At 35.0% G+C, this 205,008-nt stretch overlaps 1 protein-coding gene across 2 annotated transcripts; it reads left to right on the top strand.

The window, feature by feature from the left end:
• The first annotated feature begins 20,957 nt into the window (after nt 1-20,957).
• Nucleotides 20,958-180,316, top strand: LOC141389139 (aquaporin). Of its 2 annotated transcripts, XM_073960204.1 has the most exons (6): nt 20,958-21,332; nt 21,489-21,542; nt 132,903-133,096; nt 177,757-177,900; nt 177,967-178,179; nt 178,242-180,316. In XM_073960204.1, exons 2-6 carry the CDS (start codon nt 21,527-21,529, stop codon nt 178,428-178,430), a joined length of 756 nt encoding a protein of 251 aa, XP_073816305.1. In that variant the 5' UTR covers nt 20,958-21,332; nt 21,489-21,526; the 3' UTR covers nt 178,431-180,316. The 2 variants fall into 2 exon arrangements, with proteins under 2 accessions (XP_073816305.1, XP_073816306.1); XM_073960205.1 differs by lacking the exon at nt 21,489-21,542.
• Nucleotides 180,317-205,008: the final 24,692 nt, after the last annotated feature.

Below are 205,008 nucleotides of genomic sequence, written 5' to 3'. Positions count from 1 at the left end.
GTCTGTCTGGCTGGAGCGCACGATAACTCTCGAACGGATGAACCGATTCGGTTCAAATTTTGGCTTTCGTAATATTTTGCCCAAACTTAGTTTAAGTTCGAAGATGGTCTATATCGGTCCATTCCTTCCGGTACCTCCCACACAAAAAAACTTCGAAAATGTTCGGAAAATTTGTGCGCACGATAACTCTTGAAGGGAGTAACCGATTTGGTCCATACTTTGCACATCCTGAAATATGTACCAGACTTAAATAAGGTTTCAATATGGACTCAATCGATCCACTCTTTCGGGTACCTCCCACACAAACTTTCGGAAAAGTTCAGTTTAGGGTCATATCTCGAATCGCTTTGATTTTTGCTGTAGCAACTTGTATTCACTGCCCCCCATACGAAGGTACAAGCTTCATTAGGGGCAAGTCCATACTTCCTAAGAAAATAGCATGAAAGTTGCAAAAGACCCCTATGAGCGCAAGATAAGTCCAGAACGGATCTGCCGATTCGGTCCAACATTTGGCCTTAGTAATATTTTGTCCAAACATAGTTTAAGTTCGAAGATAAACCATATCGGTCCACTCCTTCAGGTACCTCCCCCACAAAAGTTTAAAAATGTTAGGAAAAAATTTTCGTACGGTAACTCTTGAAGGGAGTGGCCGAATTGGTCCATACTTTACACATCCTAGTATATCTACCAGATATAGATCAGGTTCAAATATGGACTATATTTGTCTACTCCATCCGGTACCTCCCACACAAAATTTCGGGTAAGTTCACTTTAAGACCTGATATCGAATCACTTTGATTTTTGTTGAGCAACTTACATTCGCTGCCTCAATTACGATGGTGTAAAAACCCCATAGGCACCATACGGAGTGGCTGGAGATCCACTTCCATAATGGTCAATGTCGATCCATTTCTTTTAGTATCTCCTCCGCAAAACTTTTGATCTTTAATCCTAATCAATATTTTTGTCGGTTCAAACGCCCAAAATTTTTAAAACCTCCTAAATACATACGTGTTTGGGAAAAAATTGTTTCAATATACACAGGCTGAGGGTATATCTCTGTCGGCAAAGCCGACTGATACTTTTTTACTTGTTTTTTTTCTGTTTTTGGTCAGTGGCTGTCTCTGTGAGCACCGCTGACTGATACTTTCTTACTTGTTTTAATATTGCAAATATATTTGTTTTTACGTTATATTTTTTAGTTTTACCGAGTCATAATATATTGATCAAATTAAATACGATATACGTTAATTTAGTTGTATTGCATTTTTTCAGCCACTTCTTCAGTTTCTTTGTGGTATTGAATTTCATTACTAATTACAAATTAATTCATTGTTGCCGATTTATTATTTTTTCTTTTATTGAGTTGATAATTATTAAATTAAACTATATTATTTAATGTTTATATAGCAATTAACGGCTATCGAGAAGTATTGAATCACATCTATAAATATATAATTGAGTTAAAAACGTGTAAATAAGAGGCTAAATAGCTCTTTTACTTTGTTGTTTGATGCCTACCGCTAGAAGCAAAATATGTGCACCATACTTTCGTAGACTGACTCCCAATAAAATATATGGCCTGTTCCCGTACTTTATAAAGTGGTAAAAATCGTAAAAGTTGTAAAAGTCGTAAACGATTTTCATATAAATTTTGTGTACGGGAACGCAAAATGTGTAAAAGTGGTAAAAATTGTAAAAACTTTTTAGTTCTGGAACAGAGCTATAGATTCTACATGAGAAAGGAAGACAATATCGTATACAATTTTCATCTAAGACATTGTGAAAGCAAGAATCTTTAGATAACGTTAAATCGTCAATAATAATGAGGATTAAAAAAAGAAAACAATTAAAAAAGTATCAGTCAGCTCTGCCAACAGAGATATACCCTCAACCTATGTGAATTTAAACTTTCATCTACAGACAGATCGAATGTATTTTGTGTCTTTTCTTTTTTTTTCTTTTGTGCCCCTTTTTCGACATTTAAGCTCGCCGACAAAAATGTGGATTAGGATTAAAGTTCAAAAATGCAGCGGTGGAGGTACCTAAAGGAATTTACCGACTTGGTCCATTATGGAAGTGGATCTTATTTTGGTAGTCATATCTTTTCGATTGATGTCGCGCCCACTAGTCATTTCAGTGCGTCATCGTATAACTTTTGGACCAGTATGACAGGAAGCATGGACTTCTCCACGGAAAACATAATTTCGCTGTACAGAGGACCACAACAAAAAGCATCGGTATACATTTCCAAAGGATCTTCGAACAGACCCTAAACAGCACTTAGACACAAATATTGAACATTTGTGGGGGAGGTCCTCTCCTTAGACCAATATGGACCATTTTAGAAGTTAAACTAAATTTGGACAACATATTACGAGATCCAAAGTTTGGACCAAATTGTCCCGTTCAAGAGATATCGTGTATACCATTTTAGTGACATTTTTTACATATTGGGGGGAAGTACGGGAGTTGTGGACCGAAATGTGGCCAAAAATATATAGAGTGTAAAAAATGAAGCCAATGCGCCGGTTACAGTTTTGTGCTGCTGCGAAGAGTGTTTTAAGAAACCACGAGCGTAACATTCTCCCCCCTTTCCCCTCTGGAGGGGGTATACGGTAAGAATTGTTTTATGCTGTTAATACAAAATGACATGAACAAAGGTGCCGATTATCTTATGATGCAAAAATAGGCTTGGGGAAACAAAACAATCTCCAAAACAACATAAAATCCAACAAATTTAGCGGATTAAAAAAATCAACATTTTTGTCTGAAAATTGGTAACATTTTTAATATAGATCTTATAGCGCTCTTCTTGGAAGGCATGTACCGCCAACGTATGACAAATTTGGAAGAAGGTTTTTTCATCTTGGCACTAATGCCAATTAGGTTGATGTACGTGGTCAGATAACAGAGTTATACGCTAATATATCCATAGAAACCCTATTCTAGGGCAGCTATAGTCAGCAGCCCACCATTTATAGTCTGGCACTAGATGGCAGCTGATTTTAATACTGAATAATCTCATGACCTACTTTGGAAAATTATTCCTGAGGTGGGCACTGGTGGGCATCATGACTAAAACCTTAGGTCAAATTTAAGTATATGATCGAATTGGCATTACAAAATACACTAAGAAAATATGCAGCTAACTAGAATTCCACAACACGATAATACACTATTTTTTAATGAAAACTAAGCTAATACCTCCTCCTTCAAAACCCACTATAATATTTTGCTATACGTATTAGTTTCGCGATATTTTGAATATATTTAATTGCACTTAAAATATAGGTTGTACTCACAACAAAAAATATTTGTCAAATGTTCCGACTTTTGAAGCTATTCTCAAGAAGATCGCGTTCGAATGAAACAAAAATTCAATTATTATTAAAAAGGTCCATGTCATAGCTGTCAGAGTTGCCAGATGTTGTACCAAAATTTTGACATTCATTTTTTTATTTTTGGCCAATGGGTGGATCCACTGTGCATAGGGGGTTTTTACACCTTTCGCGCTGTATTCTCAAGAAGTATGGATTTGCCCCTGAAAAATCTATTACCGTCGTAATAGGGGCAGCGAATGCAAGTTGTTTCAACAAAAATCAAAGTGATTCGAGAGCAGGTCTTAAAGTGAACTTATCCGAAATTTTGTGTGGGAAATACCCGAAGGAATGGACAAATATAGTCCAAAATATTTCAAAGGCTTAATTTTGGACCGAATCGGCAGATCCGTCCGACAATTATCTTGCGCTCCAACCACTACACACGGTGTGATAGGGGTTTTTGCAACTTTCAAGCTACTTTCTCAGGAAGTATGGACTTCCCCCTGATGAAACGTTTACCGTCGTATGGGAGGCGGTGAATACAAGTTGCTACAACAAAAAAACAAAGCGATTCGACATCAGGTCTTAAACTGAGCTTTTTCAAAATTTTGTGTGGGAGGTACGCGAAAGAGTGAACCGTTTGAGTCCATATAGGAACCCTATCTAAGTCTGGTAGGAATTTCACGATGTGCAAAGTATGGACCAAATCGGTTACACCCTCCAAAGTTATCGTTCGCACAAATTATCCGAATATTTTCCAACTTTTGTGGGGGAAGTACCGGAAGGTGTGAACCGATATAACCCATCTTCGAAATTAAACTTCAACAAACTACATCAGTTGTGAAATAAAAAGAAGAATTTTATTGGCTAACAGATGCTACTTTAGCTTAAGTAAGCAGTTTAAAAACAAAGCCACATCTCGTCAAACAAAAGTAACACCTTACAAAACACTGATACTACCCGTTCTGATGTATGGCTCCTAAACATGGGTACTTGCACAAGCTTGGTGTGTTTGAGAGAAAAATTCTTCGAAAGATCTACGGACCAATCTGCGTTTATAGTGAATATCGACCACGAGCTGTATCTGCTATACAACGACATTAGTATAGAGATACAAGGATTGCGTTGGCTAGGCCATATCCTAAGCGGAGAATTGGAGATCTTTTCTTAGATTGATTTATTGAACAAATTTTTTGTAATGGGACAGCTAAGTAAGTAAGTAAGAACTCATAACAGTAAAAAACACATTAAACGCAAAAATATGCTCCAATTTATATTCATTTCGTTAATTTGTTGCTGGTGGTTTAGATGTATGAACATTTGCATGACCAATGAGGTCAATTATTCTAATAGAATATTAGGCACATTCCCTTGTTGACATATCTCTTGTGTGAAATAAAAACCATTTTTTAGTTCAAAAATATAGTAATGTTATTCAATGACCATGGGATATTTAAATACGTATATGGGATTTTTTGTTTCTTTTTTATATTTTTAATGTCCTTGTTCTAACAATTATGTAGTATATATTCCCGCACAATGAAACACATCATTATATCATTCATTGCATGTGAAACACTTGCGAATATCCTTCACATCACGCAACAGTTGAAAACAAATTTTGTTGCTTTCCAGAGATAATGCAACAAAACACCTGTCAAGTGGAAAAGAAATGAACTTAGCCACTGGTTTTATTTCATCGCACCACAGCCAGTCATTGGGGAATAGTAAAATTCCCTGATTGAGTGGAACAGTTCTCCACTATCCTTTCGGTCATTTTAAACATATTTAGTCTCGTTGTGTTAGTAATCAAGGAAGTGATGTGTTTTAGAGACTCTTTAGGGTATTTGCTCTAATCTCATTTGATTTCCAATGCCTTGGTTTCGTGATTGATTTATGGTTTGGTAAAGCGAAGAACCATTTAATTAATTGCAAAATATTTAAACGTTGAGCGCTAAGTATTTAATTTTATTAGTACAAAAGACAAGTGTATCATCATCATCAGTCGTGTTGAGATATTTGTAATAATCTCGAACGACAAGTCGTGTAAATAACACGCTTGTAATGGATTCGACGTTAATGTAATTAGAATTTGTCACATTTGTTGTTGTCGTAAATAGTTTATCGAATTTATTTTAATTTGGTAACATGTCACGTCCGTAAGTGAGCGTGTTTAATGTGAACAAATTTTTAAATAGATTTTTTTTACATTTTTACTGACGCCTTTAACATTTTTTTGTAAAATCTTCCTACGCAAATACGTTATTTGGATTAATAAGAATGCACAATGAGAAAATCTATACAAAATTTACATATATGCGAACTTTCAGATTAGACAAATTTATTTACTTTAACGTAAACGTAGAAATTACAGATTTTTATTTGTTCCAAAGTTTGTATTAAATTTACTAACATTAAAATGAAAGTGCTGTACCAATGGCAAACATTCACCATGATGTATTATGTAGTTGTTGGTACATTACAAAAGAAGAGAAGACAAAACAAATTTTACTTTGAATACTTATGTGCTTACTTGTCGAAATTTTACTTTTATACCCCCATATTTTTGGCTGAAGATAAGCCATTAGAAAGTAATGTACAAAAGCATTACCAGAAAGCTAAAAACTAACTGGCTATTTCTTTCAATTCTAGTTATCAGTTACTATGTAAGGTGTGAGTTCAATAGACGTCGCACAATAGACAATTCCCAAAAAACTTGGCCAAAATTTTGACCTAACCTTGGGTACTTATGTTTTTCAGGTCGCAGATTTAATATTTCATGTTATTTAAACCTAATGCGGGTCAATAAAGGGGTTTTTTGTCCTTTGGTTCATTAAAGCCTCCTATAATATGTGATCGTATTAGATACTGTCATTAAAGGGGCCTTTTTGGTGCCATTTTCCAAAAATCATTAAAATCTCCTATAAAATGTGATCGTATCAGATCAGAATATTCTGCAAAATTTTCGCCATAAAATTTCTCTATATGTCCTAGAAACATCTTTTAGGGTTTATGCCGTAGTTCACCCAAGTTTATGCAAAATTGTATATCTCTGTCGGCAAAGCCGACTGATACTTTTTTACTTGTTGATCGTACCCTCCATTTTTACGGTGTGGTTCTTTTTTTTCTATCTCAGTAACTGTTTAAAATTACATAAAATTAGAAATGCATTCTAGATTGGCATCAACCAAAGTGATTTCTAGAATTAATAAAATCAAAGTAAATTATATTCTGTGACTTATTATTATGTTTGGACTGGCCGAAATGTAGACACACTGCCGTTAAAGTGATTATAGTAATAATAGATATATACATCTGTACCCACAATATCCCCGAAGGGACAATGAAGACTTCTGATTCCTATTGGTCCAATGATATGCAATCTATTTTTTAGTCTGAATGGCGTGTCTTACGACACAACTTGTAGAGAAGTTTTTCATAGCTGAAATACTGAGGAAATGTAAGTCAACATTCCGCTGGAGGGATTGGAAACCATCTAAAATTTTGATGTTATTTGTGGTCATGGATTAAACCACAGACCTTCTCAGTGCAACGCTGACGTGCTTACCGCTGCACCAGGGTGGATAGTACCTAATAACTAATATTGGAATGTTCCTTAACCAATAAGGTGCTTAATTGGTCCAATATAGCCAGTTTCATAATTTCTGGATAAGTAGCCAGAGTAAATTGTAAGGCGAATGACAAATCAAGTCGACCCTTCTATCGCTTTCTCGATTTCAATAAAAAATAAAACAAATCATTGTTCGAAAAACCCACATCTCTTATAAATGTAGCCACAACAATAGTGAGTGATGAGAATTATTAAGTTGAAAACGCGATGACATAACGCTGTGCTGAGCTGTAGTCAACAACGAAACCCTTCATTGTACAAACAAAGAAAACCCCCAACAACAAGAGCAAAAAATAAACATGCCAAAGGAGTGGTATCCTGTGTCAAGATTAATTCATTTAAAAATATCGCCATCATCATTATTATTGTTATGTGAGCGCCGCCAAGGAAAAGCCCAAGTGAAAAATGATTATGAATATAAACAATACAATGAAACAAAACGAACAACAGCAACAACACGGGAGCTTATGAAGTCAAGCACAAAAGAAAAGAAAAACAAAAAAGGGCTTAGCATGAGTGTGTCATTGTTGCCGAGAGTCACTTTTTCTTTGCTTGGTATGCATGCATCCATTCCATCCATTCATCCATCCATACATCCACCTAACCAATAGACAGACCTTGCCAATCCTGCCAGCCTTGAATAATGAAATGATTTCACACTTTTTGATGAACTTATTAAATCATTCTGACGGAACACTTTTCTCATAGTGTGATGGATATTGAAATGACAATGACATTAAGTATAGAGACTCGTGTAAACTAAACGGGGTTTGTGTATGAGCTTTGTGAGAAATTTAAATGTTATTAGTGTAATTAATATTTTAGACGGAATGTAGGATACATTTGAAACATTAATACAAATAAAGTGGCAATAATTGATTGCGACATCTGTGCAATAATGGTTTATATGACTGTTGGACGATATTTTGGAAAGACGTTGGGGAACTATTATACATCAATCATACATGGACAATACTCGATTTCGAACTCTCGAAGCTTTTATTAGGTCCGGGATGACGTAGGGGTGTAAATACCAAGAAGCAATCGTGACCGATTCTAACATTGCAAACTCCAGGACCTATCTTGGTCCTCTCTCAACACATGTGGCAAATAGTGTGTACTCTCGAAGGCAATGACCGAATTGGTCCATATTTTGTATGTTTTTCGCAAGGCACTGTGGTTCCGCCCGTGGACAAAAATCGAAAAATTGATGTCGACAAATTTGATTGCGATTGAAATAATATTCTATAAACACATTAAATTTTTATTATCCGGTATTATTTTTGTCAATTTACAGCGGTAATATGCCAAGTTAAGTCGAAGAAGTTGAGATTTGTATGTGGTGCCTTAAAAACGAAAAAAAGATCCGCAGAGCATTCGTAGCTTATGAGTGGAATTATAAATAAATTAAGAGGTAAATGTACAATTTCCAAAATAAAACTTATAGTTGATGGCATTGACAATATTCTTACGAAAAAACAAATTCAAAATTCCTTTTTTAAGTTCCTTAAAAATAAATTCTTTGTAAATGACTTTTTGTGCTATTTTTAATATCATTGCTATAAATTTATGTTGAGTTTTACTAATGTTGGCCCCGTAAGGGCAAGTCCATATTTTTTTTTAAAATACTGGGGAAAGTCTCTAGTTTACGATAAAAAGAAATCCAGCTGCCACCATCTGCCACCCTGTAAGTTTTTTCCCTTATACCACGCCTGTAAATTCGTCAAAATTCCGAAAATCGGGAGGTACGTTTATATGGGAGCTATACCAAAACGTGAACCTATATTGAACATTTTTTGCACGGACGTATGATGTTCCCTCCGAAGTCAAAATACAAAATTACAGCCACCTCGGTTAGAAAATCTGGCTAAAATCGTCAAAATACCGAATATAGGGAGGTACGTTTATATGGGAGCTATACCTAAATGTGGACCTATATTGAACATTTATTGCAAGGTGGTATGTTGTTCCCTCAGAATACAAAATGCAAAATTACAGCCAAATCGGTTGGAAAATTTGGCTAAAGTAGTCAAAATACCGAATATCGGGAGGTACGTTTATATGGGAGCTATACCTAAACTTGGACCTATATTGAAAATTTTTTGCACGGACGTATGATGATGTTCCCTCCGAAGTCAAAATACAAAATTACAGCCAACTCGGTTAGAAAATCTAGCTAACACCTAAATGTGGACCTATATTGAACATTTATTGCAAGGTGGTATGTTGTTCCCTCAGAACACAAAATGCAAAATTACAGCCAAATCGACTGGAAAATTTGGTTAAAATCGTCAAAATATAAAAAATCGGGGGGTACCGTTATATGGGGGCTACACCCAAATGTGGACCTACATCCATTAAATTTGTTTTTCTCTCTTTTGGGCTCGTTATAAAACAATGTTTAAAATTTCGAGGCGTTAACTCGATTAGAACTATTTTTGGCACTCCTTTCCATACAAGTGGGACCACTGTGCAAGGGTGACGTAGGGGATGGAAGATACCAAAGAAAGGTCCTGACCGGCTTTAACATTGCAAAGCCCATGATTAATCTTGGTCCCTCTTTCATCTCAAGTGGACACTGACCTCCCCGTGGTGTCACCTGGGTAACTGCTTTTAACACCCGTTAAAGGTAGTGAGCTAGTTACCCTCCCCTAGAAAAGACAGCCCGCGAGTACTATGAAAAAACGAAAGAAAAGAAAAACAAACCCCTCTAAAGTTGACGAACCCCGCAAACGTTTTAAGGACCATGGTCTTGAAAAGTACAAGGCCGACATTACGGCCATATAGGAAATACGTTGGAACGGGAAAGGCGTCACAACAACACCTAAATGTGACGCATTGTATTAAAGCTGCCATGACACAAAGCATGAGTTTGGTTGCGGATTTGTAGTTGGTCGGAGGTTAATACATCTGGTCTGCAGCTTCACCCCAGTGAATGAAAGACTCGCTGCAATTCGATTAAAAGCAAAATTCTTCAACATCAGTTTTATTTGCGCTCGTGCTCTATTTTACAAGCGCTTAGAAGAAACTTATGCCCGTTGCCCTGCCCATGACATTTAAATTATACTAGGCGATTTTAATGCCAAACTGGAAAGGAGAATATCTTTGGCCCAACAGTCGGGAAATTCAGTCTCCACACTGAAACATCTGACAATGGTATGAGGCTGATAGACTTTGCAGCTGCAAGAAACATGGTAGTTAGTAGTACCAGATTTAAGCATCTCGATATTCCTAAGGGCACCTGGCTGTCGCCAGATCAAAGAACAAGAAATCAATCAATCACGCATAAAGCGTGTTGGATGTACGATCGTTCCGAGATGCAAACATAGACTCGGACCACTACCTTGTTGCAGCAAAGGTACGTACCAGATTAAACGTAGCAAACAAAGTGCGAATTGACACAACACGGAAGTTGGACATCGGTAAGCTGCAATCACAATATATAGCCACAGCATATTCCACTCAACTGGCCCAACTGCTTAATCAAAGAACTCCTCGTCCCGATTACATATCAGGACAATGGTAAAACATTGCCCACTCCACGAAAACAGCCGCAAAATCCATACTTGGATACCAGAGACCTCCACCAAGGAATCCATGGTATGACCAGGAGTGTCGTGCTGCTACCGAAGAGCTACTTTACAATCAGTAGCAACGCGTAGCGCACGAGAGAGGTATCGGGAGAAAAGGAGAGAGGAGAAACGTCGTTTCCGCAGGAAAAAGGCAGATATGGAAAAGCGGGAGTGTGAACAAATCGATATGTACAGTGAAACATCAAACTGACGGCTTTGGAACTGGCACATCCTCCTGTAGAGACCAGTAAGGTAATCTGGTAACTGATACAGATAGTGTGCTAAGGATATGGAAAGAGTATTTTTTCAAACTGTTGGTATCCAATAGTAGCGAAGTCGACGAAGATATCACAGATCCAATCCCAGAAGATGGTATTGAATGTATACCACCCGGCCAAGATGAGGTAAAGACAGCAATAAACAGGCTGAAGAATAATAAGGCAGCAGGAGCTGCTGGCCTACCAGCCGAGCTGTTTGAAATCGGAGGCGACACGCTGATAAGGTGTATGCATCAGCTAGTTACCTCCATCTACACGACGATTGGAACCTGAGCATCCTGTGTCCCGTCCATAAGAAAGGAGATAAGACTTTATGCTCCAACCATAGGGGCATAAGTCTTCTCCCTATCGCCTACAAGATAGTGTCAGCGACTGAAGCCCATGGTCAACGAATAATTGGACCATACCAATGCGGCTTTAGACCTGGCAAGTCTACCATTGACCAGATATTTACCATGCAGCAAATCCTGGAGAAGACCCAAGAGATGCAGATCGACACTTACCACCGTTTTGTTGATTACAAATCAGCCTTAGAGAGCCCCCTACGTTCAAATGTATTCCAAGCCATGTCTGAATTTGGTATCCCCGCAAAGCTCATTCGGCTTTGTAAAATGACATTAACTGACACAAGATCTTCAGTTAAAATAGAAGAGAACCTCCCCGAAGAGCTTTGTACCAAAAGAGGTTTCAGGCAAGGAGACAGACTTTCGTTTGATCTTTTCAACATCCTGCTAGAAAAGGTTATACGAGAGGCAAACGTCAAAAGAAGTGGCACAATCTACACCAATAGCCACATGGCACTTGCTTATGCTGATGATATAGACATCGTGTGACGATCAGTAAAAGAAGTAACCGATACCTTTATGAAGGTCGAAGGAGAATCTGCTAAGTGGGTCTGGCGGTAAACGGCGAGAAGACCAAGATGATGGTGTCGACGCGCAATGCGTCCATTGTGATTGGAACAACTGTTAAAATAGAAAAGAACCTCCCCGAAGAGCTTTGTACCAAAAGAGGTTTCAGGCAAGGAGACAGACTTTCGTTTGATCTTTTCAACATCCTGCTAGAAAAGGTTATACGAGAGGCAAACGTCAAAAGAAGTGGCACAATCTACACCAATAGCCACATGGCACTTGCTTATGCTGATGATATAGACATCGTGTGACGATCAGTAAAAGAAGTAACCGATACCTTTATGAAGGTCGAAGGAGAATCTGCTAAGTGGGTCTGGCGGTAAACGGCGAGAAGACCAAGATGATGGTGTCGACGCGCAATGCGTCCATTGTGATTGGAACAACTGTTGAAGTTGGTTCCTATAATTTTGAGGTAGTAAAAGACTTCGTATACCTCGGCACCGCCGTAAACACAACAAACGACATCAGTTGTGAAATAAAAAGCAGAATTGTATTGGCCAACAGATGCTATTTTGGCTTAAGTAAGCACTTCAAAAACAAAGCCACAGCTCGTCAAACAAACACAATTTTTGTTTAAGTGCAGTTAAGAGTCTGTTCGAAGATCCCTTGGAAATTTATGTTTTTTTAGGTCAAGTCCATGGTTCTTGACCTAGTGATTCAAACCCTCTAAATTATACGTTGTCCAACTGAAATGACTGCAGGGCGCGTTATCTATCGAAAAGAAATGTCTTCCATAATAAGATCAGCGTCCAAATGGACTATGCCAATGCATTCATTCCTTCAGGTACCACCTCCGCAACACTTTTGAGCTTTAATCCAAATATGTTTTTGTCGGCAAATGTATACTTTCGAAAAGGGCCACATAATCTGATGACTTACTAATACATACTTATTGGGGAAAGGAAAATCTTTAATTCTCCCGGACTGAGGGACCTCAGTGGTATGTCTCGATTGATACTTTTTTACTTGTTATAGGATATTTTAATGCTAAAATTGGGGAGGAAAATAACTTTGGTCCCACCATCGACAAGTTCAGACTCCATGAGGTAACAGCCGTCAACGGAATGAGGCTTATGGATTTTGTTCTTATGTTCTAATTCAATGAAATGGGATAGTGATAAAGGTGGTGATTGGCAGCTATGAACGATCGGGAACGGCTATGTTGACTGATGATCAGTAACGACGATGGTGATTGATTGATGATCAGTATTGACGATGTTTGTAAATGACTGTGTTTATAATCGGGTTCTACGATGATCGAGAAGCTGAGTTATAAACGGGTTTTATGATTAAGCTATGATCGGGATGACGAAGCTGATTGTAAAACGGCTTTTTCAATGATTACTCGGTTGATGATTATAATGGAGCTTGGAAACTAGGCTGATAATGATTGAAAATTTGGTTGCTTATGATCGGGAACGTCGATAGCTACGATTTCGTACAAACTACTAGACAGATCCACGAACAGGGAACCGACATTCCTGTGAGGAACATAATACTGAAGTCTCTATGTGGGATGGAAAGCAAATGTCTCTGTGTGGGATAAAAATTCGAAGTCTTTGTGTTCGACGGAAAGCCGAAGCTTCCGTGTGAGACAGAAAACAGAAGACTCTGTGTGCAATGTATAAACAGGACCGCCTCGGTCTGTTGTCCTTTCCAAACTTTGCCAGTATTATCTTAGTGGATTGCAAACCCCCAGCAGTTGCATGCTGAGTTCAACGGCGAAATTCTAAAGTTGAAGATGGATTGAACTAAATATGAATTATTCTGCACTGATTACAGCAAACAAATGAATTCAATGCATGGCTGGAGTAGGTGGAGGTGCTATTGAGTGCATATCTATTAATTGCTAAATCTTCAAATTCCTACGACTCCTACTCCATAATAGGGTCCAGTGTTAGCATTAAGATAAGTTTATTGTTAAAAGTGCGATCTATCACAGCACGGAAACTGCCTGCTACGTTCCACGTACTAACGTGCTGGAAGTCGGGACTCTTATATAACCACCTTCAAACTGCCGCGATGTCTATACTTGGGTACGAAAAACAGAAACTTCAAAAATCAATGGTACGATCAGGATTGTACACGGCATATAGAGCAACCTCCCAGTCAGAAGCAACACAAAGTGTCAAGGAAGAAGAGGAGAGAGGAAAAGCGTTATTTCAGAAGTAACAAGTAAAAAGCGTTAAGTTCGGTCGGACCGAATCACCATGAATTGTTCAGAACTTATATGGTATAAATCGTTTTCTTTTTGTTACGAAAGTACCAATGCCCACAATTTTAGGTGGAGAAGGAACACCAAATAGCTTAATGTAGCTTAATAGCCAATGCTACACCACAACGTGGGACTATACCTACAATTTTTTATGGATATGTTTTTAACCACTGGGAGCCATAAATGCCAAATAACATCCAATCTTGCCTGAAAATATAAAAAATCACATAAAAATCTGAAATTTGTGGTAACGTTTTATGGGGACCTATGTCCGCAATTTTTGGTGAAGAGGTTTGTTGATCACTAAGATCCCCACTGCCAGATTACAGCCAATTTAGGCCAAAAGTCTACATAATAACTTCCAAATAGCTGACATTTTGGTCGATACCGTTACATGGGAGCTTTACCAAGAAGTTGACCTATATCTACCATTTTTTGGTGGAGAAGCTTTTTGACTACATTCAAATTTGGACATAGGTCGATAAATATTTGTGGAGAAGTTTTCTGACAATAAAGTACCCCAAATTACAGCTAATTTGGTATGAAAATGTAGCTAAAACCTTCAAAATAACTCAAATGGCTCTTCCACAACGTGGACCTTTGTCCACAATTTTTGGTGGAGAAGAGTTATGACCGCTAGAAACCTTAAATGTTGACACCATTACATTTGGGCATGTACCTATATTCACAACTTTTGGGGGAGAAGTTTTGTGATTTCAGGGACCAGAAATGTCAAATCATTGATAGTTCAGTCAAAAATGTAGCTAAGACCATCAAAATATCGAAAATCCGGAGGTACTGTTATATGGGAGCTATGCCAAAACATGGACTTATGCTATGTCGAACATTTTTAGTGAAGAAGTTTTGCGACCACTGAAAATCTCAAATAACAAATTGTAGGTACTTCGTAAAAAAGCTGTAGCTAACATTCTCAAAATGCCGAAAATCGGGAGGAACCGTTATAAGGAGGAAATACGTGGGCCGAATAGCACATTTTCGTTCTGGCTCATGCATTGTGCACGCCAGAGTTATTACAACAGACGGAAAGACGGACAGGGCTAAATCGACTCAGAATTTTATCCTGCTCAAGAATATATAAATACTTTATTGGATCCCAAATTATTATTTCAATGCGATACCAACGGAAAGATAAACTATGGTCGAAGGTATGAAAACATTTAGAATGGAATGAAATTTTCTATAAAACATTTTTTTTCAGCTATCAGTCAAAAGATATTTTGCTATGAATAGTCTGTAGAAGTCTTCTACATTAAAAAAAACTTTCAAAAGTCTTCCGTCTATAGAAGACAGTTAGAAAGCATCCTGTCTATAGAAGAGCAATAAAAAGTCTCCTGCTTTCAGAACACCATTAGAACATATTTTGATTTTGAAAGACCATCTCACATTCAAGAAGTTCTCCTGACTATCAACGATCTCCAAAACATCTTCGGTCTATAAAATACCTTTAAAAGTTCTGTGAAAGACTTTTAGGTGGTCAACAAAAAGACTTGTTGAAGGTCTTCTATGTAGGTCTTCCATATATCCAAGAGCTTTAGCATGTAGGATATAAAAACTTTTATTTTTAATTTTTTAAGGTTTTTAGTATGTATATTGAATATATTAAGAAAGTCTTCTGTATAGAGAAGGCCTTTAAGGGTGTTTTATATGTTCAATACCTTTTGATAACACTGTGCTACAGTAAAAATTAGGTATATTTTGAATGCAAATATTGCGACCAGAATAAGTACAACGGATTTAGTTGACCTTATCGACAGCTACATCCACCTAGTCTATAAACAATACTTTGTCCTGCAAGTGTTAGAAGGAAGGAAGAAGGGGAATATTTTACAATTAGAAAACGAATTTGGAGAGTCGGAATTGATATCTCGGGAAGATAAAAGTTATACCATTGTCATCAGGACTACAAGTACCACCATTTGTCAAAAAATGAACCAGATCCGAAAACCGACCTTAAACTAGACTAATGCAAGGATTGGTTTATCTATGGTTTATCTATATCACAGCACTAAAATGTTTTGTGGTTATTGCATGGTAATGGAAAGCAATAATCGATTTTTCGATTTTGGTCTAAAACTAAAAACGCGATTTTTCGGTCTGGCGATTATTTCAGTTGTCTTAAAACTCGACTTTCGAGTTTTTCATAACCGCAGAAAATCGATTAAAATAGAGTATTCGTCGATTTTAGAGTTTTTTTTTTCAAAAGTGTAAAACAGTCAAGTCAGCAATCTATGAGGAAACTCGAAAATCGATCACGAGATAATCGATTATGCCATTTTCCCTCCAGCCAAAAGTCGACTACGATTTTTAGACTTTTGACCGCAAAAAGTCGATTAATCGAAAGTCTACTTACCTATCCCTAGTACATCTCGCTACCAATACTTTCAACATTACAATGGAGTAACCCATACATATTGGAGTATCCTATACGTATACGTATAAATGCAACAACTCGTCTAAGCTCTTAGAAAATTGATTCCGTAACCTTAGCTATGAACTATAAAAACACTACAAAAATAATAAGAATATTAATTTCCTTTTTCCGCACATACTAGCAGTAAATCTTATCCTAAACAGAAAGACCTTGTCCTAGCTCACCACCAGTTTCGTGTAGTGGTTGTTGGCTCGGTGTATTATGTCTTAAAGAACAACCATTTAAGGCGATACTATAACAATGAACACAGAACTGTTTTGTATATGCAATGAAATAAAGGAAAAACAAGAAAAAGGAATACACAGCCGAAAATACAGCCAAACAAAACGCCTACCAATACAGCCGTGCAATGAATTGAGTTTCAAAAAACGAAATGTATCTAATAGTGCAGGGAGTTTTCAATGGCCACTCATCGGTCACTTGTATACAGTAAGGTTCAAAGAGTTAGTAAGGAAAATCATAAAATATGTTCTACTTGGAAGTAGTGTTGGGCAATCTCGTTCATTGAGCGGATCGATCTTTTTCATTCCGTTCACCAAAAAGATCCGGGTCGTTTACTTCGTTCGTTGGGTCTTTTTCGTTCAACAATACATTTGACTGTATCTTTTGAAGCCGTTCGTTCTCTGCTGCATATGACTCTGTCGCTCTTTTCACCGAATCGTTCTTTTGAAAATGTTCGTTCACGAATGACCAATGGTGGGCAAATTGCGAGAGACTCATGTATTTTTTACACTTTTGTGTGTGAGGCAGAGCATTTCTGCCCATCAGTGCGAATGACACATTGTGTGCTAATGGGGGTGGTTTTGTTTCTGAACGTAGTGGTGGTGGTTTTGACATGAAAGAAGCAGATGAACGAATGATGCAAAAGAAAGATATGACCGAGATGTGCTACTGAACGAGGTGAGTTACTGAGCGAGAGTAGCTCTCTGAATCATTGTTTGTTTTGTGTGGAAATTTGTGCTGCTTGCTCTAACGCAGCGTTTGTTTAGAGCAGGTATCGGCACCAATACAAATGCATTGTTTGCGGCCTCACGCATACGACTCTCTCTCGCTCTCTCCACAAACAGCGTGTGCGTTAATGCATTGCTAAAATTAAAAATCATTGAAACAACCGACAACAGAACCTTCTTCTTTGACTTCTGAACGAAGACTGAGAGGTGGTTGTTCTGTTGTTATTCTCATCAAGGGCACGTGTGCCCCTTTTTGCCGGACATTGGTTTAGAGTTTGACTGCAAAACCAATGCTGCTAATTTTGTAAGCAGCAATGACTCGTCCATCGGGGATCTAAATGAACGATATAAAAGAATGGGCTGGATACGGATCCGTTCGTTCTTTTCACGGAATCGTTCCTTTGAGCCGGTTCGTTCATGAACGACGCAACTCTACTTGGAAGACATGTGAAAGGTATTTGATATTCAACAAAGAAAGTGTTGTATCCATAAAGGACTTTTGTCTACAGAAGACTTATAGACAGATTAAAAAGGCCCTGTGTCTATGGAAGTCCATAAGAAGATCCCCAGCCACCAGAAGATCTTTGAAAGGTATCCTGTGTACAGAAACCTTAAAAAGGTTCTATGTCTACCGTAGGCCTTAAGAAGGTATTCTGCCTACAGATGATCTAAGATGTCCTCCTCTATAGAAGACTTTAAGAATGTTTTCTGTCTGTTAAAGACCTTAAAAGACCTTGTGTCTATGGAAGGCATTAATATTATTATTCCGTCAAAGAAGACCTTAAGAAGGTTTTATGTCTATTAAAGACCATAAGCAGGTAGAAGGCCTTAAGACGTTCTTCTGTCTATAGAAAACAATAAGGAGGTCTTCTGCCTATAGAAGACCTTAAGAAGACTTTCTGTCTATAAAAGACCTTAAAAAGTCTTCTGTCTAAAGAAGACCTTAAGAAGATCTTCTATCTATAGAAAGCTAAAGAAAGTCTGCAGTCTATGGAAGACCATATGAAGGTCTTCTGTCTATAGAAGACCTCAAGAAGGTCTTCTGTATATAGAAGACATTAAGGAGGTCTTCTGTCTATAGAAGACATTAAGGAGGTCTTCTGTCTATAGAAGACCTTAAGAAGGTCTTCTGTCTATAGAAGACCTTAAGAAGGTCTTCTGTCTATAGAAGACCTTAAGAAGGTCTTCTGTCTATAGAAGACCTTAAGAAGGTATTCTGTCTATAGAAGACCTTAAGAAGGTCTTCTGTCTATAGAAGACCATAAGAAGGTCTTCTGTCTATTGAAGACCTTAAGAAGTTCTTCAGTCTATAGAAAACCTTAAGAAGGCCTTCTGTCTATTGAAGGCCTTAAGAAGGTCTTCTGTCTATTGAAGGCCTTAAGAAGGTCTTCTGTCTATAGAAAACCTTAAGAAGGTCTTCTGTCTATGGAAGACCTTAAGAATGTCTTCTGACTATAGAAGACCTTAAGAAGGACTTCCGTCTATAGAAGACCATAACAAGATCTTCTGCCTATAGAAGACCTTAAGAAGGCCTTCTGTCTATTGAAGACCTTAAGAAGGTCTTCTGTCTATTGAAGACCTTAAGAATGTCTTCTGTCTATAGAAGACCTCAAAAAATCTTCTGACTATAGATGACCTTAAGAAAATCTTTTGTCTATAGAAAGCTAAAGAAAGTCTTCTGCCTATGGAAGACCTTAAGAAGGTCTTCTGTCTATTGAAGACATTAAGAAGGTATTCAGTATATAGAAGACATTAAGGAGGTCTTCTGTCTATAGAAGACCGTAAGAAGGTTCCCTATCTATAGAAGACCTTAAGGAGGTCTTCTTTTTATAGAAGACCTTAAGAATGTCTTCTGTCTATAGAAAGCTAAAGAAAGTCTTCTGCCTATGGAAGACCATAAGAAGGTCTTCTGTCTATTGAAGACCTTAAGAAGGTCTTCATTCTATAGAAAACCTTAAGAAGGCCTTCTGTCTATTGAAGGCCTTAAGAAGGTCTTCTGTCTATTGAAGACCTTAAGAAGGTCTTATGTCTATAGAAGACCTTAAGAAGGTTCTCTGTCCATAGAAGATCTTAAGGAAGTCTTCTTTCTACAGAAGACCTTAAGAAGTCTTCTGTCTATAGAAGGCCTTAAGAAGGTCTTCTGTCTGTAGAAGACATTAAGGAGGTATTCTGTCTTTCGAATACATTAAGGAGATCTTCTGACTATAGAAGACCTTAAGAAGGTCTTCTGTCTGTAGAAGACATTAAGGAGGTCTTCTGTCTACAGAAGACCTTAAGAAAGTCTTCTGCCTATGGAAGACCAGAAGGTCTATGGAAGAAGGTCTTCTGCCTATAGAAGACCTTAAGAAGGCCTTCTGTCTATAGAAGACCTTAAGAAGCTCTTCTTTCTATAGAAGGCCTTAAGAAGGTATTCTTTCTATAGTAGACCCTAGGAAGGTTTTCTGTCTATAGAAGAACTTAAGAAATTCTGTCTATAGAAAATCTTAAGAAGATCTTCTGTCTATGGAAAACCTTAAGATAGTCTTCTGTCTATAGAAAACCTCAAGAATGTCTTCCGTCTAAAAGCGCCTTAAGAAGGTCTTCTGTCTGGCCTTAAGAAGGTCTTATGTCTATAGAAGTCCTTCAGAAGTTCTTCTGTCGTTAGAATGCCTTAATAATGTTAATGTTAGAAAGCCTTAAGAAGGTCTTCTGTATATAGAAGACCTTAAGATCTCTAAGATCTTAAGAAGTCTGTGTATAGATGACCTTTGGAAGATCGTCTATGTATAGGTGACCTTAGAAATGTCGAGTGTGTGTAGGAGACCTTCGGAAGGTCGTCTGCGTATAGAAGGTCCTGGGTATAAACAATTTTCAGAAGGTTTTCTATGTATAGAAAACTTTCAGAAGCTCTTTTGTGTATAGAAGACCCTCGGAAGGTCTTTTGTGCATACCTCTACGCTACTCTTTTTTTGTCTTCTTGCGGGTTCTGGGCAATTTGCTGTCGGAAAAACGGTATATGATATTTTTCATTGACTATTCCTAGAAGGCCTTCGATAAAGGACGTGTTGGTGGAAGTTCTGTAAAAAAATTGTTAAAAGGTATTTTCTTTATGCGGGGTCTTAAAAGGGAACACCATTTTGTATTTCTTCTTCTCTATCGAAAATCCATTCACGTACCTTCACTTGACACCCACTGTATAACTTACATTTTGGCTAAAAACGGATTTTTATTTCGTACTTGTAGATCATCGCAACTTAAGTTACTAACATATAGCAGCCGTGGCCGTAACCGTAGAAAAAAAAAAAACAAAACACACACTTGTTTGTATGTGTGTGAGATACAGAGACATATTGTTTACCGGCTACTGAGACGTTGTGTCCGACGTACACGTACTACACCTGCGTATTTGTTGTGACTACGTTTAACACAGCAGGTGAATGTTGGCGTTATCGTCGACGTCAACGGCGATGCAAACAGCGAAAGTATATCTCTGCTATCTATAGTGGGGCGAATATCATTTGTTGTGGCGCTACAATAACGCCTCTGATAACGTCTGAACTTGGCAGTCAACGTCAATGGCGTTGGTATGGCTCTGTTTACGTCCTCCGTATGTACGTACATACGTATTGTAAGTATATTGTGTTTTGTTTTTTGCACACATTTCATATATCACCAACGCTTGTTGTTTGTCGGTAGGTTCATATCTAAGTTTCGTTTCAGACATAACTAACGTTTATTTACGCTCGAACACTGCAAGTGTTAGCAACAACTTGGCTAAAACCGTCGCGAAACCAACAACCAAAACAATTAACCCAGCAACCAACTCGTGTCTAAGTGTCTGTGTTTTTTGACGATTTTCGGTGAAAATTTTGAATTTCTTTAAGTTCTAAGTGAAGTATAAAAAATATAAACAAAAACCCCAACCCAAGAAATTCAAATCTTAAAGAAAACGGCATCTTTAAGTGAAGTTCAATATTATTTTGAATAATAAATCGCTGAATTAAATCATTACATATTACAGGTGTGTGTTTTTATGTTAACGAAAAAAAGAAAGAAATATGAAATGATGAATGAAAACTTATTTTTTGAATATTGGAAAAAAAAATTTAAATGTTTATTTTTTGTATTTGTCTTCAACTTAAGTGTGTTTCGTTTTCTTATTTCAATTTTCCTAAAGCCTGCTAACTGAAGAGAATAATATTCTAAATATCAAAAATGGTGGAAAAACTCGGTGAGTTTCGAATTAATTTCGATTTCGAGCACTAACACCAAAATGCCTTTCCACTTCACACCCCCAGCTAAACTAATTGCATGAAAACTCCTTCCTATGCTTGAAATTTTATTTTTTTATTTTTGAAAACCTTCCATGTGATCTCCCTAGGATATATTTTTCTTAACATCCTATCTATAAATGTTTGCTTATTCAAAAAGATTTTTAGTTTAGTTTTTAGAGAATCTTCAAAAGATCAACAACATAACATGGCATATTTTTGTAACTTTTTTATATGGTTTAAAATGTTAAAAACAGCGAATTGTAAAATAGGAAAACATTAAATAATTTAATACTTTGCATGTTAATGTTTTATTTTGCTAATGAAATATTTTTTGTCACCACTTACCTGACCGTTTAAAAAAGTTTTGCTCAATCAAAAACTAAATTATGATATTGAAAATTTATATTAATTTCACACCACATAACATTCTTAAAAGAAAAAGATTCTTGGCATGACAATTAATTCTGATAATGGAAAGAAATCACATGTCAACTTGAAGTTTAATTTTTATACAAGGTGGCGCAAAAGTAAACCTCCGATGTTTTTTGGCTGTAATTTAAAAAAAAATGAAAAACTTTGATTCTTCTTGTGGATTATTTTTATACCCTCAGCCTTTAGGCTAGAAAGGGTATATACACTTTCATACGGGCAAAATGTGCCTCATCGAAATAATGGTTTTAGACCCCAAGTATGTTTGGACGAAATGTGTTTCAGACAATTTGGAGTTGATTTAGCAATGTCCGTTCGTCTGTCTGTCTGGCTGGCTGGCTGGTGCGCACGATAACTCTCGAACGGATGAACCGATTCGGTTCAAATTTTGGCTTTCGTAATATTTTGCCCAAACTTAGTTTAAGTTCGAAGATGGGCTATATCGGTCCACTCCTTTCGGTACCTCCCACACAAAAGTTCGAAAATATTCGGAAAATTTGTGCGCACGATAATTCTTGAAGGGAGTAACCGATTTGGTCCATACTTTCTCCATCGTGAAACCTGTACCAGACTTAAATGAGATTTCAATATGGACTCAATCGGTCCACTCCTTCGGATACCTCCCACACAAAATTTCGGAAAAGTTCAGTTTAGGGCCATCTCTCGAATCTTTTTGATTTTTGTTTTAGCAACTTGTATTCACTGCCCCCCATACGACGGTACAACTTTCTTTAGCGGCAAGTCCATACTTCCTGAGAAAATAGCATGAAAGTTGCAAAAAACCCCTATGACACCGTGTGAGGTGGTTGGAGCGCAAGATAACTCTAGAACGGATCTGCCGATTCGGTCCAAAATTTAGTCTTAGTATTATTTTGTCCAAACGTAGTTTAAGTTCGAAGATAAGCCATATCGGTCCACTCCTTCAGGTACCTCCCCCACAAAATTTCAAAAATGTTCGGAAAAATTGTTCGTACGGTAACTTTTAAAGGGAGTAGCTGAATTGGTCCATACCTTACACATCCTAATATATCTACCAGATATAGATCAGGTTCGAATATGGACTATATTTGTCCACTCTATCCTGTACCTAGAACACACAAAATTTCGGATAAGTTCACTTTAAGACCCGATATCGAATCACTTCGATTTTCGTTGAAGCAACTTGCATTCGCTGCCTCAATTACGATGGTAAAAGTTTTTTTAGGGGCAAGTCCATACTTCTTTAGCAAACAGCCCGAAGAGTGTAAAAACCCCCTATGGCACCATATGTTGTGGCTGGAGATCCACTTCCATAACGGTCAATGTCGATCCATTCCTTTTAGTATCTCCTCCGCAAAACTTTTGATCCTTAATCCTAATCAACAGTTTTGTCGTTTCATACGCCCAAAGTTTTTAAAACCCTCTAAATACATACGTTTTTTGGGAAAAAATTGTTTCAATATTATAGTACACAGGCTGAGGGTATATCTCTGTCGGCCAAGCCGACTGATACTTTTTTAAACTTGTCTTTTAATTTTTTTTACATCAAGTCGAAAATATGATGTCAGATAAATGACCGCCGCCACAGTTTATTGTCATTTGAGTCCTTTTTATGGCATTTTCCATCACTTTGGCCAAAACTTCCGGCGATAGGTCCTCACATTCTTGACGGATATTGTCTTTAAGAGCTGAAGAAGAAAAGAAAAAAAGAAGTCTAGACGAATCTGCGACGAAATTCACGTTGTGCCAAAGTCACCGAACGCGTTCTGGAGCAGTGTAGCGTAACATTGTTTATTAACGTGTATTCCGCATGTGTTTACTACACAAATGTTAAAACAGAACTGACATTAGGGGCCAATGGCAAAATTTATAGCATTTTCTGATAGGAGGATTACTTTTGCGCCACCTTGTACCATACGCCACTGTGCACAATGGTGGCACTTACAAGTGAAGGTGCGAAAAAAATACTTATAGATAATATATCGAACTGGTATTGGTTCATGATTTGGTATAGTCCCTTACTTGACTTATTTCTCAATATAAGGTAGTTTACAGATATTTATCATAAGAATCTCTGAACCTTTTTAATTTGGTTCTTTTTTTGGCATCTACCTCTATTATGGATAGCTACCACTGTACGTAAACGAACTTTTTCTGAAATATTTCCTGTAATAATGTATTGGTTCTGTGTTTAGGAACAAGTAAAAAAAGTATCAGTCGGCTTTGTCGACAGAGATATACCCTCAGCCTGTGTAAATTGAAACATTTTTTCCCAAAAAACTAATATATTTAGGCGTTTTCAAAATTATGGGCGCATGAACCGACGAAAATGTTGATTAGGATTAAAGTTCCAGGAGTGGACCGATATGGCTTATCATTAAACTAATTTTGAACAAAATATTAGGAAGGCCACATTTGACAGAATCAGCAAATCCGTTCGAGAGATATCTTGCGCTCCAACCCCTACACACAGTGCCACAGGGGCTTTTTGCAACTTTCAGGCTATTTTCTCAGGAAGTATGGACTTGCCCCTGATGAAACTTGTACCATCGTATAGGGGGCAGTGAATACAAGTTGCGATTGGAGAGCAGCTCCTGAACTGAACTTTTCCGAAATTTTGTGCGGGAGGTACCCAAAGGAGTTTACCATATTGAAACCTCATCTAAATCTGGTAAAAAATTCACGATGTGCAAAGTATGGTCCTAATCGGTCACTCCCTTCAAGAGTTATCGTGGGCACAATTTTGCGAACATTTTCGAACTTTTGTGGGGGAGGTATCGGAAGGAGTGGACCGATATAGCCCATCTTGGATCTTAAACTAAGTTTGGGTAAAATATTACGAAAACCTAAATTTGAACCGAATCGAATTTATCCGTTCGAGAGTTATCGTGCGCTCCAGCCAGCCAGACAGACGGACGGACTGACACATTTCGTCCAACTATACTTGGGGTCTAAAACCATTATTTCGATGAGGCACATTTTGCCCGTATGAAAGTGTATATACCCCCGATAGCATAAATGCTGAGGGTATAAAAATTTAAATAAGTTTTTTTTTCAAAAATTAAAAGTTTGCTCAAAAATTATTAAAAATACTCCTTGGGTTCTCATAGAACTCATATAAAAAATCATATTCTTAAAATAAAAAAGTTCATTTGTGTAAAAAACCTGTAATTTATTTGGGAAACGGTATGGAAAACACACACACATTTTTAACCATGTAACTTCCAAGCTAACATTTTTTTCCGAATTCGTTTCGAATTCGGACAGAATTTCTGAAAAAATATCCGATTCTGATGCCGAATTCGGTACGAAAGTTGTATGGACGTGGTCACCGAATTCGGAAATAATTTTCTAAGGAAATTCTTAAAAAATATTAGAGTTTCGCGACGAATTCCGTCCGTATTCGGAAGTAAATTCTTGGAAAATTCGGAGAAAAATTTAGATTTTCTGACAGAATTCGGTCCTAATTCGGAAGAAAATTCTGGAAAATTCGATGAAAAATTTAGATTTTCTTAAGAAAATCCGTCCGAATTCGGAAAGAAATTCTGGAAAAATTCGGAGAAAAGTTCAGATTTTCTGAAAAAATCGGAAACAATTCTGACGCTGACGCCACGTGTCGTACTGTACAGAACTAACCCCACTCAGAGACAATTTTCTTTCAATGTGCTATTTATGGAAGATTCTAATTTCAAACTTTCTAATGATTTTGTCTGTTGTTATCATTTTATGATTAACAGTAGAACAATATGCAGAAGTATACTTCTACATATATGTTGAAGCTATCAACACTAGCTTGAATTATTATATGTAGCATTTATATTAAAAAAATTTCAAAATTGTATATGCGAATTTTATGACCTATCATTTTGTTCTTCGACATCAAACGAAAAAAAATTCTCTTAGAAAATCCATTAGAAATCGGAAAAATTCGGAATGACGATTCTTAAGATTCTTTAGAAAATGTGGAGAAATTCTTAAAATAAACTTATAGAAAATCGGTCAAATTTCTAGGAAAATATTAGAGAAATTGGCCACAATTCTAAAAAATATTCAGAAAATCTCAGAAAAAATCTGATATCAGAGCCCTCGGAAAAAATTGTTAGCTGGGTTATGCCTTGTTCAGACTGGCGGTAATTCGCTCTCTATTCGTTGTTCGACCCCAAATTACGATACAATTACACCAAGACCTCGCTTTGCGTTGTTTTCGAAGTTGCGTCGTTGCTTAGTTAATACCTATTTTCAATATGCGTCGTTTGATTTTCGATGTTGCGTTGTTTTAAATTTGAGTGTCTAATTTGTTTATACCCTCTACCAAAGTATAGGCTGTATATAAAGTTTGTTTTTCCGTTTGAAACACTTTGAAATATTCATTTGCCATCATGGTTTAGCCATTTTCGTCTTACCATCCGTCCTTTTGTTGTAATCACGCCATCTTCCGAATGATTTGAGATAGATGGCTGAAATTTTGTACACATGTGTATTTGGTCTGAGAATAGATAAAGTTCGAAGATGGGCTACATCGGTACCGCCCGATTTCAGGTATGTTGGCAGTTTTAGCTACATCTTCAGCCCGAATGAGCTATAATTTGATATTTAGTGTTCCCAGTGATGTAGAAACTTCTCCAACAAAAATGAAGAACATAGGTAAACGTTTTGTTTTATCCCTCATATAACGATACCACCAGATTTCAATTACTTTGTTTTAGCTACATTTTCTGGCCGAATCAGACCAAAATAGCTGTAATTTAGCATTTAGGGTTCCTATTTGTTCAGGTAATTTCTCTACCTAAAATTGGGGACATAAGAAAAAAAGTGTTTTTCACCCTGGAACCTATCTCCGAACTTTACATGGCTTTCCATAGAAAATCTTAATTCGCTTTGCCTCGTTTCACTTTGAGTCACGTTTTTTGGAACGTATCTACGACGCAAAGCGAGGTCTTGGTGTACTTCATTTCCCATACAAAATTTTGAGAACGAACAACGATTTGTGTACATTGTTCAATTTAAATTACTCTCAGAACGACGATAAAATATGTCCCATCTCTAACAAATGAGAGAATTTATCGAAATAAATTAATTATGACAGAAAAAATATAAAATTTATTAAAAACCCAAATATTTTTAGAAAATCTGCAAAACATGAATAAAAAGTAAACGGTTTAACGACTAGTATACATTCAAATCACAGCTACAAAAGTATATAAGGGCTGGAAGAGGACACTCTTGGCCCTCTTATTGCGATAACCAACCCTTGTTCGACATTGTTCTCTTGAAGTTCTACTCCACTAAAATTTAGTACCTGAGGAAAAATAAAATAGCTCACAACATGTAAACGCTACGGTAATTTACGTTTCTTGAAGGCAACAATCCTACCTACCTAGCAAAACAGTGAACTCAATATCTGTTAATGTTTCCGAGAAAAAGATATTTCTTTCTGCAGAAATTTGCAAAAATTATTTCCAAAATGGGGACAAATTTTTGTCAGTGGTTAAAAAACGAATCCTACAACAATTTGTGAAATGTGGTCTTTTGAAAATTTTCGTGAAAATTCAAATTTGGTCCCATACAGATTACTATGGAAACAAATATCGGCACGGGTTAACGTTAACCGATCGCCATAAAATAGTATATAAAAGGTTTTTTAAATCAAATGGACAAAATTTAGGGCCTTTCGAAAAGCATTTTTTTTTTCTTTTTTTGGGTCACACTACTGTATATTTATTTATTTTTTTTTAATTGTATACATATATGCTCACAATCGTCATATTTATACCACTAAGTCAGCGATGCTCGCTGAGGTTACCATTTGTTACCATTTTTAACCTGCAAAGCGTTCCTTAACCCCAAAAAGTGGTAAAACTGGCAGCAATTTTAAAGAGAGTGAGATAGAAGAGAGAGCCCATATGCCTTTCTCTTCTACCACAGGCTACCAGACAAATTTCTGCAGGTAAAAAATGGTAGAACTGATTTTTCGACATTTGTTTGACGATTATTTCACAATGAAGAAAAAAATGAACGAAAAACAGAAGAAAAAGGCGAGCGCTGACAAAACAAAATTGAAAACTGTGAAATAAAAGAAGAAAATTGAATTTTGACATTGCTACCAGATCTACGATTTTTTTCGTTCCTTTACTTTTCTGAGAAATTTTGACAGTTTTCTCTCTTACCACTTTTACCATTAGAAAAGTTAAGGAACAAAGCTTGTGTAAACAAACCACACGTATTCTCTCTTAATTTTTGATTTGCCATTGTTTAGCAAAGCAAAGAGTATCTTACCACTAATAATACAGGAACTTTTCTGAGCATCAATGCACTAAGTGTGGAAAAAAATTTTATAATTTTGAAATTGTTTATATAAAACTATTTTTAAAGGGATATGGGACATTTCTTTATTTTTGCTCAGAGTTTTTCTCATATAAATTAATGTGAATGTATAGGAAAGAAACGACATTGTTTTATGAAATAACTATCTTGAATTATTTTTCTTGTATAAGCTGTCCTTATATGTATGTGTATGCTATCTATGTAGCGTTTTCATTATAAGGCATTATATGACCTTGACCTAAATCATTTCTATGTCACTTTTTGTGTTGCATAGATCATCAAAAACACACATTTTAATTGAAAAATCGTATAATTATAAAAAGCATTTTATTTCAATACTACGTTGTATATGTTTTCAATTTTTTTTAGTTTTAGGTATTTAAACACTGTGCAAGTCTAGTTAATTTTTGATATATTGCAAACCATAATAATTTTGTGTCATAATTATGTTAAAAATTTATATGATTTTTTGAGATGGGTTCTCATAGAACACGAGTTTTTGATTTGTATATTTCCCCTAGCATTTTAATTTTTTTCTTATATATATTTATTTATGTTAATCTCAATGTTAAAATTAAATATATTTTATAAACATGTGCAGCATTGGATGAGACAGAATGTCTTGAAAGATATGAAAAATATAAAAAATTACTAAAAAGATATAGATGATTTTAAGTATCTTCTTAATAATAAACGTTTCTATAATTGTCTATAATATACGGTTTTTAATTTGAAATTATTCTTCTTTAAGAAATTACCGCTGTGTAACAAAGTCTATTATTTCTCTCATCAACATCACAATAATACTGCCTGTTGTTGCTTTATCAAATGTGACTAATTTCCAATGGTGTCTCTGATATCTACTTTTAACGCCATCTATCTGTCCGTCATTTGGCTATTGTTTATTGTCTAGCCCACCAACGAAATCGAACTAAGCAACAACAAAAACTGGTTTTCGCGACATGCGATATCTGCACTTCCTCATTTATTGACTTTTTGTTTTTATATGTTTTTTTATCAAAGAAAAACTGATTGCTACCGATTTGCATAAATTCAGTACATGGTCCACTCCAAGACTAATGTCAAGGTGTATTGTTAGGTGTATGACCGAGCGACCGACCAATCAATAATAATACATATAATTTATCATTTCTTTAACGTTGGTTAGATATCAAAATGACAACGAGCAGTGAGCTTGTCAATTGAAAAAAAATCTTGGTGGCATCAATGGATAAATGCTGTCTCTCCAACAAAACATCTGCCAAACAAACAAACCACACGTGATGGCAAGACTTTTTAAATAAATACTTGTTGTTGGTTTTTTAAATATAAACAAAGATTATATTTCCGTTTTAATTAAGTGACCATAGATGGTGAACACTCCCATATTTGCCATAATTCAATGACGAAATTTATGCGACAGATTTATTGAATCAAATTGACTGAAGAAAGTTTTATGATTGAATATTCATAGCTAGTTAGAAAATACTTTACAAATAAGAAGGTGAGAAAATATTTAAATTAGACAAAAACAACAAATGTTATAAAGAAAGAAAATGAGTATAGATAGATGAATTTGTACTGAAGGACCACGAGAAAAAAACATTTATATATGTGTAAGAAATAAAGTTATAATATTCGGACAGGATCGACTCTTACTCCACTCTGGTGCAGTCAACTTCAAAGGCATATGTATTGTAGTTTTAGAGATGTTTTATTGTGTATTACTACCATTTTTCGTTATCGAATCCATATTACGGCTTTTTTACAGCTTAAATTTCAATATTTTCCTGAAACCATGTAGAGAACTATCAATCGGTTTTGCCGACAGCAAAAATATCATCGGTCAATTATTGTAAAAAAAAACAAGTGAGCAAAGGCTATAGTCGGGACGGGGCCGACCATGTGATACCCTACACCACTACCCCTGTGCATAAGCTTTTCACTGGTAAACATTTCTGTTAGGGAATATAAACCGACTACCACCAAAAATAATATGCCTCTTTGTCTCTGGGACCCCCATAAGCAACCAAAATTTCGTGACCATCCGATCAAAATTACGACCTGTAGCAAAAAAAAATGGAAAAATTGGATGCATTACCGACTATTGTGGTATCTCCCTTGTTTGACCACCATCGCCAACCTGCTTCACACCAATGTAAAGGTAATATTTTCTTCTTCCATTGACAGGCTTTGTCGTTGGAATACCCCTACTAGAAGCCAATATATTCACAAAGAATAAAACTTTGAATTTGTCTCCAAATGAGTTTTTCCCCATTCCGACCCCTGAATATTATCCGGGTATTACCAAAATCAATAGACTTCTTTCTATGTGGGACCCGCATGAACCCCCAAAAAATTCGTGACGATCCGATTAAAATTGCGACCTGTAGCGTGATTACAAACAAATCGGAAAATGGGATGCATTACCGACTATTGCGATATCTCTGTTGTTTGAGCAGCTACGACAACCTACTTTACATCGTTGTAAAGGTGATATTTTCTACTTTCCTTGCCAGGTTTTGCTTTTGATATACTTCTAAAAGAAACAGAGATATTGGCTTTGAAATAAAACGTAGACCTTTTCTCCAAATAAGTTTTTGCCCATTCCGATCCTTGAATATTATCCCACCATCATTAAAATCAGTAGGCTTCTTCCTCTGTGGGACTCCCATTAACCCCTAAACTTTCGTGACGATCCGATCAAAATTGGGACCTGTTGCGTGATTACAAATAAATCGGAAATGGGATGCATTATCGACTATTGCCATTTCTCTGCTATTTGACCACCTATGACAATCTAATTTACATCGTTGTAAAGGTGATATTTTCTACTTTCCTTGCCAGATTTTGCTTTTGATATACCTCGTGAAGAAACAAAGATATTGGCTTTGAAATAAAACGTTGACCTTTCTCCAAATAAGTGTTTGCCCATTCCGACCCCTGAATATTATCCGACCATCATCAAAATCAATAGGCTTCTTTCTTTTTGGGACCCCCATTAACCCTCAAAATTTCGTGACCATCCGATTAAAATTGCGACCTGTAGCGTGATTACAAAAAAATCGGAAAATGGGGTGCATTATCGGCTATTGCCATATCTTTGATATTTGACCACCTACGACAACCTGCTTTACACCGTTGTAAAGGTGATATTTTCTTCTTTCCTCTGCACGTTTTGTTTTGATATACCACTTAAAGAAACAGAGATATTGGATTTGAAATAAAATGTTGACTTTTCTCCAAATAAGTGTTTGCCCATTCCGACCCCTAAATATTATCCGACCATCACCAAAATCAATATGCTTCTTCATCTGTGAGACCCCCATTAACCCTGAAATTTTCGTGACGATCCGATCAATATTGCGACCTGTAGCGTGATTTCCAAAAAAATAGAAAAATGGGATGTATTACCGACTATTGCGATATCTCCGTTATTTGGTTACCTACACCGACCTAGTTTGCACCATTGTAAAGACGGGATCTTCTACTTTCATAGTCAGGCTTTGCTTTTGGAACATTTTCAACCAAAGCTGTAATATTTGTCAATATAATTAAAATCGCAAAAATGAAAATTGGGGTTTTACTTGCTACTATTGCGATATCTTCGTTGTTTGATCACCTACGAGCACCCAATTTACATCATTAGAAAGGTGATATTTTCTGCTTCCATTGTCAGGTTTTGCTTTTGGTATACCCCATATAGAAGCTGAGTTATTGGCTTTGGAAAAAAACGTTGTCTTTTTATCCACCTAAGTTTTTTGCCCTTTCCGACCCCTAAATATTATCCGACCATCACCAAAATCAATAGGCTTCTTCCCCTCCGGGACCCCCATCAACTACCAAAATTTCGTGACGATCCGATGAAAATTGCGGCCTGTAGCGTGATTACAAGGTTTAGATGGACAGACGGACAGACGGACGGACGGACGGACTGACGGACGGACACACATAGCCAGATCGACTCAGCTCGTCGAGACATTCATTTTGATATATATAAGTATGGGTCTACGACCATTATTTCGATGCGTTACAAACTTTTTGGCCAAAACCAACTTATAATACCCTCCCCACATAGTGGTGTAGGGTATAACAATAGCATAGTTGGAGGATCTAAATGTCCTATGAACTGATTGCGAAACGATCCAATAAGCGGCAGGATTTAAGTGTACAAGTGCTTTTGGGATAAGTTTTCGGAAGAAATAAATCTTGAAACTTGGCCTATGTTTGTAATTCACTCATTTTGACAGTTATGGTGCCCAACAGTAATTTAAAATTGGAAGCACAGACTTTCCACGAAAAATTGATCAGGACTACCTTCATTGAAAATGTCAGACCCGTCCTTGACGAACGTTTGGAAGAAATTTCTGTTGTAATCACTCTAGCGTCCACAATAATTGAGCCAGAACGCTATATTTTTGCACCTGAGTGTATTTGTTTCCCTAGGCTGGCTGTTCGAGAATGGGTCTATATAGGTCTACGTTATCGTATAGCTTCCATATATGGTCACAAAATATATCCACCAAAAATTATCAACATCGGTCCTTGATTTGGTACAGCCCCCATATAGCAGTATTTTGAATATTGTAGCAACAATTTTCAACCGAACTAACTGTAATTTTACATTTCAAGTTCCCAGCGGTCTAAGTACATATAAACAGAATATTATCAACATCGGGTCATGTTTTGGTGTATCTCCCATACAGCGGTACCTCAAGATTTTCGGTACTTTGAAGATTTTAGCTACATTTTTTGGCATTTGAGGTTCCTAGTGGTCACAAAATATATTCACCAAAAATTGTCGATAGAGGACCTTGTTTTTCTTTAGCCCCCATATAGTGGTACCTCCTCGTTTTTTTGTATTTTGAAGATTTTAGCTTCAATTTTCAACCGAACCAGATGTAGTCACAAAACTTCTCTACCAAAAATTTGTCAATTTAGGTCCTTATTTTGATGTATCCCCCATACAACGGTACCTCCCGATTTCCGGTTTTTTGAGGATTTTAGCTACATCTTTTCACCGAACCACATGAAATTTGTCATTTGAGGTTCCAAGTTATCACAAAATATATCCACCAAAAACTGTCAACATCGGTCCATGTTTCGTTGTAGGCCCCCCCCCTATAATGGTACCACCGATTTTCGGTATTTTGATGATTTTAACTACATTATTTTTACCGAACTACCTATTATTTGTCAATTGAGGTTCCCAGTGATTAAAAAAACTTCTCTAACAAAAATCGTAAGCATAGGCTTTTGGTTTCGACTCCATATAAAGGTACCTTCCGATTTTTGGTAGTTTGAGGATTTTAGTCACATTTTTTGACGGAACTACCTGTTATGTGATACTTGAGGTCCCAAGTGGTTACAAAACTTCTCTACCATAAATTGTCTATGTTTTGGTATAGCCTCCATATAAAGATACCTCCCGATTTTCGATATTTTGAGGATTTTAGTTACATTTTTTTTTTTTTTTTTTTGACCGAACTTCCTGTCATTTGCCACTTCAATTTCCTAGTGGTTACAAAACTACTCCATGACCATATTTTGGTATAATCCCGATATAATGGTACCTCCCGATTATCGGTATTTTGAGGATTTTAGCAAAATTGTTTGACCGAACTACCTGTAATTTGACGTAAAATGTTCCCAGTGTTTACAAAACTTCTCCAAACCAAAACTTGATATTGCCCTCATATCAAGGTGCCGCCCGATCGAAAACATTTTTAGATACATTTTCTGAGCTAATTTAGGCATTTGGGGTATCATTAAATACCTCCACCTAATATTGTGGATAGGAAAGAAAGCTAATTATTACATTTTTTTTTTCCTTTATTTATTTATTCCACTTGGGAACATAGTGCTTCTACAAGATTATTCCAACCTATCCTATCATTACATATCATTTTTATATCATCATAAGATTTATTTATGGTTTTTAGTTCATTCAAAATAGTTCTTCGCCACGTCATTTTCGGTCGACCTGGGATTCCATTCAAGAGCCATTCTTGGGATACTCTCCTCGTTCTTTCTGAGGGTGTGGCCAATCCAATTCCATTTTCGTCTGCATATTTGTCGCGCCATCGGTTCTTGTCTAGTTATCCTGAGCAGGTCCTCGTTTGATATGGTCTTTGGCCAAAATATTCTGCATATTATTCGTAGACATTTGTTCACAAATACTTGTATCCGCTGGTTTATGTTGTTGTTGATAAACCACGTTTCGCTTCCATACAAGAGGGTAGATTTCACACAGGAGTTGAAAATTCGAAAAAAGAAAAAAAAATTATTACATTTTATTTTTGAATATTTTATGCTGGAGGGTATAACAAGTTCGGCTTGGCCGAACACAACGATTTTTCACTTGTTTTTCTTAATTTGGCTCTGGTTTTATCTCCAGGTCTAGGAATGCTGCTACTGGAGTTAGCTGAGCAGGTGAAGCGTATCGGGGGGGGGGGGGGGGGGGGGGCTCTACCGCTTGCTGAACAGATGTTTTACATTGTGTCATCAATCCTTTCCATATAAGAACATAAACGGCTGCACCATCCCGAAGATAGTTGAGTTAAAATTACTCTGGCATCTTTGTATATGAATGTTATTCAAACCTGATTGTAAGGGTTTATCTCTAGTTGGACCTCTCTTTAGATTATGAAGATCTCTCTTAACATGTCTGGCATGGGGGGATCCTATCCCTCATATCGTCGGTGTCATGCTTAAGTGTTCCATACGCCATTTGCCTGATTCGAGAAAAACTCAAGTTAATGTTTAAGGTCATAGATCGGTGTCCACACTAGCTTCAAGTCGAATGGACGTTTTTAAGTATATTTTTTGGACTTACATCAAAATTTTGCTTTTTAAACTAGGGATTTTTTGTTTAAACGATTGATACATTTTCGTTTTCATATAACAATACAAAATTCAAAAATATTTGGATTTATAAACTATTATTCTTCAGTTTTTAAACCAAGTCCTGTAAAACAATTTGTTCCATACGCCACATTATTCGTAACTTGGCAAAAAATGGGCAATTTTTTGTTCCAAACGCCATCATTTTGGTGCGGAACAATTCGTTTTTGTCTCTTTTTGTTCCATACGCCAAACGAAATGGATATGGAACTAATAAGTTCAAGGTTGTTTTGTTCCATACGCCAGGCCTTATGGGTATGGAACAAAACGACAAGATTTTTTGGGTCACAAAGCGGATATGGAACATACTGGCATCTGAATATCTCAGAAACTATAAGAGATAGAGAAAAACCCACCAAAAAATCTGAAAGAGCACGGTTCAAAACCTTGTAAGGTACCTTTATCTCAAAATGTCAAAAATGGCGTATGGAACACTTAAGCATGACACCGACGATATGGTGATCAGGATGACTCGCCTGCAATGTGACCCTGTTGCAGTTCTCAGGGTAGCGTTCTGACAACTTTGAATACCATTACATCGCAGCACTTTTATTCGAGGACAACATTGACGCCCAAAAGGTTATCACAGATCAACCTATAGCGTTATATGTAGTCAAAAAGTTCCTTTATCTGCATCCTCAGTATGCCATATATGACATGCGCGGATCATGGGGTAATTAGTGGTTCTTCCACTCGAACATCAATAGGGTAGGACATTTCTCTGATTAATGAACTCTCTGAAAGCAGGCCAATTAGCTTTTCCATTATTAATGAAAGGGCGGATTTCAAAGGTCTGAGTTAGGAAGGTATGCTGTTGGAGATTATGGGGAGATGGTCTGAACCAAGAGAAACGACAGGTTGTCAGGTGTCGTAACTTTTAACATCAAGTGACTCAATGGTTATGTCTGGCGAACTGTGCCACTCTCGGATAATTATGGTTGGAGCGTTCTCATTGACCTTAAAAATGTTGAGATATCAATCTGCAGCGCTATACCCTGCTGGTCATGACCTAGGAAGTAATGCCACAACTCATGATGGGTTTATTCTGGGTCATGTTGTCAGGTATGTTTGTATGTATATGCTCATTAGACATGTTATGCAATGCTGGCAGGATTTTTTAGAGCTTTTGGGTCTTTATCTCAGGAAGTATGGACATGCCCACGAAAACGATTATTTCATTGTAATAAGGAACGCAAATACAACCTTCCAAAAAATCCAAATCTATTTTTAACAGTCCTTAAACTTCACTTAATCATTTAAAATATTAGAAGTTTTTTTGTGCAGGTACCCGAAGGGGTGGTCTGACTTAATTCATTTCCGAACTTGATCTATGCTAGAAATAATTATTCGAAAATTATAGTGTTAAACAGATTTCCAGATGTGGGACCTAAAACCATTATTTCAATGGAGCACAATTTTGATCGTGACATAGGGTGTACATCAGGGCGGCTCAAAATTAAAATTTTTTATACCCTCCACCATAAGATGGGGGGTATATTAAGTTTGTCATTTGGTTTGTAATTACTCGAAATAATCATTGTAGACCCCACAAAATATATATATTCTTAATCAGCGTGTAATTCTACATCGATATAGCCATGTCCGTCCGTCTGTCCGTCAGTGGAAATCACTCTAGCGTCCGAACGGATTGAAGTAGGTGGATGCAATTTTGGTAGAATCTATTATATGTACGTAGGACTTTTGGTATTGAAAACGGGCTATATAGGTCCACGTTTTCGTATAGCCCCCATATAAAATGACGCGTGACGCGTCGTCGTTTTAAGGAAATTTTAGGATAATTGTTCCATTTTACCACCGAATTAGTTGTAATTTGGTATTTTGTGTCTCCAGAGGCTAAAAACATTTCTACCAACGTTTGTTTATATAGGTCCACGTTTTGGTATAGCCCCCATATAACGCCCCATATATAGTACGCGTCACTTTAAGATATTTTGCATGTATTAGTCCCATTTGACCACAGAATCGGTTGTAACTTTGTATTTTGTGTTTCCAGAGGCTAAGAAACATTTATACCATAAAATGTTTATATACGTCCACGTTTTGATATAGCCCCCATAGGACGATATCTCCCGATTTTCGGTATTTTGCAGGTTTTAGCCTCATTATCACACCGAAAAGGCTAAAATTTGGTATTCAGTCTTCGTTGGGGTATAAAACTTTCCCCAGAAATTTTTAGCTATAGGTCCACGCCTTCATATAGGCCCCATAGAACGGTTCCTCCCGATTTTCGGTGTTTTGAAGGTTGTGGCCACATTAATTTGGTATTTGTTCTTCATTTGGGGAACTTAAAGTTCCATATGAAATTTGTTGGTATAAGTCCACGCTTTTATATAGCCCCCAAAGAACTTACCTCCCGATTTTCGGTGTTTTGAAGGTTGTGGCCTCAATATTCCTCAGAAATGGCTGATATTTGGTATTTAGTCTCCGTTGGGGGTATACAACTTTCCCCCAGAAACTTGTCGGTACAGGTCCATAGTATAGCCCCCATAGAACGGTTATTCCCTATTTTCGGTATTTTGAAGGTTGTGGACACATTAATCTACAGAAATGGGTGAAATTTGGTATTTGTTCTTCATTTGGGGAACTTAAAGTTCCATATGAAATTTGTTGATATAAGTCCACGCTTTTATATAGCCCCAAAGAACTTACTTCCCGATTTTCGGTGTTTTGAAAGTTGTGGCCTCAATATTCCACCGAAATGGCTGAAATTTGGTATTTAGTCTTTCGAGCGGAAATTTTTCGGTATAGGTCCACGTCTTCATATAGCCCCCATAGAACGGTACCTCCTGATTTAGGTATTTTGAAGCTTGCTGCTAAATATCCCATCGAAATGACTGACATTTTGTAGTTAGTCTTCGTTCCCCACCGAAATAGCAGATATTTGGTATAAAGTTTTTGATATGGGTATGAAATATTCCACCCGAAATGTGCCGGTATAGATCGACGTCCCCAAATAGCCCCCATATGACCGTACCTCCCAATTTAAGGTATTTTGAAAGTTGTGGCCTCAATATACCACCGATATGACTGAAAATATTGCAGAAGAGAATTATCAATATAAGCCCTTTTCTTCAATTAACCCCCATAGAAGCGTATTTCCCGATTTTCAGTATTTTGAAGGTTGTGACATCAATATCCCATCGAAACGGATGATATTAAATATACCGTTGGTGGTAAAAACTTTCCACCTTAAATTTTCCGGTATTGTTCCATGTTTTTATATAGCCCCCAAAGAAAGTTCCCTCCCAATTTTCGGTACGAACTTAACGCTATTCTTACTTGTTCATTTTCAGAATACCACAATTATTTTCCAATCGATGAAAAAATTACCAGTGAATGAATCCTACAAAAATTTGTGAAAATCGGTTTGGATTGTTTTGGAAGAAAGATCGCTCTGGTTGCACGGGTTAAGCGATCGCTATAAAATTACATTACATGGTAACATGGGGCGCCTTCGCCAAGTTTTTGTTCAAAATGTTCTCATATCGACATCATTAAAGTTTTTCAAAATATTATTTTTGTTAACAATATTAGCATATCCTGACTATAAGTTTTGATATATAAATGATTATAATTTTGTTTTTAAAATATTATTTTTGAGAATATACAAAATCTCTAAAAAGTGGCGAAGCCTCCCCACCCATGTCGCCATCGACATAGGACATATATCAACGGACACCAAAACTGGCATTTACCATACTTCCTCCTCAAATATCAACATTATGCATAAAAGGAACATGTTTTCTATTTAATAATCAAAAATGATTCTAAAATTTACAAAAAGAAACATAATCTAGCCGTTAATTGAAGTAGGTACCTTGAATTTAGGCATAAAAATGAAATTTTTGCCAAATTAGATAGGTTTAGCACAATATTTGATTTCAACTTCACATTATAGCGTGGTATATCAATAGCATAAACAATTTAAGTTAAACCTGATATATTTCTCAAATTAACCCACTACACCCCTATGACGGCGTAGCCGCCCCACCCCCTACATAGTTCATAATATGAATATTTTGACATTTATAATTACTTTTATCATGCAAATTATTTGGATTTATATTCTTCAGTAGTTGTCTATTAACGGTATAAAATATAATTTTGATATCACAAAAGGTATACAAGATATCACAAAATATACCTACCATGAATATTTTTCGCAATACCCCAAAAACATGAAACCGCGTGCATCAGCAATCATATATTTGATAGAAATGCCAATTATTGGGAGATGAAAGATCTTCGTTAAACTCACAATTTTCCCTTTAACTGCATTTCTCTAGCAATTATAGTTATCGAGAAAATCGGCGCTGGCGAAGGCGCCCCAGTGGCGAAGTTGCCCCATGTTACCATATAAGGTTTTTGGATCAAATGAAAAAATTTTCAATTTTTAAGGCTGATGGTATAAAAATGTTATCAAATATTCTCCTATAAGATCGTGACTTATAATCTCCGAAAAGACAATATTATATTTTTCCAGAGTATTTTCGTCTCTACAAGTGATATGTGATTAAATGAGAGTTACTTCCTATTACCTTATTATCACTTAAATTAGTGTGGTGCAAACTAATTAAAAACCTTGCACTCAGACCCAATTTCTGTTCCATCACTTTCTGAAATATCTCAGGAAAATAGAATAGAAATAGAAAAAAACTCTGATATTCTTACATGCCAAAATCTACCCATCACTAACTATATATAACAAATTTTAAAGTCACGGCAACAGTACAATTTATTATTTATTATTGTCTTTTTAGGACGAAGGCCATTATTTATGAAAGTTTTTAATTAATTATTTGAATTAATCGAATTAAACCACCAGCGAAACGATCGTAGCATAGTGGTTGAGTGTTTGGTACTTCGCTAGAATTCATTTTTCAATACAAATTCCTTAGGCCATGTTAGCTCGATTAGTTCAAATAAGTACAATTTATTGTTTTTTTTTTTTTTTTTTTTGTTTATAGAAATACTAGGGTATATTCACACATTGTCCAATTCGGTTTTTAATTCACTGCTAATTTATTTAAATGTCGTGTCGACAACTTTGTTGACATTTGGCACTCTGGAAGTGTAACAACTAATTTTTTGTTTCAAAAATGCATTTATTTTTTTCAAACACATTAATAACTATCATTCCAATGAATTAATTATTTCTGAACACCTTTTGTGTTTTTTGTTACACTAAGCGCTTTGATTTGATTATTCATCACCGGCAATTTGCATTTATTATTTTAATTTAGATACATATACAGCGCCGATGAAAGAATACACCAATCAAATATTTGATGTTTATTTTTGAATTTATGAATTTTAAATTTGGTTTGTCTTTTTAAGGCTTTCCTTCAGCATAGTTATTATTATTTTTTTTTAATCGGAACAAATCGTAAAAGATCAAAACCAAAACAGATTTATACGTACACATGTATCTCGCTCGAGTTATCAGTAGTATTTTTAGAGCTACTTAAAATTTAAAAAAGTAGCATTTTATGATTTTAAGTTTTTATTACTGTAGCCTTATTAATTATCAAATTATAATCTCACAATAAAATCTTCAAATTGAATAATAACAATAATTGTGATCTGCATCAATTAGCCATTAAATGCTAAGTAGGTAGACACCCTCAATTTGAAGCATCTCGATGACCCCCTTTAAAATGAGCAGTGTGTCGTCCATTCAGACAATGTCAAGTATGTATGTCATTTAAAAATTTAGAACAAACGAATACAAATAATACTTGTGATACTCAAAGTTACACTCATTTAAAATCAGTTAGCGCCAATTAGTGAAGTGGTTAATTTTGTTTGGTACATACTTATAAATTGTAAAAAATTGAATTTGTGATCATAATCAAGTGAGAGTAGACATTGTTATCAATTTCAAATCAATGTGATTGCGACAATTAAACACCTCACTCAGTAATACACAAAATGGGAAAAATGGGAAAAGTACTACTTCAAAGAAAAATCATACACGGAGGAAAAAAAATTCTCTCTAACACACATACATATGTCCCAAACATTTTTTTTAAACAAATATATGTTTGGGTGCAAACAAATTATATGTTTGGGTGCAAAGAAATATTTGTTTGGGTGCAATAAATACAAACCCAAAAGCCACAAAAAAAACAAACACATGCAACAGTGGGCGCTTACTGAGAACAAGGGAGCGTAAATTTCAATGTCTCAGTAAGCGCTCACTGACTATATCTAACATATACACACATTTATAAATGGTGGTGGTTTATTGAAAGGCATACAAATACCAAACACAAAAGCAACAACAGGCACATAGGTACATAAAAATTCCAAAGAAATACATAACAGACTTTAATAAAAGAAAAACGGAATGAAATTATTTATAAAAAGTCACACTTCGAAAAAGAAAAAAAATATACATAAATAAAGACATTTTGGAAAAGGTCGAACAAAAACAACACTGAAAAAAAAATATATATATATATAGAAACGTCATTGAACGCTTCTCCTTAGTTGTGAAATAGAACAAATTTTCCTCAAAGTTGAAATCATCAGCGGGAAATCGGCATCTGGAATCAAATGATTATATAATGTGATAAATAGGTACATCCATAATCAAAAATACATATGTATTTATGTATATGAAAAATGTATTGTTGTAATTACCAATATTATATTTCTTCCTTGTCCAATTAAATATTTCCATTCACCTTTTGGATTTAATTATAAAATTTCAAATTATAAAATGTATTAAACATTTAATTTACTAAAAAACACCATTTCTTTAAGAAAAAACAAAACACGGATTTATTCACTCACTTTACCGTTTTTACTCAACGATTGTATTTAGAAAACTGAAGAATAAAGAACAACATAATTAATACCATTTGTTCTTTTCCTCTTAGCTTGCTACGTTGGTTAACAACAACAAAGCACGAACACAGCTCTTTATTATAAAACAGCATTCCGCAGCCGCGAGAGCCCTGTTGTTACTCTCTTTGACAAAAATCCTCTCTCCACCCATAAAAAATATGTTCTAACATAAAAAATATGTTGGTACCCAAACAAATAAAATTGAGATATGTTACAAAATGTTGCAAATATTAATATTTGTTTGGACACAAACAAGTTATGTTTGAATCCAAACATATCCATCCCAAACAGATATTTGTTTGGATCCAAACATATTTCTAACATATATTTTTCTGTGGGTAGAGAAGAAATATGCATATACAGAATATAAGAACTACAATCAGTTATGTGGCCACACACAGAAAAATATGATCGCCTGTATAATATTTCGAGAGTGTACATGTATGGACATTAGGGCTCCCCAAAATACCAAAATTTTTTTGTTTGGAACTTTTACTCCCTAAATTACTTCCATTTGATCCAATAACCTGATATATAACATTTTGTGTCGATCGGATAACGTTGAGTCGTGTCACCCGAGCGATGATTACTTCCATATTCATTTGTATGGGGCCAAAGAGGCTATACCAAACTTCTGATTTAGAGAGAACTCGAAATATTAAATTACGTTAAAGTAAGTTTGGAAGAAATTTTTGAAAATGTTGAGAGTTATCTTGCACGTTATCCATTTTAATATGTGCAGGCAGGGTTTTTGGGAGCTTTTGGGCCATATAATAATAGGGACCGTGAATAGGTGAAGTATAGGTTGGACCAATCAGAAACTCCCTACGAGTCTTATCTTGCGGCTTTTCAATTTTAGTTGGTTCCGTCCGGGTTTCTTGTAGCTTTTAAGCCATTATGGAATTGTACCTGAAAGCAAGTGTAGCGTTGTAAAGTGGACTGCAAGGACAACCTGCTGAAAAAAAAATTTAAAACGATCCGAGAGGAGATCTTAGACTTCACTTTTTCCGAATTTTGTGTGGGAGGTACCCGAAGGAGTGAACCGATATAGTCCATATTCGAATCCGATCAATATGTGGAAGGAATAATATGATGTGCCTACTTTGAACCAAATAGATTGTTCCCTTCGAGAGTTATCGTCCATACCATTATACGGAAAATATTGAACTTTTGTGGGGGAGCTACCCGAAGGCGTGGACCGATATGGCGCATCTTCGAACTTAAACTAATTTTGGACAAAATATTACAAAATAAAAAATTTGGTTCGAAACGGTTGATCCATTCGAGAGTTATCGTGTACACCAACCAGCCAGATAGGCGGACAGGCACGGCTAAATCGAGTCCAAATTGTCTTAAACCAGTTCCGTCCAATCATACTTGGGGTCTAAAAAAAAAATTGTTCAAAGTCAAAATCTTCATGTGACCATATTTTTCAATACTTGATTTCTATAACCAACATCACTACACCTCAATACGAACGTACTCAAGAAACAAAACCATGATACAAAAACAGGTCATCCCGAAGATGACAGACATAAATCCCAACAGACATAACTGCCAAAACAATTGTGTGGTTAATATTCGCTAAGGTGGTTCTAACTCAATGGGAAAAATTCGATATTGGATTTTTTAGGCGGCTTTGGTTTTATTAGATTTTAAGATTGTTAAAGTTTGAGTGAAGCTAGTTAAAGTTTGGGTGCCACACACAGTGGTGAAACGGTAGGCACACCCACCTTGCACGCTGAAAGTCGTGGGTTCGATTCCCAGGCCAGGCAACATCAACAATTTAAACGGTCACAAAAATACCCCTCAGTAATGTTGGCGACATTTCCTGAGTATGGGCCCATGGAAAGTTTGAGGCCCCAGTGGCACGTGTTGACATATTCCGATTGTGCTCAAACTTTGTCAAAACTGAACACTTTAGGGGTTTGCCACCTAAACAAATCCGAAATCGATTTTTTAAAACCACCCTAATGTCCACGGATATAACTACGGGCAACATGTGCCTCATCTAAATAATAGTTTTAGACCCCAAGTATGTTTGGACGAAATGTGTTTCAGACAATTTGGAATTGATTTAGCCATGTCCGTCCGACTGTCTGTCTGGCTGCAGCGCACGATAACTCTCGAACGGATCAGTTGATTCCATCCAAAATTTGGCTTTCATAATATTTTGTCCAAACTTAGTTTAAGTTCGAAGATGGGTTATATCGGTCCACTCCTTCCGGTACCTCACTCACAAAAGTTCGAAAATTTTCGGAAAATTTGTGCGCACGATAACTCATGAAGAGAGTAACCGATTTGGGCCATATTTTGCACATCGTGAAATTTCTACCAGGCTTAGATGATGTTCCAATATAGACTCACTCACTCCACTCCTTCGGGTACCTCCCACACAAAATTTCGGAAAAGTTCAGTTTAGGACCTGTTCACGAATCGCTTTGATTTTTGTTGTAGCAACTTGTATTCACTGCCCCCCTGCGAAAATGGCCTGAAAGTTACAAAAAACCCCTATGGCACCGTGTGTAGTGGTTGGAGCCCAAGATAACTCTCGAACGGATCAGTTGATTCCATCCAAAATGTAGCTTTCATAATATTTTGTCCAAACTTAGTTTAAGTTCGAAGATGGATTATATCAGTCCACTCCTTCCGGTACCTCCCCCACAAAAGTTCGAAAATGTTCGGAAAAAACTCTTGAAGGGAGTAACCGATTTGGTGCATACTTTGCACATCCTGACTCCGGACTCAATCGGTAAACCCCTTCGGGTACCTCCCACACAAAAGTTCGGAAAATTTCAATTTAGGACCTGCTCTCGAATTACCTTTGTTTTTGCTGTAGCAACTTGTATTCACTGTCCCCCATACGAAGGTACAAGTTTCATCAGGGGCAAGTCCATACTTTTTAAGAAAACAGCATGTAAAAACCTCTATACCACCATATGTAGTGGTTGGAAAGCTCCGAACAGAATATTGCGTTCGTCCACACTTTGGATAGCGAAATAGTTCTTCGAATATTACATGAAATTCGAAGGTGGTTTTTATAGGTCCACTGCTTCCAGTACCTTCCCTACAAAAGCTCGAAAATATTCGCTGAAATGGTATGCGCGATATCTCATAAACGCAGCCACATTGGGGTACCTTGGTACCACTCACACAAATCAACATTTTTGTGTGGTTAAGGGTCTGTTCGTGGATTCTTTGGAAATTGTTACCGAAGGTTATCCTAGTGGCCCTGTTTACAGCGATATTATGTTTTTCGTAGGAAAGTATGGTACAAATGCCCTATCTATCGATAACCCACGCAAATTTTTAGGCTTTAATCCCAACCCATTTTTTTGTCGGTTCATACGCCCAACATTTTGGAAACCAAAATAAATACATGTGTTTTTTTTTTTTTTGGAAAAAGTGTTTCACTACACACAGGCTGAGGGTATATCTCTGTCGGCAAAGCCGACTGATACTTTTTTACTTGTTGCCTATTAATATTAATGTAATTAATTTCTCGTTGGAATCGAGCTTAATGACCGTTTATTTGAGCAAGTGAAAAATGAAAGCCGAAGATTCGAACCCACGCAACCATCACTATGTGGCATGCATGTTTCGAGGTTGGGCAAATACCCATTGTTGTTGTAAAAAACAAAGAATGCATTTGAAAGAAGAAAAGTTCGATGACAGAGAAACCACAGCCGCTATGTCTGATGAGCCGCTCTACCAACGGCGAAACATGCATGTCACATAGTGGTGGTTGTGTGAGTTCAAATCGTCGGCTTTTCTTTTTCTCTTGCAAAAATAAACTCCCATTAAGTTCGATTCCAACGAGAAACGCGGTGCTCTTGAAGCAGCATTAAATGGAAGGTGCTTACACCTGTGAATATTTTGCAGATTCTGAATCTAGGGAGGGAACAAATTCGATTCAAAATCAACACCGTATGATATCAACTTGAGCACATGCTTGTTCAATTTTTAATATTTCGATCACAAACGTACTCACAATGACCATGGTAGGTAGTCAATTCTCGATATCGTTGACAACATCTCGTTGTCACATTGACAACGGCGTACTCAATTCGACCACAAACGGTGTTGTTACACTATCGACAACGGATGTGGTCAGTTCGACTGCGAATGTTGTAATTTCTTCCTCTGGCTCTAGAAACGTTGGAATCTTCACCCACATTATTCACATTGGGCATTCATTCCACCATCCAATCTTTTATAAATAATTCCAAAAAAATAAATACTGTTTTCGTTAGCCAAAATGATTCGGGAAAGAACCGTTAACCACCATATTTATATCTTCCATACGTTATAAATAATTCCTAAGAAAAAAATAAATAATATTTTCGGCCGCCAACATGATTTGAGGAGAACCGTGAACCGCCATATTTATATTTTGAATACAAGAATGTGATAATAAACAACCCAATATAAATTACTTTAATACCATGTTTAATATGACTCAACATGCGTCTAGCTGTGATAAATTTGGTCTAAGCTCTGTCCATATACATATATGTTTTAATGATAAACATCTCCAAAAGGTGTAACTGTTTTTAACAAAGAAACATATACGATTACCAAACAATGTCAGCAAAATTTATTTATAAACACAGATAACAATTGTTGTGAACTTAAAATATGTAAAAAATTAATAAGTTGCCTAACTGTGGTGGATTTACTAAATATTGAAATTTACAATCATAATATTTTTAAACAAAAATATAAAACATGTGATATCTGTGTCACAATATACATTGCTTTTGTCAGTCATGCCTATTTTAAAAGGTTTCCGGGTGCACTTCGTGGTGGTTGTTTTGTAAACGCCATCTTAGAATTTGTGTTCTCTGATAACTCCAACATAAGCGAATAATCTTGAAAACTCTTAAGAGGCCATAAATTAAACAAATTGTTGGAATTAACTGAATTAGAAAATTATTTATAACATATTTTGTCAAAATGTTTATTTATATACCTATGTGGAGGGGTTTGAAAGGAAATTTAATACTTTCAAGTGGTTATTGCGAAAGGTACTATTTTCGGTGGCAAATATGATAATATAGTCATCATTTAATCTTGAAAACTAGGCAATACTTTGTATTCCAGAAAACACCAGCAATAGAGATTGTATTAGAAAGAACTCCAATGAATTATATTAAAATTAATTTTATTTAAAACCAAATGGCGTGTGATTAATGTGCAAACAATGTTACATTATTAAAACATCTCCAACTCTAGAATATTTCCTTTGCAATCTCAAATCACAAAACCTTTCCCTCAACTCGTAAACCGTAATTCCACAATTAACAATTAAAAATGCGAATCAACTGAATTGCCTTCAATGTAAAATTAATAATATTAATTTCAAATTGCTTGGTCTTCCTACTTCCCACTGAATAATGTATAATTTAAATACACCATCAACCAGCCGTCGTACATTTCTTTATCTGTCATAAATAATTGAAATGTAATCTGACATAAAGTTGATGTAATTTTATAAAAGCGTAACGTCATTCATGGGGGTTGAATGAAACAATTACGGCTAAAGGTAATTTTCCCTTTTTTAGCTAACAATTTTCAGAATTTACTTATTTTTCCCCTTTGAGGAACAGACAAAATTAAAGTAATTTTAAGTTAAATTGCGTCAATTGTTTTTTCCACTCGAAAAATATGTTCGTAATAATCAATATTGCCATTTAAAAAAAGCTACGAAGTTTTTTTTTTAATTGGAAATTTTGGTCGCTAAAATAATAAGAAGATAATTAAATAGTACTCCAAACGACTTTAAAGGATATTTGATGATAATAGGGAATAACTCTTCCAACAGTAGAAGGTTTATCGAAAATTACTTTTCATAAAGGAGAGTTCATCTAAGATAAATGATTACTTTTCCCATAGAAAAATTTATGGAAGTTGACTTTTCTTATAGAAAAGTTCATCATATATGGTTTTGCCTATTTCTTTTCTTATAGAAAAGTTCATCGGAGTTGACTTTTCATATAGAAAAGTTCATCGGAGATGACGTATCATATAGAAAAGTACATCGGCGATGACTTTTCTTATAGAACAGATCATCGTCGATGACTTTTCTTATAGAAAAGATCATCGGCGATGATTTTTCTTATAGAAAATTCGTCGGCGATGACTTTTCTTATAGAAAAAATCATCGGCGATGACTTTTCTTATAGAAAAGTTCATCGGAGATGACTTTTCCTGGAAATCTCCATTAGAGATGACCTTTCTTACAGAAAAGATCATCGGCGAGACTTTTCTTATAGATAAGTTCATCGGCAATGACTTTTCTTATAGATGAGTTCATCGGCGATGACTTTTCTTATAGAAAAGTCCGTTGACTTTCCTTATAGAAAATTTCATCGGCGATGACTTTTCTTATAGAAAAGTCTGATGTCTTTTCCTATAGAAAAGTTCATCGGAGATGACTTTTCATATAGAAAACTTCATCGGAAATGACTTTTCATATAGAAAAGTTCATCGGAGATGACTTTTCATATAGAAAAGTTCATCGGAGATGACTTTTCATATAGAAAAGTTCATCGGAGATGACTTTTCATATAGAAAAGTTCATCGGAGATGACTTTTCATATAGAAAAGTTCATCGGAGATGACTTTTCATATAGAAAAGTTCATCGGAGATGACTTTTCATATTGAAAAGTTCATCGGAGATGACTTTTCATATAGAAAAGTTCATCGGAGATGACTTTTCATATAGAAAAGTTCATCGGAGATGACTTTTTATATAGAAAAGTTCATCGGAAATGACTTTTCATATAGAAAAGTTCATCGGAGATGACTTTTCATATAGAAAAGTTCATCGGACATGACTTTTCATATAGAAAAGTTCATCGGAGATGACTTTTCATATAGAAAAGTTCATCGGAGATGACTTTTCATATAGAAAAGTTCATCGGAGATGACTTTTCATATAGAAAAGTTCATCGGAGATGACTTTTCATATAGAAAAGTTCATCGGAGATGACTTTTCATATAGAAAAGTTCATCGGAGATGACTTTTCATATAGAAAAGTTCATCGGAGATGACTTTTCATATAGAAAAGTTCATCGGAGATGACTTTTCATATAGAAAAGTTCATCGGAGATGACTTTTCATATAGAAAAGTTCATCGGAGATGACTTTTCATATAGAAAAGTTCATCGGAGATGACTTTTCATATAGAAAAGTTCATCGGAGATGACTTTTCATATAGAAAAGTTCATCGGAGATGACTTTTCATATAGAAAAGTTCATCGGAGATGACTTTTCATATAGAAAAGTTCATCGGAGATGACTTTTCATATAGAAAAGTTCATCGGAGATGACTTTTCATATAGAAAAGTTCATCGGAGATGACTTTTCATATAGAAAAGTTCATCGGAGATGACTTTTCATATAGAAAAGTTCATCGGAGATGACTTTTCATATAGAAAAGTTCATCGGAGATGACTTTTCATATAGAAAAGTTCATCGGAGATGACTTTTCATATAGAAAAGTTCATCGGAGATGACTTTTCATATAGAAAAGTTCATCGGAGATGACTTTTCATATAGAAAAGTTCATCGGACATGACTTTTCATATAGAAAAGTTCATCGGAGATGACTTTTCATATAGAAAAGTTCATCGGAGATGACTTTTCATATAGAAAAGTTCATCGGAGATGACTTTTCATATAGAAAAGTTCATCGGAGATGACTTTTCATATAGAAAAGTTCATCGGAGATGACTTTTCATATAGAAAAGTTCATCGGAGATGACTTTTCATATAGAAAAGTTCATCGGAGATGACTTTTCATATAGAAAAGTTCATCGGAGATGACTTTTCATATAGAAAAGTTCATCGGAGATGACTTTTCATATAGAAAAGTTCATCGGAGATGACTTTTCATATAGAAAAGTTCATCGGAGATGACTTTTCATATAGAAAAGTTCATCGGAGATGACTTTTCATATAGAAAAGTTCATCGGAGATGACTTTTCATATAGAAAAGTTCATCGGAGATGACTTTTCATATAGAAAAGTTCATCGGAGATGACTTTTCATATAGAAAAGTTCATCGGAGATGACTTTTCTTATAGAAAAGTTCATCGGAGATGAGTTTTCCTATAGAAAAATTCATAGGAGATGTGTTTTCCTATAGAAAAATTCATCGGCGATGACTTTTCTTATAGAAAAGTTCATCGGCGCTGACTTTTCTTATAAAAAAGTTCATCGGCGATGACTTTCCTTATAGAAAAGTTCATCGGAGATGACTTTTCATATAGAAAAGTTCATCGGAGATGACATTCATATAGAAAAGTTCATCGGAAATGACTTTTCATATAGAAAAGTTCATCGGAGATGACTTTTCATATAGAATAGTTCATCGGAGATGACTTTTCATATAGAAAAGTTCATCGGAGATGACTTTTCCTATAGAAAAGTTCATCGGAGATGAGAAGTTCATCGGCGATGACTTTTCTTATAGAAAAGTTCATCGGCGATGACTTTCCTTATAGAAAAGTTCATCTGAGATGAGTTTTCCTATAGAAAAGTTCATCGGAGATGAGTTTTCCTATAGAAAAATTCATAGGAGATGTGTTTTCCTATAGAAAAATTCATCGGCGATGACTTTTCTTATAGAAAAGTTCATCGGCGCTGACTTTTCTTATAAAAAAGTTCATCGGCGATGACTTTCCTTATAGAAAAGTTCATCGGAGATGACTTTTCCTATAGAAAAGTTCATCGGAGATGACTTTTCCTATAGAAAAGTTCATCGGAGATGACTTTTCCTATAGAAAAGTTCATCGGAGATGACTTTTCCTATAGAAAAGTTCATCGGAGATGACTTTTCCTATAGAAGAGTTCATCGGAGATGACTTTTCCTATAGAAAAGTTCATCGGAGATGACTTTTCCTATATGTTCATCGGAGATGACTTTTCCTATAGAAAAGTTCATCAGAGATGACTTTTCCTATAGAAAAGTTCATCGGAGATGACTTTTCCTATAGAAAAGTTCATCGGAGATGACTTTTCCTATAGAAAAGTTCATCGGAGATGACTTTTCCTATAGAAAAGTTCATTGGATATGACGTTTTATGTAGAAAAGTCCATCGGCAATGACTTTTCCTATAGAAATCGGAGATGATTTTTCTTATAGAAAAGTTCATCGGCGATGACTTCTCTATTATTAGCGACCCAAAGTTCTAACAAACATGGCAACTCTAAATTTAAATGATATGTCATTTAAGTTGCTTCTCGTCGGTCTGTCTGTTCATGTGTGGTTTTTGTTAATTGAATGTACGTTATAAAATATTTAGCATTTCACACAGAAATATTTCCATTTCAAAACTAAATACGAAAGCAAAACAAACCAGAAACATTCATTCATCAATTCTGATTAAGGCTTTATCACGTAAGGGCACTTAAAATGAGAAAATAAATTAAAAACTGAGGAAAAAACTGGTAATAAACCACTAGCAACGTCTTTCTATTAGAGAAAAGGGTAGATTATTTAGTGTGGAAAAAAATAATAATTACAACAATTGCCTGCCTAGATGTTCTAAGATTAGTGGGATTTTTTTGTTATCGTTGTAAACACGAAATATTTTCTCAAGTCATATTTTATGAAGAAAATCGTTAACTTGATAATTTGTGTGGCTATTTTGTAACAAAATTTACTCTATGAGAGCAGTAAACAAGATGTTTTATTGAGTGGCTGTACAGGAAGGAATCTGGGGTATATAACTTGAAATAAATTGAAGTAAATAACAGCCAATTTGGTGATTTTAGTTTTCCTTTTGCGTTCTATAATTTTGGACGTAATATTAATGCCTATTCTGTTTAAATGCTGTTGCATCCCTTGCCCCGTTTTAATGTTAAACCTCTAAAATCAGCTCTTCATAATATATGCAAAAGTTCGTTGACGTTTTCCCGCCTACATTTAATTCGAATTAAAGTTAAACCGGAAATTAACTAAAACATGGAACAAGAAGTCCTTTGCTCTGCTTTCACTTATATATCCATATTTCATGAGTGAAATACAGCATTTGATGTTATAAACAGTTTACCATCGCCAACAACAACAAAATGATGAGCAGAAATTTGTCAACTCTATATTCGCATTGAATGTTTCAATGTCACGAAAAATTTAATATCATTAATAATAAACAAACATTGGCAAGCTCATCCCTCTAATCAAACAAAATTGTATATGCTTTTGCCCAAAGGACTTGTATTTGTTCAAATTGCTACAATTTCCGCCAATAAATATTCTGTGAAAAACAATAAAGGAAACAATGAAATTATAGGTAGACTAATTTAATTATAAGTTTAGTGGGTCATGACAAAAAGCAAAATAAAACACAGTGATATAGGACAATACAACAGCCATATAAATACATTTTACGATATATAGACAGACTTATGAGGAATTCTCAATTGTTTAAATCTGGGCATGAAATTTATATTCATAGACCCTGTGGATGTATTGGCAAAAATTTGTAAAATTTAGTTTTCAATTAAAAAAAAAAAAAAATTGATGCTACATCCCTGATTTTTGGTACAAAGATGAAGAAGAAAATCGGCATTCCAAATCTGTTTCTGTAACTAACACAGAACGTTGAGCGCAAAATATATGACCGTTTTAATTTGAAGGCTTAGAAAAATTTAAAAAAATCCGAGGATTGATATATTAAGCAAGAATGAAGATATTCGGTTGCAACAAATTTTTGCCTTATAGTTTTCGTATTGGCGAACATTTTTAGCTCATTATATCACATCACAAGGAATTCCAATCGTAGCATTAAATTATAATAAAGTTATATTGAATATCACAACAATTGAAACGCATATAAACCGCGTAATAATGGAATGACATCATGCGCATCCGATTTTCCAACACAGCGAATGAATCCCTTTTATTTGATATACACTTTGTGAAATTCTATTTGGCGAACTCGATGTAGCATCAGTTGCATATTAGGGTCGAAAAACATTAAAATAACCATAATTTTCACGAAGTATATTTTATGCGATTGTACTTCATGGATTTCATTGATCACGATTAGAAAATACATCATTCTATGCCGTTTCAGTGCGATCCATCAAGAACCATAGACAGCGGAATTTTATGCAACCCCTATTTTTGGTCCGAATCATGTCGAATTTTGGGAATGGGCATATTTTTGGCTTCTGATTAAATTGCAATCGAATCATATGACATTTGCAAAATTATGCAAAATGCATAAATTTTTGCATATGCATATTACATATTTTACACATTTTCTTATGCAACAAATATTTCAATAATAGGTACAAAAATGTTTGTGGGTACAATTTTTCTGTTTAAAATTCTCTTCAGACAAGTCAATAAAATAGAGAAATGTATAACCACAGCCATAATCTTCAAAATACCGAAAATCGGGAGGTATCGTTCTATGAGGGCTATATGAAGACGTGGACCTATACCGACAATTTTCAGGTGGTAAGTTTTATACCCCCAAGGATGACTTTGTACCAAATTTCAGCCATTTCCGAGGGATATTGATGCCACAACTTTCAAAATACCGGAAATCGCAAGGTACCGTTCTATGGGGGCTATATGAAGACGTGGACCTATACCGATAAATTTCAGGTGGAAATTTGTATACCCATTAGGAGGACTTAGTACCAAATGTCAGTCATTTCGGAGGGATATTTCCCAGCAAAAATTCGGATCCGTTAGTCATTACATAACCCATTGCAAAGTAATGTAAACAAGCTTATTTTCGCATTACAAGTAATCTGAAAGTAATGGGTTACTTCTTAAAAAATTTACAAGGCAAACTTACTTACTTTACTCTCACTAAGTAATTAGGACGGTGGTACAGTGTGTGTGTCCGACTATAAATCCTAGGGTTGTGTGTTCAACGCTCACCGTCGGCACGCGAGTTTTTGTTAATTAAAAAATTACAGTTCGTGGTCCACACGTGCAGTGCACATTTAAGTTCTTAAGCAACCCTTAATATTCGTGTGTATGGAACAGTATGTAGTGTCTTTGGCTAGAAATCAGAGGGTATGTGGGTAAAATAAAAGTAAGAAGTGTGATGAAATTAAAAACAAGTTCTCTACATCAACTGTTCTAAGAATAGAATTTTTTCACATTACTTTTCAACTTCTAGTGGCCACAGAATAACTAGTTATTCTAATGGTTATAAAATAACTAGGGACTGAGTGCGACATGCTTTTGTAAAAATAATGGGGAAGAAAGGGGGTTTGTGAGTAGTTACGGCTGTCAAAAATCCCTTACAAACCCATGATTTTGGGAGGACTTTTTTGCTGGTTGAGGCCACAATCTTCAAAATACCAGAAATCCGGAGGTACCGTTATATGGGTGCTCTATGAAGACGTGGACCTATACCGACAAATTTCAGGTGGAAAGTTTTATACCCCCGAGGAAGACTTAATACCAAATTTCAGCCATTTCGGAGGGATATTGAGTCCAAAACCTTCAAAATACAGAAAATCGGGAGGTACCGTGCTATGGGGGCTATATGAAGACGTGGACCTATCGCCACAACTTTCAGATGGAAAGTTTTATACCCCCAAGGATGACTTAGCACCAAATTTCAGCAATTTCGGAGGGATATTGAGGCCACAACCTTCAAAATACCGGAAATCGGGAGGTACCGTTCTATGAGGGGTATATATAGACTTGGACCTATACCAACAAGTTTCAGGTGGAGAGTTTTCTACCCCTAAGGAAGACTTAGTGCCAAATTTCAGTCATTTCGGTGGGTTATTGAGGCCACAACCTTCAAAATATTGGAAATAGGGAGGTACGGTTCTATGGGGGCTATATGAAGACGTGGACCTATGCGGACAAATTTCAGGCGTAAAGTTTCATACCCCTAACGAAGACATTGTACCAAATGTCAGCCATTTCGGTGGGATATTTAGACCACAACTCCTTGTATATATTTTTGCAAAAGCATATGCTTATTTTATGCAAACATGTAAAAATATGTCAACATATGCACGATATGCAAAATATGCAAAAATTTCTGAACCTACTTCGTTTTATTTTATGATAAAACTAGTTTCTGTCTAATCAGATTTTCTCCTAACCATACATGCATTTGCAAAGGATTCTGCTGTCTGATGATAACCTATACCACGGTGAATATGTAAAATATAAATCTTATCCGATTTCGATATAGTTTGGCACATTTATTTCCAGACCGAATTCAGTCACACATTCCAAATTTCATCGAAATCGGATATACATACGTGAAATCGGTACAGAAAACACATAAAATCCGAATCGATTTCGATATAATTTGGCACACTTATTTTTAGACCAAATTCAGTCACACATTCAAAATTTCATCAAAATCGGATATACATAACGTGTTTGATACAGAAAATACGGGAAATCGGCCAAAAATATATATGGGAGTTATATTCAAATCTGAACTGATTTCGATGTAATTTGGCAAATTTATTTTTAGACCGAATTCAGTTACACATTCAATCCCAATTTCATCAAAATCGAACATATATATCCCGTTTGGTGCAGCAAATACGTCAAATCGGCCGAATATATAAATGGGAGCTATATCCAAATCTAAACCGATTTTCACCAAAAGCAATAGCGTTCTTCCTATGGCTAAAAAACGTATCGTCCCCAATTTCCAGCTGAATCGGACAAAAAAGAAGACCTGTACGTTGCGATCAAAAATACATGGTCAGACGGACGGACGGACATGCATAAATCGATTATATGCATATAAATGATTATATGCATATCACCAAACGGACCTATGGGTCTATTTCGTTTCCTTTTGTATGTTATATACAAATGCAGAAAGGCATAATACCCCATACCACCACAGTGCACGATGGGGCCAATGGCAGGTTTTTGAGGCAAAAATTATTTTTTTCAAGTTAGTGATTGAAATCAAATAATAACGGAATTATATTCTTAACACTTTCAAACCTCCAAAACCAAAAAATTACAATCTGGCAACGGCCCCCGGCGACATGCCAAGCTGCAAAAAAAGATGTCATAATTTTCATTCAGTTTATTTCTGACATTCAGTCGTAATTAAACTATTTAAGTATTTTGGCGCCAAAACCTGATCAGTTGATATTATATATTTTTTAAAATTGGAATATACGGGTAATGGTATGCAAATTAAGATTATTATTAAAAATGTAAATGTAATATTAGATGTGGTCAATAATTTGTTGTGTCGTTAAGTGATGTTTTTTGATGTAGTCTGTGGTATCGTCCATATCTTTGGAGTAGAATTTTCTGTATCGGGGTGTATTCTCGTAAAAATATGTATCTGGTGAAAGGTAACAATGCCGGCTACCAGATTTTGATAAGAAATTTTGCGTATACTTGCGAATAAAAAATTATCAATCTCCAGATTTCGTAAAACTTAAAAATTTGGATATTTTTAATTTTTGGTTGGAAAATCCGTGAAAACCTAAACACGTTATAGACTGGGTTTTTGCGAAATTTAATCGAGGTGTCAAAGACAACTTCGTGACGGGAGTTAAAAAAAACAAGTTTATAACATTTGTGCACGCCTTAAACGTGTATTACAATTTGAAAGCTTATGGTTAGCTAGCTACACAGTATTTACGCTAGAACAAGGTAGTGATACAAAGAAGAGAGGGCGCCCTAATGCGGATTATAGTGAAGGAAGTAAACTTGCTTCGGAAGTCTCCTATGAACACGGCAACAATACCAAGCTCTTGATTCATTCCGCTTCTGTTTCGGCCAATTTGTCAAAAGAAAAATATTTAAACTATGTTCTCAAGGAAATTCGGCATCAACCAACTAAAATGAGAAAACAACTTCGACAGAGAAAATTTATGAACGATATATCCAAATCTGAAACGATTTCAAATATGACGTCTCAATAATGTTTTCTAGACCAAATTCCGTCAGACACTTTAAATTTCATCACACAATTGGACATATATAGCGTGATTGCTGCACGAAATACCTAAAATCGGGTGAAAATATATATGGGAACTATATCCAAATCTGAACCGATTTCAAAATAATTTGGCAAACATATTTCTAGATAGCATCCTGTCACACGTTTCAAATTTTATCGAAATTGGACAGAAATTGTGTGTTTGTTGCACAAAAAACCTCAAATCGGGCGAAAATATATATGGGAGCTATATCCAAATCTGAACCGATATCAAACTAACTTGGCAAACTTATTTCCAGTCCGAATTCCGCCACATATTCCAAATATCATCATAATTGGACAGAATTTTCGTGTTTGGTCCATCAATTACTCGAAATCGGGCGAACATATATCAGCAAAAATGTCTAAAATCGTCTTTTCCATTTCAAAAAAATCAAAAAAAAAATGTTGATACTACATCTATGATTTTTGGTACATAGAGGAAGAAAAAAATCGTCATTCCAAATCTGTTTTCGTTACCAACTTTGATCGTTGCGCGCAAAAGATATGACCGTTTTAATTATGCTAATTAGAAAAAATTCTAAAAAAATCGCGGATTAATATAGTAAGCAGTTATATCCTATTATCGTTAACTGAATTCGCACCCTTTGCGATGATGCAAAACAAAACTCGAAAAGCTTCAATGGGTTCGCGAAAAATAAAATTTGTTAAATAATTTCATGTATTTACAAACATATTTTTGAAACAATAGCGCTTATACTTACAAAAAATATATATAAAAAAAATTATAGCAGCATCCAGACATTGTGAGGAATAAAATGAAACATAAGTCGTGAAGTTTGGAGCTATAGTATTCATGTTATTTTCAAAAATACAAAGAAAATATGACGAAAAAATAAAAATCATGTTATTCTAATTTTATTTTTTATGGTCTTATAGAAAAGGTTGAAGAAAAAATTTTGAGTTCTTCGTCTTTTTTCGTCAAAATTTCGCCCAATAGTGAAGATATTCCATTGCAAAAAATTGTTCGCTTATAGTTTTCCTATTGGCGAATATTTTAAAAACATTATATTAAATCACAAGGAATTCAAATTGTGGCATAACATTAAAATAATGTTATATTGAATATTACAACATTTGAAACGCATATAAACCGCGTAATAGTGAAAATGACATGATGCGCATCCGATTTTCCAACACAGCGAATCAATCCCTTTTATTTGGTGTACAGTTTGTGAAATTCCATTTGGCGAACACGATGTAGCATCAGTTGCATGTTAGGGTGCAAAAACAGTAAAATGCCCATAATTTCCACGAAGTACATTTGCATTTTATGCGCATCCGATTTCAATGATCACCATTAAAAAATACATCATCCTATGTCATTTCAATGCGATCCATCAAGAACCGTGGATGTAGCATCGCACTCAGTTTTTAGAAGAAATTTATTATATCTCCGGATTCGCGAACGTTTTTCAATATCTGTTTTCACACATTTTAAATATGCGTTTCGCTCTATTTATCTAAGTAGGAATAACACATCTAAAACGCGTCTAAATACGCGATATTTTCAAAAACATTTTTTGCAGATTTTCGAAATTTGAGGGGTATCATATCCGCCGATCCACTGGATGGATTTAGACGCGCAAAGGCTTGTTAGATTCAGAACGTAAAAAACTAAATTCACGCGGGTTTCCACTGAAATCGAATGGCATTTGTAAATTTTGAATCCAAAAAACTGGTTTTTTAGAAAAATTTACGCACAAAAATTTCGACTTTAAGCTGAGATTGTTGTGAACCTTTGAAGGCTACACGCCCGAGTTATACATCAAAAATGCGTAATCGCGAGTACTACAATCTCATAATCAGTTTTTAAACGAGTACAGCTGCGCGTTCCGATTAGAGCAAAAATTCAAAAAACCCAATTTTTCAGTCTTCAAAATGTCAGCATCCGTTTGAGATTGATGCATTGGTTATATTAAAAAATCATACATTAGAAACTTCATCTCTGAAGTGTATTCTTTAACTTCTTCTTTGAGCATTATACTCTACATTGTATTGTAAAGCCACTAATTGAAAATTGACTTAACAAAACTCGTTTCCTTCAACGATTTTTTCCTATTTTTTTACATTAAAACGACCACAGCTTCCGCTCAAATTACTATTTTAAGAAACCCATCGGTGAATCGGGCTAAAACAGTTTATTTTACCGAAATGCGTTCAAAAGTTATGGTATAGTACAACTGTTCGCGAGTTACAGTACCCCATACCTCAGTTTCAACATAAGTTAATTTTCTACAAAAAGGTCGATATATGAGAGCTATATCTATATATGAACCGATATCAACAAAATTTGGCAGATTACTTTCTAGGCCTCTGATCTGATCCTATGAAAGTTATACTCTCGAGTTATACATGCAAAGTTGCGTAATCGCGAGAACTACAATCACATATTAAGCTTGGGAATTAATGAAAAAACTCGTTTCCTTCAACGCATTTTTCCTATTTTTCTACATTAATTCGACCAAAGCTTCCGCTCAAATTCATACAGACTGAGGGTGTATCTCTGTCGCAAGGCCGACTGATACTTTTTTACTAGTTGAACATTTCTTTGCACCAATCGACACTAGCCTTTATTGAGCGATTGTCAAATTGTGCTGGAGTCAACGAGAACAATGTATTGTATGTATATCTTTCACCCAAGGATACCTCTATCTCACGGTATTTCATATGATGATCCTGTTTTTCAACGACCTTCGTCCTTGAGAAGGCGTCGGCCACGAGAATGGTGCTTCATCGCCATACAAAGATTTAAGTTCGCCGATACACTCTTGTCATTATAATTTACGTAGAAAGATGATCGCACGAAAATGTTCACAAGTTATTTCCATTTTTAAAGTACGGTAAACAACAGTCAGTCGGTCGTACGTCAAACAATTCTATGTACGTTTCTGGTATAAAATGTCAAACTGTTGTAAACAAACATAACTACTTATGTTACCAATTATTTTGGGTGGATTTTTTTTTGCTGAGAATCTATCCATTTTCAAAACTGTTTTTTTTAAAAAATTATTCCTCTCACACGAATTGTCAAATTTTGTAGATCGATTTACTCGCTTTAGCGCAAATGTAGAGCGCTGATTTTTAAATGAGAAATTCTTAACGATATATCATGGTTTAATAAGAAAGGTTAGCCAAAGCTTTATGTCAATTTAAATTTTTTCATTCGAGTATGCCTAAAACTTCAAAACAATATAAGCAAACTGTGTATGTGTGTGTGGTGTTTGAATAATATGTCAAACAATTTTAAAAACAATCGAATTCAATGATTTTTAAAATTAATTTTGGAACATTTTTATGGAAATAATTCGTCAGGTTATCATTGAAACAAACATTTTATCATATCCACAACTTGATTATGCGGAGAAACATTGGTCCTTCATTCATTTTTCGCGATTTTATAAAATGCTCAAATTTGGTGTTGTAAACAAACCCACTTGTTGCTTAATTTTGAAGTTTTAGGAATTCTGGAAAAACAAGGGTTCTATAGATTTTTTTCATTTAAATCTACCTCTTTACTTGTACCATGCGATATATGTATGGAACGGGTATACGAAAAATTAGATGTGTATGTCTTCTGTGGGCTGAGCTATGGATGCCTAAATTATTACGAATATAGACGAACGAACAAAAATAAGTTACAAAAACAGGGGGTTAATATTGGGATCCTATTGCCTTTGATCAGGAGTTAAAAAAAATTTGGCCTGAGAACCCAAAACATTTTTGGGAGAAATTTCCCACCCTCAGATTACCTGTTGCACAGAGTTATAAATTAGAGTTGGTGAGAGGGTTTTGAGAGGTGAAGCAGTGAACATTATCCAAGGTACTTATGGAATTAGTTTTAGAAATTCATACAGGTCAAGAGGTATTACATGGAATGTTATTACATATGAATGTTAAACATAAAAAAGAACAAACACACACATCAGCTATAACATCACCATTATCATTATCATCTCCACCCTCTTCGAATCGGAAATAGTTTTTTTTTGTGATTTTGATTAAAATCAACGCAGCAACAAACTAGGTAACAATGTCAAATGCAGGGTTCGCACATGATTAGTTAGTTTGAACCGGGGACATGTCAACCAAAGTGACATTTGATGAATTGATATGATATGTGAGAGAATAGGGAAGCGTTGCTTGATTATAATGATGACCATAAATGTTTATTCTTAGGGCTTCAATATTTTTTTGAGAAATACATACATATGTCCAATAAAAGAGTGGCACAAACATTTGTTCTAAACAAAGAGGTCGGTAAGAACGTATCGCATTATCTTCCCTATGAGTAGAGCACATAATTAAGATATTTTAGAAAACCTGTAGGAGGTTTTCTTCGGAGGTGGGCCAAACGAGTTATACAAACAGGAGGCCTAAAATAGGTCTTCTATATACATGTGGCCTATAAAAAGTCTTGGTTACACAGAAGACCTTACTAAGGTATTCAATACACAGAAAGCCTGTAGAATGTCTTCGATACACAGAAGACCTATAATAAAAAACAAACGGTGTTCTATACACAGGGGGCTATAGAAGATCTTCGATACACATAAGACATACTGAAGGTCATTGATACACAAAAGACTTTAAGACGGTCTTTGATACACTGGTGTCCTCTTAAAGGTATTTTATTCACAGAAGACCTAAAGAACGTCTTCGACGTACAATAACTTAATAACGTCTTCGATAATAGAATACCTTGAGGAGGCCTTAAGAAGATATTCGATACATAAATATTCGATAAAGTGTCTTCGATACACATAAGTCCTTAAAAACGTCTTCGATACACAGATTTTATTATTAGATCTTCTATCTACAGGTGACCTCTTAACGCTATCCTATACACTGCACCTCTTAAGAAGGTCTCTTATACAAATGTGTCCTCTAGATGGTGGTTTATACACAGAAGATCTAAAGAAGACCTTCAAAACACAGAAGAAGTTAAGATGGCCTAATGAAGGTATTTGATACATAGAAGAACCTTAGAAAGTCACGAATGCACCGAAAACCTTCTTCGATGCACAGATGACCTTTAATACGCCTTTTATCCACTGAAGAAGTAAGTTCATAAACAGGTGCCCTCATCTATAGACCCTTTCTAAAAGAAAGGGTGCTTCTATAAGAAATGGTGCTTTCTAAAAGAAATGGTGCTTCGATAGACCCTTTCTAAAATACTACCTTTCTAAAACAAAGGGTGCTTCGAGAGACACTTACTTAAAGTCAGGGTGCTTCGATAGGTACATTCTGAAAGACAGGTTGCTTCGATAGACCCTCTCTGAAAGAACGAATGCTTCGATAGACCCTCTCTGAAAAAAAGGATGTTTCGGTAGACAATTTCTGAAAGAAAGGAAGCTACGATAGACCCTTTCTGAAAGAAAGGACGCTACGATAGGCCCTTTCTGAAAGAAAGGATGCTACGATGGACCCTTTCTGAGAGAGGATGCTTCGATAGACCCTTTCTGAGAGAAAGGATGTTTCGACATATCCTTTCTGAAAGAAAGAATGCTTCGATAGACACTTTCTGAAAGAAAGAATGTTTCGATAGACCCTTTCTGAAAGAAAGCATGCTTCGACAGACCTCTTCTGAAAGAAAGGGTGTTCGATAGACCATTTTTGAAAGAAAGGGTGCTTCGATAGACCATTTCTAAAAGAAAGGGTGCTTCGATAGACCATTTCTAAAAGAAAGGGTGCTTCGATAGACCATTTCTAAAAGAAAGGGTTCTTCGATAGACCATTTCTAAAAGAAAGGGTGCTTCGATAGACCTCTCCTGAAAGAAAAGCTACTTCGATAGACCCTTTCTTAGAGAAAGGGTGCTTCGATATACCCTTTCTGAAAGAAAGGGTGCTTCGATATACCCTTTCTGAAAGAAAACGTACATCGATAGACACTTTCTGAAAGACAGGATGCTACGATAGACCCTTTCTGAAAGAAAGGATGATGGACGATGATGGATGATGACGATGGACCCTTTCTGAAAAAACGGATGCTTCGATAGACCCTTTCTGAGAGAAAGAATTCTTCAATAGACACTTTCTGAAAGAAAGGGTGTTTCGACAACCCTTCCTGAAAGAAGGAATGCTTCGATAGATCCTTTCTGAGAGAGGATGCTCTGACATACCCTTTCTGAGAGAAAGGATGCTTCGACATACCTCTTCTGAAAGAAAGGGTGCTCCGATAGACCCTATCTGAAAGAAAGGGTGCTTTGATAGACCCTTTCTGAAAGAAAACGTACATCGATAGACCCTTTCATAGAGAAAGGGTGCTTCGATAGACCCTTTCTAAAGGAAACGTAGATCGATATACCCTTTCTGAAAGAAAGGATGCTACGATAGACCCTTTCTGAAAGAAAGGATGCTAGGATGGACCCTTTCTGAAAGAAAACGTAGATCGATATACCCTTTCTGAAAGAAAGGATGCTACGATAGACCCTTTCTGAAAGAAAGGATGTACGATGGACCCTTTCTGAGAGAGGATGCTTTGACATACCCTTTCTGAGAGAAAGGTTGCTTCGACATACCCTTTCTGAAAGAAAGAATGCTTCAATAGACACTATCTGAAAGAAAGGGTGTTTCGACATACCCTTTCTGAAAGAAAGAATGCTTCGATAGACCCTTTCTGAAAGACATCGTGCTTCGATAGACCCTTTCTGAAAGGACGAGTGCTTCGATAGACCCTTCCGAAAGAAAAGCTACTTCGATAGACCCTTTCTTAGAGAAAGGGTGCTTCGATAGACCCATTCTGAAAGAAAAGGTGCTTCGATAGACCTCTTCTGAAAGAAAAGCTACTTCGATAGACCCTTTCTTAGAGAAAGGGTGCTTCGATAGACCCTTTCTAAAAGAAGGGGTGCTTCGATAGGCCCTTTCTGAAAGAAAGGATGCTATGATAGACCCTTTCTGAAAAAACGGATGCTTCGATAGACCCTTTCTGAGAGAAAGGATGCTTCGACATACCCTTTCTGAAAGAAAGAATGCTTCGATAGACACTTTCTGAAAGAAAGGTTGCTTCGATAGACCCTTTCTGAAAGAAAGGATGATTCGGTAGACAATTTCTGAAAGAAAGGATGCTACGATAGACCTTTTCTGAAAGAAAGTATGCTTCGACAGACCTCTTCTGAAAGAAAGAGTGCATGGATAGACCATTTCTGAATGAAAGGATGCTTCTATACTCCCTTTCTAAAAGAAAGGATGCTTCGATAGAACTTTTCTGAAAGAAATGGTGCTTCTATAGACGAATTCTGAAAGAAAGGATGCTTCGATAAACAAATTCTACGAGAAAAGGTGCCTCTATAGGCATTTTCTAAAAAAGGATCCTTCGATAGACAAATTCTACGAGAAAAGGTGCCTCTATAGGCATTTTCTAAAAAAAGGATCCTTCGATATGCCCTTTCAGAAAGAAAGGATTCTTCGATGGACCTTTTCCGAAGGAACGGAAGGATGCTTCCATATACCCTTTCTGTAAGAAAGAATGCTTCATATACAGTATACCTATGACTTCGGTACACATAAGAAGATCTATAGAAAATGGACTTTTGTTACAAGTTTTCTGTACCCACCAGACCTAAAAATATTGTTTTGTTTCATTCCAAAATGTTTTCGTTTAAGAGTTTCACGCAAAAAAATCTGCGATGGGCACACACTTCAACATTACCTTCATCCATCAACTCATAGATAATTATCAACAATATAATCAAGTGGCTACATAGCTAAAACTCAAAAAAGAAAGAACAAGAAACGCCCAAAACAAAAATACATTTCCGAATATGACAATATACGAAAACCCCTACCACATTAAAATGAAATCTTGATAAGGAATCAGAAAAAAAGAAAAGAACATGAAATGTGACAATACCTGCCACCATGCATATGTATATGTGTGGTATACACCTCATCAATGGCAGGAAATAGAAATTCCAATTATGTTGTTGTTGTTTAGTTTTTATCTTATTCAACATCTGTGTAAATGTTTTGAAAAATCAAACATCTCCAACATCATTCAGATGTTTCAATATTTACGATACGATTTCTCCATCTTCACGAATGTTCATCGAATGGAGTTACGTTTCAAGTCTGTCTGTCAGTCAGGTGATAAAATGCCAATAAACAATGCCAAGAGCGGAAAATAATTTCTAGATAACAACATAGTAACATTTTAATAAGCAACAGAAGTCAGGTAATTATGAAATTTTATTTAACTTTCGCAACCAGAGAACACATTTTTTCATATGCGTCAATATGGGAAGAGGTTAATAATGGATAGCAATGATGCCTATGAATATAGGTTGGGTTCTGAATTTGGAGGTAAGATTTTTTGGGTGTTTGCGTCACATTGGGGTACACCCAAGAAATTTAATGATATTTGATTTATGTGACGTAGAAAAAATACGATAATATTTCCAACCCTTTTCTTAAATTCAATATCATACAATTTATAGCAGCATAATTCCAGAAGTACAGGGTGTGTTAATTTAGATTAGAACAATTAATTCACATTAAAAACAAAAACAATCCGTATCAGACCTAACAATTTTTTGTATAGAAAGTAAATATTTGTTTATTTGTAAATAACTTAAAATTTTATCATATAATAAAAACTAATTTTTAAATATTTTTTTCTTTGTTTCAGGTAATTATTTGTCTATTTGTTTTGAAGGAGTATGGCCACTGGAACTAAATCAATCGATATGTGAAAATGTTTAAATTGAATTTAAATATCGACACAGAGGCTCTTTTATTTTTGTATAAAAAAGATGTTTTACTGAAAATATGTTTATAGAGAAGTATGGATTCCCAGACAATTTAAAAAAATATTCAAGCTTGTTTTGGATAATTCAATTCACCTGCTTTATTGCGTTCTTCGTTAAGTCTAAAATGAAAATGGTTTCACAAAACTAAAAAAGGCTTCTATGTAATAAATGTATGTATGGTGTTATGTATAGGCAAAATTAGTACCAATGAAAAATGCAATGTGAGGGTATACGAAGACTACAATATAAGTTCCCGACCTTGGCGACCTTTCCATTGGAATGTTTGATATTTTTTCTATAAGCTTATATCTTCGTATGACGATGAAGCACCATCTTAATGAATTAAAAAGTGTCTGACGTCAGTGAAGGTCGTCCAAAAACAAGAATGCAAGATCATCATATGACATACCGTGAGATAGAGGCACCCTTGGTCATATCTTCCACTATCATATATTCAATATTGCATGAACATCCGTCCGTTCCAAAATATGAACCAATATTTACAATTTTCGAATTGAGCTTTTGAACGCCTCACAAAACATAACATTAAAATTGTTTTTTGAGAGTAAGTTTTTTATCTTTTCGGAACACAAAATTCCAAAATTCTACAACAATTCTAGCAATAACGGACAATTTTAGGCTGAAAATTTTATACCGCCAACGAAGACTAAATACTAAATTTCAGCCATTTCGATGAGCTATTGAGGGCACTATCTTCAAAATACGAAAAATCAGGAGGTACCGTTCTATGTGGGCTATGTGAAGGCGTGGACCTATACCGACGAATTTCAGATGGAAAACTGTGTACCTCCAACGAATAATTAATACCAAATTTCAGTCATTTCGTTGGGATATTGAGAACAAAATGTCGAAAATCGGAAGTATCGTTCTATCGGAGCTGTTAATGGTTTGGACCGATATCGAAAAATTTCAAAATTTCCATCCCTCTGACGAAGACTAAATACCAAATTTAAGCCATTTCAGGAAGAATTTGAGGCTACAGTCTTCAAAATACCGAAAATCGGGAGGTACAGTTCTATAAGGGCCTGAGGACGTGGTTTTTTATCGACACATTTCAGGTGGAAAGTTTAAAAGCCCCAACGAAGACTAAACACCAAATTTCTGTCATTTCGTTGGGATATTTAGGTCACAACCTTGAAAAGTCCGAAAATCGGAATGTACCGTTAAATGGGGATTGTATGAAGGAATGGTCTATACCGGCAAATTTCAGGTGGAAAGTTTTTAATCCCAACGAACACGAAATATTAATTTTTAGGCATTTCGGCGTGATAATGAGGGTAAAATTCTCAAAATACCGAATATAGGACTAAATACCAAATTTCAGCCATTTTGGTGTGAAAATAAGCCTAAAATCTTCAAAATACCAAAACTCGGGAGGTACCGTTCTATGGGGGCTATATGAAAACCTTGACCGATATAGCCCATTTTCAATACCAAACATCCTAGGAGTAATAGAAACCTCTGCTGCAAATTACAAAGCTCTATCTTAAAAATTGCCACCTGTACTATGTCTAAGACCTTATAAATGCCGAAAATTGGGGGGTACCGTTAAATGGTGGCTATACCAAAACATGGACCCATGTTGATAATTTTTGGTGGAGAAGTTTCTTGACCACTGAGAACCTCAAATGTTAAATTACAGCTAGATGGAGGTACCGTTATATGTGGCCTATACCTATACATATGCCTACGTTGACAATTAGCGGTGAAGCAATTTTGTGACCTCAAAGAACCTCAAATGTCAAATTACAATTAAGTAGGTTAAAAATTGTAGCTAAAATCCACAAAATACCGAAAATCGGGAGGTACCATTACATAGTGGCCATACCAAAACATGGACCTATATCCATAATTTTTGGAATATAAATTTTCTGGTCACCCTAAATGTCAAGTTATACCTATTTCGGTCTGAAAATGTGACTAAAAACATGAAAATATCTGAAATCGGGTGGTACCGTTATATGGTGACCGATATAGCCCATCATCTTGACCTGCCTGCAAGACGCATCTTCTTAAATCGACCGTGTGGGTCTTCGAAGTCCAGCCAAATGCAACGAAAGTTATTCGTGGAAGAAGCAGTTCGCTTTAGGAACCCAAACCGGTCAATTTGCGAGTGGTACACCACAATTTGCTTACCTGAAGCCTTCGGAGAAATTTGAAAAATGAACAAGAGAATACGTATTATTATGCACCGTGACAATATCAGATCCCGCACATCGGCTCAAATTAGCGCCTTTTTGACCTGCCAAAGCGTGGAATTGATGGCTCATCTGTAGTACAGTCCTGACTTGGCGTCAAGAAAAAAATGCATGAATAACGACTTTTGTAGCCAAAAGTTGCTGTTGAAGCGTTCATTAACCATGTTTTGGTGTGTCCCAAGCGTAGTGGAAAAAGTGCCAGAAACACATATGGTAGCCCTCGCATAAAGTATTGTACTAATTTAAAAAAATTATGACGATTAATCTTTATAAATAAAAATCAAATGTCGTTCCATAACCCGACTTAGGTTTTTATGCAAAGAAAATTTGACCACGCCCACTTTTTTCAATTTTCAATTTTTATCATTACTACAAAAACTACTGAACCGATTTTCCTGAAATTGCCAGGAAATGTACAGGGATGGCCCCGGTTAAAATAGACTAAAAATTTAGTTGAATTTCGGAAGGGGCGGGGTACTTCCCCCATACCCTATTTCTTTAGAAATGCTATATCTTCTATATAAATAAAAATCAAATGTCGTTCGTTGGTAATGGCATCAGTTGAGAACGGCTGGACCGCTTTCGATAATTCTTTCTGTAAAATGTGCGCCGTAACCCGACTTGGGATTTTATGGAAAGAAAACATGACCACGCCCACTTTTTTCAATTTAAATTGTTTTCATTTCCACAAAACCTACTGAACCGATTTTCCTGAAATTGCCAGGAAATGTACAGGGACGGCCCCCGGTTACAATAGGCTACAAATTTAGTTGAATTTCGGAAGGGGTGGGGTACTTCCCCTATACCCTATTTCTTTAAAAATGCTATATCTTCTATATAAAAAAAAAATCAAATGTCGTTCGATGGTAATGGCATCAGTTGAGAACGGCTGGACCGATTCGGATAATTCTTTCTGTTTGGCTTGGGTTTTTGTGCAAAGAAAATTTGACCACGCCCACATTTTTCAATTTTTATCATATCTACAAAAACTACTTAACTGATTTTCCTGAAATTGCCAGGGAATGTACAGGGATGGCCCCCGGTTAAAATAGGTTACAAATTTAGATGAATTTCGGAAGGGCGGGGTACTAACCCTATACTCTACTTCTTTAATAATGTTATTTGTACAATAATTACGAATGTATCGGCTTGGAAATTAATTTACGAGACAATTGTGGTTGTGTCTCCGCCCATACCTAAGGGGGTGGAGTATCTCCCATATGCCATTTAAAAAAACGCTATATGTTTATCATATCGGGGCCTAAAGATCCGACCACGCATACTTTTTTTTAAATATGTTATATATCCAAAACTACTAAACCGATTTCCATAAAATTTCCAGCAAATGCTCAAGGTTTGCCGTGGTAATGTATATTTTATGAACTTCGGATGAGGTGGGGTACCTTCCCCATACCTTTCTTTTAAACGCTATATGTATATGCCAAACTTATGATTATGTATTGATTTTGGGAGGCAATGGGGTTGTGTCTCCAATCCAAGGTACATATTTGGAGCCAAAATCCCAAAATACTTTTTTAAATATATTATATCTTGAAAACTGATGATCACGCCTACTCTTTTCAATATATTATTTCTCCAAAAATATGGAACTTAATTTCAAGATATTTTAAGAGAATGTTCAGGCATGTCCAGTGGTCAAAAATGCTACATATTTGTAGACAAATTTCGGAGGCTTATCGTTTTATAATCGCTATATTTGCTAAACTCATGACTGTATCGTCTTGCAGATTGATTTTCGAGAAAAGGGTGGTTGCGCCTCCGTTCTTTCTTGGTGCCCGAAGACCCGACCACTTTTTAAGTACGATATATCTCAAAAACTAACGAAACTTTTTTCATTAAATTAGTCATAAATTTCGAAAGAGGCGCGTCATCTATCCTATTAAGAAAAACTATATATTTACAAATTTCCCTAATGGTGAGGTTCAACGGTCCATCAGCCATGAAAAACTAAAAACATATACATATGTCTCAATAAGTGGGAGAATTCGAGTGTACCATTTTTTAAACATTTATAATTAGATCGCTTTAGGATAAAGATAGGGGACAGGGACGATAATAAATCCTAAATAGCAGCAATGGCCGAAAAAATCCGACAAAGTCCGTAAGAATATCTTGGTTTGACAATGGACCCAAAGAAAGTCCATAAAAAGTTGTCAATAAAACTCAATACGACGGCCAGCAACGCGGACCCGGGTCTGCTAGTACTAAATAAAAATGGTGTTAACACTAGAAAAAGTCAGGGGACAACACTGCAGTTATGCTGGAAAGTGTTCATGAGGCACCAATGCATTGGAAAAAATGTTGCTGCGGCATATACACCAGCAAAGACTAGCCCAAAAATTGCTTCTCGTCTCTGTACATTAGGATAGCGCTTGAACTTTGTCTATCAACATGCTCTTTGAGATCTCTGCCTATGATTTCGTCAACTTGGCCGTAGGAGAAGGCCTCAGGGTGTGCTAATGGCCGTACTTCAGCATGGATGACGTGGTGAGGACGGTTTATATGGGGTGCTATGTATATTGGGTCACTCTACAGCAGGGTTTCGGAGTCGAGGTATTTTTGGCTCGACTCCGACTCCAGACGATTTTTTTTTTCACGACTCCGGCTCCGACTCCGGGTCGACTCCGAGAGTGAATTCCTATACCAATAAAAATGAATAAAATGTGCACAAATTTTAAAATGTTCCTATATTTTGGCCTATATAGGCTAATGTGTTAGTTGTTCCTCATATATATTCATTTGAAAGGGCATTCGTTCGAATACATTCAAACATATCAAAATTGTTTCTGCCGAATCTTACATTGAAAAATAGCAATGTTAGAAAGTTTTTGTTGGTTTTCCTTTTTTTGGACGAGTATATACTGGACGGAATTCTTCCGCGTGAGATAATCTTTAAGCTTTCAAAGTATGTGAAAATGAAGAGGCTATACAAATCAAAAGGACTATATAATAAAAATTATAAGCAATTCATGACCAAGTTTCAAACTGGATGTAAGCCAACATTTTAGTGTGCTGAGCCTTAAAGTTGCAAAGTTCAATAAAAACCATTTTTCATGATTTTTTTCCGAGAAAACTGCGAAACTTTTTGGCAGATTTTTTTCTTCATCTGAAAGAGAAAAGTATTGCGAAGTTTTGAGCTCGTCTACGAAACGCTGTTTTTATTAAAGTATTTTGCCATGCCAACTCTAGCTCGAAAACTACGAAACCAATTGTCATATATTTTTCTGAAATTTATAAGTACTGATCACCCCTTAAACTAAACTTCAGCGCCCACATTTTGAACTTTGGTGTGGATAATTTTATATAGTTAATCTATTAATTATATATGAAATTCGGATGGTTACGCTTCTGAATTAGGGCATCATAACTTCGTTGTTGGTCAACGAAAGATTCATCCCGCTATAACTCAGGAGTCTGACAAACGGCAAATCTTTCTTCTAGGATTCATTATATACTCAATGAGGGCTTTAGATGTAGACATTCAAATAACCGGATCTGTCCTCCAGGAACAGATATAGTTCATGTGTATCCGAGTGCGAAATTTACATAATACATAAACGTACGTTTTTTTTTTTTTTTTTTTGAGAAAGTAACGGGTAAAACTGTAAAGGACAATGAACACGTGACAATATCGATTTCTTGGATATGGGAAACCTACATATTCTTTTCAAGAACAAAAAGGACATGGAAAGAACTTTGCTAGAAGGGCAGCATTATGTAATAACTCAGAAATTGCAGCTATGGCATCCTTTGGGGTTCTCAATTGGGGCTTTCATCCTGAAAAGGAATTTTTCCACCCCCAGATCTTGACTTCCATTTTGAATCACAGGGTATTCAGTAAGATTTCCCATAGAGACCACAATGTCCTTCATAGAAGACAAGGAGGACTTCTCATAAAAAAGATAAGAATACCAATAGACCTTTGTGAGAAGACTAGTGGTCTTTCTGACGAAAGAGGTTAAACGTCCAATCTTAATTCGATTGTCATAGAACTTTACTTTTGTTTGCAAAAATTTAAAGAATCAATGGGATCAACTTAATAGGGATGAATATACCACACTTCAGAGGATAGTAAATATCCTGTGACTTGTCCTTTAACTTAGTGTAATATACAGTTTGGGGCCACCGTGGTGCAATGGTATGCACGCCCGCCTTGCACGCAGAAGGTTGGGGGTTCGATTCCCCGGCCAGGCAACATCAAACATTTTTCAACGGTGGCAAAATACCCCTCAGTAATGTTGGCGACATTTCCTGAGTAATTCAGCCTTGAAAAACTTCTTCACAAGTGGTGTCTTAAGACATGCCGTTCGGACTCGGTGATAAACAGTAGGTCCCATATCATTGAGCTAAATATGAATCGGGGTGCACTCATTGATATGCGAGAAGTCTACCTTGTCCCGTATGGGATGTTGTGGAACTATAATATACAGTTTGCATATATGTTATCTTTCTTTTAAAATAAATAATGATTTAAAAAAAATGTTCTTGTTCCAAATTTAATGTTATATTTCTATAACGTGGAAAAAATTTTGCCCGGAGTCGGAGTCGAGTTATTTTTTTCGACTCAGACTCCGACTCCGACTCCAGCAAAATTGCTCGACTCCGAAACCCTGCTCTCCAGGAGCACTTAGCACTCTTTTTAGTCTGCGTGTACATCAGCCCTGCTCAGAACAATGAAATGTTCCAAAATCAATTCTCTTTCGGTTTTTGTTGAAACAGAAATAAGTGCATATTTTTGTAGCGTTTTTGTTTAAATTGTTAATTGTTTAATCAGGGGAATCGTTTTTGGAGATACTGAAGTGCAAAAATGAATGAAACAGCGAAAGAAACTTCCAAAAATCATTCTTTCCTAATTTCTCTTAAATTCGTGTTTTTTCTCTTTCGTGTGAAAAAACACTGTTTTGAGCAGCCATGATGTACATCAAAATTTGCATGCGATACATCGAGTTCCGATTTGCTTGACTTTACTCGCGATTGAAAAATACACCCGAGTGGGAATACTTGAAGAGTACAAGTTTTATAAGAAGTGTACACTCACCTCTTTGATTTTATTTGACAACGCTCGCGAGTACTCCTTGTTGAAAAATAAGAGTGGGAGTCAAAATGTTCGAAATAGAGTCAAAGTTTACTCTAAGAGGTAGTTTACACTATCTATCAATGTCATATGACACGAAATAAAAACATTCCATATCTACCCAAGCAGGCAATGTGGAGACGTAATTTTATTACATTTTTGCTGGTGTGGACGCGTAAAGTAAATTTCGTAAGGAAAATCCCCAATATTGCACATATTAGCGACTATATAATGATGGAAAATTTCATGTCATATGACATTTACATATAGTGTAAACTACCCCTAAGTAGTAAAAACGAGTGGAAAGCAATATTTTTTTTGCTGATTTTTGTGTTTGAGTTTGAACAAAGCAACCACGCTGTAGTAGGCTTTATTGGACCATATTGGCGACAGTGATAATCAACGCATTTTTTTTTCGTTTGAAGCTGTGGATTGAGAAAATACCTACACTTATAAATAAAACAACGGTATGACAAAAACAAGTAAGAAAAGTCTATAGTCCGACGGAGCCGACCATGGGATACCCTATACCACTATCCCTGGACAATCGCTCTCCACGGAACTTCTTTTCAATGATTGTGAAAATTTAATTATCGAATATCAGAGATGTAGTGTATAATACTTTTGACCAAAACCAAAAAGTTATCTAGCATGACAAAGACATTTTTGTAGCAGGAAAGGAAAATTTAGTTCAGACAAACGTTGGTTTGTACGCTTCTTCTTCATCATAAACTTAAACTTTGTTTAAAATTTTGCGGGTTATTATTTTGACTTACAGAGCCGCTACAAAATTGTTTAAAATTTGGTTTTTTATCTATTTCATCCCCTGAACATTTCACGATCATCACCAAACACTAATCATTTGTATTCTGGCCCGAACCCAACCTCCTTAAAAAATTCGTTACAATCGGTCCATAATTGCGGCCTTAAGCTTGTTTAAAATTTTTAATGGACGGACACGCTAAATCGCTTTATCTAGTCGAGAAATGAATTTTGGCATACCAAATAAGGGGTCTAGGACGAATATTTCGTTATGTTACAAAAAATTTTGGAGAGACAATATGTAGCATGGGATAAAAATGTGGTTCTCTACACAGAACCCATTATATATTAGGCAGTAGGCCCGTTATCTAGCAGACACTTTATTGCAATTTACATCAGAGGAAAGGCCAGTAGTTTTTTGCATATGTAGGCTACTTTGCGAAATATATAAATACTCAAGGAATTAAAATATCGACCAAAAATAAAATTTTTATATTTTTCATACAAAAGTAATGGTCCATTTCACCCGCTAAAGAATATCAGATCATCATTCAAAATTGTAGGCATCTTTTTCGACCTATACTCTTACCCGGTGCAAAATTTCGTGACTATTGATGTATAATTGCGACTTCTAGCGAGTTTATTATTACTCTACAAACAAATAACCGAATATATTAGGCTGTAACTCTGTTATCTGATCATGCACACCAACATAATTGGCATCAATTGAAAGGTCAAGCGTTCCACTTTCAAGTATATCTCACTTGTCCGGAATGTTACTTCCAGGAATTAAGATATAAGCTGTATATTAAAAATTGTCACAATTTTCACACAAAAGTTTTGGTCCATTTAACCCTCTAAATATTATCCGATCGCCATCTCAAATTGCAAGCTTCTCCTTTGCGATATACTCTTACCTTATTTAAAATTACGCGTTGATCGGACTATTATTGAGACCTACAGAGCCGCTAGAAAATTGGATAAATATTATGTTTTTGGTCCATTTTACCCGCTAAATATTTCACGATCATCACCAATAAGAATAGGGATCTGTTCTGATCTGAACCCGACCTCCATACAAAATGTCGTGACGATCGGTCCATAATTGCGGCCTGGAGCGTGTTTACAATTATAATGGACAGACGGACGGACGGACGGACTGACGGACGGACACACATCTCAAAATCGCTTTATCTCGTCGAGATATGAAGATTGGTATACCACATGGGGGGTCTCCGACGAATATTTCGCGGTGTTACATGAATTTTTACCAAAACAAACTTATAATACCCTTTTCCACATTGTGGTATAGGGTATAATTAAAAGAGTGCTCGGCAAGAGTAGAATCTGTTAATTTTCGAGCGTATTTTACACCCACTCAAAAAAGTAGCAATCCATATGCCCTCATAGTAAAATAGACCATACACGAATTTATTTTTCTACTCACAGGAGTAGACTCACTCGTATTCGTGTAGAGAGTGAAACTTGCATTTCGGAGATCTGAAGATACTACACCGCTCAATAGTTTCTACGAGTGATTCGACACAGACAACACTCTGAGGTGGGGTAGCAAATAATATTTATAATGACCTGATCACTTTTTGTCCCTTTATTTCTGCAAGTCTTCCCTTTGAATCTCCTCTATCCAACCTCCATCTGAATAAATATGGGTGTAGCGCCTTTAATCGTTGACAATTGTTTATGTAAGATTGTGATTACATTGGTATTGCTGTATAAGACACAGGGGAGCTCCCCGCCAAAACTTACAAGCGGTCCGTGGGGCCAAAATAACATACATATGTATGTTTTTCTATTTTTAGAACTGTTGAGACGAAAATTTATTTTCATTCTACACATTTCATATTTTTATTTTATTTTATGTTGCTCTATACGGGATTTGATCACACGAACTTCTGATTTGTAGCCGAACATACAGGCCACGTGAACGAACATTAAGGGTTGTTTAAACGCTTACATGTGCTTACTTGTGCACCACCAACTGTTCTTTGTTTTTTTTTTTTTTTTTAACAAAAAGTACCCGGGCGACGAATTTGTTGCAGGCTCTGTGCTACCGTACCCATAACTTAGTAAGGAGTAATATAAGTAGTTATTTTTGTTTACATTACTTTGTAATGGGTTACATAATGACTAACGGATCCAATTTTTGCTGGAATATAACAGTGCCAAGGGATTTGAGGTATTTTAAAGTCTTTATCTTCATTTTTTACTCAAATGTGCTGTAATTGGTAATTAGGATATCCAGTGGTCAGAAAACTTCCCCACCACAAATTGTGGACATTGATACGTTCGAAACAGAAAGTAATTATCTTATATTTGTTCAGATTATTTCATAGTGCAGGGTATAAAAAGTTCGGCAGTGGCCGAACTTAACGTTTTTTACTTGTTTATATTTCCTTCTTGTCAAATAATATAATTAATATTCCCTAGAATTTTGAATTTTTCCATTGTAAGGCTTAACGTATTAATGAATCAAAAGAGTTTTGATAATTTTGACAACTTTGCAGCACGTGGCTTTCAAAATATTAAAACTTTTAAAATGTTTATGAATCTGTGAATTCCTAAAATATTACTTCATACTTTTGTATTATTTTTAGAAATCAGAGTTATTTTTAAAATCATAATACCTTTTTGTTTGTCACATTTTTCCATTTATCATCATTATTTCTTGTACAGTGTCAATAGGTGGCCATACATTTCCTGGAAAAGTCTTAAAAATTACTTATAAATAATTAGATATTAAATTTAATTCCTTGCTGGGTGATATAGAAGAACCGTTTAGATTCTACATAACTCATATTTTGGTTATCATTATGACTTCTACTGTGCTCCATTTTCGAAATTGTTTCTACTTGTTGTGATGATGCATGATGGTGCTGCTCCGAACAACATTTGCACTTCATTCATCTTAATGGAAAAATGTGGTGATAGATAGTAGTCTGAAAGAAAAAAAAAACATACACACAATTGTATTATTTTTGTATTTTGATTTTTTGTTAAATATTTACACAATAATGTATTCTTGGCATTATTGTGACATTTGTTGCCTTCGTTCATTCTTTTTATTAGACTGAAAGAGGAGTGAGCGATAAAAAGAAGCATTGTATCTACCTTCATATCATTTTATTCAGCCGGCAATGCTTTTTGTTTGTGTTTTTTTAAAGTGTTGTTAATTTTAACAGCTTTTTCTGTTGAAGCTGTCATACTCTTTCAGACAGACCTCCACGAAAATTAAGCCATAATGATTTGTGTAATTACATTTTGTTTTTTGCCGTACGATGGATAATAATAATTTTTGTCTCTTGTTTTTAAGAATGTTTATGGAATGAAAAACACATTTTCGGTTATCTGCTAAATATGGGTTAAAATTGTTTTGTTTGCATTTCTTCGTTTTCTTTATGAAAGTGATTAAAATTCAGATGCCAAGAGAAGGCATAAAATTAAAAATAATAAGAAGAAGGCATGTGTAAGTAATGCGTCATGTTGCTGGTAATTTTATGTTCTTTGTTTAAGGTTTCTGTTGGTTTCCTAAAGGTTTATTGGCTAAAACATTGTAGATTAAAAAAAATTTAATTATTTTTTAGAAATATCATGTATTTTTTAAATATTTTTCAAATAATCATGGATTTTTAAATATATTTTAATTAATCAATATCTTTAAATAGTCGTAGATATTTTAATATATTTGTTTAATAATCGTAGATTTTTTAAATAATCCCGGATTGTTTAATTCTGGAGTATTTCCCCAATGGTAAAACTTCATTATTTTGGATTTTTTAAAAATATTTTTAAATAATTGTGGATTTTATAAAATATTTTTTTATATAATTGTGGATTTTTTATAAAGCATTTTTTAAATAATAGTGGATTTTTTATAAAATATTTTTGAAATAATCGTGGATTTTTTAAAATAATTGTGGATTTCTTAAAAATATTTTTTGAAATAATTATGGATTTAAAAAAATATTATTTTAAATATCGTACACTTTACCAAATATTATTTTAAAAAATGGTGGATTTTTTTAAAAATATGTTATAAACATTGTGGATTTTTTATAAAACATTTTTTAAATAATCGTGGATTTTTAACAAAATATTTTTGAAAATAATAGTGGATTTTTTAAAAATATTTTTTAAAATAATCGTGGTTTTTTTAAATGTTTTTTAAAATAATCGTGGATTTTTTTAATTTTTTTTTTTTTTTGTAATAATCGTGGATTTTTTAAAAATGTTTTTGTAATAATCGTGGATTTTTTAAAAAATGTTTTTGTAATAATCGTGGATTTTTTAAAAATGTTTTTGTAATAATCGTGGATTTTTTAAAAATGTTTTTGTAATAATCGTGGATTTTTTAAAAATGTTTTTGTAATAATCGTGGATTTTTTAAAAATGTTTTTGTAATAATCGTGGATTTTTTAAAAATGTTTTTGTAATAATCGTGGATTTTTTAAAATGTTTTTGTAATAATCGTGGATTTTTTAAAAATGTTTTTGTAATAATCGTGGAGTTTTAAAAATGTTTTTGTAATAATCGTGGATTTTTTAAAATGTTTTTGTAATAATCGTGGATTTTTAAAAATGTTTTTGTAATAATCGTGGATTTTATAAAATGTTTTTTAAATAATATTGGAAATATTAAAAAGATTTTTTAAATAATTTTGATTTTTATAAATATTTTTTAAATAATAGTGGGAATTTTAAAAAGATTTTTTAAATAATCGTGCATTTTTTAAAAAATATATTATTATTATTCTGAATTTTTTAGAAATATATTTTTTTTAAGTAGTGTGCATTTTTCAAAAATATTTTATAGAAAATCATCGACTTTTTAAAACATTTTTAAATAGTCGTGGATTTGTAAATTTATTTTTTTAAGAATCGTGGATTTTTTAAAAAATGTTTTCCGGATAACCGAGGATTTTTAAAAAATATGTTCTAAATAATTTTAGATTTTTTAAAATATTTGTTTTTTTTTTAATATTTGTATAAATCATCGTCTTTTTTAAAAAAAATATGTTTTAGAATCATCGTCGATTTCTAAAAATATGTTTTTAAATCGTTGTCGATTTTTTAAAAATATTTTTAAATTATCGTGGATTTTTTAACAATATCTTTTAATTATTGTGAATTTTTCAAAAATATTTTTTAAATAGTGGACTTTTTAAAAATTATTTTAAGTAATCGTGGATTTGCAAATATAATTGTTTAAAATCGTGAATTTTTACAACATATTTTCTAAATAATTGTGGATTTTTTAAAAATATTTTCTTTAAATAATCGTGGAATTTTTAAATTTTTTTAAAATAATGGTGAATTTTTTTATGTTTTTTAAATAATCGTGGATTTTTTTAAAATTATTTTTAAATAATCGTGGATTTTTTAAAAAATATTTTTTTAAATAATGGTGAATTTTTTTATGTTTTTAAAATAATCGTGGATTTTTTTAAAAATATTTTCTTTAAATAATCGTGGATTTTTTTAAATTTTTTTAAAATAATGGTGAATTTTTTTTAAATAATCGTGGATTTTTTTAAAAATATTTTCTTTAAATAATCGTGGATTTTTAATTTTTTTTAAAATAATGGTGAATTTTTTTTATGTTTTTTTAAATAATCGTGGATTTTTTTACAACTTTTTTAAAATAATCGTGGATTTTTTAAAATTTTTTTTTAAATAATGGTGAATTTTTTATGTTTTTTAAATAATCGTGGATTTTTTAAAAATTATTTTTTAAATAATCGTGGATTTTTTTAAAAATTAATTTTTAAATAATCGTGAATTTATTAAAAATATTTCTAAATAAAATTAATCATAGTGATTTTTAAAAATATTTTTTAAATAATGGTGGATTTTTTAAAAATATTTTTTTAAATAATAAATATTTTTTTTTTAAATATTTTTTTAAATAATAGTGGATTTTTTCAAAATATTTTTTTTTTTAAAAAATCGGGAATTAATATGAAAAATATTTTTTAGATAATCGTAGATTTTTTAAAAAAATATTTTCAAATAATAGGGGTATTTTTTTTTAAATATTTTTTAAATAATCGTGGACTAATATTTGTTAATAATCGTGGATTTTTTTTTTAAATATTTTTTAAATAATCGTGGATTTTTTTTAAAAATATTTTTTAAATAATCGTGGATCTTTTAAAAATATTTTTTAAATAATCGTGGATTTTTTTAAAAATATTTTTTTAAATAATCGTGAATTTTTTTTATATTTTTTAAATAATCGTGAATTTTTTTTATATTTTTTAAATACTCGTGAATTTTTTAAAAATATTTCTAAATAAAATTAATAATAGTGATTTTTTTAAATCATCGTGAATTTATTAAAAATATTTCTAAATAAAATCAATAATAGTGATTTTTTTTTAAATATTTTTTAAATAATCGTGCATTTTTTATATATTTAATAGAAAATCGTAGACTTTTTAAAACATTTTTAAATAGTCGTGGATTTGTAAATATATTTTTTAATAATCGTGGATTGATTAAAAAATACTTTCCTGATAATAGTAGATTTTTAAAAAATATTTTCTAAACAATTTTCGAATTTTTGAAAATATTTTTTTAAATAATCGTGTTTTTTTGAATATTTTTTTAAATCATCGTCTATTTTTAAAAAATATGTTTTTGAATCATAGTCGATTTTTAAAAATATGTTTTTAAATCATTGTCTATTTTTAACATATATTTTTAAATTATCGTGGATTTTTTAAAAATATTTTTTAAACAATCGTCCAACGCCACTTGGACTCATCAGTTCTCTTAGTTCTTTGCATTGAAACAAAGAACTCTTCCCCAATTTTATGACGACCAGAGCTCAAGAATAAACGTAACCGATGAATTCGTTTAAATGTGAATTACTTGGTTTACATATGCGGCTACGAGATTTTTTAAATGTTTCTGATGAATTCGCATTTAAACGAATTCATCGGTTACGTTTATTCTTGAGCTATGGTCGTCATAAAATTGGGGAAGAGTTCCCTGTTTCAATACAAAGAACTAAGAGAACTGATGAGTCCAAGTGGCGTTGGATGAAACTAGTATTCTTTGCCTTTCCCGAAATTAAATCAATTTTAACTACAACCCACTTTAAATAAAACTTGTTGTTTTAAAAAATTAAAAACAACAAAACCCGAGATTTAGCTGAATTATTTCACAACAATAAAATAATACACATCTCAAGAAAACTGCCAAAAGCGAATCTATTTTTTTTAAATAATCGTAGTATTTTTAAAAATATTTTTTAAATAATCGTAGTATTTTTAAAAATATTTTTTAAATAATCGTGATTTTTTAAAAAATATTTTTTTAAATAATCGTGATATTTATAAAAATATTTTTTTAAATAATCGTCGATTGTTTAAAATATGTCTTTAAAAATGGTTTTTTGAAAATATTTTTCTAAAAAACCGTGGATTTTTAAAAAATGTTTTTAAATAATCATGCATTTGTTAAAAATATTGTTTTAAATAATCGTGGTTTTTTTAAAAATATTGTTTTAATTATAGTGAATTTTTTTAAAATATTTCCTTAAACAGCCGTGATTTTGTTTAATATTTTTTAAATATTACTAGATTTTTTAATTTTTTAACCTGAACATTTTAAATTTTTTAAGGAATCGTAGATTCGTTAACGTATTTTTTACAATATAATAAATATTTTAAGTAATCGTAGATTGTCTAATAATATTTTTAACTTAAGATAACTTAAAAATATTTTTATATAATCGTGGATTTTTAACCATATTTCTTAAATAATAGTAGATTTTTCAAAAATATTTTTTAAATAATAATATTCCTTAATAATATTTTTTAAATAACAGTGGATTTGTTAAAACATTTTTTAATTAACCTTGAATTTTAAAAAAATATTTTTAATTAATCGTGAATTTTAAAAAATATTTTTTAATTAATAGCAATGTTTTAATTATTCGTAATTTTTAAAAATACTTTTTAATTAGTCGTGGATTTTCAATATTTTAAACAAAAATATTTTTTAAAAAATCGCTAATTTTATACAAATTTATTTAAAAGATCGCGATTTTGTAAAAAAAAAATTAAATATCAATATTTTTAATAATAAAATAAAAAAATTGTAAATAATCGTCGATTTTGTAAAATATTTTTTAAACAATCATGGATTTTTAAAGATTGTGGGAGAGGTAGTTAGTTATTCAATCAACGTCGATATTTTCCGTTAACCCCCTCAACACTCGAACATATCAAGAATATACTGCCTAGTCTTTCTCAATGTTTGGCTAATTTAAACATCATTTTGGCTGGTTTAATCATTGGCAATTTTAAATGCTTTCCAAATTGCGTAAATAGACCTAAAATAAAATATGTCGTTACATTTGTTTTGTTTAAAATCCCCACTGAAGGTCTTTAGCCCCGCCATAATAACAATAATCTTATCTTTTGTTTTAATTAAATTAAAGACAAATTTAATTTGGCGCCAGTCTCGTAATGGAATTTATCTTTTGAGAGCACGTGCATATTTACTCAGTCGGCTGTCTCTATTTTTCTCCATTGATAAATGTTCGTCTTTGGCAAATATTGGTAGTGTTGTGTGTGGGTGGAATAGCAATTTCGTAAAGCAAATATCAATCGACCTACCAAATATTATCTCAATTAACAATGTTTGGCAAACAACATCAGTGTTATTAAACTCTTGTTTTAATTAAACAACAACAATTAAACTGTTTTTTAAAGATTGTTTAAAATGCTACTCAAAAAAACATAAATAGGTACATAAACACACCTACATATATTTGTACTTTCACTGACGAGTGGGGTTGATAATTGGAAAATATTGTACGCACCAAAAACTGTCCTTTTATCATCGACAGTTATTTTTGAAAGAAATCAATGAAACATGTCAATTGTTGTGTTTATGGTGCTCTTCAAACATGACAATCTAAAGTACAACAATGTTTATTATTATTTGGTCAAATTTGACAACAAAAAATGAAATAATAATTGATGTTTTCCAAAAATGTTTAATTGCAAACATTTCTAATTCGAGTAGTTTCGGTGACAAATTGCTTTTATTATTATTATTTTCCCCATAAAACAAGTGTCTTAACTTTTCCTCACCTGCTTCCCTCAATTGTATTGAATTTTTAATTTTTATTTATAAAAAGTTTGAATGAATTATAAATTCTTGTTTAATTTTCATTTTGCTTTTAAAATATTCATGACAAAAATAGAATATCCATTAAAAGCAAAAAACATTTTCAATTTCTTTGCAAAATAATTCTAGGAAGCCAACAAACAGGCCAAAAAAAAACAAATTATAAACATCTGTCATATTCTTGAAATCAATAAATTAACCTTGGCCAAATTACCTTATAATGACAAACAAACCAACAACAATAAATATTATAAGCCTGCTCAATGAAGTAGGCGTTGCCTTCGGAACCTCCTCCTAATCTTAACATTTCATGTGAAATAAATTAATTAGCTATAACATTAAATGGAAATGGTCATTAAGTTTTATTTAATTTAGCACAAATTAAGGTCATTAAACCAAATTTGTTTATTGTTTTTTTTTTTTCTGTCAAGATATTTTTTATTTACGTTTTTTGCAAAATATATTTTGATTGACATCTTCAATAAGCTGCTGATTTTTTTCCCATTTAATTAGCGTATTTATTATTGTTATTATAATTTATTGTGCATTTAAGTGGTGGCACGGGATTTGGGGATTAGGGCGACCTATTAACTGCACAAAAACGGTATTACATGGAAATGGAAACAACATTTCGATTAGATTCCACAACAAATGCAACCATATTTAAGTTTAAAGATATTCAGGAAATTTTAAGATTATGTAAATATTTATGTTATAAGTAAATCACAACAAACTTAAAGAAAGAGCGGAAAGTAGACAACTAATAAATAATTCTAACAAATTCACGACACCTATAAAAATAAAATATAACTAAAATTAGAAGAAAAAGGTTAACACCATAAAAACACTCGTCTTAAACCCTTAAACAAGTCTATAAAAAAATATAAAAATTCAGTGTGTATCCACATCCTAAAATGTAAAAGAATGCACCAGTCGTCTTGAATTACCTCATCGAAATAATGCTTTTAGACCCTAAGTATGTTTGTACGAAATTAGTTTCAGACAATTTGGAGTCCATTTAGCCATGTCCGTCCGTCTGTCTGGCCATCTGGTGTGCATAACTCTCGAACGGATCAACCGATTCGAATCAAATTTTGGATATCGTAATATTTTGTCCAAACTTAGTTTATGTTCGAAGATGGGCCATATCGGTCCCTTTCTTCGGGTACCTCCCCCACAAAAGTTCGAAATTTTTCTGTAAAATGGTGTGAACCATAACTCTTGAAGGAGGAGTCCAAACTTTGCACATCCACATCCATCGTATTATTCCTTCAAGATATATATATCGGGCTTGAATATGGACTATATCGGTCTACTCCTTCGGGTACCTACCACACAAAATTCGGATAAAGAGAATTTTAAGAGCTACTCCCTAATCGTTTTGAAACTTATTTCAATAGGTTGTTCTTGCGGCTTCCTTTACGACGGTACAATTTTTTTCTTGCGAAAGTCCATACTTCCTGAGATAATAGCCTAATAGCTCCATGAAAACCTGACGACACCAACCAAAATGGTAAATCCGCAAAATAATTCTCGCAGGGAGTTTCTGATAGGTACAGACTTTGCACAACGTATTGTTTCATCCAGTCATGTATCAGGTTAGAATATGGACTACATCAATCCACTCCTTCAGGTATCCCCCACACAAAATTAATTATATAAATAAGTGAAGTTTAAGGGCTCCTCTCACATAGTTTTGATTCTTTTTTCAGTATGTTGTTCTAGCGGCCTTATTTACAGCGGTATTTTTCCCCCGGAGCAAGTTAATTTCGATCATCTGCACAAGCCACTTGTTTTTTCATTCAAGCATTGAAACAAAAAACAAGATAAGCCGTTCTATGTCAACGCTGCAAAGGAGTAAAATTTTCAAGACCAATCAAGCCACACAACGAAATGTTCGAATCAATCAAGCCACACAACGAAATGTTCAAGACTATCCAAGCCACACAACGAAATTTTCAAGACCAACCAAGCCAAACCAACCACCATGATGAAGTCGCTCAACACAAGAGCTGAGTGCTGTGTCATAAAATATGCTGTTTAGGAGCACTTTTCGAATTGTCATGAATTTTTTTTGTAACAGGTTGTGCTTGTAGCTGTTTTTTTTTTTTTTTTGGGGGGGGGGGGGGGCAGCCCATACTAAAAGGGATATTGTCACAAAAGCTCTAAATAACCCTGCCGGTACTAACTAAACTTACCGATTGGCACGATTACTTAGGAATTAAATATCTGAAAAATGTTTCCGACTTTGTTCCTTAAATTTCTCCCAAATACCTCTCGTGTACCTCCCTCGGAAAAGTTCGATGTTGTTCCTCCAATCGATAAAAAGGTTTCATGTTTTTTAATCTGGTAACAATACCACAGATCCAATCCCAGAAGATGGTATAGAATGTATACCGCCCGGCCAAGATGAGGTAAAAACAGCAATCAACTGGCTGAAGAATAATAAAGCAGCAGGAGCCGATGGCTTACCAGCCGAGCTGTTTAAAACCGGAGACGACGCGCTGATAAGGTGTATGCATCAGCTAGTTAGCACCATCTGGCAGGAAGAACGCGTACCCGACGATTGGAACCTGAGCATCCTATGTCCCGTCCACAAGAAAGGAGATAAGACTGTATGCTCCAACTATAGGGGCATAAGTCTTCTCCCTATTGCCTATAAGATAGTGTCAGGGATATTGTGCGAACGACTAAAGCCAATGGTCAACGAAATAATTGGACCATACCAATGTGGATTTAGACCTGGCAAGTCCACCATTGACCAGATATTTACCCTGCGACAAATCCTAGAGAAGACCCAAGAGATGCAGATCGACACATTTCACCTTTTTGTCGGTTATAAAGTAGCATTCGACAGTCCCCTCCGATCAAAGGTATTCCACGCAATGTCTGAATTTGGTATCCCCGCAAAGCTCATCCGGCTTTGTAAGATGACTTTAACTGATACTAGGTCCTCAGTTAAAATTGGAAAGAACCTCTCCGAAGAATTTTGTACCAAAAGAGGTTTCAGACAAGGAGACAGCCTTTCGTGTGACATATTCAACATTTTGCTGGAAAAGGTAATACGAGATGCAAATGTCAAAAGAAATGGCACAATTTACACCAATAGTCACATGTTACTTGCCTATGCTGATGACATAGACATCATGGGACGATCAGTAAAGGAAGTAACTGATAGCTTTAGGAAGGTCAAAGCAGAATCTGCGAAAGTGGGTCTGGCGGTAAACGGCGAAAAGACCAAATTGATGGTGTCGACGCGCAAAGCGTCCATAGAGCTCGGACCAACTGTGGAAGTTGGTACCTACAATTTTGAAGTAGTTAAAGACTTCGTGTACCTCGGAACTGCCATAAACACAACAAACAACATCAGTTGTGAAATAAGAAGAAGAATTGTATTGGCCAACAGATGCTACTATGGTCTAAGTAAGCAATTTAAAAACAAAGCCACATCTCGTCAAACAAAAATAACACTATACAAAACGCTGATACTACCCGTGCTAATGTATGGCTCCGAAGCATGGGTACTTGCGCAAGCAGATAAGGCAGTGCTTGGTGTGTTTGAGAGGAAAATTCTTCGAAAGATCTACGGGCCGATTTGCGTTGACGATGAATATCGACGTCGGATGAACCACGAGCTATATAAGCTATACAAAGACATGCATATAGTTAAACGTATCGAGATGCAACGATTGCGTTGGCTAGGCCATATCATGAGAATGAGCGATGATGAACCCGCTAAAAAGGCGTATGAATACATGCCACATGGCGGTGCACGCAGAATCGGCAGGCCTAAGCTTCGATGGAGCATACAAGTGGATGAAGAAATGAAAAGGCGCGGTATTCCAAAAAGTCAAGCGAAAAACAGAGAGGAATGGATTTCTTTTCTTAGTTCGGTCTATGGAACAAATGTTCTGTAATGGGGCAACTAAGTAAGTAAGTAACAATCACATTGCCTTATGTACCCAGCAAAAAGTTTGCATCCGTGGATGCAGTTTAATCAGTACAAGTGTCGTTGAAGTACATATTTTCCTATGAATTCACTTCTGAATTTTACAAGAGAGCGCGCAGCTAGGATGCACTCTATTTTCGATCAGAATCACAGCTTTTGATGCAGTGCTTTGGATTGACTTTAAAGGCCTTCTGTGGATTACATTTTTAATCAGTCTAAAGATGCAATTAAATGAAAGAAATTGCGAAATATCTCAGAATAAATAAAATGCCTGCATTATTTGTGTAAAACAAGAATACAAAGAACTTTATTATAAAAACACAATTTAAAAATTTTCCATTAAATTCAATCACATTTGAGCTTACTTCCTCCGTATTCCATTTAATCAAAGCACATCTGATTTTGCTTCATCATCCTAAAGGTTTTTTTGTTGCCTTCCCATAATTAGTTCAGCTTTCGAAATGGACTCCAACTCCACTCCATTAAAAATTTCCAAAAATGTTCGCAACTTAAGTTTTTATTTCTTTATTTAATAACAAATTCTTAGAAATGTACATATACGCTCTTTTTCATTTTTGGATGCAATTATTTCACCAGCGGCGGGTAGGGATCAACCAACTGTTTTTTCCAGTGATCTCTAAAACAACTGCTTATAAATTGTATCCAACGAAATGCATTTTTCATAACTCCGTGTGGACTGCATCGAGGGGTGTAGTAAAATCATAACTCCACATGCACAACTTCCACCATCGTGAAGGCTCATTCCGTTGTCATACGTTTCGTCTGAAAGCTGGAAATTTTGGGTACGCTACGATAAGCACGCGCGTCGTGCACTCTGAATGCCAAGTTTGATTCCCGAGATGACATCAGAAAACTTCTAAGGGGCGAAAAACCCCTTTGTGTCGAATCTAGGCGACATTTCCTGAGTACTTCAGTCATGTAAAGCTTTTGTACAAGTGCTGTCGTTAGACACTTAAAAGTATGTCTCATATAATTGAGCTAATATGAGTCACACGGTGCGCCTTAAATAACTTTAAATGAAAGGTGCTTACACCTGGGAAGTTTTTGTGGATTCTGAAAGTACAATGTTCATAGATGAGAAAAATCAACAAAAATCGCCGGAGGGATTTTTAAATAAATCGCGGTCAAAGATGACATTATTAGGTTTTTTAGGTTTTCACGATTTTGCTTGGAAACCGCATGTCCTTTCGAAATGGGACTAAAGAACATGTTGTAGCAGTGACAATTCTCTACAAGATTGACCTTTACAATGCTTCGCAGCTTTTACCATACTTTAGATATAGTAGTTCAAATTGGGACTATGCACTGACTGTATTGCACCTTATAAAACAGTGTCATGTACGGTGCGTCTTAACTAACTTTAAATGAAAACCGCTTTAACCTGGGAAATTTTTGCGGATTATGAAACAGCAATGTTTATATATGAGAAAAATCTAAAAAGTAGAAAAAATCGCCGAAGGGATTTTTAAATAAATCGCCGTCAATGTTCACAATTTTAGTGTTGCTTTAGGTTTTCACGATTTTACTTGGTTACGGCAAGTCCTATCGAAATGGGACTAAAGAAAATATTGTAGAGAATTTTCACTGTTACAATATTTTTTTAAGTCGCATTTCCAAAGGATTTGCGGTTTCCAAGCAAAATCGTGAAAACCTAAAGCAACTCTAAAAATGTGAACTTTCACCGCGATTTATTTAAAAATCTCTTCGGCGATATATTTCAAAATCCCTTCGGCGATTTTTTCTCGTTTTTGGATTTTTTTCATCTATGAACATTGTAGTTTCAGAATCCGCAAAAATGTCTTAGGTGTAAGCGGTTTTCATTTAAAGTTAGTTAAGGCACACCGTACATGACACTGTTTTATAAGGAGGCGATACAGTCAGTGCATAGTCCCAATTTGAACTTCTATATCTCAAAAATGGTAAAACTTACGAAAATGTCATTAAGATCAATCTTGTAGAGAATTTTTACTGCTACAACATTTTTTTTAGTTCCATTTCGAAAAGACTTGTGGTTTCCAAGCAAAATTGTCAAAACCTGAAAAACCCTAAAACTGTGAACATTGACCTCGAATTATTTAAATCGCTACGCCGACTTTTTTATACCCTCCACCATATGGAGGGTATAATTAAATTTGTCATTCCGTTTGCAACACATCGAAATATTCGTCGAAGACCCTATAAAGTATATATATTATTGATCAGCATAAAATTCTATGTCGATTAAACCATGTCAGTCTGTCTGTCTGTTGAAATCAAGATACAGCTCGCAATTTTAAAAATAGAGAGTCAATATTTGTTACAGAAGTTTTCATTACTTGCAGGATGGTTGGCATTGAAAATGGGATATATCGGTCCACGTTTTGATATAGCCCCCATAGAACGGTAACTCCCGATTTTCGGTATTTTGAAGGTTTTAGCTTCATTATCCTACCAAAATGGCTGAAATTAGGTACGTTGTCTTCTTTAGGGGTATTAAACTTTCCCCCATAATTTTGTCGGTATCGGTCCACTCCTTCATATAGCCCCCATAGAAAGGTACCTCCCGATTTTCGGTATTTTGAAGGTTTTAGCTTCATTATCACACCGAAATGGCTGAAATTTGGTACTTAGTCTACGTTGGTGGTATAAAACTTTCCCCCTGAACTTTGTCATTATCGGTTCATGCCTTCATATAGGCCCCATAGAACGGTACCTCCCGATTTTCGGTATTTTGAACGTTGTGGCCTCAATATTCCACCGAAATGGCTGAAATTTGGTATTTAGAATTCGTTGGGGGTACTCAAACTTCCACTTTAAATTTGTCGGCATTGGTCCACGCCTTCATATTGCCCCCATGGAAAGGTACCTCCCGATTTTTCGTATTTTGAAGGCTGTGTCTTCAATATTCCACCAAAATGGCTGAAATTTGGTATTTAGTCTTCAGTGTGATATAAAACTGTTCGCCAGAAATTTGTTTGTACAGGTCCACACTTTCATATTGCCCCATTTCCACTAAATTTCGTCGGTATAGGTCCACGTTTCGATATAGCCCCCTTAGAACGGTACCTCCCGATTTTCGTAATACTGAAGATTGTGACGTCAATATCCCACCGAAATGGCTGAAATTCGTTATTTAGTTTTCCAAGAGTTATAAAATATTCCAGAAGAGTATTATCAGTATAGGTCCACGTCTTCCTATATCCCCATAGAAGAGTGCTTCTTGATTTTCGGTATTTTTTTTTTAATTTTAGCCACATTCTCTTACCGAAATATAGGGAATTTTGTATTTAATCTTCATTGAGTCTAAAAACTTTCCGTCAGAAATTTGTCGGTATAGATCGACGTTTTGAAATAGCCCCCATAGAACGGTGCCTCACATTGTTTTACCGAAATTGCTGAAATTTAGTATTAAGTATTCTTCATACACGAAAGAAAACTAATTATTCCATTTTACTTCAATACAACTTGTGGTGGAGGGTATAACAAGTTCGGCCCGGCCGAACTTAACGCCGTTCTTACTTGTTTTATTTTTCTCATCTATGAACATTGTAGTTTCAGAATCAGCAAAAACTTCCCAGTTGTAAGCACCTTTCATTTAAACTAGTTAAGACGCACCGTGATCAGTCTGAACTCATTGATATGAGAGTAGTCTCCCTTGTCCCTTGAGCAAGGTATCAGGTTTGGCTAGGCTTCCAATTTTGGAATTTAGAATGTCAAGTACAGGTCATATGATTCGTATAAGGGATCGTAAAATATATTATTATTATAACCTCTAAGCCAAATTCAAACCTTGTCTCATGTTAGCTATAATAATTTCCCAATCCATTAATTCTCCTGTATGACTCATATAACGGCCTTGTACTTGACTGCACCTTTTGTATCCAGGGTGGATTTTCTCCACAAAGGTGTCTCCTAATAATATTTGTTTAAAAAATATCACGTTATACTTCAGCACGTGCAATGCAATGAAGACAAAAACACTTCAATAAATCCCTCCCATCAATGGGTATAACTTTCAGACAATTTTTAGTGCCCTGCTTAATGCGACTGTGTTATTTTTAGTAACAAAACAAATTGTAACAATGTGTAAAATGTGGACAATATTTGTACTTCAACTATTATATCTTATCTTCAATAGAATTCCGTTACCACAACCTTACTTACGAAGTACTTTAATGAGCTTTTTCCCTAATACATTGAAGTACATTTGAAACAATTTATTGTAATAATTCTTTACCACTTCCGACATTTGACCATGAGGAATGCTCTCTCGTTCTTGTCCTTGCATGTGCTTCAATGTAAAACTTCATGTTTTCACTTTTATCTTTTGTGGAGATCTTCTGTGCAACCAACCCGGTCAACCAACAGCATTGTGTATTTGACTTGTTCTACAATTATACAATTACACATACCGGTAATTTTTTTCCGACTTAAAATACAACTTATCATTAATATGATCAGAAAGTTTATAACATTGACAGATATACATACATTGTCCACATGTGCATGTGTAAGTAGGTAAAAATAAGCATGATGATACTTTTTGTTTGAAAAAAAAGTCTCCTTTACTACAGTGGTAGTAAAGGGGCTTAGTGACACAATTTAAAGGGTTATGGAAAACGGGGTTCATATTTTTCCTCGTGAAGCTAAATGCTTCCAAACTTGGCGAGAGCAACTTCAACATACATATGTATTTCTATATTTAGTGGTATTTGAATCTTAATAATTAATCGCTCCACCTAAACCGTTTCCTTTTTATTTGAATGATTACATTAAAGACCTTTGTATCTCCAATTTCACAACCCTTTCTTTCCTTTTCCCTATTCTTTACTAAACCGTTTATATTGAGTTAATACTTCAAGTGGTGATATGGTCATTTATAGTGGCACTTTGGCAAACTAATGGTACTTGTTTCTCAGACACACATAAACACAGACAATCACACACACACACATACTGAAGACATGTAATTTATGACTTGTACTACACTGCTGTCATTCTGAGTCCAACACTTTTACTCCAGGCAAACCGCAATGTAAAAAAAGAAAAGTCATCTAAAATGAACTTCACTCACATTCACATTTTCCGTTGGCACTTGAGCAGTTTTCTTTGGTGTCTACTAGAAACAAATTCAAATGTTTGTATATTGCAAATTTTGATGAGACATACATACTTACATATTAGGCTGTTGGCCGAACATGAAATGTTGTTTTATGTCTCTCTCATAAAAAATTATAAACATTTTTTGCAATGTCATAAATAGCCAATGGCATACAGTGGGTCGAGGAAATAGTTAGGAAACGATTTTTTCAAAAATATCAGTCAGTCTGATTTGTTGACCTAGAAAGACCCTCAGCCTCTGACTGTACAAAAAAAAAACAATAACAGGAGCGGTGAGCCTTAATGTGCTAAGACCAGGTTCCTAGTTTTAAAAATACAAGGTGACGCAAAAGTAATCCTCCTATCAGAAATCCTATAAATTTTGCGATTGGCCTCTAATGTCAGTTCTGTTTTGGAATTTGTATAGTAAACACATGCGAAATACACGTTAATAAAAAATGTTACGATACACTGCTCCAGAACGCGGCATATTGGTGACTATTTATTTACCCAATAATCGGTCGGTGTCTTTGGCACAACGTGAATTTCGTCGCAGATTTCCTGATTTGACCGATCCAGACTTCTTTTTGTGGGGCATTTTAAAGTCGGGGGTTTATGTCAACAAGCCTCAGGCTCTTTCAGCTCTTAAAGACAATAATCGTCACGAATGTGAGGCCAGAAGTTTTGGCCAAAGTGATGAAAAATGCCATAAAAAGGTCTCAAATGACAATACACTGTGGCGGCGGCCATTTATCTGACGTCGTATATCGAAAATAAACCACAAGAAGAATCAAAGTTTTTCATTTTTTTTAAATTACAGCCAAAAGACATCGGAAGTTTACTTTTGCGCCACCTTGTAAATAGCATTTTCGTAGGTGGAGAAAGAAGTTTAAGAAGTTTTCAGCGTTTGTTAGGCTTATTTGGTAGGGATAAAAAGTAGGTCCAATTTTTCCTCTGACGGACCTAATCAACGCATTCTACAAAAAACAACAACAACAAAACCGAACAAAACACAATAATTATGCCGTATATAAAATATATTGATTTTGTATCATGCGTTTGCTTTACAATCTGTTTCTTGGAACTTTTAGGCCAATATCTCAGGAAGTACGGACTTGCGCAAGAAAAAAAATGTTACCGTCGTAAAAAAGCAGCAAGGACTGAAAAAAAACTTACTGAAAAAAATTCAAAACGATCCCAGAGGAGCTCTTAAACTTCACTTTATCCAAATTTTGTGTGGGATGTACCTGAAGGAGTGGGTCGATATAGTCCATATTCTAACCTTATATTTGACTAGGTTCATCCGTTCGAGAGTTATCGTGCGCACCAGCCAGCCAGACAGACAGACGGACCGACATTGCTCAATCGACTCCGAATTGTCTGAAACACATTTCGTCCAAACATACTTACTTACTTACTTAGCTGGCCCATTACAGAACATTTGTTCTATAGGCCGAACTAAGAAAAGATCTCCAATTCTCTCTATTTAGTGCTTCGCTTTCTGGAATACCGCGCCTTGTGATCTCTTCATCCACTTGATTGCGCCATCTATTCTTTGGCCTGTCAATTCTGCGTGCACCGCCATGTGGCTCGAATGTATACGCCTTTTTAGCGGGTTCATCATCGCTCATTCTTATTATATGGCCCAGCCAACGCAATCGCTGCATCCCGATACGTTTAACTATATTGATGTAGTTGTATAGCAGATACAGCTTGTGGTTCATGCGACGTCGATATTCACCGTTAACGTAGATTGGTCCATAGATCTTTCGAAGAATTTTTCTCTCAAACACACCAAGCAATGCCATGTTTGCTTGCGCAAGTACCCAGGCTTAGGAGCCATACATCAGCACGGGTAATATCAGTGTTTTGTAGAGCGTTATTTTTGTTTGACGAGATGTGGCTTTGTTTTTAAACTGCTTACTTAACCCAAAGAAGCATCTGTTGGCCAATACAATTCTTCTTTTTATTTCACAACTGATGTCGTTTGTTGTGTTTACGGAGGTGCCGAGGTAGACGAAGTCTTTTACTACCTCAATATTATAGGAACCAACTTCCACAGTCGGTCCGAGCTCAATGGACGCATTGCGCGTCGACACCATCAAATTGGTCTTCTCACCGTTTACCGCCAGACCCACTTTGGCATGATTCTCCTTCGACCTTCATAAAGGTATCAGTTACTTCTTTTACTGATCGGCCTATGATGTCTATATCATCAGCATAAGCAAGTAACATGTGACTATTGGTGTAGATTGTGCCACTTCTTTTGACGTTTGTCTCTCGTATAACCTTTTCCAGCAGGATGTTAAAGAGATCACACGAAAGGCTATCTCCTTGTCTGAAACCTCTTTTGGTACCAAACTCTTCGGAGAGGTTCTTTCCTATTTTAACTGAGGACCTCGTGTCAGTTAAAGTCATTTTGCAAAGCCGGATGAGCTTTGCGGGGATACCAAATTCAGACATGGCTTGGAATACCTTTGAACGCAGCGGGCTGTCGAAGGCTGCTTTATAATCGACAAAAAGGTGGTAGGTGTCGATCTGCATCTCTTGGGTCTTCTCCAGGATTTGCCGCAGGGTAAATATCTGGTCAATGGTGGACTTGCCAGGTCTAAAGCCGCATTGGTATGGTCCAATTATCTCGTTGACCATAGGCTTTAGTCGTTCGCACAATATCCCTGACACGATCTTGTAGGCAATAGGGAGTAGACTTATGCCCCTATAGTTAGAGCATTCAGTCTTATCTCCCTTCTTGTGGACGGGGCACAGGATACTCAGGTTCCAATCGTCGGGTAATCGTTCTTCCTGCCAGATGGTGCTAACTAGCTGATGAATACACCTTATCAGGGTGTCGCCTCCGGTTTTGAACAGCTCGGCTGGTAAGCCATCGGCTCCTGCTGCCTTATTATTCTTTACCTCATCTTGGCTGGGCGGTATACATTCAATACCATCTTCTGGGATTGGGACTGTGGTATCTTCGTCGTCTTCGCTGCTATTGGATACCAACAGTTTTGAAAAATTTTCTTTCCATATCCTGAGTACACTATCTGTATCAGTTACCAAATTACCTTGCTGGTCTCTACAGGAGGATGTGCCAGTTTCAAAGCCATCAGTTTGATGCTTGACTCTTTGGTAGAAGTTTCGGACTTCATTCTGGCTCATGTACATCTCGATTTTTTCACACTCCCGCTTTTCCATCTCTCTCTTTTTCCTGCGGAAAAGACGTTTCTCCTCTCTCCTTTTCTCCCTGTATCTCTCTCATGCGCTACGCGTTGCTACGGATTGTAAAGTAGCCCTATATGCCGCATTTTTCTCTTCGGTGGCAGCACGACACTCCTGATCATACCATGGATTCCTTGGTGGAGGCCTCTGGTATCCAAGTATGGATTTTGCGGCTGTTTGCATGGAGTGGGCAATGCTTTGCCATTGCGCTGATATGTTATCGGGATGAGGAGTGCTTTGATTAAGCAATTGGGCTAGTTGAGTGGAATATGCTGTGGCTATCTGTTGTGATTGCAGCTTACCGATGTCTTTGTTTGCTACATTTAAGCGGGTGCGTACCTTTGCTGCAACAAGGTAGTGGTCCGAATCAATGTTTGCGCCTCGGAACGATCGTACATCCAACACGCTCGATGAATGTCTTCCATCTATCACAACATGATCAATTTGATTTCTTCTTTTCTGATCTGGAGACAGCCAGGTGCCCTTATGAATATCGAGATGATTAAATCTGGTACTGCTAACTACCATGTTTTTTGCAGCTGCAAAGTCTATCAGCCTCATACCATTGTCAGATGTTTCATTGTGGAGGCTGAATTTCCCGACTGTTGGGTCAAAGATATTCTCCTTTCCAATTTTGGCATAAAAATCGCCTAGAATGATTTTAATGTCATGGGCAGGGCAACTGTCATATGTTTCTTCTAAGCTCTCGTAAAATATATCTTTGGTCTCTTCGTCCTTTTCTTCAGTGGGAGCATGAGCGCAAATAAAGCTGATGTTGAAGAATTTAGCTTTTATTCGAATTGCAGCAAGTCTTTCATTCACTGGAGTGAAGCTGGATGCCAGATGTTTTAGTCTCCGACTAACTACAAATCCACAACCAAACTCATGCTTTACGTCATGGCAGCTACAATACAGTGCGTCACCTTTAGGTGTTGTTGTGACGCCTTTCCCAATCCATCGTATTTCCTGTATGGCAGTAATATCAGCCTTGTACTTTTCAAGTACGTCTGCCAATGCGAAGACTGCACCTTCTCTATAAAGAGTGCGAACATTCCAGGTGCAGATTCGCAGATCATGGTCCTTAAAACGTTTGAGGGGTTCGTCAACTTTAGAGGGGTTTGTTTTTCTTTTCTTTCGTTTTTTCATAGTATGCTGTTTTTTCTAGGGGAGGATTACTAGCCCGACGCCCAAACCCAAGTTTTTAACGTTCTTATGGGAGAACGCGCGGCACATGTTAGCTTACTACCTTTAACGGGTGATAAAGGCAGTTCCCCAGGTGACACCACGGGGAGGTCAGTGTCCACTTGAGATGAAAGAGGGACCAAGATAAATCCTGGGCTTTGCCATGTTAAAACCGGTCAGGACCGTTGCTTGGTATCTTCCATCCCCTACGTCACCCATAATTAAAATAAAACGAATATTCTTTGTTTTATTTAAACAAGACCTACAGCCGAACTAAATCACAAAAAGAAAGAGGAAAATCAAAGGTCGACAATAAAACCACAAAAGAATATTTTGGAAAATTTTAAAATATTTTTCAGGAGTCAATTTGGATTTGTTTTTAAACATTACCCGAACTAAATCACAAAAAGAAAGATTATCCAAAATATTTAAAATAATATTAAAAAATCCACGTCTAAAAATATTAAGGAATATCCCCGTTGGCACCGGAAAAATATTAAAAAAATCCACTTTATCCCTTAGAAAATAATAACAACATCCACATTAGCCCTGAATAAATAATCAAAAATAACTACGTGCGAAAGTATCTAAAAAGACTTTTTATATAATATAATAAAATATTCAAGACACATTCATAGAAAACGTTTACCCAAACAAAAAACCTTGCTACAACCTGCATTGGGTAACCCGAACGTATAACTAATATTAATATAAATTGACTGAGCGTATTAGCAACATAATATCCATACTCTATGAAGTACAACTTTATGTTTTTCCCTGTGTATTTAGAGAGTATTTGGGTGCCACCGTGGTGCAATGGTATGCACACCCACCTTGCACACATAAGGTCGTGGGTTCGATTCCCCGGCCAGGCAACATCAAAACACTTTTCAACGGTGGCAAAATACCCCTCAGTAATGTTGGCGACATTTCCTGAGTATTTCAGCCGTGTAAAAACTTCTCTACAAAAGTTGTGTCTTAGACACGCCGTTCGGACTCGGCGATAAACAGTAGGTCCCATATCATTGAACTAATATGAATCGGGGTGCACTCATTGATATGAGAGAAGTCTCCCTTGTCCCCTATGGGATGTTTGTGGAACAATTATTATTTAGAGAGTATTTACACAAAATATTGGGTAAAGGCAAGGTAGAAATCCGTTTCTAGACATATTGAAACAAATTTCTGAAATTATACAATATATGATTTTTGTTATGTTTTTCGACCTTTTCTCCAATTTTATTTGCCATTATTTATATATTTATTTTTATTTCACTGTGTTAGCTTCCTTTAATATTTATTATCCACTTTTGTGACACTGTAACGCTTTTAATATTTCAAAAACCCCCTTTCCACAGCAAAATGAAAGCATTTAAACAATGTTTTTACGTACATTTTATTACATAGTTTTCTATTTCATGTTTTCTTCGTCTGTTTTTTGCACTTTCGTTTAACAAATTTACACTCACTTTCATGTGAATGTTATGATGGATATATAGAATTGAACACAAAAAAGCCGGACACAAGTGAACCACTATACTGCTATGCAGCAAGCTATGAAATAAGTAATAATAAAAATTTACGAGCAAAATTTTTCGTTGACCTTGGTTGGGGTTTTTTACAACCAAAAAAGCGGACACTAAAGTACAAAGTGTCCCTTTTATGTGTGGACAACTAAATCATAATCGCCACCATGGCTATGGCTTAAATGTCAAGGGTTAAGTGAAACATTTGCAATGTTAAGGTCATTGGAAAACAGCAGATGGTCCTTTTTGCAAATGTCTGTTTTTGTGTCTTATGACAAAAGAATGCCTTAAAATTTCATAGAAAATGTCTTAATTATTCTACAAGTTTCTTAAAGACATTTTCTTATCTCATGGCTATAATAAAGTATTGAGACTATGTAGGTGGTATGTTTTATCACCTGTGTGTGAATTACTGCGGTTGCTATCACAACCAATTAACTGGAGCAATGACCATAACACAAATATTGACTGTATTCATAAATAAACATTTGCAATAAATTAAAAACCTAAAGTTATTAAATGATATTTTCATCATAAATATGTAGTTGATGTTTGTTGTTGTCTTTCAGTGCGGCAATTATTGCAATATTCATTGCTGAGTGGGAGCGTATATAAGGTTTGATATAGCATTGGTAACATCAGAAATACAAATAAAGAAGACCATAAAGTCAAAAGTAATCGAATGTCGGTTAAAAAAACTTGACCACATTTTCGTATCATTCACCGTGACGCGACCAAAATATAACTGAAGCCCTATCTTACATCCTTCTAGTGTTCGAGATTGACTTAACCGTTGTCCACAATTTACTTATTCCGTATCCAATGTTCCAGTACGCCAAATGACCTTGTCACTTATAAGCTTGTGCTCCACGACTGACTTATTAACTTCTTTTGTCAGTTTCCAGGCGATGAGTTAAACTAGGGTTCATTTGACGAAGCTTATAACGCTCATTTACTTTGGTGTTACTACTTCTACCATCACTTCAGATGTGGGAGTCTGCATTCACCATACAAAGCGTAGAGCTGTTTTGTCAGTGTTCTCCTCCTATTGTTATTATCCAAAATGGAAGACAAGTACTCATTGACGGCTATGCTAGCAATAAGATGCAACACTTTGCAGTAAGATACAACTGCACTAAGTTGGTGGATGCGGTTGTGCTAAACTTAACACATCGATCTTGGTTCAAGGTTTCCTCCTTTACGACAAGGGCCAAAATACTACGGAACAGGCATCCCGGAACTACCGATCCCAATATTTCCTTCCAGGAGGGACCCGATATAGAAGGTCACAAGGCTCTCCTAAAGCAGACCAGCAGGTCTTCCTATAGAAGACCAGAAGTTCTTCCTACAGAAGAACATCAGGCCTTCCTTTAGAATACCAAAAGTTCTTCCTACAGAAGAAAATCAGGTCTTCTTTAGGATACCAAAAGGGTTTGATACAATACCAAAAGGTCTTACCTTAGAAGGCCCGAATTTCTTCCTATAGAAAACCAGAAGGTCCGCCGATAGAATACCAGCAGGTCTTCTATTGAAGAGTAGCAGGCCTTCCTTTAGAAGACCAAAAGATCTTTCTACAGAAGGACAGCAATTCTTCCTATAGAATTCCCGAAGGTCTTCCTACAGAAGACACCGAATTCCTTCCTATGTAAGAGCAAAAAACCTTTCTACAGAACAGCTTCTTCCTACACAAGAGCAGAAGGTCTTCATACAGAAGACCAGTAGACTACAGAAGAGCAGCACAACAAAAGATATTCCTGCGGAAGACCTGAAGTTCTTCCTATAGAAGACGAAAAGTCCTTTCCCTAGAAGGTCTTCCTACAAAAGACAACCAGACTATTGAAGACTAGCAGACCAGAGGGTCTTTCTATAGAAGACCAAAAGAATTTCATACAAAAGACCACAAAATAGTTCTACAAAGGTCATCCTAGAGAAGAAGACAAGCAGACTATAGAAGATCAGCAGACTCAGAGGTCCTTTTATAGAAAAACCAGAAGTCATTCCTATAGAAGACCAGAAGGTCTTCCAAAAAAAAGACCAGAAGTCCTCTTTATAGAAGGCCAGAAGGTCTTTCTATAGAAGACCAAAAGAATTTCGTGCAGAAGGTATACAGAAGACAAGAATGTCTTCCTAGAGAAGACCGAAAGCATTTCTATAAAAGGACAGAAAGATTTCCTACAGAAGAGCAGCAGACTATAGAAGCCCAAAAGGATTTTCTATAGAAGACCAGGTGGCCTTCCTGCAATAAACCAGAAGGTCTTCATATAGAAGACCAAAAAAAGACCAGAAGTCCTCTTTATAGAAGGCCAGAAGGTCTTTCTATAGAAGACCAAAAGAATTTCATGCAGAAGGTATACAGAAGACAAGAATGTCTTCCTAGAGAAGACCGAAAGCATTTCTATAAAAGGACAGAAAGATTTCCTACACAAGAGCAGCAGACTATAGAAGCCCAAACGGATTTTCTATAGAAGACCAGGTGGCCTTCCTGCAATAAACCAGAAGGTCTTCATATAAAAGACCAAAAAAAGACCAGAAGTCCTCTTTATAGAAGGCCAGAAGGTCTTTCTATAGAAGACCAAAAGAATTTCGTGCAGAAGGTATACAGAAGACAAGAATGTCTTCCTAGAGAAGACCGAAAGCATTTCTATAAAAGAACAGAAAGATTTCCTACAGAAGAGCAGCAGACTATAGAAGCCCAAAAGGATTTTCTATAGAAGACCAGGTGGCCTTCCTGCAATAAACCAGAAGGTCTTCATATAGAAGACCAAAAAAAGACCAGAAGTCCTCTTTATAGAAGGCCAGAAGGTCTTTCTATAGAAGACCAAAAGAATTTCATGCAGAAGGTATACAGAAGACAAGAATGTCTTCCTAGAGAAGACCGAAAGCATTTCTATAAAAGGACAGAAAGATTTCCTACACAAGAGCAGCAGACTATAGAAGCCCAAACGGATTTTCTATAGAAGACCAGGTGGCCTTCCTGCAATAAACCAGAAGGTCTTCATATAGAAGACCAGAAGTCCATCTATAGAAATCCATTTTAAACAGAAGACCAGAAGGTCTTACTAAAGAAGACAAACAGACAAAACAGAAGGTCTTCCCATACAATGCGGGAAGTCCTTCGTATAGTAAGACCTTCTTTATACTGAAGACCCGAAGCTCTTTCTATAGAAGACAAGCAGTATGTTGAACACCAGCAGATGGTCTCTTTATAGAAAGCCAGAAGTCTTTTCTAATATAGAAAAGCAGAAAGCATTCCCATAGAAGACTAGAAGCCCTTCCTATAGAAGACCAGAAGGCTTTTCTATAGAAGACCAGAAGGTCTTTCAATATAAGACCAGAAGGATTTGCTACAGAAGACCAGCAGTCTATAGAAGACCAGAAGGCCTTTCTGTATACGACCAGAAAAATTTCCTAAAGAAGACCAGAAAATCTTCTTATAGAACACCAAAAGGTCTTCTCATAGAAGACCAACTGGTCTTCTCATAGTAGACCAAATGGTCTTCTTATAGAACACCAAAAGGTCTTCTTATAGAAGACCAAATGGTCTTCTTAGAGTATACCAAATGGTCTTCTTATAGAAGACCAACGGGTCTCTTATAGAAGGCCAAATGGTCTTTTTATAGAAGACCAAATGATCTTTTTATCGACGACCAAATGGTCTTTTTATAGAAGATCAAATGATCTTCTTATAGAAGACCAAAAAGTCTTCTTGTAGAAGACCAACGAGTCTCTTAAAAAACACCAAAGGGGCTTCTTATAGAGCATCAAAAGGTCTTCTTATAGAAGACCAGATGGTCTTCTTATAGAAGACCAAATAGTCTTCTTATAGAATACCAAATAGTCTTCTTATAGAAGATCAAATAGTCTTCTTATAGAAGACCAAATGGTCTTCTTATAGAAGACGAAATGGTCTTCTTAGAGAATAGAAAATGGTCTTCTTATGGAAGACCAAATAGTCTTCTTATAAAACACCAAATGGTCTTTTTATAGAAGACCAAATGATCTTCTTATAGAAGACCAAATGGACTTGTTATAGAATACCAAAGAGTCTTCTTATTGAAGACCAACGGTCTCTTATAGAACAGCAAATGGTCTTCTTATAGAAGACCAAATGGTCTTCTTTGAGTATACCAAATAGTCTTCTCATAGAAGACCAAATGGTCTTCGTATTGAAGACCAAATGGTCTTCTTGGAGAATACCAAATGGTCTTTTTATAGAAGACCAAATGATCTTATAGAAGACCCAAGAGTCTTCTTATAGAAGACCAAAGGGTATCTTAAAGAACACCAAGGGGCCTCTTATAGAAAACCAAATGGACTTCTTATAGAAGACCAAATGGTCTTCTCATAGAAGACCAAATGGTATTCTTATTGAAGACGAAATGGTCTTCTTAGAGAATACCAAAGGTATTTTTATAGATGACAAAATGATAGACCACCGATCGGTATTTCTATAGAAGACCAAAGGGTCTTCTTATAGAAGTTCAAATGCTGTTCTTATAGAAGACCAAAGGTTTTTCTTATAGGACGCCGTAGGGTCTTCTTATATAAAACCAAATGATCTTCTATAAAATATCAAAATGTCTTTCTATGAAAGGCAGAAGGCAGAAAGACTCATATAACCGATGGAAAATTCCTTGCTAGTTCTAAACATTCGCCCCAATTTTACTTCTTCTGTGGAAGTGAACTTGACCTTGTCCAAAATATGCTTATGTTTAAGCCTATATACCGGAGAGTACACCAGATTCGGTTCAGCGGAACTCAAAGCGGCGTGTCACTTGTTTACCATTACGATGAGTTTTTGTTTGTCATTTTAATTGTTTGTTGTTTGGTTAAAAAATATTTATAAACAAAATTGTCGTTAAATTAAAAAAAAAAATCCTTAACAAATACTCAGCTCAGCAATTATACGCTCAATCACAAATTGCTCGAAAGCGTTTTGCCGTGACAACAACAATAATAAATAGAGAATGTTTGTGGCCATATTTAAAGTGTAATTTGTATATTAAACAATACACAAATTCAAGCATTAATGTTAAGAACTTTTAATGATGAAATATTATTGTGTATTATGAATAAATGTTGACTAAATGGAATGTCAACAAAAAGGAAAATGTTGATATTATTTTAATGCGACAATTTAAGAGTAGATAATTGAGATTTAACTTTGGGGATGGCATCAAATTATAACCAAATTAAGAACATGAACAAATATTTACTTAAATTCTTACAACAATAATGATGAATTCGAACATAATACACTATATTTAAAGATGTTACACACCCATATCCGCCTTCATAGGGAAGCTGCATATAGATTACCTCAAAAACTTTACAAGTATAGCAACAGCATCACAGCTATTCACATTGCTAATATTTCACAAAAAAAAATATTACCGATATTTAAATACGGCAATCTTTGTGGTTTGCATTGTAACGGCTATAATTCTGTTTTAATTAATATGATTGACATGCGATGTTACCCAGCCAGCCAGCTACCAAACCATCATCTACCTTATTAGCATCACATCTAACTGTATACTTACCGCTATTTGCTGCATGGTCATAATCAATGCAAATACAAATGCAAGCTGAACAAACTGAAATTTAAACGCGCGCCTAATCAATATGCATTTGTTCAATCATTCGTTCGTTCGTACGTCTCTCCATTCATATTCACGTGTCTGTTCATTCAATAAAAGCATCGGAGAAGACCAAAGAGACTATTCAATATCATACAAAGCAGCAATTCATGTTGATGCTGTTGCCATACAGCATTCAGTCGCCCAGACGTGTATAATCAATCCACCGAAAAAAAAGATTACTTTTATCCAACCGTCCAACAAAAAATACAATCCAATCAGCCCCCCAAAATGCATGGCACTAACCAGGGTGACTAATAATAGTAACACGAGCCGTTATTTGCCGTTATGTACTGTGGTTTGCAAGGAGTAAAAAACGCGACGACACTCGTTGTGGGTGCACTCAGAGAAGGCATATGGCAGCTGAATTTAAATTTGAGGTTTTGTTAACTCGAAACATTTGTATCGGCTAAAATGCAGCGTGCCATGCGATCCCAATCGACACGCAGGTCACGTGTTGCATATCGTGCCATAAATTCGGGCTCTATATGAGTTAAGGCAGATCTTAATTGGGCTAAACTACTCGTGTTTGCCTTGGCAGCTGGAGTTCTTCTGATTCGATGGATGGGCGGTGGTGTCCAAGTATGACATTCACACTGTATCTCTGCATTGCCTGCGCGACTGTATCAGCTTGAATGCTACCCAAGTCTGTTTGATAGGCTCGTTGATCTAGATATTCATGTTTATACCTTTGGACCTCACTCTCTAGATCATGAAGTTCCCTCTTAACTAGCTTGTCTACTAGATTATGGCAGGGCTACTGACTGCGATTGCACTTAAGCAGGTACTGCATCGACAACATTTCAAATCCTTGTCTTCTAATGAAGGTGGTGTCATGAGGAGACACCCTGTTGACGTCCTCAGGGCGGCATTCTGGTAGGTTTAAATATCATCCACTGCGTAGTGCTAACATTTCCATACCACACCGGCACCGCATACTTAATAGAAAGACCGGCTTATTGCTTTGTAAGAGGTCAATAAGATATCTTCGTCAGCACCGGCCAGCGACTTGAAGACATTGTTCCTATTTCTGATCTTGTCGCAAATAGCTATGGCTTGCGCGGATGACTGAAACATGTTATCAAGGGTTAATCTTGAGATAGTCAGTGGTCGAAATCAGGACGCCATCGACCAATAAGTTCAGTGAGAGTCTCATTCAGCCCTTCAGACGGCGAACCCTACAGGATTTTTTCATACTTCTCAGATAGAAGATCTGCACTAAATCGGTTATGCAGATATTTCACCTATTACTTACGTCATCGACGCTAAGATCGTACAATCATTCGCATACATTACGATCTCTATGCCGTCTGAAGTGTGTGGAAGTTCAGAAAGGTAGAGGTTAAACAGTTTTGGAGATATCACCTCAACTTGGGGAACTCCCCCTTTCCCCCCGCTTTTTATTTCTGAATTTTACATATAGTCCACACATATAGTTGATGAGGGCCATCATCAATGTTTGGTCCCAAATCCTGTTCCGCTTGAACCCTCGACTGATATGTGTGGATATAGCTTGTAATGCCGTTGGGGTATGCGCACTTTCCGCAACAGTAGTGGAGGAGGCATCTGAAGGAAATTTTATGTTTATTATCTCCTGTGAAAGTTGCCTTCCCTGTAGCAGAACGGGCGAATATGCCACCAACATCAGTACTGAAAAGGAACTTTTGTGGGGAAGTTATGCGAATGTCGGAATCAATATAGTCAATCCTTGAACATGGTCTAATTTGTTCTCCCTGTTGCAGCTCGTATATAAGGACCCTTTACAGCATTTCGTTCGTCTATAGATACTCCATGATGCACCTCGCTGTTAATGAAGACTTTGTTTTTCTATAAAGATTCCCTGCAGCAGATCGTTCATCCTAAAAGACTTCTTGGTGCTGCTTTTTCGTCTAAAAGTCCTCCAGCTGCAGCTGGATGCAGCAGTCAGTCGAACCAGCTGCAGCTGGATGGTCTATAAAGATTCCCTGCTGCAGCACGTTCGTCTATAAATACTTCCTGCTTCAGCTCGTTCGTTTATAAAGACTCCCTGCAGTAGCTCATTCGTCTATAAAGACTCCCTGCAGCAGCTCGTTCGTCTATAAATACCCCTTGCTACAGTTCGTTCATCATATAACGACTACCTGCAGAAGCTTTTCCGTCTATAAATACCCCTTGCTACAGCTCGTTCATCATATAAAGACTCTCTGTAGAAGCTTTTTCGTTTATAAAGGCGTCCTACTGCAACTCGTTCTCTATAAAGACTCCCTGCAGCAGCTCGTTCGTTTATAAATACCCCTTGCTGGAGCTCGTTAATCATATAAAGACTCCCTGGAGAAGCTTTTTATACCTTACACCACTATGTGGGGAGGGTATCATAAGTTGGTTTTGGCCAAAAAGTTTGTAACGCATCAAAATAATGGTCGTAGACCCATACTTATACATACCAAAATGAATGTCTCTACGAGCTGAGTCGATCTGGCTATGTGTGTCCGTCTGTCCGTCCGTCTTTCCATCTCTCCCTCTAAACCTTGTAATCACGCTACAGGTCGTTTGGATGTTGATGGGGGTCCCAGAGAGGAAGAAGCCTATTGATTCTGGTGATGGTCAGATAATTTTTAGGTGTCGGAATGGGCAAAAAAATTATGTGGATAAAAAGACAACGGTTTTTCCAAAGCGAATATCTCAGCTTCTGTATGGGGTATACCAAAAGCAAAACCTGACAATGAAAGTAGAAAATATCAACTTTCTAATGATGAAAAGAAGATTCTCGTAGGTGATGAAACAACGAAGATATCACAATAGTCGCAAATAAAACCCAACTTTTAATTTTTGCGATTTTAATAATAATGACGGATATCGCACCTTTGGATGGGGACCTTCTAAAAGCAAAGCCTGACTAAGAAAGTAGAAAATCCCATCTTTAAAATTGTGCAAAATAGGTTGGCGTAAGTGGTCAAATAATAGAGATATCGCAATAGTCCACTTTTTCTGCAATCACACTACAGGTCGGAATTTTGATCGGATCATCACGAAATATTCTCACAGAGATGGAAGCCTATTGATGTTGGTGATGTCGATAGTAGTCAAATATAAAATTAAATATTAATTATTTTAGTTCAGTTCGCCTTAAGTCATTTGGTTTAAAGCCAGATAGGTGAAAACTTTCGTATCTCCCAAAAATAAATGTTTTCGAGTGAAAAGATTATGCACAGAGGTAGTGGTGTAGGGTATCACATAGTCGGTCCCGTACCGACTATAGTCTTTTCTCACTTGTTTCTTCTATAAAGGCTTCCTACTGCAGCTTCTTCTCTACAAAGACTCCCTGCTTCAGCTCGTTCGTCTATAAATACTCCTTGCTGCAGCTTTTTCGTCTATAAAGACTCCCTGCGACAATTCGTTCTTCTATAAAGACTCCCTACTGCAACTATAAAGACTCTCTGCTGCAGTTCGTTCGTCTATAAAGACTCTCTGCTGCAGCTCGTTCGCCTATACAGACTCTCTGCTGCAGCTCGTTCGTCTATAAACAACCAATTTAGCTTGTTTATAAAGACTGCCTTCTGCTATCTTATAATGATTTTTTCCAATTTTTTATAAAACCTGACTTCAGCTCGTGTACAAAGACTCCTCGCTTTAGCTCGTCTGTTTAGATCAGCGACGACCACAGAAATACAACCAAAGCGAAGAAATGTATGAACGTATGAGTGAAAAAAGCAACAACCACATTATGTTTTTGTTTGTTTTCATTAGTTTACACTGTACGTGAGAGAAGCAAATGCAAAAACAACTCAGTGGGCGCCCTCACTATACGATCTAAGCAAAGAAGCTCGTCCCTGGTTTAGATCCTTGTTTCGGTTTGTTTACAAAAAGATTCCCTTTATATTCTCTAATCTCTTCTGTTAACGGTTTCTTTTTATATTTTTGAAAAACATTTCTTTCAAACCACTGTAACCCCACATCAACCGCATCATCATTATTAGCCACACCATCCGCAGCTCATATTCATAATAACAGACAGGCAAGCGGCGTTCAAGTCTGCCAGACGGCCATCCAACCATAGACCCAGTCAGCCAGCGCAGCCACACCATGCTATTATTTGTTTCTAATGATGTTGTTACTGGTGTCATTGTTGTTGTTGTTGATGAATTTATAAACAATTTAAGTGCAAAAAAACAACAAAAAGCAACAACAAAAGCGTGAGATTTCATTGAACTTGAATATTATTTTTCACATCTTTGGTTGCTTGTATTTATCGCTCTCATGCAAACCTACAAACGAACAGTTTCAATTCATTCCGCTTGTTTTGTAGATTTAACAGCGTTTAAAAACTAATAACGAAAAAATAATAATAATTAAGTTATTATTACCTGTTTATTGTGTGGCCAGCCACCAAGCGCACATGCAAAAAAAACTATCGGTAATATTCAACTAAAATAACACTTCCCACTTTAGAAGATGCAACAAAAAAAACAACACCTTATTGAGTAATTCACATAATTGCTCAATGTTAAAAATTTTCACTTGAATGCGATAATATGTAACAGTTGTTGTTTTTGTTGCAAATTTCCACTTGTTGTGAAGATATATCAATTTCAATGTTGTTGTTTTTTTTTTTTATTTGCTCAATTCAATTGCTGGGCAAACAACCTTTGGCTAAAACTGCCACTTATTTTGTTGTTTATCTAAATGTTTGTTACAAAGTTTTTTTGCATTTTCTCATCAGTTTCATTTGTTTGTTTATTTATGTTTATTATTTTATTCGATATTTATTTATATACTTGTGGTTTTTTTACTTAACTTGTTTCTCTTCATTCGTGTTGAAAATGCAAATGTGGTTTCGCATCAAGGACAATGTCATCTAAAATTGATATGAAATGAAACGTCGATTGGAATATGATACTAATCATAACGATTATTAACAATTACTATTGGTGTTTTTTATTTCCGTTTCTTTAGGTAAGGTTAGGTTTCAAAGTTGGCACCTCCCTCTAGAGAACTGTACAGAGATTCTAAGCAGAAATTTCCTCACATGTAGGAGAAGGAATTAAATTGAAAAGGGAATTATAGAAAATGCATTCAATTAAGCAATTTCAAGATGAAAAGTACATGAGCCAAGTGGATAACACTTTTTCACTCCAAAGATAAAAATATGGAAAAAGAAGCAGTTCCACTACATTAAAAGAAAAAATACGAGTGAAATGGAATAATTAGCATTCTTTCGGGTACACAGTTGCAGGCGGATACACCAAATGCCTAAATTACGTCAGAAAATTTTCTAAACATATCTCTTCAATTGGGCGACACCTTCATATGGAACCTATATCAAAATGTGAACCTATGTTGGCAATATTTGGTGGAGATGTTTGTGACCACTGGGAACATCAAATGTGAAATTACTGATAGTTCTGTCAACAGATGTATCTAAATTCTCAAAGCACCTGAAGTCAGAAGAATTTTTATATGATGGCTATACCAAAATATGGTGCTATGTTGACAATTTTTGGTGTAGAAGTTTCGCGATCACAAAATACCGAAAATCTACTTGCGGCGTAGGTCATCTATCCATAGAAAATCTCATTGAATGTCTTCATCTCCTTATTCTATCAAAAGAAGACAACTTAAAGGTCTTCTATCCATATAAGCTCTCGGAATCAACATCCACTAGCTTGTCTGTAGATTGGTATTCTGCTTACCGAAAATTGTCAGTATGCGTGCGGGGTTCACGTAGGACGGTGGCACCATTGCTGACAATACCCTTCTAAAGGAGATCTCCTTTATATTCTCAGTCGCTAGTTGACATATTTTCCAGAGTTCCCTGAAGCCATATACTGTGTTAACAAGGAACTCTGATGATATGATTGTTCTCACAGCAGATAACCTTGAATCACCTATAGGAGGCAGCGTTACCGAACTGCGTATGCTTTGAAGGATCCCGAAAGCCCGAGAACACAATGTCTTGCAGTCATTTTTGGATAAGCAGTGATCACTGATTTTCCCATCATAAACGCCACTCGAAGTTAGTTTAGAACTATAGGACTGCTGCTTATTTCAGCGACTCTATTTGTTGTGTGGTGAAGAATAGTTGGTTTTGGTTGAAGCCATATATAAGGACCGGTGCCGAGTCAGACCTCCAAGCTTTGACTAGTTCTAGTGCTGATTCATCAATTTTAACTTCACACCCTTCTACATTGAGGGGTGTTCTGCCAGTGTTGTGTTCATATCTGATTTTTCCATCAAGATCAGCTCTTTCGACAACCGCCACTCGAAGTTCATTTGGAACCATTGCACGATGGGGCCAATGACAGGTTTTCGAGGCAACAAATCACTGGGGCAAGCTAGACCTTCCAAATTTTGTACAGATGTTTATAATGGGCTTAGAAACTAATATGCCAAATTTGGTTCATATCGGTTCATATATACATATAGCTGCCGTATATATGTTCGCCCGATTTCAAGCAATTGATGGACCAAACACGCAAATTCAGCCCAATTTTTATGCGATTTGGAAAATACCACGGAATTAGGACTATAAATAAGTTTGCCAAGTTATATTGAAATCGGTTCAGATTTTGATATTGCTCCCATATATATTTTCGCCCGATTTTAGGTATTTGGTGCACCAATCAATGTACGTCCAATCTATGTACTATGTATGTCCAATCTTGATGAAATTTAAAATGTGTGACGGATTTTGGTCTAGAAACATTTTTGGCAAATCATATTGAAATCGGTTCAGAATTGGATATAGCTCCCACATATATGTTCGCCCGATTTCAGGAAAATGATTTTCCAAGCATGCAAATTCCATCAGATTACAATAAAATTTGGAAAATGTTACGGAATTCGGACTACAAATAAGTTTGTCAAGTTATATTGAAATCGGTTCAGATATAGAAATAGCTCCCCTATATACATATGTTAAAATTTCATGGTTTTGTCTGTGGTTTGTTATAAGTTATTAAAAAAAAGGTTCCAAATTTAGTAAAAATCGGCTAAGATTCCGCCTCAAAAGCCAATGTTTTGATATCTTTGCAATTATATATTAATATTATTATATACGCCTATTAAATTTTTCCGAAATCCAATTGGTAACATTAATGGGTTTCCGATTATTCGCCAACCAAAACATAATAATGTCCATATTTCTAAGTATTACGACATCTGAAATCAGATTTTTATGAAAAGGCGCAGATAGGCGCAGCTAATTTTTTCACAAAATGATAGTACACATTAATACCTTTCACCACATATATATAATATCCTAGATCTACCTAGATCTCAAAAGTTATACTCCAGAGAACACATGGATAACAAAGCAAAATACTCCAAAAAAGACATAACATCTTAACTCAAAAATACATTTACCACACATAACATTTTTATTATTTGTTAACACTATCTTATTTTACACACCCATTAAAGAGCTTTCCATGTTTGAAAAATATAAAAATGTTGAAATGTTCTTTTTGGCGCCTAAAATGCTTTCACTACTTATTTATAATGAATGTCGGAAAATGATGCATAAGAATATATGTCACCATTGCCAGATCAGTATGTCGCTATGTGATGTTACCAGATTGATTTATTTTTTTATTTTTAGTGATTCAGAGTGTTGGCAATCGAAATCCGTTATTATTTTTTTCAAATTGTTCACTTCAAAAATTGACTTTTTGCCTCGAAAACCTGCTATTGGCCCCATCGTGCATTGGTCTGTTTGGTGCCCTTTTCAGCGCTGCTACCCGTGACAAGAGATTCGAAACTTCATTACTTTGGTTAGCTTGTGAGGCTACCTGCTGATAGCAAACAGTTTGTTAGCAGTCCGGACTCGTTGTGGGTCTCGAAGGTCCATCGGAGACGGTGGGACCGTGCTGACAATACGCAGCGTATGTTTAGAAGAATCTTTATTGTCCGAAAACTCAATGTCTCGCAAACAATTTCTTGGCATTTGGGTGTGGTTCCTCACATGACCCAACTTTCTTTACTTTGTTATTTGGTAGGGAAAGATTGGTTTTGATTGAAACCACACGCCCAGATATAGGACCGGTGACAAATGGGTCTTACCATATTTCTGCGTCCTGGACTTGTTCTGAGCTGAATCATATCCTTTGACTTCACATCCATCAACTTTGAGTGGTGTCCTGCTGGTGTTGTGGCAGAGCCTCACTTTGATGATGGTGTTGAGGTCAGAAGGGGTAATTATTCATGGATTGTTGATTGAAGCCAACATCGCTCGCGAAGTGACATTTCAAGTGAACTCAATTTTGCCACTGTGGACTTGGGGATGATAATGTGATCTTTCGATTAATCTCTCTTCTTTGTGACAAGGGTTCTTTGCCGATAAGCTTCTAAATGTACTGCAACGACCTTTGGTTAGTCCTCTTCTCTTCATACTACCGATGTACGACACTAGTTAAGGCGGTGGAAACATTCTCGGTCAATTCTTTGGTAGAGCTTTCAGTTGTATTCCAAGATATTTCCAAGTTGAGGCGGTGGAAACATTATCGGTCAATTCTTTGGTAGACCTTTCACTTGCATCCTTGACTTATTCGGGGCTGATTCATCTCCTCCATTTTCGGGGGGTTTGTCTTGCCGGTGTTGAGGTAAGAAGGGGTGAATTAATCATGCGACGTTGATCCCAGCCAATAACACTGCCGAAGTAGCAGTAGCTACTGAAGATTTTCTTTCGACTGTGGTCACAACCTTGAAATTGTTACTGATCCACCTACACTTTCCCTGAGATGAACGTGGCGATGAACGACCTGAAGTAGTGAATCGACCTATAGTAAGTTCTCTTTTCTTTTGTCCAAACGATTTTCGACACTTGTTAGGCAGTTTTTTGCATCCTTGACTTGTTCTGGGACTGATTCATCTACTTCATTTTGGGGGTTTTGCTTCTGGTGTTGTGGCAGAGTCTCTCTTTATATTAGATCTTAAAATCAGAAGGGGTGAATCATTTATGGGACGTTAATCTAAGCCAACATCGCTCCCGAAGTGGCCTTTATGGACTATTGGAATCAATGGCCGCGGCGGACTTGGGGATGAGAATGTGATTTTGGACTAGTGATCTTCTTTCGACTGTTCTCACCACCTTAAAATTGTTACTGATTTTTTCTTTTTTATCTTTGTTCGGCTTCAGGTCCTTGTAATAAAACAAACATTGATGTTGTTTTATAATTACATTTATTTCCGATATTTCGATTGTCTTCGACAATCATCATCAGGGAGATTTTTATTGTTACAAATCAATCGATGACCACTTCAACCTTCTTTCTTAACAACTGACTTCTAACTGATCCACATACACTCTACCCGATATGAACGAAGGTTCATAGCGATGAACTACCTGAGGTAGTGGATCGAGTGGATCTGCTCTTTTGTTCATCCGATTTTCAACACTAGTTAAGGCGCAGAAAACATTCTCGGCGACTTCTTTGGTAGAGGTTGAATGGTGTCCAACATCGGAAGGCTAGTTCTATCAGCTTCGTCCGATGGACAGTTCTACCGTGGTTTAATCTATCGGGGCATCAAATGGTTAGTGTTTTCTTCTGAGACCAAGGCCAGTTTGTCGATGACTGCAATTGCAGGGACCACTGTGTTCTAAGTTCGTCATTGAATAAAGTGTCATTGAGCACAGAGGATACACTCGGCCTCGGTAAAGACCTGACTGAGACAGAAGGCCATCGTCTGCACCTAAGGCCAGCCTATTTATTTATTGTCTGCTTTGCTCAGCCAGACTATACTTCACTACATGGATATTTGGTACCACTTCTACGTCCCCTCCCGGATCTACTGTCGCTAATCAACTTACCATATGTTATTGAGGTGGTGTTTAACGAACTACGGCGTAGAAACACTATCGGTCTATTATTTGGTACTTCCTCTCGATATAGAGTCGTTTAGGGGTTTCAACTGTCCCACCGGTCTATCTAGGACTTCAGTACCTGGGACCACTGTGTGTTATTAAAAAAATTGTCCTAGACCTCAGCGAAACACTATGCTAACTGAAACTCAGGGCCACTAGCAATTGTCTAGTTGCTTAGCCAGACTACCCTACACATTTTCCGTCCCCTTCCGGATCTACATTCCCCTAAACCGTAGACTGGATATGGTTTTATCATTCTACTCGTACATGGGCGTTGCTAAAACGTTGTCATCGTTGGGTTTTGCGGTTGTTTTTGTTTTTATTGGATTCCATGCGTCAATGTTAAATGGTGGTATAGAGGTCAACCATACATAGGTCTATTTGACGCAGAGACGCCCAGATATCAAGGAGGCTCCATTATAATATTTTCTAATACAGCTGCAAACTTAGGAAAACATTTGTTAAGATTCTGGGTGAGTATTTTTAAAGAACATTTTGTTAAACTTCTGGGCTCGGATTTTTACAGAAAAATTTAGTTCAGCTTCTGGTGCTGATTTTTAAAGAAAGATTTTAATTGTAAACTGTAATCGGAGTATTTATCGGAAACCTTATAAAGTATATATATTCTCGATCAGGGTAAAATTCTAAGTCGATATACCCATGTCCGTCTGTTGAAATCAAGATACAGCTCGCAATTTTAACTAGGATGTTTGGCAAATGGGCTATATCGGTCCACGTTTTGATATAGCCCCCATAGAACGGTACCACCCGATTTTGGGTAGATTGAAGGTTTTAGCCTCATTATCATGACTGAAATTTGGTACTTAGTCTCCGTTGGGGGTATTCAACTGTCCCCCCTTAATTTGTCGGTATAGGTATACGCCTTCACATAGCCCGCATAGAACGGTACCTCCCGAATTTCGGTATTTTGAAGGTTGTGGCCACAATAATCCACCGAAATACCTTTGGTATTTAGTCTTCGTTGGTGGTATAAAACTTTCCCCCAGAAATTTGTCGGAATAGGTCCACGTTTTCATATAGCCCTCATAGAACGGAACCTCCCGATTTTCGATATTGTGAAGGTTGTGGCCGCAATAATCCACGAAATGCCAAAAATTTAGTATTTAGTCTTCATTTGGGGTACAAGACTTTCCGTATGAAATTTGTCGGTATAGGTCCACTTCTTCATATAACCCCTATAGAACAATACCTCCCGATTATCGGTATTTTGTAGGTTGTGGCCTCAATATTTCTCAAAAATGGTTGAAATTTGGTACTTTCCACAATTATCAAACGAAATGGCTGATATTTGGTATTTAGTCTACGTTGGAGATAAAAACCATACCAATTGAAGTTCGATGGTGTTGGTCCACGTTTCGATATAACCCCCTTAGAACGGTACCTCCCGATTTTCGTAGTTCTAAAACTTGTGACGTCAACATCCCACCGAAAGACTGGCATTTGTTACCTTATCTTCCATGGGGTTATATAATATTTTATAAGAGAGTTATTAATATAGATGCACGTCTTCCTATATCCCCCATAGAAGCGTACCTATTGCTTTTCGGTATTTGAAGGTTTTAGCCACATCTTACCGAAATATCGAAAATTTGGTATTTAGACTTCTTTGAGAAAAAAATTGATAAAATTCTGGTCGCGGATTTTTAAAGAAAAATATTATTAGCTTCTGGGCGTGGATTCCGTCCGTTTGTCTGTCTTGATGGCTTAATCAAACGATTTGGTCCAAAACGTGGTTCTCGTAAGATTTTGGTGGTGCAGTTAAAGGTCTGTTCGAGGATCCTTTGGAAATGTTACCGAAGGTACTCCTTGTGCAGCTGCTTACAAAGATATAATGTTTTTCGTGGGCAAGTCCATGTTTCCTGATATAATGGTCCAAAAGTTGTAGTCTCTAAGGTGGCAACTGAAATGGTTGGTGGTTGGGATAACTATGATTTCCAAAATAAGATTTAAAAGTGATCTTATATTAAATTCCATCATTCCTTCAGGTGTATACTCCCCAACACTTTTGCGCTTTAATCCAAGTAAAATTTATTGGCAAAACTTAAGTATATGTTTGGAATCTTAGTGATGCATGGCCATTGCCATATATGAGAAAAGAAACACTCAACAATTTCCAGCAAGACAAAGCGCCATCATCCATCCCATTGAAGTGAAATTAATGAACTGTCATAACCAAATTAGTGATTGACGTCAATAGATAAAGCCATTTACCTTGACAAACTATTCTTTCTAAAATTGCAGTTTTTGTTTTCGTTTTGTTTTTGGGCAAATAGGCATTTCGACCATATATGCATGTGGTTGGGACCATAACTACAAGTTTTGAATGGAAGGTGAAGGAATGAAATGAATAATGTGTTCAAAACTCCGCCGCAGTGAAATATTACAAAAATGACACTTTAAACTTTAAGGCACTTAAGAAGAAACCCCGACAAGATATTAGATAACCTACTTAGGAAATGCCAAAATAGCGTTTTGATTCAAAGTATTGGCATTATCCAAAAAAAACACAATGTGCGTCAAGTAACCAATTTAAAAAAAGAAATAACTTTGAAATTCTGTACTTTTGTTTCAATTTTAAACTTTAAAACTATTCAAAAAGATTTCATGTGAGTGTCCAGTGGTGTGTGTGTGCGTGAGTATATCGGTATGTTAGTCCAGTAATAAATCATTATGAAAATTGGGCCATTGTTATTGAATTGCCAAAATGTTGCGTTATCTAGACAAGTGTTCCCATGTGAGGGTATGTCTTTATGTAGGTGTTTTTATTGGGAACAATTTTATAATAAACTTTTCATTAACAAATTGTACAACAAATTGACGTTGTTGTACAATGTTGTACCCTACACATACTACCTTCAACAGTAATATATGAGTAGAACGCTCAATAAGATGAGTAAGCTGATTTATCTTTGAAATTCAATACTTCCAAGTAGTCTCTTGGCCATAAAAAATCTCTATAAGGTATTTTTTCTATAAAAACCCAAAGATTACCTTCCATAAAACGATGACCCAATCAACCAAATATGACATAATAACGTAGGGTATTGTCCAGAGATCCCCATAAAAAAGTATTCGATAAAAATTTGTTCAAGCCAATGACAGGGTATTGATATTGATGTTCAACCAACAATAATTTAAGATTACACTTGACATTTCATGTTAACAACAACATATGTATGTACATCACATTTTCTGATTATGACATACCAACCAACCTGACTGACCGACCAGTCACCACCAAGCTACCATTTGTCGATTAGTTGACTCACATCGACAGTTATGTGAAAGTGAAATTTTATCATAATTGTGATCGCCAAAGCCCCATCTATTTTTATTCACGTCAATTAAAATAAAAGTGGGGGCTTATAAAATTGCTTAAAAAAATGAAAATTATTGTGATAAATTGTTTGTAGCCATCCCTGGCAAAATATACTGAAACATGTTATTGCTATGGCAATTTTAGATAGTTTTATCGGTGGTATAAATTGTTTCTCTAGAACACGGAAAAAGTTAGAATGACCAAGGCAACTAAAGCTTTATCTTACAAAAGAACTTATTAATTTAAGGAAAAATCTGGGTTTAGCGAAAATGTTAAAATTTCTCGTTTTTAAAAAGTTGTAATTTAGCAAATTATTTTTTTTTTTTGCGAAATTATGCATTTTAATCGACATTAGAATTTCGTGTAATTTTATCATTACATTGTTTTCTATTGTTTACTCTTCTTTTGTTTTAATTCTAATTAAAATTTAACAAAAGCAATTATTTTTGAAATTTATTCTAGAGCACTTGCGGGGTAGTTGTTAAATAACGTGTTGTTACGTGGAAAATTGAAGCATTCATAGCCTAAAGTGCCATAACTAAGCTGAAATCAAATGTTTCAATCTCTGCCAATGGATTTCCGTATCATTTACAACGGGGTATCAGTTTTTATCGTTTGTAAAAATAATAATATACCACTTATAGCCCCATGGAGAGAACTTAACATTTGTAGATATGGGTATTTCAATATGTTACTTATCCTCTACAGAAGATTTGACCTATAAACCAAACTAAGAATAAAAATTTCCTTTCTCAAATTTGTACACATATCATGATTTTTAAACTCCCCAGCGAAAATTCGGATCCATTTGTCATTATGTAAAAGATTACAAAGCAATGTAAACAAAAATAACTACTTATATTACACCTTACTAAATAATGAGAACGGTGACACAAATCCTAGGGTTGTGTGTTCAACGCCCACCTTCGGCAGCAAGTATTTTTTTAACAAAATAAAACAAGTAAGAACAGCGCACAGTGGTTCAGCAATCGATTTTTCTGGCCAAAACCCCAAATTTTTGTCGTCACCGATTGCCAAATTCTGTATGGGATTCGATAGTAAATATATAGAAACTAAGGAAACCAAAAAATTAGTTAAAAAATGGAAGGTGTGGGCGTGGCGTGCTCCTAAAAACGACTTTTTTTCGCAATTTTGGAAAATACGTCATTCTTGCCAATTTTTGGAGAAAGAAATAGCTGTTTCTCGGAAGATATTGTGTTCATTGTACTTTTGTTAGGTAGGTAGGATTGTTGTCTTTAAGAACTGTTACAATAAACTACCGTAGCGTTTAGAGGAAGTGAGCTATTTTATTTTTCCTTAGGTACTAAATTTTAGCGAAATTCCAAATTTGGTGGACGAGAACTTTAAGGGAACAGTTTGGAACAATGTTCCGTTTTCACAGAATGATGCCCGAGAGTGTCGTCTTTCAGCCTATATATACTTTTGTACCCGTTCCGTCCGTTTAACATTTTTTTTAATTTTTTTAAAATTGCATGGGTAAAAATGTGGTTTCTTTCCATACAATTTCCCATATAAAGTATAGGTTTTTTACACAAATGAACATTTTTTAAATATATGAGTTTTTATTAGAGTTATATTAGAGTTATTTTTTAAGTTTGGAAAAAATTTAAAAAAAAAAACAAGTAAAAAGGGATCAGTCGACTTTGCCGACAGAGATATACCCTCAGCCTGTGTGAATTGAAACACATTTTTCCAAAAACGTACATATTTAAGGGGTTTTGACAATTTTAAGCGTATGTACACGCGATATTGTACTATTTTAGTTAATATTATCGATTTTTGGTGCGGAGGTACCGGAAGGAGTGGACCTACAGCACCACCTTCGAATTTCATCTAATATTCCAATAAATATTACGATATGCAAAGTGTGGATCAACTCAGTATTTGGTTCGGGAGTTGTCGTGCTCTCCAGCCACTACATGGTGTCATAGAGGGTTTTTTACACTTTAAGGGTTGTTTGCTCAAGAAGTATGGACTTGTCCCTGAAAAAACTTTTACCGTCGTAACTGAGGTAGTGAATGAAAGTTGCTTCAACAAAAATCAAATTGATTCCAGAGCAGTTCTTAAAGTGAACTTATCCAAAATATTGTTTGGGAGGCACCCGAAGGAGTGGACAAATGTAATCCATATTCGAACCAGATATATATTTGGTAGATATACTGGGATGGGTAAAGCATGGACCAAATCGGTCACTACCATCAAGAGTTATCATGCGCAGAATTTTTCCGAACATTTTTGAACTCTTGGGGGGAGGTACCTGAAGGAGTAGACTGATATGGCTTATCTTCGAACTTAAACTAAGTTTGGACAAAATATTACGAAGGCCAAATTTTAAACGAATCGGCAGATCCTTTCAAGAGTTATCTTGAGCTCCAACCACTACACATGGTGTCGTAGGGGTTTTTCGTAACTTTCAGGCTATTTTCTCAGGAAGTATGGACTTGCCCCTGATGAAACTTGTACTGTCGTATAGAGGACAGTGAATAGAAGTTACTACAACAAAAATCAAAGCGATTCGTGATCAGGTCCTAAACTGAACTTTTCCGAAATTTTGTGTGAGAGGTACCCGAAGGAATGAACCGATTGAGTCCATATTAGAAGGAATCTCATCTAAGTCTGGTAGAAATTTCACGATGTGCTAAGTATGGACCAAATCGGTTACTTCCTTCAAGAGTTATCGTGCGCACAAACTTTTCGAACATTTTCGATCTTTTGTGGGGGAGGTACCGGAAGGCGTGGACCGATGTAGCTCATCTTCCAACTTAAACTAAGTTTGGGCAAAATATTACGAAAGCCAAAATTTGAACCGAATCGGTTCATCCGTTCGAGAGTTATCGTGCGCTTCAGCCAGATGGACAGACAGACAGACAGACGGGCGGACATGGCTAGATCGACTCCAAATTGTCTGAAACACATTTCCTCCAAACATACTTGGGGTCTAAAACCATTATTTCGATGAGGCACATTTTCATCGTTAGCCTAAAGGCTGAGGGTATAATTAATTTTTTGTATTTGTATGGTTTGTTTATTGTTGTGTGACCATGAAATAGTTAGAACAAATGAAAGACTCAAAAACACTCATATTATGATGCAAAATATGAAAAAACTCAAATTTTTAAATTTGACCTTGAATTCCTCTGCAAATACTACGCTAAAATCGAGTATTTTTACAGCGGATTATATTATCTGTCGCACGAAAAAATAAGTAGCAAAATATTTCTATCCGTTCAAAAGTTACTGAGTTTTGACCAGGAAAAAACGATTCTGAATCACTGTGCGGCGTTAAGTTCGACCCCTCCACCACGAGTTGTATTGCAGTAAAACTGAAGAATAAGTTTCCTTTCGTTTATGAAGACTACTAAATATCAAACTTCTGCAATTTCGGTAAAACAATGTGGATAGTTTTCAAAATACCGAAAACTGAAGGCGTGGACCTGTTCGGACAAATTTCGGGGGGAATGTTTTATACCACCAACGACGACTAAATACCAAATTTCAGCCATTTCGGAGTAATATTGAAGCCACAACTTGTTAATAATTGGTTGTTAATTGACCTTTTTCCAAGATTTTTAAAATAATAAGACTTTTTTGAGCTTGAGGTCATTGTTTGAATTTCATTTTTATTGCATTTTATTTACATTCCCAATATTTCGCAATTTTAAAATTGCATCTTCAGGGGTGATCTATAAAAAACATAATAGTTGTATATTTTAATAATTATTATCACAGCTTTAGATAAATACACATTTTTTTGTAGGTACAAGATTTGTAGGTACACAATTTTTCTTACATTTGTATAAAAATAATAAAACAGTCAAGTTAATCTATCAGCTATTGTAGTTTTTACCACCATTGTCTGGTGTTGTTATTGCACTGATTTCTTGTTGTTGAACGATCTCTTCTTAGTCAAATGCCGATAACAGTAAGCTGCATTATCTGTATCGCTTTTGTAGTTGATTTTCTTGTCTGTTTGTATGTTATTAATATGTAGCATCTCTAATGTTAACCTTCTGTTGTAATTGTTTTCAGTTTGAAGTATCCGTACGTTGTCAAAATTTGGCAAGTGATTGGTCAGCTTACAGTGTTCTGCAAGTGCCGTTTTTTGGGTATTATTTTGGTTCTTAATTTTATATCCGATTTATGTGCCGATAATCTAGTCTTCAATTTGTTTTTAGTTGTTCCCACATATCTTTTACCACAACTTTCATCCACTTTTCCATCACATTCAATACTGTATATTACATTATGTCTTTCATTATGACTTTCAAAGTACCGAAAATCGGTAGTTACAGTTCTATGGGGGCAATATAAACGCGTAAACCTCTACCTACAAATTTGGTGGAATATTGAGGCCACAGACTTAAAAATACCTAAAACTGGAATGTACCTACATATTTTGAGGGGACATTTGAATACCCCAAGAAGACTAAATACCAAATTTCAGCAATTTCGGTGGATTATTGTGGCCACAACCTTCAAAATACCGAAAATCGACATGTACCTTTCTATGGGGTCTATATTAAGACGTGGACCTGTACCGACACAATTCTGGAAGAAAGATTTATACCACCAACGAAGACTAAATACCAAATTTGAGCCATTTCGGACTACCGAAAATCGGGAGGTACCGTTCTATGGGGGCTATATGAAGGCGTGGACCTATACCGACAAATTTCACATGGAAAGTGGAATACTCCCAACGAAGACCAAGTACCAAATTTCAGCCATTGCGGTGTGATGATGAAACAAGAAGCTTCAAAATACCGAACATCGGATGGTACGGTTCTATGGGGGCTATATCAAAACGTGAACCGAATTACAATTCCAAACATCCTAGGAGTAATAGAAATAACAAATTACAAAGCTCTATCTTAAAAATTGCAATCTGTATCTTGATCTCAACAGACGTGCGGACAGACGGACACCGACTTAGTATTATTCCCCGATAAAGAATATATACTTCAGAACGTCTCCGATGAATATTTCGATGTGTTGCAAATGGAATTACAAATTTAATTATACCCTCCATATTATGGTGGAGGGTATGAAAAAAGATGGTGGTGCACATGCAAGAGTTTCAACAACCCTTAATGTTCGTACGTGTGGCCGAGAGTATAGTGCGTTCGACTACAAATCATAAGTTCCCATGATGAAATCCAGTAGAAAGCGAAATAAAATAAACATTTGAAGTGCGTTGAAATTGAAAACAAATTCCATCTCAACTGTTCTAAAAATAGACATTTGTATACCCATACTATGTTGGTGGTGGTGAATAATCATTATAGACCCCACAAATTCTACATCGATATAGCCATGCCCGTCCGTCTGTGGAAATCACTCTAGCGTCCGAACGGACTCAATTAGGTGAATGAAATTTTGGTTAAATCTATTATATGCACGTAGTACTTTTGGTATTGAAAGCGGGCTATGTAGGTCCACGTTTTCGTATAGCCCCATACAAAGTGACGCGTCGTCGTCTTAAGGAATTTTAAGATATTAAGATATTTGTACCATTTTACCACCGAATTGGTTATAATTTGGTATTTTGTGTTTCCAGAGGCTTAAAACATTTCTACCAAAGTTTGTTTATATAGGTCCATGTTTTGATATAGCCACCATTCGACGATATCTTCCGATTTTCTGAATTTTGGTTTTAGCCTGATCATCACACCGAAATGGCTGAAATTTGGTACACAGTCTTCGTCGGGGAAATTATTTAAATTTGGTATTTGGTCTTCATTTGGGGTATTAATCGTTCCATATGAAATATGTTGGTATATGTCCACGCCTTTATAACCCCATAGAGCGTGACTTTCGGTATTTTGAAGTTTGTGACCTCAAATCCCACCAAAATGACTGAAATTTAGTAGTTAGTCATCGTTAAGGGTATACAACTTTTCACCTGATATTTGTTGGTATAGGACCACGCCCTCATATAGCCCACACAGGACGATATCTCCCAATTTTCGGTATCTTTGAAGGTTTAAGTTATATTATCCCTACAAAATGGCTGAAATGTGATATTTCGTCCTCCTTTGGGATGCAAAACATTCTCCCAGAAATTAATCGGTATTGGTCTACGTTTTGATGTACACCCCATGGAACAGTACATCCCAATTCTCGGCATTTTGAAGGGTTTAGCCTCATTATAACACCGAAATGGCTAAAATGTTGTACCTAGTCTTCGTTGAAATTGGTCGATATAGGTCAACGTCTTCATATAGCCCCTATAGAACGGTACCTCCCTGAAATTGTCGGTATAGGTCCATGTCTACATATAGCTCCCATAGAACGGTACCTTCCGATTTTCGTTATGTTGAAGGTTGCTGCTCAATATCCCATCGTTCCCCACCGAAATAGCTGATATTGGTATTAAGTCGACGTCCTCAAATAGCCCCCATAGGAACGTACCTCCCGATTTTCGGTATTTTGGATGGTGTGACCTCAATATACCACTGATATGACTGAAATTTATAGCCCCCATAGAAAGGTCCTTCCCATTTTTCGGTTTTTTTTTTTTTAAGTTTTAGCCACACTATTCAACGGGAATAACTGAAATTTGGTATTTAGTCTTCGCTGGAGTTACGAAACTTTCCTCCAGAAATTTATCGGTACAGGTCAACGTTTTCTACAGCCTCCATAGAACGGTGCTCCAGATGTTGTTAACTATCCAAATCCAGAATATCCAGGTTTAGGTGTAGTCGGTATTGCCCAATTTTATGTATTTCGCTCAGTTCGGAAAATTGTAAATATTGGTCCATGTTTTGGAAAGAACAAAATGTCGCCCCATATCAGCTGTTTTGAAGGGAGTATTATCAGTGGAGATATATGTACTACTCCTGTAATAAAATTAAGAGTTTTGTACTTTCATAAACTAAATTAAACTAATTGTTCCTATTCACTTCAATACAGTTCGTGGAGGAGGGTATAAAAAGTTCGGCCCGGCCGAACTTAACGCTTTTTTTACTTGTTTTAGCTTATTTTTCAACTTCTAGTGGCCACAGAATAACTAGTTATTCTAGTGGTAATAGAATAATCAGTAATTCAGTGCAACATGGCCTTGTTAAAATAATAGGTTACTACATGGTTTTGGAAGTTGTTACGACTACCAAAAAGTATTAAAAAGAAACATTATTTAGGAAGGATTTTTTTTGATGGGTCATCTTCCAAGTGCTTACTCCATCGCAGCCTTGGCATTCGTGTTCTGTCTGTTTCCGTTCTTATGACAAAATTACCCCTTACAAAACCCATTACTAAACCACCGCGCGAAATAATTGATTGTGTTTTTACCACTAAAATAGTCAAAAAAGTATTTATTAAAAGTCGTAAATATATATATACGTATGTAACATCTTATGTTAATGGTCAAAAAATAACCACTTCGCGTGACCTTGTAAAAATAATGGGTTAGTAAGGGGCAACGCAATCGTTGTAATGTAATTTCCTGCTTAAAATTCTTTAACGAATAGAGCAGATTGAGTATGTTTGAAAACACAAAGATTCCCATAGTTTCCCAACATGACATTTTGCCATATTACTACATTTTATTCTTCTTCTACACAGATAAGCCTACAATAAGCGTACATATTAAATATTTACCTTAGGATACCGTTTAGATCATTTTCCAGCTATTACTACATGGAGAAAAATGCAGGAAACAAATATATATTTAGGTGCAAAATAATATATTTAAGCCCAAACAATAAATTATAAATTATATAATTATAAATAAATTAGCAAAATGTAATATTATAATACAGGTACCACTACAATACTAACAATAGGTATGGTCCCATATGTTGGTATAACTATTATATACTAACATATGGAACCACCCATATGTATAGAAAAACATTTTAAATAAAATTTACATATTTAAAACATTTGATGTGATGATACAAAAAATATAATAAATCTTCCGGCATTTTGAATCTATGCTATCATTTGAATACAAATAAATCACCGATAAACGTCATATGATGGACAATGGAGTTTATCGTTGTTTACTTTTTACAGCACCTTCAAAGCGTAACAGCATTGATTGTGTTGCGTTCAACGCAAAATACATATGAACGAACAGTGCCTAGCAGGTAGTAATTGAGATTGCTTGTAATGTTTGGTTTACATTCGGCGTCTATTCGTGATTTCGAAGGCGTTTCGTGATTTCGCGCGGAATCATGCAAAATTTATCATGATTTCGCATACAAAAATGAAATCATCTCATTTCGTGATTTCAGCGAAATCAACATCGAAATCACAATACACATGATATACAACCCTGTTTTTGCCTAAAAAAGTACCAAAAGTTGCAACACTTTTCATGTATCACAATAAACAAGGTAGATGGTCAATTGCTGCAACAAAAAAATTTAGTATCAAAATTTGTAAACAATGTGAAAAAAATTTTAAATTACTTTGCTACAATGCTATTTTTCATTGTGTTCTCGTACTTTTTTAATGGTAATGTTAGAAAAAAGAGCGAATTGTCAAGAATTGCTTCCCCATACAAATTTCTTAAGAAATACGGGAACAAAAAAAGTGACGGAACTTGCAAAAACTGCAGCAGAAATGTCAAAATCAACGTATCAACTATCGTATTTAGATGATAATGAACATGTTGCTAGTGTCTACTATGCCAAAAGTGTATGGCAGAAAACAGAAGAATAGGGTGTTATTCGGCGCTATTTTTGTTTAAAGAGAAGTGCAAATCTTGCTATATTTCGGAGTAGGGGAACGCATTTTTAGCACTAAACGGGAAAACTGCTGCAGGTATTAATATTTTCCAAGTTCTGAACACAAATTTTATCTATCAAAATTTTTTATTATGATGTCTGATAAAATCATTTTGTATTTTTTTATTTGTTAGTACTATACACAATTTATACGATATATAGATAATTTTACGATAATTTTCGAAATAAAGTTCTAAAGTTCTATATTGTCGTATATTTTTGATGACTAATTCAATTTACAAAAACTTGTTTTGAAAATTCATGTTCGATCAGCTGCGCATATGCATCTACCTTGATTATTGTGATATGTTCGAAATCAACAAAACAATAAGTGTAAACACCGGGGTGTATTTCAGGATTTCGTGAAATCCAGCGGATTTTAGAGCTCAAGTATAAACATGGCATAAGAATCTGAAGTTTTGCTTACATGGTCAGAGATGAATACACAAAAGGTTTGGCGTATTCTTTTCAAAATCAATTGAAATAGTTCATGATTTGGTTTGTAGTTTTAAAATAATTAAATTAATTTCCAGTATAGGCGTTTGAATACCAATTTTTTAATTTTTTTGTGTAAGTATGCTCGAGTTGAAGTAAAAGGTGTGAAGTTAAGGTGTACTATTGACATTTTTTATGTTTTTAAACTTTAACAACAAACAACATTTTAACAGCAAAGAATTTCAATTTAATTTCATCTCAATATTTAAAAATAAAAAATAATAATTTTTTTCTAACTTGTTCAATATTCGGAAATTAGCCAATTCTGTTCAATTACGCACGGATCATTGCTATCAATAATTTGTTTGCAATAAATGGCAAATACTCCAGTTCAATTTTGTGGTTTATTTGTATTATTTGATTGACAACTTGAAAATTGAAAATCTCATAGACACAAAACTTCTTAAAGTGACTTGAAAATTTCCCATTATAGACAACTTTGTTTAATGCTTCACTATTTTGTTGTAGTTTCTTTATTATCAAAACGCTTAGCAAGCAAACATTTAAAATAAATTGTTGAGGTTATCTACTAACCGGTCGACTGAGTGGCTACCACAACATATTATTTTTATGAAGATTATAAATACGATTTACTATTGAATTTAGATAATATAACTAGTCGAGTCGAGTTAAAATAGCAATCTTGAATGGAAATTTGATTAACTGCAATCGTGGTTGTTAATAAACAGTTTTATAATTATTATTGGTGGTAAATAACAAAAATCCGTAATAGGCAACAAAACAATTAAGAATGTGTGAAAAAAATCATAGACAAAATTTCGTCTATGGATTTTGAAATAATTAAGTCTTGAGAAATAAATTTCAAAATATGTTATTATGTAAATATGTACTTATTTCTCAATTTGAGTGAGCCTCAGATAACGATTAAGAAATGTCCATAAAAATATATAAGTAAGCATATACTAGATGAAATTTCAGAGATTTCATGTTTGAATTCAGTTTTCGTGCTGCTTCTACTCATCTGTCATATCTCTTTTAAATAATTTTTATTGCCCTATTATCTTTTCCCTTTTAACAAAAAATAAAAATAAACACTTTTATATTCGCACAATATTTATTTGCTTCTTTAAACATCCGCAATTAGCAGCTTTTTCTGCTTCATTACACACTTAATTTAACTTGTCAACCAACAGTTTTGTTTTTTTTTTTATCACCTTTATTCACGCAATCTTTAAGCGCTAAAGTCAATAACAAAATATGTGTCAACGAGCCACCACGTGTTTACATTGTCCGTTTTCAAGAGGCACATATGTATGTACATTTAATAATAGAACACATAACGTGTTAATGGTCTAAATTTTATCTTAACACAATAACATAAATCTTCACACTTTATGAAAGTGAAATACGTAAATATGTACATACATACACTTGTATGCCAATAAAAATACAATTTTTATAATCAGTCAGCAGAAATAGTATCAAGTAAAATAGTATCAAATAAGCGAGGGTGTGAAACAATTGTCTTGCCTACATTTTATTTTTGCAAGTGAAATTTAAAACCTTTAATTAAAAATATTTTTGATAAAAAATTAATATTAATACTATTTTTTTATTTAGACATATCGTCAATACATTTTAAAAACCCTATATACATATGTACATTAGGGTGAGGTGGTTTGAACATCTTAAGTCCACTAGACCATACGTCTACGGTGAAAATCGAGCCTCCGGATTTTGACATGAAGTTTTTTATCAAACTTTTGTAACTTTTTTTGATATTTTGGCATATAACAACCGAACCATTGAGATTTTCGATTCAATACTAAGTCAACATTTTTTCGCAATTTTGGAAAATACGTGTCTTTTTGGAGAAAGAAGTAGCTATTTCTCGGAAACTATAACAGATATTAATTAATTTAATTAATCGAGCTTTTTATACCCTCCACCATAGGATGGGGGTATATTAAGTTTGTCACTACGTTTGTAACTACTCGAAATAATCATTTTAGACCCCACAAACTATATACACTTCACCCCGGTTAACTACCTTTCATAAAATTCCAAAAAATTGAGGCAGTTATGCGGGAAAGGCAGTTACGAAAATCCCGCATAACTACCTCATGTGGGTAGTTACAAAAATCTCATCTCAACCTTACAAAAAATGACAACAATTAGAACATAATCGCCAAAAAGCAAAGCGGTCTATAGTAAAAAAGTCTAAAAATATTATTATTTAATCAATAAGAAATTTAGTCATCGGTGAACATAACACCATAACATAACACTGGACATCTTCATCACAATTCACGTAGTCGTCGAAATTGATTTTCTCATAAATACACCATAGGGGTAATAAACCGAGAAAAACATTGTTAAATGTTCTTTTTGGGGAAATATTCGACGGGCAAATATCCGAATTGGGTACTTATAGAAAAGTAGTTAAACGGGAGAGTTTGAACTCATTTATATGAAAAAACTTTGGGGATTCAGATTGTGAGGCAATTAAACGGGAAAGGCAGTTAAGCAGAGAGGTAAATAACCGGGGTGCAGTGTATATATAAACAATATTTAATACGGGAATGGTGAATACTGGAGATTCTGTTGTACTAAGACCTATTTTTATTACCAATAATTATACGATTGTAGTCAGAATTTAAAAAAAAAAATATGCCGTATCGCATCCCTACACAGCTACCATATTTTAATTTCGAATTTCCAAAACTTCGACCTCATATCACAGACATACACCAACAGCGACTCATATTGCAAATTTCAAATTTGACTCCTGGTTTTACCCCTTCACTAACACAGCATTCTCTTCCAGTACGAATTTCCAAACACTAAACTTTATCTCACCCCTTCACAACAAAAATCACGCACATTCACAATTCAAGGTTCTAGCTTTAGCGGTTTCGCCCAGAACCCGAATAGGTCCGTTAAATTTTCGGCCACGTTTTCGTATATCCCCATATAACGGTACCTCTAGACTTAGTGTATTTTTAAAGAAGAACAAATGTATATTGTCCAATTTTCTTTAAATTTGGGCCTTGAATACTCAGAGGATATAGAAGTTTAATTTAAAAAATCTCCATTTCAATCCACGTTTATTAGAAGAGATATTTTGAAGATTTAGAGTATTTTGAAGATCTTCTGTACATTTTCCAACCGAAATTCGGAATTTGTGGCATGAAAGGTTAGAAAACTTCTTTACAAAAAATTGTACTTAATGTGCACCGGTATGTCAACAGTATATAACGGAACATTTTTTGAAGGCATTTCAATTTAGGATTTTTTAATATCAGGGGTAAATACCTTCTAGTTAACAAAATTGTCGCATTGGACCACGTTTTCAAATTTACATACCAAAGCGGTCAGAACAAAAAACATTTTTTGAAAATATGCTTTACGTTTGACTACTTAATTTCAGTACATTATTTAGAAACTCCTTGGCGTTAACATCAAATCAATGGGGCACTATTCAGTACAATTTTTCAAACTCAGAACTTTGTCTCAAACTTTAGAGCGATCTTCATAACAAATATTTTTCAATTTCGTATTTGTTGTACAAATAGCTTATTTTTAAATTATATAATCCCAGCTTTGTTCCTACACCCAACACCAAATTTAGTACCTTAACTATTTATAATGGTTTTGGTATCAACATGTTACCCAACTTTTGCTACACGTAGGTAAACGTTTCAAAAATTACTTCCTTATATTCAACATATATCCTAACCCAAATTCAGTTTTCCAGTTCCCCTGAAACCCATTTGCGGACTATTTAGTAGTTTTTGTATAAATAAGTACGAATTTTCAAAACCTCCTCCCTACCTCCACTCTAAACACCAATTGCTAATCTAATACCGAATTTCAAAATTCCAGTTCTACCCTTTACAAAATCACAAATTGTACAAAATTCTATACCATATAGCAAATACCAAAAGGTACCAAATTTTGTACCATTTAGCACTTTTCGTACACGATTTGCCAAAATGTACTTTCATATCTCAGCTCGATCCGTTCACCTAAACCCAAATTATAGCCAAAGTAGTTCCATTTAGCACTTTTCCATATGTACGAATTTCCAAAACTACCTCAATCCTACACTCCAACAATAATCTGTTCACGCAAATACAAATTATAGCGAATTTCGTACCATTTAGTACTACTTCGTGCACATTAGTACGATTTTCCAAAGCTACCTCCATATCTCAATTCTATATTCCAACAGTAATCTTAATTCCAAATTTCAGGATTCCAGCACTTTAAATCCAAATCATACTAAACTCACTTCCATTTAGGACTTTTCGACCTTTGGTACATCTTTCTTACTCTTCATCAGTGACCCCCATTCCAAATTTCAGGATTCCGGCCCTATTCGTTAACCCATACCCAAATTGTACTATATTTAGTACCATTTAGTATTTTTCGTATAATTTTAATTCGAATTTCCAAAAACCTTTCTTTTTTACTTTCCATCAGTGACCTTCATTCCAAATTTCAAGATTCCAGCTCTATCCGTTCACCCAAACCCAAATTGTACTAAATTGACTACCATTTATTACTTTTCGTACACTTATAGTTCGAATTCCAAAAACCTTTCATTTTTACTCTTCATCAGTGATCCTCATTCCAAATTTCAGGATTCCAGCTCTATCCGTTCACCCAAATCCATATTGTACTAAATTTAGTACCATTTAGAACTTTTCGTGCACTTATAATTCGAATTTCCAAAAACCTTTCTTTCTTACTCTCCACCAGTGACCCTAATTTAAAATTTCAGGATTCTAGCTCCATCTGTTCACCCAAATCCAAATTGTACTAAATTTAGTACCATTTAGTACTTTTCGTACCCTTATAGTTCGAATTTCCAAAAACCTTTCATTGTTACTCTTCATCAGTGACCCTCATTCCAAATGTCTGTATTCCAGCTCAATCCGTTCACCCAAATCAAAATTGTACTAAATTTAGTACCATTTAGTACTTTTCGTACCCTTGTAATTCGAATTTCCAAAAACCTTTCTTTTTTACTCTTCATCAGTGACCTTCATTCCAAATTTCAGGATTCCAGCTCAATTCCTTCACCCAAACCCAAATTGTACTAAGTTTAGTACCATTTATTACTTTTCGTATACTTATAGTTCGATTTCCAAAAACCTTTCATTTTTACTCTTCATCAGTGATCCTCATTCCAAATTACAGGATTCCAGCTCTATCCGTTCACCCAAATCCGAATTGTACTAAATTTAGTACCATTTAATACTTTGTGTGCACTTATGGTTCGAATTTCCAAAAACCTTTCTTTTTTACTCTCCATCAGTGACCTTCATTCCAAATTTCAGGATTCCAGCTCTATTCGTTCACCCAAACCCATATTGTACTAAATTTAGTACCATTTAGTACTTTTCGTACCTTTATAGTTCGAATTTACAAAAACCTTTCATTGTTACTCTTCATCAGTGACCCTCATTCCAAATGTCTGTATGCCAGCTCAATCCGTTCACCCAAATCAAAATTGTACTAAATTTAGTACCATTTAGTACTTTTCATACCCTTACAGTTCGAATTTCCAAAAACCTTTCATTATTACACTTCATCAGTGACCCTCATTCCAAATGCCTATATTCCAGCTCTATCCGTTCACCCAAATCCAAATTGTACTAAATTTAGTACCATTTAGTACTATTCGTGCACTTATAGTTCGAATTTCCAAAAACCTTTCTTTGTTACTCTCCACAAGGTACCCTAATTTCAAATTTCAGGATTCCAGCTCTATCCTTTCACACAAATCCAAATTGTACTAAAATTAGTACCATTTAGTACTTTTCGTACCATTGTAGTTCGAATTTCCAAAAACCTTTTGGTACATCTTTCTAACTCTCCATCAGTGACCCTCATTCCAAATTTCAGAATTCTAGCTCTTACTCTTTGCCTAATACAAAGGGTACCATATTTAGTACCTTTTAGTACTTTTCGTACACTTCTAGGTCGAATTTCCAAAAACCCAGCCTTATCTCACCCCTACACACCAACAGTAACCTACACCCAAAATTTCAACTTTCTAGCTTCAGCGGTTTCGTCTGGGCGTTGATGAATCAGTCAGTCAGTCAGTCAGTCACTCACCTCACTACTCTTTTATATATATAGATTATTTGACTTTAACTTTTATAATTTTTCATCGATTTCATTCATCCAAAGACCATTGTAGTCCGGTTACACTTAACCAGATTAACCCAGTGGGTTTGAGTTTCAAATGTCAATTCCATAGCGCAAACGTCAAATAAATCCTCATGGAGAGGGTTAACCCGGCAAAAAACTCTAATGTAATCGTACTATAAACTTGGAAAACCTATAAAGGGCATACCAAGTCTGTATATTGTAATATTGTATTTTAATCGGCGAAAAGAGATTCAGTTATTCAAATCAAAATCGGGAACCTCGATTTTCACCGTAGTGGACGTTTTTGCTCAGACAATCCCAAGAGTCAGAAACTCGAAGCACCCTTGCAGATTTTTACAAAATTATTTACAAATTATGACTATAAGTTGATATTTATATTAGGCAATTTTTCTTGCCGCAATTGTCATTTTGAAGGAAAGAGCGGTGAGGCATATGGTAACCCTTTGCCTCTCAACACCCTCTCTCACCGACAAACTTACAATTTCCGCAAGGAAAATTGCCTAATGTAAATATGGACTAACAAAATATTTTTAATGTGTTTTTTATTCCTCCTAAATACTCAAAATACACTTCATCTTCCTTCACACTCTATTCTCATTTATGCAATTTATATAAACAAAATCAAACTCAAAATTTTCTTTTTATTTATTGCAGACATGTCAGCCGTAGTTGGTGTTAAAGATGTCACAGACAACAAGAAGATCTGGCGACAATTGTTGGCCGAATTGATTGGTACCTTCTTTTTGGTGGTCATTGGTGTTGGCAGCTGTACCGGAGGTTCAGAATGGAGTCCTTCTATACCACAAATTGCTTTCACTTTCGGTTTGACAGTGGCAACATTGGCTCAGGTGGGTACCCAATAAAAAAATAATAGCATTACAACCATACCTCTTTGATCGTCCGTATAACCCAAATACGTTTCTTTACAATATCTTGATTTTCATGCACGCGCATAAATACAAAATACATTATACGTTCTATCAAAGTTGAATTTGTTCAAGTGTTCATTAAGCTAATATAAAGCGGGGTGTACTCATTGATATGATAGAAGTCTTCTGCCTGAGATGTTGGTGGAACAATTATTATATTATAACTTGTTTTCGCTGCTCCCATTACAATGGTACCTGTATTTTCAGGGATATCGACTATTCCTGAGAAAATGACCCTAAAGCTATAAAAAATCCCTATGGCACCATGTGTAGAATATGTTTGGACGAAAATCGTTTCAGAAAATCGTCTGTCTGTCCGTCTGTCTGGCTGGTGCGCACGATAACTCTCAAATGGATCAACCGATTCGGTCCAAAATTTGGCTTTCGTAATATATTGTCCAAACTTAGTTTATGTTCGAAGATGAATTATATCGGTCCACTCCTTCCGGTACCTCCCCCACAAAAGTTCAAAAATGTTCGGAAAATATGTGCGCACCATAATTCTTAATGGGAGTAACCGATTTGATCCAAACTTTGCACATCGTGAAATTTCTACCAGTCTTAGATGAGGTTCCAATATGGACTCTATCGGTCCATTGCTTCTCTTACCTCCCACACAAAATTTTGGAAAAGTTTACTTTAAGACCTTCTCTCGGATCACTTTGATTTTTGCTGAAGCAACTTGTATTCAATACCCTCCATACGACGGTATAAGTTTCATCAGGAGCAAGTTCATACTTCGTGAGAAAATATCCTGAAAGTTGCAAAAAGCTGTATGACACCGTGTGTAGTGGTTGGAGCCCACGACAACACTCGATCGCACCAGCCGATTCGGCCTAAAATGTGGCCTTCGTAATATGTTGTCCAAACTTAGATTCCAACAAAAAATTCGACATTTTTGTTTAAGGAAATGGAAGGAAATGTATACCGATGTTACTCCTTGTGGTCTTGTTTACAGCGATATTATGGGCAAGTCCATGCTTACTAACAGAATAACATACATATGTTATACGGTGACCAACTACAAATCCGCAATCAAAGTCATGCTTTGTGTCATGACAGCTATAATGCAGTGCGTCACCTTTAGGTGTTGTTGTGACGCCTTTCCCAATCCACCACTGCACTATGTCTATACAGAGTGCGAAGTACCAGGAGTAGATTCGCAGATCGTGGTCCTTAAAACGTTTTCTAGGGTTCGTCAACTTTAGAGGGGTTTGTTTTCCTTTCTTTCGTTTTTTCATAGTATGCTGCTTTCTTCTAGGGGAGCGTTAGTAACATGGCGCCCAACTTAAGCTTTTAACGTTCTTATTGGTGAATGCGCGGCACATATTAGCTCACTACACACAGAAAAGAGATATTGTTGGGGCAATCATATTTTAAGAATAAAATATTGTATTTTAAAAATCTGAAAATATTTTGTTCTTAGAATATGATTGTCCCTACAATATCTCTTCTCTATGTGTACTAGGGTTATGATTTTTTGACATTTTTTCTCAAAAATGATTTCCTGTAGCAGGGATGAATGAACTTTTGCCTATTATTCACTACGCCATTGAAATATAAAAAAAGTTCAAGCACAAATCGATTTTAAAAAATAATTTTTTACAAAAATGCATGAAATGAAAAAAAAAATTCAAAATTTTTTTTTGTTGCACGAATGAATAAATATAAACCTACTAAGAACTATAATAACGTTTATTCCATTCAAATATTGAAAAAGGCCATGCACAAACCACTTTGAAAAAATTTTAAATTTTTTGTTTTTTGTTAAAAAATTATATCTTTGAATAAAAGCGTTTACGAAATTTTTACGATTCTCAGAATTGAAGAAAATTAGTGAGAAATAAATGTGATGTCAGTTTTATTATCTCATGTGGCTCTAAAGTTTACTTTCAAATGTATATCTGCTTACAGTGACTTCCAAAAATTGCCCATAATTTTGATAAATACAAATTTTAAAATCATTTTGTGCGTGAGGTTTTTTCATCGAATTACCTTATAGTTAAGATTTTATGTAATCTTATGGCAAAGGTCTCAAAACTCTCATCACGCTATGATACAGGGATATGAGGTGGTAAAAAAGTCATAACCCTAATGTGTACCTTTTACGAGTGTTAAAGCCAGATCCCCAGGTGACACCACGGGGAGATCGCTATACAGTTGCAATGAAAAAGGGACCAAGATAAATCCTGGGCTTTGCCATGTTAAAGTCCGTCAGGACTGATCTTTGGTATCTTTCATCCCCTACGTCACCCAAAGATGATGTTCTCCAATATAGATTTTCTTGGAACCTTAAGAACAAATATTGCGATGTGTGAAGTTTCGTCCTAGTCCTAGGTATACTCCATTGCTAAGTGCTCATCAGCCATATGAGTTGAGAACCGGCAGAGTTTTTAAGAGCTTTTGCGACATTATCACAAGAAGTATGGACACGTTGCCATTGTAGAGGATGCATCTCAGTGAGAGGTTGCCCTTCTCGCATAACTTTAATTACACAATTATTACCTTATGTGTTGTCTAAGTAGTACATATGCTAAGGATCAATACACTAGCACCGAAAGTTTCAGTGACTTCAGAGTTTGGCTTTCGTTTGACGAAATATATGTACATATCTTTGTTTTCTTTTTTTGCTACAATCATTAAAATTAACACCAAACCCTTTTTAATAATTTGTAACTTTCTTAACTAAATACCCAAGCATATGAAACCCATTAATTATTCTTCTATCAATGTAACATATCTTACCTAAGCTCCAACATATGTATGTATTTACACAATTACTTCTCCCAAACACAAAAAAAAAACAAATCAGAGATAAAAACGATTTTCTAAATAAACCACTCAAAGTTTTCATTAAATGATAAAAATCATTAAAGTTCTTTTTTTTTTGTTTGTCTCATTGTTCAAATAAATGCTTTTCCAAAAAATACAATATATAATTAACTTGTCATCGTTGTTGTTATTTTAAATGTCATCCAAATTGCAAGACCCCCAAAGAGTTCAAATTGACGACAGTTGGTTGGTTGCTCGGTTAGTTGTTGTTATTGGTGATTTAGATTTAATCAGCAAAATTTGAGTTGATTTGATTTGTTTCATTCATGCAGTGAAGTTAATTTATTGTGCCTTGTTGTTGGTTTGGTTGTTGTTGTTCTCCATCATTTTAGAATTGTTTATTTGCCACTAAACACCATCATCAACATTATTGTTTTGTTAATTACACCTTGGCTAACCGGTTCCCACTATAGGCTCGTTGTTGTTTGATTTGATAGTTATTGTTGTTGCTGCTGTTGTTGTTGTGATTCTTATGGGCCTTTTCACAATTCGTTCTAGAATCTGGCATAACTTGTGCATTCCTTTTCCATGGTGGCTGTAGTAGCTGTTCAACGCCGTAACTAGTATAAATAGATTTTTTTGTTCTTTACAAAATAATGCGCAGCAAATACGGAGTTCTACGATTAGGGATACCGAATTTCGACCAATGAAAGTTATGGATTAAAAAAATTAAATGATGGAGGGCACATTCCCTGACCAGTCCCTTATTCACGGAAGACCAATAAGGGTAACAGAGATGATATTTGTATAAACGGAGATAATGTATCTATGAACTATACGTAGATAATGTAACTGGATAACGTGTAAGTAAAACTATAGAAACTTCGATATTGTATAACATAGATACTGTATCTATGAGCTTTGGAAACATTGATAATGTATCTGGATAACGTGGATATTGTATCTGTGATCTATACAAAGGTGGATAAAGTATCCAGATAACGTGGATATTGTGTAGAAACGTAGATAAAGTATTTGGATAACGTGTATACTGTATCTGTGACCTATAGAAATGTAGATAAAGTCTCTGGATAACGTCGATACTGTATCTGTGGCCTATAGAAACGTAGATATATTATCTGGATAACGTGGATACTGTATCTGTGACCTATAGAAACGTAGATAAAGTATCTGGATAACGTCGATACTGTATCTGTGGCCTATAGAAACGTAGATAAAGTATCTGGATAACGTGGATACTGTATCTGTGACCTATAGAAACGTAGATAAAGTATCTGGATAACGTGGATATTGTATCTGTGACCTATAGAAACGTAGATAAACGTGGATACTGTATCTGTGACCTATAGAAACGTAGATAAAGTGTCTGGTTAACGAGGATACCGTATCTGTGATCTATAGAAACGTAGATAAAGTATCTGGATAACGTGGATACTGTATATGTAACCTGTAGAAATGTAGATAAATTAACTGGATAACGTGGATACTGTATCTGTGACCTATAGAAACGTAGATAAAGTATGTTGATAACTAGGATACGGTATGTGTGACCTATAGAAACGTTGATAAAATATCTGGATAACGTGGATACTGTATCTGTGACCTATAGAAACGTAGATAAAGTATATGGATAACGTGGATACTGTATCTGTGACCTATATAACCGTAGATAAAGTATATGGATCTGAATAACGTGGGTAGTGTATCTGTGGCCTATAGAAACGTAGATAAAGTATCTGGATAACGTTGATACTGTATTTGTGACGTAGATAAAGTATCTGGGTAACGTGGATACTGTATCTGTGACCTATAGAAACGTAGATAAAGTATGTGGATAATGTGGATACTGTATTTGTGACCTATAGAAACGTAGATGAAGTATCTTGATAACGAGGATACTGTGTATGTGACCTATAGAAACGTAGATAAAGTATATGAATAACACGGATACTGTATCTGTGACTTATAGAAACGTGGATACTGTATCTGTGACTTATAGAAACGTGGATAAAGTATCTGGACAAAGTGGATACTGCATTTGTGACCTATGGAAACGTTGATAAAGTGTCTGGATAACGTGGATACTGCATCTGTGACCTATAGAAACGTAGATAAAGTATCTGGATAATGTGGATACTGTATCTGTGACCTATAGAAACGTAGATAAAGTATCTTGATAACGAGGATACTGTATCTGTGCCCTATAGAAACGTAGATAAAGTATCTGGGTAATGTGGATACTGTATCTGTGACCTATAGAAACGAAGATAAAGTATATGGATAACGTGGATACTGTATCTGTCACCTATAGAAACGTAGATAAAGTATCTTGATAACGAGGATACTGTATCTGTGACCTATAGAAACGTAGATAAAGTATATGGATAAAGTGGATACTGTATCTGTGACCTATAGAAACGTAGATAAAGTATCTGGATAAAGTGGATAGTATCTGTGACCTATAGAAACGTAGATAAAGTATCTGGATAACGTGGTTATTGTTTCTGTGACCTATAGAAACGTAAAGTATCTGGATAATATGGATGTTGTATAGAAACATAGATAAATTATCTGGATAACGTGGATATTGTATCTGTAGATAAAGTATCTGAATAACATGGATACTGTTTCTGTGGCCTATAGAAACGCATATAATGTATCTGGATAATGTGGATACTGTATCTGCGACCTATAGAAAAGTAGATAAAGTATCTGGATAACGTGGATACTCTATCTGTGACCTATAGAAACTTAGATAAAGTATCTGGATAACGTGAATACTCTATCTGTGACCTATAGAAACGAAGATAAAGTATCTGGATAACGTGAATACTCTATCTGTGACCTATAGAAACGAAGATAAAGTATCTGGATAACGTGGATATTTTATAGAAACGTAGATAAAGTATCTGGATATCGTGGATATTGTATCCGTGACCTATAGAAACGTAGATAAAGTATCTGGACAACGTCGATATTGTATAGAAACGTAGATACATTATCTGGATAACGTCGATATTATATGGAAACGTAGATAAAGTATCTGGATCACGCGGATATTGTACCTGTGACCTATAAAAACCTAGATAAATTATTTGGATAACGTGGATATTGTATGTGTGGCCTACAGAAACGTAGATAAATTATCTGGATAACGTCGATATTGTATAGAAACGTAGATAAAGTATTTAGATAACGTGGATATTGTTTCTGTGACCTATAGAAACGTAGATAAAGTATCTGGATAATATGGATGTTGTATAGAACCTTAGATAAATTATCTGGATAACGTGGATATTGTATCTGTGTAATATAGGCTCGTTGTTGTTTGATTTGATAGTTATTGTTATTGCTGATACTGTTCTTGTTGTGATTCTTTTGGGATATGTATCTATATAGGAACATGTATAATGTGTACGGATGCCGTGGATATTTATCTATGCCCTATAGTAACATGGATGATGTGGATATTGAATTACAAGAACCTGAATTATGTATCTGGATATTGTATCTATGATCTATAGGGACGTGAATATTGTACCTATGGCCTAAATGAACGTGGATAATGTATCTAGATAACTTGGATATAGTATCTATGACCTATAGGAACGATAGATAGAAACTTGAACAATGTATCTGCATATTGCATATTGTATTCACGACCGATGGAAACGTTGGTAATGTATCTGAATAACGAAGATATTGTGCCTATGCCCTACTGACAAAATATTTATAAATTCCAAAAATACATGGCAACCCTACCTCTCACTAACATATGCACTGCGCATATGCGTAGAATAAATGTCAGGCAAACGACGACGCATTTATGCAATTAGTGCAAATGTTCGATTTTTCCACTCAATTTTCGTTTTCAGTTGTTGTTATTATTGTTGTACTATGTTGTTGGTTCTTTTTTCTAAAGAATTTTTGTTAATGTTCTTGTTGTTGTTTTTGTTCTAAAAGTTAGTTAAGATTTTAATTTATACGATTCATTTGTAATACGAGTTTAATTTGAGATTTGACAGATATAATTTTAACGCTTAATTATGTGTATCCGTCCGTTAATTTTGAGATTGTTTAAGAGTTGCATCGTTGTTGTTGTTGTTGCTGCTCTTGGAAATTATTTTGGCCACCGGTTATAGTGCGTGTGTATGCATGTTGCCAATCACTTAGTATGTATGTTCGATCATTCGATCTAAACCATTCATGTGAATTACCTAAACCAACTCATTGGCCGTCGCACCATCTACTTTTGTGCGTACGGCATGTGCTGGCTGCTGCTGTGATTAGATTTCAGATATCTTAGCAAATTGTTTCACTTTTGTGCGTAAATCCGTTTTTTGGTTCGTTGTTTCGTTGCTCTTAAAGCTTTTAACGAGTTTGTTTTTTTGTCTGTTTTTTTTTTGTCGGTCTCAATGTTGCAGTTGGCATTATTTTTGCTACAATGAGACCTTGACGTTTCTTTTTTTATTTTTCTAAGAGTGGATAATGTGGGTTAAGCTTAAGGGCTTTGATATTTAGCAACATGTTTCGCCTTCTTTTTTGTTTTTGTTTAATTACGCTGAATAATTGGTGAATTGAGTGATCGAGCTTGTTTGTCAAGTGTAATAGATTCTGTTGGAAACAATTAATTAATGATGTAAAGATAATGTTTAATAATCATGGCATATTGATATGCTTTAAGTGGATTATGGATAATGGTATTTATTTCAAAAAATCAAATTAACACATGGTCCGGTAACAATGAAAAACTGTTTTTTTTCGATTTTTTTGAATGAGAAAAAGTAAGACGAACGAACAATCACTCACTTTGTTGTAATTTTTCAATGTCATTATTTTTGAGAGATGAAACTTGTGTCAATAGGCTTATATTTATTTGCTTCTATGACGACTTTCATTTTCAAAATCTTACCACAAACACACCAAATATTCAACCTAAATATGTAGTCATGCTGTGAACTTTTTTAAGATAAAATTATTGCATTTTACGATTAGCAAATGGAAAACGTGTAAGAATGCTAATTACTAAGTTAATAATGCCTTGGCTGTGCTTCTAGAAAATACCACCATACCCATATTTCATTACTGCGCATATTTGAGTGCAGTTCTATGCCTACAAAATTGCATTCTATCGAAATTCCACATATAAATAAAAAAACATACAACATTCGATGGTTGGCTGGATACATTCATGTCCGTGTGGTATGTATGTGTTTGTTCTAGACATTAACGCACTCCATTGCATCAACCTGTGAACGGATGTTACACGACTTTGCCGCATAACAATAATACATACATTGAAAGGCCCCCCGAAAAGTCAACTGACCCATGGAAAGATTCAAAAGTACTTGCCAGTGATGTCTGATTGCTTTGTTTTTAGACCCTGTATGCATTTTGTAAACATTGATGCTGCAACAAAAGTGGAAAAATAGAATGTCAATGTTTGCCAATGGCTAATAAATGCGTACACGCAACACAATGACAACAATCGCCAGAACTTAAATGACCCATCTGATGCGTCGATGATATTATAGTTGTTACTTGGAGAGGTTGTCGAAGGTTTGAAATATCTCCTATTTATAAAAGACTCTTAGAAAGTCTCTTATTGTCTCCTATTCATTGCAGACCTAGGAGATCTATATGGTGTTTTTTATCTATAGGAGACTCGTAGAAGGTCTCCTATGTATATAGAAGACCTATAGAGACCTATAGAAGTTCCTATATATAGGAGACCTATGGAAGGTTTTGTCTATATAAAAGAGGCATAGAAAGTGTCCTACCTATAAGAGACCTATAGGAAGTCTCTTAGCTATGAAAAACCAATGGAAGATCTCCCATGTATAGGATACCTATAGGAGTCTCTTATTTATACGAAATCTATAGGCAGTCTTCTATTTGTAGGAGACATTTAGAAGGCCTCCTATCTTATATAGGATGCCTCCAATCTATAAGAGGCATATGGAAGGCCTATAGACGGCCTCTTATCGATGGGAGGCGCATAGAAGACCTCCTATTTATAGGAGGCCTGCAAAAACGGCTTAAATCTTAAGAAGACCTATATTAGGTCTTCCATTTATTGGATACCTATATAAGGAGGTCTAGTTCCTAGGTCCGTGTACTAGTTCCAAAACGTATGAGTAACACCATGACATGTAACCTGTGATAATACGTATACGCAGTTTGTTCAAAGAAAAATTGTGGGCCATTGGAACTGCGAAGTGAACTACTTACTTACTTAGATGGCCCATTACAGAACATTTATTCCATAGACCGAACTAAGAAAAGATCTCCAATTCTCTCTATTTAGTGCTTCGCTTTCTGGAATACCGCGCCTTGTCATCTCTTCATCCACTTGATTGCACCATCTATTCTTTAACCTGTCAATTCTGTGTGCACCGCCATGTGGCCCAAACTTATACGCCTTTTTAGCGGGTTCATCATCACTCATTCTTAGTATATGGTCCAGCCAACGCAATCGCTGCATCTCGATACGTTTAACTATATTGATGTTGTTGTATAGCAGATACAGCTCGTGGTTCATACGACATCTATATTCACTGTAAACGCAGATTGGTCCGTAGATCTTTCGAAGAATTTTTCTCTCAAACACGCCAAGCACTGCCTCATCTGCTTGCGCAAGTACCTAGGCTTCGGAACCATACATCAGCACGGGTAGTATCAGTGTTTTGTAAAGCGTTATTTTTGTTTGACGAGTTGTGGCTTTGTTTTTGAAGTGCTTACTTAAGCCAAAGTAGCATCTGTTGGCCAATACAATTCTTCTTTTAATTTTACAACTGATGTCGTTTGTTGTGTTTACGGAGGTGCCGAGGTAGACGAAGTCTTTTATTACCTCAATATTATAGGAACCAACTTCAACAGTTGGTTCGATTTCAATGGACGCATTGCGCGTCGACACCATCAACTTGGTCTTCTCGCAGTTTACCGCCAGACCCACTTTAGCAGATTCTCCTTCGACCTTCATAAAGGTAGCAGTTACTTCTTTTACTGATCGTCCCATGATGTCTATATCATAAGCATAAGCAAGTAACATGTGGCTATTGGTGTAGATTGTGCCACTTCTTTTAACGTTTGACTCTCATACAACCTTTTCTAGCAGGATGTTGAAAAGATCACACGAAAGGCTGTCTCCTTGCCTGAAACCTTTTTTGGTACAAAACTCTTCGGAGAGGTTCTTTCCTATTTTAACTGAAGATCTTGTCTCAGTTAGAGTCATTTTACAAAGCCGAATGAGCTTTGTGGGGATACCAAATTCAGACATGGCTTGGAATAACTTTGAACGTAACAGGCTGTCGAAGGCTGCTTTATAATCGACAAAAAGGTGGTAGGTTTCGATCTGCCGCAGGGTAAATATCTGGTCAATGGTGGACTTGCCAGGTCTAAAGCCGCATTGGTATGGTCCAATTATATCGTGGACCATGGGCTTTAGTCGTTCGCACAATATCCCTGACACTATCTTGTAGACGATAGGGAGAAGACTTATGCCCCTATAGTTGGAGCATAAAGTCTTATCTCCTTTCTATGGACGGGACACAGGATGCTCAGGTTCCAATCGTCGGGTACGCGTTCTTCCTGCCAGAGGGAGCTAACTAGCTGATGCATACACCTTATCCGCGTGTCGCCTCCGGTTTTAAACAGTTCGGCTGGTAGGCCATCAGCTCCTGCTGCCTTATTATTCTTCAGCCGGTTTATTGCTGTCTTTACCTCATCTTGGCCGGATTGGAAAAATGCTCTTTCCATATCCTTAGCACACTATCTGTATCAGATTACCTTGCTGGTCTCTACAGGAGGATGTGCCAGTTTCAAAGCCATCAGCTTGATGTTTCACTCTTTGGTAGAATTTTCGGACTTCATTCTGTCTCCTGTACATCTCGATTTGTTCACACTCCCGCTCTTCCATTTCTCTCTTTTTCATGCGGAAAAGACGTTTCTCCTCTCTCCTTTTCTCCCGATACCTCTCTCGTGCGCTACGCACGCATTTTTCTCTTCGGTAGCAGCACGACACTCCTGGTCATACCATGGATTCCTTGGTGGAGGTCTCAGGTATCCAAGTACTGATTTTGCGGCTGTTTGCATGGAGTGGGCAATATTTTGCCATTGTGCTGATATGTTATCGGGAAGAGGAGTGCTTTCATTAAGCAATTGGGCTAATTGAGTGGAATATGCCGTGGCTATCTGTTGTGTTTGCAGCTTACCGATGTCCAACTTCCGTGTTGTATCTGTTCGCACTTTGTTTGCTACGTTTAAAATGGTACGTACCTTTGCTGCAACAAGGTAGTGGTCCGAGTCTATGTTTGCACCTCGGAACGATCGTACGCACAACGTGATCAATTTGATTTCTTGTTCTTTGATCTGGCGACAGCAAGATCTGCTAACTACCATGTTTCTTGCAGCTGTAGAGTTTATCAGCCTCATACCACTGTCAGATGTTTCACTGTGGAGACTGAATTTCCCGACTGTTGGGCCAAAGATATTCTCCTCTCCAATTTTGGCATTAAAATCGCCTAGTATTATTTTAATGTCATGGGCAGGGCAACGGTCATAAGTTTCTTCTAAGCGCTCGTAAAATATATCTTTGGTCTGTTCGTCCTTGGCTTCATGAAAACAAATAAGGCTGATGTTGAAGAATTTTTAATCGAAGCAAAAAAAAATCGAGTCTTTCATTCACTGGGGTGAAGCTGCATACCAGATGTTTTAACCTCCGACCAACTACAAATCCGCAACCAAACTCAAGCTTTGTGTCATGGCAGCTATAATACAGTGCATAACCTTTAGGAGTTGTTTGACGCCTTCCCCGTTCCATCGTATTTCCTGTATGGCAGTAATGTCGGCCTTGTACTTTTCAAGTACATCTGCCAATGCGTAAACTGCACCTTCTCTATAAAGAGTGCGAACTTTCCAGGCTCAAATTTTTAAAGAATATTTCTTGAAGGTTCAACAGAGCTATAAACGTGGATTTTTAAAGAATATTTTTGGAGTGACTATCAGAGCTATAAACGTGGAGTTTTTTCGGAGGACTATCAAAGCTATAAACCCGGATTAAACAAAATTTTTGAAGGTACAACAGAGCTATAAACCTGGACATTTAAAGAATATTTTTTGAAAGTTCAACAGAGTTTTAAACGTGGATTTTTAAAGAATATTTCTTGAAGGTTCAACAGAGCTATAAACGTGGATTTTTAAAGAATATTTCTTGAAGGTTCAACAGAGCTATAAACGTGGATTTTTAAAGAATATTTCTTGAAGGTTCAACAGAGCTATAAACGTGGATTTTTAAAAGAATATTTCTTGAAGGTTCAACAGAGCTATAAACCTGGACATTTAAAGAATATTTCTTGAAGGTTCAACAGAGCTATAAACGTGGATTTTTAAAGAATATTTCTTGAAGGTTCAACAGAGCTATAAACGTGGATTTTTAAAGAATATTTCTTGAAGGTTCAACAGAGCTATAAACGTGGATTTTTAAAGAATATTTCTTGAAGGTTCAACAGAGCTATAAACGTGGATTTTTAAAGAATATTTCTTGAAGGTTCAACAGAGCTTTAAAGTTGGTTTTTAAAGAATATTTCTTGAAGGTTCAACAGAGCTATAAACGTGGATTTTTAAAGAATATTTCTTGAAGGTTCAACAGAGCTATAAACATGGATTTTTAAGGAATATTTCTTGAAGGTTCAACAGAGCTATAAACGTGGATTTTTAAAGAATATTTCTTGAAGGTTCAACAGAGCTATAAACGTGGATTTTTAAAGAATATTTCTTGAAGGTTCAACAGAGCTATAAACATGGATTTTTAAGGAATATTTCTTGAAGGTTCAACAGAGCTATAAACGTGGATTTTTAAAGAATATTTCTTGAAGGTTCAACAGAGCTATAAACGTGGATTTTTAAAGAATATTTCTTGAAGGTTCAACAGAGCTATAAACGTGGATTTTTAAAGAATATGTTTGGAGTGGCTATCAGAGCTATAAACATGGATTTTTAAGAATATTTTTCGGAGGACTATCAAAGCTATAAACCTGGACTTTTAAAGAATATTTTTTGAAGGTTCAACAGAGCTTTAAACGTGGATTTTTAAAGAATATTTATTGATGCTTTGACATATCTATAAACGTGGATTTTTAGAGAATATTTCTTAAAGACTTTACAAAGCTATAAACGTGGATTCTTGAAAAATATTTCTGGAGGGACTATCACAGCTATAAACATGGATTTTTATAGAATATTTCATGAGGGCTATCACAGCTATAAACGGGGATTGTTAAGAATATTTTTCGAATGATTATCACAGCTATAAACGGGGATTTTTAAGAATATTTTTTGAATGATTATCAGAGCTATAAACGTGGATTTTTAAAGAATATTTTTCAAAGGACTATCAGAGCTATGCACATGGATTTTTAAAGAATATTTTTTGAGTGACTATCACAGCTATAACGTGGATTTTTAAAGAATATTTCTTGAGGGACTATTACAGCTATAAACGTGGATCTTTAAAGAATATTTCTTGAGGGACTACCACAACTATAAACGTGGATTTTTAAAAAAATATTTTTCGATTGACTATCATTAGCAGACCTAAGAAAGCTCGCCTATCAAAAGGAGACCTATAGAAGATCTCTTCTCGTTAGCGCGCCTATAGAAGGTATCATGTCAATAGGAGACCACACAGAAGGTCTTCTCTCAATAGGAGAACTATTTAAAGTTTCATATCTTTAGGAGACCTATAGAAGGTATCCTATGCATATGAGACATATAAAAAGTCTCCTATATAGGATACCTATAAAAGATTCCTTATCTATACGAGTACTATATAAGGTATCCGATCTGTAGGAGGCCTATAAAAATGATGTCCTAATATATCCTATCCATAGAAGGCCACAATCATAACACTTCAGCTTCTCCTCCTTTTAGTCTTTAGAGCTCACCTAACTTTTTCCCACGCTAATCAATAGAGTGTTAATTATTTAACAGCTTCACATACAAAACTAATAGTTTATGATAATACTTTAATAATTGTTTTTCACCAAATCGATGAGACAACATGTCACGTCTAATTTCATATGTCCCACCTACAACTTCTATTCAGAAACGTTTACATTACGCCTCTGATAATGATGATGACGACGACGAATACAAATAACAATTTAACAAGCACTTATGATATTGGCTTACAAAGCCTATAACACCACAGACAACAAACTTTAGTCAAATGGCCAACAACAACAGCAGCAACTTCAAACATTTGAACAGTAGCACAAGTTCATTATTAAATAAATGACCAGAGCAAAGTAGAAAAACCATGGCAATGGCAAGAGGCAACATTGATTGTGATCTTTAGCAACAACAACAGCAACAAGAGCAACCTATGTGAGTGGGGTCCCCCACTTACTCTCTCGGGCCAAAATAGGCTCATTTATGATTTGATATACATGCAAACATACATACCCACATATGTACATACATATCGATGCCATTCCATTCAGACGACACATTAGCGGTTAGCACAGACAAATAGCCATTAGCGACCGGTATCTGTCACAACGCAGTCAACATATCAACGGCGAGACGTTTACTGCACCGCTAAGCTGAGTTGTAAAGGTTGGCGCATCGTCGGCGTTTCATTTCGCATTGATTTGCTTTGTTTTTTTGCAAAATGTGGGCCAAAAAATGTTGTTGACGCAAACGTGTGAATTTGAATGTTTGTTGGCTTTTGTTTTGTGTGGCTTTTTTCTTCTTTAAGCCAAGTTAGACCTAGCTTAAGATACGCGCTACATTTTTGCTCTTGAACGGCGACAACCATCAGACAGCTTTGTGAGTCTGTGCGGCGTTTATGTTTTTAGAGATTGTTAATGTGGTTATTGGTGTTGTTGTTGTTGCTGCTTTTGTTGTTTCTAATATCTAGACAAAACACATTCATTCATTCATTGACGCATGCGGGTTGAAAGCGATTAAATTTTTGCAAGAGTTATTTACAAACATTATTGGCCAAAAAGGTGCGTAGATTTGGAACTTTTGGCACACTGGAATGAGAAGAAACATTTTTCATTTAATGGAATTTTAAAGATTTGTTGAAGGTTTGTCGGAGATTTTAGCATTGTTTTAAAAGTAACTGAAGGTCCATCAGAGCTATAAACGCGGATTTTTAAAGAATATTTCTTGAAGGTCGAACAGAGCTATAAACTTGGATTTTTAAAGAATATTTCTTGAGGAACTATCGCAGCTATAAAATGGATTTTTAAAGAATATCTCTTGAGGGACTATCACAGCTATAAACGTGGATTTTTAAAGAATATTTCTTGAGGAGCTATCACAGCCATAAAAGCGGATTTTTAAAGAATATTTCTTGAGGGACTATCTCAGCTATAATCGTGGATTTTTAAGAATATTTCTTGAGGGGCTATCACAGCTTTAAACGTGGATTTTTAAAGAATATTTCTTGAGGGACTATCACAGCTTTAAACGTGGATTTTTAAAGAATATTTCTTGAGGGAATATCACAGCCATAAACGTGGATTTTTAAAGAATATTTCTTGAGGGAATATCACAGCCATAAACGTGGATTTTTAAAGAATATTTCTTGAGGGAATATCACAGCCATCAACGTGGATTTTTAAAGAATATTTCTTGAGGGAATATCACAGCCATAAACGTGGATTTTTAAAGAATATTTCTTGAGGGAATATCACAGCCATAAACGTGGATTTTTAAAGAATATTTCTTGAGGGAATATCACAGCCATAAAGGTGGATTTTTAAAGAATATTTCTTGTGGGACTATCACAGTTATAAACTTGGATTTTTAAAGAATATTTCTTGAGGGACTATCACAGCTTTAAACGTGGATTTTTAAAGAATATTTCTTGAGGGACTATCACAGCTTTAAACGTGGATTTTTAAAGAATATTTCACAGCTATAATCGTGAATTTTTAAGAATATTTCTTGAGAGACTATCACAGCCATAAACGTGGATTTTTAAAGAATATTTCACAGCTATAATCGTGAATTTTTAAGAATATTTCTTGAGGGACTATCACAGCTTTAAACGTGGATTTTTAAAGAATATTTCTTGAGGGACTATCACAGCTTTAAACGTGGATTTTTAAAGAATATTTCTTCAAGGACTATCACAGCATTAAACGTGGATTTTTAAAGAATATTTCTTGAGGGAATATCACAGCTATAAACGTGGATTTTTAAAGAATATTTCTTGAGGGAATATCACAGCCATAAACGTGGATTTTTAAAAAATATTTCTTGAGGGAATATCACAGCCATAAACGTGGATTTTTAAAGAATATTTCTTGAGGGAATATCACAGCCATAAACGTGGATTTTTAAAGAATATTTTTTGAGGGAATATCACAGCCATACACGTGGATTTTTAAAGAATATTTCTTGAGGGAATATCACAGCCATAAACGTGGATTTTTAAAGAATATTTCTTGAGGGAATATCACAGCTATAAACGTGGATTTTTAAAGAATATTTCTTGAGGGAATATCACAGCCATAAACGTGGATTTTTAAAGAATATTTCTTGAGGGAATATCACAGCCATAAACGTGGATTTTTAAAGAATATTTCTTGAGACACTATCACAGCTTTAAACGTGGATTTTTAAAGAATATTTCTTGAAGGAATAGCATATCACAGCCATAAACGTGGATTTTTAAAGAATATTTCTTGAAGGAATAGCATATCACAGCCATAAACGTGGATTTTTAAAGAATATTTCTTGCAGGAATAGCATATCACAGCCATAAACGTGGATTTTTAAAGAATATTTCTTGAGGGAATATCACAGCTATAAACGTGGATTTTTAAAGAATATTTCTTGAGGGAATATCACAGCCATAAACGTGGATTTTTAAAGAATATTTCTTGAGGGAATATCACAGCCATAAACGTGGATTTTTTAAGAATATTTCTTGAGGGACCATCACAGCCATAAACGTCGATTTTTAAAGAATATTTCTTGAGGGATTATCACAGCTATAAACGTGGATTTTTAAAGAATATTTCTTGAGGGACTATCACAGCCATAAACGTGGATTTTTAAAGAATATTTCTTGAGGGATTATCACAGCTATAAACGTGCATTTTAAAAGAATATTTCTTGAGGGATTATCACAGCTATAAACGTGGATTTTTAAAGAATATTTCTTGAGGGAATATCACAGCCATAAACGTGGATTTTTAAAGAATATTTCTTGAGGGAATATCACAGCCATAAACGTGGATTTTTAAAGAATATTTCTTGAGGGAATATCACAGCCATAAACGTGGATTTTTAAAGAATATTTCTTGAGGGAATATCACAGCCATAAACGTGGATTTTTAAAGAATATTTCTTGAGGGAATATCACAGCCATAAACGTGGATTTTTAAAGAATATTTCTTGAGGGAATATCACAGCCATAAACGTGGATTTTTAAAGAATATTTCTTGAGGGAATATCACAGCCATAAACGTGGATTTTTAAAGAATATTTCTTGAGGGAATATCACAGCCATAAACGTGGATTTTTAAAGAATATTTCTTGAGGGAATATCACAGGCATAAACGTGGATTTTTAAAGAATATTTCTTGAGGGAATATCACAGCTATAAACGTGGATTTTTAAAGCATATTTCTTGAGGGAATATCACAGCTATAAACGTGGATTTTTAAAGCATATTTCTTGAGGGACTATCACAGCCATAAACGTGTATTTTTAAAGAATATTTCTTGAGGGACTATCACAGCCATAAACGTGGATTTTTAAAGAATATTTCTTGAGGGAATATCACAGCCATAAACGTGGATTTTTAAAGAATATTTCTTGAGGGAATATCACAGCCATAAACAGGGATTTTTAAAGAATATTTCTTGAGGGAATATCACAGCCATACACGTGGATTTTTAAAGAATATTTCTTGAGGGAATATCACAGCCATAAACGTGGATTTTTAAAGAATATTTTTTGAGGGAATATCACAGCCATAAACGTGGATTTTTAAAGAATATTTTTTGAGGGAATATCACAGCCATAAACGTGGATTTTTAAAGAATATTTCTTGAGGGATTATCACAGCTATAAACGTCCATTTTTAAAGAATATTTCTTGAGGGATTATCACAGCTATAAACGTCCATTTTTAAAGAATATTTCTTGAGGGAATATCACAGCCATAAACGTGGATTTTTAAAGAATATTTCTTGAGGGAATATCACAGCCATAAACGTGGATTTTTAAAGAATATTTCTTGAGGGACTATCACAGCCATAAACGTGGATTTTTAAAGAATATATCTTGAGGGACTATCACAGCCATAAACGTGGATTTGTAAAGAATATTTCTTCAAAGTTCAACAGAGCTATAAACATGGATTATTAAAGAATATTTCTTGAGGAACTATCACAGCCACAAACGTGGATTTTTAAAAAATATTTTTTGAGGGATTATCACAGCTATAAACTTGGATTTTTAAAGAATATTTCTTGAGGGATTATCACAGCTATAAACGTCCATTTTCAAAGAATATTTCTTGAGGCACTATCACAGCCATAAACGTGGATTTTTAAAGAATATTTCTTGAGGGAATATCACAGCCATAAACGTGGATTTTTAAAGAATATTTCTTGAGGGAATATCACAGCCATAAACGTCCATTTTTAAAGAATATTTCTTGAGGGAATATCACAGCCATAAACGTGGATTTTTAAAGAATATTTCTTGAGGGAATATCACAGCCACAAACGTGGATTTTTAAAAAATATTTTTTGAGGGATTATCACAGCTATAATCGTGGATTTTTAAAGAATATTTCTTGAGGGATTATCACAGCTATAAACGTCCATTTTTAAAGAATATTTCTTGAGGCACTATCACAGCCATAAACGTGGATTTTTAAAGAATATTTCTTGAGGGAATATCACAGCCATAAACGTGGATTTTTAAAGAATATTTCTTGAGGGAATATCACAGCCATAAACGTGGATTTTTAAAGAATATTTCTTGAGACACTATCACAGCTTTAAACGTGGATTTTTAAAGAATATTTCTTGAAGGAATAGCATATCACAGCCATAAACGTGGATTTTTAAAGAATATTTCTTGAAGGAATAGCATATCACAGCCATAAACGTGGATTTTTAAAGAATATTTCTTGCAGGAATAGCATATCACAGCCATAAACGTGGATTTTTAAAGAATATTTCTTGAGGGAATATCACAGCTATAAACGTGGATTTTTAAAGAATATTTCTTGAGGGAATATCACAGCCATAAACGCTTAAGATACGCGCTACATTTTTGCTCTTGAACGGCGACAACCATCAGACAGCTTTGTGAGTCTGTGCGGCGTTTATGTTTTTAGAGATTGTTAATGTGGTTATTGGTGTTGTTGTTGTTGCTGCTTTTGTTGTTTCTAATATCTAGACAAAACACATTCATTCATTCATTGACGCATGCGGGTTGAAAGCGATTAAATTTTTGCAAGAGTTATTTACAAACATTATTGGCCAAAAAGGTGCGTAGATTTGGAACTTTTGGCACACTGGAATGAGAAGAAACATTTTTCATTTAATGGAATTTTAAAGATTTGTTGAAGGTTTGTCGGAGATTTTAGCATTGTTTTAAAAGTAACTGAAGGTCCATCAGAGCTATAAACGCGGATTTTTAAAGAATATTTCTTGAAGGTCGAACAGAGCTATAAACTTGGATTTTTAAAGAATATTTCTTGAGGAACTATCGCAGCTATAAAATGGATTTTTAAAGAATATCTCTTGAGGGACTATCACAGCTATAAACGTGGATTTTTAAAGAATATTTCTTGAGGAGCTATCACAGCCATAAAAGCGGATTTTTAAAGAATATTTCTTGAGGGACTATCTCAGCTATAATCGTGGATTTTTAAGAATATTTCTTGAGGGGCTATCACAGCTTTAAACGTGGATTTTTAAAGAATATTTCTTGAGGGACTATCACAGCTTTAAACGTGGATTTTTAAAGAATATTTCTTGAGGGAATATCACAGCCATAAACGTGGATTTTTAAAGAATATTTCTTGAGGGAATATCACAGCCATAAACGTGGATTTTTAAAGAATATTTCTTGAGGGAATATCACAGCCATCAACGTGGATTTTTAAAGAATATTTCTTGAGGGAATATCACAGCCATAAACGTGGATTTTTAAAGAATATTTCTTGAGGGAATATCACAGCCATAAACGTGGATTTTTAAAGAATATTTCTTGAGGGAATATCACAGCCATAAAGGTGGATTTTTAAAGAATATTTCTTGTGGGACTATCACAGTTATAAACTTGGATTTTTAAAGAATATTTCTTGAGGGACTATCACAGCTTTAAACGTGGATTTTTAAAGAATATTTCTTGAGGGACTATCACAGCTTTAAACGTGGATTTTTAAAGAATATTTCACAGCTATAATCGTGAATTTTTAAGAATATTTCTTGAGAGACTATCACAGCCATAAACGTGGATTTTTAAAGAATATTTCACAGCTATAATCGTGAATTTTTAAGAATATTTCTTGAGGGACTATCACAGCTTTAAACGTGGATTTTTAAAGAATATTTCTTGAGGGACTATCACAGCTTTAAACGTGGATTTTTAAAGAATATTTCTTCAAGGACTATCACAGCATTAAACGTGGATTTTTAAAGAATATTTCTTGAGGGAATATCACAGCTATAAACGTGGATTTTTAAAGAATATTTCTTGAGGGAATATCACAGCCATAAACGTGGATTTTTAAAAAATATTTCTTGAGGGAATATCACAGCCATAAACGTGGATTTTTAAAGAATATTTCTTGAGGGAATATCACAGCCATAAACGTGGATTTTTAAAGAATATTTTTTGAGGGAATATCACAGCCATACACGTGGATTTTTAAAGAATATTTCTTGAGGGAATATCACAGCCATAAACGTGGATTTTTAAAGAATATTTCTTGAGGGAATATCACAGCTATAAACGTGGATTTTTAAAGAATATTTCTTGAGGGAATATCACAGCCATAAACGTGGATTTTTAAAGAATATTTCTTGAGGGAATATCACAGCCATAAACGTGGATTTTTAAAGAATATTTCTTGAGACACTATCACAGCTTTAAACGTGGATTTTTAAAGAATATTTCTTGAAGGAATAGCATATCACAGCCATAAACGTGGATTTTTAAAGAATATTTCTTGAAGGAATAGCATATCACAGCCATAAACGTGGATTTTTAAAGAATATTTCTTGCAGGAATAGCATATCACAGCCATAAACGTGGATTTTTAAAAAATATTTCTTGAGGGAATATCACAGCTATAAACGTGGATTTTTAAAGAATATTTCTTGAGGGAATATCACAGCCATAAACGTGGATTTTTAAAGAATATTTCTTGAGGGAATATCACAGCCATAAACGTGGATTTTTTAAGAATATTTCTTGAGGGACCATCACAGCCATAAACGTCGATTTTTAAAGAATATTTCTTGAGGGATTATCACAGCTATAAACGTGGATTTTTAAAGAATATTTCTTGAGGGACTATCACAGCCATAAACGTGGATTTTTAAAGAATATTTCTTGAGGGATTATCACAGCTATAAACGTGCATTTTAAAAGAATATTTCTTGAGGGATTATCACAGCTATAAACGTGGATTTTTAAAGAATATTTCTTGAGGGAATATCACAGCCATAAACGTGGATTTTTAAAGAATATTTCTTGAGGGAATATCACAGCCATAAACGTGGATTTTTAAAGAATATTTCTTGAGGGAATATCACAGCCATAAACGTGGATTTTTAAAGAATATTTCTTGAGGGAATATCACAGCCATAAACGTGGATTTTTAAAGAATATTTCTTGAGGGAATATCACAGCCATAAACGTGGATTTTTAAAGAATATTTCTTGAGGGAATATCACAGCCATAAACGTGGATTTTTAAAGAATATTTCTTGAGGGAATATCACAGCCATAAACGTGGATTTTTAAAGAATATTTCTTGAGGGAATATCACAGCCATAAACGTGGATTTTTAAAGAATATTTCTTGAGGGAATATCACAGGCATAAACGTGGATTTTTAAAGAATATTTCTTGAGGGAATATCACAGCTATAAACGTGGATTTTTAAAGCATATTTCTTGAGGGAATATCACAGCTATAAACGTGGATTTTTAAAGCATATTTCTTGAGGGACTATCACAGCCATAAACGTGTATTTTTAAAGAATATTTCTTGAGGGACTATCACAGCCATAAACGTGGATTTTTAAAGAATATTTCTTGAGGGAATATCACAGCCATAAACGTGGATTTTTAAAGAATATTTCTTGAGGGAATATCACAGCCATAAACAGGGATTTTTAAAGAATATTTCTTGAGGGAATATCACAGCCATACACGTGGATTTTTAAAGAATATTTCTTGAGGGAATATCACAGCCATAAACGTGGATTTTTAAAGAATATTTTTTGAGGGAATATCACAGCCATAAACGTGGATTTTTAAAGAATATTTTTTGAGGGAATATCACAGCCATAAACGTGGATTTTTAAAGAATATTTCTTGAGGGATTATCACAGCTATAAACGTCCATTTTTAAAGAATATTTCTTGAGGGATTATCACAGCTATAAACGTCCATTTTTAAAGAATATTTCTTGAGGGAATATCACAGCCATAAACGTGGATTTTTAAAGAATATTTCTTGAGGGAATATCACAGCCATAAACGTGGATTTTTAAAGAATATTTCTTGAGGGACTATCACAGCCATAAACGTGGATTTTTAAAGAATATATCTTGAGGGACTATCACAGCCATAAACGTGGATTTGTAAAGAATATTTCTTCAAAGTTCAACAGAGCTATAAACATGGATTATTAAAGAATATTTCTTGAGGAACTATCACAGCCACAAACGTGGATTTTTAAAAAATATTTTTTGAGGGATTATCACAGCTATAAACTTGGATTTTTAAAGAATATTTCTTGAGGGATTATCACAGCTATAAACGTCCATTTTCAAAGAATATTTCTTGAGGCACTATCACAGCCATAAACGTGGATTTTTAAAGAATATTTCTTGAGGGAATATCACAGCCATAAACGTGGATTTTTAAAGAATATTTCTTGAGGGAATATCACAGCCATAAACGTCCATTTTTAAAGAATATTTCTTGAGGGAATATCACAGCCATAAACGTGGATTTTTAAAGAATATTTCTTGAGGGAATATCACAGCCACAAACGTGGATTTTTAAAAAATATTTTTTGAGGGATTATCACAGCTATAATCGTGGATTTTTAAAGAATATTTCTTGAGGGATTATCACAGCTATAAACGTCCATTTTTAAAGAATATTTCTTGAGGCACTATCACAGCCATAAACGTGGATTTTTAAAGAATATTTCTTGAGGGAATATCACAGCCATAAACGTGGATTTTTAAAGAATATTTCTTGAGGGAATATCACAGCCATAAACGTGGATTTTTAAAGAATATTTCTTGAGGGAATATCACAGCCATAAACGTCCATTTTTAAAGAATATTTCTTGAGGGAATATCACAGCCATAAACGTGGATTTTTAAAGAATATTTCTTGAGGGAATATCACAGCCATAAACGTGGATTTTTAAAGAATATTTTTCGAGGGACTATCACAGCCAAACGTGGATTTTTAAAGAATATTTCTTGAGGGACTATCACAGCCATAAACGTGGATTTTTAAAGAATATTTCTTGAGGGACTATCACAGCCGTAAACGGGGACCCACACATTCTCCTCCGTTCGACACTGTCCCTGTTGCTATTTATCTAAATCATATGTAACTAAGAATGTATGATTTGTGGCGTTCGTTTGTCTGGCAGCGCGAATAAAAAACCCCAACGAAAAACCAACAACAACAAAATCTTAAAACATTCAACTTGTCCGCTTGTAATGCGTAAAATATGTAAACATTGTCAATAAACTGGTCTCTAATTTCATATTTGGTCAATACGGTTTCTGTTCACAGTCGTCATTTGTACAAATATTTATGGCTAAATACATCGATGCCCTGGCTGCGTAGTTCAGACTTAGTACAACAATGTTTCAAGACTGATTTTAGCAAACCAGTTTGTCTGGTAACGTATCGCAGCAGCGCCACGCTTGCAATACATCAAAAGTTTTGTTTATATTTTTTGTTAGTTATTCTGTTTACATTTTGTATTTTTTTTTTAATATTAACTAAATTAGTTACTCGCTCTAGAAGCTCATCATGATGCATTTTGTTTTGCAAAATAAAACGTTGGTTGGTGTTTTAGTTTCAATTAGAAACATTTAGAATATTTATTAAAAATAAATTTATTAAAAATAAATTTATTAAAAATAAATTTAAATGAAGAATGTTTGAACTCTGAAGATGATAAATAATAATTGTAGCAGAATCTGAAAGAACAAAAAATAAGTGATTATGTTTCGAAAAAGTCTCTTCTTACCAAATAATATGGATTGAGATATTAATCACATCATATAACTTTTTATTACCATTGGCCTTTCTAGAGAAGTTCAATCGCTTTCGATCCTAAACATATTACAAAGTTTATAATTTTTAGGATTTTTTATTTATTATTCTTTTTTTTTGTTTCTGAGCATTATAAATTAAGAAAAATCGTAATATACGTCCTATAATATAAAACTCCTATCACTCATAGTCATCCACATACAAACTAAATTACATGCTATTTAACAAAGGCCCAGAGCAATCACAAGATCATGTAGTCTAATTTATTTGTTATTTTACTTTCTAAAGATGCTATAATCATGACCTTGAGGCCTACTGTATTGCCAGAATATTCTCAACTCTCATAAAAAAGTTGTTTTTATTCAGAAAAAGTACTTCAAGGTCAAAACATGTATGCCCTGATTTCAGCTTTAAAATATTTATAATTAGAGGCAATAAAATGTAAATTATTTCATTATAAAATGTTTTTCGGCATAAATTTCAAGTGACGTCAGCATTACACTGAAATTTGTAATTAAATTTAAAACTGGTAGCCGTCATCCTGTATAGATATAGGCTTGCGTAAATCGTTTTGAAATGTTTATTACCCGCTTGAATTGATTTATATTTTGGACTTTTAAAAGCAAATATAAAATATTACCAAAAATATTTAATTACAAGTAAGAAAATATTAGTCGTTTTTGCCGACCGAATATACACTCAGCCTATGAGTGTAAGTTTTGGAACAGAAAGTTTAAGAACTACCTTCAAATAGCCCTTAAACTCTAGATAAGCGAAACTTTGTGGTGAAATACCAGGAGGAGTAGCCCGGTGTAGTACATATTCAAACTTGATCTAAAAAGTATGGCTTAGCCAGACAGACCGACGAATATGGCAACATCTCAATGAAAATCTACTGGGCTTCACAAAAGGTTTTTCCCTATTATTATATAAGAAGACCTATCAAAGAAAATATAATGTACGTACCTGTCTTCTATACCAACAACTACTTTTCTCTTATAAGAAGACCCAAATGTTTTCATTTATAAATCCGGTTTTTCAGTTTTAACAAGACCTCTTGTGGTCCTCAATTAAGTAGAGGCTCCTCAGATCTTCAATATCCAATATTAGACATCTAAGAGTTTTCTATAGACACAAAAAGACCATATAAGGTCTTCTATATACAGTAGACCCCTAGAAGTCTTGTGTAGACATAATAACTTTTTAGTATTTCTATAGACAGATTGCCTTGTGAGGTCTTCTATAGACAGAAGACCTCTTGAGGTCAAAGGACAGTAGACCTGAGGCCTACTATAGACAAAAGACCTCTTAAGGTCTCCTATAGACAGTAGAACCCATAAGGTCTACTATAGACAAAAGACCTCCTGAGATTTTCTATAGACAGATGACCTTTTGAGGTATTATATTGACAAAAGACCTGTTGAAGTCTTCCATTTATAAAAAGCTCATGAGGTCTTCTATTGACAAAAAAAAACCTCTTGAGGTTTTTTATTAATAGATAAGCTCTTGAGGTGTTTTTTAGTCAAAATACCTCTTGGAGTCTACTAGTCTATAGACAGAAGACCTCTTAAGGTCTTCTATTCACAAAAGCCCTCTTAGGGACTTCTATGACAGCAGACCTCTTGAGATATTTTATTGACAGAAGTCCTCTTGATTCTTAAGAGAGTATCTATTGAGGCCTTCTATTGACATAGGTCTTCTATAAAAAGAATACCTATTGAGGTCTGCTATACCAAGAAGACCTCTTAAGGTCTTCTATACCAAGAAGACCTCTTAAGGTCTTCTATACCAAGAAGACCTCTTAAGGTCTTCTATACCAAGAAGACCTCTTAAGGTCTTCTATACAAAGAAGACCTCTTGAGGTCTTCTACACAAAGAAGACCTCTTGAGGTTTTCTATACAAAGAAGACCTCTTCAGGTCTTCTATACAATGAAGAATTCTTGAGGTCTCCTATATAAAGAAGACTTCTTGAAGTCTTCTATACAAAGAAGACCTCTTGAATTCTTCCATACAAAGAAGACCTCTTGAGGTCTTCTATACAAAGAAGACCTCTTGAGGTCTTCTATACAAAGAAGACCTCTTGAGGTCTTCTATACAAAGAAGACCTCTTGAGGTCTTCTATACAAAAAAGACCTCTTGAGGTCTTCTATCCAAAGAAGACCTCTTGAGATCTTCTACACAAAGCAGACCTATTGAGGTCTTCTACACAAAGCAGACCTCTTGAGGTCTTCTATACGTAGAAGACATCGTGCAGTCTTCTATACAAAGAAGACCTCTTGAAGTCTTCTATACAAAGAAGACCTCTAAGGGTTTTCTATACAAAGAAGACCTCTTGAGGTCTTCTATACAAAAAAGACCGCTTGAGGTCTTCTATACAAAGAAGACCTCTTGATGTCTTCTATTAACAGGATACCTCTTAGACCAAGAAGAGCTCTTGAGGTTTCTATACAAAGAAGACCTCTTGAGTTTTTCTATTCAAAGAAGACCTCTTGAGTTTTTCTATACAAAGAAGACCTCTTGAGTTCTTCTATACAAAGAAGACCTCTTCAGATCTTCTATACAAAGAAGACCTCTTGAGGTCTTCTATACAAAGATGACCTCTTCAGATCTTCTATACAAAAAAGACCTCTTGAGGTCTTCTATACAAAGAAGACCTCTTGAGGTTTTCTGCACAAAGAAGACCTCTTGAGGTTTTCTACACAAAGAAGACCTCTTGATGTCTTTTATTAACAGGATACCTTTAAGGTCACCAATTGACAGAAGATCTTTTGGAATCCTCTACCGACAGAAGACCTCTTGAGGCCTTTTATAGACAAAATATTTCTTGAGGTATCTTATTGACAGAAGACCTGTTAAGGTGTTCTATTGATGGAAGCCCTCTTTAGGTCTTCTATAGAAAGATTACTTCCACAGTTCTTCTATAAGAGATCAATACACATCTCTTTGGATTAACACTTCTGCAGGTCTTTTATAGAACTCTGCAGGCATTATATAGAAAGAAGAAGTATGGGGTGTTCTATAGGAAGAAGATTTCGAGAGATCTTCTTTAAATTGAAGATCTCTTGAGGTCTTATTTAAACAAAATACCTCTTGATATCTGCTATTGACAGAAAACTTCTCGAAGTCTCCTATTGAACGAAGATATATTGAGGTGTTTTTGGGGTATTTTATAGACAGAAGAACTCTTGAGGTCTTTTGTATACAAAAGACCTATCGATGTCTTTTATTGAACGAAGAGATAATATAACTCATTCGCAGTTCGTTCATACAAACGGCCGGTGTCCACTGAACTATTTTGTCTAGTTCAAACGAACTAGATTTTAACAACTCTATCCCTGACCAAACCATCAAAATTTTCGGCGGTAGCAAATTTCCTCAGTTTCCTCAGATTTTTCTGAAGAAATTTTCCTCTCTCAGACACACCAACTACTGCCACGTTTGTATCCCAGAATTGTTTTTGTTTGCTTTGTTAGTGGCGCTTCCGATGTATCTAGATAAGTGTCAGTCAGTTTCATGCTGTAAAGTGCTTCCTATGATGTTGTGAGATTGTGCTTCTATGTGTATAATGTAGGCATTATCATCTCAAATAACTTTCTCCAGCAGGAGATTAAATAGATCACGAGATTGAACACTTGTCTCAAACCAGATTTTGGTAGCGATCTCTTCGGGAGTGGTTCATAGCTATTGCTAATCAGTTAATATTTTTTGCCGATCCTGATTTTGCATACTAAAATTAATTGAATATTACTCTTTTTTATATAAAATACTATTGCTTAGTATTTTGATAAACTCTGAACTCATTTAACTATACTATCTTTTTTATATCACACTTACGGAATGTTACTTTAACGAAAATTGACTGACTTACAACATTGGCAAAAAAAAGTTTAAAATCCCCTAACCGTGACTGTCACAGCTTTCGTTTTTTTTGCGTTACTTTTTTTAATGTTCAGTTTGAAATGACAAGTTCAATGAACGTTTGTCTTTGGCCGGGTAACATGCCTGCCGCCTGCTTACCTACAAACGCATTACACATTTCACATAAGTATGGGAATGAATGTACGTACGAACATTCAGTCAGTCGTTTGTACGTATATTCTGCCATAAACGTGTGTCGAAAGTGCAGCAACTGAACAACCGACCGACCCACCGATTGGCTACTAACTTAAAAGCATTTGACCAACTTGTTGTTGTCGCTGTTGTTGTTGTCGTTGATCTTAACAGAAACGTGCATTGCATGTTCATTGGTATTTTTTTGTTGATAGCGTATTCATTGAATTTTGTTTGTTGGGGTACTACGACTACTCACTGCAGCAGATTAAATCGAGAGCTCAAATGTATGAATTTTTAGTCTTAGTTTTGCCTATTCGATTGTGGCGTGTCCAAGAGATAGTTAGGCAAAATTATATAGATTGGACCACTTGTTGCATGTCGTCGTCCGTTTGCTATCATTTCTAGTAGCCATTGACTTGTCAGAGCAGAGGCATGTATGTTCGTATGTTTGCAACATGCAACAACAAGCTCCTAATATAAGATTACAGCATGCCTCGATAACCCTGTCTTATGAAAAAGAAAAAAAAAGAAATCTAACGAACACGAACACTGCCATGGGGGAGTAAATTCATTGATTCCTTCACCTCTAAGATGTATTTTTTGTCCGTAGACCAATTTTGGCCAAGGTGAACAGAACCAAATAAGGATTCGATCAGCAATGCTATGTATGTGTGTGTGTGTGTTTATTACCCAACATACCAAATAAAAATAAAAAGTAATAGGACTTGAGAATAATATTATAAAAATAGAAAATTCACAATCAATTTGTAACAATGCTTGTTAAACTATTACTGGCACAAACTTTTCTAAAGTCTGCCTGACTTTTGTTGATAAATTAGTTTTTTGTAGAATTTTTTTTTTTGTATTTTACATCGATTTCTTAGTTTTTATGTGATTAAATATATCCGCCTTGTGTGAACTAAATAATTATATCCGTGTTGTGCTAAAATATAATTGCCGATGCCTACAAAATATAAAACAGTGTTAAGAGGCAAAAAATTCATTGAACGTTTGAATCATAAAAAATATGAATCTGAAGAAGTTTTCAGGATTGGTGATGTAAAATAGCGGTTGTGATGAAACTAGAAGTGAATGCGAACATAGTGAAAGTGACGAAACTACGAATAATTATATATTTGACATTCATTCATATGTCCCAACCCCACTTTCTAAGGGACACGGAAGATTTCTTTCATATTAATGAGTGCATGCCGCTTAATATTGGCTAAATGACATACTTGTTATCGCCGATTCCGAACGGCGTGTTTCATGGTTGATCCGGAAATGTCGTCTACATTACGCTGGGCGATATTTTGCCACCGTTGCAAAGTACGATGTTTTTGCCCGACCTAAGAATCGAAACCGTGCATATAGAGTGCAAGACGCACAACTATTGCACAAGAAACTCTATATAAAGTAAGTTCAATCTACAAAATTAACTGAAAAAATAATCATTAAATTGCTACTTTTCATAGATGCCGCAACTCCAGCGACACATTCATTCAAGACGGTTCTCGAAAAATCGTATAAAGATGCGAAACAATAATAAAACCAAAAAACGTAACTGTAAATATAATTTTTTTAGAGTGGAAACTTAAAGCACTAATCAACTTAAGTAAAATTAAAAAAAAAAAAAACAATGATAAAATACACTACACATTTTGTTAATTTATAACTAAATCTCAAAATTTGAACTGAATTTATAAAATTTTAATAAAAATTTAAAAAAAAATTATGTAAGCTTGTTTTACTATTACAAGGGTAAGCTTAAGATAATATTAATTGCATAAGCTTTTTCTACAATTACAAGGGTAAGCTTATAAACAAGGGTTCCGTTTCGATTTTTCTACAATTATGACATAAGCTTTTAACAACAAATTTCTCAAGTCTTTTTTAAGCTTAAAGCTTATGTTGGTAAGCTTATTATAATATAATTCTCAAGCTTTTTTGGTATGTTGGGTAGGAAGGTAAGAATGAATGTATGTATTTCGCTATATAATGTCATTTAAATTGGATTGGGTTTGAATTATCTCGCTCTTATATAAAGAATACGTCACTTACAACCGAATTTAATTATACTTTTACGATGTTACACACTAGGGTTATAACTTTTTTGCATTTTTATACCCTCAACCATAATATGGAGGGTCTAATTAAATTTGTAATTCCATTTGTAAAACATCGAAATATTCATCGGAGACCCTATGCAGTATATATATTCTCGATCAGGGTAAAACTCTAAAGCAGGGTACACATCATCAGTTTTGACTGTCGATTTTTCGGAATTATCGATAACTGTCCAACCGTCCAGCAACCACAAAGTATTTTGCCTGATGACTGACAAAAGTGAACGGCCACACTGGCAAGCAACCGATTATTTGAGCCAAATTGACAGTCAAAACTGATCGTGTGTACCCCACTTAAGTCGATATAACCATGTCCGTGTGTCCGTCCGTCCGTCGGTTGAAATCAAGATACAGCTCGCAGTTTTTAAGATAGAGCTTTGTGTATTAATATAGAAGTTTTTATTACAACTAGGATGTTTGGTATTGCAAATGGGCTATATAGGTCCACGTTTCGATATAGCCCCATAGAACGGTACCACCCAATTTTCGGTATCTTGAACATTTTAGCTTCACTATCACACCGACATGGCTGAAACTTGGTACTTAGTCTTCATTGAGGGTATACAACTTTTTCCCAGGATTTTGGCGGTACAGGCCTACGCCTTCATATAACCCCCATAGAACGGTACCTCCCGACTTCCGGTATTTTGAAGGTTGTGACCTGGATATAAAACTTTCCGTATAAAATTTTTTGGTATAGGTCCACGCCTTCATATAGACCCCATAGAGCGGTACCTCCCGATCTGCGGTAATTTGAAGGTTGTGGCCTCAATATTCTTCCAAAATGGCTGAAATTTGGTATTTAGTCTTCGCTGGGGGTATACAACTTTCCCCCAGAGTTTTGTCGGTATAGGTCAACGCCTTCATATAGCCCCCATAGAACGGTACCTCCAGGTTTTCGGTATTTTGAAGGTAGTGGCCTCAATATTCCTTCGTAATGGCTAAAATTTGGTATTTAGTCTTCGCTGGGGGTATACAACTTATCCCCAGAATTTTGTCGGTATAGGCCCACGCCTTCATATAGCCCCCATAGAACGATACTTCCCTACTTTCAGTATTCTGAAGTTTGTGGCCTAAATATTCCTCCGAAATTGCTAAAGTTTGTTATTTACTCTTCGATTGGGGTATAAAATATTCCCCCGGAATTTTTCGGTATAGGTCCACGCCTTCATATAGCTCCCATAGGACGGTACCTCCCGATTTGCGGTAATTTGAAGGTTGTGGCCTCAGTATTCTTCCGAAATGGCTGAAATTTGGTAATAAGTCTTCATTTGGCGCATAAAACTTTCCATATGAAATTTGTTGGTATAGGTCCTCGTCTACATATAGTCCCCATGGAACGGTACCTCCCGATTTTCGGTATTCGGAAGGTTTTAGCTTCACTATCACACCGACATGGCTGAAATTTGGTACGTAGTCTTCATTGGGGGTATAAAGCTTTTCCCCATAAAACTTTTCGGTACAGGCCTACGCCTTTATATAACCCCATAGAGCGGTACCTCCCGATTTGCGGCATTTTAAAGGTTGTGGCCTCAATATTCCTCCAAAATGGCTGAAATTTGGTATTTATTCTTCATCTAGGGTATAAAAGTTTCCTATTAAATTTTTCGATAAAGGTCCACGCCTCCATATAGCCCCCCCTGGAACGGTACCTCCCGATTTGCGGTATTTTGAAGTCTGTGTCCTCCATATTTCTCCGAAAGGGCTGATAATTAGTCTTCATTTGGGGTATAAAAGTTTCCACATGAAATTTGTTGGTATAGGTAATCGCCTTTAAATAGCCCCATGGAACGGTACCTCCCGATTTACGTTATGCGAAATGCGAGAACAAACTGTTAGTGTGAACTGTGTTGAAATACGTGTTGTAAAAGATATGATGCAAAGTACCACTGAAACAACATGAAGTAAGCATTTTAGAGATTCAGAATGTTCTGAAGAATTGCTGAGAACTGTTCCATATGAAAATTTTCGATATAGGTCCACGCCTTCATGTAGCCCCCATAGAACAGTACCTCCCGATTTACGGTATTTTGAAGTTTGTGTCCCGATTTTCGGTTTTTGGAAGGTTTTAGCTTCACTATCACACCGACATGGCTGAAATTTGGTACTTAGTCTTCATTGGGGGTATAAAACTTTTCCCCATAAAACATTTCGGTACAGGCCTACGCCTTTATATAACCCCATATGAAATTTATCGATATAGGTCCACGTCTTCATATAGCCCCCATAGAACGGTACCTCCCGATTTACGGTAATTTGAAGGTTGTGGCCTCAATAATCTTCCGAAATGGCTAAAATTTGGTAGTTACTCTTCATTTGGGACACAAAAAACTTTCCATATGAATTTTGTCGGTATAGGTCCACACCTTCATATAGCCCCCCTAGAACTGTACCACCCGATTTTCAGTATTTAAAAGGTTGTGATTTCAATATTCCATCGAAATGGCTTCAATTTTGTATTTAGTTTTCGTTGGTAGTATAAAACTTTTCCCTCGAAATTTGTCCGTACAGGTCAACGCCTTCATATAGTACCCACAGAACGGTACCTCTCGAATTTTGAAAGTTAGCCACATTGTTTTACCGAAGTTGCTTGAATTTGGTATTTAGTCTTCTTCATAAAAGAAAGGAAACTACTTGTTCAGTTTTACTTCAATGCAACTCGTGGTGGAGGGTATAAACAGTTCGGCGGGCTAAACTTAACGCCGTCCTTATTTGTTTGCGAATATCAAAAATAAGTTCTCGCACCGAAAATTTCAATATTCTTCAATAAATTAGACATAAAACATAAGAAATAAAATAGTGTATCTAAAACTATTGAAAAAAAAACCGACATTAAAACCGATGTGCCTTCTTCATTAGCCTAAAGTCGGAGGACATAAATAGCAATTTAGTTTCAGTTATTTCATGTGTTCGCTAAAGCAAAACGATTTTAATGAAAAGTTCTATTTATGATTTTTGAAATCAATTTCAGACTGTAAACAGATTTAAAATATGGTTTCAGGCACACAGATGATATGGCAGAATCGTACGTACAATCACGTTTGACACAATTTAGAAAGCGAATGTGATAAATCAAAAAATATCCACAGCAAAAATAAAACGTTATTTTTTTGCAGACGTCAGTAAGAAATGAATTGTTAATTGGATTATGACAAAAGTGATAAATATCGATGACATGTTTATATTTTTGGCGATCTGCTCTAAATCTAATTATTTTCAATTCTTAACTGATTTATGTTGATTTCAAGAAAGAATAAATAAAAAGAAAACTTTAAACATTATAATTCTTCGAACGCATAAAATTGTTGACCCACATTTGGTGAGTGTGTAAGCAGGCAGGTAACTTGTAGTCTGTGCTCCAATAGTGCTCGAATATTGCAAACGCACAGTTGTGGTGCATGCGCATGAATTTGAATATTTAAGTAACGCCTCAAGCCAAGCGAAAACCCTCATAGCCATTCCAACTCATTATGTATGCAAACAACATTTACTTTTGCGCGCCTCTTCGCAAAAACAAAAATTCTTGATTCTGTTTCTTGATCACCCCCTCTACTCTGTTTCTTCGACAGCTTAGTCAGCTTTACATGCAAAATATAGTTTTAAACGTAAACAAAATTAAAATCTTGCCAATAATGAATGAATATTCAGTTTAGTGTACGGTATTTTGGCCGAGGAATTTCATATCGGTGGGTGTGCAAACTTATACAGTGCCGCTCACTTAAATAGAACCCCCTAACAAATTTTTTTCAACCTCCATTTTTCCGATTTATACAAGATATGAATAAATAGCCCAAATCCGCGTGTACATATTGGACTTCTATACCCAGCTTGTGTTTAGAACCTAAGAATATAATTTTACACTGTGCAACATTTTTTAAGGTAATCTTGTGCAAACAATTTGAGCTTGGGATTTTTTGAAAGTACAGACCCAAACTATAAAAACCCTAGTTGGGTTTAGTTGTGTCAGATCCAGCTTGGATTTTATAGCCCCATCTAAATATGGTTAAATATTGATTTTTAAAGCAATTCGGGGCGATATATCTGAAACCAATACGAATCTTCTTCTAACCTCTAAAGCAAATTTGTAGATAAGGACAGGAGTAAAATATTCTGTGAAATGCTAAGCTCGAAAAACTACATTTATTGCCTTAAATTTTAAAATATATCTAAAAAATTCATAATTTGTATACATTTCGCACCATATCTCCAAAACTGTTAAGTTTTTCTTAACGTTTTCTTTTGAAAAAATATTCGTTAGAATGTAGTACACAACTCTTCAGAACATGCCATTATTGTAAAATGCCTCTATCACGTTGTTCTCAGCATATTTTTCAACGACGATTTAATAAATATGTCAAAAATGTGGTGAAATCCGAAATGCGAGAACAAACTGTTGGTGTGAACTGTGTTTGAAATACGTGTTGTAAAAGATATGATGCAAAATACCACTGAAACAACATAAAGTAAGCATTTTAGAGTTTCAGAATGTTCGCAAGAATTGTTGAAAACTTTATTTGGAAGATTTTTGCAAAAGGTTAATTGGTTCAACTCCCAATAGTTTAGCCGATACTGACCAGAATTTCAGCAATTATGTAAAATATTCTATATTTTATAGATTTTGATGCCCTAGATGGAGTTTTTCTTATGTGGTTTTTTTAGAGATTCAGAATGTTCTAAAGAATTGCTGAGAACTTTATTTGGAAGATTTTTGCAAAAGGTTGCTTGGTTCAACTCCCAATAGTTTAGCTGATACTGACAAGGATTTCAACAATTATGTAAAATGTTGTATATTTTATCGATTTTGATGCCCTAAATAGAGTTTTTCTTATGTGGTCTGTTTAAAAGATAAGTTATACTAGTTTAGGGCTACAATATTGCCAAAGACAGAAAAGCCAAATTCCTAATCGTTTCTGAGATAAAGGCCCGATAAATCCAAAAAACTGTAGTTTTAGCCCGGTTTAGATGAGGCCATAAAAACCGAACTGGATCTAACAGGACAAAACCCTACTAGTTTTTTTGTAGTCTCAATATGTACTTTCGAAAAATGCATATTAGCAGTTGTTTGCATTTTCAGTGTTGTATAGTGTTTTTTATGTCAAACAAGTAAAAAAGTATCAGTCGGATTTGCCGACAGAGATATACCCTCAGCCTGTGTATATTCAAACAATTTTTTTCCAAAAAACGTATGTATTTAGGGAGTTTTAAAAATTTTGGGCGTTTGAACTGACAGAAATGTTGATTAGGATTTAATATCAAAAGTTTTGCGGAGGAGATACTAAAAAGAATGGATCTCCAGCCACTACATATGGTACCATAGGGGTTTTTAGAACTTCAGGGATGTTTGCTCAAGAAGTATGAACTTGCCCCTGAAACAACTTTTACCATCGCAATTGAGGCAGCAATGCAAGTTGCTTCAAAAAAAATCAAAGTGATTCGAAAGCAGGTCTTAAAGTGAACATGTATCCGAAATTTTGAGTGGGAGGTTCCGGATGGAGTGGACAAATATAATCCATATTTGAACCTGATCTATATCTGGTAGATATATTAGGATGTGTAAAGTATGGAACAATTCGGCCACTCTCTTCAAGAGTTATCGTACGCACAATTTTTCCGAACATTTTTGAACTTTTGTGGGGGAGGTACCTGAAGGAGTGGACCGATATGGCGTATCTTCGAACTTAAACTATGTTTGGACAAAATATTACTAAGGCCAAACTTTGGACCGAATCGGCAGACCTGTTCGAGAGTTATTTTGCCCTCCAACCTCCTCACACGGTGTCATAGGGGTTTTTTTGCAACTTTCAGGCTATTTTCTCAGGAAGTATGGACTTGCCCCTGATGAAACTTATACCGTCGTATGGAGGGCAGTGAATACAAGTTGCTAAAGCAAAAATCAAAGCGATTCGAGAGATGTTCCTAAACTGAACTTTTCCAAAATTTTGTGTGGGAGGTACCCGAAGGAGTGGACCGATTGAGTCCATATTAAAACCTGATCTAAGTCTGGTACACGCTCCACGATGGGCAAAGTATGGACCAAATCGGTTACACCCTTCAAGAGTTATCGTGCGTACAAATTTTCCGAACATTTTCGAACTTTTGTGGGGGAGGTACCGGAAGGAGTGGACCGATATAGCTCATCTTCAAACTTAAACTAAGTTTGGACAAAATATTACGAAAGCCAAAAATTGAACCGAATCGGTTCATCCCTTCGAAAGTTATCGTGCGCTCCAGCCAGCCAGACAGACAGACAGACGGACGGACATTGCTCAATCGACTCCAAATTGTCTGAAACACATTTCGTCCAAACATACTTGGGGTCTAAAACCATTATTTCGATGAGGCACATTTTGCCCGTATGAAAGTGTATATACCCTTCATAGCCTAAAGGCTGAGGGTATAAAAACGCCAAAACTTTACTTCTTTACTAGCAATGATAGAGACTGTGCAAGCCAATTAAAAACTTCAGAAATTTAAAATCGAACGATATAGACTACGACTCATAAACTTCGAATCCTTCTCGCATTTTGTTTTAGACTACAAAACCCATGTTTTGCCAAAGCATACACACAGAGAAAAAAATATGATTGATCCAACAATATTCGAAGAGCAAAAGATGTATTGTAAAGATATTGTTAGATTTCGCATGTAATATTGTGAGTCCAACAATCGTTTTTGTTAATTACAACAATTGTTTTTGTCAAATCCAACAATACTTGTTGTCATATCCAACAATAGTTTTTGTCTGCGGGACAATATTATTCTCTTTTCTTCGACAATTTATTGTCTTCTCTCGGTATTCGATGCCGTGGTGAAAAAAACAATTTTGTTGAGTTTTGTTTGTCAGAGTTCCTCTTATCTTTGTTTTTTATTTTATGTGTTCTTTTTTTGTGTATGTAGGCCAGTGTCGCCCATAATATTTCCATCAATACTAAAGCATGCATATGCATGGGTTAAAAACAACAACCACACGATGTTCATCGTGTGTTTATATACACGTACACTGTACGTGAAAGAGAGAAACAAATGCAAAAACAACTCAGTGGGCGCCCTCACTACACTGTCTTGCAAAGAAGCTCATCCCTGATGTAGACCATGAGATTCTTGTTTTTATTTGTTTCTTTTTTCTCATTCTTCTTTGCGGTTTGTTAGTTGAGTTACACCACAATCTGAGAAGTGTTTTTGGACGTAATTTGTGTTTTCTTTTCATATTTTGTGTGGTCTTATGGTATTCCTTATGTTGGGGTAGGTGCTTGGAGGATGAGCACAATGGAGTAGTTATGTTTCTTCATTCAATTTGTTGTATTTTAAGTTAAACCTGGCCATGTTTATCAATACTCATAATATTATAGGTGACATTTATACCAAAATTATGTGGAAAGTGTATATGAGAATTATATACGATCAAATTAAAAATTTCAATAACTGGTTTTCTGGGAGACAATAGTTTTTGTAAATTTTTTAGATTATGATAGTTCCTACCATAGGTATCGTTAATGATTTTTACAATATTGAACAATTTCGCAAGTTGTTTTTGTTTTGTATGTTTGGAGCAAAAGATGGTATTTTTGGATTTGCAATTGCAATGCTTGAACAAAACAAATAAATTGTTGGAACAAAAGTAGATATTGTAGTTCCAACAAAAGCGAAAAATATTTTTTCTCTGCGTGTAATTATTTAAATACGAAAGAAGAGTTCAATTTAAGATATGCAGTGGCTAAATCTATCGCTTGCTCAAAAAACTTCATTCAGTAATATCAACTAATGTATAGCTCGTATACAAAGTAATTTCAAAATATTTTTACAAAACATGTAAATGAAGTACATTTTTATTTTATTTTATTGTATTCATTTATTTCATTACTTTGCAATTGAAGCCCTATTTTTAAATAAATGACCAATTCATATTTAATTACAAAGAATCCACCATACTTCATAGCTACTCCATAAACAAATGATTAAACACTATTGCTCTTAAATGTATAAGTAGAAATATTAAAAATAATTTTTTTACTATTTGTCTCCTCTACATCTTAGCTACTCAAATGTACATAATTATAAAAAATAAAATAATTTATAAATAGAAAAAAAAACTATTTATACGTGAAAAAAAGACTTAGGAAAACATTATTATTAGTGTTGGAGCACGATAAATATTTGTTTTGTTTGTTTTATTTCATTTTCTTCATTTTTTATAATTTTTATTGAATTTCTTTTTTTTACATTTTTTATTTGAATTTATTTACTTAATGTTAACGTAGCTTAATTTATTGAATTCCTTAGTTGTAAATATTAGTATTAAAATAGTATGTGAATAATTATGAAGTTAGCTGTTAGAAAATATGAAAAGAAAATAGGATTAGAAAATGAATTGAAATAAAAACTTTAGTTGTTGTATACTTACCGCCGAAATCAAAGCGTTTTTTCTTCAACTTTTTCTAACCGTCCAATCGAATCCCTAAAAATAAATAAAAATATTGTTAAAAATTATAAATAAATTGCTTTTGTGATTAATTATACTTCCCTTAAATCAAAGTGGAACAATTAGATTTTTAGAATGTTTACTGTACGACCAGGAGTTCCTCCTTTTGCCATAGCTACTCAACAAAAAGTAGAATATAAATGTAAAATGCAGAAACTTCATAAAAATATAAGCTTCCATTTGAAATCTCCAAAAAGAAAAACAAAATTATGAGAAAGACAAAATTTAATAATTTGTTACAGTAGCTTTAAAAATGTTGTACGAACAAACCATTTCGCGGGTGGGGCCGGTGAAAAAGGAAAAAATAAAGGTTGAAAAAAATTTGGTAGGGGATTATATTCAAGTGAGCGGCAGTGTATATGTGACTTTTGGGCTTAATGTCAGCATATTATTTGTTCGGTGTTCTTTTTCGAAACCAATATGAAGCCATAGGTGGCTTAAAACTTTCTTCTTTTTTGTCGTGTGTAGGTATATCAATTATAAATAAATTTAGAATATAACATATTTATGTTTGTCATTGAATATTTATTCAGCTGCATGAATGTTGAATTAAAAACGAGTGTTCTGTTTTTTTTTTTTTTTTTTTGTTATTAGAGTTCAATATAAAACTGAATATTAATTACTTAGAGCAGTAATGGAATGTTATTTTTTGCTGCAGATTTTATTGAGAATAATGTCGATTTAGTTCAATGGTGAACAAAACAGTACTCTAGCGTCGATTACTCTTAATCTCAGACATAATTGACACAAGTACAATATGCAACTTTTTCTATTTTAAAATACAATTAAACTTTTAAAACATAAAAAAGTTAAGAAAAGCCAACAAAAATGCAGTGTGAAATATTTAAGAGAAAATGTGTCCGATTCTCTTTGTGCATCCCTGATTTAGTTAGTTGGGACAAGGATTCGAAAAAGTAGGATAAAGGGCTACGGATCCTTAAGTTAATTATAAAATAACAATCTCAGTAATATAAAATGAGATTTTAAACATTTGAAAATTACGTTCCCATTTTAGATGTTAAATAATGTCCCAACCGGTTTCCTAGCCAAAGAAAAAAAACGCCATCAATTATAAATTTAAAATTAAGAGATGGATGCATTTGCCCCCCAACACATCACAAAAAGGTGTGAATCTTTAAACAAAACCCACCATAACTAATTAATAAACAACATATTGAAATCAATGACCTGCATAAATAATATTCATATTTGTATTTAGGAAAATAAAAAATATGATTTATGGATATGAAGGCAAAAAAAGAAATGCCATACAATTAGTTTAATATCAGTTTTTTTTTTGTTTTCAATAAAAATTAAACGCTGCATTTACCATTGCTGTGACAGACGTAATTCATTGTCAAATAAAATTACTGGCGCCAATAATTTATTGTTTCCAGGTCATCACGTCTTTTCCCAAATATTTATATTAAAAAACTTCAATATTCTTCTGGGTCGCTAAGTAAGTGATACTTTACAAAAAAATCTAATCCTAAGCAATTTTTTATGATTTCTCTATTGACATAACCAGCTCTAAGTTCAAGGTACTTCCATTGAAGTTATAGAATGTTTGATTTTGTTGTAATGCTACATGTTATGTATGAAATACTAATTAATCATTGATATACTCACTACCGCTTAAGATGATACCTTCGTTAATATAATCTATCAAAAATGTATGACAGATTACTTGAATACAAGGCACCACCTGTAGAGAAATAAAGAGGAAATGTCGCCTACATTGTGTTGAGAGAAATTTTAGTCTCCGCTGAATGTATTGTTGTCTGGCGTGGGAATCTAAACCAGAAATTTTGTGGGTTGCACCATCTCTTATAGAAGAGATGAAGGTCTTCTTATAGAAGAGCTGAAGGTCTTCTAATAGAAGAGCTGAAGGTCTTCTTATAGAAGAGCTGAAGGTCTTCTTATAGAAGAGCTGAAAGTCTTCTTATAGAAGAGCTGAAGGTCTTCTAATAGAAGAGCTGAAGGTCTTCTTATAGAAGAGATGAAGGTCTTCTTATAGAAGAGATGAAGGTCTTCTTATAGAAGAGATGAAGGTCTTCTCATAGAAGAGATGAAGGTCTTCTTATAGAAGAGATGAAGGTCTTCTTATAGAAGAGATGAAGGTCTTCTTATAGAAGAGCTGAAGGTCTTCTTGTAGAAGAGATGAAGGTCTTCTTGTAGAGAGATGAAGGTCTTCTTATAGAAGAGATAAAGGTCTTCTTATAGAAGAGCTGAAGGTCTTCTTATAGAAGAGCTGAAGGTCTTCTTATAGAAGAGCTGAAGGTCTTCTTATAGAAGAGCTGAAGGTCTTCTTATAGAAGAGCTGAAGGTCTTCTTATAGAAGAGCTGAAGGTCTTGTCATAGAAGACTTGAAGGGGTTCTCATATAAGAGCTGTAGGCCTTCTGATAGAAGAGCTGAAGGTTTTCTACATAGAAAGCCTTCTGAGAGATGTGCCGAAGATCATCTCGAAGAAGAGCTCAGTGAGAAGAGTTGATGGTCTCATAGAAAAGCTGAAGAAGCCAGTCTTACAAAAAAAACTGAAGACGTTCTCAAAGAAGAACTAAATATCTTCTCATGAAAAAGTTTAAGAGTTCAAGGTCTTCTCCTAGAAGATCTGAATCTCTTCTCCATAGAAACGCTGTAGAACTCCATAAAAGATCGTAAGATCTTCTCATAAAAGACAGAAAATCTTCCCAATAGATGAGATGAAGTAGTTCTCTATTGAAGAGCTAAAGGCCTTCTCCGTAGAATAGCCGACGATCTTCTCCACAGAAGAGCCGATGTTCTTCTCCAAAGAAAAGCTGAAAGTCTCCTCATAAAAAGCTAAACGACTTCTTTATAGAAGCTGGGTCTTTTAATAGAAGATCTGCAAGCCTTCTCATAGAAGAGCTTTAGGTTTTTACTGAAGATGTTCTCCTCTAAGAATTAAAGGCTTTCTCGTAAAAGAATTGCATAACTTCTCATGGAAAAGTTGGAGGTCTTCTTAGCTGAATGTCCCCTCATAGTAGAGCTAAAGGCTTTTTATGGAAGAGCTGATGTATTATTCTCATAGAAGAGCTCCAGGTCCTCTCATATAACATCTCCAGACTTTATAAAAGAGGAGCTAAAAGTCTCCTCATAGACGAACTCGGTCTTCTCATAGAGGAGCTGCAAATTTTCTCATAGATGAACTCGGCCATCTCATAGAGGAGCTGCAAATCTTCTCATAGAAGAGTTCTAGATTTTCTTATAGGTCTCATAAGGTCTGAAGATCTTCTCCTCTAAGAATTAAAGACCTAATCGTAAAAGAACTGCGTTCGAGGTCTTCTTATAGAAGAGCTAAATGTCCCCTAATAGAAGAGCTGGAGGTTTTTTTATGGGAGAGCTGAAGATTTTTTATGGAAGAGCTGAAAGTCTTCAATACAAAAGCTAAAAAACTTATCATAGAAGAGCAGGAGAACTTCTTATAGAGGATCCGATGCAAAATTCTCATAGAAGAGTCCAGATTTTTTAAAGAAGATCTCCACTTTCTCACAGAGAAGCTAAGAGTCTCCTCATAGACGAGCTGACGGTCTTCCCTTATCACTGACGAGCTTAAAGACTCCATTCTCATAGAAGAGCTGAAGAACTTCTTCTCCTGAAAGAGTTTACAGTCTTCTCATAGTAGAGCTGATGGTCTTCAAATATTAGATTTGAAGGTCTTCTTCTAAAAGAACTGAAGGTCTTTTCCTAAAAGACCTGATGATTTTCTCATGAAAGATATGGAGGTCGTATCATAGAAGAACTGAATATCATCTCATTGAGAAGATGAAGCATTATTCTCATTGAAGAGCAGCAGGTTTTCTCAAAACCTCCTGACTTTCTCACAGAGAGCTAAGAGTCTTCTTTGAGACGAAGTGTGGGAGGTCTCATCTTCTTATAAAAGAATTGAAGATATTCTCCTCTCCTCTTCTTATAAAAGAGTTGAAGATCTTCTCCTCTTATAGAAGAGCTGAAGGTCTTCCCTTATCACTGAAGAGCTTAAAGACTCCATTCTCATAGAAGAGCTGAAGAACTTCTTCTCCTGAAAGAGTTTACAGTCTTCTCATAGAAGACCAGATGGTCTTCAAATAGTAGATTTGAAGGTCTTCATCTAAAAGAACTGAAGGTCTTCTCCTAAAAGACCTGATGATTTTCTCATGAAAGATATGGAGGTATTCTCACAGAGGAGCTGAAGATCGTCTCATTGAGAAGCTGAAGCATTTTTCTCATTGGAGAGCTCCAGGTATTTCCATGACCTCCAGACTTTCTCACAGATATGAGCTGAAGGTCTTTCCTTCTCACAGAAGTGCGGAAGGTTGTCACTTTCTCATAGAAGAGCTGAAGGTCTTCCCATAAAAAGTCTCAAGACCTTCTAGTAGAAGTACTGAACATCTTCTCATGAAAAAATTTAAAGTCTTCTCATAGATAAGCTGAAGGTCTCGCAGAAGATTTGAAAGTCTCCTTCTTAAAGGAACTAATGATTTCCTCATGAAAGTTGTGGAGGTGTTCTCATAGAAAGGTTGAAGATCTTCTGATAGTGGAGCTCAAGATCCTCTCATAGAGGAGCTAACGCAGTATTCTCAAATTATTACCCAGGCCTTCTCATAGAAGACCTTCAGATTTTTCCCCTTCTCTTCTCATAAAAGATGTTAAGAAAGATGTCATGAAAGAGTTTAAAGTCTTCTCATAGAAGAGGCGATGGTTTTCTCGTAAAGAGCTGAAGGTATTCTCGTAGAAGTGTTTAGGGTCTTCTTCTAAAAGTATTAAAGGTCTTCTCCTAACAGATTTGGAGGTCTTCTCATAGAAGAACAGAAGATCTTTTGACAGTGGTCCTGAAGATATTCTCATATATGAGCTGAAGATCTTCTCACAAAAGAGCTGAAACAGTATTCTCATAGAAAAACCCCAGATCTTCTCAAAAGAAGACGTCCAACTTTTTCACGGAGTAGCTAAGGGTCACCCCATAGACGAGCTGAAGACCTTCTGGTAGAAGAACTGAATCTCTTCTCATGAAAGAGTTTAAAGTCTTCTAATAGGATATCTGAAGGACTTCACATAGAAAATTTGGAGGTCTTCTTCTAAAACAACTGAAGGTCTTCTCCTAAAAGACCTGAAGATCTTCTCGTGAATGATCTGATGGTTTTCTCATAGAAAAGCTGAAAGTTTCCTCATACAAAAGCTGACGGTCTCCTCATACAAAAGCTAAAGTTGTTATCATAGAAGGATTGCAAGTCTACTCCATAAAAGTTCTTTTCCACAGAAAATCTGGAAGTCTTCTACATAGAAAGTCTTCTACATATCTTAAATAAATTCATAGAAGATCTGAAGGTGTCCTTAGGTAAGGTTTTCTATAGGCCTCCTGATAGAATACCAACATAGATCGTTAGGGAGTCTTAATAGATTTCCTCTGCCTTCATATAAAGCTTTCTTTAACTTCACCGACTCATGGTTGCTGTTTGGCAATATGTAGTGGGTCGGACTTTGAGGTCTAAACTAAACTGATGCCCCATTGCAGTCACATCGGACAGAAGTCTAAACTGAAAAATGATCTTATACAGCCTATAAACTTTAATATAATATTTTTTTTGTATTTATATTTGCAGGCCATTGGACACATCAGTGGTTGTCACATTAATCCAGCTGTAACCATTGGCTTCCTGATTGTTGGTGAAATGAGCATTTTAAAGAGCGCCCTCTACATTGCTGTACAATGTGTTGGTGCTATTGCTGGAGCTGCTGTTATTAAGGTAATCAACACATCTTCGAATACAAATGTTTACAGAACTTTATCTAATCCCAACTTACCCCTACAGATTGGTGTTTCCGAAGTTGTATCTGGTGCTAGCTTGGGTGTTTCGGGTTATTCCTCCACATTGACAGTGGGACAAGCAGTATTAATCGAAGCTTTAATTACCTTCATTTTGGTTATTGTTGTCAAGGGTGTTTCCGATCCTGGTCGCAGTGATATTAAGGGTTCTGCCCCCTTGGCTGTGGGTCTATCCATTGCTGCTGGTCACTTGTGTGCTGTAAGTGGAAGAAGCAATTTTCCTCTAAGTTGCAAAAATAAATTAAATATTTCTATTTTCAGATTAACCTAACCGGTGCCAGCATGAATCCAGCCCGTTCCTTTGGTCCAGCTGTTGTACAAAACATTTGGACCGATCACTGGGTCTATTGGGTGGGACCATTCGTTGGTGCCATTGTGGCCGCTGTCTTGTACAAATTCGTTTTCAAAGTACGCAAGGGTGACGATGAAGCCAACTCTTATGACTTTTAAACGAATTTAGTGAATTTTTTGTTTGTTTGTGAAAACAACAAACAACTAAAAAATAACATTAACTCGACATTTTAACAAAAAAGAAAAACAAAACGGCAATTGAAATCGTCAAACTATCTTCATTGCTATTTATTCGCTTTCTTTATAAGAAAACAAAAACTAAATTCCAAAGTTCAAAACATACAAAATTCTAACCTCACAAATATTGCATGAGACAGACAGGCCATGAATTGCCATTAATTTGTGTAAATTATTGTTAAATGAGAAAATGTTATTTCATAAAAGAAAAAATTCACATTACAACATTTCATTATGCAGTTGAATACAGTAATAAGGAACATAATAGCCCAGATAGCATTTAGAAGACTGTTTTTTCAAAAATCACATTGAGGAGTCTTTTTAGAGTCCTTTTGGTGATCAAAAATTGATTAAGTCGCTTGTGTGATCAGAAAGGGACTCGAAAGTGACTCCCTGTAATGATTAAAAAGAGTTCAATTTAACATACAACAACAAATGTGTAGCAATCACAAATAAATCATTGAGGTGTTTAAAATGTGACAATTTTTTGTTATTTTTTGTCACATTTTGATCATCTGGAAGATTGAAAAATGCTTAATCAAAAAAGGGTCATACAGGTGTTTGAAAAGTGATTACAATTATGTATACTCTGATCATATTTTGAACAGTTAGGTGATTAAAAACTGATTGCTTTGTTTTATTTTTATTTGGTTGTAAATAAAAAAATAAAATTCTCATATACACATTCTACAAAATTTTGATATAAATGTAACGTATAATATTAAAGGTACAGACAAACACAACACAACAGGTTTTGCCAAGTGAAATGAAGAAGCAGTATACTAACCACCAAGCAACATAAAGGATAATTAAAAGACATAACAAAGCAGAAAAGACTATAAAACAAAGGAAAGAAACAAAGAAGAATAAAAAGAAAATTTTTTTAATTTATTTCGTCTAACAAAAAGACTCATAAATGATTATAAACATGACTCTAAAAAGACTCGAAAAAGGGTCCGAAATTAATCAACAAAACACCAATAAATGATTGAAATACGACTCGAAAAAGACTCATTTGTGATTTGTTTAGAAGAGTCGCCTGAGGTTATGTTTTCCTACCGACAAAGGAGTCATTTATGATCAGAAAATGAGCTCATATTCTAGCTTTTTAATCGTGCAGTCGGATCAAAAAAGACTCGAATTTGATTAAAATTTTCAAAAAATGCTGACTGGGAGTGGGCAAAGTTTTCAAGTATTATAATTTGATAAAAACTTCAAACGCAAATTTAAACTGTTCTAAGGAATATTTATTAAAAGCCATGTTTGTAATAACCGTTTTCGGTTATAAGAAACAACAGTATTTTCGGCCAATTACAAACTTTGCCCAAACTTTATTACATCGTGTTCTTTATAACCGTATTCCACTGTATTCACCCAGAATTTGTTTGTAATTTGTCATTTAAACCGTCGTTGTCGTCGTCGTTATTTATTGTTAAATATATTTAGTTTTAAAATGAAAAAAATAAATAAAAAATACAAAACAAAAACATATCCCCCCTCTTTTAACCTCTAACACCCTTTCCACACACATTCTACTTGTATTTTAAAGATTGATGTAGATGATGTATGTATTTTATGCTTATCTTTGTAGGTATAACTATGTTTAAGAAAAAAAAAAATAACTGTAAGAAAGGATTAGAAAGAGAATAAATTTTGTTATTGGATTTTCAAACTAAAACAAAATTCAAAATTCTCGAAATTAAAAGAAAAACGTATATATTTTGCTAAGATTTTTTGCTTTAAACAATTCAAAATGTCTAACATCCCCAAAATGGTATTCAAAAATAAAGTTGTTAATTATTAAGAAATATATTATGAATTCAATTGATTTTTCTTTTACAAAAGAGCAGATGGTCTTTCATAGAAGATCTATCCGCCTTAACATAGAATAGCAGACAGACGGTCTTTTCATAAAGAGCTATGGTCTTCTTATGGAAGAGTTAAAGGTGTTGTTTTAGAAGAGCTTTAGGTCTTCTTATAGAAAAGCCAAAGTTGTTCATATAGAACAGCAGAAAGTCTTATTATAGACGAGCAGAAGGCTTTTCATAAAGTAATATTCATATATGATATAAAAGATATTATCATAAGAGAGCAGAGGTTCTTCTCAAGGTCTTCTTATAGAAGCGTTCAAGGTCTTCTTATAGAAGAGCTCAAAGTCTTCTTATAGAAGAGCTCAAGGTCTTCTCATAGAAGACCTCAAGGTCTTTTTATAGAATATCTAAAGGTCTTCTTTCAGAAGAGCTAAATGTCTTCTTTCAGAAGTGCTAAAGGTCTTCTTTCAGAAGAGCTAAAGTCTTCTTATAGAAGAGCTAAAGGTCTCCTTTCATAAGAGCTAAAGTCTTCTTATAGAAGAGCTATAGAAGGTCCAACCAAACTGTATTCTTATGGAAGAGTTCATGATCTTCTCATAGAAGAGCTCATGGTTTTCTCATAGAAGAGCTGAAGGTCTTCTCATAGAAGAGCTCAAGGTCTTCTCATAGAAAAGCTCAAGGTCTTCTCATAGACGAGCGCAAGGTGTTCTTATAGAAGATCAAAAGGTCTTCATATAGAAGAGCTCAAGGTCTACTTATAAAAGAGCTCAAGGTCTTCTTATAGAAGAGCTCTGGTCTTCTTATAGAAGAGCTCAAGGTCTTCTTATAGAAGAGCCGAAGGTCTCTTATAGAAGAGCTCAAGGTCTCTTATAGAAGACCTCAAGGTCTTCTTATAGAAGAGCTGAAGGTCTCTTATAGAAGAGCTCAAGGTCTCTTATGGAAGAGCATAAGGTCTCTTATAGAAGAGCTCAAGTTCTTCTTATAGAAGAGATCATGGTCTTCTTATAGAAGAGTTTAAGGTCTTCTCATAGAATAGCGCACCGTCTTCTCATAGAAGAGCGCAATGTCTTCTCATAGAAGAGCTCAAGGTCTTCTCATAAAAGAGCTCAAGGTCTTCTCATAGATGAGCTCAATGTCTTCTCATAGAAGAGCTCAAGGTCTTCTTATAGAAGAGCTCAAGGTCTTCTTATAGAAGAGCTCAAGGTCTTCTTATAGAAGAGCTCAAAGTATTCATATAGAAGAGCTCAAGGTCTTCATATAGAAGAGCTCAAGGTCTTCATATAGAAGAGCTCAAGGTCTTCATATAGAAGAACTCAAGGTCTTCATATAGAAGAACTCAAGGTCTTCATATAGAAGAGCTCAAGGTCTTCATATAGAAGAGCTCACAGTCTTCATATAGAAGAGCTCAAGGTCTTCATATAGAAGAGCTCAAGGTCTTCATATAGAAGAGCTCAAGGTCTTCTTATAGAAGAGCTCAAGGTCTTGTTATAGAAGAGCTCAAGGTCTTCTTATAATAGAGCTCAAGGCATTCTTATAGTAGAGCCCAAGGTCTTCTTATAGAAGAGCTCAAGGTCTTCTTATAGAAGAGCTCAAGGTCTTCTTATAGAAGAGCTCAAGGTCTTCTTATAGAAGAGCTCAAGGTCTTCTTATAGAGAAGCTCAAGGTCTTCTTATAGAAGAGCTGAAAGTCTTCTTATAGAAGAGCTCAAGGTCTTCTTATAGAAGAGCTCAAGGTCTTCTTATAGAAGAGCTCAAGGTCTTCTCATAGAAGAGCTCAAGGTCTTTTTATAGAAGAGCTCAAGGTCTTCGTATAGAAGAGCTGAAGGTCTTCGTATAGAAGAGCTGAAGGTCTTCTTATAGAAGAGCTCAAGGTCTTCTTATAGAAGAGCTCAAGGTCTTCTTATAGAAGAGCTCAAGGTCTTCTTATAGAAGAGCTCAAGGTCTTCTTATAGAATAGCTCAAGGTCTTCTTATAGAAGAGTTCAAGGTCTTCTTGTAGAAGAGCTCAAGGTCTTCTCATAGAAGAGCTCAAGGTCTTCTTATAGAAGAACTCAAGGTCTTCTTATAGAAGAGCTCAAGGTCTTCTTATAAAAGAACTCAAGGTCTTCTTATAGAAGAGCTCAAGGTCTTCTTATAGAAGCGCTCAAGGTCTTTATATAGAATAGCTCAAGGTCTTCTTATAGAAGAGCTCAAGGTCTTCTTATAGAATAGCTCAAGGTCTTCTTATAGAAGAGCTCAAGGTCTTCTTATAGAAGAGCTCAAGGTCTTCTTATAGAAGAGCTCAAGGTCTTCTTGTAGAAGAGCTCAAGGTCTTCTTATAGAAGAGCTCAAGGTCTTCTTATAGAAGAGCTCAAGGTCTTCTTATAGAAGAGCTCAAGGTCTTCTTATAGAAGAGCTCAAGGTCTCCTTATAGAAGAGCTCAAGGTCTTCTTATAGAAGAGCTCAAGGTCTTCTTATAGAAGAGCTCAAGGTCTTCTTATAGAAGAGCTCAAGGTCTTCTTATAGAAGAGCTCAAGGTCTTCTTATAGAAGAGATCAAGGTCTTCTTATAGAAGAGATCAAGGTCTTCTTATAGAAGAGCTCAAGGTCTTCTTATAGAAGAGCTCAAGGTCTTCTTGTAGAAGAGCTCAAGGTCTTCTTGTAGAAGAGCTCAAGGTCTTCTTATAGAAGAGCTCAAGGTCTTCTTATAGAAGAGCTCAAGGTCTTCTTATAGAAGAGCTCAAAGTCTTCTTATAGAAGAGCTCAAGGTCTTCTTATAGAAGAGCTCAAGGTCTTCTTATAGAAGAGCTCAAGGTCATCTTGTAGAAGAGCTCAAGGTCTTCTTATAGAAGAGCTCAAGGTCTTCTTATAGAAGAGCTCAAGTTCTTCTCATAGAAGAGCTCAAGGTCTTCTTATAGAAGAGCTCAAGGTGTTCTTATAGAAGAGCTCAAGCTCTTCTTATAGAAGAGCTCAAGGTGTTCTTATAGAAGAGCTCAAGCTCTTCTTATAGAAGAGCTCAAGGTCTTCGTATAGAAGATTTCAAATTCTTCTTACAGAAGAGCTCAAGGTCTTCTTACAGAAGAGCTCACGGTCTTCGTATGGAAGAAATCAAGGTCTTCTCATAGAAAAGCTCAAGGTCTTCTCATAGAATAGCTCAAGGTCTTCTTATAGAAGAACTCAAGGTCTTTTTTATAGAAGAGTTCAAGGTCTTCTTATAGAATAGCTCAAGGTCTACGTATATAACAGCTCTAGGTTTGCGTATAGAAGAGCTAAAGATCATCGTTTGGAAGATGTAAAGGTCTGCGTATAAAAGAACTCAAGGTCCTGGTATATAAGAGCTTTAGGCCTTCGTCTGGGAGAGCTAAAAATGAAGGAGCTCAAGGTCTTCTCATAGAAGAGCGGAAGGACTTCTGATAGAAGAGCTCAAGGTCTACTCATAGAAGAGCTCAAGGTCTTCTCATAGAAGAGCTAAAGGTCTTCTCATAGAAGAGCTAAAGGTCTTCTCATAGAAGAGCTAAAGGTTTTCTAATAGAAGAGCTAAAGGTCTTCTCATAGAAGAGCTCAAGGTCTTCTCATAGAAGAGCTCAAGGTCTTCTCATAGAAGAGCTCAAGGTCTTCTCATAGAAGAGCTCAAGGTCTTCTCATAGAAGAGCTCAAGGTCTTCTCATAGAAGAGCTCAAGGTCTTCTCATAGAATAGCACACGGTCTTCTCATAGAAGAGCGCAAGGTATTTTTATAGAAGAGCTCAAGGTCTTCTTATAGAAGAGCTCAAGGTCTTCTTATAGAAGAGCTCAAGGTCTTCTTATAGAAGAGCTCAAGGTCTTTATATAGAAGAGCTCAAGGTCTTCTTATAGAAGAGCTCAAGGTCTTCTTATAGAAGAGCTAAATGTCTTCTTACAGAAGAGCTAAAGGCCTTCTTTCAGAAGAGCTAAAGTCTTCTTGTAGAAGATCAAACTGTCTTCATATAGAAGAGCTCAAGTTCTTCTTATAGAAGATCTTATGATCTTCTTATAGAAGAACACATGGTCTTCTTGTAGGAGAGCTAAAGGTCTTCTTATAGAAGAGTTCCAGGTCTTCTTATAGAAGAGTTCCAGGTCTTCTTATAGAAGAGCTCAAGGTCTTCTTATAGAAGAGCTCAAGGTCTTCTTATAGAAGAGCTCAAGGTCTTCTTATAGAAGAGCTCAAGGTCTTCTTATAGAAGAGCTCAAGGTCTTCTTATAGAAGAGCTCAAGGTCTTCTTATAGAAGAGCTCAAGGTCTTCTTATAGAAGAGCTCAAGGTCTTCTTATAGAAGAGCTCAAGGTCTTCTTATAGAAGAGCTCAAGGTCTTCTCATAGAAGAGCTCAAGGTCTTCTCATAGAAGAGCTCAAGGTCTTCTCATAGAAGAGCTCAAGGTCTTCTCATAGAAGAGCTCAAGGTCTTCTCATAGAAGAGCTCAAGGTCTTCTCATAGAAGAGCTCAAGGTCTTCTCATAGAAGAGCTCAAGGTCTTCTCATAGAAGAGCTCAAAGTCTTCTTATAGAAGAGCTCAAGGTCTTCTTGTAGAAGACCTCAAGGTCTTCGTATAGAAGAGCTCAAGGTCTCCTTAAAGAAGAGCTCAAGGTCTTCTTAAAAAGAGCTCAAGGTCTTCTTAAAAAGAGCTCAAGGTCTTCTTAAAGAAGACCTCAAGGTCTTCTCATAGAAGGTCTCAAGGTCTTCTCATAGAAGGTCTCAAGGTCTTCTCATAGAAGAGCTCAAGGCCTTCTCATAGAAGAGCTCAAGGACTTCTCATAGAAGAGCTCAAGGTCTTCTCATAGAAGAGCTCAAAGTCTTCTCATAGAAGAGCTCAGGGTCTTCTTATAGAAGAGCTCAAGGTCTTCTTATAGAAGAGCTCAAAGTCTTCTTATAGAACAGCTCAAGGTCTTCTTACAGAAGAGCTCAAGGTCTTCTTATGGAAGAGATCAAGGTATTCGTATAGAAGAGTTCAAGGAATTCGTATAGAAGAGTTCAAGGAATTCGTATAGAAGAGTTCAAGGTCTTCTTATAGAAGAGCTCAAGGTCTTCTTATAGAAGAGCTCAAGGTCTTCTTATAGAAGAGCTCAAGGTCTTCTTATAGAAGAGCTCAAGGTCTTCTTATAGAAGAGCTCAAGGTCTTCTTATAGAAGAGCTCAAGGTCTTCTTATAGAAGAGCTCAAGGTCTTCTTATAGAAGATCTCAAGGTCTTCTTATAGAAGAGCTCAAGGTCTTATTATAGAAGAGCTCAAGGTCTTCTTATAGAAGAGCTCAAGGTCTTCTTATAGAAGAGCTCAAGGTCTTATTATAGAAGAGCTCAAGGTCTTCTTATAGAAGAGCTAAAAGCCTTTTTATAGAAGACCAGAAAGTCTTCTTATAGAAGAGCTAAAAGTCTACGTTTATAAGAGCTATGGGTCATCGTGTAGAAGAGCTAAAAGTCTTCGTATATAAGAGCTAAGGGTCTTCTTATAGAAGAGCTAAAAGTCTACGTTTATAAGAGCTATGGGTCATCGTGTAGAAGAGCTAAAAGTCTTCGTATATAAGAGCTAAGGGTCTTCTTATAGAAGAGTTAAATGTCTTCCTATAGAAGAGTATAAAATCTTTTTATAGAAGACCAAAAGTTGTTCCTGCAGAAGAACAAAATGTAATTTATAAAGCATCAAAATGTGGTGATGAGTCCATCGCCAGACTACATAGTGAAGCACATTTATAACAATTAACAAAAAGGCCTCAATCGAAGTCATTAACATCTGGCATCCTCATAGTTTGTAGATACTTTATACAAATCCTCAAAATATGCTATAATCTTTAAAACTAAAATTTAAAAGAAAAATATTTTTATTGCAGCCCAGAAATATGCTTTAAAAAGAATAGTATGAAACTTACAAGGAATGTATGATGCTATGTTCACATCATACAAATTTTAACAAAAAAAAAACACACATTTTGAGGTAATTGTTAGTGACCGAAGAAAGTTTTTCTTAGTGTCATTTCTATGTACTAAAATCATTACACCATCATCTTTTATTCTAACGAGGATAACGTTAGAGCTTCTTGATAAACTTTTGAAGTCACTATTACTATTAGTATTCAAAAAAGTTTTATAATTCTTGAAGCAGTGGACCATGGATCATAACAAATAATTTACATATAAGCTGTGTTGGTCCATATTTACATTAGACAATTTTCCATGCGGATATTGTCAGTTTGAAGGAGAGAGAGAGGTGAGGCGTATGGTAACCCTTTGCCTCTCAACACCCTCTCTCACCAACAAACTGACAATTGTCACAAGGAAAATTGCCTAATGTAAATATGGACGTTGTGTTAAGACAAAACAAATAAAGAAAGTAATAGTCGGCTTTGCTGACAGCGATTACCCTCAGCTTGTGTGAATTTAGACATACATATATGGACAATTCGAAAGCCGGCTACACAACCGATATTCTTTACCCCAAAATTTGTGGCCTTTTCGGACGTACGAACTTGCCGACAAAATATCCAAACTTTTTGGGTATTTGTTTTAACGATTGTGGACTTTCCGAATAAATGATTACATTTTGCCAATAATTTTAATTTTGATTAATATGCAAAAGTGTTGCGGAGTAACTGAAGGAATGGGTCAACATAGTCCCTTGGAAGTGGACTTTTTTTTGAGAATCATTCCCTTCTTATTTATCGCGCCCACCAACTATTTCAGTTGTTCACCGTAGGATTTAGAGCTATTGGACTATTGCCAAGAAGCATGGAGTTGTCCACGAAAAACATAATATCGCGGAAAACAGCATCGCAAAGCATCAAAAACGGAAATTAATTCGGTGAAGCATTTGGGTGGTCTAATGTCAATATTTTTGTAATGTTTACACCTTAATCAATATAACGGAACACAGTTTCGGTGCATATTAAGGGATTGAAGAGGTATTTTCGAAGTCCTCATAAATAATTACCATAAAAATATGAGGGGTTTTTCGGTTTTATCTACATTTCTTATTTGATTCAGCTAAAATCTTATAAGATTTTCAATTATTGGTTAATAATAATAATAATAATTGGTAAAAAATTATAAAGTTAGGTCAATGTATTATTGTAGCTCCCACATAAGAGTATCTCCCGATTTTATCTATTCCGAGGGTCTTGAACAACTTTTTTATTTAATTTTTCTGAATATTAGTATTTGTAGTTCTAAGTGCCTAAGAATTTATCCCGTGAAAATGTTTCAATATAGGTCAATATTTAAGATTTTGTGTTTTTCGAACATTTTAGGATTATATTGCAACCAAATTGAGCATTAAATATACAATAGACTAATGAATGCATATAATTATTGTCAGCATTCATAAAACGCGATATTAACAGCTTAGGGGTTTTCTTTGACCTCCCAGCTAAATAAAAATTAATGGATCAACGAAATTCCAGATTAATTTCTGTTTAGGTAGGCGAATGTTTAAATAGGGAGGCAAAAGCAAAACGGCATAAGTATTTTGACACGTCATAATTATGTTAATTTTGGTACTTACGAGGGCAGTTCGGAAACTTCTTAGCCTAGCACAAAAAGCGCGGTATAAACAGAAAAAAGTTAAGTGTTTTGGAAACGTCCATCTCTGTTATGAACACATTTTAAATTTTGTTTCGATCTGGCAACTCCTTCATATAGAAACAGGTGTTCAAAAAAGACGCATCCGCAATTTTTTTACAATGGAAAAATTAGAAATGCGTGCTGTCATTAAATATATACATAAAAAAGGTTTATCGGGACAAGAAATTCATAATGATATGGTGAATGTGTTAGGTGAAAGTGCTCCTTCATATGCAACAGTAAAAAATTGGGTTGCTGAATTTAAAAGTGGTCGTACGAGCATTGAAGTTGAACCACGTAGTGGACGTCCAAAAACAGCAACAACAACAGAAATTGTAGCCAAAGTGCTTGATATGGTATTAAATGATCGACGAATAAAAGTGCGTGAAATTGCTAATATCATGGGCATCTCAAATGATCGAGTCCATTTAATTTTGCATGAAGAACTACAGATGAAAAAGCTCTCTGCAAGATGGGTGCCGCATTTGTTAACAGTCGATCAAAGACGCATAAGAATGAACATTTCTCAAGCTTGTTTTATTTCTCGCGAAATAAAATGGATTTTAAGCGTCGTTTCATAACTGTTGATGAGACATGGATCCACCACTATACTCCAGAGACAAAAGAACAATCCAAACAATGGACTGAAGCTGGAGAAAGTGCCCCAAAGAAGGCAAAAACAATTCAATCGGCTGGTAAGGTTATGGCAACGGTTTTTTGGGACTTTAAAGGCATTTTATTGATTGACTATCTGCAAAAGGGTAAAACAATAAATTCAGAGTACTATTGCAACCTTTTGAATCAACTAAATGTACAAATTCGAGAAAAACGTCCTGGCTTACAACACAAAAAAAATAATTTTTCATCAAGACAACGCACCAGCGCACAAGAGTGTTTTAACAATGGCTAAAATCAACGAATTAAAGTACGAGTTGCTTGACCATCCACCTTATTCTCCTAATTCAGCTCCCAGTGACTTTTACTTGTTCCCAAATCTAAAAAAATTCCTTCCTGACAAGCGTTTTACCTCAAATGAAGATGCTATTACAGTTGTAAACCACTATTTTGAAGACCTTGAGGAAAACTATTTTAATCGAGGGATAGAATTGCTAGAAAAGCGTTGGACTAAGTGTATTGAAGTTTCAGGAGATTATATTGAAAAATAAAAATATTTTTGAAAAACTAACTATTCTCTTTCATTGATAGGCTAAGAAGTTTCCGAACCGCCCTCGTAATCGTACCTTTTGGTACCAAAATCAATTGCTTTAGCTAAATTATTAACATTTAAGTAAAAACATACTTGACAGTACTAGATTTTAAATTAAAATAGGGAATGTTGGTGTCAAAAGTTGTAACGAAATTTAAAATTACAGTTTCGGTGATAAATATAAGTAATGATTAGATATTGTTGCAGTTATCTGTTTATTTTGTAAGGAATAAATATCAAAATACTAAAAGCGCTGTAAATATGCAGGATCTTGGCAGAAAATGTGAAATTACAGAAGTTGCTCTCCGCTAAATAGAGCGGAATTACAAATCTAATCTTACTTATGCACACAAGTCCTCATCTTCTAAGCAATTTAGATGTCAAAACAAGTTCTCTGTTAAGACTAGAACCTCTAGGCATTAGAACAAATATTAATTTGAAGTCATATTTTGATATTCAACTCGGTTGATAAGACATAGATACAAAAATGTTCAATTAGATTTTCAATAAAAAGCATTTACTCTCCGCAATTATTGTGGCAGAGCATATTGTGGTGTGATAAAAATCTATTTGAACATAATTCATCTTAAAATACCCTTTCCAGTGAGCTTGAGTCAAAAAACCACAAAAAAGATGGGCATTTTTGTGAAATAAATGTCCTTGTGATGCTATTTCCTTGCCCAAATGCTGACAGGCATCCGAATAGTCTGATCCACCGTTTAAAATACTGCGATATTTAATTTTTATCGTTATTGCTGTGGGCTATAATGAATATTTTGGCATTTTGGACGACCTTCCATAAAAACATGGTAGTAAGCTGATCGAAGTGTTATGTATTCATTGGCAAAACACTGCTACTATGGTTAGGCTGGATTTTGTGGATCACGTTTGGAGCGTATTTCGGTTCAAACTAACGATATTTCCTTCAAAGACCACATTTTTAAGAGAAAAAATGTTTTTACTCTCATAAAAAGGTCAAAATACGCAAAATATTCCGAGATAATGGGAAAAAGCCATCAAAATATTGTTTAATAATAAATCTCTTAATTATCCCTGTATCCTTCAAATGTAGATCCGTAAATGGGTCCATAATGGTACAGTGTGTGTGAAATGTATTATTTTTACCGTAACTAATAATAATCAAAAATATAAATAAGAAATTTTTAATTGTTGAGGTCTAAAAATCGATAGAATTTTGTCAAAATACTTATGCCACGCAGTGAAATTTTATTTCCATTACAAAAGTGCAAGGGTATATTTGAATTGATTAAATTTATTACTAATTTTAATTACTCTAGTAAAGTATTAGTCAGGATATTTTTTCATATTTTTGTAGAAGACTAATACGGTAAAAAACCAAACACATAATTTTTTCAAACTTGTCAAAATAATTATGCCGGGCACTGTACTTTCCAAAAACAGGGAAAACAAGTGAGCAAAGGCTATAGATGGGACGGAGCCGACTATGTGATACCCTACAATACCCTACTAAGCTTTTCACTCGTAAACATTTCTTTTAGGGAGATACTAAAGTTTTCACATATCTGGCTTTTGTACCAAATGACTTAAGGCGAACTGATCCAAAATAATTAATATAATTAAAACAATTAACTCTGATATTTTACCATAAATGCCACATTGTGTAAAGCTCAGACGGATTAGTCCAACAGAAGCAGAAATATCTGACATGGAAATAAAAATCCATAAATAGGAAATATTGGTAACGCAATTGGGAACATTTTAAAGCTCAGAATGTCTTCATTGTTGAAGCGCATCCAACCAAAGCTGAGATACTCGTCAGTACAATTCAAATAAAAAATGGGTAAGTGGGATGTGTGCCAACTTATTTTGCATCATTATAAAGGTGCTATTTTCCTCATCCATTGACGGGCTTACCTTTTGGAATACGACTATGAATAAAACTTTGAATTTTTGTCCACATACTTTTTTTGCCCATTCCGACTCTTGAATATTATCCGACCATCATATGCTTCTTCCTCTCTGGGAGCCATATTAACCACCTGACGATCCTATCAAAATTGCGACCTATAGCGTGATTACAAAAAATGGAAAAATGAGATGCATTACCGCCTTTTGCGATACGCCAATCTACTTTGCATCATTGTAAAGATGGGATTTTCTACTTTCATTGTCACGTTTTGCTTTTGGTATACCCCCGCTTTGGAAAAAACGTTGACTTTTTCTCCAAATAAGTTTTTTTGCCATTCCGACCCCTTAATATTATCCGATCATTACCATCAATCAACACTCTTCTTCCCCTTCGGGACCCCCATCAACACGCAAAATTTGGTGACGACGTTGACTTTTTCTAGCACATAGTGGTGCAGGGTATAAAAATATTGATACTAATCCACTTATTAATTTCTTGCAAATGAATCATGGCCAAAAATTTGCCATTGTTTTTATTCCTCTTATTTTATTATACCCTCCACCAGAGTATGGAGGGTATATTATGTTTGTTTTCCCGTTTGTAACGCATTGAAATAAACATTTGCGACCCTATAAAGTATATATGTATATTCTTGAGTCGATCTGAAATTTTGGGAAGATGCGTCTTTTGTTTCCAGGCAGGTCAAGTTCGATGATGGGCTACATCGGTCCATGCTTTGGTATAGCCCCCCCATATAACGGTACCGCCCGATTTTTAGGTATTTTGACACTTGAAGTTCTCCGTGGCCACGAAACTTCTCCACCAAAAATCGTCAATAGAAGTCAATGGTTTGTTATAGCCCCCCTATAACGGCACCTCCCGATTTTCGGTATTTTGAGGATTTTGGCTACAATTTCTAACCGAACTTGATGCAATTTGGCATTTGAAGTTCACAGCAGTCACGAAACTTCTCCACCAAAAATCGTCAATATATGTATGTCTATGTTTTGGTGTAGCCCCCATACAAGGATACCTCCCGATTTTCGGTATTTTGAGGATTTTAGCTACAATTTTTAATCGAACTAGCTGTAATTTGACATTTGATGTTCTCAGTGGTCACGAAACTTCTCCACCTAAAATCGTCAATATAGTTCCATGGTTTGGTATAGACCCCATATAACAGTACCACTCGGTATTTTCAAGGTGCTAGCTACAATTTTTAACCGAACTGGCTGTAATTTGGCATTTGAGGTTCTCTGTAGTCACGAAACTTCTTCACTAAAAATCGTCAACTTAGGTCCCTGTTTGGGTATAGCTCCTATATAACGGTCATAGCTACATTGCGTAGCAGCGTAGTGTGCAAAAAACGGTATAGCGCTTATAATTTGCACAAAGTGCATACACTTTTTATGCGCATCAGATTTCACTATCGTCAATGAAAAAATACATCGATCTAAACCTGTTTCGATCAAATCCATCAAGAACCGTGGATGTAGCATCACACACTATTTCTGGGATAAATCGGATACAGCTCCCAAGGCACTAAATTTTTTAAACCACTGTTTTCACGAGAGTGATGTCTCAGTTTCTTTATTGACAAGGAAACGATCCACAGAAAACGCGATTAAATCCGCGTTATTTTTAAAAACATTTTTCGCACATTTTTCGGTTTTTGCACGATCTATAATTTATATGATCCGGACCGTCAAAAAACTAAAATATCTTGAGGTCCCAGCACAATCAAAAAGATATTGTCAATACTGTACCCAAAAACTAGCGTAATCGCGAGTACTTTATTACTATTAATGATTCTTGGAAAAGGCCGAATGCGCGTCCCTGTTAAATAAAAAATACAAAAAAGCACCTGAAGAAAAATGGGGGGTGGAGTAATAGATTGATCCAAATGGTATGAATTTATTTAGGAATGTGGACTGTATATCTCCTAATACGGATTCCACTTCAAGAGAAGATGAAAAGGCGCCAAAACTGGTCTCCGTTGAATAAAATTCCTTAATATCTTTGGAGACAACAACTCCAAGATTGCCAACTAAAAGTCACCAAAATAGATTCAAATTCAGGTCGATTTATTGGAGCTTCCAAAGAGGTAAGGTTGTGCAAAAAGTGGACGAGTCTTACGTTGGTTACAAAACAGAAAATTTAAATTTCTATGTTTTACAAATATTGTTCAGAAGATAATTCACAATAACATATTTAGAAATGTGTTATAAAACAAATTCTATAATTCACAACATTTTGTTTAATGATTTATATTATGTTATGGATTTAAAAATTCAAATTAAATCAGAAAATACAAATGTAATTATAAGTCCAAACTATGCTAGTTTGGACAGCACCTAAAATCTGACTTCAAAATCTCAGCATCCATAAAATGTGGATGCAGTGGAAATTTTGAAAAGTGATACATTAGGAGTGTAATCTTCATTTTATATTCTTCTATTTCTACTTTGGGCAGATATCCGTACTTTAAACGGCTTGACCGGCAATCGAATAACAACGTTTGCTTCAACGTGTTTTTACCTATTTTTATTCATTTACGCGGACATAGGTTCCGCGCAAATTAACTTTTTTAGACACATTTTTGAGCTTCGATCAAAAACACTTAATTTGGTCTAACTATGGTCAAATCTTGTGGTACATTTGAATAGTTTGCGTATTATAACAGTGCAAACCTTGGCTTCATCAATGTTAAATTTTTTTGACTTTCCCTCATTCACCCTTTGATACGACCAAAAATGTGCCACATCGAAATAACGGTTTTAGACCCCAAGTATTTTTGGACGAAATTAGTTTCAGACAATTTGGAGTCGATTTAGCCATGTCCGTCCGTCTGTCTGTCTGGCTGGTGCGCACGATAACTCTCGAACTGATCAACCGATTCGAACCAAGTTTTGGGTATCGTAATATTTTGTCCAAACTTAGTTTAAGTTAAGAAGATGGGCAATATCGGTCCACTCCTGCGGGTACCTCCACCGCAAATGTTCAAAATTCGTCTGTAAAATGATGTGAACGATAACTCTCGAAGGGAGCAATCGATTTGGTCCAAACTTTGTACATCATATTATTTCTTCCAGATATAGACCTTCGAGTACCTCCCAGACAAAATTCGGATAAGGTGCAGTTTAAGAGCTCTCTCGTTTTGAAATTTGTTTCAGTAAGTTGTCCTTGCGGATCCCTTCACGACGGTACAATTTTTTTCTTGCGCAAGTCCATACTTACTGATATATTGGCCTAAAAGTTCCAAGAATCCGTGACGGCACCAACCAAAATGGTAAATCCGCAAGGTAATTCTCGCAGGGAGTTTCTGATTGGTGCAGGTTTTGCACATCATATTATTTCATCCAGTCATGTATGAAGTTGAAATATGAACTATATCGGTCCACTTCTTCGGGTACCTCCCACACAAAATTCGAAAAAAGTTAAGTTTAAGAGCTCTTCTCCCATCGTTTTTATTCTTTTTTCAGTAGGTTGTTCTAGCGGCCTCATTTACAACGGTACAATCTTTTTCCGGAGTAAGTCAATACTTCCTGAGATAATGGTCCAAGCTTCAAAATCCTCCCGGCACATACCAAAATGGCTATTGAGCAACATAACTCCAAAACTTTTTCAAAAGTTTCTTTCAAACTTAGTTTAACATAATTTAATATTTCGAGTCCTTTATGAAGAAGTTTGGTTATTAAAAATGTTTGGTATATCGGCCTTTTTGTAGAAAATTTACTTCTGTTGAAACTGAGGTATGGGGTATTGTATCTCGCGAATTGTTATAATATACCATAACTTTTGAACGCATTTAGGTAAAATAAACTGTTTTAGCACGATTCACCGATGGATTTCTTAAAATTATAATTTGAGCGGAAGCTGTGGTCATATTAATGTAAAAAAATAGAAAAAAATCGTTGAAGGAAACGAGTTTTTTTAAGTCAATTTTCAATTAGTGGCTTTACAATACAATGTAGAGTATAATGTTCAAAGAAGAAGTTAAAGAATATACTTCAGACATGAAGTTTGTAATGTAGGATTTTTTAATATAACCACCGCATCAATCTCAAACGGATGCTGACATTTTGAAGACTGAAAAATTGGGTTTTTTGAATTTTTGCTCTAATCGGAACGCGCAACTGTACTCGTTTAAAAACTGATTATGAGATTGTAGTACTGGTGATTACGCATTTTTTGATGTATAACTCGTGCGTGTAGCTTTCAAAGGTTCACAACAATCTCAGTTTAAAGTCGAAATTTTTGTGCGTATTTTTTTTTTGGATTCAAAACTTACAAATGCCTTTAGATTTCAGTGGAAACCCGCGTGAATTTAGTTTTTTTACGTTCTGAATCTAACAAGCCTTTGCGCGTCTAAATCCATCCACTAGATCGGCGGATATGATACCCCTCAAATTTCGAAAATATGCAAAAAATATTTTTGAAAATATCGCGTATTTAGACGCGTTTTAGATGTGTTATTCCTACTTAGATAAATAGAGCGAAACGCATATTTAAAATGTGCGAAAACAGATATTGAAAAACGTTCGCGAATCCGGAGATATAATAGATTTTTTCTAAAAACTGAGTGCGATGCTACATCCACGGTTCTTGATGGATCGCATTGAAATGACATAGGATGATGTATTTTTTAATGGTGATCATTGAAATCGGATGCGCATAAAATGTAAATATACTTCGTGGAAATTATGGGCATTTTACTGTTTTTTGCACCCTAACATGCAACTGATGCTACATCGTGGTCGTCAAATGGAATTTCACAAAGTGTATATCAAATAAGAGGGATTGACTCGCTGTTTTGGAAAATCGGATGCGCATCTTGTGATTTCCACTATTACGCGGTTTCTATGCGTTTCAAATGTTGTAATATTCAATATAACATTATTTTAATGTTGTGCCACAATTGGAATTCCTTGTGATTTAATATAATGTTCTAAAAATATTCGCCAATAGGAAAACTATAAGTGAAAAAGTTGTTGCAACGGAATATCTTCATTATTGCGTGAAATTTGGACGAAAATGACGAAGAACTCAATCATTTTTTCTTCAACATCTCATATATAAAAGGCAATGTGTGTATGTTAGTATGTTTGTTTGTTTGTATGTTTGTATGTTTGTATGTTCCGAATAGACTCAAAAACGGCTGAATAGATTTTCTTGAAAATTTCAGATAATGTACTGGGAACGCCGGTGGTGAAAATAGGCTATATATTTTTTTGAATGGTCGTCGCGGAAGTGAAATATCGCGGTCATCCCAAATTATTCAAAAATGTATTATTTCAGATAATATACTTAATTTTAGTAAGCGTGACTACAAAACCGCTAAAACACTGGCTTCAATATGTGGGATAACGCAGTCAACGCCATATTTTGGAATGCAGTAAAATCCCGATGACTTGAGATGTCACTATATAGAAATTCCGAAAAATCGATTGGGAAATCTTATGAAATTTTGTATGTGGAGTTTTTAGGTGTGAGAATAGGTCGTAATCTATTTTTTTATCCCGCTAAGTGTAGTGACCGGTGGTCCTCCCCACAATTTTTTTAAGAAAACCGCGAAATTCAAGATACGTTTTAATATATTGTTTACAAATTGTTTGCAATGCTATGGTAATTACAGTCTTCACCCTGAATGGTCGTCGCGGAAGTGAAAATCGCGGTCATCACAAAGTTTTCAAAAATGTATTATTTCAATTAATATACATAATTTTAGTAAGCGTGACCCCGGAGGTTCTCCTTCAAATTTTTTTTTTTTTTTTTTTAAATCTGAAGTCCATGATATTTTTGAACGTATTGTTTACAGATTGTTTGCAATACTACTGTAATTACTGTCTTGACCCTGAATGGTCTTCGCGGAAGTGAAATATCGCGAAAAGTGAAATATCGCGGTCATCACAAAATTTGCAAACATTTATTATTTCAGATAATATACATAATTTTGTAAGCGTGCGTAAAAAACGCTATAAACGCTGAACACTAAACAATAAGTGGGACAGCGCGATCAACTCCACATTTTGGAATACAGTAAAATCCGGATAACTTGAGATGTCACAAGATCGAAATTCCAGAAAGATGCATTGGAAATCAGACAAACTTATTGATATACAATACAATATCATCATTGGAATCAGAATACCGCGATCGTGTTCGATTTTTGAAAATATTATAATTACGGATAAAATCTCAAAATGTGGGAAGTGAAACTTCATGAGCATTGATTTCAGTCCTTGGAATAGCTAGGTAAAGATACATTTTTTAAATACAGCAAAATCTCGATAATAACAACTACAATTTATAGAAGTAATTTTTTTTATGAATTATATAAATGTTGCCATACATATCCCGAAGGAACATACATTTCGCTGAGGGGTATTTTACCACTATTGCATATAGAGCGCGAAGAAAAAAAGCGTTACGTTCGATCGGCCTGAATGACGTTAAATCCACCAAAAATAGCGAAGATCAGGCGCCACCGTTCTATGGGAGCTATATCAAAACGAGGACGTATACTGAACAGTGGCTATATCTCTGAACTATCGAAAATCGGGAGGTACTGTTTTAACCTATTACTGTTACATACCGAGCGCAAATAAAAAGGCGTGTCTTTCGGTCGATACGAATATTTATGCTCTCCTCTTTAAAATATATTAAAACCAGATTTCAGCCATTTCGGTGTGATAAGGATGTTAAATCCTCAAAAATAGCGAAAATCAGCCGGTACCGTTCTATGGGAGCTATATCAAAACGTGGACCTATACCAACAATTCTTTGCAGTAATAATTACGACCCTAACCGAGACCAACAATCCAATATATAGCAATGTTAATTGACGTGCACCGACCATTATATGTGGGTCACAAAGTGCTTTAAACTGTCGATTTATGGTGAAGGGTATAATAAAAGAGATTTTATATCTTACCTTTGGGGGATACCATTATATGGAATTTATGTCAAAATATTGATTTATATTATGAAGTTTCTAGAGGGATGCCTAATTATGGGTGTATCAATACTGGATAGATAACTAAAGTTTACACGGAGAACCCAAACAACGGGCCAGCAACGCGGACCGGGTAAGCTAGTTTCCTATAAAACCATAAAAAAATAAAATTAGAATAACATAATTTTTATTTTTTTTTGTCACATTTTCATTGTATTTTTGCAAATAACACGAATACTATAGCTCCAAACTTCACGACTTAGGTTTCATTTTATTCCTCACAATGTCTGGATGCTGCTATAATTTTTTTATATATTTTTTTGTAAGTATAAGCGCTATTGTTTCAAAAATATGTTTGTAAATACGTGAAAATATTTAACAAATTTAATTTTTCGCGAATCCATTGAAACTTTTTGAATTTTTTTTTTGCATATTCTCAAAGGGTGCGAATTCAGTTAACGACAATTGGATATAACAGCTTACTATATTAAGCCGCGATTTTTTTAGAATTTTTTCTAATTAGCATAATTAAAACGGTCATATCTTTTGCGCGCAACAATCAAAGTTGGTAACGAAAACAGATTTGGAATGACGATTTTTTTCTTAATCTATGTACCAAAAATCATAGATGTAGCATCAAACATTTTTTTTTGATTTTTTTGAAATGGAAAAGACGATTTTAGACATTTATGCTGATATGTCAATGATTTGGTATAGCCCCACATTACGGTACATACAGATTTTAAAGCAAACTCGTGATACAAAATCAATATATTTTATATACGGCATAATTATTGTATTTGGTATGGTCAGTGGCTGAGGGTATATCTCCGTCAGCACAGCTGACTGATACTTTCTTACTTGTTGAAGTCACTATAAGCAAAAATATATAATTGAAAATAAACTTTAGTGCCACATGAGATAACCAAACAAAACATAAAATTTTTTCTCACTAATTTTCGTCAATTCTGAGAATCATACAAATTTTGTAAACGCTTTTTTTAAAGATACAGTTTTTAACAAAAATTCAACATTTTTTCAAAGTGTTTTGTGCATAACTTTTTTCAGTATTTGAATGGAATAAACGTTATTTTAGTTATTAGTAGGCTCAAGTTTATTCATTCGTGCAGCAGAAAAAAATTTTTTATTTCATAAATTTTTTCAAAAAAATATATTTTTTAAATCGATTTGTGCGTGAACTTTTTATATTTTGAATGGCATAAACGTTATTTTAGTGTGTATAGGCAAAAGTTCATTCATCCGTGCTACAGGAAATCATTTTTGCGAAAAAAAACCCTAGTATACATATGCAATAACATTTCAAATACATAAATAGCTTAATTATACTTAGAAATATGCGAAATTTTAATTTTAGATTAGAGTTTTGATTTTCATACACATGAGTATAGGAACAAATTCGGGGTTTGATTTTCACATATAGGAACAATATTTATATTGATAAGTCTTTCATACATATATAAAGTGATACACGTTTGTATGTATACAAACATTCTTCACATTTGTATTTCATCAGTGACTTTAGTACCGATTCCAGCTGTTACAATTATTCGAATCGACTTGATAACAAGCGGGAAAATCATCATAAGGATATTGGCAACAATGAAAACATTCCTCAGAGTGAAGATATTGATATCCTATAGGCGGCATTTGGAGAGAATGTGAAATGTGGGAGAAATATGAAAATTAGTTACATTGTAAGAACATGTTTTTTTTTCTCTTTTGAATACCCACCTCCTCCAGGAAACCAGACCCAATCAGCTTGACCATATTGTTTTTTGTAGTAACACTTTTGCTGATGATTATCCGAATAACCATGATTATAGGGATATGTTGGTCGTTGTAGAGAATGTGTGATACGAGTTTGTGTTCCATATCGTGCGCCATATGCTGGACGTTTCGGAGAATGTCTGACATGATTTTGTGTTCCATATCTTCTACCATATGCTGGACGTTGTGGAGAATGTGCAGCACGATTTTTTGTTCCATATTGTGTGCCATATGCTGGACGTTTTGGAGAATATCTGACACGATTTTGTGTTCCATATCGTCTACCATATGCTGGACGTTGTGGAGAATATTTGACAGGTTTTCGTGTGCCACTTCGTATTCTGATGAAACACCTTCTTCGTTGTGTTGTCACCTCTACTGGTGTTGTGGTCGGTTCTGTTGTCATCACTTCTGTTGTGGTGGGCTCCTCGGTTGTTGACTCGTCTGTTGTTGACTCATCTGTTGTGAGAGTCGTTGTTTCTGTTGTTGGAAGAATATCCTGGGCCAATGTTCCAATTAATAACACACTTAAAATTATATAAAATCTCAACTGAAATACACAAAACACATTAAATAGTCGTTATTTTCCATTATCCGGGAGGTTAAGTTTATAATTCAATACCATTTCGATGTTTTGGATGCTTCTTCTTCTTCTAATTTAAAAATATATATTCTTGTTTCACTTTCCGCCGCCTCTTAGTTTCGTTTTGTTCTATAAATTTGTCAAGGTATGATTAACGTTTTAATTGTGACCCGTGATAATTTGTATTAAAAATAAAAACTCTTCACTTGACAGTTCTCTTAGGTCGGACGGAGTGGAGTGAAGTGTTTGTTGGTTCTGTTGAGCTCAGCTTTTTTATTTATTTGTTTATTTTGGTTGCAATACTGCCAAAAAGCATTACTTTCGTAACCGAATGCAGATCAATAAATTTTGCATAATTTGAGGGTGGTGGTGGGGAATGTGTAGTGCCTTGTTACGTCTAGCCACTGCACTACAACAAGAATTTAATGGTGAATATCACTTAGAATTTTGTGATGATTCATAAATTTTATATTATTCATAAACCTGAGTATGTTTAGATTTACGAACTCCATAGTTGACTATTATTTATTTGACATACGCGCAATGGAATTTTCATTCGAAATCCAGTGGATTTCGTAAATCTAAACGTACTATTAGTCTCATATGGTCTGTTCCTTTATTTTTCAAAATGGTAAAACCGGCAAAAGTAGTAAAAGTTGTAAACTGCTTTCATATGAATGGTATGGTGTCCGAAGTAAAGGAACGCTTTTCGAGTAAAAAGTGGTAAAACTTGAAGATTCTTGCACGTAAAGGAACAGAGCTATAATAATTGAATATGAAACAGTTTGTCCTGGGTAATTGGCTGTAAATGAAGTTCAATGCCCTTTACCTACAAATGTATCAAATACATTGTATGTATTTGTGAATCTATATATACATATCTATATATAAAATAGAAATTTGTTTGTACGTTTGTTTGTTTGTGCCTTATAGACTCAAAAACAGCTGAACCGATCTTCCTGAAATGTTTAGGGTACATCGCTACATGGAATGAAAATAGGCTATATCATTTTTTGAAATTCCGCGTTGATCTGGAGATATTGCATCAAAACCGGAGGTACCTCCAAAAAATTTAGATTTTGAATGCAAATATCTTTAGAACTGTTACAGATACAATCTCCAAATTTGGTATGTGTAACGGAATTTGATGTAGAAATAAACTTACCAAATGGTAATATTCAAATTGGTTCAGATTTTGATATAGCTCCCATATACATACATATATATTTTCGGCCGACTTCCTTATTTTATGCACCAAACACGCCATGTATTTCCAATTTCAAAGAAATTTGGAATGTGTGACGGAATTTGTACTAGAAATAAATGTGTCAAATTATATCGAAATCGATTCAGATTAGAATATAGCTCCCATATATATTTTCGACCGATCAGAGGTATTTTATGCACCAAACACGCTATTTATGTTCAATTTCTATGAAATTTGGAATGTGTGATGGAATTTGGTCTAAAAATAGATGTGCCAAATTATATGGAGATCGGTTCAAATTGGAATATAGCTCCCATATATATTTTCGGTCGGTTTCATGTTTTTGTTACGAATGCCCAATTTCAATGAAATTTTGAAGAGGCTTAGAAGTCAGTAGAAGTCATCATTATATACACAAGTACTTATAGTTGGGAAGGAATTGACCAAGGCTTCAGCTATTAAATATCATATCTTTGAAAGAATTATGTTTTATTATGATATATCTAAATTATTATTTGACTATCACTACAAGTGGGAGTTTTCCTAAGAGTAATCTAATATATCACAATATGTTAATATGTATATGACCTGGAAACAATAAGTCCCATATATAAAAAAATTACAACTATCCTCAAGCTTAGGTTCTCAAACCTGGTTTTATTCTTAATTTAATTTACTCAGCTAGATCTTTATCCAACCTGTAGAAATAAAGAATTGGTAGAGAACGCCTTCATACACGTTAAAATATTAAAAAGTTAATATAATTATAGCATTCCATTATATTTTATCTTAGTTGGGGCAGCAAAGTGCGCCGGGTTCAGCTATTATATATATATATATATGGTAAAACCCAACAATATTTTACAATCGATGAATCCGATTTCACCCAATCAGAATTCCCGAACTGTTAAAATATTCTATATAGAATGACTGAAACTCTTTGAAATTAAGTGTTGTAGGAGGGATCCCAAAAAGCGACCATTAAAAATAATTTACTTGGAAGCAGTGTTGGCATCAATGTAGAAAAATGGGTGGAAACCAACAATTTTTTTTTATTTTCCCTTCCGATTTATGGCTTAACCTTACATTTCATAGACCTATGCCCAAAGAAAGACTCAAAGAATACTCCATGGGCAACATTATAAAAGTTTATAATTTTTCGATACATCCACTGCATCCACCTAAAATGGATGCTGACATTTTGAAGCCAAAATTTCGGGGTTTTTTTATTTTTTTTTTTTAATAATTCGAACGCGCAACAAGTTAAAACTCATAATAGGATTATAGAACTCGTGATTATACATCGTTTAATGTATAAATCATGAGTGTGCTCCGTACAGCATTCTAGTAATTGAAGTCTCAAGGCCAAAATTTGATGCCTGAATTTTCTTAAAAAAAATCTCTGAATGGGTCTAATGAGCTGTTCCGCGATCAAATCCATCCACTAAAACCGCGGATATAGATACCTCGGCAATAGGAAAATCTGCAAAAATATATTTTGACAAATCCGCGTACTAAACAGCGATTTCCTTTATACGCTAGTATAATATTTGCGAAAACCCGTGTCATAAATTACAGAGATGCGCGAGTAATATGGGTCTTTTACTCAAAACAGAATGTGGAGGCACATTCGAGGCTTTTGAAGAATCTATTTGAAATATATATATTGACGTATTTTTGATGGGCGCTAATTAAACCGGATGCGCAACAAAATCGTATGCACATTGCGCGACTTTTACCCACTTTAAGGTTTTTGTCATTGTGAGATGGAACTGACGGCACACTTTGGCCACTGAGTGAAACATCGAAATATGCATAGATATTGAAAGAGATTGATTCGCTGTATCGAAAATCGGATGCACATCAACCGACTTGAAGTAATTCGTGAATAACATGCTTTTAAATTTTCATATTTCCTATCCTTATAAGTTATCACAATAAGCAGTTAAGCTTTCGTGATCGTAAACCATATTTCTTTATAAAATTTTAGCAGTATGCCAGATATCATTTGGAAGACTGTTTTTTTCAAAAATCACATTGAGGAGTCTTTTTAGAGTCCTTTTGGTGATCAAAAACTGATTAAGTCGCTTGTATGATCAGAAAGGGACTCGAAAGTGACTCCCTGTAGTGATTAAAAAGAGTTCAATTTAAAATACAACAATAAATGTGTAGCAATCATTGAAGTGTTTAAAATGTGACAATTTTTTGTTATTTATTGTCACATTTTGATCATCTGGAAGATTGAAAAGTGCTTAATCAAAAAAGGGTCATGCAGGTGTTTGAAAAGTGATTATAATTATGTATCTTCTGATCATATTTTGAACAGTTAGGTGATTAAAAACTGATTGCTTTGTTTTATTTTTATTTGGTTGTAAATAAAAAAATAAAATTCTCATATACACTTTCTACAAAACTTTGATATAAATGTAACGTATAATATTAAGTGTATATACAAACACATGTTCAGGTTTTGCCAAGTGAAATGAAGAAGCAGTATATTCACCGCCCAACATAAAGGATAATTAAAAGTCATAACAAAACAGAAAAGACAACAAAACAAAGGAAAGAAACAAAAAACCAAAAAGAATAAAGAGAAAATTCTTTTAATTTATTTCGTCTAATAAAAAGACTCATAAATGACTCCCTAAAGACTCATAAACGATTATAAACATGACTCTAAAAAGACTCGAAAAAGAGTTCCAAATGAATCAACAAATCACCAATAAATGATTGAAATACGACTCGACTTTATATACCATCAGAAAATGGGCAAAAATGACTCGAAAGTAATGCAGAGGAAGACTCATTTGTGATTTGCTTAGACGAGTCGCCTGAGGTTATGTTTTCCTACCGACAAAGGAGTCATTTATGATCGGAAAATGAGCTCATATTCTAGCTTTTTAATCGTGCAGTCGGATCAAAAAAGACTCGAATTTGATTAAAATTTTCAAAAAATGCTGACTGGGATACATTAATTATTGTATGGGATTTTAGTGAAATAGTTGAAGAACTCCCAAATATTTTTTTTGTTTTTTTTTAATTTTTCTTATCGAACCAAAAAATATATTTGGAGTAATTTTTTTCTTTTCTTTTGGTTGCATTTTCAATCTCATTTGATTGTTTTTAAGTCTGGAGTATTATCCCAATGGCTTAAACTTCATCATTACTTTCTGTTACAGGAAGTAATGTTTTTCAAAGCGAACTGACATTGTTGCAAAATTTTACTGATCGCTACCAATATCATGATTTCATCCCGGCGAAGGGAACTATCAATTGGCTTTTCAGCTTTTGAAATGATGCCTTTTTTAGCGAAAAACCGAACTCTCAAATAAATGAGAATCACACTCACTTTTCGGCTTTCCCAAAAAACATCAGAACAAAAATATTTGCAAACAACTATCAGCAACTCATCGAGTTCTGTAAGTTGAAAAGAACATCACCACATTTGTCTGTGAGTGATTGTTGTTGGAATTTATTTTAAATTCCCCTGCGCATTTTTGGCGAAGAGAACTCGATGAGT

The sequence above is a fragment of the Musca autumnalis genome, unplaced genomic scaffold (assembly GCF_047663935.1).
Source record: "Musca autumnalis isolate F117 unplaced genomic scaffold, ASM4766393v1 scaffold_1, whole genome shotgun sequence".
NCBI lineage: Eukaryota > Metazoa > Arthropoda > Insecta > Diptera > Muscidae > Musca > Musca autumnalis.
The sequence above is the reverse complement of the archived record's forward strand: the minus strand, read 5'-3'. Positions and strand labels throughout refer to the sequence as shown.

Bases quoted from the DNA above. Each gene is read 5' to 3' on its own strand.
- LOC141389139 (XM_073960204.1), top strand. The intron at 177,901-177,966 runs GTAATCAACACA...TTACCCCTACAG, and splicing joins CTGGAGCTGCTGTTATTAAG to ATTGGTGTTTCCGAAGTTGT. The intron at 178,180-178,241 runs GTAAGTGGAAGA...TTCTATTTTCAG, and splicing joins CTGCTGGTCACTTGTGTGCT to ATTAACCTAACCGGTGCCAG.